This window comes from Notamacropus eugenii, chromosome 1 (assembly GCF_028372415.1).
Source record: "Notamacropus eugenii isolate mMacEug1 chromosome 1, mMacEug1.pri_v2, whole genome shotgun sequence".
In the NCBI taxonomy this organism is placed as follows: Eukaryota; Metazoa; Chordata; class Mammalia; order Diprotodontia; family Macropodidae; genus Notamacropus; species Notamacropus eugenii.
Window position 1 is genome coordinate 340,989,329 of NC_092872.1, and position 288,358 is coordinate 341,277,686.

At 40.2% G+C, this 288,358-nt stretch overlaps 3 protein-coding genes and 2 long non-coding RNA genes across 18 annotated transcripts; 3 read left to right on the forward strand and 2 right to left on the reverse strand.

Annotated features, from left to right (window-relative positions):
• Nucleotides 1-14,977: 14,977 nt before the first annotated feature.
• PPP2CA (protein phosphatase 2 catalytic subunit alpha) lies at nt 14,978-43,635 on the forward strand. Its single transcript, XM_072629955.1, has 7 exons — nt 14,978-15,443; nt 35,114-35,323; nt 37,861-38,034; nt 38,570-38,659; nt 39,167-39,328; nt 41,706-41,824; nt 42,880-43,635. The coding sequence occupies exons 1-7, from the start codon at nt 15,342-15,344 to the stop codon at nt 42,950-42,952; spliced, it is 930 nt and encodes a 309-aa protein (XP_072486056.1). The 5' UTR covers nt 14,978-15,341; the 3' UTR covers nt 42,953-43,635.
• A 543-nt stretch (nt 43,636-44,178) lies between these two features.
• Nucleotides 44,179-47,949, reverse strand: LOC140518119 (uncharacterized). Its single transcript, XR_011971832.1, has 2 exons — nt 46,640-47,949; nt 44,179-44,935 (listed from the first exon to the last, which is right to left on the reverse strand). It is a non-coding gene; the product is annotated as an uncharacterized lncRNA (long non-coding RNA).
• Nucleotides 47,950-67,039: 19,090 nt separating this feature from the next.
• On the forward strand, nt 67,040-79,881 carry SKP1 (S-phase kinase associated protein 1). Its single transcript, XM_072629956.1, has 6 exons — nt 67,040-67,410; nt 70,999-71,095; nt 73,586-73,659; nt 76,668-76,811; nt 77,161-77,301; nt 79,111-79,881. The coding sequence occupies exons 2-6, from the start codon at nt 70,999-71,001 to the stop codon at nt 79,144-79,146; spliced, it is 492 nt and encodes a 163-aa protein (XP_072486057.1). The 5' UTR covers nt 67,040-67,410; the 3' UTR covers nt 79,147-79,881.
• Nucleotides 79,882-85,610: 5,729 nt separating this feature from the next.
• TCF7 (transcription factor 7) lies at nt 85,611-211,754 on the reverse strand. 14 transcript variants are annotated; one of them, XM_072629954.1, is made up of 13 exons: nt 210,000-211,749; nt 209,608-209,674; nt 208,799-208,989; nt 123,928-124,036; nt 120,328-120,418; nt 110,690-110,779; nt 109,326-109,439; nt 107,890-108,052; nt 107,220-107,327; nt 105,650-105,698; nt 103,339-103,434; nt 98,317-98,389; nt 85,611-91,909 (listed from the first exon to the last, which is right to left on the reverse strand). In XM_072629954.1, the coding sequence occupies exons 1-13, from the start codon at nt 210,210-210,212 to the stop codon at nt 91,657-91,659; spliced, it is 1,617 nt and encodes a 538-aa protein (XP_072486055.1). In that variant the 5' UTR covers nt 210,213-211,749; the 3' UTR covers nt 85,611-91,656. The 14 variants fall into 14 exon arrangements, with proteins under 14 accessions (XP_072486055.1, XP_072486046.1, XP_072486048.1 ...); XM_072629945.1 differs by lacking the exon at nt 98,317-98,389 and having other exon boundaries at nt 85,611-85,906; nt 210,000-211,750; XM_072629947.1 differs by lacking the exon at nt 103,339-103,434 and having other exon boundaries at nt 85,611-85,906.
• Nucleotides 211,755-212,703: 949 nt separating this feature from the next.
• LOC140518120 (uncharacterized) lies at nt 212,704-214,740 on the forward strand. Its single transcript, XR_011971833.1, has 2 exons — nt 212,704-213,788; nt 214,046-214,740. It is a non-coding gene; the product is annotated as an uncharacterized lncRNA (long non-coding RNA).
• The last annotated feature ends 73,618 nt before the right edge of the window (nt 214,741-288,358 follow it).

Genomic DNA, 288,358 nt, shown 5'->3' on the forward strand with positions numbered 1-288,358 from the left:
CAAAATGCAGAATGAGACAAATATTTTCACATGGCCAATGTGAGAATTCATTTGCATATTTATCCAAATATTTGTATTTCATATTTGTAACAAGGGTTTTCTTTTTTCTTTTTTTATTTAGTATTTTATTTTTCCCAAACACGTGTAAAAACAATTTCTAACATTTGTTTTAAAAATTGAGTTCCAAATTCTCTCCCTCCCTCCCCATGCACTTCATTAAGAAGGCAAGCAATTTGATATAGGTTATATATGTGTAAACATGAAAACATATTTTTATATCAGTCATGTTATAAAATAAAATGTAAATCAAAATAAAAACCTGAGAAAAATAAAGTAAAAAAAGTATGCTTTGATCTGTATTCAGACTCCATCAGTTCTTTCTCTGGAGACAGATAGCATTTTTCATCATAAGTCCTTTAGAGTTGTCTTGGATCATTGTATTGCTGAGAATAGCTAAGTCATCCACAGTTGATCATCTTACAATATTGCTGCTACTGTGTACAATATTCTTGTGTTTCTACTCTTTTCACTTTGCATCAGTTCATGTAAGTCTTTTCAGGTTTTTCTGATAGCATCTAGCTCATTATTTCTTATATCATAACAGTATTCCATCACAATCATATACCACAAATTGTTCAGCTATTCTCCAATTGATGTGCATCAAATTCCAGTTCTTTACCACCAGAAAGGAGATGCTATAAATATTTGGGCATAGTTCCAAATTGTTCTATGTAATGGTTGAATCAATTCACAACTCCACTAATTGTGCATTAGGGTCTCAGTTTTTCCACATTCCCTCCAACATTTGTCATTCATTCTCCTCTTCTGTCCTATTAACCAATCTAATAAGTATGAGGTAGTACCTCAGAATCGTTTTAATTTGCAGTTCTCCAATCATTAGTGATTTAGAACAATTTTTCTTTTGGCTATACATAGTTTTGATTACTTCATCTGAAAATTGTTCATTTTTTTTATCATTTGTCAACTGGGGAATGACTCTTATTTTTATAAATTTGACTCACTTCTCCATATATTTGGAAGATGAGAGAAACCTGCTTCAAATTTTTTCACAGTTAATTGCTAACTGTATTTCCCTCCATTGTATTTCTTCCCTATTTATTCTATCCTCTCTCTCCTTTTACCCTGTCCCTCCTCAAAAGTGTTTTGCTTCTGGTTGCTTCCTCCCCCAAACCACCCTCTCTTCTATGAGCACCCTCCCTTCTCTTATCTCTTTCTCCTCCCTACTACTTTACTAAGGGGTAAAATAGATTTCTATACCCAATTGAGTATGTATATTTTTCCCTCTTTGAGCTAATTCTGATGAGAGTAATGTTCAAGCATTCCCTGCCACCTCCCCCATCTTCCCCTCCACTGTAAGATAATTATGTAAGATAATTTACCCCATTCTACTTCTCCCTTTGTCTTTCCCCCAGTGCATTCCTCTTTCTCACATCTTCATTTTGTTTTTGTAGATACCATCCCGTCATATTCAACTTACACTTGTGCCCTGTGTCTATAAGTATTCCTTCTAACTGCCCTAATAATGAGAAAGGTCTTATGAGTTACAAGTTCATATTCCCCATGTAGGAATGCAAACAGTTTAACCTTATTAAATCCCTTATGATTTCCCTTCTCTGGTCACCTTTTTATGCTTCTCTTTAGTTTTGTATTTGGGAAGTAAAATTTTCTATTCAGCTCTGGTCTTCTCATAAGTCCTTGAAAGTTCTCTATTTCAGTGAATTTCCATCTTTCCCCCTGAGGGATTATACTTAGTTTTGCTGGGTGGGTGCTTCTTCGTTGTAATCCTAGTTTCTTTGCTTTCTGGAATATGCTATTCCAAGCTCCCTGGTTTTTTACTGTAAAAGGTGCTAAATCTTGTGTTACGCTGACAGTGGCTCCATAATACTTGAATTGTTTTTTTCTGGTTGCTTGCAATATTTCCTCTTTCATTTGGGAGCTTTGGAATTTGTCCATAATGTTCTTGGGAGTTTTCATTTTGGGACCTTTCAGGAAGTATTTGGTGGATTTTTTCAATTTCTATTTATCCTCTGGTTTTTGAAGATCAGGGCAGTTTTCCTTGACAATTTCTTGAAAGATGATGTCTAGGCTGTTTTTTTAAAATCATGGCTTTTGGGAAGTCCAATAATTTTTAAATTATCTGTCCTGGATCTATTTTTCAGGTCAGGTGTTTTTCTAATGAGATATTTCTCATTGTTTTCTATTTTTTTCATTTTTAATTGTTTCTTGATGTCTCATAGAGTCACTAGCTTCTACTTGCTCAATTATAATTTATAGGGAATAATTTTCTTCAATAAGGTTTTGTATCTCCTTTTTCATTTGTCCAGTTCTATTTTTTAATGAGTTCTTTTCTTCAGTGAATTTTTGTGCCTCTTTTTCCATTTGGCCAATTTTGCTTTTTAAGGAGATCTTCCCTTCAGTGATTCCCTGACCTGGCATCTTGAGTCATGGAGACATTGGAACCCAAAATTCCAGGCTGAATGTTGCCAGCCAGAGAAGTCAAGATCCTGGGGCTCAAGCCTGGGGTTATGGGGATAGTGTGGAGAGAGGTGGAGGGGATACTTTGGACTTGTAACTTGGTTAGACTAATTCTATACAGAACTGAGATAAGCTATGAGCCTAATCCCCTTCCAAAGACTGAGGGGGAAGAGAGAGAATTATGACCCTGATATATTGAAGGTTTGTATGTTTTTTTCTTGCTATGACTTTGAAGTAAATGTTCCTTTGTAAAAACAAATCCAAATTAGCTCCTCCCCTCTCTCCTCTCCTCCCCTCCCCTCCACATCCTTGCCTGAGGTACTCTACCCAGGGGAAGGTACACTTTCATGGCCAAAAGCTGCCTCCTTGCTTTTGGGTTTACTGGCTAGATTTCCTGCTCAAGGACCAAGCCTTAAATCTAATTTACTCTGGAGCTCAGAGATTGGACAACAGATCCTCACCCCACCCCCAGCACAGAGTGAATGTAAATACTAAATGATAACTGTTTCTCTTTTATCCAGGAGCCCTGAGGGTCTTCCCCTCCTAGTTTTATTTTATTTTATTTTATTTTTTATTAAAAGGGGCCATCCTTTGAGTAACTCTTAAAGAGGCCTATTCCTTGAATGGGTATATCTCACTCAAAGTGAGAATCTGATAACACCTTAGCCTAAAATGGACAGGGTCTCCCCCTGCATCCTGGGCCATCTCCAATCATCCTGGTGAATATCTGGCCACTGGACCCAGATGGCTCTGGAAGAGAAAGTGAGGCTGATGACCTTGCACAACTCTCCTTCACTCAACTCAAAGTCAACTGCAAGTCATGTTGTCATCTCCCTGATGTCATGGTCCTCTTCTAGAGCAAAGGACAAACAAAACCTGTGAGTGAATAGCAGCTTTCTCCTCTCCTCTCCCCTCTCCTCCCCTCACTCCTCTCCTCCCCTTTCCTTCCTTCTCTTCTCCCTTGCTCTCCTCTCCCTTCCTTCTCCTCTCCTCTCTTCCCCTCCATTCTTCTGTCTCCTCTCCCCTCCCCTCCCCTCCCCTCCCCCTTCTCCTCCCCTCACCTCTCCTCTCTTCTCCCCTCCTCCCCTCTCTTCTCCCCTCCTCTCTCCTCTCCTCCTCTCCCCTCCTCTCTCTCCTCCCTTCCCCTTTCCTCCCCTCCCTTTTCCTCTCTTCTCCTCTCCTCTCCCCTCAACACAACAATAACAACAACAGTCATTGTTGCACTATTTAACTTGAGAATTAAAATCTGGCTAGGTTTCAAATGAGCAGAGGAGTTGTGCATGTATTTAATCTGAACACTTTGTATGTATCTTAAAGCACCTGCATGTAAAAGGTATATTTTCTCCTAAAAATGTTTTAAATACCTAAAACTATAGTTAAAACTTTTTTTAGGAAAGTTGCTTAAAACTTCTTTCCAATTAAATTCGTCTATCAGATCCCATTGCTAACTTTATTAGTGTTCTGGGTGCTAAAGAGGCAAAGTAAAAATCAGAAACAAAAATATGAATAAAAGGAATATAGATATATTCATAACATATTGATTGTATTAGAACAAAGATGTCCATCTTTGCAGCATGTAGGAAATTTCACATCTATGGCAAGATCTGACCAAAGTACAGATATAGGGGGTAGGGAGGAATAGAAGCACTTCCACCTCTCAACAGTAATCCATCCTTGCTATCCTTGGACTTTTTGGCCCTCTGCAGGCTCATAATTCATGGCACAACCCCTTAACCCCTCTCCCAACTCCCCTTCTGCTTTTGCTCAGCTACCATACCCTTGGTTCTATTAATCACCTCTCTCCCAGGGACTTGCCTTTTCCTGATACTTTTGTCTCTACTATGTTTCCTTCTAGGAACTTTGGGGTTGGGAACTATCAGTTGTTTTATGCAAGGATGAGGGAGACTCTTTAGAGGACAGATAACTCCCTTTCTGTTATGACTACCCTCAGGATAGACTATCCTCTGCAACTGTGCCCCTCCCAATTGAATATGCCTTAGACATAAGAATTTCTAGATATGCCTCTATTTTAAGAAAAGTACAACTTTATACAACATGAACATGCCACTCCAAAGTGGGTTTAGGTTAGACTTACAAATAGGTTTAAAAATAGTTTAGATAAATTACTAATGGGGAACAGACTGATTTTAAGGAAAGCTGGAATGTTTATAATATGTCCTAACTTCTCTCCCTCTAAGCCCTCTCTCAGTAATTTTTATTACCTCCTATGGGTTTAACTAACATCTTTATGCAGATGACTCAGATTTATATATCTAGTTCCATTCCCTCCTCTGAGTTTGACTATCAAACTTTTCAAACTAGATGTCATGGAGACAAACTCTAGGACGTCTCAAACTCACCATGTTCAAAATTGAACCATTATCTTTCCCTTCAAACCCTGCTGTCTTCCAAAGTTTCCTATTTTTCCCAAAGGCATCTTCCCAGTTTCCAAGGTTTGTAACCTTGGTATTATCCTCAACTCCCAAACTCCTTTATTCCACATATCTAATCAGTTGCTAAATCTGGTCATTTCTACCTTCATATTTCTCATTTCAGATCCCTTCTCTCCATGAACATAACTTATACCTTAGTACAGGTGCTCTTCACCTTGCACCTGGATTATTATAACAGCTTCCAACTGACTTCCCTACCTCAAGTTTCTTACCACTCAAATGCATCCTACACACTATTACCAAAGTAATTTTTCTTAAGTACACATCTGACCATGTGATTCCAATATTCATGCAATTCCAATAGTTTCCTGGAACCTCAAGAATAAAATATAGAATATCCTTGTTTGTGTTTTGATGTTCCCTGTCACCACAGTAACTTTCTATGATCAGGTTCTTCTCTTTTTTTTTTTTTTGCTCATTTTTTTTTTCCAGTCTATTTAATGACTTTCACAGTTGGGTTCTGCTTCTGGGTTGGAGGGGTCATGGTCCCAAGCTTCTTGCAAGGCTGGGGCCTGGTGGCTTCCTTGCTGTTCCAGGGCTGTGGGGACTTGCCACTGACCTGTGTCCAGAGTCAGGGCCTCCTGTTGGCTTACCTGCACTTGACCATGTTTCCCTTTTACCTGAATGAAACAGATCTTTACTGTCAATTTCCTAGATTTTCTTGGCTTGGAAAATTGTTTTACCACATGTTTTTTGTTGGCTGTGCTGCTCCAGAATTCATTTTGAGGCATTATTTTACAGTTGTTTGGAGGTGAATTTGGGAGAGTTCAGGCAAGTTCCTGCCTTATTCCATCATCTTGGCTCGATCCTTCACAAAAAGTGCTTTTATATAAATATATATGTATATTCATACATATATGAATATGGTGTATGTATAGATATATTCATATATATATATATATATATATATATATACACATTTATATATACATATATATATTTGTGTATGTAGATGAGGTACACAAGACACAGAAGTAAATGACCGTAGTAATCTAGTGTTTGATAAACCCAAAGACCCAAGCTTTGAGGACAAGAAGTCACTCTTTGAAAAAAACTGCTGGGAAAACTAGAAAGCAGTATGGCAGAAACTAGGTATAGACTTGCACCTTGCACTCTTTACCAAGATAAGGTCAGAATGGGTATGATTGATACCATACCATACCATAAAGGTTGATACCATAAACAAATTAGGAGAGCAAGGAATAGTTTATTTGTCAAATCTCTGGAGAAGGGAAGACATTATGACCAAAAAAGAGATAGTGAGCATTATGAAATGTAAAATGGATAATTTTGATTATATGAAATTAAAACGATTTTGCACAAACAAAACTAATGCAGTCAAGATTAGAAGTAGAAAGCTGGGAAACAATTTTTTATATCAAGACTCTCAGTTAAAGACCTCATTTCTCAAATATATAGACAACTGACTCAAATACATAAGAACACAAGCCATTCCCAGTTGATAAATGGTCAAAGGATATGAATAGGCAATTTTCAGAAGAAGAAGTCAAAGTTATCAATAGACATATGAAAAAAATCTCTAAATCAGTATTGATTCTGGAAATACAAATGAAAACAACTCTGAGGTATCACCTTATACCTATCAGATTGACTAACATGACAGAAAAGGAAAATGACAAATGTTAGAGGGAATGTGGAAAAATTGGGCCACTAATGCACTGTTGGTGGAGTTGTGAACTGATCCAACTATTCTGGAAAGCAAGACATACAAAGAAAGGGAAAAGGGCCTATTTGTAAAAAAAAAAAAAAAAATTATAGCAGCTCTTTTTGTGGTGACTAAGAATTGGAAATCCAAAGGGATGCCCATCGATTGGGGAGTAGCTAAACAAGCTGTGGTATATGATTGTTATGGTGTTATATTGTGTTATAAGAAATGGTAAGCAGGTTGATTGCATAAAATTCTGGAAAGACTTACATGAACGTATACAAAATGAAGTGAGCAGAACCAGGAGAACATTGTAGACAGCAACAGCAACACCGTACGATGATCAACTGTGAATGACACAGCTATTCTCAACAATACAGTGATCCAAGACAATTCCAAGGGACTCATGATGAAAAATGCTATCTACATCCAGAGAAAGAACGGATGGAGTCTGACTGAGGCACACAACTTTTCGGTTTTTAGTGTGGTTTGTTTGAGTATTTTTGGTTTCTATCTTCTTTCACAACTTGACTCATATGGAAATATGTGTTGCATGATTGCACAGGAATACTATATCAAATTGCTTACCATCTCGGGCAGGTGGGGGAAGAGGAGAAATGAAGGAAAGAATTTTGATCTCAAAATTGTAAAAGATAAGTGTTAAAAATTGTCTTCATGTGTAATTTGGAAAAATTAAAATATTATGTAAAAAAGAAGCACTTTTTGTTGTAGCAAAGAACTGGAAAGGAGGTGGGTACCTATCAACTGGGGAATGATTGAACAAATTATGATTTGTGAATGTAATTAAATATTATTGTGCCATAAGAAATGATGAAAGGGATGGATTCAGAGAAACTTGGTAAAACTTGTATGAGCTTATTCATAGCAAAGTTAGCAGAATCAGGAGGACAATTTAGAAAATGACTACAATAGTGTAAAAGAAAGCAACTTCAATGGTCTTAAGAATTCTGATCAAACCATGACTCCACGACATTATAAGTATAGGTATAGAATGAAACACATATCTTTAGGCATGACCAGTATATGAATTTCTGGAGAGTGGGGAGTGAGTAGAATGGAATGATAGAGATTAAAAAAGAAAATAAAGAAAACCATATCAATGAAAGATTTAAAAATATGCAGTAAAGGACTGAGGAAAGTTCAGAAAATGACAAAGAAGAACAGGGCAGCATTTGTACCACTGTGCTGAATTTAATAAATATATATATTTAAATTCCAAGTTATATGTAACAAGGATTCATGGTTTCATATATAATACTTTTTTCTGTTCTTTGCATAATAATAATAGCTAGTATTTGTATGGTACTTTAAGGTTTCCAAAACATTTTACAAATATTAGTTCATTTTATCAATAATTTGATCATTATTTCAACAAACTTGAGAGGTAGTTGCTATTATTATCTCCATTTTACTGATGAAGAAATTCCAGCAGACAGAGGCTAAGTAACTTGTCCAGGGTCACAAAGCTAGTAATTGTCTGGGGCCTGATTTGAACTCTTGTCTTCCTAACCTCTCCTCTATCCACTATACCATCTAGCTATATGTGGAAATATTCACATTTGTTGATGTTTTCCAAGTTAATAATAATCATAAAATTTTGAAAAAGCAACAAAAATAACAAACCAATCAACCAATCACATAGAATGGAATTCCTCTAAGTTACAGAAATGTTTCTTTCTCAGACATGGGTTGAACTAATTGGTCTCTGACATCACCTTCCAAATCTGAGATTGTCTTACTTTGTTATTCTTTTTCAAATGCCCATTTCAATATTAGGAAGTTATATGACTTAGAGAATTCAGTTAACTTCTCAGAGTCTATTTTATCCTTTGTAGAATGTGGAGCTTAATATTTTACTACCTCTCTCACAAAGTCATTGTGAAAAAGCACTTTATAAATGTAAGTTAATTTTATTAGACCTAATCATGGAGGTTGACATTAAGATAACCTAGTCTTTACCCAATCATTCCTTAGGTTCTCCATCATTAATGGAATCCTGAACTGGAGGAATAATAGGGTAGATCCCTGGTGGGAATTTTTAGATTATATCCTTAGTTCTGAGAGACTTTACCTCTCAATTACATGTTTCCTGGGTGTTTGCTTTCTGATAACTAAAAAATGAGGACAAATTTTCATGCTCCATCTTTTTCTATTTTAAAGCCAATGACCCTTTATCTTTTAATTTTTTATTTTGCTTTTTTCAATTACGTGTAAAACAATTTTTAACATTCATTTTTAAAAATTTTGAGTTCCAAATTCTTCCCCTCCCTTCCACCCTTCTCCCCTTCTTGAGAAGGCAAACAATTTGACATAGATTCTACAGGTGCAGTCATGCCAAATGTATTTCCATATTAGCCATTTTTCGAAAGAAAAGAGATTATAAAACCAAAGAAAAATAAAGATCATACAAAAAGTATGCTTCAATCTGCTTTCATATTCCATCAGTTCTTTGTCTGGAGGTGGATAGCATTTTTCATCACAAGTCCTTCAGAATTGTCTCATTATATGCTGTTGTTATGTACAATATTTTCCTTGTTCTGTTCATTTCACTTTGTGTCAGTTCATATAAGTGTTCCTAGATTTTCTGAAAATATCCTGCCTGTCATTTCTTATAACAAAATGAGAGACACTGGCACAGGACCACTCAGCATGGCATGCCCACATCGGAAAGGGTGCTGTGCTCTATGAGAAAAGCATAATTGAGACAGCACAAAGCAAACGCAGGATGTGCAAATTTGGAGTAACCACCCCAAATGTTCACACAGACTATCTGTGCCCAATCTGTGGTAGAGTGTCCCGAGCTCATATTGATCTGATCAGCCACAGTTGAACACACTGAAACTTGTTTATCATGGTGATGTCATTTTGATCCTCTTTGAGAACGAAGGACAACAACTAACCAGTAACAAAATAACACTCCATCACAATAAAATACCATAACTTGTTTAGCCATCTCCCAATAGATGGATATCCCCTCAATTCCAATTCTTTCCCACCACAGAAAGAGTTGCTATATATACTTTTGTACATATTTTTCCCTTTCCTTTGATCTCTCTGGGATACAGATCTAGTCCAGATATTTCTGGGTCAAAGGGTTTTACAGTTTTACAGCCCTTTGGACATAGTTCCAAATCACTCTCCAGAATGTTTGGATCAGTTCACAATTCCACCAACAGTGCATTAGTGTCCCATATATTGTATATTTTTAAACCACTGACCTTTTCTCTGGATAGTATTTTAGAAAACCACATGATCTACCCTAAAGTCTACAATAGTACATAAAAAGTCTGTTTTAATCAGCTCCAGATAGTTTAATGGGCACTTAGCAGTCACCAGGGACCTCTTTAGTCAGCATATGGAGGAGGCCATTTAGAAGTCAGGAAGTAAACTAACATGAGCCCAAGAAGATTGTTGGAAAGCTCAGCCAGCTTTGAGCTTTAATGCCAGCTATAACAATTTTTCTAAGAATGTTTGGTAGGCTATAAGCTCAAGGTTATTTGCTCCTGTTAAGATGAGTTTTAATTATAACTAAACATATATCACAAATAACACACATGGTTTACTGAATTTGTCATCTGGGTAAAGATTCTTTCCTGGAGTCCATTTGCTTCATTCACTCACTTTCTGGCTTTTGCCAAGAAATTGGGGGAAAAAAGAAGATCATTCTTTTTGGTTTGACTTTTAATTGTTATTCTAAGTGTTTGCAGCTCTATAACTTAGTCAGTCATTTCAGATTAGTGCAGAGTAAGTGGAATATGTCTGTTATTCACTCTCCATAGAGTAAGAAAGCACTCTGAATTTCTTTTCATGGAAGAGAAATCCCAACATAATTTAGATCTATATTATTTGTTCCTTTTTACATTTACGGTTTTTCCTTACTGCCCAATAAGAACTTCCTAGAATTCATTTCTTATGCAGTTAATCACATGTAATTTCATTAATAGGGTGTTTTAAGCAGGTATAATTAAATTTCTTGCCTCCATTTGTCAGGGGAGTGGCACAGAAATGAAGTAATTTGCTCAGAATAAAAGTAGGTAACACCTTCATTTGTATTATTAGAAAGGAGCATAAAGTATTTTAGGAAAAAATTCCTTTATTTCTGTGGTAAGCACATAGTAGGTATTTACTTCTTGTTGGATTGAACTAGCTTTATTTATGCAGAGTCACAGAAGCACCTGAGTTAAGGAGGTCACACTGGCTGGGGCTACAGTAACTGCCCTCACTGTCCCATTCCTCTATCTAGTCATTTGGTCCTCTCGTGAGTTCCATGCTAAAATAGGCCTGACCCCTTATTACAAGTAAGCTCCCCATTCTTACATTCACTGACTCATCAAACTACAATTTCCCCTTTGCTATTCCAGGGATAATTCTATTTTTGTCTCTAGCCTAGGGTTTCCCCAAAAAGGGGAAAATGAAAGAGGAATCCAATGTATAATATGAATCTGGCATAAAACAGTTCATTTACTCCCACATAAGAAACAATGTAAGCATATGAGAAGTGCAGCTCATAAACAGAATTTAAACAGCACTCATCAGCTTAACTTACTTTAACTAGTCTAGTCAGCTGACAGGCTAATATTCAACCCTAATTTAGGACATAAATAGTTTTTGCAAGACTGATAATTAACCATATTACATTTCACCTCTGTTAACATTGTCAGACCTAGCTTGATTTTTCTGGTGGTTTCTCTCTGAATCTAGCTAGCCCACTTTTGCTTAGGAGCTCTCTCTAGGTGGCTGCTTAGGTGTCAGGAAAGGAGAAGATGCCACTTTTGCTCTAGACTTCTCAACGCTCACAAGACTAATAGGAAAGGCTAGAAGGAAAGACATGAGAAACAAAGGCAATCAGGGGCCTCAGTACAAGTTGAGGTAGTTGGGTATGTGCTCTATTTGGTAGAGAAAGGCTTTCCTCTGATTTCTGTCCCTTGCTGATATCACTTCATGTCACCTGCAGGGTTGCATCTAAGCGGACCACCAGATGGAGGCCACTACTTTCTCAAGTGAGTAGGACACCCTGTGTCATCAGCTCTTCTGCTTTAGCATCCACTTAAGCGTTTTTCAATGCTGGCTCAAAGCCAGAACTGAACTCTAAATAGACCCACCAGAAACAAGGAGAGAATATCTGCATATGCTTTTCAGGGTGAGGAATGGGAAGGGCCCCAATATACTCACATTCTATATCAGGAAATATCATTTAGTAGTGCTAGACTAGTAGTGCTGGGTTCAAATCCAATTTCAGATACTTCCTCACTGTAAGACCTTGGGCAAGACACTTGAAGCCTCAATTCCCCTTGTAAAATGGGGATACTAATACCTGAAGTATAACTTCACTTACTGCTTTATCATCTCACAGAAATGAGTCTCAACTGTGAAAATGAATATTTAAAAAAAGGCACTTTGTCAGTCTTAATGCCTATATAAATGCCAGGTGTCATCATCATTGTTATTAATATCACAGAGTAAGACGTGAATTCCCTTTATTGTTTATATTTAGAAACTGGGTTCCCCCAAACCTGGCTGATATTTTTCCCATGATCCTTCTGACTCTTTATGTTGCCACCTTCTTCTCTATAATAATCCTCAGTACTTCAATTAACCCCTAAACTCATTGGTGTGGTCACTCTTCTGCCAGGATAAATCACAATACCTCTATGCCTTCTGATCCACAGGCATTTCTTGTTCATGTATACTATGTGAACCACAGCAATATTAACAGCAAAACTGAAGGATGATGCATTACAATTTGCAAGGAATTTCCACTTAGACTCATAAAATTGTCAGACTGGAAGGGACCTTGGTGATTATTTACTCCAATTCTCTCATTTTCCAGATGACTAAATTAAGGACACCTCAGAGAGGTGAAGTGAATTATTTGAGGTCTGGCAGCAAATTAATGACATGACCAGGACTATAATATGCATCTCTTGACTCTCTTTCATTCTAGAACTTTCTACCTTTAAATGGAATTAGAATTGGTGGTGCAAAATAGGCCATTTCTGTGGTTGGCAAATAGATTGTTGGCCTTTTGGGATAGGTGAGGGAAATCTTGTTTAAGGTATAAGCATACCACAACACAGAATTAAGTGTTTAGGGGAAGCCACAGCTCTCGTTTCAGACCTAGGGAGCCTGAGCTGGTTAGCCTTGTTAGGCAAGTTGTGAAAGACAATAATCCATTTAGACCAGGGTGGAACAAGGCCTGCTGGGCAGACAGCCAACAGGTGAAGAAAGCCTCTGTCAGAGCAAATGAGTCCCTGTTGATTTTGTGGGTTCCAGTCTCCTAGCAGAGACTATTTTTCCTCTAACCTGGTCTAGGCTCTTGGTGCTCCTGTTAATCTAATTTATGCAGTGAGACCCCATCATAATGCTGATTTTCTACCTAGATCTGACCCTCCCCTGTAAGAGAAGGGGTACTACAGTTTATACAAAGAGCCCAGATTTTTAATCTTAGTCACTTCACTAGCTTTGTGCAAGCCCTGAAGCCCCTGTTTGGGACTCGTCTCTTCATCTGTAAAATGGGGATAATAAACATTGTCTTACTTCCTTTACAGGATTATTAGGAAAATTAAATAATGAGGTTTCTGAAAGTCCTTTGTAAACTGCAGACTCTATAAATACAGGGATTAAAGCAAACCAGTGTCAAAAAAGTACAGTGCAGTGAATTGTGAATCAGGAGACTAGGTTTAAATCTGGACTCTGGCACTCATCACCTCTGTGGTCTTGGGAGAACTGCCTAACCTCTTTGTCTCATAAAGCCTCTGTAGACCAATAATTCATTAATAAACCTGTTATGTACAGACATCGTACACAGGCACAGAACACAGGGTACACAAGGAAAAAAAGCAAAATGGTCCTTCCCTTCGAGGAGCTCGCATCACAGCGGTGAGTATCAGTATACGCACATAAAGCAGAGGCACAGCGGGTACAGGGCAGCCTTGGAGAGGCAGGCGGCCAGCAGCAGCTTGGCGGGGGAAAGCCTTCTGCAGAAGGTGGTACTGGAGCTATTCTGAAGGAAGGAAGAAGTCCAAGAACGAGAGGTGAGGAAAGAGGGAACAAGGCGCGCACAGGCTCTAAGATGGGGGAGGTTGGGGAAGAGCTGGCACTGAACAACCTGGTGACCGTGGGAGGGCCTCTTAGCTGGGTGTCAGTGAAATGGGCTCGGAAAGTCCTTCCTGCTCCAAATCCACCACCAGCGCTGGCTTTCCTTCTTTAAAACGCGTCCCCAGCACCTAAGACGTCGGCTCGGCCACAGCAGACGCCTAATACGTGTTTGCTGCGTTAAGGGGGCCCATGCCCACAGCCTCCTTTTGTAAAGGAGGAGCCCGCGGGCCAGGCCTTCTGACTCCCCTCTGGAGTGACTGTCGGGCTCAGTTCTATGTCCAGGAACCGTGTGGTTCTAGGCTGGTCCTGATTCTCCCACTCGCGGCCACAGCGCGAGTCTAGGTTTATTCCCGTGCACCAGGGCCAGGACGCGGCCTAGGCAGGCACAGGCGCCCACGCCCAGGTGACCGTCAATGCTCCTGAAGGTACCTGGGCCACAGGCTGGGGGGCGTGCCTCAAGCCAGTTACTCAGAGCACCTGAGTCAGGAGGCTTGGGTTCCTGAGCGGCTCCGTCACTCTTCCCGGCGGCCGGGGCTATTTCCTGCTCGGTAAAACAAGGAAGTTGGGACTGAACTGTGCCTTCCAACTGGGTCAGGTTAATGCTCTCTAAGCACCAGGCACCTGGCGGGCCAGCCCCGGGAACAGAGCTCGGACCGGCCCCAGGCCCCTAGGGAAGACACACCTCGCCAAAGAAAGCCCCTTCCCTTCCGGCTCGGGGGAGGCCACGGTGAGATCACCTTCAGCACAGCCCGAGCGAGGCCAGGGCAGCGTTCCTGGGGATGCGGGCCCCGCATTCCCTAGAGGTGCGACCGGTCTTTCCCGCCCACGAGTGACCTAATTACAGGTTTCCTCTTCTCTGTGGGAAGGCTCCCTCCCCCTCCCCCAGGGCCCCGGAATGTGCCAAGGGGAAGGCTATTGTAGCCTAGGGCCTGAGGGGGATGGGGTCGAATCCATTCATACAACATGCCTTTCCCGCACCAAATCTAAGCCCCGCAGTTACAAAACGGGCAGCCACGGCCCGAGCGAGCAAGGGCACCGCGGCGACCCTCAGCGGCCAGGTCCCTCCAGGGAGGGCACCCCTGGCGGCGCCGGCGCCCTCGCCCCACCTAGTTTTATAGATATACCTTACTTCGGGCCTCCGGGACTACGGCGCCTGCGCAGTCCCGGGCCTCCCTCCCTCCCGAGACCCCGCCCTGAAGCTAAGGTGCCTCTTCCTCCTCGTTCGGCCTCCGCGCGCCCACACCCTACAGCCCTCTCCCTACGCCACACTCCGCACCGAAACTGCGGCTGCGCCACCCCTCTTCAAATTCCTGCCAGCTTCTCCGTCCTCCGCCTCCCCACGTCGGGGAGTTGACGTCAGGACGCCGGGCAGCCGCCATTACAGAGAAGCTGAGCTCCGGAGCTAGAGGGAAAGGAGGAGCCGCTGCCGCCGGCGCCGAGGCATCGGGGAGAGTCAGCGCAAAGAGCCGGTCCCGAGGAGCAAGCCCGGCCGCCACCCGCAGGCCCCGCGAGAGGCGGCGGCCGTTGTGTGAGTGCGTGCTCGCGGCCGGAGCGGCAGGAGCGGCAGGGAGCGGGCGCCGGCGGGGCCCAGAGGCGGCGGCGGCATCATGGACGAGAAGGTCTTCACCAAGGAGCTGGACCAGTGGATCGAGCAGCTCAACGAGTGCAAGCAGCTCTCGGAGTCCCAGGTCAAGAGTCTCTGTGAGAAGGTGAGGCCGCTCGGCGGGCCGGGGCCTCGGGCCCAGGGCCTGAGTCAGCGGTGCCCGCCCCCTCTCCCGGGAGGATGAGTCGGGGGCCCCCCCGGGTTCTGCGCGGGGATCGGAGGCTGGGGGAGGGTCCGCCGTCTCTTCCTCCTCCGCCTGGGGAGGCATCCCCCGGGTGGGGTGCTCTGATGGCGGGGGTGGGGGGTGTGGAACGAGGGAAGGTAGGGAGGCTCCCCCGAGGACCCCATCGCGCCTTCTCCTGTTCGGGTGGAGAGAGGGGGGCACGGGCAGCCTGCGGCGGAGGCCGCGGCTGGCAACATGGCGGATCCCGAAGGATCGACCGGACGCCTCGTTCTCCGTCCCTCGAGAAGGGGGGCCCGGCCTGAGAGAAGCCCTTCATTTGAGCCGAGCCTTGGTCCCCGCTTCCCGGGGCGGCTCGGCTTCCCCTGACTCCGGTGCTGGGATTGGCCGCCGCCGCCGCCTCGGCCTAAAATGGCGCCGCTCGGCTGGGTCTCGGGAAGCTGAGAGTGGCCGGGTCCCGGCCCGCGGGAGGGGCGGGGAGGGGTCGGGGAGCCTCGAGCTGCGGCCGGGGTGGGTGGGCCCGGCCTGGGGAGCCGGGGAAGCCCGGCGGGGCCGGGCGGGGGCCGGGGGAGGCGCTGGGGGGGTTTGTGTGGGCGGAAGGATGATCTAAGGGGGACTATCTTGTTGCGTGAGGGGGAAGGGTTCAAAGACAGGCCGGGGTTAACTATCTAAAGGTGAAATGAAATTCTAGAGTTAGGGTCCTCCTGGACTGTATGAAACAAGGGTCATTGGGCTTTTAAAAATTGGATAGAAAATTCAGCCCTTGTTACAATGTATAACTTGCTCAAATGGAATTAAAGTGTTTTCTGTGGACAACTTTTAACCACCAGTTTTTCTGGGCTTTTAAGAAATGTTAGTCTTGAATTTCAGATTTCAACGTAATTAAATTGATCTTTGTTATAGTTACAAGAAGGATCGCGGTAAAATAGCGTAAAATAAAATTACGGTGATAATTCCTTGCTATTGAAACAAATAGAAAATTGGCAAACGATGTTAAATGTTTTTAAAGTGAATGGTAACAATAAAATTCTGCAGTCTGTAACTACTCTCATCTTATTTTGTTGATATTCTTGCCCTTTATTTTTAAAAGAGCACCGTAATTTGGAGAAGTACTGGTTGTTTTGAAAAGGTTGTTGAATTTATTTCTTTGACATCTTACTTAAGATGTAATACATTGAGCTGTTGTGAGTCAGAATCGTTCAATTAATTTTTTTCATCAGTCCCCCCACTTGTGCACTGACTGACAATATTTTTGACTAGTTGGCTGAGAAAAATAAACTGAATGATTTGTAATTCTTATTGAAATTATGTTGGTAATTGGGCTTAATATATTTAAGATGACTCTACAACTTGTACTTTTTACAGTATTGTTGAATGGTAAAGCTTACGTTGAACATTTTTTTTGTACATATAGTCTGAGGTTTAGTTAGATTCTTTTTTCACACTTAGTGAGCAAATAAAATCCTCTTTGCAGGGAATGAAAGATACATTCTGAAGTTCAATAGAGAGGAAAATAAAGGATTACTTGTCAGTGGACTAAATGGAAAGCTTTGGATTAATGTCGAATATGAAATTTACATTTAAACAAAAACTAGTTGAAAATCTGTTGCACAATTCTCCGTTTTCTTAAAGATGTGGAAAGGTTCTTTGTGTTCCTGAGATTGGCAGCTTAAGAGACCGTGCTGGGAGCTGTCACCTAAGGTGACAGTTTTGAAAGTTTTCCATGCAACCTGAGTTAGTCCCCTTCAATAGATGTGCTAGCAAACTGCTAATTTAGGGAATTGAATTTGAATTTGTATTGGAATTCCAACTTGGCTTGGAATTATATACTGGTTCTTGACCTCCTAACTCAATAGCATTAGGATAACTTCTAATTGAAAATAGACTTTACAATATAGATTCTGTACTTGCTGAGGTGGTCTGTCCATTCACCTTAGTGCACTACAAAAACCCCAGAATAATCTTTTGATTTAAAAAGAAGTTGTTAGAAATACGCTTGTTACAGTTCCAACTCTTTAAACTTAGGAGCTGTAAATTTGTAGGTTCCTTTTAATGCTTTGACTGGTACATAAAAAGTGATTTAAATGTCAGAATAGAAGTTATTCTGATCTCTATCCCCATATTTATTCTCCAAGTTTTCTTCCTTGTGCCTGGAATGCATGCCCTCTTCCCCCCAGTCTACTTCAAATGTAAGTAATATCTCTTACCTCCTTTTCTCATAGTGCTGTGACTTGGATCTCTCTTTTTGTAGTTGTTAAATTCTTTCGGTGTTTGTGTGTGAATGCGGAACTATATACACGAGTGTGTATACATATAAATATGTCAGTTTTGATGTATAGTATATTCCTGTATTTGCTGCTTCCCCCTACATTTTAAATTACAAGTTTTTTGAGAGCATAGGTTGTTTTATTACTGTATTCCCCAAACCTAGTACATTGCCTTGTACTGTGTATAGTACTTCCTGCTAAATTCTCATTTGCTTTTTATAAGAATATTTTATATGGGCCTATAGTCCTTTCCAAAAACAAAGGATTTATTTTTAAAATAATAATAACTTTGTATTTAAGTCATGTGAACAGATGCTTAGTACCTGTTGGCTTCTGTTAAAAACTTAAGTGTTCCACAGAACTGTGCTAAGAGCTGGGGAAGGAGTTGAATAAATTTTCTTGGCCATCAAGAAAATTCCCATTTAATTGTGAAGTTGTTGAATTAAATATTTTTCCTGGATTGGATCTCTTTCTGTTGTGGAAGAACTAATGATCACTTGATGACTAACTGGAAAGCTTTGGGTTAATGAATATTATAATCCCTTTTAAACAGCTTTTTTTGCAGGCAGGTCATAAAAAGTTATTATTCCAGGTAAGGTGAAAAATCTTTTGTCATTTTGCTGGCCACTTTACCAGTCTTTCTATGATGTTCTTATTTTGTGTTTTTCCTAAAATCTCGGTAAACTTCCACAAATTGATTTTTAAATTCACATTTGAATCATTTTGAACATAGAAGTTTTGACAGATAGAAGAGACAGGTTTCTTAATATAAAACTATACTCCCCCTGAGCACTTGTATCTGGTGAAAAAGGTTTTCCTAAATCTCTCTCTTAAGCTCCAATCTTGTATCTCCAAATGTCTACTAGAATCTTCTTTGAATCATCCTTGACTCCTCATTTCCTATATCCAGTCAGTTACCAAATCATGTTGATTTTGCTTCCATATATATCATCTATCCCTTCCTTTGCCCTAGTTGAGGCCATCATCATCTCACCTGAATTAGTGCCTCCAGTCTTTCTCCTTTCCTATCCATCCTTTGCATAGCTGCTGAAATGATATTCCTGAAGCACAGATCTGACCATATCACTTATACTTGAAAAGTTCTGGTGGCTACCATTTACTTCCAGAATAAAATTAAATTTTTTGTTTGGCATTTAAAATTCTTTATAATCCAACTCCAGCCTGCCTTTACAGACTTAATACACATAAGTCTTCACACTCTGTAGTCAAGCCGAGCCAAACTGTCCTAGTCATTCCATCTCTGGTCTCATAGGCTTAGTGCAGGCTATTCCACCATTCCTGCAGTGCTACCCCCATCTCATCTCTGATTTTTAATCACTGCTTTCTTTACTTTAAGCTTTTTCTTAACATCCCTTCCTCATTTTGTTGTATTTAGTGTGTATATATTTGTAAACTGAGAAGGGACTGTTTCTGATGTTTTATGTTAGTATCCTCTGTGCCTATCACCGTACTCAGAAAGTAGATGATTAATAAATGGTGTGTCTTATTATTAGTTTTAATATTGTTAGGTACCTTTTGCAAAAATCTTTCTGGATGTTTTTGTTTAAAAAATTTATTTACACTTTTAGAAGGAAAAACATACTGTGAAAATTTGAATTGTCACCATATACTATGTTGCATTAAAGAGAACCTTATGCAAAATTTAGTTTCAAAATGCTTATTGTATATTAAAATGTTTAATAGTCAAATGACAGTAATCTGTAATAAGTTCCTGGTACAAAATACTGAGACTATAAAAGTAGCATGCTATGAATGGTCATTAAAAATAGTTAATTGTGCAGCATGAAAAGAATAAATCCCCTAATAGTTATAACATTGGATTTTATCTCTTCAAAGATAATCTGACTAGTGTACCTTTCTGAGGTTTAATAGCATAGTACTTTTCTCAATTCCATGAGGTAGTTAATTCTAATATTATTAACAGTTGAGGAAACAGACTTGCTTGGTTCAAAAACACAAAGGTATTCATTGCCTGTGCTATAATTGTGGGTGGGCTGGGCTGCAGTTTATTTAATAATATTTTGTTTTTCCCCAATAACATGTAAAAACAATTTTAAGTGTTCATTTTAAAATATTTTGAGCTCCAAATTCTCTTCCTCCCCCCTTCTTGAAACAGTAACCATTTTGATATAGATTATACCTGTGCAATCATACAAAACACAATTCCATTAGTCATGTTGTGAAAGGAAACAGACCAAAAAAACCCCACCACACATGAAAAAAATGAAGTGAAAAATAGCGTACTTGATCTACATTCAGACTGCATCTTTGAAGGTGAATAGTATTTTTCATCATAAGTCTTTCAGAATTGTCTTGAATCATTGTATTGTTGAGATAACCTAAGAGAATAGATGTCATTCACAATTGATCATTGTATATTATTGCTGTTACTATATACAGTGTTCTCCTGGTTCTGTTCACTTCGCATCAGTTCATGTAAGCCATATCAAGTTTTTCTGAAATTGTCCTGCTCATCATTTCTTATAGCACAATAGTATTCCATTACTATCATGCCACAATTTATTCAGCCATTCCTCAATTGATGGGCATCCCATCAATTTCCAATTCTTTGCCACCAGAGAAAGAGTTACTATATACATGTTTGTACATATGGCTCCTTTTCCTTTTTTTTTTTTAAATCTCTTTGGCATACAGAGCTAGCAGTTACATTGATGGATGAAAGGATATGCACAATTTGATAGCTCTTTGGGCATAGTTCCAAATTGCTCTGTAGAATGGTTGGACCAGTTTACAACTTTACCAACAGTGCATCCAGTGTCCCTAATTTCCCACATCCTCACCAAGATTTGTCACTTCCCTTTTCTGTCATGTTAGCTTATCTGATAGCCAATCTGGTACTTCAGAGTTGTTTTAATGTACATTTTTGTAATCAATAATGACTTAGAACATTTTTCATATGACTTTAGATAGGTTTGATTTCTTCTTCTGAAAACTACCTGTTCATATCCTTTGACCATTTATCAGTTAGGAAGTGACTTGTGTTCTTATAAATTTATCTCCGTTTTCTATATATTTGAGAAATGAGGCCCTTTTTCAGAGACACTTGGCTGTAAAAAAAAAAAAAAAAAGTTTCCCACCTGTGCCAGAATTTCAACTCAGACCTCTCCCAATTCCAAGTTAAGTGCCCTTTGCCACATAGCTTCTAACTTCTCACTGACATGGTTTTATATTTTTAGCCTATCAACTATTCTTATACCTGTTGTAGATAATGTAGTGATTGTTAGAGTGTTCTTGTATCCATGTATTCTTCGGACAGCTAGGTGGCATGGTGGCTAAACCACTGACCCTGTAGTCAAGAGAACCTGGGTTTTAATCCGACCCCAGACACTAGCTGTGTGATCCCTGGGCAAGTCACTTAACCCCAGTGCCTCTGAAAGCAAAAAATTAAAAAAAAAAAAATCCTTCTGCAGATATACTGTTTAAAAAAAATTTTTTTTAAGGCATGTGCATCATATGTAGAATGTTTGGTTATTACAAATGGTTCATTTTTAACCTTTATCCAGATCCAAAATAAGCATATTGCCTCCTATTATTTATGAAAAAGCTCTTTTTCTGTCTTGTTACTTCATTCTTGTATGAAGTACATGAAAATTCCAAAGATCATTGAGATGTTACATTTTTATACCAATTCATTTGGATGTCATATTTCCTAACATTTTCAGTCTTTAGAAAGAATGATCAGGAACACATGTACATACTAGGTTCTTAGAACTGAGTTCTAGTAATTAATAGATCTGTTCTAATTATTACGTTTTTTGTTCTTTGAATTTTTGAAATAGGCATTTGGAAGTACATTGTCAGTTCTGAAAATTTTTGTAAAGTCTAGATATTTAGGGAATTAGTACTTTGCTTCCTTTACTCTGAGTTTGTGTGTGTACTTTATTTAACTTTTTGAACATTTTACATTAAAAGTTTATTTTAGGTGCCACGCAAAATAATGAATGCCTGGACCTATAGTCTTTTTTTGGCATAAAAATTGCATGTATTAAGTGTATATATTAATTTAAAATCTCTTCATGTAGAACTTGATGACATATGTGTTAAATTCGTGTCCTTCTGTTCTAAGAATGGAAATGGCAATATTCTCCGTAAGGTTACATTCAGAGACATGGGTATGATCATAAAAGTATCAAACTCTTTTTTATCTTATCAAACTCTATTTTTTCTGCATATTCTGTCCTCTGCCCACAAATTCCCATTCCTTGTGTAATAAAACCACAGCAGGATTTTGTCTTGATGACAGTGGTAGAAAAATGAAATTTAGGAGATTAAGTGTGTTGAATATAGGAAATATGCATACCTCATTATGATACAAAGGAATTGGACAATCAACCACACAGTCACCAAACATTATCAGTGACCCACTACGCGCCAGGTATTGGGAAAGCAAAGATAAAAATAAATGAGTCCCTGCTATGGTAGAGTGGGTGGGTGGGAACTTACATTCTCTTAGGGAACATGATACATAAACATGTAAGAAACCAAATATATACAAGGTAAAGGTAAATATTTTTGTGGAAGAGGTTTCTTAGAGTAGGTGGCACTTGAGCTGAGATTTAAATGGGCTAGGACATCTTAAAATTCAAGCCATTAAAATCTGTGGGTAAGTAGGATGCAGTCAGCACTTGGTCCTTATTTTTAGAGAACTTAAGACTATCTCACTAGTAGAAGAAATAAGACAGAACTAGTAGTAGATAAAATATCAGTGTTTAAGGGAGATAGGAATAAATTGCAATGAAACCGCCAAGGTGGGAGACCAAAGACTTGTTTGAGGAAAAGCTTTTGAACTGTTCTTTGATGGAAGATTCAGATTTAAAGGACAGATAGAAATATCAACTGATGGGTAGGATTTTTTTCCACTTACGGAGAGAATACTATGAAGGTGGGAAAGTGTAAAACTTTATTAATTTCTTTGAGAAAGGATGCCGTTTTTAGGTCAGATGGTTTATATATTATTATCACCAAATACAGACCTAAATTGAGGTATTTAATGAACAGCCCTATAAAATGAAGGTTCCACTTTATTTTGATATGAGTTAATGAGGAATCCCTCTGAGAAAGTACTAAGGAATTTGCTTGTCATTCAGTTTATTTAAATAACTTCTCAGATTTATTCTGTGTGAAGTTGCCTGATGGCTATTGAATGGTATGGTAACAGCCTGCTTATATTTGAACCAAATAAGTATCTACAGGTGGTACTGTGTTCTCAATATGACCTGGAGCTCAAAATATTGTAATATAATAAGTTTGTAGTTAACCTTTTTTCAAATGAAGTTACTGTCACTACTGATTTTAATATCTGGAACGTTTGCAAATATTGCACCACCCGTCAGAATATTTCTACAGGTTCCACCTGTTTGTACTATGAATCAAATGTCCCTTGACATAGGCATAGAACAGTATATAGCTGGTTTAGATTGTTTTTGCCCTTGAAAGAGAGGAGAAAAGAACGTTTGAGATTTTTGCTGTTCAGTTGTTTTTAGTCGTGTCTGACTCTTTGTGACTCCATTTGGGGTTTTGGCAAAGATACTGGAATGGTTTGCCGTTTTGTGTTACAGATCAGGAACTGAGGCAAATAGGGTTAAGTGACTTGCTCAGAGTCAAACAACTACTAAGTATCTGAGGCCAAATTTGAATTCAGGAAGATGAATCTTCCTAACTTCAGGCCAGGGTCTCCATCTACTGCTCCACTTGGGCTGAGATTAGTGAGATGAAAAGGGAAATAGTTTTGTAATTCAGGTATAGGCGTTGCTTTCCCTTCAGTTCTAGTCTTGTGGATCCAGACCTTTACATCATGTTAATAATTAACATTCTCTCCATTTTCATTCGTGGGAGGATCTTGATATTTCAGATACGCAGGTTGAAAGATGAAAAACCTGATGTCAAAATCCTGTTCTCTCCCCTCCTCCCCAGTCCCCTAGAGAAGTATGTTGGACAAAGGGAGTTTTCTTCTTTAGCAGAGATTGGAGGATTACTGATAGTGGTCTTTGTATGGTTTTGAGGCAGTCAAACTGGAAGGACTAGAAGAATGGGGGATGCTGGAGAGGAGAGTGGTATATCTATGGTACATTGTAGGGCAATTAGGATATATGTCAAGGAGAACTTTTTACCAGTATTCTTCTGCTTTTTTATTCCCTTCAATACTGTTTTTTTCCTCTATTTCTTATTTTCCATTGAGCATCTAACATTTTGAAAACCGTTGTTAGTCTGATCTTATGACTATGTTGGACCAAAATCATGATGGAGTGACCATATTTAAATGTAATTGGTTTCCTTTGTGATCTCGTATGTCTTATTTTATGAATTTAAAACATTCAGAGAAAACTGCAACAGAGATCCTTGCCACAGAAATGATGTTAAGAACCCTTTAAGAGAGATGTGTCCATGGTGGTGCTGAAAGTGACTTCATGATGATGTCATTTAACCTAATTTCTGTTGCCTTACTCTGCCCACCAGTAAACTCTTGGTAATATTTGCATCTCCCTGTGAAAGTTAATGAAGTGCTTAAGATAGCACAGAATTTCAGGAATAGAAGAGATGTTAGAAATCACCTAGTTCAACCTCTTATTTTATAGATGAGGAAACAGGCCTAGAGAGAAAAGTGACTTTCATCTACTTATGGGGAAAGAGGCTTAAAGCTTAGTTCTCCTGAATCTCATTCTAGTGCTATTACATCAAGTACTACTGTCAGATGCTCTATGCAAGTATAAGCCATTAGAATCTGTGTCTTTTTAAAAAGCCCTTTGGGTTTTGTAGTAATTTAACAATTTTAAAGAACACGTTTAAAACTCAGAGGAAATCACTTGTGGTAGGAATATTGCTTAAAAATTGTTTGTACTTTATTCACATGTACATCAAAGTGGATTATTTATGGTTTAATTATAAAATATTTGTATCTTCATCTCCTATTAATTTTTTTTGTTTTAATTTTGTGTTATCAAAATTGTTCCAAATTAGCTATATTGTAGGATTTCTCAATCTTTTGTGCCATGTGAAGCCTATGGACCTCTTCTCAGAATAATATTTTTAATGCATAAAATAAATATATAGGATTACAAAGGAAGTCAAAAGTCATTTTAAAATGAAATAAAGATGTAATTGGTTTACCATCCAAATTTTCCTGAAATAGTCTGTGGACTCCAGGTTTTAAGAACTCTCCTCTGTAGTAGAACTAAATAGAAGGTAAGAAAGAAGGTTTGTAATTTGTCCTTAATATTCCTTTTATCATTTGGTTAAAAATGACATTTGATTAACTGTTGAAATACTACCTTATTAGTAATTATTAAAAAGTTAGATGAGACTTTTACTCCAGTTTTTTTTAAAGGGTAATATGAATTTAAAGATTTTTGATATGATCAGAGAAAATACGAAGAAATCTATACTTCCAATTGAAATGAGAGTTATAATTAAGAAAAAGGCACAGTTGTAATAACAGCCACTTGAATTCTGGTTCTTAAGTTACTTTCTCCTATGTATCTTATTCTGTATATTCATAGAAATTTTAGAATAGACCTCAGAGGACATCTGGCCCAACCTATACCTGAAGAAGGAATTAATTCCTCTATAACATTTCATTGGAAGAAATGACCTTCTCTTCCTGAGTTTAAATCTGGCCTCAGACACTTACTACCTATGTGACTTTGGGTAAATCACTTAACTCTGTTTGCCTCAGTTCCTTATCTGTAAAATGAGCTGAAGAAGGAAATGGCAAACCAACCACTCCAGTATCTTTGCCAAGAAAACCCCAAATGGGGTCATGAAGAATCAGACGTGACTGAAATGACAGAACAAATTGCTTTTGTTCTTGCTTCAGCGTGAAGCTGAAGTTAATATTTGCTTCCTTACAGTTTCCACTCTTTACTCCTGGTTCTGTGGCAGAATCACTGTAATCTTTTTTTTCCCCCTGAAGACAGTCTTTCGAAAGACAACTGTTTTAACCTCCCCATTCCCCCTTTCCTTTTCTCCAATCTCAGGATCCCTAATTCTTCTTACTCTTTTAAGACTTGGTCTTCATTATTCTGATAATATCTTCTCTTATCAATAGCTTTTCTCTTAAATATGCTCAGAGATGACAGTACTGCAGGTATGGTTTGACTGGAGTACATTGAAGACTGTTACCCTCATGTTTTGGATGCTATGCTACCTTTTTAATGCAGCCCACACTCAACGGTAGTTTTTTTATATTCATTGTATTGTAATTATTGTATTGTAATTATATTGTAATGTTTATACATTTAGCTTTTTAGTCTACCCAAGTCTTCAGACCTGTTTAACTGTGTGACTCTTCTGTTTGTACTTAGAAAGGGTTTAACATGCAGTTATAGAATTCTGTGTATTTTTTTGCTATTTAGTGTCACTGTTTTAGCTTTGACCCATATTTCTGATGTTGACTAGCCTGTTGATCCTGTCAATCCAATGTATCCTCTCCCAGTTTTGTATCACCTGCAAATTTGACAAGCATACAATCTATATACACTTCCTCTAAGTTAGGGATAAATATGCCAAACTGACCCTGAATATTCCTCCAAGTTGACTTCAGAGCCAGTAATGATTGATTTTCTTTGGGTCCTGTCATTTAACCAATTCTAAAGATTAAGATGTGTATAATAATTTTGCAATGGGAAGTGAAGTGTTGAATCAGTAGAACCATCCATTTCTCATAGGGTTCTATCCCAGGCCTTTTTTCCTTGTCTATAGTACTTAGTGATCTTATTAGTTCCCATAGATTTCATCATTTTATCTATGCTGATGATTCTTAAATATACCTATCCTTCCTTAAACTCTCTACTGACCTCTCATCTTGCATCTGCCAACTGCATTTCAGACATTTTGAACTAGATGCCCAGTAACTATCTTAAACTCAAACCTAGGAGTCATCCTCAGCTCATCACTATTACTCATCCCCTTATAGGCAATGTCAATTCCTGTCAATTTCATTTTTGCAACATCTCTCAAATCTGCCCTCTTCTCTACTCTCACACTGCCACTACCCTGCTGCAGGCCCTCATCACTTCATGCCTGGATATCACAGTTAACCGGTTGGTCTGCCTCAAGTCTCTCCTCACTACAATCTACATTCAGTCAATAAAGTGCAGATTCTGCTGTGTTACCACCCTTCTCAGTAAACTCCAGTTACTTCTCATCATTTCCAGGATCAAATACAAAATCCTGTTTTACATTCAGAATTCTTCATAACTTAGCCCTCTCGCCCATGACCTTGAAATTCTTGTTATTCTACAAACAAATAATCATTTCTCCATCTCTGGGCTCCAGGCATTTTCTCTGGTTATCCCCCAGGACTGGAAGGCTCTCACTCATCTCTACCTACTGATTTCCCTGGTTTACTTTTAATACAAACTAAAATCCCATCTCCTATAGGAAGCTTTTCTTAATTCGAATCCCTTTCTTCCTTTAATTATTTCCTCTTTATCCTACATGTAAGTTGTGTCTACCTATTTGTTTGCTTGTTATCTTTATTAGGTAGTGAGCTCCTTGAAGGCAGGGATTGTCTTTTGCCTCTTTTTGTGCCTGTCACTTAGCACACTGGCACAGCTGGCACATAGTAGAAGCTTAATAAATGTTTATTGACTATTATTGAAAAAGAATGAACACAGTTATAAAAATTAGGTCTTAAAATATATGGAGAAAAAAATGGAAGAGTATGTAAATGTTAAGTGATTTATTAATGTGATTGTTACTGTTAATGTGTTGTAGGGAAGGAGCACACGAAGTTTTTTTCAGTCTGATATACGCAGAGGATTTGGCTACCCTTTCCTTACTTGAAAGCATACCAGACTTATTACTTTATACCTACAATGATTTTGAAGAGTAGTAAATTTCATGTTAGTGTTGTGGTATAAAAATAGTTTGGTTATGTCTCTGTAGTTAAGCACAGATTAACTCATGAACTTTAACACATTTTCCTCAGCATAGTCACCTCTAGTGCTGTCTTCAATGGTTGACTCACCATGTATAGGCCTTTATGGAAAGGCTGCAGTATTTTCTCTTCTGGAAAAAAGTACTTTTAAACTCTTCTGAATAGGTGGTAGTTGGTTGCTGGTTTCAGTCTTAGTTCCTTAAAGTGTTTACTTAAAAGTTCCAAAGTGATTGACATTAGCATAGCAAATTATTCAAGAGTTCTGTTTCTGTTTTGCTTTTTTAATTCCTGGCAGCTATCATCCATTTAAAGTTTAAAGCTTCCCCTCCCCCCCATTGTGACCTATTTTGGCACTAAGATTAGCATTTAAAAACTTTTGACTGCATATATACTTAAAATATTTAAAATAACCCAGTTTATATGAACTGGTTCACAAGTGAAGGCAGTCTGGGTAGGTTAAAAATCTCATGTTTTCCTTTCCCTTAAGCCTCCCCCCCACACATTTAAAATAGCAAATCCTCAAATGATAATTTAGATAATTCCTTGGTAGATATCTTTTTTTTTTTAAATTGGTGGCACATATCTTCAAGGAAAGCTTAATTTTAAAATGGGAAATTGCCTGAAACAAGTGTTAGTTTTGTAATACCTCTATGCTGAAGGATATAGCCTTGTGCTAAAATATTGAGACTGAAAAAATCCTTCATGGATATTCTGCACAGTTTGCAGGAACAGTTTTCACAATGTGTGCTAGTAAAATAAGTGTGTATCCTGTGGAATCAATTTAATTGACTGAGTGTTTTTTTGCCTTGTTACAGAAATGATTGATTGATTGATTTTGTGTGTGATGCTAATTCTTACCAAAAAAAAAAAAGTAGCCTTTATTTGATCCATTCAGAGAAAAACTGTTTTTTAAATTAAATTACATAGGGGAGCTAGATGGTTCAGTGGATAGAGTACTGAACCTGGAGTCAGGAAGACTCATCTTCCTGAATTCAAATCAAGCATCAGATGCTCTCACTAGCTGTGTGACCCTGGGTAATTCACTTAACCCTGTTTGCCTCAGTTTCCTCATGTGTAAAATGAGTTGGAGAAGGAAATGGCGCAAACCACATTGGAATCTCTGCCAAGAAAACTCCAAATGGGATCATGAAGGGTTGGACATGACTGAACAGCAACAAATTAAGTTACATAATGTCAGAATTAAAAGTAACTTCAAACATCACCAAGTTGGATCCATGACTGACCTTTATGTACAGCATCCCTAAAAATTGTCATACACCAGTCACTTCCATCTCTATTGAGGGGAAATCACTGCTTCCTAAGGCATTTCATTTCCCTTTTGGACAGCTCTAATTGTTATGAAGTAAGTTTTTTCCTACATCAACCTCAAACCTACCTGTCTTCAAATTGTACTAAGTTCTCCTACTCTTGCCCTCTATGGCCAAGTAGATCAAATCTCCTTTATCTGTGTGGCCCTGGGCAAACTTTTACCTTTCTGGACCTCCGTTTCTTCTTCAGTAAGATAAGGGAGTTAAACCAGATGATTTCTGACATTTACTTTCAGTTCTAAATCTTAGGACCCTATAAACATGATAGCCCTTACAATACTTATTAGGTATAATGCCCCTGCTGACCCCAAGTTTTCTCTTTTCTGATCTAAACATCTCTAGTTCCTTCGAAAAGAAACTAGATTTTCATTTGCTATGGTCATGAGGCACCCTTATGTCTCCAGCTTGTTTCTTCCTAAACTGTGTCCAAAACAAAATACAGTATTCCAAATGTGTTCTGACCAGGGCCAGGTGACATTGATTAATGGTGAGCTTGCAATCCGCTAACCTTTCCTCCTCCCCTCATTGGACTTGTAGGATACTAACTCTTTCATCTACAGTATTTGCTGTTTATCCCTGCTTTGTAATTTGGAAATTTGATAAATGTGCCATCTGTCCCCTTCATCCAAGCTCCTGATGAAAAAATATTGAACAAGGCCAAGGAATATGCCTGGGACATTACCAAAGAGGTTCCTCTAAATTGACAATGATCCATTAATACTTATTCTTTTGGTCCAATCATTCAACTAGTTCTTAATAAATCTAACAGTGCTGTCTCCCCATCTTATCCACAAAATTATCATGAGAGAGCTTGTCAAAATGCTGAAATTTAAATAAACTTTATATATAGCATTTTTCTGACCTTCTTAGTGACCCTTTAGAAAAAGGAAATTAAAGCTGCAATCATTTTTTAAGGAAACTTTGTTAGTTTTTTGTGATCACTGCTTTTTTAAAATGTTTGCATGATAATCCTTTTAATGGCAATTTTTTTCGAGAATTTGGAAGTTCAGATTGAAGTTACTATTACTGCTTTAGTTTGAAAATCCTTTCCTCTCTTTTTAAAAATTTATGTGTTCTCTAGCCCTATGCCATGTCTCCCATTTTTTAAAACCTTTTAAAAACTGCTTCTGCTTAGCAGTTATATACATCAGGTTTTTCACTGTCCTGAGATACAGTTCTTCTGAGCCTACTGTAAACAGTACCTTACTTATCTTGGGTATCAGTTCTGTGTTAACTTATTTTGTTCTGTCTTTTCCATGGTAAAGATCCTCCTCACAGGTAGAGGAAAACAGAAGCAAAATTAAAGTTAAATAATTCTTCCTTCTCTTTAGTATTCTCCTCAGCTCCTTCTGAACTTTAGCACTGAAGATATTCTTATAGGATTGATCTTTATTTTGTAGCTAGCTGTTCCTGACCTATTTTTGTATCTATGGCCCCTTTTTGGCAGTCTGGCAAAACCTTTTCTCAGAATGATGTTTTTAAATAATTGAAGAGAATCCAAATTTTAGTTAAAGATTAGTGAAAATAAAGATGAGATTTTTTTCCCCCTACTCAGGTTCTCACAGAGCCCCTAAGTCTGTCCATGGAACCCAGGTTAAGAATCCCTTCACTACATGATTACCCTTTTCTTCTTCTTTGAAATTGTCTTGAGAATCTTTTTTTGAGAGGTGCCCCATTGGGCTGACTTCCATGGAATTTTAGATCATGGGATCCTTCCTATTGTTTCCCTGTACTCTCTGAAATCTGTTCTCCCCAAATCTAGAGTGTATGTCAAATTATGTGTAGCTCTATTACATGTTATAAGAAGGCATCTCTTTCTTTTAGGGTTCCCATGGCAAACATTTGTCCATTCTCACAACTTACAGTGAAGTAGTAAATAGCTCTTTAAAGGTAAAGCCCTATATTTAATCTATCAATATAACAAAGGCTGAGGTCAGTTCCTGCTCTTCAGCTAAGCCAGTCAGAATGACATTTTGTTATCTTTTTAAAAGAATTAAATTATCTTTAAGAAGCCAAAGTGGTACCTGATCTTCTTTTTATTTGTTGAGAGCTCCCACAAATTTCCAGATAACTGAATTCCACCATCAGTATAATATCATATCTTCATGATATTATGTTTCCCAAACCCATGGTCAGTTTCTTCCTTTTGTCTACATAAGTCTGATGGTTCCACAACCATCTCTTATTCCCACTGTCAATTTCCTTATTTGGTTCTCTAGTTATAAAGCATACTGTACACATCTTGACAAACTTCAATGATACATGGTTAGGACCAGTTTGGCTCCTTGCTGTTGGATCTCTTGCTTCATTCGTTTACTACTCCTAAATTTTGTATTTAATGTATAGACAGAGACTGAGCCAAATCATTTGCACTACTTTCAGCTCGTACATTTTTACTAAACCTGGTTAAGTTCCATCATTACTATATTTTAATCCAAAATTTAAAAATCCAAATCATATTCTTAGAGAATATCTTAACTACTCATTTCCCAAATGTGCCTCCCTCTCCTGAAGCCCCTGCTGCCTTTAATTTAATAGCAATAAAGAAGACACCACCTGTGTGTTCCTAAAGCAGGGTTGGAGAACCTTCAGCCCCCTTTGACTGGATCCAAACTTCACAGAACAAATCCCTTTAATAAAAGGATTTGTTCTATGAAATTTGAATTCAGTAATCTTGAGGACCTAAAGGGTTGGTCCATGTGGCCTCAAGGCCCCAGATTCCTCACCCCTGCCCCTAAGGTCTTTGAGGACCTGTCTAGGACTTTTAAACTGTAACACTCCTTCTTAAGTTCTTTGTAATGGTATAACATAAAAATAGATAATACTACTAGATGTGGCTAAAATCCTGGGAAACTTTCAGTCCTGTACAAGTTATATTCTCTAGGAAAAACATCAGACCTCTCATTAAAGTCTGATGAATAGCTGCTTCAGTAGCCCCACATCAGGAGTCATCAACCACCACCACCATTTGACTCCTTTTCTTTTTCCCCAGTTTGCCTCCTCATGCCACCTGTGAATTCACATCATTTCTTGAAATGAATCCTTCTCTGAAGACTCTCAGAACATTATTTAGCTTCAAGTGTTGAGCATTTTTTTCCTTCCCTTAATCTTTTACTATGTCACATTGTTTTACTTTCCACTCTTCTGATATGTTACCTACTGCCTCATCACATCTTTATTTTTAGCCTAAAGCCCATCCATACTTAAGCAGCCTTACATTTCCTCTAATAACTAGCCTTTTTACCCTCTTTGCTAAGGAGATATCCCCTCCCCTCCATGTGACCATAGCCAAAACACAAATATTACATGCACTATTCAGACCACTGCAGAATTCCCCTATATCTGCATATTTGCTGTTGAAGTCTGACTCCCTTGTAATTCTGTTAGGTAGCAGTTTTAAACTTGGATTAAATAATAATTATAGTATGCATCATGTAGTGCTTTACAAATATTTCATTTTATCTTCAACTGTAGGATGTAGATGCGATTATTATCCCACTTTACATATATGGAAACTGAGGGGGAAGGTGAAGTTACTTAACCAGGGTCACACAGCTAGTAAGTCTTTAAGGCTTAGTTTTGACCTCCTCACTTCTGACTTCCAAGTCCAAAGCTACAGCCCCTGAATCACCTAGCTGCCTGATTTATCCCAATTTGGTAGTACTTAAGGCTTCTGCTTTATTAAAAATAATTAGTTTCTTCTGATTGTTAAGCATAATTCAGTTCTTGGGAAAGGAGTAATTGTCAGTATTAACCAGAATACTGTAATCTTAGACAATGACCTTTTAAAAGACTTTAATACAAACACTTTCAAGGAAGTGAGAAGTGGCTCCTAATTGGATTTAGCTAGAAGCCTCACTTTTTACCAGCTATATTCAGTGTTAGTTTGCATTGACCCTTTGGGCAGGAAGCTGTTAATTACCAATCTATGGCCGTGAAGCAAGAAAGCCTCTTCTAAGGAAAAGGCAGAAAGATTGCTATAAATAAAGAGCTTCCCCCAGCTGAAGAACAAGTGTGGCGATCAGAGTCTGAGTTTCCAGAAAGAACTCCAAGAAGAGCATCAAGGCAAGATTAAAAGTTGATAATCATCCCTTAATTTGTTTTATAAGTTACATAGGTACTTGAATATAAAGCTATTATAACAGTTCTAAATCTAAACTTATCCTAGATAATAATGACATCAAGCATATAAACGTCTTGGGACTCCCTCATTGGTCTTATAGGGTAACTAGTTGGCCCAGTGGATAGAGCCTGGAGTCAGGAAGATTCTTCCTGAGTTGAAATGTGACCTAGTTGTGACCTTGGGCAGTTTACTCAACCCTGTTTACCTCAGTTTTTTCATCTTTAAAATGAGCTGGAAATTGCCAAGAAAACCACAGAGGGTGTCACAAAGAGGGGACAATACTGAAAATGACAAAACAACAACATTGGTCTTATTGGTCTAGAAGTTTTTCAAGTTTCCTTTCTGTGTTTTCATGACTTTTTCCTTACCTTCTTCCTATTCCTCATATATAATACTTCATCTTTTTTGTACCAGTTTCTGTCCATACCTAGTATAAAGTGCTTCCACCTTTAAAACTACTCAGAGTAAAGTCTTTCCTTATCTTTCCCACCCATTCTCCACTTTACTATTGTCTTTTTACGTAATCATTTTGGTACATATTTTCAAGGACTATTAAATTTTTTTCAGTGTTTGTATCCCTAGCATAGTGCCTGGCACATAGTAGGTGACGAATAAATACTTGTTGATAGATTTAGTTCCATTTTAGTTTGAGGAAATAAAACTTTTAAAGCATAGTCTTTCAGATCTGGATATTAGAAATCAATAATTTAGTCAAAATTCATTTGTTTTAGGGATAAAGAAATAGATCAGTAGAACTAAAGTGACTTGCTGTAGTCACAAGGCAAAGATAGAATTTGAACCCAAAGCTTCTGGCTCCAAAAGCAGTTCTCTTTCCTCTACCTGTGTATGTTGGACTTAATCAGCTGTTTTGGTTCATTTGGAACTTAAGTTTGTAGCTAAGATTGTGTAGCTTTTATTTCAAGTAATAGCTTTCATTTCATGTATGTAATTCTATTTGAAAGAGAAAATTACTTGAGTTCAGAGATGTATGTTGAAGTTTAGTTTTGTCTCAATTGTGAAAATAAGCAGCGGTATATACACAGCAAGATTTCTGTGGTCTAAGTTCATTTTTCTTTTCCTGAATCATTGTCCTTTTAAAAGCCCTGTCAGCTCAGTTCTTACTAAAGCTCATAGGGATGGATGGAGCCTGTGATTTATTGCTGCTATTCTTGTTAACATAGATGGGTACTGAGAATTCACTAGGTGAATATCCATGCCAAACAAACTTAGTCATAGTGATTGCCCACTGACCTTCATCTCGGACCCTGACACAAGGGGATGAAAAGAAATGTATTTCAAGAAGAGTGCTCAAGAATACAGGAGGCACTTAGAACATTTGAGTATGCTCATTGTGTTTTTGTTTACAATCTTCAGCTGAAAGTTTAAACTGCAGGTTTCTTCTTTTGAGAGAAATAAGAAGTATTATTATAACTAAAGGTTACAATAAGTGGGAAAGAGTGGGCAGTACCTGTTTATATTTCTAAGAGGTTCCACTCTTAACCCCAGCTACTTAACTAAATGAGTCAAATGCCATTTGCTTCATCAAGGAAAAAAATTACCTAATTCTCTTTTGTAAAAAACAAAATTTAAACAACCAAACTTAAATTCACAACTTAATCTTTTTAAAATGACCTTCAGCATGGAATCCTAATTTTTAAAAAATAAGTGCTTAATTCAGTGTCATTGAGAAGTCCAAGCATGTGGTAGGGATATATACCCTGACATTTCTGACAATCATTTGAGTAGTAGGCAAAGAGAATCCATCTGTTTTCCCTTTTTTTCCCTATAGCATCAACATTTGGAGAAATTTGTGACTTAATTGGCCATTTTAATTTGAGAATATTAGTTGACATAATCTGTCATCTAGTCTAAGAGATATTGCAAGTAGCAAGTAAAATTGGTTATTACTATCTTCTGTTGCTAAACATACTAATATACTTAATTTTCTTTATTCGTAGGCTAAAGAAATCCTTACAAAGGAGTCCAATGTACAAGAGGTGCGATGTCCAGTCACTGTCTGTGGAGATGTTCATGGGCAATTTCATGATCTCATGGAACTTTTTAGAATTGGTGGCAAATCACCGGACACAAATTACTTGTTTATGGGCGATTATGTTGACAGAGGATATTATTCGGTTGAAACAGTAACACTGCTTGTAGCTCTTAAGGTAACTTTTGCAATTTTTCTTTGACTATATGGACTTATATGAATGCTTTTTAATATCCTAGTGTGTTGTTTGTTTTGTTAAAAATAGACATTGAAATTTCTTAATTTTTAAAATGCCGTGAAAATGAATGAAGAGATGATAGAAGAAAGAATAAAAGCTATTTCCCAAAGAGAGCTCTGTCTTGGAATTGGTGTTGTAAAGCTGTGCTAGCTAACCCATAATTAGTACAAGTATCCCAGGATTTTGTGTGTTGGTAACTGGGAATGTCTGTAAAAATTAAAAAAAAAAAATCTCTAGCTCCCTTTCCAGGAAAACTCTAATTGCAGAGCATTATTAGAACTTATTGACCAAATTCAAATAGAGAACCTGTAGGCCACACTCAATTTTGTGAAAGAATATACAGCAACCATGAGCTGCTTTTCCTCAATGTTTGAAAAGGAGTGAATTTCTGTGCCAAGAGGTGGGTTTTTAGAGGGGATTATCATGGTAGTTCGTTTTTTCTTTGAGATTTTGAAGCTAGTTCCCCAGTTAAAAATGAAATTCTGTGTAATTTAAGGAGAAATATGCTGTATGACTTCTAAAGACATTTTCCTGGGGTCTTCTTTTATAAAAAAAATTAATTTATTTTTTGTTTTCAGCATTCATTTCCACAAGATTTTGAATTCCAAATTTTCTCCCCGTCTCTCTCTCCCTGCCCCCACCTCAGATGGCATGTATTTTGATTGCCCCTTCCCCCCAGTGTGCCCTCCCTTCTATTATACTTCTCCCCTCCCCCCTCACTTTCTGGTAGGGCAGGATAGATTTTTGTATCCCACTGTCTGAATGTCATATTTACCAGTTGCATGTAAAAACAATTTTTAACGTTTGTTTTTAAAACCGAGTTCCAAATTCTCTCCTTCCCTCCCCACCCACCCTCATTGAGAAGGCCAGCAAGTCAATATAGGTTATACATGTGTAGTTATGCAAAACACTTCCGTAATAGTCACATTTTGAAAGACTTAAAATATGTGTCCCCCCATCCTGTCCCGCTCCCACTTATTCTGGTTTCTCCTTTGACCCTGTCCCTTTTCAGCAGTGTTTGCTTCTGACTATCCCCTACCCCAGTCTGCCCTCCCTTCTGTCATCTTCTCCCCCTCCCCCATCTGCTTTCCCCTTACTTTACTGTTGAGTAAGATACCTGATTGAGTAGTGTGTATGTTATTCCCTCCTTAAGTCAAATTTGATGAGTGAAGTTCACTCTTTCCCTCTTACTTTCCACCTCTTCTCCTCCATTGAAAAAGCTTTTTCTTGCCTCTTTTATGTGAGATAATTTACCCCATTCTATCTTCCCTTTCTTCTTTTCCCAGTACATTCCTCTCTCACCCCTTTTATTTTCTAGATATTATCCCGTCATATTCAACTCACCCTGTGCCCTCTATCTGTCTGTCTGTTTATCTGTCTATCTTTTTATCCATCCTCCAGTTACCCTAATACAAAGAAAGGTCTCATGAGTTGCAAATATTTTCTTTCCATGTATGAATGTAAACAGTTCAACTTTAATAAGTCCCTTAAGATTTCTCTTTCTTGTTTACCTTTTCATCCTTCTCTTGATTCTTGTGTTTGAAAGTCAGATTTTTCTATTCAGCTTTGGTCTTTTCATCAAGAATGCTTGAAAGTCCTTTATTTCACTGAATGTCCATTTTCCCCCTTGAAGTATTATACTTAGTTTTGCTGGATTGGGATCTTCTTTTAAGTTTCCTTTCTGCATCACTTCTTTAAAAATTTAAATGAATTTTTATTTTCTTTTTTCTCAATGACAGGTAAACAAAAATTTGACATTTTTTTTTTAAGTTTTGAATTCCAAATTATCTCCCTCTTCCCTCCTTTCCCTTCCTTGAGAAGGCAAGCAATTTGATATAGATTATACATGTGCAGTCATGCAAAACATATTATCCATGCTGGAAAAGAAAATGTAGACAAAAAAAAACCAACCCCAACAATAACAAAAAAGGTTTTTAAAAGGATGTTTCAATCTGTATTCAGACTCCATTAATTCTTTCTATGGAAGTGGATAGCTTTTTTCACAAATCCTTCAGTACTGTATTGATCAGAATAGCTAAGTCTTTCATATCTGTATCGCTCTTGAGTGACATTTTGCTGTTCTAAAATGCTTTGACACTGACTAACCAAATTGAGAGGATGAAGGAAAGCATATAAATCAGCCTATACCTAGGACCCAGAATTACTTATATGATGAACAGAAATTTAGTATACTGTTATTTCATTTCCCTAAGGATTTGTATGACTTTAGAGTTGAAGGATGTGCTTTTGGTGTTTGCTTAGCAATAGAAGTGTAAATTGTTGAATAGAATATTGAGGCTGCTAGAAAGCTTTCAGGAATATTTTAAACCTTGTAAGCTTGGCTATTTGGAAGGAAAGTGGTAGTAGTTGAATATTTTCCCAAATACACTTCAGTAGCTTCTTTGAGGATCCTTATATGTTGTATGTGGCTTCCTTCTAAGAAATTAATTAATACCCCTTTCTCTCTTGATGTTCAGGTTCGTTACCGCGAACGTATCACTATTCTTCGAGGGAATCATGAGAGTAGACAAATCACACAAGTATATGGTTTCTATGATGAGTGTTTAAGGAAATATGGAAATGCAAATGTTTGGAAATATTTTACAGACCTTTTTGATTATCTTCCTCTAACTGCCTTGGTGGATGGCCAGGTATGTTACGATGTCATTCTTTGTGCATTAGCACAGTGTCAATACTTAGCACTTGCTAAATGAGTAGCAGGCATAGTGGGACAGAGGATGATAGAGCTTTGATTCCTCCCCTCATGGAGTTCAGTCATTTAAGTTTATGTAGAACAAACTCCATGAAAATACTGAGGGAATGAAAAGCTACGGATATGATTGGTGTGGGATGGAGTTAATCAAAGAAGGCTTCCTTGATGCCTTGGAGAAGCTGAACTGAATTGCATCTGAAAAAAAGTAGTAAACATGGATTGTGGGGGAGGAGAGTTTTCAAGTTTTAGGAAATAACATGCACAAAGGCACAGAGAGAGAGAGAGAATAAAGGATAATGGATACTGGCTACTGTGTGAAGACCAGCCTACCCATATGACATGATGGGTAGTAAAGATACTTGAGGTTAAATAGGCTTAGGGTTGGCCATTTGTGGAATGCTCTGGTAGCAAAGGTAATACAAAATACCTAAAGCTTCTGTTGAGTAATCTTAATATGCAAATAATTCTTTCAGATTTTCTGTCTACATGGTGGTCTCTCACCATCCATAGATACACTGGATCATATCAGAGCACTTGACCGCCTACAAGAAGTTCCCCATGAGGTATTTGCTTTTATTTACTATTTATAAACTATTCTATCATTTCTCCTCTTTTTGGGAGGTTAATATCTGAAACCTAATGGCATTTTTTTAAAATATTTAAACTGTATTGTTTTCTTTTCCTAAAATAGCTCACTAGTTAAAATGTGTTATTTAGGTTTGAATAAGTCAGTTACATTTATTTAACACTGTTCTCTGGCCATTGACTGTGGTTCATCACCTTGAAATATACTGATCATTAAAGGGTTTGGGTAGAAAAATGGAGTTGATGTACCAGTGCAAGTCCATCCATCTCTGTTTCTGGAAAAATAAGTTAAAGTAGTATATCATCTTTTTAGAATTGTCTCCATGAGGGAGGGAGTGAATTTGAAACTCAGAATCTTAAAAAATAAATGTTAAAAACAAATTGTGTTTGTATACAAACTTGCTATTTCTGATTTGTAGAAATTGAAATGACTCATACTATGTTACTTTTATGAAGACTGGTTTTAATTTTAACATGTGTTGTAGGGTCCAATGTGTGACTTGCTGTGGTCAGATCCAGATGATCGTGGTGGTTGGGGTATTTCTCCTCGAGGTGCTGGATATACATTTGGGCAAGATATTTCAGAGACATTTAATCATGCCAATGGCCTTACATTGGTGTCCAGAGCTCATCAGCTGGTGATGGAAGTAAGTCATGAGCATAAGATTTTGAGCTGTAAAAACTGTAAAATGAACTCCCCTCATTTAGATGTGTAGGAACTAAGGTTCAAAGGTGAAGTCATTTGTTTATTTTATTGCTCTCTTTTATAATATTCCTGAGGAGTGATCATCCAGCCTTTCCTTGAAGACTTCCAGTGAGAAGAGGGCTTTACATCTTGATACAGAAAGTCAGAATTGAAAAAGGGAGGCTGGTGGTCACTGCTCCCTTTGTAAAGAAGTTGAGCCTGGTACTCCCCATTTTTATGTTTTGGAGCATCTGTAAGGAAGCTCCTTTGGAGCAAGCTATAGGAAAAGAGCATAATTGGAATGATGCCCAGAGACTATACCATACTTCCCATTATGCCATGTAGTGCCATTTTGGAGTAGAGTGAATTTTTTTTTTTTATATAAACAGCATATTAAATGTTTTTATGTTTGTTAGTTATTTAATTAGTTTATTAGCCCTATTCTGTGTGTATCTTTTGACAAGTTTTTTTCATTGGTTTCATACTAAAATACTTTATACAACATACTAAAATATATGTTCTGCAGTAGAGCTACCATTTATTTATGTTTCCCTAAGGTTTGTGCGGTTTTTGGAATTTCCTATTTATGTCTCTTGTGACATAGTGCTCTGTCCTGGTCAGCCTTCTCTCTCCCTCCCTTTCAATTATTTTTGCTGTTCAGGCCACAAATTCTACTTTTCACAATTCCCTTTTCTTTTAAAAACCATTCAGGAATGTCTTGCTGTATTTTTTTTTTTTTGTTTGTTTGTTTTTACTCTCTTGGGAATCTACAGGGTCTTTTGCCTCATCAAATGTTGATTAACTTTTCTTTTGTTTTATAGTTCATAGATGTCTGGACTCATTTAGCTAATTTGGAGGCTATATTGTTTCTGTTGTTAATTTCTTACCTGTTAGTTTATCTGCTATGCTCAAGGTCTTTAATTGAATTTTGTTCTTCTTTACAGCTTTGATTATTTCAGATTTTTTTCCTTTATATTCTTCTGTGACTCACTTTCAGACTCCTTCCCTTTTTATTATGGTTTCCCTGGGAGCTGGATTTCAAAGCTATCTCAGACTTCCCCCATCCTTTTGTAGCCTCAGTCTCTGCCACAAATGACTTTGCTTCAGGCAGGTCTGATGGATACATTACATACACAAAGGCCTTCTACCTCAGTTCCCTCTGTTTCTCAATTTTCTCAGTAATGTTTTAGTAGAGAATACTGCTGTCCTAGCAAGAACAAACTTCTCTGCTTTTTGATTTTCTTTGACATTGGATGGAAAGTGTAGAATTGAGTTCAGTTGCAAGCTTGTGCAACCTGCCAGAACGTAGGGAAGAGGGGATGATGAGTGAGTGAATTAGGGGTGAGGAATTACCCTTCTTTTATGTTAGTTCATTGGATTTTTACCTAATTAGGCTTTTTGATGTTCTAGTTTGATGGTAGTGACAGCTAAAATGGCTTTATCTCTTGGGCAAAATTACTGTTTTGGAATGGTTTTTGAGATCTCGAAAGTTTAGAAAAAATGTGTAGCCCTGTTATCTTTTTGGTCATGTGATCCCAGGCACTGCTAATCTTAACAGTTTTTTCAGGGTCACATTATAGAAGTCATTCTTGACTGTTCTCCACCTTCCATATATAGCTTTTTGTCAATTCTGCCTTCATTATATCTCTTTTGTTTGTCCCCTGCTCTCCACTCACACCACATCCACTCTAATTCAAACTGTCTTGAACCTCTTGAACTCTGTCTTTAACCATTGCAGTAGCCTTATTGCTTTTCATTTAGAGTTTGTTGCCACTCCATTTAGCTGTCAAAATTTTTCTCACAGTACAGACCTGACCATGTCACTTAATTTGGTTAGCAGTTCCCTTTTGCCTCTAGAATAAAATAAAAGCCTCTGTGTTTGGCATTTAAAGTCCTTCATAGTCCTGTTCCCACCTATCTTTCCACTCCTTTTAGACAATATTTTTCCTTCATAAACTCCATAGTCCTGTTCTGCTGACCTGCTTGCTATTCCCCATGTGTGACATTCTGTGTCTCACTTCCATGCCTTTTTATCAGCTACTTTGTTCTTTATTATCTTCCTCTTTCTGCCTGCTTTATGTAACTCCTTGGTCTTTTGGGAGGATCTATTCAAGTGCTACCTCCTATAGAAGACTTTCCCTGATTTCTCCTGATAGTGTTCTCTCCCCTTGAAATCACTCTGTCTTTTGTATTTATTTCTCTGTGTACATGTTGTATTCCCATGATGAGATGTGACCCTGAAAAGACTAGAATTTTTTTTATTGTTCTTTTACTTAGTAGCATAAGTAAGATAGTAATAAAATTATTTTTAACTTGATATTTCTTTTTACTTCACTAAGGGATATAACTGGTGCCATGATAGGAATGTAGTAACAATATTCAGTGCTCCCAACTATTGTTACCGTTGTGGTAACCAAGCTGCGATCATGGAACTTGATGATACTCTAAAGTACTCCTTGTAAGTATCTGCATGATCTATTATCTGTTCAGTGACAACACCAGATTTTTAAAGTGTGATTGGGTTTGGGAGCAGTTAGAACCTAGCTGCTAAAGGTGAATGCAATTTTAAAGGTTTAGAAATGAACCAGTATGCTATACCTCTTGCAGTTATTTGAACTCCTCATATTCATATAATATTCTAGAGTTTATAATGTGCTTTCCTCTTGTGAAATAGGCAGTATAAGAATTATCCTCATTTTCCAGATGAGATAACTGAAGCTGAGAGTGATTAAGTAATTTCCCTGTGGCCACACTTTAGCAAGTATCTGAGCTAGGAATCAAAACTAAGACCTCTGAAGCTAAGTCCAGTGTGCAATCTGTTCTACTATATTACTTTTTAAAATCTATCTGTATTGAATAGGTGTGGGTTTTGAGTTACCATTAAAGAAAATTACAGTTCTTTTTTTAAAGCTATATATGAAATATGAATCCTGTGATCACATAGGGACGCTTTAGACCCTAATAACAGCAACAACAACATGTGCAGTTCAAAGAGCCATTATTTACAAAGACACAGAATATCCATGAAATGTAATTAGCGCACTAAATAAACTGAGCAAATGTCACTGAAGTGTATGATTGATACCAAACTTCTTTCTGCATCCATATTTTCTTGGTTGAATTACTAGGAAGTTACATTCTTCAGTTAGCTCACAAGAGATTATAGGTTCATGGCAGAGTGTTGAGGTGCAGTGGGGAGTAGATGGGTGGGTTGAGGGGGAGTGAAATTGATTGGGCAGTAGTACACAAACTATAGCTCAGGCTAAGAATAAGTTTTACATTTTAGTGAACTCATTTTCCCCTCAGGTCATAGTAGACCTCTGCTTTAGGACTTTAAGCCTTATTTTAACATCATAGTGAATAATTATGCCAGACAAGGCTGAAATTAGTAAAGTGAATGAGGATGAGAGTAGAAAAAGATAATTTGTTTCTACCACCATTATTTTGACCTTTTAAGATAATTTGTTTCTACCACCATTATTTTGACCTTTTAAAAAACAATTTGTTTTTCAGCTTGCAGTTTGACCCAGCACCACGTAGAGGTGAACCACATGTTACTCGTCGTACCCCAGACTACTTCCTGTAATGAGATTTTAAACTTGTACAGTATTGCCATGAACCATACGTTGACCTAAAGGAAATGGGAAGAGCAACAGTAACTCCAAAGTGTCAGAAAATAGTTAACATTCAAAAAACTTGTTTTCATACGGACCAAAAGATGTGCCATATAAAAATACAAAGCCTCTTGTCATCAACAGCCGTGACCACTTTAGAATGAACCAGTTCATTGCATGCTGAAGCAACATTGTTGGTCAAGAAACCAGTTTCTGGCATAGGCTATTTGTAGTTACTTTTGCTTTCTCTGAGAGACTGCAAATATTAAGATGTAAACATTAACACCTCGTGAATACAATTTAACTTTCCATTTAGCTATAGCTTTACTCAGCATGACTGTAGATAAGGATAGCAGCAAACAATCATTGGAGCTTAATGAACGTTTTGAAAAATAAGTACCAAGGCCTCCCCTCTATTTGTGAGTTTTGAAATTGTTTTGTTTATTTTCAGGGAATACTGTTTAATTTAATTGTATGATTTGTCTGCACTCAGTTTATTTCCCTTCCTAGCCTCAGCCCTACATTGTTCTTTGTTATTGTCAGATACTGGTGAGTTGTTTTGAACAGAACTGTTTTTTTTTTTCTGTAAGATGTTACTGCACAAGAGCGTTGCAGTGTTTTTCATAATAAACTTGTGAACTAAGTACTGAAAAAATGTCAAAATTTGATTGTAGCAAAGGGCAGACTGGTGCTGTTTTATTCAAACAAAGAATCAATTTATAAATTGTTGAATTACAGGTAAAGAAAAATAAAAATCAAGGCCACTACAGAATCTCTGTGGAAACTTATTGCTAGTTCTTGACTTTTGCTTCAGGACTACTTCCAGCAGAGAGAATAGAATCTTGTAGGTACCACTTCATCTTTTTCACCACATTTACATGTCTGTAACAATAGGCCTTTTATTTACCTTATTAGGGGGAGGGGGTTCATGATAGTACATAAAAATCAAATCCTGATACTTCAAAATATTTTTCTTCTAAGAAATACCATGTTTTCAAATACTATTACTTTAAAGTGAAAATACTGTATCCATATGAGACCTTTCTTAAAAGCCACATTGTCAATTACTTTCTAGTAGCAAAAAATTAAGACTTTGCTATCTACTGTTTAACATAGTTCCAGATAAGAGCAATTTATAGTTTTAGATTTTGGTCTTTGGATTTGGCCTGGAACAGATTTTGGCTGTTATACCTAAATAAGGTTACAACAAAAATAAAGTCTTTGGACTGTGGCTTTTATGTGTATCTTTTATTCCCCTCTCCTCAGTCAGATTAAATTTAAATGAAGTGACATTAATGTTATGGCTTGATTAAAAGTCATTTCTTTTCTAATCTTTATAGTAGTAAGATTAGGAGGTTAATACAATACCTCTGGAATCTTAATTTAACTTATTTACGAGCACAGAACCACTATATGACTTCTAAAACTTGCAGATCAATTCCTTGTTATGTATAAAAATAATTATTTAATTAAAGTTTTCCTGTTTTTGTTTGCATGAGTTGAATATCTTCTACTTTTCCCTTTTCTGTCATCTGTGAATAATGTCTCAGCTGAGTAAATGTGTCTTGATAACACTTGGCAAAGGATTCAAGAATTGCCAGGGATCCCATTTTCCTCAGTTCTTTAGCTCTACAAACATTGGAACGTTTTTTTCTTCTTAATGAGGTGAAAGTGTTTTGCAGCAACCCATTGCTTCTCCACACTCTCAGATTTATTTCCTTAGTTACCTTCTGGCTTTTACTTTTTTTTTGCATCATCTCTGTGCTCTTCCCATAAAGAGTTTATGTGCACCCGTTTCATTCCGTTGCCCAACTAAGTCAGGTGCCTCAAGTGCTTGTAGACTTACTCATTCAGCTTCCCTGTAGGTCCCATGATGTCACAATCATCTCTTAAGGCATGTATTCTTCTGGTGATTGACAGGAAGTGCTGTTAATTTAGGTAGGTACTTGTCCTTCCTGAGATAAATGGCACAGGGCATTTGGTGTTTGGTAAGTACATAGGTCTGCCTGGATTTTGATTGTTTTTTTTTTTTTTTTTTAAACAAAGTATGTATCATCTGAAATAGATCTTCCTAATAATGTTAGGGTTAAGTGTAGGGATTATTGGTGATTGCAGTAACTTCCTTTAAAATATAACCAGAGATGCTGAAAAATAGCCCCCCTTTTAATATTTTGATTTGCCTATATAGTACTTGGAAGCATTTATTTTTGAAAGCTATTACAAATCTACCTTTCCCCTCTGCCCTTGCAAAGTAAGAAGAGATGTTCATTTTTTTAAGACAATCAACCTAAACTTAGCTGTTGTGTCGATTCTTGGCACAGTCTGTGTGCCAAACATTTGGTCCTCTGAAGTTTGTATTTATTTTTAAACTGATGTTACAACATTAGTGTTTTAATTTCTTAAATATTTTCCCCATGGGATAACTTCAGTGCAGAAATCTTTTAACCAGCTCATAAGGATGAAGGGGATGCTTTCCTCATTCTGTATTTAACTAATACTTTCCTTATATAAGAAGAAGAATGTGCCCTGATTTGGTTGTTGCAGTATTGTTTAGGGATATTAACCTATTTGAGAGTTCTTTGAGCTGAGCCTGTGGTAACATGATTTCCCATATAAGACATTAAAATAAAGAATAAATGAATATATAATTTTTAAAGGAAATGGATTTTATAAAAAGGCTTACTGATTTTTAACCTATTCCAGTACAACTTTACTACATAACTTGATGTGTTCTAACTTGATAGCTTCACCCGCCCCCCCCTTTTAAAGCAGGCTTTTAATTCATTTGAGAAAGCACATCTCCTTTTGGACTTTGTCCCAGACTAATATAAGTGCCTTTGCTTGTGTTCAAGAGTTTTTGGATTTATAATTGTTTGCATGTAGCACATGTGCCTAAAAATAAAGCACTCCCCATTGCCCCCCCAAAGTTTTCTGTGGTTTAGGCTGTATGCTAATGAATGCTCTCTGAATAAATATTAGTTCTTAAGTTGACCTTATTTAAAATTCTGTGAAGTCTACAAGTTAGCTTGTTTCTTCCATAAAATCTGAAATGTGACCAGTATCTATTCACAGTCTGAGAGGAAAGGTCATAATGCTTTGAATTTTCAAAAATTATTGATATGTCATTCTTACACTTGAATTCACTTTCCAATAATCTCCCCAGTCTATATAACAAAGATCTTCGAAGTCCCGTTTTCTCACCTTCTTTCCTTGAACATGTGATCAGTTTTTGTGCTTGCACACAAGTCTTCCCTAAAATGAATTATGGCTAATAAAGCATTTATGAATCTAGCAGTTAAATAGGATAGGTTAAATAGGTTGTACAAAGGCTGTTTTTGAGATTTTGTTAATTAACTTCAAAGAATTTTAAATAGTTAAATCTGTTTGGCCAGTGACTTCTTAGATCTGTGTTAGAGATAGAGTAAGGAGACTGCTGGTTGTGTGTTTGAGCCAGGCTTGGTTGGAATGGACAGTGAAGGTTTGAAAATAGCTATAGAAAGTTTTTCCAGCTACTACAAACCTGAATTATTAGTACTGAAGTAGCCAGTGTGGAAGCAGGGATGAGGGGCACTGCTCTTCCTAGGAGTCTTGGACTTACCTTCTCCCCACCCTCCCCCTGTGGCAACAGCTTCTTATGGATAGAAAGAGCAGGTCCTCACCAAAGGGATCTCCAGCCTCTCAATGAATTACCATAGAATTGGGCAGTCCAGGGACATTATAGTTGTTCCAGGAGCTCTGAGTCCTGGCCATTCTCCAACTGGAGTTCTCCGTGCTGCAACAAGGATAGCAAAAACAGCTTCATTCAATACATTCTGTCTCTGATTTCTCCTTTCTCCAACCTCTAACTTAGAAGACCAATGAGAGCTCAAAACCCTGGTGGTCAGGTTATAGGCATATTGTCAACATATGAAGGTGTTGCCTCAGGGGCTGGCCCTAGGTAAATCGACAATTTTGCTGGGAAATTATAGTTCAGGGCCCCACCCTGTCTGCTTTGGAAGTGCCATTGTCTGGAATTCAATCATTAGAGATTCTTTGCTTGGGTGTTAAAAAAATAAAATGAATACTAATTTAACATACATTTTCTACAAGGCTTTGGGGATTTATAGATGAAATAAGACAATCTTTGTCTTCAAGAAACTTTCTGGGGATTGGAATCTTGTAATGCAAGTACTACATTCAATAAGCTCAAAATGAATGCATGATCTCTAGATATAAAATGTCATAAATATACTTGAGAAAAGGAGGGAGAACCTTTAGTAACTGGTAGATCAAAAATTCTTGATCAAACAATCACAAATGATAAAAATGAACAATTTTGATTACATAAATTACCATAATTTTTTGCAAAACAAATTAGATAAAATAGAAAGGAAACTAAAGCTTTAATCGAATAGTGTCTGAATATTATTCTGCCATAAGAAACAAGAGATTTAGAGAAATCTGAAAAGGCGAGGGTTGAGTTTGGTCAGCAGAACCAGAAAAAGTTATTAACACCATAATGACATGAAGAGAAACAATCTGAAAGACTTAAGAATGCTAATCAATGCAATGACCAGTTATTATTCCAGGAGACAGATGAAGCATGCAACCCACCTGCTGACAGGTGACGAGATAAGAGGTGAAGAATGACACGTTTCTAGGCATGGCCAGTGTGTGGATTTGTTTTGCCTTGACGATGTTAACTTGTTATAAGGGAGAATTTTTGGGGTGGAGTATGAGGGGGAAGAGTGTTAATGGTGTTATAGTGATTACTATCAGAGAAATGCCAGAAAAAAATTAGCATCGTTGAAGCATTTTAAAAATACACCTAAAAGAACAAGAAGTTGAGAGGAAGATGGACAAGGAGGACGCCTTTAAAACTGTCAAATTTGCTATAAAACAGATTTGAAGTTTTGTGTTCTTTGTGTATCAAAATGTTCATGTTTCTTAGTTTGTCAAATTCAGATAACAAAAAATAAAAATTTGTAAAACAAAAGGGACGTGTTCCTGTGAGGCCTCAGATTTAAGTACAGAGATTACAGTCATTCTCAATTTAATGTGAGTTGATTTTTTTTTTTTTTAGGTTACTTTATAGCATGAACCATAGGTATAGAACTGGGTCATCTAATCCAGTCCTTTCATGCTAAAAGGAGGAAACAGAATTTGTCACAGTTGTAAATAGACTTAAAACTCAGATTTCTGACTGCTTAACCTGTTTTTTCGATTGACCCCATCCTACTTCCTTTGGGTGAGGTACCAGGTCAACAAAATAAAGTGCTCACTGTGTGCTAGGCATTGTACTTGTGCTAAGCACTGAGAATACAAATAAAAGGAGAAAGATGGTCAGTCCCTATTCTTGAAGCACTTAGATTCCAATGGGAGAAGATGTAAAAAATGAAGCTGAAAGGGGATAGGGTCAAGGAGAAGGTAGAGAAAGTCTCAAGTTCAAAATGGTGCTTGGAGAAGAATGAAAACATGACTAGCCTGATAACTCTTCATAAAATGGAGGCTCTTTATAAAGTTTAAGAATTCCTCATTTAGTTGGCTATTTCTGTCTAGATGTCTAGGCTAAATTTATTGAATGTTGAATGTCTCTGAAACGTTACCTGATTAAATCTCATCCACAAAATGCACCTGGAGTACTCACAATGTAAGTACACTCTGCCCTCTGTGGTCCCTTCTTCTGATTGACTGGTTCTAAAATTCTCATTTTAGGGAAGTCACTCAAACCAGTTGTGACTTCATTCCTCTCTACTCCTGACTTCAGACTTTATCATGCCACAAAAGCCTCCTCAGCGTAGAAAGTTAATTCCATTCTTGTGGCCCTTCTGATTCTCTGACTCTTACCAGAGCCTGAATTATATCCTATCACAGTGAAATACTAGTTTTAGAAAATGTTGCTCTCCCTTGGTGAGAGGAACCAGTAACACTATTCACACTGAGGATTTAGGAAAGGAAGCTTTCTGATAAATTTGGAAGGAGGAAAAGGAAGGACTTGGGGTACTGGTGACAAATTTGAACTTAAAGATTATGCCTAGGAATAAAAATATTCTATGATGCACACCTGTGTAGAACCCACTTTTGTTCTTTTGAGAACCCACTTCTTGAAAGGAGTGGGGAAGTGGTCTTCTTGTATCTCTTATTTGGGACCAAGTTCTTTATAATCATTTTTATTATTTTGTGGTTTTGTTAATAGTCCTGTATATTGTTTTCTTGGCTTGGTTCACTTCATTTTGCATCTATTCATGTAGGTCTTTCTATGATTCTATATCATGTTGTTTCATATGGCATGGTTATATTACATTATATTTGTGTTAAGAAAAAAATAAGCCTCAGATCTGACTTTTAAACTCTGCTCTGAAGATCTTAGATCTGTGGTAGGAAAGAGGTAAGTTATATTTTTTTCTTTTTTAACTAATAAAGATTGAGTCTCAGCATGAGTACGCTAGGACATGTTTAAGCTGAAACATTTAACAGTTCTTCCTTGAACTACACCCTTGGAGAAATTTCAGTGATGGTAGAAGTAGGTTTTGGGAATTTAGTCCATGAATTCACCCAATTCAGTGTCCTATATTAGAGGTAGTCAGAGACAAAGCTTTACTTTTCCTATCTGAGCATCTGAGCTGCTACCCCATAGTTCCTTCCCTAGAGATAGGAGCAACAGCAGGAGACTTTATAGCCAGTGATCTTGAGCAAATCACTTCTCCCAGTCTCTCAGCTTTCTCATCCTTTTAGTAAAGGTGACAAATAACACTGGCTGTACCTATTGTCAGATCATTATGAAAATGAGATGAAAGTTTATATAAAATAATATATAGGACTTCGTTTTGGTCTGTATGTGTTGCTGGTATAGGGAATTCCTAATGAAAGTTCTACCAATGTAGATAGCTAACCACTTTGCAACTTGAGTCTTAGAGGCTTGTTTGGGTCACTGAGAAGTGACAAAGTCCAAGCTAATTCAACAGCTAGGATTTCTGCTATACATTTGGCTTCCTCTTAGAGCTGGTTCAGAGAGGACTTCTTGGTTCTTTACCCATAGTTACCTAAGAACCCTGTCCACAGTTACTTAATAACCATCCTGGTAATTACAGCATTTAGTACAACTTCATTTTATAGATGGTAACTGAAGCCCAGAGGGCTGCAGCATTTGTAGTTGTGATTCAGATGCATTTCTTGTCTAAGTCTGGTCCCTTTTCTGTTACAACATAACCTTTCCTCAAGTTTAATCCCGAACTGGATTTCCAACCTGACCTCTCTTCAGACCAGTATTTCTGAGCCCAGGGCCTTGGAATAGCATTTCACCACGACATTCCCCCATTGAATGATCCCATGTAATGGGACAAAAAGAAACTAGTAAGTGACACCAAGAAGCACAGTGACTGTCTTGAGTCATGTATTATATTTCATATTCCTAAGCCCCCACCTTTAAACTGAGAGGGAGGGAAGTCATCATTAATTTTCTAATTAGCATATGTAAACTATCCTTTTCCCCTATCCACAGGTTGCTTGAGAGATGTAGGGAAGGGAACACAGACCTGCTCATCAATCATTTTACCCAATATATTCTCTGTCCCCATCTCTGTAGACATAGATACATGCTAATTTCCTGTATATCCCTAGTACCTGATAATGTAAGCACTTAAATGCTTGTTCAATGAATATATTGGAGGTAAATTATTACAATTTGTCAATCTTACAGCATTTTGATGCTTTTATTTACATTATTGTGGTCATGTATTCTAGCTGAGTTTGCTTCACTCTGCTTTAGTTTATTTTAATGTTATATTGATGCTTTCCCCTGTTACCATTTTCCAGGAAATACCTTTCCCTCATTTAACCCTCATGATAAAAAGTATAGTGAAGCAAGTCAATACATTGATCATTTTTGAAAGCATGTGCATTTATGTTTTTCCCTCTTTCAGTTTTTTCTTTTTCATTATTGTAGTCATTGTGTGAATTACTCTCTGTTCTGCTTACTTTTCTCTGCATCATTATATACAGGTCTTTTCAAATTTCTTTGAATTATTTATATTCTTCTTTATAGACCAGTAATATTCTGTTACATTCATATATGACAGTTTTTCTACTCACCAGTCAGTGGCTACATGCCTTTTCTAGTTTCTTGGTACCATAAAAAGTGCATCAGGTTATGCCCATGTACATTTGATCTTCCAAACCAGTCTGAAAAAAGAAACAAATAACAAACTTGCAAATATAGTTTTATAGTTGGGGATAGGACTGGCCAAAATTCCCTGTAGCGAGGAAGTTTGGAAGATGTCACTTCTCCCTCACACCCTCATCTGGCATGCATTTAAACTTCAGCTAATGAAAATAGCCGAAATGGGTGAGTAGTTCCCGTAAGTGCAACACATGGCAGGCCAAAAAAAATTTGTTCATGTCAATAATAAATGTAAGGCTGTGTTTGCTTTTTCTGCAGAATGTTAACCAATTGTTATGTCTTGCTGTAGCATATGTACATGTATGCACACATAATCATACTATTAATAAGACCATGTTAGGATCTTGGTGTATTTTAAGATGCCTCTCCCTCCCCAATAGAATCTGAACTACCATTTGCATTTAGAATTCCAAAGGATTAAAAAGAATGGAAAAAAATGGAAATATATTTATTAAATACTTAATATGTGAAGCATTTTGCTAAACTGCAAGGATAAACTCTAGGAAAATGAGACAGTACTTGCTCTCAAGGAGCTCACATTCTAATTAAAGGAGAGAGAACATGAAGAGTTTTATTCAAGGCAGATGAAAAAGTGGTATTTAGTGACCTGGCAGGCAAAAAGCATTGGAGAGCAATAGCAAGGCAGATGATGCTTAATGACTTCAAAGGGGTTAGTAGGCCTAAGGTCAGAGTTGCATAGGGCTATGCATTCCTTCAGGCAGAGGTGAGAGTGGGAGAGGCAGCATTTGGTGGGTATTAATAATGGGGGTTGGGTTAGGGGGTAAGTGTTCCCAGAGACCTGTTCCGCCTACTCCCACACTGATCAGTAGGCTGGGATAGAAGGGATGGTAGGGGCTCTTATTGGTTCATCTTGCTATCTGTTGGTTATGTTCCAGATTCATCCTTACCTCCCTCAGATAATTATTTCAACTAAATTTCTCCAGGTGCAGATAATGGAAACAGAGGTAGCAGATAAAACCCTGCTCTCCAAAAAGGAGGTAGTTTCTCTATCACATATGAGAGATGAAACTTCCTATACGAAAGGGGAAAGTTGGGTTGCTACATCACTATCTTAATCTGAGGAATGACCATACCGTCTCACTAAATTTGGATGAAACGTCACATATCAAAAGCATCCCATTCCCCATCTCCAGCTGACTGAACACCCTTTAAGAAATCACTTGGATATCAAAGCCATATGCATGGACTTCCTTTATCCCCCCTGGTATAAACGCTGTTACCACAGCTACTCATTTGGAAACATATTTGCTGCCAAATGAAAGCTTTTCAATGAGTGGGAGAAACTGGTTTAATTTCATTTTTAAACTAACTCAGGGAGTCCTCATTCCAACTACTGCAGTGAGGGGCCCTGGATAACAGTAGCCAACCTCTTCCTGTATCTGTGGGGGCCAAGCATTTTATGTCTCATCTGTATCCACTATCTCCATTGCAGAATCCAGCAAGAGGCCAGACAATCAAGGGATCTCAGTAGTGACTTTAAAATCTTGCATGGGAGAATGAGAGAGTCGGAAAGGACCATCGAGTCCAACCTCATTTTACAGGTAAAGCAAGTGCTTCCCACAAATATAAAGTGATCTGCTCAAAGTCTTAGAGAATAGCAATTAATTGATAGGACTTGAGCCCAAGCCTACAAACAACATACAGTTTCCTTTCCACTGCCTCCTACTGCCTGTTGGGTTGAATTTTTGTACATTTTCTGAGATTATAAATAAGCACTGTATACTCAATAAACATTAAATTGCTACTCTGTGCCAGGCGCTGTGCTAAGCTCTGGGGATATAACAAAAGGCAAAAGACAGTCCAGTCCCTGCCCTTGGAATTTTGCAATTTAATGGAGACTACACAAAAACATATACTGCATACACAGCAAAGCTACAGATAGGATGAAGGAGAATGACTGAGGGATGGCACTGGAATTCAGAGGAGTTGAGGGAGGCTTACTGTAGATTTTAGTTGTGACTTAAAGAAAGCCAGGGAGGTCAGTAGAGGTCAGACTGAGTGTGTTCCAGAAATTTGGGGACAGTCAGTGAAGATGCCTGGAGCAGAGAGGTAAGGGTGCCTTGTTAGTGGAACACCCAGGAGGCCAGTGTCATTGGATGGGAGAGTAAGAAAGGTGTAATTAGACCAGAAACGCAGGAGAGGATGGGGTTTGGAATGCCAAACAATATTTTGTATTTGGTCCTGGAGGTCATAGGAAGCCATTGGAATTGATTGAGTAGAGGGTGTGACATGATCAGATTAGCATTCTAGGAAGGTTGCTTTAGTGGCTGAGTGGAAAGAGACTAGAAGCAAGCAGACCCACCATTAAACTTGGGCAATATTTCAGGCATGAAGTGATGAGCAGTAGAGTAGTGGCAGCATCCCAGGATACAAGGGAGAATATTTAAGAGATGTTGCAAAGGTGAAATTGATAGGCCTTGGCAACAGCTTGGATATGGGGGATGAGAGATAGTGAGAAATACAAGGTGAATCCTAGGTTGAGGGACTGGGAGGATAGTGTTGCCCTCTACAGTAATAAGGAAGATTATGGGAGAGGGGTTTGGGGAAAAGATAGTAAATTCTGTTTTGCCCATATTGAATTTAGGACGTCTACTGGAGATCCATTTTGAGATGTCTGAAAGAAAATTGGAGATTCTAGACTAGAGGTAAGCAGAGAGACTGGGGCAAAAAAGGCAGATTTGAGCATCATCATCACAGCGATGGATAAATCCAGGGGAGCTGGTGCAGTCGCCAAGTGAAGTAATGTAAAGAAAGGAGAAAATGCCCAGAACAGAATTCTGAGGGACTCTTCCAGTTAGAGGATGTGATCTAGAGGAGGATATCCAGCAAAGGAGACAGAGGAGTGTTCCAACAAGTAGGAAAACCAGAAGAGAGTGGTGTCCTAAAAACCTAGAAAGAAGAAAGTATCGAGAAGAAGGAAATCAATAAGTAGTGTCAAAGACTGCAAGAATGATAAAGAATAAGGAATGAAAATAGACCATTGGATTGGCAACTGAGATCATTAATAACTTTGCAGTAAGCAGTTTTGGTGGAATGATATGGTTGGAAGCCAGATTGTAAGAGGTTAAGAGAATGAGAAGAAAGGAAGTGGAGGCTAATGTTACAGATTGCCTTCTCAAGGAGTTTAGCTACAAAGAGAAGAGAGATAGATAGAGGAGACATAGGGGCATGTTTGTAGGCAGTAGGGAATGAGCTATTAGAGGTAAAGTAGGACTGCCTAGCAGCAGTGACGGCCCAGTTGAAATTACGTAACATAAATTTGTAGGGATCCAGTTAGAACAATTGTGTGATTTTTCTCTACCTTTGTTCAGCAGCAAAGGCAGTGAATGATGGGAGTGATCCAAGGTTAAGATTTGGCTGGAAGCAATCAGTGATATTATAGGGGGGGTATGGATTTTTTTGTTTTGGAGGGGAACAGCAATTATTTACTACCCTTAAATGTTAAGTACAAAAGACTCTCAAGTGTGTATTGACAGTGAGACATAAACTAAATAAACCACAGTGCTAACTACTGTTATACCAGTCTAGAAGGTGTATACTTCAAATCATCTAAACATGAAGCAGTTTGCAGTACTGCAAATTAGGCATTTTACATTTCATCTTTGCTTTGCACTGTTTTCCTCAACGTTCATGTCTTCCAGCAAGCCAGGCCAGGGTTCCTCCTTTTTTTAGTGGCTGTTGTCACTGATACAGCAGCTGTCCTTACTTGTCAGTTCTCCTTATTGGACCCAGGACCTTGAAACCTCTCACACTCACAAGGTTAGTTCTAAGCCTGAACATATCCACCTAGGGCAGCTAAGTGCTGTAGTGGGTAGAACACTGGGTCTGGAGTCAGAAGACTCATTTTCTTGAGTTCAAATCCAGTTTCACGTACTTACTAGCTGTGTGACTCTGGGTAAGTCACTTAACCCAGTTTGCCTCAGTTTTCTCATTTGTAAAATGAGCTAAAGAAGAAAATGTCAAACTATTCCAGTACCTTTGCCAAGAAAACCCCAAATGGGGTTCACAAAGGTTTTAACACTACTGAAAAACTACTCAGCAACAACAAAGGGATTCAAGAAAGGAGGGCAGTGTAGAGTTGATGAGGAGGAGAAAGAGTGTGGCTAGTTTGGGGTCAGAGCCTAGAAGAGGATTGAGGAGTCAAGGGATAGTACAAAAGAAGAGCAGGATGATAGAAAGAAAGGCTGAGAGGTGAGAGCCAATGTGTAGATTATGGTTGGATAAGGTGGTCTCAGAATTCTTTTTTTTTTTTTTAATTTATTTATTTAACTTTTAACATTCATTTTCACAAAATTTTGGGTTCCAAATTTTCTCCCCATTTGTCCCCTCCCCCCACCCCAAAACACCAAGCATTCTAATTGCCCCTATCACCGATCTGTCCTCTCTTCTATCATCCCTCCCTTCTCTTGTCCCCATCTTCTCTTTTCTCCTGTAGGGCCAGATAACTTTCTATACCCCTTTACCTGTCTTTCTTATTTCCCAGTAGCAAGAACAGTACTCCACAGTTGTTCCTAAAACTTTGAGTTCCAACTTCTCTTCATCCTTCCCTCCCCACCCCTTCCCTTTGGAAGGCAAGCAATTCAATATAGGCCATATCTGTGTAGTTTTGCAAATGACTTCCATAATAGTCGTGTTGTGTAAGACTAACTATATTTCCCTCCATCCTATCCTGCCCCCCATTGCTTCTATTCTCTCTTTTGATCCTGTCTCTCCCCAAGTGTTGACTTCAAATTGCTCCCTCCTCCCATTGCCCTCCCTTCCATCATCCCCCCGACCCTGCTTATCATCCCCTTCTCCCCCACTTTCCTGTATTGTAAGATAGGTTTTCATACCAAAAATGAGTGTGCATTTTATTCCTTCTTTAGTCAAATGTGATGAGAGTAAACTTCATGTTTTTCTCTCACTTCCCCTCTTTTTCCCTCCACTAAAAAGTCTTTTGCTTGCCTCTTTTATGAGAGATAATTTGCCCCATTCCATTTCTCCCTTTCTCCTCCCAATATATTTCTCTCTCACCAGTTAATTTCATTTTTTTAAGATATGATCCCATCCTACTCAATTCACTCTGTGCTCTGTGTGTGTGTGTGTGTGTGTAATCCCACCAACTACCCAGATACTGAAAAAAGTTTCAAGAGTTACAAATATTGTCTTTCCATGTAGGAATGTAAACAGTTCAGCTTTAGTAAGTCCCTTATGACTTCTCTTTGCTGTTCACCTTTTCATGCTTCTCTTCATTCTTGTATTTGAAAATCAAATTTTCTTTTCAGCTCTGGTCTTTTCATCAAGAATGCTTGAAAGTCCCCAATTTCATTGAAAGACCATTTTTTCCCCTGAAGTATTATATTCAGTTCTGCTGGGTAGGTGATTCTTGGTTTCAGTCCTAGTTCCTTTGACTTCTGGAATATCATATTCCATGCCCTTTGATCCCTTAATGTAGAAGCTGCTAGATCTTGTGTTATCCTGATTGTATTTCCACAATACTTGAATTGTTTCTTTCTAGCTTCTTGTAATATTTTCTCCTTGACCAGGGAACTCTGGAATTTTGCCACAGTGTTCCTAGGAGTTTCTCTTTTTGAATCTCTTTCAGTTGGTGATAGGTGGATTCCTTGAATGCTTATTTTGCCCTCTGGTTCTAGAATCTCAGGGCAGTTTTCCTTGATAATTTCATGAAAGATGATGTCTAGGCTCTTTTTTTGATCATGGCTTTCAGGCAGTCCCATAATTTTTAAATTGTCTCTCCTGGATCCATTTTCCAGGTCATTTGTTTTTCCAATGAGATATTTCACATTATCTTCCATTTTTTCATTCTTTTGGTTTTGTTTTGTGATATCTTGGTTTATCATAAAGTCACTAGCCTCCATCTGTTCCATTCTAATTTTGAAAGAACTATTTTCTTCAGTGAGCTTTTGAACCTCCTTTTCCATTTGGCTAATTCTGCTTTTGAAAGCATTCTTCTCCTCATTGGCTTTTTGAACCTCTTTTGCCAATTGAGTTAGCCTATTTTTCAAGGTGTTATTTTCTTCAGCATTTTTTTGGGTCTCCTTTAGCAAGGTGTTGACCTGATTTTCATGCTTTTCTTGCATCTCTCTCATTTCTCTTCCCAGTTTTTCCTCCACCTCTCTAACTTGATTTTCAAAATCCTTTTTGAGCTCTTCCATGGCCTGAGCCCATTGGATGGGCTGGGATACATAAGCCTTGATTTCTATGTCTTTCCCTTATGGTAAGCATTGTTCTTCCTCATCTGAAAGGAAGGGAGGAAATATCTGTTCACCAAGAAAGTAACCTTCTGTAGTCTTATTTTTTTTCCCTTTTCTGGGCATTTTCTTAGCCAGTTACTTGACTTCTGAGTTTCCTTTCCACACCCACCTGTCCTCCAGATCCTCCCAGCCAGTGCTTGGGGTCTGAGATTCAAATGCTGCTTCCCAGCCTCATGGCTTTGGGCGAGGGTGGGGCTGCTATTCAGTGTGAGATTAAGTTCAGGTGCTCGGGTGGGGGCTCAGTTCCCTCAGGGGGTTTAATGAAGAGACCTTCAGCAATGGATCCAAACTTCTGCCTGCTTAGGGAGCCCTTGTCCTCTGCTGCCTTCGCTGCTGCCTCCTGAGGGGGCCTGGGTTATGGGGACACCCCGCTCCGCTCTCGTCGAGCCAAAAAGACTCTCTCACTGACCTTTGGTGCCTGTGGGTGGAGGGACCTGTGGGGCCTCTGGAGATCCCGTCCCTGCTTGGATCTGCTCCTCTCAGTTCTGCACGGCCAAGGCAGGGCTGGGCTCCGCTCTGGGTCTGGTGCATGAGGGACCTTTCGTGTCAGTTTTTCAGGTCTCTCTGGAACAGAAATCTCGTCCGCTCGGTTGTTCTGTGGCTTCTGCTGCTCCAGAATTTGTTGGGAATTCTTCTTTATAGATATTTTATGGGCTGTGGGTTTGGAGCTAGCATATATGTATCTTTCTACTCCGCCATCTTGGCTCCTTCCGTCTCAGAATTCTTGAACACAGAAGTGGTATATTTATGAGTGATGGCAAGTTCAAGGGTATGACCATTTTTGTGTATGGCTGAGATGTACTGGAGGTGCTCAGGGGAGGCGAGCAGATTGAGGAACTGAATGGTTAGGATATTTGAGGGAGAATTAATATGGATGTTCAAGTTCCCTAGTATGAGGGCAGGAGTTAGGGAGGAGAGGAAAAATGTAAGTCAGGTATCAAACTTTTTGAGGAAGGAAGGGAAAAAACCTGTGGGTCTATAGACAGCAGCTACCAGGATTTTGATTGGATGGTACACATAAATATAAGTAGGATAGACCTCAAAAGTTAGAGAAGTTACTGAGTGATGGAAGAAGTAGGGAGAACCTGAAAGTTGCAGTGGGTAGCAAGGAGTGTTCCAACTCTACCTTGACCAGTGAGCAGAGGAGAAAGTGGAAAGGGTGGCTGTGTTGTTAGTGGGGAGCCAGATTTCAGTAAGAGCTATTAGAAAGAAAGAATGGGAGAGAAATAAGATTTAAGATAAAGGGAAGTTCATTGCCCATGGAACAGGCATTCCAGAAGACACAGTGAAAGGTCTGGGTGGATTGGGAATGAAACTTTGGGGTAGAAGGAGTGAGGGGGAGGGAAATGAGGAATCCAGTCATCAAGGGTGAGGAATGGGGTTTGGATAATGATTTGTGGGAGTCCAGTCATTTAGAAGTGAAAGGTATGACCAGGTATGAGAATGGTCATTGTTGAATGGAGTGCATCACTTGTGTACATTCAAAGGAGAAGGGCAGTAGGAGATGGGAGGCCTGAAGTTGTAGGAGGGTTGTTCTTTGCACATAAGGTTCTCCACACTCCAGTTGAGAGGCTGTGCTGTCAGTAGGAGGTGACAAATGCCTTGTGCTGCTACAGATGGAAGTGGTTGCTTTGGGACATGTGGAAGACACCCAGCCTGACCCCTGGCAGCCTTTCCTCAGGAGATACACTATACCTAGCAAAAGATGGAAGGCTGAGAGTACTGGGATACTCAGGATTTGAGGTCTTTTCACCTGAGGAGGCTGAGCTACCGTTCGTGTTCTGCTGAACATCAAAGAAGGATTAAACTTGTTCTGTCTGGCCATAGTGGGAAGAACTAGGAGTGTAGTCTGATGTTGCAGAAGTCAATTTGGTCTTTGTAAGGAAACAATTAGAGCCACCCCAAAGTGAAATGAGCCGTTTTGGGAGGTAGCAGATTCCTCTTTGAAGGTCTTCTAGGAGAGACTGAGTGATCACTTTGTGGGGGATGTTGTGGAAGGACCTCTTGTTCAGGTAGGAGGTGAAATAGATGACCTCTGAACCCCCTTCCAGCTCTGACATTATGTGAATAGCAGTGAACATGTTAGTTTCTTGGTGTTAGGATCCCTGACAACAATGAGGACAAACCTTGATGGGGGTGCTTTTGGGGTTGAGGGGTACTTCTGGTGGTGAATTTCCTGAGCCAGGAAGAGGATGGAAGTAGGGGAACTGAGAGTCCAGAGTAGATCAGGAAAGGGAAGGGGATTTCATTTCCCTTCCACTCTGGGAATTCCAGCAGACCATGGGAAAGAGGATGAGAGCAGTAAAAATATATATAGTGTACCTTGGAGGGCTACAGGGAGCATTCATTAAGGAACATGTGCTGGTAAAATGCAGTTTCCCCACACCAGAGACATTTAATCTCACCGAAGAGGTGGAAGGCTAGTGTTCTTGAGGTCTTTTCCTTTCAGGTGAGTCTGAGAACTAAGTACGGGACCTTGCCAGATCATCCTGAGTTCTCATGAGTTTCCCCCTCTTATAGTAGAGGCTACATAAAGGTAGGAGAATATCCTGGACAGTTTCTCACAGTGGAAAGAGTGTTGAAATTGGAATTAGGAGAGACCTAGGTTAGAACCTCACTTCTAACACTTATTGGTTGTGTGACTCTGGACTAATAACTTCACCTCCCTGAGCCTCAGTTTCCTCCTCTGTACATTGAGCATAATAAACTAGGCATGGTGGCACATGTCTTAAGAGACATGTCCTTGCTGCTGGGGAAGCCAAGGCTGGCGGATTGCTTGAGTTCAGGTATTCTGAATTGCAAGAAAGTTGAAGTGTTAGCCCTGAGTCTTACCCTAATATGATGAGCCCTGTGAGCATCAGGCTGCCTAAAGAGGGGGTGGGGAGAGAACCAGCCCAGATTGGAGAAGTGGAGTTTTTGTGCCAGTCAGCAGTAGGATGGTACCTGTGAGTGGCCACTGTACTTTTTTAGCACATTACCTGTGCTTACCAATAGGAAGAGCCAGTCTCCAATAAAAAAAAAAATAAAAGGAATAATGATAACCTGCATTATCTATAGGGTTGTTTGAAGCTGAAGTGAGATAATGTATGAAAATCACTTTGTAGGCTTTAAAGTGCGATATAAACATTGGTTATTCTGGTGGGAGAGAAATATTCTTTGAAAGGTGCCAACTTTGCTCAAGCCTTAGTCCTCTAAGGAGGATGCAAAGGTGACCAAGCTAACACAACCACTTAATTGTCCTTCTTGCAACCAGTCTGGGTATACTGAGGAGGTCCATGGAAGATACATGAATGAAATGAATGAACAAAGTATTTATGAAATGCTTCCTATGTGCCAGTGCTGGGGATACAGATACAAAATGCCAGTCTGCTCTCAAGAAACTTACATGTCTAATGGAGAAGAAGACAACACATACAGAAGGCTTCAGCTGCAAATAAGATGGGAAAGTCCTCTGGTCCTTAGAGAGTACACAGTAGCAAAACAGAATTGTCTCTTCTTTATGGCCATTTCCACTGATAAAGATTGTATCATTTTCTTATGTTGAACCATTTCACACCAGATGCCACAAGAAGTAAGATTATCCTCATCACCCCCAGCACTGGGTTATGTCCATAGTTGAAAAGCAGTCTGAAGGTCCTCCAAGAGAGATTGAACCTACTCTGTTCTGTCCTCTTCTTTGCGGTACAGTTTCTGAGTCAGTTCTCTGTATGAGCAAGTTCCTTGTACTGTCTGAAAGGAATAGAGGGTGGGGAACAGGAATGACCAGAAATGGATGGCCCCAGTGTGATTTCATGATGTTTAAGAGGTTGATTGTTTTTAAAAGCTTTACCCAAAGCAACAGAAATAAAAGTTTTAAAATACTGAGTGCCTGTGGAACACACTTTGGAAGTAGGATAATTTTATATATTTTATATACGTGTGTGTTTGTGTGTGTGCACAGTAGAACCTTAGTTTACAAATTTAATTCATTCTGAGATTCTATTCATGCAATTTGCATTGCAAAGTGAATTTTCCCATAGAAAATAATGTAAAGTCAGATGATCAGTACCACTTCCCCAAAAATATTCATATAAAAATAATTATTTATAATTTTAAGTAAGTTTTTTGTCCCTAATATGCCTGAAATACAAAAGCAATGATTAGTACACAGTATAAACCAAAAACAAAATAAATTAACCTGCACTTTACCTTTGAGAAGAGTCATGGCTGGCATGAGAGAGACAAGAAGGAGGAAGAGGAGGAAGAGGAAGGGTTATTGCTTGGAAGGAGAATCTTCTTCTATGAGAACACTGGAGATTTCAAGGAAGGCAGTGTTCTCTCTTATGCTACTCTCACTAAAAGTAAGACTAACACCACTACCTTCACTTATTTTTCGTTTTTTAGAATCATTTTCATGTTTTGACTCACTGATTTTTTTTCTTTACGTTCGCTTCTGACTAGGGATCTAACAACACTTGTTTTTGATGTTTTTTTAATTAATTTGTTTTCAGTTTTCAACAATCACTTCCATAAGTTTTAAATTTTCTCCCCTTCCCTCCCCTTTCCTTCCCTAAGATGGCACCTTATATGGGTTCAAAAAAAAAAAAACAACACAAATCACTGCCCTAGTTGAGCTCCATCCCTTCATGAGCCGTTCAAGTCCAAACATGATGTTTGTACTGCAAGATGTTTGTTTGTTGTGCAAGACAAATTTTGTGAAAAATTTTTCCTCATGCAGTGAAGCATAAGTAAACCAGGTTACTCGTAAACGGAAGTTCTATTGTATTTTACATATCATTTCCATCTAAGTCTTCCATTTTACATCATGGCTATGCATATGAAACTTTTCCTAACTACAGAATCAAAGAAGCTCAGTTAGAAGGGAAGGGATCTCAGACCATCTAAGAAGTCTCTCCACAACATTCTTAAAAGTGGTATTCCAGCCTTTGCTTGGAGACCTCAAGGTCTAGGGAAATCTCTACCTTACAGGTTAGCTCATTCTACTTTTTGGACACCTTTTTTAGGAAGCTTTTTCTTACATCAAACCTAAATCTGCCTCTACAAATTTTACCTACTGTTTTCAGTGTGCCTTGTGGGCTCAAACAAAACAAGACATCCCTTTTCTACTAGACAGCCTTTCAAATACTTGATAAACATGATAACTGTCAGTATTATCTTTTCCAGGCTAGCATTTCCATTTCCTTTAACCCATCCTCATAAGGCCCAACAACTCTCCTTGTTGTCTGCCTGGATGTTCTCCAGTTCATCAGTGTCCTTTCTAAATATATATAAACATAATTCCAGCTGTGCTCTGAACAGGGTATGTTGGGACTATCACCTCCCTTGTTCTGGATGCTCAATGCAGCCTAAGAGCAAATGAGTTTGGTTTTTTTGCTGTCTTGTCACACTTGATCCATATTGAGTTTGTAAACCACCCAAAGCTCCCAGATTTTCTTTTCAGATGAACTGCTATCCAGCCATACCTCCCTAATATTGCATTAGTGATGATTTTTTTAACAGCCAAGTGTAATACATCAGTAAGCATTTATTAAACACCTACTATGTACTAGACCCTGTGCATTGGGGTCAAAAGTGAAACAGTTCTTACTCCTGAATTTACATTCTAATGGGATGAGACAAAGCACATATGTAAGTATATACAAAATTAGTATAAGAATATAATAGTTTAAACTTCATCTCATTAGATTTGGCCCAACATATATAGATCATGTGTCCATATTTGTCCTTATTGTCTCCCCTGTTGGATTTTGAGCTCCTTGAAGGCAGGGACTGTCTTTTGCCTCTTTTTGTCTCCCCCAGGCTTAGCATGGTGGCAGAGCTAGCACACAGTAGATGCTTAATAAGTTTATCGACTATTCTTGCAGATTTGTTTGACCTACAAGTTTGATAAGCATACCAATTGTTGAAGTCATTGATGAAAATGTGATGGTAGCTTCATTGATTAATCAAGCTCTTTCTGTTGAGAAATAGGCATGTGTAGGATGATATCCCTACACATGTTGATAAATGGTTCTTTGGGGTCCTCCAGAAAAGAAATGCAAAGGCTTCCCTCAAACTTTATTTCCTATTCAATTGAAGGTGAATTGAATCTGGCACCATCTGGTGGCTGAAATTGGGAACAGCAGAAGGGGAGAGAGTGAGCCTCCATGGCCCTACCAGGCCAAGGCCTGCAAATGGAGCCCCTGGATGTGGCTAAAAAAAAAAAAACAAACCAAAACCAAAAAACCCCACCAAATCTTTCCAGTTCCTCACTAAAAACAATCCTTACCTGCACCTCAAGGGCAGAAAGGCCAAGATATATTCAGAAGCTAAAATAGAAGTAATTATAGATTTTCAATTTGAGTTGGACTAGGTCTAAGGGACCCTTCCATACCTGAACAATCAGGTAATATTATAGTTGGGGCAAGATGATGCAGTGGATGGACTGCTGGCCCAGGAGTCAGGAAGACTCATCTCTCTGGCCTCAGACACTCACTAGCTGTGTGACCTTGGGTAAGTCACCTAATCCTGTTTGTCTCAGTTTCTTCATCTGTGAAATGAGCTGGAGAAGGAAATGGCATGCCACTCCAGTATCTTTGCCAAGAAAACCCCAAATGGGGTCATGAAGAGTCACACATGACTGAACAACAACAAAAAAAATATGAGAGCCTATGAGATAATGAGATATATGTATGGATGTAGATGTATCTAGCCATCTCTATAGATAGACTTATCTGTAGAGATGGCTAGATACATCTAAGTCTATAAGATACATTCTAGCCTGTAAGATATATATGCTATAACCTGTAATATATATAAGTACATATCTATATATCTTATAGGATATATATCTGTATAAAATTTATAGCATATATATCTCTCATAGGCTAGAATGTCATGTTATTTATGTGATATGTTATACAGGCTATAATGTTACTATTATTGTGTATGTGTGTGTATATATACATATACATACATACATAAGCACAGAGCTGAAGTGAGGAGTGTTGCAGGCTCTGACGCTGGAAGAAGTGCAGTGCTTTGACATCCCACATGTTCCCACAAAACCTGCTAGGGCAGTTATGAGTGATGAAGCTATGAAAAAGAGCTGGGCCAGTATGAATTGCACTGCCCCACTTCTCTACCTCCCCTCCCCCCACTGATCTGGGACCCAGCTGGGGGATCTTTGGGCAGGGAGAATATAAAGTTCAAGCTACCACTCTGGCCCGAGTTTTTAGACTTCAGGGAACTTCTTTGCTTATTACTTTTTGTCTCCTTGCCTGGAACTTTTTGCCTTCCTGTGAGCAGAGTTTTAATGGTCTTGGAGACTGGGGCGGGGGGGAGGGCGCGTAATGTGTTTTTTATTAGTGAGATAGTTTATTTTGAACCTCTAGCTTTAAGTGATCCATTTTATCAGTTGTGGAACCATGGACTAAGACTAACCAGGAGAAAGGAAATTTTATAGAGGCTTCCCATTTTACTTTTATTTTGAACCTAAACAGAAACAGAGGCAGGGAGGGGGAAAGAGAGAGTGAGAGAACATTTCCATATACACAGAAGAACACAAAAGAGGATTCTACTTGCAACCATCAATCTCTATTTCATACTGCTTGCTTATCAAATATATATATGTATACATACATATATTGTGTGTATGTATGTGTGTGCATACACACACATACACACACACACATATGTTCTACCCAAACTATCCACCTTCTTTGTCCTTCTAAACTTCTAGATGGTGTAGTGGTTAGAATGCTGGTCCTGGAGTTAGGAAAAGAGTTCAAATCTAGCCTTAGACACTCACTGTTTTACTCTGGGCAAGTAATTTAATCTCTGCCTCAGTTTTCTCAATTGTAAAAGGAGGATAATAACGTAAAGGTAACCTACCTCAAAAGATTGTTGTGAGGATCAAATGAAGTAATATGTTTGTAAAAGTACTTAGCATAGTGCCTGGCACACAGTAGGTGCTTATAAATGACCTCTCCTTCCCTTCTAACTCACCCTCCTCAATTAAAAAGCAACAGGAAAAAAGATACTTATAACAAGTAAGCATAGTCAAACAAAATTAATCTGCACAGCAGTCATCCAAAAATATGTCTCTGTACCTTTTGTCTATCGCTTCTATATCAGGTGGTGGGTAGCATGCTTCTTCATACGTCTTTTAGAGACATGACCAGTCATTGCACTGATCAAAGTTCTTAAGACTCAACGTTCTCAAAGACCTGAGTTTCTCATGTGAAAAAATGACACCTACTGTGGACAACTTTTCCAAGGAGTTTGCTACTACAGTGGGCAGAAGAGATATAGCAGTAGCATAGATGGAAGATCAATTGAGGATTTTTTTCAGGATAGAAGAGACATGAGCAGTAGGAAATGAACCACTAGAGAGGGAGAGACTGAAGACTAGATTCAGTTTTAAGAGTAAGTAAAGGTTCTAAATGGCTTTGTATTTTTGGTTTAGGAAGCCTATGCAAAGCCACAGAGATGGGAGACACAAGAGTCAATGGTAAGGCAAATTTGGTTAAAGTTGGGTACATATATATACATATATATGTATACATATATATATAAATAATAGCTGTTGCGGTTTTACTAAAAAGGGGGGAGGGACATGGTTATCTGTGCTTTAAGAAAATCACTTTGACAACTATGTGGAAAGTAGATGGATTTGAGGCATGACTGTTTACTGGACAGTCCAGGCAAGATGTGAAGGACCTGAACTAAAGAGGACAGGTGAATAGAGCAAAGGAGGGGCAGAATAGGAGAGATATTATGGAAATAGAATCGACAAGACTTGACAACTGATTGGATATATGTGATAAGGGGGAGTGAGAAGTTGATAAATAAGTTGTTGCAAACTTGAATGAATAAAGGATGGTGGCACCCCAGGCCTGGCTGACTGGAAAGGCAGTGATGTGATGCCCTCCAAAGAAAAAAGTGTAGCCCAGAAGAATTTTGGGGGGGAAAGAGAGAAATCGTTGGAAGTTATGAGTTCAAACCTCATTTTACAGAACAGGAAACTGAGGCCCAGGAAGTGACCTGTTCAGCTTTGCATAGGGTGGTGCAAAAATCTGAACTCCAGCACTAAAATGACAACTCTACCGCCCCACAGCTTCCTTCCTCTAACCATGTCCAGTTTGAGGCCCTTGGGGGGGCGCTCAGTTGGGGGTGTCTAATAGGTAACTTAAGTATATGGAAAGGGCATCAGCACAGAAATGATCATTAGATTTCAAGGCAGCTGATGAGGTCACCGAGTAAGAAAATAGAAAAGGGCAGGAACAGTTTGGCTTTCCTTAGCTGTCAAATGAGGATAATGTTTTCTGAATTATCAGGATTATTTTGAGGAAAGCACGTTGTAAAATAAAGGTTTTCTGTCCAAAAATGTAAACTATCAGAGAAATCGGGGGTTCTTTAATTTTCCTGTTTCTCCACCCATCTCCCAAGAAGTTAAATTCCTTAAAATGACCTGCAGCTGTCCTTCACTGGGTCCCTCACTGGCTCTCTGGCTATTCAGAGATAAGCAGGAGCTGCTCGTCCCCCACAAAGACCCACGGTGTAGACTCCATGAACTTCCCCAGCTCCAGAGCATTCTGCTGAAGACAGCCTCTGCCTGAAGGACCCCGCCCCCAGGCTGCAGGAGCTTCAACGAGCCAGCCTGCCTGTGCCTCCAGGCCTGCCCCTCTCAGGACGGGTGGAAATGACAAAAGCTCCTCCGAGAGTGCCAGAAGAGAGGAGGCTAGAGAAGGCCCCTTTCGGTGGGTGTGTGCTCGTTCCCCTGTCAGGCAATGTCCTCGGACATCCCAGCGTGCTCTGTGACGTCACCAGGCCTGGGGTCCTTGGCTCCACTCTGTCCGCCCTTATAAAGGCCGCCACCACTGGCGCTGCTTCTGTAGTGGTCTTGGTGCTCCGCGCTGCTTCGGGGCCTTCCCTCCCCTCATCGCCTGTCCCTTAGCCCACCGGGTCTTCTCGGCTCCGCCAGCTTGCCCGCCGGGGTCCCCGGGCATCCGGAACCGTAAGTGGTCTCGGCACTGGGGAAGGCAGGGTGGAGGAGGAGCCGCGGGGCGCGGCCCCGTTGTTGCTGTGTGGCGGCGGCCTAGGCCTCGCCCGCTCCCTTCGGAGCTCGCCAGCCCCCCATCCCCTGCCCGTTCTCTCGGCGTTTCCGGCCGCCAGAGCAGGCGGGAGCCCTGACCCTGTTCCCCTCCCTTGTTCCAGGCCGCTCGAGCTCCGACGTTAGCTTCACACGCCACAGGCCGTCCCGCTTCTAGGCGCCTTGACTCGGTCAGCCTGTATACCTGCCGCCGGGGTCCCCCGAGGCCCGCGCCCCGTTCACGGCCCCTCTCCGGCCCCCCGTAGTCTGCCTGCCTCCCTGCCCGCTCCCACGGGGAGCCTGAACTACTTTTCAGCTTCGCCCAGCGTGCGACCCTCGGCCCTCCCCCCTTCCCCAGGGTCGTCTGCACCTCCCTCGCCGGCTCCTTCCGAGCCCGAGCTAGTTCTCCTCAATGATGGGGCACCTCCTGTGCTCCCCTTGCCATAAGGGTCTACCTTTATACCCCTCTCGCGGGGGTCTTCAGCAGATTTGTTGTGGGTAGTCGGAGCTGGGTAATCCGGCCCAGTCCTTAGAAGGGGGGGGGCCCTTATTCCCGTTCTGTTGAAGCCCCAGACTTCCTTATTCACCTGCTGTGCAGGGGGAGGGTCTCGGTTTTTCCTCTTGTAAAATTGGTCCGGTCGGTAGGAGCGCCCTGGATTGTAAAGGCATTTGTGCGTTTTGTTTGTTCGCTCTGCTGCGAACGCTGGGTAAACAACATGACTGCGCTATCTCGGGAGCCACCTGCCAGCCGCCCCGGCCTGCCCGCGACGGGAGAGTGGTCGTTGTCCTAGGCGGAGTGTGGCTTCGGAGGGCCGGGAGGCCGCGGCTGCAGGAGAGCCCGGGCCGGGGCCGGGGCCGGGGCCGGGGGGCGGGCGGCGTGGATTGTTGGCGAGGCGCGTTCAAGCCCCGGAGCTGCTGGACCCTAGAGCTCCCTCCGAGGACAGTGGGGTAGGAGCCAGCTCTGCAGTGCATTAAAAATACGGCCTTCCTGATCTGTGGCAAAAGAAGCAAGTGGAAAGGATCCCTTCTGCATGGCAAGACTTGAGGGGAAAAAAGACACTTTCCGTGTTCCTGGAGGCAAAATGTTTCTGCTTTTTTCATGAACGTTTTCAGTAAGCCTCATGGACAGGATTTGTCGTAAATCATTTTGCAGTTTAAGTTGGAAGCGTTAGAAATATTAAGACCTCAGACATTTATAAATGTACTTCATCTTAGTAATAGAAATGCATACCCATTTAATCAGGAAGGGAATAAATATAACCAATAGTATTCATAGATTTTAGGAACTCAGATTTGTAGTCGTTAACGTTTAGGTGGCTACTTTTCAGAAGATTCACTTCTCTGGAAATAGGGCTTTTGGGGGGAGGGGAGTGCAGCGTTGTGTGGAGCTGTTTCCAGGGCTGATGACTAAATTTCTTTGAATTCTGGATTAACATCCCTTCAGTGCTATTTAAGATCTTAAAGATTCCAGAGTAACCAGATAGGTCTGAAGTTTGTGACCAAGCAAATTTGTTAATGACTTTTTTGATCTTGGATGAATGAGGGAACTTAACATTCTAATAAAATGTCAGGCTTATTGTAGTCCATGACATCTTAGCCAAAAAACTCTTAATGTCACTTGTGTGTATGCATTATGCAAGCTAATATTTTAAAGCCTCTAGATTTATCTGCCTTTTGGGCAGGCAGCTTATTCTAAAATAGCCTTATTTAACCAATGGAGTCTCTGTAATTTTGAAGTTGTTGGTATTTGTAAATCTGCTGCAGTGGAACTGGCCTCAGTTCCATGGGCAGGGCTGGTTTCAAGTTAGTTTGGTGGTATGGTATGATAAGAGGATAAGCTTTGGTACGTTGAATTCAAACTTCTGCTTTTATGTCCAGGAATGAAATCTTTTCAAAATTTGCATTTTTTTCTACACAAATATTTTGATATATTGCTGTTTTCCTGCTACTTAAAAAAAAATTTTCACTGCAATAACATTTGATGTAGAGGAACTGTGGGTCATCAATTCCCATCTTTCATTTTCAGCTCCCAACATTCAATTTTAAGGCTTACTTTCACCATATTTGAATCAGCTGTAACATTTTTTCCAGCTGTAAAACGTGCAGTACATTTAATAAAGTCTATAGCATACATTTTAAATTTTACAGATCATTTTCATTTAATGTAAAACTTCATAGATGCTTTAAAATATTTTTTTCTAATCTTAAAGCTAGAATCTTTTTCAGAGAATGAATCCCAGAGTAATTCTTGGATAAATAAACCTTGTGTAAAAGTAGGCAGAACCAACACGTACACACAGTAATGTAAAAGGTAATACTGAAGTGCATTTAACTGATATTAACTTAGTGAACATCTTGTGTGCAAGGCATTTGCAACGAGTAAACCAGTGTAACTGGATTGTACTGGAGTGAGGAAAATAACTCAGGAAGTAGGAAAGGGTCAAGTTATGAAGAACTTTTAAGATGTCAAACTGAGGATTTAATTTGTTCATGGGAGTTAATAGGGAGCTACTGAATTTAATTGGGGATTGGTTTGGGAAGGAGGTAGTTGATATGTTCAGACCTAAAATTAGCTATTTCCCTTTGCAGTTGGGGAGGTGAAAGTATTTTGGGGAAATAAAAACAAAAAATAAGAGTCCCAGTAACGCTTATACATTCATTCATCAGGTATGCACAAACATTTTAAAGTATGTTTGAAGAACATGTTGTGTGTGTGTGTGTATCTGCCTGTCTGTCTGTCTCAAAATATCTAGCCTTCTCGATCCTAATTCAGAGTAAAATTTTATTTAAAAGATAATTTTGCCTAAGGACCATGTCTTCCAGGAAGTAATAATGATGTAAGCATAAATTCTTTATGTTTACATATACCAACACCTAACTACCGTTTTCCTTTTGGGCCTTTGATAACAAACTTGTTTTGTGGAGCTAACTCAGAGTTTTAAAATTCCTTAGAAATAAGGTTGTTTTAAAATTCTCAGTGTTGTCAAATACCTGAGTGTCTCGTGTGAAAAAATGGCACCTGCTTGCTAAAATTGCTGTATTGTTAAGGCAAGTCTTGAGTGAAATTTAAGCTCTTAAAAGTTATCAGTCTCATTTTATCTTTGGCTTCATTCAGGTGTGTGGTACTGCATTGGGACATATGTTAAATGAATAAACATATGTGACTCTTATCTGTCTGGAAATCTGTTGTCACTTGGCAGGTCATGGGAAAGCTACACGTTTGTTTGGAAGTTTTTTCAGCAGATGTGCTTAGGTAGCGTTGATATCTGGCAGTAGTAGAGAGTCCTTTATCTGTTGGACTCTCTATAAGTTTCTATAAGAGCACTTCCACATATGTCTAGTTGTTCACTAGGCAGAGTGATCTTCAGATTGTTTTGCAACCTATTTAGAAATGGTTTCTATATGTGTTTTTTGTTTGGCTAGCTTGGGACCCTCACAGTTGTCTTAAAATGGAGTATTTTTAAATCATGCTCTGTAACGTCTCACCGTGATGAATAATTTATGTGTTTTTAGATGCCTTCAATAAAGTTGCAGAGTTCTGATGGAGAGATATTTGAAGTTGATGTTGAAATTGCAAAGCAGTCTGTAACTATCAAGACCATGTTGGAAGGTAAGATGCATATTTTTATTTTTCCTTTCAGAAGTTGTATGGAGAAGTCTTTCTTGTTAGCATAATGGAAAGTGGTCATCAGAATATTGAACTGTCAGTGGTCTGTGTTCAGATCCTTCCTTTGACACTAGCTTTGTTACTACTTCTCACTGAGTCTGTTTCCTTGTTTATGAAATGGAAATCTTTTAATCACATCATAATTTTCATCTATAAAAGGAAATCAGACAAACCTTGTACCATGGAATGTCAGCTTAGAGAGGATTCTATGAAATATCAGAGACATGGGTGTTTTAAAGAAAGTTTGATAAAACAATGATTTAGAAACACCATTTATAATTACAAAGCACTTTAAAGTTAAAGCACCTGCTAGGTACTAGAGTAAGCAGGGAATAAAAAGACAAGAGTGAAACCTGTCCCTACCTTTTAGGAGTTTACAATCTATGATACAGAAATCATATACATTTATATTCCGAATATCATTTACAGGGTTAGGGGAAGGAGAAGCGGGGAGGGGCCAGGAGCTCCTGGGCTGGCAAGTCAGGACCTGCTGCTTTGAACTTTAAAGGAAAGTTGCGGATATTGAGTCAGAATTGAGCAGTGGGGCAGTATAGGTTTGATGTTTGCCTTTCAGTATATAATATATAAAAATTATGTATTAAAATACAAAAAATACATAATTACAAGTATATAAAAATTAAAAGTAATGCTAATTCCCAGTTTTTTAGAAGTATGTTTTTTGTGTTAAACTTAATTAAATTCTGAATTCTTGGAAGGACTGATCTAAAAATAGCCAATACAAATTAAAATCTCCTGTATTACAGTCACTATCATTATTATACTTTAAATTGATTAACTGTTTGGGAAAAAAATATCTTAAAGCTTCAAGAAAAAGGTACTAACTGATTCTCTGGTGGGGAACGAGCTCGTTTTTTTTTTGTTTTTGTTTTTAATTAGTCCCATAACATTCTCTCTCTCCCCTTTTGGCTCCAGACCCCTTCCCCACAGTTATATCTGGCAAACTCCATATGGCTTTACCTTGTTGTAGTAGTAATTTGATACTTTTAAAATTTTTTCCTTAGTAAGCTCTCGTGAAATCTTGTCTTCCCTATCATATCTTTGTTCTACTGTGCCTTGGATGCTTCTTAACATATGCAAAAATAATAAATTATTAAGCCAAATGTTAAAGTATTGTAATTAATGAAGAGTTTAATTTTTTGCCCTAGTGTGAAAGTCACCAAATGGGTAATTAAGAAAGGTGAGCATGGTTGGGCTTTAGGAGATACAAATAAAATAACTTTAAAACTTGTTTGTTGCCTAAATGATTGCTTTGGTAGAGAATGAAGCATGCTTGATTTCATCTTAGTCTGGAACACTTTTAATGAAGTCTGTTGTATGCTATTCTGCAGTAGCTTTTGCCAATGTAAAAGGATACATCTTTTTAAAACTTGTTTTTCCTTGGCATCCTGTTACTGAAGTGAATGAACCAATTTAGTTAGGACTTAGCAACAATCAGCCTGTTCTGTGCTCTCTTAACGACAGCATTCTTCAAGGATTAGAGATGACTTGTTTTATCTTAGTTTTATATTAATGAATTAGATGGAATTCAAATGTTTGAGGATTGCCATTCTGTGAAACTAAAGATTTATTATTTCTTTCCTTGCTCAAATTTTTACACTTATCACACTGATTATGGGTTTTATGTAACTTAGAAAATGGAATCTCTTAAAACAATGGGAGAGAATCTTGGCATGTGTGTTTGGAGTGATCAGGTTCATCTCTAGGGTGTGATAAGTGAGAGTATTCAGGTGATTTAAAAAGTTCTTGAAATTAAATAGCTTAAAAGAACTATTTTGTCTCACTTGATTACATTCTGATTTAGAAGTACTATTTTGGATAATGCAAATCCTTGAATTTCAACACTAGAACAATTAATTCTGGACAGCGTGAGCCCTTGAGTTTATAAATGCTAGGGAAATGGTGTCTTTCATAATCAAAAAAGTGGTTTCGTAACTTTAGAAACAAAAAAATCCAAACATTTATTTTAAAACAAGTGGCTCTTTCTTTGATCACCATGTGTTCTGTATATTTTCCTAATCTAATTAAAGAAAAAAGTTTAAGGTTCCTGTTCACTTCATACTTCATTTCATCTCTTTTGCTCTGGTAGCATAAAATTCAGACTTTTTTGAAAATTCTGTCATAAAATTTTATTTGCTTCTAATTTTAGTACCATGGCTTCTGGAAATTGGGAGTATATGGTACTAGAGAGTTTTTGTGGTCACATGAGAAGGAACTTGTTGGCTTACCATAAGAATTTGTTGTAGACCATGTTATGAGAATTGTCCTTAAGACTTGATTGGATGGGCTTTTGGAAAAATACTCCTGCATCAGAAACTTTTAATTTCTACTTTCTCAAATTAAAAAGACCATATTTTAATCATCTCAAAGGAAGAGCTTAAGTTTTGAAAATATTGTGAATTTTTATTTTTTTAGACCTGGGAATGGATGATGAAGGGGATGATGATCCAGTTCCTCTACCAAATGTTAATGCAGCAATATTAAAAAAGGTAAGGCCTATTAATTATTCCACTAGTGCAGTGGTTTTTCATTTACAAAGGTGGGGCTTGACTAGAGTTAGGTTTCTTGGTCTAATTACTTTTCTGGTGTCTTTAAGCAAGATAGGGATTTAAGCAAGACAGCAAGATAGGGATTTGGAGCCAGAGAGAGATTTATTCAAATCCCAACTCTGTCACCTAATATTTGTATAACTTTGGGCACATTATTTTATCTCTTGACTACTTTTTTCATTTGATAAAAAGAAGTTTGGATTAATATATTCTGAGCCTCTGAAGTCTTTTACCTTCTTGAAATTATTTTCTATTGTGTTGCATTTTCTTTCTAAGTTTATCTGTTCCCTACCCACAAAGTATACTATTTACCTTGACACAGGGCAGTGTGTGTATATTTTTATATGTGTGTGTGCATGTGATATATATATAAAATCTCAGACTAGCTAGATTCTTGATTGAGGGTAAAATTTTATTTTAAAAGGATGATTTTGCAAGGATAAAGTCTTTTTGCAAACCCTTTTGGGAAAGTAATGATTTACCTTGGATATATATGCTTAAGTGCTGACATCCAATGACTGACTTTGGGTCTTTGATAACAGATTTGTGAAATTGCATAAACATCTTAAATTGAGAGTATAATAGTTAAACTCAGAGATTTTTTTAGCATCCTCTGGGTGCTAGCTTACCCCCACAATTAATAATAAAGCATGATATTTAATACTTACTATGTGTTAGCACTGTGGGTAGGTACTGAAAACAACGAATAAAACAATCCCTAACAAGGACCTTTCACTTTTTCTAATGAAAGTGGTGTATGTGTTTATACACAAAATAAATATAAAGATAGTTTGGGATGGAGTTAAGTTTTTTTGGCTGTGGTATGAGTAGATCAACTACAGTGAGCAATTGAGATCAGCAAAGATTTTATGTAGATGATGATGCTTGAGCTATGTCTTAAAGATACCAATTTTCTGACATAGAGATGAGGGGAGGAGGGAAAGTGGAGAGTACATTATAAGTAAGGAGGGATGGTCAGTGCAAAGGTATAGAATGGGGGATGGAATAATGTGTGAGGAACAGAAAAGGTCAGTTTGGCTGGATCACAGTAAAGAAAGGGAAGTGGTAGGCACTGTACTAAGTGCTTTACAGATATTTTCTTTGATCCTTACAACCATTGTGAATATTTCCATTTTATAGCTGAGAAAACTTGAGGGAAGACCTAAAGGTTAAATTACTTGCCTCAGGGCCACACAGTCAAAAGAACCTGAGTTCAGTTTGAACTTTGGTCATTTCTGACTCCAGGTACAGTCCTCTGTATCCACTGTGCTTCCTAGGAGAATAATATGTATGTTCAGTGAGGAAATATGACTGGGGCCAGGTTGTGAAGGATTTTTAAAAGCAAAACTGAGTTTTATATTTGCTCTAGAGGCTGTCAGAAGCCTTTGTGCAGGGAATTTACACGATCAGATTTATTAGGAAAATCTCTGGCAGCACTAGTATGGAGGGATAGATTGGAGTGGGAAGGATGCGATCTTAGGAGATCAAGTAAAAGGCTGTTATAATCTAGGGAAGAAGTGATAAGAACCTGAGCTAAAGTGATAAGGCTTTGGAGGTCTTTTCTCTAAGGAGTTGGATGTGATGAAAGGTAATAATGTAGTGGTAGTAGAAATGGCAGGCAAGATTTGATTTGAATATATGGGGTAAAGGGAGAGTGAGGTGTTGAGAATAATGCTGAGCAAAAAACAAATCTTGGGAGACTGAAGATGTGATGTTTTCAAGTAAAATAGGGAGGGGAGTATGTTTTAGGGGTGAGGGAAGAAGATGAATTGTTTTAGACATGTTGACTTTGAAATGTCTCCTGAAACATTCATACATACTGAAAATATCTCTTAGCCAATTAGTGATGTAGAACTAAAGTTCAGTCAATAGTTTGAGTTCTGTGGGTCTAACTAACTGTGATGAAGTCATGGAGAAGACAGAAGGGGCCAGGATGGAATCTTGGGAAACACTCAGAGTGAGGGTTTTGGGATATAAATTCCTCATTAGGAGAACTAAGAGAGAGCAATGGTGTCATGAAAACTCTGGGAGAAAAAGGTGATCCAGGGTCAAATACAGCAGATGGATTGAAAAGGATGGAGACTGAGAAAAGATTATCAAAGACACATCAATTACAAAATCATTGTTTTCAGTTGAGTGGTGGAAGTTGGAAGTCATATTGGAAAGGGTTGAAAAGTGAGAGGAAAGAAGGCATAGACAGCTTTTCCTAGGAATTTGGCTGAGGAAAGGGAGGAAAAGTTTTCATAGCTTGATGGATTTAGGGGGAGGAAGTATAGTTTTGATGTGGAAGCAAAAGGAGCTGAACAGTGTCAAGGGTTCATATTCATTAACTGTGGCCAAAAAACTTGGACAGAGCTGTTAACTTCAAATATATCAATACTTGGACAGCCAGCACACTGTTCTGTCAGACCAATGTTTTTCTACCTTTCCAGTTTGTAGAACATCTGGCAGACTGCTAATAAGTAGCCTTATTGAGCTCCATATCGCACTGAAGCATTGGAGAATGGGGCCTTTGGGGGAGGGGTTTTCCCTCAAATTTTTAAAACAAAAAACTTTCACACTTAAGTTTGCATCAACAAATGCCATTTTTCAAGTTCTTAAATATTGCGGCAATTATACTTTGTAGGATTTTGGAGTTTTATTAAATGAATTGTAGAAATTTTTATTGAACTGGTGTTTAGATTATAGGACACATTTTGTTAGGCGGCTTGGGCTTTAGTTTATAGATGGAAAGTAGTAATGTCAGTGATCTGGAAGTGTTGCAGCTTATTCCATTTTCATTGCTATCATTGCTGTTTTAATTCTTTAATTAAGCCAAGTTTGGTTTCATTTCTGATTTGGAAAAATCATCTTTTTAGTTATTACTATTAAAAGGAATTCTAAATTTGATAATTGTCAGATATTTAAGTCCCTTGGAGTTGCTTCAGACTTTTGTTTTTTGTATTTAGGTAATTCAGTGGTGCACCCACCACAAGGATGATCCTCCTCCTCCTGAGGATGATGAGAACAAAGAAAAGCGAACAGATGATATTCCTGTTTGGGACCAAGAATTCCTGAAAGTTGACCAAGGAACCCTTTTTGAACTTATTCTGGTATGTGAGTATGCGGAGGGGTTTGTATTACAGAAAATCATCATGAGTCAGGAATTTGTTTAAATATACTCATGTATTGAACTTTTTTAGTTTGAGTTTCTAGTTCAGCCCAGTAACACTAGATCTTATTTTAATTTCAAAATAAGTGTAGTTTAAAACTTAAATGAATTAAAAATTTTTTTTTGAAATCTTAATATAGCTCTGTAGTAAAATGTTTATTTTACAATGTCTGAAGTTAACCCTTAGTGGCTATTGACATTTCATCAAATCCTTAAATTCCAGAAGACAATGTTTAAAATGGTTTTTTAGTTTATGAGGATTTTATTTAAGAAAAAAATCTCATTTACAGGCTGCAAACTACTTAGACATTAAAGGTTTGCTTGATGTCACATGCAAGACTGTTGCAAATATGATCAAGGGAAAAACTCCAGAAGAGATTCGCAAAACATTCAATATCAAGAATGACTTTACTGAAGAGGAAGAAGCCCAGGTATTTTAAAATAAAATAATTTGGTATTTTTGAAGTAGTCTTAAGATACACATTATGTATAACTATCTCACCTTATATGTGTGTGTGTGACATGTTACACATCTTACTTTATGAAAGATTTTTCTGGAAAGTTATAAATTTGTGTATATTAGTATATCAAATTGTCATTTATTATAAGGCACTTAATGTTAGCTTTGTAGACTTAGAGCTGGAAGGAAGAGAGAGTCATGAGTGCAGCCTCCATCATACCCTTAGAGAAAACTGAGGTACAGAGAGACTTGTTCTCCAGATCATACTTATAGTAAATGGAAGAGAGAGGTAGGGTTTGAACCTGGGTCATTGAATTCCCCTTTTTTATTGTATCGCATTTTACGTGGTTCAGTTTAGTAATTTATTAAGTACCTATTTTAAAGTGCTATTGTGAATATAGGAGAAATAGAAAGCCCTTTGTAAGCCTTGAAGCAATACAATATAAAAAATTCCTACTGTCTGAACAGCTTGAGGTTCTTAAACTTTTTATGTCATGGATTCCCTTTGATAGCCTAAAGCCTATAGAACCCTTCTCAGAAGAATTATTTTAAAATGCATATGTAGGATTGTAAAGGAAGCCAATTATATTGTCATATGTTTATCAAAATATTATTAAAAAAAGTTCATGTGACAAAGAGTGAAACAATTTATATCAACAACATTTTAACTGAACAATTTTGAAAGACCTAGTGAACTTTGATCAACATGGTGAAAACAACCATAATTCCAGAGGACCAATGATGATGGATGTTAATCTACCTCATGACTTGAGGTATGATGGACTAAATACGCCAAATTGAAAACAGGCATCTTTAGATATATCCACTATGAAAATTTGTTATGCTTGAGTATGCATAGTTGTTACACAGGGTTTTTGTTTTTCTTTTTCAGTGGTGGTAGAGAGGGAGAGAGAAGAAATACTTAATTGAAAAAATAGTTTAAAAAAATAAAGGAAGCAAAAAAAAATTTACAGACTCTAAATTAAAAACTTCTAATCTAGGTGATAAGTTAATCTTAAATACAATTTATGTAGTAATTTCTCTTGGAAAAAAATAGACTCACCATTCTAGATTGGGTTAATATGACATGATGTTTGCTTGTCAGGATTTGTAAACTTGTCAGGATTTTATGAATAGAATTTTTCCTGGCTGTATTTAGTATATATGCATTGGGCTTTACAGACAGGATTTAACAGCTGTTTAGTACTTCACGATTGCTAGCTTACTTTGTTTATGTAATGTATATACGGAAGATTGTATTTATTTGCAGATTTTATTGATATTGTTGCTGATTAATGGCATGTGACAAAAGGTGGAAACAATGAGTATTCCATCTATTCCAAGTTAATTGAAAAGGTATTTCAAATGGAAAAAAATTAAGTAGCAAAACTTCTCCAAGTGTCATCTCTTAAATGGTATCTATTGCTTTTTAGATAAACTATATCTTCAGGCTTAGCATCTGTCACCACTTGACACTTAGCTTTCCAGTTTTATTTTCTTTTTACCCTCCTGCAGCAGGAGAGAAAAGACTCTTGAACCAGAAACCAAAGTTTAAAATCCTGATGCTGTCATCCTCTAAAACCCTCACTGCCATCCCCCAGTTTTCCACTCTGTAAAGTATTTCTTTTCTTTCATGTTTCATTTTAAAGTAAATAAAAAAGAATCGTTTCAAGCTTCTAAGAAAAGTTTCTGATAAACTCAGGTTACTTGTGTGGTGGTTATATAACTAATAGTACTCTTAATCTCTTGTTTTTATAAATGAAAATACTTTTTATTTTAGGTACGCAAAGAGAACCAGTGGTGTGAAGAAAAGTGAAGTCTTGTGCCTGTTGACACTGTAACACTGTAAGGATCGTTCCAAATAACTAGTTGCACTGCTCTGTTTATAATTGTTAATATTAGACAAATGCAGCAGCAAATCCGTTGTATTAGCAGGATATCGATCGTTCCCATTGCATGTGTAGTGTTTTTTGAGTCCAGAGTCTAATCCTATGGCTGTTTTAACCAGTATAATCAAAAGTCTTTTTACTTTGGTCTGAATAAACTGAAGCTGTGTGGGTTCTGTATGGAAAGTGGCACTTTTGGCTTTCCTTTTCTTATTTTGTAAAGCAGTTTGTCCAGCTTTAAACTTTAGTTTTCTTGCTATCTGACTTGCCCTTTAAGGAATGTTGGCATTGTAAATAAAACCACTTGCAAAAGTTTTCCACAATAGAATTAACAAAGTGTTATCTTTATTCATGAGCTTGAAACAGGCAAAAGGCTAATTGAGGTAAATGTTTTGAGTGGTTTTTCTTCACAGATTTTTTTTTTTCCAGTTTCTCAGAGTGAAAAAGTAGAGAACTACTGGTGTAGATTAAGACTTAGCTCTGCAATATATAGCAAACAGGCCTCCTTAAATTGGATGTGTCTTTTTGAATGCTGTCAAACTTGAGTGTTTTTGCTCACTGGAGACCCAGTTACTAACCAGCAAGCAGCTTGTGGTTATTTGGCAGAAATGTGAACTAGATAAAAGTTGTTAAGCTTTTCATAATTAAACGAGACACTTAATCCAGATGGTGTGGTCATCCTTTTATAATCAGTATTCCCATTTGGGGGGGAAATTCATCTCACTATTTATTTGTGAAATGAGTACTTTCAACTCAGTGTTTAAAAAAAACCAGTTACCCATTGCAAATATTTTTTAAAAAGCTAAATAAAATTTGATTTCAATTATTAAGTACCCTACTGATGGGGAATTTTAAAGTGGTAGTTCTCTAATCCTCTCATATGTTAAAGGTTGTGGGCTAATAGGTTCTGTAATAAATATACCTTATCTGGGAGATGAGAGCTACAGAAGGCTGCCACCACCTTTATGACTTTCCTAGTTGTAAGCCTATATATATATTTTTTTACCCTTCTCACATTTTAATGGGTAAGTACCTAGAGGTCTTTTTCATATCAACTTTAATGCTGACTGCCAAAATAGGGGGCACTACTTTCACCCCCTGCCTAATAGTTAACAAATTGCAACCTCTTTTTTCAGTATCTAAAATCTTCCTCCTCAAAGGTCATTTTCCTTTATCTCCTCACATTTATTTCAGCTTCTCCCTTCCCTGGTATTCTTTGGAATCCTCTCTTTGCCCCTGTGTTGTTAACAGTTTCTCCATCTTTGTTCTTTTCTCATGTTTCTCTCATTTCCATGTTAATTGATACCAGGCTTTTTCTCAAAGAACACATACCTTGCCTCCTTTTCCCCAGGCTTTAGATGTACATCTCAAGCGACACACTATGCCAAGAAGAAGCAACATATGTTTCCATCCTCTCCTTGCTATAGTCAGTCACTCAACAGCCTCTCTCCTCCTTTGATAACTATAATGAAATTATATCAACTCATTGAGATTTTTGTTGCTCACGGTTTAGTCGTATGATAAGTCATTTTTCTTCACTTTTTGATGATGGATTCAGCCACTGGTGGCTTAGTTCTTCATCCCAACCCTTGTACTTTTCCTTGGTGACATCAATATTTGTATTGACTTCTGTTGGAAAGAATTTTAGTAAGCAGTTTTGACCAATCTCTACTTAACCCTACGATGCATAGTCTTAATTTAAAATTAAAATGCCTAGGTCTTTTTCATATGTACTCTTATCAACCCCATGACTCCTTTGAAAAAAAAAACTTCACAACTGTAGGACTTTATATTTATCATTACTAGATTTTGATTCATCTTTCAATCCTATATGGACTTTTTTTTATCCTGGGTTGGTTGTTCATAGTTTTAGTCATTTTTCCCCAGTTTTTTGTCATTTCCAGGTTTCATGAGCATGCCATCTATACTTTTATCCAAGTTATTGATAAGAATGTTAGGACCAAGCATAAACAGATCCTTGAGCCATTCTACCAGAGAACTCCTCCGAATTTAACATTGACCCTTAATGTTATTAATGACTCTTTGGGTTGAATGTTCAGCCATTTCTAATAACTGTTATTTGGCTCAGATCTCCATCTTGTTTCTCAAAATTATCAGGAGACATTTCAGATACACTGTTGTAATTCAGATTTCTATGTCTAATAAGTAAGACATAACCTTTCCAGTCTCCTTAACCATATTATAGCCACATTCTCTGTAAGTTCATTCATAGTGGCTTAGTTGCTATTTCTTGAACTTGACACTGCTGTCCATCCCCCAGCTTTTGCACTGACCTGCTAAACACTCCTTCTTCACCTCTACTTGGTTTCCTTCAAAACTTAACTGTCAGCTCATATAATGAAATTTTAGCAGTTATGGGATCTGTTTGAAGTATATCTGTTCCTTATCTGGGAGAAAGGCCACCATCATCTTTCTTAGCTTACTACAAGCCTCTGTTTTTACCTTTTCTTCAGACTTTTAATAGAGAAGTGGGAGAGTGAGCATATAGAGGTCATTGCTGTTGTCTTTCCTTACAAAACTTCTTTGAGTTATTTTGTATATATCCTGTATATATTTAAATGTATGTTTTATCTCTCCTGTTAGAATGTGAGCTCTTTGGTGGGGATTGTTTATAATACAGCCCTCAGCATTTAACATAGTACCTGCTGTATATGGGAGCTTAATTGATGGAATTTGGAAAAAAGAAAATATCTCAGTTTTCATGATTTTTTTTTTTTGATGCAGCTGTGCCAGCAGTGTGTAATCATTGCTTCCTTTTCTGTATGTTCACTAATAATCCCTTTAATGTGTTTTAGAATTTTTCCAGGAATTGGAGTCAGTGAACTTTTTTAACATAGTTTGTGAACTGGGAGATTTGCTCATCTCCAGTCCTGTGGACATGTACTTTCTAGCGTAGAACATTACTGAATGGTTTAATAATATTTTCTTCTGGGCCAGGTGTGCTTTATCTCTCACATTGCCATACTGTCAGCTCTCTACTAATTGTTTTTCCTACTACAAATATCATTTTTGCCAAAGAAAATAAAAGCAAAATCAGTTTCATTCTGACTTTGGATTAGTATCATATCATCTTCCCTGAGTTAGTGGTTGTTTTCTATGTGCTTGATTTTTCTTCAGTGTAACTAAAATTGCTGATCATCATTCTTGTACCAAAAACTCTGAGTATGTTCACTTTTCTTTCCCTCTATGCATTACTCAAAAGTTTTGTCTTTGACTTTCTCTTCTTTATAATCTGATCCATTCTAACCCCTGCCTTTATGCAGAGAATTCAGATCTGAAACTCTGTTTGTGATCCCTTGTGCTCCAAAAACATTTCCATGACTGCTGACCACTTGTACCTTGTTGGTTTTGAAGCCTGATAACCCAAAACAGCATATTCAAAATTCATGGATTCCTTCTTTTCCTTTTTATTCCCATCCTTCTTGAAGATTAGTTTTTCTGTTGACTTCCCTTCTGTGTTAACTAAACTGAAAATCTCAGAATTTGTCTAATTCTCTCATCCCTATTTTACTACTAACTCTAGCTTAGCATTTAAAATTCCTGCCTATATTATCACAATTTCATTCTGCTTCTCCAGGTGGAAATTAAGGAAAGTCCTTTGGCCCTTGTTGAAAGTAATAACTTATCAGACAGGAGGCTGATTAGTCCCACTGAAAGGTGAGCATGGTGGCTGAGTATAGTTGTTATGGAAATGTTTGCCTGCCTAAAGTAATGGAAGGGGAGATGTTAGCGGTATCAGCTCTGATAAAAAGTCTGGATGGGAAGACTAGATTAAATAGGGCAGTTACTATGGGAAACCAGGGAAAGAAGATTATTTTGGATCAGCTGGAGGGCAAGTGAGGATGGTAGGTGAAAGGAAGGGGCCCGGATAACTATTGTTCTGGTCTAGGTTATATAGACAAGAGAAGTATATATGAGAACTCAGAGAGTACAGTGGAAAAAGAGTCAAAGATTACTAAGATTTTCAAGTTAGTGTGATTAAGTTAATATTGAGGTTAGTGAGAAAGAGAGGGAAGAGATAGAAAGCTAAGGAGAGGTTTCCTTTACACCTACCCTACATAGATACCACTTAAAACAGTTAAAGACTAGTCAGTTTTACATAGTTTATACTAGTATAAGCAATTGCTTTCAAACAACTTTTGAAGCTGTTATTAGCACCACTGTGTTATCAACTTCCATCTTACATCTACCCTCCTTTTCATTAGTTTTTCATACCTGTGTTTATTTTAATGGTATTAAAATTCAACAACTTTTTGAGCATCATCTGTTTGTAGGCAGGCCACTGAGAAAACAAAAATGAAACAGTTGACATTTAATTTTAAATTACTTCCCTTTATGCAATCTACATTTCAGTCAAGCTGAACTACTCGCTATTTCCCATATTGACCTTCCATCTCCCACCTCTGTACGTGAGAATTCTGTGCCTAGAATGCTCATTTATGCCTTTCATAATACCTTTATCTTTCTTCAAGCATTAACTTGGGTGTCATTTTGTCTCATTCCTGTGGTTAGTGTTGTCTCCCTCCTCAAATTATCTTATATTCAATTTGTTGCATGAAGTAAGTACTTAATAAATACCTTTTGACTCCTGGAGGGCAGATTTTTAAAAAAATTTGTCTTTTAATCCTCACAGCTTGATAACAGTGCCTTTGGACATCATAGTACTTTAATGATGTCTTTTGAGCTGAATTGTTCAGTACAGGGCCAGGTGTGGTAAATCACAAGATAGGTACAAAGAAAAGTAAGTATGATTGGGTCTTATAAGGTGTCCTTGTAGGGCTTTAAAAAGCTACTTGGATTTTGTGTAGCAGAAATAAGATCAGAGCAAAGGCACAAAAGTGGGAAATAAAACCTGGGGACGTTCTACATGGCATTGTATGGGAGAGAGGTGATGTCATTGTCTATCATGATTCTTCCAAATTGAAGTTTCCCTTAAATGTCATCTGTGGATTTATAGATATATTGTTTGAAACCATAAGTGTTTTCAGTATGTTCTCATTTTTTTAAGGGTCGTGGATTCCATAGATTACTCTGCCTACTACGTATTTTTCAAGCTTTGGGCACCTCTTCCCTTTTCTAGTGCCTAAAATTTGTTGAGGAGATGTGTTCCCAATTCTTTTTCTTTTCTGATTTTGTAGACTTCTATGAACAGTATCTGGAAAGGCCAAAAATCAGTGCATTTTTGTAGTCTGTCTTCATAGGGATTGTTCCTCTGTCTTGCATTATTTTAACTTCCCTGCTTTGGACTTTTACTACTTATTTTTCATTTTTTTCTAGAGGTATCAGATTAGATTATCTGACTATTAGACTGTCTTGAGCACAGATAGCCCCACCCCAGGTTTTTACAATGGTAGTATAATGATGTCTGTTTTGTTTTCCTTTCCTGCAGGTTTCTGTTGATTTTTTTCTGGCTGGCCACAGCTTATTGGGAAGTGATTTATAATCACATGACCTTCCTTGAACTAAGAAGTTGGGGTCCTTATTGTAATTTTGAATCCTGGGACTTTGCTTCTACCAGTGCTGAGACCATGCCTTAAATGTATAGCTATATAGATAGAATTTAGAGGTAGAAGGTATTTTACATATTGTTTAGTCTAGTTTCCATCATTTTACAAAGCAGAAAACTGAGGCGAAGGGGAAGGTAATGTTGCTCAATTTGGTCACAAAGGTAACTAATTAGTAAGCTGGGTTTCAAACTCATTTCTTCTGGCTCCATGTTTAGTGATTATACTACACTGCCTCCATTGGTAACACAAAAATAATTTTAATTTTGGGTTGAATTAAAGTTTTAGTGTTTTGCAGTTTTATAATGCCACAAAAGGAGCCACAAATTATATTTTCTAGAAAGTTCACATTTCTTGGGAAAATACCTGTAGTTCTTTTTGTTGGTTTACATGAGATGTCTAGTATTTTTTTTTTACACTATATACTAACTGATGGAACTGGGATAAGAACTCGGGTATCCTGACTCTTTAATTCATGGTGCTACATACCCTTTTATTATATAGGGTTAGATGGGGGGGCGTGCATGATGTTAGATTATTGGGTCCATGAAATATGCCTAAGATGCTATCTGCTATATCTTTAAACTGGCTGCCTGATTTGTGTCCAGAAGATTGAAGTTCTAGACCCAGTCTCATTACTATTAGTATGAGTGGACTGGACTTTGATGTGTCTGATTAGCTCCTGCCCTCATCCCAAAAGATTTCAGTTAGCTGAGAAGCACTGTTGGTCCTCAGGGAAGAAAAGTCTTGGGCAGGTGAGAAGTGTGGTGATTTCATAGGAAGATCTGCTTGTGAAGTTTCCAGTTCCAGTCTTTGGGTAAGTTGATAGCTGTCACCTGTTAAACAAAAGGAATTGAATTTTCTGAAACCTAAGCACACAAAGCTTTCCTTTATTCAGATGCAAACAAGGTAAAGTTACATTTTAGCCTTTTGCTGTGCAGTGCATATTAAATCCCCTTGCTGTGACACACTTTCTTTTCAGATGTGCATTAGAAATAATGCTGTTACTTTTACCCTCTTGTTTTAGAATTTGCTTCTTTCATTCTTGTCTTCACGAGGGCCTTGTAAGGTCATTTTCCCAACTAGATCCCCTCAACTTCTTTTTAGTCCTGTCAATCCTGAAGAGCCTCTCCAGGGGACCTATATCCAATTCTGGGCTCCAATGCTAAAAATAAAAGAAGGTAAAGGTTTAGGAGAGCCACAATAATTGGCAGAGGGTTACAATCTGGGGCTTTTATTGTCACAAGATGAAACAGGGATTCTATGAGACTCAAGGGGTGATTCAGTAATTTGGCTTTTAGGTAGAGATCCATCTTCTCTTTAGGAGAGAAATAAGTAGACTGTGCAAGTGTCACAAGAGCAGCTGAGTTGGAATTAATTTGAATACCTCAAACCCCCAATTTCTCTCCAGATGAGTGCTTCCAACCTAATGTCCATCATTTATGAACCCTCAGCTTCCTTATTATTGCTATCCATATCTCTCAGTCATTACTTCTTTGTAATGCACCTACCTCTCCCCAGTTCAGTCGAGAAGCATTTATTAAGTGTTTATACTATATGCCTAGGCACTGTGCTGCTAAGCACTGGAGATACAAAAAATATGGTTAAAAACATCATTCCTGCCCTCGAAGAGGAGACAGCATATAAAATATTTGCAGTCTGAATAGAAAGTAATCTCAGACGGAAAGTGCTGGAGGGGAGAGAGAAGAAGGAAGATGGCAAAGGCCGCCTGCAGAATGTGTGGTTTGAGTTTGAGTCTTGAAGGAAGCCAGAAGTCAGAGGTGAGGAGCACAAGAGCTTTGCAGGCATTGGGACAACCACTGAAAATTGACTTGGGAGGTGGAGTGTTGTGTATGAGAAACAACTTGACAGTGTTGCTAAATCATGGAGTAAGTGAAAGTTGGTAAAGGCTTTTAAAATTAAACAGATTTAATATTTTATCCTGGGAGGGGTAATATGGAACCACTGAAAGTTTAAGAGAGTAGACTTGAGGGCAAAAGAAAGAATGTTGGCTGTTGTCTCTGCGTGAGATGATGAGGGCCTGGATTGAGTGGGGGTGTGAGTGGAGAGAGGAGGATGTGAGAAACATAATGGCAGGGGCAAGACCTGGCAGTAGGCTGGATGTATGGGATGTGTGTGAGAGGAGATGAGGAAATGGGAGGTTGTGAGTCTTAAGTGATTGGGAAGATTATGGTGCCCTCAACAATAATAGGGAAGCTTGGAAGAGGGGGAGGTTTGGACAAAAAGAATTCTGATGTGTTGAATTTGAGATGCCTATTTGACATCCATTTGGAGATATTTAAGAGGCAGTTTAGTGATGTAAAACTGCCACTTAGGAGAGAGAGTTTAGAACTGGATAAATAGGAGAATCGCATCCATAGCGATGATAACTGGAGGAGGAAGTAAGTCCTTCCAAGAAGTAGGTTCTAATCTGAAACCTGCATTATGAACTATCACGTCGGGCAATTAAATTGAGATCAGTCAAGACGCTTCTAGAAAGGGACATCAGTGATTATTTAGTCCAGCTTCTCTCATTTTACTGAGCAGTAAAGTGAGGCCCAAAGAAAGAAAGTGACTTGCCTAAGGTTGTAAAGGAGCAGCTAGATTGGTGCAGTGGATAGAGAGCTCTGGGCTTGGAATCAGGAAGATGCATTTCTCTAAGTTCAAATTCATATTTAGACACCTACGAGCTGTGTAACCCTGGGCAAATCACTTTTAACTCTGTTTGCCTCAGTTTGCCCTCTGTAAAGTGAGCTGGAAAAGGAAATGGCAAAACCATTCCAGTATCTGTTCCAAGAAAACCCCAAATTGGGGTCACAGAGAACTGAACACTACTCAAACAACTAAATAACAAAAACAAGCTGTAAAGCTGGTTAATGACACAGCTAGGACTAGAACCCAGGGTTCCTGATTACTAATAAGTGTGCTTTGCACTGTACCATTATACTTTGTAGCTAAGAGTGGAGGTGATGTGTGACCTATCATCTCTTCTAAGCCACGTGAGCCTTTGCTTTTATCTTGTCTCTTTTTACCACCTTCCAAACCCACCCTCCATTGATCATCCCCCTCTTGTATCTTCAAGTCTCTTCTCTTACTGTTGATTCCTTCCTCTTTATCTGTAGATAATGCTTAGGTATCTTAGTCCTCAAATCTTTGCTTGACCTTACTTCAACCCCTCAAACAGCCATAAAATTGTTCTTCTACCAATCACGACTAAGCTAAGTTGCCTCTGTGTACAATTGATCCCTTCGCAATCTGGCTTTTCCTCCCCTCACTCCTCTGAAACTGCTTTAAGGTTATTGTCACTTAATCATCAGATCCATGGTATTTTTCTTAGATCTCTGTCCCTTTCAAATTATATTAGCATTGTCACCATTTTACCTTCATTTCCGTGGCATATTTGCCCTTGGGCTTCTATGACAGTAATCTCACTAGCTTATTCCTTCTTTCTCTTTTGCTAGTTTCTCTTCCATTCTCTTATCTGTTTATGTTTCCCAAGTACCTGTCCTCAACTTTTCTTTCCCCAGCACTCCTTTCCTTTGGTGATCTCATCAATTACTATGGCCTTAACATTACCTTTCTGTAGCTTAGATAGATTAGCTTAGATTCAAGACTTAGATAGTCTTGAATATATTTCATTTTTAAAGTTCTGATTTTGACTGCCAAATTCTCAGCCTCTACTTACTGGATATCTGTGGATGGCCATACTTGCCAGCATTTCCTGTTGTGCAGTCCAGAAGTCATTGCCTTTACCATCTCCCAATGGCCCTGCCTTCCTCCCCCCCACCCTAATGGTCCATTCCCAATGGACAGCTTTCTTATAGATTGCTTTATTTATAAAGCTAAACATAAAAGCAAAAAAAGTTACAAAGCCAATGAAGTTTTTAAAAAATTACAATAAGTGACTGATAACTGTTGGACCAATTGCTCCAAATGCTAAATATTTATCCCTGCTACATACAGTGATTTTTATTTGGTATAATGATATGGTTTTGCAGTGACTTCTACTTTTATCATGTTTTTGGAAGTAAAATTTCTATATTACAATAATTGAAACAGAATTAAATTTCGGCTACTAATTGAACATGAAATACGAAAGTAATTTGTAATAAAATAACACTTTGAGTAGCTTCTGAAAAAAGGATCTGGGGAAACTAATAAACAGGGTTTAGATTTTTTTGTTTTGGATATTATTGTACTATGTTATAAATGATTTTATCTCATTTTCCATCAAATGATTTTCCCCAAAGGAAAAAAAAAATACTGTCTACATTAACACCAAGCACATGTATTATTAGTTCACATAAAGCCTAGGGGGTTTGTATCAAAATAGAGTGGAAATTATTCTCTACTGCCTGTTGAGTCCCAAAATGCAGCCACTGTCTCCAAGGCATCCTGACTGGTCTTGCTTAATTCCCTTTGCAAAAAATCCACTGTGTGGACCTTTGTTTTCCCTGCTTTGCTCGTTGTATGTGACCTGGGGAATGGTGTCTGCTTATGGTGTCTTTTTCCAGTGCTTTAGAATCAATCAGTAGGTTTGGTTTGAAAAGTCATTTGTCAGTTGGAGGGAGGAATTAACAGATTGAAGGGAGAGAAATTGAGGGCCTTTGGATGAGAATCCAAGCCAGCATAGTAGGTAAGTCTCTCCCAGGAGAGAGAAAAACATTGAAATGATCTGTAAAACTTGACCCCCATGGGGGGTAGGAAACCCTCTTTGTCAATATGGCCTTGACTCCAACAAGAGAGCAGTTCCTGGCAGGGGAAGAGGGGTTAGAAAAGTTGGTGTTCTGACTTATAAAAAGGCTTACGTCCTTGGACCGATTTTTCTGTGCAAAGCCCCAGGAACTTTTATATGTATACCCTTACAGAAAATAAAAACTAGCGGAGGCCCCAAGTATCAAGGTTTAGCTGTGTAGTAGCTGCACAAAGGGAAATAAGCAAACTATGAGTGTAGTGCTCGCAGTGTAAACAGCTTCCTAAGGTTCAAACTTTTATATAGAAACCTAGTAAAAAGTATTTTTATTCTTACATAAAAAAGTTGTATTCTTTGTTGATGCCTTAAGAAAATACAAAAATATTTTGTACACTATAAAGATAATTTTTTTCTTAATTTCTTGCAATGCTATAGCAAAAATAATACATTGTTTTCAGTATATAAGAAATTGGGTAGAGATGGAAAAAAATAGACTACCCTTAGGAATTGTTCCTTCTGAAACCAGGTTATGTATACTCTGGAAAGGAAGCAAAAAAAATGTTAAAATTTCAAGGCTCAGGGTTAAACAGGCTCAGAAATTGATTATAATAACTACTGTAGTAAGCCTGTTGCATAGGGGCGTGGATTATCTTAGTATTTTTTCGACTTTTAGTGGATTTATTAGCACTCCAAACCAATACATCTGAAAAGATCACACCAAACGGGGAATTTTTGATTTGGGTGTCATCCTTCTTAGAGCTACAGTAGACCCTTACCTCCCAGGAGACACCCAGGAAGCACTGAAGGAGGAAAGCCTTAAGATGTCTTTGTTAGCTGAGAGGATATTAGTACAAGTTTGAATCAGAATTGGAAGTTGAAACTAAAGGTTTAAGTGAGGTTTGAGGTTTATCTATGGGTCTTAAATACCATATCTAAACTCCTCCTTAATTAAGACTTAACTGTAATGGCCAAGCCTCTAACAAGTGGTCTTAAACAGCTAGACCTGGGAATGTATAGAAATTTTTTTAAAAAGTGATTTGATCAAGAATTGCTGCTGATAACCCCCAGACTGGCTTTCTGCATCTTAGCTGTCAGTTGGCACTGGGAGCACTGCGTTGTTCTTCATTGTCATTAGGACATGTTTCTGAGGAAACTCAGGTTTCTATTAAATGTTTTTGAGCAGTTAAGGCAAACTCTGTCCTTGAATGAAGTGGCCAGACTTCCCTACCCTCCTGCAGAACCACTTGGTGGCTTCCCTCTGTATGGAATTTATTGCAACCCCAGCAATAAATGTTTCCTCTTGAGTTTACACAGGGCTGTTGGCCAAGCTAAAACAGTTGGTTATCTGTAAACAGTGTTTTCCTGTCCTTTGAATAAGAAGTTTTTCTTCATCATTTCTGTGAAGAAGAGTCTGTCTTCCATAGCTAGTCACTGGGCAGAGTTAGCACGTAGCTCTTGGATATGCAACTTTGAGGTCCCTGATTGGTCTTTTCCTCTTTCCAGGTGTTATACATAGGAGGGAGAGGCATGGCTGGTGGGGCAGGCTCAGCAGTGGCTTAAAGCAAAAGAATCAGAAGCAGGCATGTAACCTCCTAATACTTAACAGTGAGAAATCAAGAAGTTGTGGGCATTTGGCTAATTAGTACTGCTTTATATTTTATAGCACTTTTATAGTACTTTTTTGTCTCTATTATATTTATAGAACAGGTGTTATTCCCATTTTATATAAAAACGAGGCAACTTGAGATTCAGACAGTAGTTTGCCTGAGCCTGCTATAAGTAGCTCATTAGGTAGTAGTAGGAGCTGGGACTAGAGCTTAAGTGTTCTGAATCCAAGTCCGGTGTGTGACTTCTACTACTCTTTGTTGAAATCCACTCTGGACATAAAGGGTTGGCATATGAGATGACATTTTGAAATTAGTCTGACCACTCTCTTGAACAGCTTGACTGCAAGGGCTCCACAGCTTAGGCAGTTTGTGTGTCACTTTGTTGTATAAGGGATGGGCCACTGTGGGAAAATTGAATGAGGCCCCAGGCCAGTTTTGTTTGATTGTCTGACTGGTTCTTGACCACCTGTGGAGAAAGCAAAGTGTCCTTATGCCTTTGACATATGCCTAATGGAAGAGGGTGGACCTTTATGTTCCTGTTGCCATGATGCTCGTATGCTGCTGACTGTTCAGACTGTTCATTGAAAAGGCTGCTGGGGAGCCGAGGGCTGAGGATCACCTTGCTGGGAGTCCAGCCCCGTGAGGAGTAGGCTTGAGATGGAGAGAGAGGGAGAAGGGGCAGCTTGGTGGCCTTTGGGTGAAATCAGTGGGACTGGTGAGCTGGTCTGGGGTAAAAGCAGGGCGAATGTATTGGAGGGAATCCAGAGGGGACGGAGGGGAGTCTATAGCACTGCCATCTGAAGAAACTGGGCTGGTGCAGCGTCCTTCTCCTTCTCCTTGTAAGTACCGAATGCATTTCTTTTTCCTCCTAAGAATAGTGAAGAGAGTTATCTGTAAGCAGAGGGTTGAATTGACAGTCAAATACCTCGAACAGGTGTGTTGTCACTGCAGCAGGGCAAAACCCTGCAGGAACTAGATCCCTGGTCCCTTTCTTCTCTCCTGCTGAGAAGCTATTGAGGAAAGCGAAAGCTTGTAATTCTTTATTAGCAAGTTAATGTGCTGCCCTTCCCATTAAATGGCAGCCTGACTGGGCTACAAACTCCATAATCTTCCCCTTCCCAACTCAGTTTTTATGCATCTCATTAAGAAAATAGATTCAAGGGTATGCTCTTCTTTAGGAGGCCATAACTCTAAAAGTTGGACTTTGCCTGTCTCACTCAGGTTATTGGGGAAAGAGTGACTTTAAGAGTGGTTTTAAGGAGAGTGTTTATAACAGGGACATACTCAAATCTTAACTACGAATGTGCTAATATTGCAGCAGTGGTAAAGGATTTGATTTTTCTTTTTCTCTCAATATCCCAAAGCCAACTTGTTTTCTTTACCCCATCCTTCCTCCTAACTTTTTGTTCCTTTCAGTAACCCCAATATTTTCCCACTTACTCTGCTACAAAGTGTTAGGAATTTCTATGACTTCTTGGTAGTCACCGAAGCTTGATTTTTTCCCTCTGGCATCTGTATCTAGCCCTTCCCACTTAAGCTGCTGTTACCACTGTCATTCAGACTCTTACCTGATTTCACTGAGAGAGTTATAATATCTCCTAACCATTTCCCTAGGTTTTTCCAACCAGTTTCCTCCACATCATTGTTAAAGTACTTTTCTAAAATGCTCAAGTCTGACCATATTATTCTTAAAACTATTCAGTGGCTCCAAACTGTCCGTATCTTCATAAGTCTACTATTCAGGGCCCTACAGTTTGGCACTGTTCTAGTTTATCAGTCTAAGCCTCCAACACACTCTTTCCTATACTCCTGTTTCAACCGGTTCAAACTGTTTGCGGTTCCCTTCCCCCCCCCATACATGTTTGGTGCTATCACTTTTCTTTGCCTTTTTGTTCATGTTGCTCTTTTTACCTTAAATATCCTTCCTATCTCTGTCATTTGAAATCCTACCCATCCTTCAAAGCTCAGGGAAAATGCTACCTGTTCTATGAAGCATTTCTTTTGAAGAACTCCTCTATCGCTTTATGCCTCTAATATAACTTGTAATTATTTGTATGCTATTAGTTGTGCTTCTGTCGCATCTTCAGTATTTGTTCCTTGCTCTTCAGTTATATAGTAATTGGGGCCATCATCTCCTCTTGCCTGGCCTGTTGTGATATTCCTGCTCTATAGTCTTTTCCCTTTTATCCATCCTTCACCATAGTTGTCATCTTCCTAATACAAAACATCTGAGCCAGTCCTTTTTCTTGCTCAGGAATCCTCATTGCTTTTTATTGCATCATGTATGAAATAAAGTCTAGACTTGTGGTTTCACTGGTATAGGAAAGTCCTAAGAGAAACAACTCCCCCTGTAATCAACTTACAGCCTTAAAGTGCTGCCTAGAGCACTGAGAAGTTAAACAACTTGCTTAGAGCCACAGAGCCAGCCAGCTTTCTGTCTCCTACACTACAATTCCCTTGATCCTTATAATTTATATACACACCTGTATATATACAGCCCAGCATTTAAAACACTTCATAATCCTACCACCTGTCTTACCTCATTCATTTCACTCTGCTCCTCTTCACAGGCTATTCTAGCTAAAGTGGACTACTGTGACTGATCCCCAAACTCAATCTTCTGCCTCCATGAATTTTTTTTTTCAAGCTATTCTTCTTGGAATGTATTTTTTTTCTTATTTTTGCCTTTCAGATTCCCATGTAGCCTTCCATGATCTTCCTCCTCTCCCCACCATTTCCCCTTTTCAGAGATATCCCTGGAGTAGAGAGTTCTACTTTGCCCTCATTTCACCCTACCACCTTAAGTTAGGTTTATTTATTTATTTTTTGATGGGTGAGTTGAAATACCCCAGTAGAATATTAAATCTCCTTAAGATCAAAGACTAATCCATTTATCTTTGTATAGCAGCTCCTAGCACAGTTCCCTGCATGTAGTAAGTGTTTAGTAAACTTTTGTTGATTTGAATTATTGCACTTCACTCAATGGTAAGTTCCACTGAGGGCAAGGTCTGTGTCTTTATTTTTTCTTGTCTCCTCCACAGTGCCCAGTTCAGGATTCCCATCAGTCTTAGTAAAAACTCAATAAATTATTTGAACTTTCTTCCCTTCTTGGTTTAGCTAGAGTTCTGGTCAAAGATTATCTTCGTGACTTAGTGCATAACTCAGTTCCATGAACCTACATTGTAAAACCTTATCTTATATGAGGATGACGTAAGTCCTAGCACAGCCACAAGGCAGCAAAATAACAGTAAGCCTTATTAGGAAAACAGTAGATCAGCCTGAAACCCATAGGAATTCTGGGAAAGTCACAGGGAATCTGAGAGGTGGTAAACTTGGACTATATAAATTTGGACGGGAGGATGTGGTAATACAGGAAAGGTATTTCGATGATGTACAAATGTGCTTGGTAACCTGTGGGTGATAAATGAGCCCTTTGTACCAGGCCCTAAAGGATGTGAGCTCTGTACCCTGATAGAGAAGGAGTAGAGCTGAAGAGTAAAAAGGAAACTCCAAAGAAAACTTATTTTCTTTGATCAAAGGCAATTCCTCTTGAGGAAATAACTCCCCCTGGTTCTTCTCCTCATTTACCCTTCCACTATACTGTAGCTTGAATTTGATGCATTCCAAATAATGCTTAAAAAACAAGAACAAAAATATCTGAAAGGCTTTGGGAGTCCCTAGCTGGACAGAAACCTCTCCCCTTGGCTGCAGAATTTCAGCCTTGGGTGGGTAGGTGGGGGAAGAGATATGGAGGTAGATGAGAGACAAGGAGGAGAGGGACATGGTGAGAAAAGAGAAGAGTACGTTTGCTCTTTATTATCATACTGCCCTTATTTACCAGGCACCCTTTCAGGTTTTTTGTTGTTGGGACAGGAATGTTCTATTAGAAGTAACTTGTTTGACCTGGTGATATCTTTGTTCAAGGGAGTTTAGCACTACAAATAGCGGGAATAAATGCTAGTGTCTGCTTTGGAAAGTTTGTCTTGAATAGTTCATCCCACAGTGGTTTCTCTTCCTCTGAATTTCTCTCGTACCAAAGGTCAAAGTCAAAGCAAATGTTTAACAAATAACTCTCCATATATAGGACAAACTTTTGAGTTTAAGCTCTATTATTAACATTTTTCTCTTTGCTCATGTTTTGAGGTATAAATGTTTACACTGATAATTTTGAGTTCCAGGACAACCCTCATCTAGCACTTGAAGTCTATGCCAATACATCTTAACAGTTTATTTTCTTATATTCAATAATTTTTTTATAGATGTGAGTCTTGTCTTTACACCTAGACTGTCAGTATCTTAATGGTCACGAGGTTTCTCCCACAGCTTAGTTCAGGGCTAGCAAGGCACATAAGGAATTCATTAAAAGCTTGTTGGATTAACCACTGGGATCAAGGATCCTAAGAATCTACCTTCCTGTTGATCCCATACTCGGGACAGTTAATTCATTTATAAACCAGGTAGAACAGGAATACCTAGCATTCTTTCTCTTCATTTATGGAAATATTCATGGAGTTGAATTGAAGCTGGAGTCCTAGCTCTGTCAGTGACTCATTTTTGACATGTTGTAATTCATTTCCTTTTCCTAGGCTATACTTTTTCCTTCTCTGTGATGTGAAGGGGGCGTTAAATTGGATGACTTGCATGTATGGGTTGGGCACAATAAAAACTGAATTGAATTTCTAGGGCTTTGCTCATAGGATTTTATAGCTAGAGCGTGACCCCAGAAGTCAAATTAGTCTAACCCTCTCATTTTGCAGAAGAAGAAACTAAATACCAGACAGGGTATAATAATTTGCCCCAAATCATATAGGTATTAAATAATGGAGTTAAGATTTGAATGCAGGTCCTCTGTCTACAAATCTTAGTAATCTTTCCACCGAATCCATTTCACAAACTCATACACACTGTCTTTGGTGGTAGTCTTCTCCTCTAAACCTGAACTAGGCATGAGGTTATCCACCCATGGGCCAGAGATTGACTCTTTGCATTAAGAAGTCAAGAGATTTGGGGCTGCTGTCCTTCTATCTAGTACCTAATCTGTAGCTTCAAGGAAGAGAGCCTGCTATGAGTGATTATCTCTATGACCGCTTGTTCTAATCTTGCTGAGGTCCTGGGTTTTTTTGTTGTTCTATCCTAGGTCCTAAAGGGTCTTACCATTCCCACCTGAGTTGGTGGTTGCATTTTCCTGATCTCCCATTTTATAAGCAGTTATCAGGAAGGACTCAGAGAATGTGACTAACCAACCAGATTTTGGCTCAGTCAGTGTGGTACAGTGGAAAGAGGGCTGCAGAAGCTCAGATAACCTGTATTTGAATTTCAGCTTTTCTACTTACTACCCAAATGACTGTAGAAACAAGTCACTTGGTGTCTCTGGACCTCACTTCTTTAATTGTAAAACTTAGGGAGTTAGATTAGATTAGTCTCCAAAGTTCATTCCAGCTCTATATTTATGATTTTATCATCAATCATTGAGTCTGCTCAGCAGCTGTTTCAAGGCTAAAAGATCCCATTTCTAAGGAGGGGGGCATTAAAGCATCTGTGCAGTGTGACTTATGATCCTCTTCTTGGATAGCCTAGCCCTGACCTTCTTGATTTTTTCCTCCTCTGCCTTCTACTTGTAATGTTCCACCTACTTATTGTCAGTTTTTTCATCTGTATTTCTTGATCATTTTCCATTCTTGACTACCCTGGTCAGTATGTATCTTAGATTCTTAGGCCCATGGGGGGAGGGAGGGATATTTTTTGATCTAGCTCTCTGGTTAGCTTAGAAAAGGAGCTTCAGCTTGGGGGCTAAGGTGAATGAATCCCTGCAGAGCAGGACTGGCTTGGAGATAACTTGTATATGAGCTCATCTGTTAGTGGTGCCATTTTCTTTTTTGCCTGAGCTGAGAAGGTTATTAGTTAGGAGAAAAAGACTAGAAAAGCAAGTTTGCAGGCAGAAAGGAAAAACCTTGGCAGAGGTTAGGGCTCAAGCTGATGTGAACAGATGAGAGTGAAGGAGTTAGTGTTTGGGGTCAGTGAACCAACACTATGAGCCAGTCAAAGGACTGTATTCTCTCCCCATCATCCAGGTACCCCCACCAAATTTATAATTCTTGGGGATGCCCTGGATTTCTCTGACAGGTGAGAGCCTTAGTGAGGAACCTCTAAATGGCTGCTCTGGAATAGAGAGTGGGCATCCTAGGGAAAATGGTTTATGACTCAACCCAAGAGATGCTAGTATAACCTCCAGTCTTGAATTGGAGTCTGCGCATCTTTCTAAAAGTATAACTTGTAAGTTACACATTATATCTCTGTTATTGGCACCATCCTCCCAACCATCCAAGCTTTCTTACCTTCATCTCTACCCCTACCCTCAATCAGCCATTTGTCTAGTTCTGTGCATATGAAAGCTCCTCAATCTTTCTCACCCAAGGCCATCATCACCTACCTCTCACCTGGACTATGTATTGATTCATGACTTCTTGTCTTGATTCTTAACTCTTTTCCAATTCATTTTTTACCCATCTAGGTGCAGTAAAATTAATTTTTATAACATACCACCGTCTCATAATGTCTGTTTATTGTTCTTATAATTATGAATTCCTCTGATGCATCCTCCATGATCTGACTCAACACTGCTTCTCATACCTTACCTCATGCATTCTTTGTATCAGTCTGACCAGTCTCCTCCCTGGCCAGGATGCAATTTACCTTCATCCATGTTTCTGTCTGTGTTTCCACCCACTTAATATTCTGTCCACTTTTCAAGGCTCAGCTCAAACCCCATCTCTTCCATAAAGCCTTCTCTAGCTACTCCTGCCCACAGTGATCTTATCCCTGAACCAAACCTACTTAATATTTGTTTGTTTCCTACACATTAGTAAAGAATATTCCAAAAGTCTCAGTGCAGTTTTAATCTAACAAAAATTAAAACTGCATTAGAACTTTTTATGGTCTTTATTGTTTAATAAATGCTTAATGGATACTTGAAGACTTGATTCTCTTCATTAGAGATTCCGTTTTGGAAAATGAGGATGCCTGTGACTTTCCTTAAATTTGGGTAGCCATTGGTGGGTAGTACAGGTGGTGGAGCATGGGTCAGGAGGAGGAGAGGAAGAAGAAATCTTAAACAGGAGGGGATAAGATGGGTGTATTACCAACTTCTAGGGATGCCCGGGGGTTGGGGATGGGGAAGGGCTCATGCAGTGTAGCCCTCTGGTATCATGCATCCCCCAACCCCTTCCTGGAAAGCAGCTTCAGGGGATACAGATGGGGAGGGGAGGAGATACCCACCTGCACGGACCGCACCAGTCCGTCTGCTGGTTGAGGCCAAAGCGAGCTCGACATTTCTTAGGAGAGCCAGGGTCTGCCCACACAAGCATGCGAGGTGAGGCAAGTTGGAGAGCGGGCAGAGAGGCATGGGGATGGGGCAGGAGGAGAAAGATGGGAAGGAGTAGGAGAGAAGAGGCAAACATCCATTTTAGCCACTCATCAAAATGTAAAAACCTAGACCACACATCCATTTTGCAAAAGCAGTATCATTCCAGCAGGAAACCTGAGTTGAAAAAATTGAGATTAGTCTGCAGGCAAAGCAGAGTCTCAAGCAGGACAGCAGAGAAAAAAGGAGGTAAGAATGTCTTAACCTGGAGTCTAATTTTTAGGCCTTTCTCTCCTCTCTGGGCATAACTTCTGAGCCCATGTCTCTGGTGCCAAGAAGAGAATAAAAGGTCAGTGGTTCCCTTGTCTGGGTAGGGGTCATATAGTCTTGCTTTCACTTGGACCAAGAAGAGCAGGTTCCTTTCACTCCTGCTCCTTTTAATATAGCATGATGTGCTAAGAGCATTCATTGTACTTGGAGTCGTCACCCTATGTTTGAATCTTGACTCTGCTACTTACTAGAAGTAACTGAGAAAATCTCTTTCCTTCTCTCTCCTTTTCTCCTTTCTAAAATAAGAGATTTGGAGAGAATCACAGTCTCTGAATGGACCTCAGTGGTTATCTAGGTGAACAACAATCCCTTCTACAACATTCCTAACAAATGACCATTCAGCTTTTATTTGAAGCCCTCCCATGGTGGGGGACAGGGTAGGGGCCCAAGGCTTGGATGTGAAATGGGTGACTTTGAGACAGTGGCCCTTTCCACTTCGGGACATATCTTATTACGAAGCTGAAATTTCTTTCTGAGCAACTTCCCTTTTCCCTTCTCTCTCCTCCCTGCCTCCCATTTGTTTCTAATTCTGCACCCTAGGCCCAAGAGAAAAATTAGTTCTTGTTCCACAGGGATAGCCTTTCAGACATTTAAAGACTGCTATCATGACACCCTTAATTTTTCTCTTCTCCAGACTGGATAATTCCCAGTTCTACATAGAAAAAATTGATCTTGGGAGTGACATCAATTTCCATTCTTTCATCATACTTTTCTGAACATGTCCCAGGTTATCCAGGCCCTTTCTAAAATTGGATGCCTAGAACTGAACTCAGTACTGCAGAAGTGGTATGACCAGGGAAGAGGGCATAGGAAAATCATCATCTTTCTTCATCTTTAATTAAGCCTAAATTAGAATTACTAGATTTAGCTTTTAAGTTGCACTATTGTTTCATGTTGAACCTGCAGTCACCAAACTACAAGACCTTTCCCAAGGAAACTTCTGTCTAGCCATGTCTCCTCTCGGCTCTTTTATGAAGTGGATTTTTAAAAAGTCATATGTAGGATTTTAAAGACTCGTAATTTGTTCTATTAAATTTTATCTTGTTAAATTCAGTCCACTATTTTAGTCTATTAAGATGTACATTTGGGAAGTTAACTTTCCCACTTTTGTGTCATCTGTAGATCTCATAAACATTCCATCTACATATTTGTTCAAATTCTTAATAATAATTTCTTGGGGTCAGGGTCAAATTGCTGATGTTTTCCATTTGACATCTCTTTTCAAGCTAACAATGACTTGTCAGAAATTCTTTGGGGGTGTGGCCATTAAACAGTTTTGAATCTACCTAACTGGTTTATTATATCCATCTTATTCTCAAGGATGGCACATGAGAGACTTTGTCACATGCTTTGCATTTTCCAGATCTACTAACGTCAAACAAAGAAATAGGTTGTCTGGATTGAACACATTCTTAATGAAGCTAAGCTGGTTTCTAATGATTACCACTTTTTTTCCTAGATATTCACAAACTACTGACTAAGGCTTGTAATATTTTGAAGCATCTGTGATCTTGTCCATGTGAGTAATCCTTTCAGTGGGTCAGATTAAAACTGACCTTCTATATGACTCTTGTCCATAATGTCCCATAAAATCTTCACAGGAGGTCTCACTCAACACACTATGGGCCTCCCTCTAACTCCCTTGACATGGTGTAGAAAGACAGCATGGCTTAGTGGATAGCTGGACTTAAAGGTAGGAATATATGGTTTCAAATCCTACCTTGACACTCACTAGCCATAGTTAACCACTTAGCTGTGTGATTGTGGCACTCACCTCTCTGAGCCTGTTTCACTATATGTATCATGGGATTATGTTGTAATGCCTAAAATAAACTAATGTTTGTAAAGCACTTAGTAAACTTTAAGGTAGCTTGCTATATGTGTTGCTATTATTTTGTGGTTACTGGTTACCAGTGGATCATGTGGGTTCTTCATCTGTTATTCTTTGATCTTGCTAAGTAACTGTCTCATCTTTTTGCATCAGACATGCATGATGACATCCCTTTGTGTTTCTTTTAAACAATTCTTCATTGGTGATATGTTGCGGCTAACTCATGCTGCAACTTAGAAACCGTGATTCCATTTCTTATAAACACAAAGTATATCCAAAAGAATATTTATGCCAAAAAGATGAGCCTCTGTTTTAGGGAGAAGATTGGGGGCATTAAAAGCGCTGTGAAATTTCTCCAAAGCACTTCAGCCTGCTTTCCTTTTACTTATTTATTTTTATATTTTAGGCCCAGTTCATCTGCAATATCTGTTGGAAGACAGACATAGTAACTGACTGTCCAAATGGGTATCGTAGTTCAGATGATAGACATTCTTCATCCTTTTGGTTTTTTTTGGGTGAATACTTACACTGGATTCTTCTGAGTGATTATTGATCTCAGGAAATTCTACAGTGTTCCAGGACTTGATACAATCAGAATAACATCATATGCAAATGAGAGAATCCAGAGAACCGTGACATATCTAGGGAAATCCCTCTTTGATCTGGACCTTGCACTAGTTGTGTCTTCCATAACAATGGCAAACATATCTGTTTTATGCCTCCCTTCATATTAAAAAGCAGAAGGCCATCAAACAAAGTTACTTTTTGTTGTTCATCTTTCAAGAAATTTTGTATGATTTTAACATATACAAGGGACACCTTGTTAGACAGGAGCCTTTAATAGGCATTCTGCTGTTCTAAAAAATGGTATTTTATAGTTAACAGACAAAAGGAATAGGGATTTTGTTATCATTTAACTTTGAGCCAGCTGTGTGACTATAAAGATATGTAATCTGATGAAGGAGTATCATCTGTGAAAGCCTGCCTGCTCCCTTTTCATACCTTCACCAGAATGCCTTGATAAGTGTATCAGTAATTTTTATGAAGATTTCATAGGGACAGGAAAGCAGGCTTTGATATTTTCTTGATAGTCCCTCTGAAATGGTATTTCTAGAATGTAGCCTAAAACTGAGGGTGTTGAGCTCTTTGGACTGTACTTGGTAGACTGCACTCTCTTCCCTTTTGGAAAATCAGGACATTAGTCCTTCTCCAGTTCTGTGACTCATAGACTCAGAGATCACACCTGCCAGCTCTTTCTGTAACCTGGGATCTGATTTTCCTGAGTCTTGTGATGTGAATTCATTGCAAGTAGCTGAGTGCTCTCTTACCATCTCCTCCCTTCTCTTGGGTTTCAGTCTTTGTTAACCATTTTTGTTTTCTCTCTCCCGGTCTGAAGATGATTCTTCTTGGCAGAAATACCAGAAACTAAATAAGAGGTGAATAGTTTTGCCTCCTCTTAGTCATCTCTTATCATTATCCTTTCTATTCACAACAAGTATTATTATTCCTTCTTTGATCTTCCTCTTGCTCTCCATATTTTTAAAAATTCTTTTTTGTCCTCTTTCATATTCATCACCAGTTTTACATTGAGCCTTGACATTTAGCACCCAGTTGTTGTTCCTCATTGGTGAAAAATTAGGTCTAAAATAGAAGATTCCCCTTTTCATTTCTTCCTTTTGATGAAGTTTATCATTGAAGCAAATCATAAATTTATATCTGCTCTGCCCTTGGCAGAGAGAACTTCAATAAAAATCCAGATACTTTTAACTCCTCCATTGCTGTTACTACATTTTGCCACTTGGCAAGGTTTGTGATCTGTTTTTATCTATTCTGTAACTACTTATTCTTTCTAGAACTATCCCTTCAAATCTTAGTGTTTCCAGTGAAGCCAGATTTGTCTCCTTCGATCAGGATCTCTAGTTCAATGTCTGTTTATCCATATTTTGTATGTCTGAGTATAGATATCTAAGGTGATGAATTTTATAGCTGGTGACTTCTTGGATATATTATCTTCCTGTGTTACACCTGCAACTCTTTGAAAAAAAGGCTTGGTAGATATTTAAATAGATTTCCCCTTCCCACTCCATTTTTAGCTTAAATTCCTCTTGATTAGATTTGCAAGATTCCAGGCAAATATAATTTTACCAGCCCTTTTTAGACCAAGAGCCATAATACCTCTGTTGTTAGCTATGGTCCTGAAATCCAAACCCTGTTCTCAGGCATAATCTCCACAAGCTATTCATGTCCTAAATCAGCCTTTCCCTTTAGAAGCCTCTACCTTCCTCTAAACATGTGATGATCAAAATACTACATTTAGCTCTAATCTCTTTCAGTTTCTTACTCAGGATTTCCTCATCTCTAGCAAGCTTTCTAAATTTCTTTGATGGTATCATTGGTTCCTGCATTGATTCACTACAGGTTAGTGATGGTTCTTAAGTCTGACAAATATTGGAAAGCACCCTGGGTCATGTGCCTGTCTACATATAGCTGCCTCTTTATTCCTTAGCAAGGAGCCACCACTCACTTTTTGCTTCTTGCTCTAATGATGACTGGGTGAAGTTCTCTTTCCTAGTGCCATATCACTTTTCATTGGAGAGCAAGAAGCTATTTCTTCCTCTCCAACTCCCCCCTCTTTGGGAAAAACCACATGCCTATTAATTAGACTCAAAATATACCTTCTTCCCTTCCTTTTCTGTATTGTATTATACTTTCCAGCCTCCTGATGAATCAATATACCCCTCTGCCTCTTTGCATCATTTTTCTTCTTTGTTTTTACCTTGTAGCCCTTCTTCTAGGCTTTCAAGGAACACTTCATTCTCCCTGGTAACCTGGAGTGTAGAGAGGCATTCCTCCAGCCCTTTCACCTTCTCCCCTAGGAGGAAGACCGACCTGAACTTAGTGTATTTTTAGCTGTTACTCTTCACCAGAAGAAATAATACAAACGTGATACATGCCTGAAGGTCCTATAGAATTCCCCTTGCCTCCCATATTTTTTGTTTGTCATGTTTGTTTTCTTTATTGTTGGTATCTCTTATAGCTAATTCACGTGGCAAACTGCTTCTCTGCCTTACCTCTCCCTTTCTTTGGCTCCTGAGTAAGGCAGCTGCCTTTGGCAATTAACATATTTTTGCTTATTCCATAGTGCATATTCCAACAGGAGTTGCCATCATCTCAAGCAGAGAAAGAATTTTCAGCAAGGTTTTGCCTTGCTTTAGATGCTACCTTTAGAGTCTACCTTGCATCCTTTATAATACTATACTCAGTTATTTTTATATACATATATTTGTATGTATTATATACATATATACATTTATATTTTATACATATATTTTAATCCATTAGAATGTAAGCTCCATGAGGGTATAGTTTCCTTTTTTGTCTTTATATTCTTAGTATTTATTGCTTAGTAGGTGATTAATAAATGCTTATTGAATTGTTGAATTCCTTGGCAGCAGTTTCTAGGGCAGGAGTTCCTTAACCTGGGTGTGTGAACTTAGAATATATTTTAATTATTAACATTAATGATCCCTATTAAATTTTAACTAAAATAACATTGAATATGTAAATTGTTAAAATAACTATTTTAATATGATTTGTTTACTTGCTGATCCTGTGTATTTAAACACATTATCTTGAGAGTGGGGTCTGTTGACTTCACCAGAGGGCCAAAGGAGTTCAATGAGAACAAAAAAAAGGTTAATAGCACCTGCTGTAGAGGATCTCTAATGTCCCTTCCAGTTTTGGAATCGTCTGGTACTCATTCCAGTCTATGACAACCCTAAGTTCCCCATGTTGTAGGGGAAGCCCTCCTTATCCCAGTTTTGCTGTGTTGTAGATAGAGGATTGAGCGGGAAGTCCTTACTTACTATGATAGTTAATAACCCTTTGTAGACCTGAAGGTTCTCATTAACTTGCCCCAATAATCAAACTCTTTGGGTCTAGTAGAATAGCACTGTCAAGCTAGAGAAGATCAACATGAGAAAAATAAGTCATCCTTATGATTGTGTCCCTTCTTTTGTCTATGTTGGCCAAGAGACAGCCATTGCAGGGGGAAGGATGAGCTTTTTTTCCTACAAAAAGAAGAACTGGCTTTTTTGAATGGTGTCACTCACATGACCAATTCCAGCTATTATGAAAATCTGTAAGGGATTTATGGGGTACTACTTGCTTAGTCAGAATCAACATAACTATCTCATACAACCATTTTATGAAGGGGATAGAGTCCACATTCAGCTGTTCTACTAACTCAGTATGACAATTTGGGCAGGTTCTTTTCCCTCTATCAAGGCCTTCATTTTTCTTACCTGTGAAATGAAAGCTTTGGACTTGATGGTGTCTAAACTAAGGTCCCTTTTAGCTCTAGCATTCTAGAACTCTGACATTGGAATTAGTCAGTTGGATAAATGGGTAGCTGGCCTACATGGTATGATATGAGGCATGTCAGGAAGGACCTCCACTGCCCCTACGTTTCTCTCTACTCTGAAATTCTGTCTATCCCTTTCTTGAAGGAAATTCTCCATCCTTTAATGGAGATGGCATTCTAAGAACCTTAGTTATTAAGTGATTTAGCTCATTTCTTTGAATAAGTTGATTAGAGACTTCCCAATTAGATACCTCCCAAAAAATAGGGTTTGGATAGGGGTTTTTTTTGGGGGGGGGTGAGATGAGGGAGGACAGGGAGGGATGTTACGTAAGCTGGAAGTGGATGATGGCCACCTCATTTTGTCTGTGGAGAATCAAAATGGTAGGAAGGGTAGAAGATACAGTTCAACTACTTCACAATTTGATGTAAGGCCAGTCATTCCTGATATAATCCTATGGGGGAAATCAGCAGCAATGGATCCACAAAACTTTTCTTTTTTTAAGCTGGTAAATTGTCTCCAGGCTGCCTACCCATGGAATGATCCCCAGGAAATAAAATAGATAAACAAATTGTTACTTATTCTGAGACTAGGAACTAACTGCAATCTACCTTCCACAGCACTCTGGGAATCTAAGCTCTGTTCCTCTCCTGGGATGCTTTCCTCCCTTCTCTCTTCCCCACTACTCACCCCAGTCATGTTGGCTACCTGAGTGTGCATGCTCACCTGTGTTTGATTCTTGGTGCTTTTCTCGTGACCTCCTCTTCTTCTTCCCCTATGAGGGAGAGAGGACAGATTCTTCAAACTTGGATGTTAAGGATTATGGGATTGCAATGTTACCCATCAGCCACATCTCCTCACTAAGTCCTTCCCAGGTCTAGCTACCATAGCACTAATGATCTAGGGAAAGATAACAGTGGCTAATGCTTTTTCCTCTCACTAAACCTTAGTAAAGTTCCTTGATTCAGTGGAGTATCTTAGGATAGGATATGCAGCAAGTACCAATAGTTCAAAAGACTTTGTCTTTCCCTTCTTGGCCATATTTACTTTTTTTCTATCTTGTTCTCTCTCTTTTTCCACGAGTTAGACTGTTTTCCAAGGGAAAAGACCTCATTTTGTTTAAAAAAACAAAACCAACTAGAAATTTTTTTAATGTACTAAAGAAGTCGGAGGATGATAGGATCTTTTAATTTAGAGCTAGAAGAAACCTTTAAGATTATCCTAACCTCTTCATTTTACAGATGAGGAAATCAGTTGAGAACTGGGATTTAAACCTGGGTCTTCTGTTACAGACCAGTGTTCGTTCTTTCTTTAGCACACTAAATCTCATGTCCACAATGTAAAATGTCAGGCAAGATAGCTCATGTGAATCTTAGTCTGAAGGCATGTGATAATCTCACTGTCTGGACTAGATATGGAAAATGATAGCTACTTCTGGGTGCCATATTTTAAGGAAGTGAAACTAGAATGGCAGGAGACCAGAAAGCAAACGGGGAAGATGGTTTAACCTGGACAAGAGAAGAAGACCTTGGGGGTGAGGGGTAGGATTTGAAAAGCTGTGATATGAAAGAGGGATTAAATTTGTTCAGGTTGTCTCCATAAGGCAGAATTATTACCAATGGATAGAAGTTGCAGAGAGTTCAACATTAGAACTGATAGTGGAATGGACTGCCTTGGGAGGTGTGAGTTCTCTATTTCTGGAGGTCATGTGGACAGGATTCTTGTTTGAGTATGGATTAGATTAGATGACCTCTAAATTCTTCACTTGTGTCTCTTGAGATTCTAACATTTCTATGCTGTATTCTCAGGCTTCATGTTAAAATTATGTTATTGTGCTGTACTTACGGTGGATACTTCTATTTTTCCTCTTTATTCCATGTTACTCATCTATGCCTCCTAAAGAAGGCTACAGGGGCAGGGCTTTGTCTACCTATCCTTTTCTAAACAGCTTTCCCAGATTAACCTGGTATTATACACTTTCACCTCCCTTCTGACGATCACATCTCCTCCTGCCCTTCCAATTACAAGCACCTATATTACATATGCTATAAATGTCTCTGGGCTAACCTGCATTTCTTTTCTGTGTGTTTCAGACTGTTGTTTTTCTGCTATCCCTGTTGTCTCCCTCTTTTCCTCCCTCCCTTATCTACTATTGAATATTGGGTGAGTCCTTCATTGAAGGAGAAGGCATGGGAAAAGATGGGATGAGACCAATTACACCTTGTTCAAATAGGAAGGACTTGAGCGTACTCTACATAGACATCTACCCCAAGGTCTCCTGCAATCCAACACTCACATAATTGTCTCGGGCTGACCAGCCAGGATAGAGCTGCATGTGGAGCTGCCGTTCCTTTCGGGCCAGTTCGTAGTACTTGGCCTGCTCCTCTCGAGATAGCGCATGCCACTGAAAGGGAACATGGGTGCTGCACAGTGATTATGGGGCCCAGCCAACCTTCCCCTGAAGGACTGACCCTCCTCCCATTAGGAGGGCTCACTCCTTTTCTATTTTCCTGCTCTCCACAGTCTCCCCATCACCTCGTACTTGTGGTCATCACCTCATCTGTCCTTATAGTAGATGGGAGAGAAGAAGAGGTCTACCACTTGTCAACCTCTGCATGGGGGAGATCATCTCTGTCCCCGGGGCTCATGCCCACTGTTTGCTTAGCCAGTGAGACACCAGTGAGTGACAAAGAGGGATGGAGACAGATGATGGAGTAAGAGGAAAGGGGAATGAAGACAGGCACAGATATAGAATTAAGACAGACTACAACAGATGCAGAATTTTAAAAAACAGATGGAGAGGGACAGTAAGAGGAAGATGAAACAAGTCCGGGGGTGGGGTGGCTAGAAATAGAGTGCACATTGCAAAGGATCCTTCCCCCCTCCCCCACTTTTTACATCTTACATCTTTTTTCCCCGTTAGGTTCTCACAGCCTCCTGCTCTCAGGGGCTGACCCGGCTCTTACCCTCCTCCCTAGGATCTGATTAATGGCCGCGCTCTCTTTGAGTGTGCATTCTGCGATGACCTTGGCCCGCATCTCCTTCATGTAAAGCATGAATGCGTTCAAGGGCTTTTTAATGGTGGGCTTCTTAGCTTCTTTCTCCTGCTTAGCTTCTGATGGAGGTTTCCTGGCAGAGGCCATGGTGGGGGTGGGATAGAAAGAATTGAATAAAGACAGCATGAAGGGGGATAAACAGCATCACCACATTTAAACTATCCCCCTACCATACACACTCACTTGGCCAAACTGCTGTAAATAATTAGCCCCTTAGGAGCTGAAAGACCTGGCTTCCAGGCCTAGTTCTGGGTTCTAGTTTCTTCACTATGAAATGAGAATTATTATTCCTACTCCTTTCAGGGAATATTACAAGGATAAATAGAAAAATAACCACGAAGGGCTCTAAATCTAATGTAAATTGCTGCTATACCTCATGCTGTGTGTATGGTTGATGCTGAAAATTTGCAATGCAGTAGGATTTTTATAAATTGGATCCAGCTGAAAACTCATCAAGAAGACAGCGGCTATTATTTATAGGACTACTTTTTGGGAAGTGAAGAGTTCTTTTGTAAGGTGAATCATCCTCCCCAAATTTATTGTTTGCATAAAATTTTCTGGATTAGTTTTGTATAAATTAAGAAGTGATATGCATGTAGTAATAAAGAGGTGAATGTGCTGCTCTAGCCCAGAAAGGGGCAGCATCTGTCCTGAAATCACAAAGCAAGTCAAGGCTATGGCTCATGCTTAGAGCTGAATGAAGTCACTAGGCCAAACTGAAGATTCAGCTGGAGGTGAAGTGGGGTATGACAGCTACCATGCCATATTCCTGATCTCCTTTCTTTCTGGGCACAAATTTTGACTTGAGGACTCGCCTGGCTCTCATTTTCCTCCCTTAGATCTGGTTACATACCCATGAAACCCCGAGATATGATAGGCCACACATATTAACTAGATTCCAGGCAGGTTTACATAGATCCCTGGATAGGAGATCCCTAAAGGAAACTGAGGTTCTTTAAAGTCAGGGAGTGCTCCTAAGAACATCATTTAAGGACTCATGCTTGCACCTATATTTCAGTCACAGCATGGTCCTAGCCATCCTCATTGTAAAAGGAGAAAGGAACAAGAGATACAACTATTGACAAAGCCAGAGCTAATTATGACATATTTCTGTAGGGCCTATAAGGTTTACAGTGTGCTTTCTTCAAAATCACTTTCTTTGGGGTAAATAGTAATATTCCGGTTTATGGATGAGAAAATGGATTCAGAGAAACAAAGAATTTGCCAAGTTACATAGTAAGGAAATGGCAAGAGCTGGGATTTGAACCCAGGTCTTTCAGTTCTGAGTTGAGGATAACATCACTCTCTCCCCTGCTCCCCCAAATCTCTGCTCCCAGCTCACTTACAGGCCCCGGTCGTAGTGCTGTAGCTCCTGCTTTCCTGAGTGGGGCACAATGGCTGGGTGAGGGATGCCAGTGGTGTGCATACCTGAGCCCAGCATCAAAGACGGATGGGTGAACCTGGGGAAGGAGCAGAGAGAGAGAAAGATATCACTGACTGTGCTGGGACTGCCAGCCCAGGGCACTCACTGGGTTTATTGAATCAGGAGGCACAAGGAAGGAATGCCAGAGAGAAGAGGCTCTGAGTGAGACATACGCATATTCCCAAACAACACTGAGCATAGACTCGTCACTCTCCCTACTGCCCCCTGCAAAAACCCCCACACATATGCACAAATGAGGAAACTAATGCTCATCAAGTTGAATTACTTGCTTAAATTCAGTACGGATGGTAATTGGCAATGCTGGCATTTGAACCCGTTTTTGCAGCTTACAGATCCAGCAACCCACTACTGGAGTACTCTGCCTCTCGTACAGCTCTTATTTATGTGGTGCTTTAAGGTAAACAAAATACCTTCCTCACCACTGACCCTGGGAGGTAGAATAGTGCAGGTGTTATTTTTTTCCATTTTACAGACTCAGGTTAAGTGACTTGGTTGCTGTTACACAGCATTTTTGGTGATTAAAGCTTAAATTCCACTTCCTCCCCCAAAGTTACACTGCACATGGTGTTTGGGGGCTGTGGGGATCACTATTGGGATGCTTGGAGCCTTGGTGGCAGAGAAGGCTTGATTCCTGCTGAACTGGGTCCGGAAGACAAGAATGTTGAGGCAGGAAGCCTGGGAAGGAAGCCAGCAATTTTCCTGCCACTGCTAAAGGTAACTGCCAGACTTTCCCCACAAGCCTTGGGTTCTGTCTTCTATCTAAAGCAAAAATGGAGCAGAAGCAAGAGCTAAGCAAGTATACATAAGAGCTGACATGGCGCACACAGGTGAGTTTGGACCTTTTCCAGGCCCCTTCACAGTAGAATGGAGTAGAGATAGTCTAACCGTTTAAACACTGTAAGATGGCAGTAAAGCCCATGGTAGATGGGGCCTAATTCTCCCCGGGGTCCATTCCTTTCTCTTTGTGTCTACTCTGAGATAGGCACAATGCCTCCTAGACATGTCCACATCCAGTAGATGACCTTGAAAGAGGCTGGGCTCTGTGGCCATGTTAAACTAGTTTCCCCTGGGAGTGGTGTGGAGGGGAAGGATAATATTCCTTGGTTGGGTAGATGGATGGAAAGGCTAGACAGACATAACACTGCAAGCTAAAGTCTGCTTCTGAGGCAGGTAGACAAATGGACAGACAGGGCAAGGCCCATGGAGAAAGCTGAAGGTGCCTGGCTGAGCCACCCTGAACACATGGAACCAATGGCCCATACTCACCTAGGGTAAGGTGCCCCCGGGGAGACTGCAGTCGAAAAGTGCTGTCTATATCCACAGGAAGGGGGGAGGGGATAGAGAGGTGGGCTCGCCCTGTGGTCAGGGAAGAGAGAGAGTTCAGCAGCTGCTCTGGCTCTGCTGAGGGTGGGCAGAATGGGCAAGAGAAGCTGGCTTAAAATGTGGCAAGGACAATGGAGAGCTAGATATTTGGGAAGGGCTTCCAGGGAATTCTGGGAAAACATACTGCATCATAGAGTATCAGAGCTAGATGGAAAGTCAGAAGTTATCTAGCACAACTTCTCTAACACAGGAATTCCCTCCTTCAGAATCTCTTAGGAAAATGGAATAGGAGCAGACATTGGCCCTTCTTTCACAGTGTTTATAGTCTGGGGTTAAAGAGGAGATAGAGGGTCTTTCAGCTTCTGTATTCATTCAGGTGCTTCCTCTGTGCTCACCACTTTGGTAGTTGTTGGGGGAGATAATGACTTCAGACAAGACAGTCCCTTCCTACTGCAGTGTAGGAGGGGCTAAGACTTACGTGGATAATTGAGAGTATATTGTAATGTGCAAAAAAGTATGTGAGATTACGGGATTTAGAACTGGAAAGTGGGACATCAAGGAAAGCTTTTGACATCTGATTTAAAGGATTCAACAAAGGGGAAGGGAAGAAAAGGTAAGTATAAGGAAATAATATGAGTAAAGACATAGAAGTGGGAGAGCATAAGGTATCCTTAGGGACAGAGAATATATATAGCAGGATTTGGAGCATAAAGTTGGGTGGATGGGAGTTACAAGATAGCTTAAGAAAGTAAGATGGCACTAGACTATAAATGATCTTGAATGCCAGGCAAAATTTGGATGATATTTGATAGTCAATATTTTTTCATCTGACGAGTAACATAACCAGATGTTTGCAAATGGATGATTAGCCTAGCAGTGATGAGAAACATGGGAGTGTGAGGGGGAGGGGAGAAAGGATGGAGAGGAGAGGAGGAAGCAAGAGAACCTAGACAACTGGGAAAATACACACACACGTGGAAAGAGAGAAGAGGACAGAAAAGATGATGGCTGAGGTGGAATTGACAGGATGGGCAACCAAATAATACATGAGAGCTGAGAGGGAAAGAAATAGAAATACACACACACACACACACACACACACACACTCACTCTCAACCCCCCCCTCCCCCCACCATGGCAGTGGGAAGAGAGAGGACATACAAAAGATATGAGAGGGAAAGAAATCCTCAAGGCTTTGAATACAATATAAGTGGTGGCAGTGCCACTGATGAACATATACTTGACAACTAATAATGGAGAACTCCACTTCAAAAGGCACACCTCCCCCACCATAATCCCATTGCTCCACTGTTAGACAGCATGATGGTTCTGACCTGCCAAGGTTGGGCAGAGGATTGTGGGACAATGCCAATTTTTTTTTTTTTTGCTATGTTTTGCTGCAGTTTGTTTTTTTTTTTTAAACTTTTGTATTCTTAAAAGGGATAGCTCTCTAGGAGGGGGAAAAGGAAAGGATACATTTGGAAATGTGGTTATATTAAAACAACAACATTTAAAAGAAAATTTTTTAAAATGTTAAAGACTTCCTTGTAGATTGGGAGAGGGGCTAGTATATTATTAAGCACCTACTATGGGTCAGACACTGCTAAGCAATGGGGATACAAAGAAAAGCAAAAATAACCAGTCACTTTTCTCAAGGAGCTGACAATCTAAATGGGGAGATGATGCAAAAAAAATGTACAAACAATATATACAGGATAAACTGGGGGGTGAGGGAAAGCACTAAGATTAAGGAGGATTGTAGACTCAAACATACGATCCTATAAGATAAGGTATTTTCCTTGCTTCTCTTCACCACAAGGGGACAGCAAAGGCCAAAACTGACAGTTGAAAACTCATTCTCTACTAATTGGAGACTTCCCTTTGTGTTCCCTGAGTGGCAAATGCTGTTAGAGAAAAGGGATCCCCAGGCTGCTCTGTTCAGACATGCATCTCCAGTACCCCCAATTAGCCTTCATCTCTATCTACTTTGTCCAGGAAAGATTTTTACTTCCTGACAGAAGCAGTTGTTAATGGAATTGGGGCATAAAACCATGGGATTTTAAAATCTGTTAGGGATTTTATAGAATAGATCATTTAATCCACCTGCTTTCTTTTACAGAAGGTGAATTTATACCTTGAGAGAAGTGACTTTCTCAAGGTCACACATGCTAAAGTTGTATCAGTCCCCTGACTTCAAATCCAGTGCTCTTTTAACTTATACTTGGAGGCAGAGTAAAGGAGGGTAAAAGGAAAGAGGAGAGTTGGGTCATGCAGGAGCTTACCTTCCTAGACTAATACCAGTACTGGATCGCAAAGAGAGTAAGACCTTTGTAAAAAACTCTTGTGCCTACAGACATTTTACAATGGACACAGAACACAACTTTGGGACCATGGGCTAATCTCTCCTTAACCTCTTTGGGCCTCAGTTTCCTCATTTGTAAAATGAAAATTTGCAAAAAAAAAAAAATTTGTTTAAAAAAAAAAAAAAGACTAGATGTCTTTGATGTCTCTTCCAGCCCTAGACTTTGTAAGTATTCGGGATGGGATTCTTTTATGCCTATGTGGGATGGGAGGCAGCACTCACAAAGGTTCTCAAGTATTCGATTTTTCTTCATACACTGCTCCAGATCCAGCTTCCCCTGGACACACTGCTTTCACTCTTCCTCCCTCTCCTCACTTCTTCCAGCTGGCCCTTTCTCAGCCCCACTTAATGAAGCATCTACCTCTCCCCTGGAAGAGCATCCTAGGAGATAGTAACAGACTGAATTCTGCAGCCTAGATGGTTCTTAACCTCTGCAGACAGCCCTGGACTCAGCTCTGCTATGTGATTTCAGGGTGGGGCTCTGGAGAAGCTGCCCATCGTTATGAGTAGTCCAGAGTTTGGGGGTGGTGGTAAATAAGCCACATCCTGTGTATTTCAGAATGGGACCAAATGAACTTGCTCCTGTGACCCAGATTTGAATGTGTATTATAATAGCAAGTTCCTCTACGGAGTGAAGGGCTGGGGCCTGAAATCAAGGGGACCTGGGAAGTTTGGAAAAGGCATGCTTCCAACTATGGGAGGAAAAAGGGAAAGAAATAAAATCCTACAAGAGTACCTCCCCAGGACTTTCTTAGCTCAGTTGACTCTGAGAACCCTTGGATTCAGAGGATCACATATTTAGAGAGGACATCTAATCTAATCCCCACATTTGACAGACAGATAAAGAAACCAAAGGCCAGAGGAAGCCTGGAACTCAAGCAAAGGGATTTGCCTAAGGTCACATAGGCAAAGTATCAGAGCAGAGATCCAAATCCAGGCTCCCCAATTCTAAGTGCTTTACACCACAGATTTCTGTCTTGCCTCTTCCTCAGCGGTGCCAGATCCAGGAAATGGATTTATGGATTTCAGACCTCAAGTGTGCCAACCCACTCACCCTCAATTGGAAACCTCCAAGAAGTCTGGAGTGAGGGGACAGTTCTACCTCCCATCCTTATCTTGGAATGGGACCTAGTCCAATCTGAGAGAACTAGGAAGTACTAGAGCTGAGCTGGGAAGGGCAGTGCTCATTGACTCAGGCAGTGGAAGCCCTCTCTTTGGGAGTTCTACTGAATGTTCCTGGGGCATTGCTCTAAGGACACTCCCCCTGAAGCCCTCAGAGTTCTGGACCCATCTTTTCACCTCAATAGAGCAATCACCACCAATTCCCAGAAAAGTGAAGGGACTTGGCTGAGATCACCAGGCACGGGGAAAGAAGTAGAGTCTGATCCAAACCAAACTTGACCAAGTGCCTGCCCACCAAACCAAGGTAATTCTTAGTAAGGCAGGAATCTGAGATATAGGAACAGGTAACACTATCTTAAGGAGACAAAGCAGCATTCTCCATCCTGAAGGCCGTTCTCCAGGCACAAGGAAACAGCACAGAATGATTTCCCCCAAAACTGGAGGCAGACTTGACAGGCTCTTGTGCAGGAAGGCAACTCAGATAAACCCTGTTCCTTTTGGATCTTGGATCTCTAGATTCCCATTCTGGGAGGCAGTGAGAGGCCAAACCTGCTCCTGAGTACATCTACACTAGCGGAAGGTTGGACTAGACCCCAAACCCTGCCCTCTGGGAGCTCAACCTGAGTGAGGCATATGAAACAGAAGCAAGTCCTATCCTTTGGGAATTTGTGTAGTCGGTGGAGGGGAGAGACCTAGGCTTACAGGTTCACACTTGTAAAGTGTGAGATTAGATTAGAAGGGTCTAAGGGTCTTCCCAGCTCTGAGATTCTGATTGTCACTGTCTGACTCTGTCTTAAACATAGTAACAGCTGCTAGGTGGAGTGAATGAATGAATGAATGAACACACCAGTTCACTGAGGCCAAGATCTCTTGAGACTAGAGTTTACTCTGTAGGACTCAAGGGGACACTGGGGAGCAGAAGAAAAAAAACAAAGGTCAGTCCCCCTCTTCTCTATCCATAATCCCTAAAGAGTAAGAGTGTGCGGGAACAATTAGGGGCTTCTGCAGAGATTTAGTCTCCTGGCTCGGACCCAGGTGAGGAGTTAAAAAGGCTTTACTTCCATTAGATCATTTGAAGGGAGAAGGAAAGGGTTGTATGGGACTAGCATTCACTAGCTCTAGGATCCCAATACAAGCTGAGAGATAACTTTAAGAACCAGGCCAGGCTGAGGGGATCACCCCTGCATATTCTTTGGGAGGAAAGAAGCATTTTTCTCTAAGTGACCAAGACACTTTTTTCTCCCTATTCATTCTGAAGATGAAGAGTTGTGAGAGAATCAGCAAATGGGACCCTAGTTATTCAAAGCATTAGTGAAATGCGAATGATTCTGAAAAATTACAGAACCTTAGAAAGTGATCCCAGGGTGTCTAGGTTAATCCAATAGGCCAATATACCCCTTCCTGGGCCAATAGCCCATCCTTCACTAATCCTTTTCTTGGCCACTTACTTGGTGTGAGCTTAGGCAAGTTTCTTTGTATCCTAGGCTAGCAAGTTGGACCAGAACATAGAAATTCCCTTCAGACTCTAAATTGATGGTACCTACACTTCCATTTATGTTGATACCACTCCCATTTTAGAGATTCAGATATTGAGTTAGAGGAAGTTAGACTTAACTAAGATCCTGTAAATTCTGGTCTTTTGACCAGCACCATTTTTAGCCTACCACAAGGCTCTCCACAGTAATATTAGAAGGCCACAGAAGCCTAGGAGCCAGCAGCAGGGCTTGCTTCTTTTCTACCATCTATTTTGTCCCCTTCTCTGGACATATGCACTTCTATCCCCTTAGAAATTCCCACTGTGACCCTCTGGAGAATTGGATTTGTGATTTCCAGTATGCCTAAGGAACTTGCATACAGAGTGAAGCTTTTTAAATGGTCATAGAAAATACATTTTTGGACATGGCCAATGAGGTGATTTGCTTTGCAGTGTTCTGAATGTTTTCTTCCTTCCTTCCTTCAGTTCTTCCTTTCTTTTTTTTTTTTGGTTTGGATTGAGATGGGTGTGGAGAAACAAGAGGGAGATAAAATAAATGCTTGTTAATTGAAAATAATAATAAATTTTTAACAGGAATATGAGCTCCTAGCAAGAAGGGATTATTTCATTCTTTGTATTTGTTATCTCCAGAGCTTAATAAATGTTTATTGATTGGAAAAAAAAATCATAGAAGAATTCACAGTCACTCTCCAGCCAGGGAACTCCCAGATTCAGGGGAAAATTCTTGGCCTGACCAAGTTGGGTTCTAGTGGAAGAGGAAGGTGAGCTGGAGCAGAGGCAGTTGTGGTTTCCTAGGAAACATATGGCTATGGCCTGCCCTTCCCCCTTCTCACCCTAGCTCCAAATCTTTTTATGCACATTGAGAACTGCTCAATACTGATAGAATAAAGCCAGATTCAATTCCCACAAGGAGTTATTTTCAGAAGTGGCTGAGATGTAAAACAAAATACATTAATAAAACAAAATTTTCAAAGAATTTCTGCAGAGTCCCCATAGGGGAAAGTCTCCTAAGAGAGTAAAAGCCATTTTCCTCCCCCAGAAACTTAGCAATGCCAAAAAGCTTCCTTTTCAAGGCTAAGTTAGGATGCACTGGGCAGGGAGGAGAGGGAGCCATAGGGTCACCATGTGTGGTGGTAATAGGCATTTAAGGAAGTATCCAAAGTTCCCTATTGGGTATATGGAGAGGTCAAGGATCCTTGGATATTAGTACTTAGCCTTCCTGCAGGTTAGGACAAAGATGTATTTACAACCTGTCAGAACAATCTGGCCATCACAGTACTTAAGACAGTGGCTACATCCCATCCCCTACCCCCACCTCAAACCATCAATCTTTTGAAGCTCTACATTGCTGTTCACATTGCATGAGAAAGTCCTTGGCTGGAGTTAATCTCACAGTGACATTCCTCACTCCTGAGGCCCTGGGCCTGGCTCTCAGATGCATTCTCAGCCTTCCCAGACCAGAAGGTTTTCTCACCCTCACAGGATCAAAGGACTAGGAAAGGGGAAATCTAATAAGGCTCCTCCTTGATCTATCTCTTCCAGGGCTGGTAGGCTGGAGGAGGAGGGAGTAGAAGCCTGGACCTTGAAGCTCTGAGCCTCCTCCACTGTCACACTCCACAGATCACAGCTCCAAGCTCTGTCCATCCCTCCCCATCCCTCAGGAACAAAGGGATCCTGGAGTCAGCTGCCTCTCCTGCTCTGTAGCTCGAATGCTAGTTGAGCTGGGGCTGACCAGGGTGTGGTAATGGTGACCCTGCCCAGCACAGCAGCCTGTCTGGGTCAGGACCATAAGGCAGTAACACTTCTGAAGGGGTAGCTGTGCCAGCTGAGCTGTGGGAGGGCTTGGCTATGGGCCACACTGGAAGCAGAGCTTCTAGGAAGGCCTAAGGCCTGGAAATGGGGGGATGTGCTTTAGACTCTGGATATATCTGCCATGCCAGACCTATCAGTAAGAGGAAGCCTGGGTGGGGGGAGCTTTGGAGAAATAAGGACAGGGGTTTGGAGTGCTTTGACAAGAGGTGGGCATTCTACAGGAATGTGGACTGGGAGGAGACCAGGCTCTGACAAAAGTTGCAGGACTGAGCTTGCTGAAAGACGCTGGTCTGAGCACCAGACTTAGGTGAACGGATGCATAGGTGCTGTGGATTTAGAAATGGAAGGGGATTTCTAGTTTTAGTTCAACTTGCTCATCTAAGGGTCAGAGAGTCAAAGGAACTTGCCCAAGATAACACAGCCAAGAAGAGGGTTAGTGGAAAATGGCTAGGGCAGATCCAGAAGGGTTGTGTTAGTCTCTGGTTGGCTTAGTGACCATGGGCTCCCATTCCAAGGATCTAGAATTCCTCAGACCAAGAAAACCAGAGGGGCTCAAAGACTGGTGATAGTGAAGACACTATCCACTGTCTTGCCAGCCTCTTGGCCTCCTCTCTAACTCTAGACTCAGGCTAATTATGTAATTAGGGATCCATACAGTGTCCACAGGGTTAAGGGCAGGGTTCTACATGGGCCTATTCTTTCCTTTGTCCTCTGGCTGCAGGTTCTGGCTCCCTTTGTCCCCTTGCTATTTATTTCCTAGGGGAGAGCTCCAGCATGACCTCCTCCAGAAGTCTTGATCACTACTAAATCAAGTTAACTTCTCACGTATGAGTCTTTTATGGCCCAGAAAAATGTGATCAGAGGGCAAGGAACAGGGAGTAATTAGCATCAAGATTCCTTTCATATAGTAAGTCCTTACTCAGAAAATGTTTGATTGATTAACATTAGTCACCATCAGTTAGGATGTTTTTCCTTTTTTCTGACCAGAATCTTCTGCTTTAGGATACATTATAGGATCATAGATTAGGAGTTAGGGATCTTGAGTTCATTGGTCCAAGGCCCTTCATTTTACAGATGAAAAAACAGGCCCAGAGAGGCTAAGTGAGTTTCAAGGTCATACAGCCCAAATAAGTGTCTAATGTGGGACTTGAACCCAGGCCTTCTTGACTCTAAGTCTGACACCCAATCCATTACACTATGCTGCCTCTTTCCTTTCAGGTCATTTCCCCCAATCTCCTTGTAAAGGAAGGATGAATGAATAGAAATAAGCATTTATTAAAGACCTGCTATGTGCCAGCCCTACTAAGCATTTTGCAAATATCTCAATTTGAAGTGCTATTATGATGCCCATTTTACAGCTGAGGAAACTGAGGCAAATAGTGGTCAGGTGATTTGTCAAGCTAGCAAGTATCTGAGGCCACATTTGAACTCAGGTCTTCCTGACTTCAGGCCTACCCCTCTATCCAGTGGGCCATCTACCTGCCTCAGGGTTCTGATTTCTGTAGCCAATCTCTTATGCTAGCATAGGGAGCCTCCTGAAATACTCCCATTTTCCTCCACCTCCATGGTTCTTTTCTGTACATCCCCCACATTCCTGCTTCCTTCACCCTGAGAGGAATCTGAACCAATTGCCATCCTCTCAAAAGACTGGACAGGTCAGAGGAACTCAGAGTTCTCCCACCTTCCAGGTTCACTCTAACAGACAAGGTCTTCTCTTCTAGCTTCTATACCCCCTTCAGCTTCTCCCTTTTCCCCAAGATACTAGAGCTTCCCAGGAACAAAGAAATAGGAAAGTAAATCCGCTCCAAGTCCACCTGCCTTGGACGCCCCCATCCCAGTAACCCCATAGTACGCACAGTTCATACTTCCTTATTTATTTCTTTTTTCACATATTTATGTTCTGTCTCCCACATTAAACTGTCAGCTACCCTGACCACCAAAATCTGAGACTGTTTCCTAATTTCTATAATTTTTTTTCTTCCTCCATAGGGTCAAGGATAAGCTTTTCTCCATGCACAAAGAGTGTGGTATTCTGTTTCTGAGGGGCTGGCCATCCTGAAGCCAATTATTCCATCCCTGGGCATTGGCTATGGTAACCCAAAGCTCACTTTCTGATAAACACAGGAACTCTTGCCTTCCCCAGAGTAAACCAATCTTTTCTCCCTTGCAGTAGGATATTGGAATTAGCCCACCTTGCCTTGATTTCCCAAAGGCTCTGGGTTCACCACAGCTAGGCAGTGGTGATTTAATGGAAAGGGGAAAAGACATTTTTCTAGAGACTGAGAGAACAGGACTGGCCAGCCCCACCTACTTCATGGGTTAAACAAAATTCTCAGCTATACCAAATGAAACAAGCACAGGGATGGGAAAAGAGCTAATAGGGTCGGCACCTTTCATTTTTCATCAGCACCATAGGGAGAACTAGATGCTTTGTAAGTCCCATGAGTAACATGTGACTCTTCTGGAGTTCCTTTACAGAGATGAAGATACCTGTATAATTTTAAACACCATTTCCCCTAAAACTGGTGCTGGGCAATTTTCTGCACTGGATTTTGGGACTGAGTGAAACAAAATGTTACTTTTATTGATAAAAGGAGAAAACTAAGGGACCCTTGGGGAAACTGAGGTTCTCCTGGAGCAGAAGCAGCTTGGTAGCTCCTGGCTGTACTATGGTGCTGTTGATTGAGCCAGGATCTTGGCTCTTTGACCCAATCCTCAGCTGGTGGGTGTTAGGTCAGAGAAGGCATATGCCCCAATTGTTTAGAAACAGTAACACTCCTTAACACTCACCAGCCCATGGTGTGGGAGATCTGTCCAACACCACCTGGAGATAAAGAGTAGAAACTGGAGATGTCGGTGGTCTGTAGTGGGCGGTGGACACCTGGATGGAGAAGCAAGATGGTTTAGAGAAAAAGGCAAGGCAGGGGCCCAGGAGACTATCTGAATGGAGAATTCTCATACACACCAGATCTATGTGGTCTAGATGGAAGTACTGTGCCATAGGGAAGAAGACCTAGACTAGAAGTCAGAACTGTGTTCTCATCCTAGACTTCCCTTGAGAAAGTCCCTTTGGCCCTCAGGTCTCAGGGTCGTGTGTAAGATGGGGATAACAATTCCTGTTCTCTCTCCCTTCAAGGGCTGGTACAGTTTCAAATGAGATAGGGGATGCTGAAACACTTCTGAGCCCAGTATGCACCCCCGGTGAAGGCTGGTTAATTAGGTATGCACTTGCTGTTTTTGGCAGAACCTTGGCCAAGTCCTTTCCCTTCTCTGCACCCCAGTTTCCTTATCTGTACAATGAGAGGGTTGTACTAGATGATCTCTGAGATCTTTTCCAGCTCTGACATTCTATGATTCTAAAGCATTAAAAAAAAAAATGGGGCAATTAGGTGGTGAATAGAGCACCAGTCCTGAAGTCAGGAGGACCTGAGTTCAAATCCAGCCTTAGATACCTGACACTTACTAGCTGTGACCTTGGGCAGGTCACTTAACTCCAATTGCCTTGCCTCCCCCCCTCCAAAAAAAATATCTTTAAAGGGTTGTACATGTTATCTACATGATCTGGAATCTACATGATCACAGTTTATAGGAAACAGAACATAATCAGAACTGGAGCTCTCCCATCCCACAAAATGCATCATTTTGTCAACTTAATCCCAAGTTAGATGTGAGGATGACTGGGACTGTGTGTAATATTAGCCACAGAGGGTGATCACTATTGGCACTGCCCCTGAAGAAGTAGCCATTTGGTACCTAGATCCTAATGCTTTGTGTGGAAATGGGGATGGCTTGGGAAGGAGAGGATCCAGTTCATTCTCAGAGGAAAGCAGTAGTTGTAGAGGTGTGGGTGAATTTTTGACACCAGACACTTTGTAAGAGGTCCTAGAAGTGAGGGGATTCAGCCCCCCAAATCTCACCACAGACAAAATTAGGATAGGAAAGACCAAAACTGAGGAATTTAGAATCCTCTCCAGTCTGTCCCTGAGCTTCCTTCACCTCCCTCATCTTCAATAAACCCCAACAGTGAGGCCTATGACTTTCTCAAACTTCGTCTCTGGAGGCACATGGAATCCTCCCTCTCCTGCCACCCCACAATACTGACTACTCTGAACACACAAACATCCTGAAAACAGATAAATCAGAAATAGCTGCCATATCAACCATCATGGCCAGGGACCAGAAGCCTTAAAAGGATGACCAAATGCAAAGAAAACAAGAGTAGCCCTGACAGGGAATTATGTGGGAAGGTGTCAGAGACATGAGAGGCACCTGGTTTGGACCTACCTGGAGAGGAACCAGAACTCCCTAAAATTGAAAGTTAGTGGGATTTGGGGGCTACCCAAGGCTAAATCTGCCTGAGTCAGGGCATTTCTGTCTGGAGACAATACTTTTTCTAGGAATGACTCCTTTGCTCCGGTATGTCTGGGGATGACTCAGAGGGTGTATCACTTTCGATTTACTTCCTGGCCCTTTTTGTGTTAGGGTAGGGTGAGGGTGTGTGTTGAGGGTAGTGATGGGGTATAGGACAAGCAGTCCTGAATTCCTAGAGATCTGAGCTCTGGGCCAGGAATCTTGAGGGGCACAAAAGTCTAAGGGGACCTGAGTTTAGGCCTGCCTCAGAAAAATGTCAATTCCACTAAGAAGAACTTGGTCATTCTCACTCTCGGGGAACAATCCCTGCACATCCTGGGGAGGTAACCATGGACAAAGCAACAGAAAACCGACAGTGGTTTTTACGGTTTGACTTAAAATTGGGGCAAAGTTGGGTTTGCCCTCCAGGGGAAAAGTTCCTGTTGAGGTATTAAAAAAAAAAAAAAAAAGCTCATTTGTTCTTTAAGCCATAAACCAAATGTGAGAAGCAGAGTCCTATGACTTGGGGGCAGCAAGGACTTTTACATCCATTTTACAATGATAGGAACAGAAGCGTGGAAAGCTGAAAAGATTAAGTGCCTCTAAAGGAGCTTTCCACAGGGAAGCAGGGGAGGGGAACCTGTAGTCCCCAAGTGTAGCCCTTTGACTGAATCCAAAGTTTTGGATGAGGCCGCAGGTTCCCCACACTTTCGTTAGAGGCTGAGCCTGTTACCATGGAGAGAGTCCATACACTTAGTCAGGAAACTTCCTAGCTGTGGGGCTTAGGAGACAGGTCACTTTACCTCTTTCTTAACCACAGTTTCTCCTTCCTCTGATACCTTATCATGATGTGGAGGTGACCTTTTGGACTCTTGAAGTCTGTCTCCCTGGACACAGGTCCTACAAAGCTTTGGATGAAGGCCAGGTGAAAGATTGTATGCCTGTCATCTGAAACTCAAACTAGCTAAGTTAGAAGACACCTGTTACTGGAAGGGTGGCCACTGAGTAATCTCCTGACCACTGCAAAGGGGATGGAGGGCGGGGTTCCATCTGAATCAGTGGAAGGATAACACATATATTAATCAGCTCAATGGTACAGAGATAGACTGCTGGGCCTGGAGTCAGGAAGATCTGCGTTCAGATGTGGCCTCAGACACTTCACTAGCTGTGTGACCCTGGGTAAGTCATTTAATCTCTCCCCCAGTTTCCTCAACTGTAAAATGGGGATGAGGACAGCACCTACCTTCCAAGGTACCCACCTTTACCCCAAAAGGATCAAATGAGGTCATTGGAAAGTGATTAGCATGGTGCTTGGCACGTAGTAAGTGCTATATAAACATTAGCTATTATTATCTGGTGTTGTTATTATTAAATAGTGAAACTATATCCCTGCTTTTTCCACAGGGGTAAGGATTTAATGAGAGAATGTCCGTGAAGGCACCTTGAAAAGTACTATGGGCACACTGTGCCCACAGAAAAGGGTATTCATCATTATGTTGCTTATTACTGTTGTTATAAACTTCTGTCCCAGCTCCCTCAGCTTGAATCTCTCTCATCTCTCCTCAACAGTGCCTTCCAAACCCTAGTCCCGCTCATTATTCTCCTCAGAGTACACAATTAGGGCATGCAGACCATATCTGGCCTCAGTTCACCTTTTGCCCAGTGCCTGGCCACTGCCAATCAGACCTGAACCCTGACTGTTCCCTGGCTTTCAGTTCCTGTCAGAGTGTGTGCTGATTCTCAATGCTGACAGAAACCTTGCTTGCCTTAGTTTCTTTAGATGTAAAATGGATATAGCCCTCTTGCTTTCTCTCTTAACTGGGAACACCTAAATAAAGTTAAATGTCCTGAGGGAAGGGGGAAGAGGGATGCCAAATACTTCTTAGTCTTTTTCTAGGAAAGCAACCCTATCATTCTGTGCTTATCCCCACATCCCCAGTTTATTTGTCTTTTTGTTGTTTAATGAGGGAAGGGCAGGAAGGAGAAAAAAGAAATGCATGTTAATTGAAAAAAATTAATGGAAAAAACACATGATCCTACCTTGCTTCTGGTTGATGTCAGCAGAGACATGTGTCTGGTGGGAGCTGAAATGTTCATAGAGGGGTGTGAGCTGGGGAACTCCATGCGAGGGCTGGCCAGGCTTGGTGTGCTGAAAGACATGAGAGAGACAGCCCCCAGCCACCCACCTGTAAATATGACAATAATCCAAGCCACTTGCAGCAGCCCAGAATTTCTGGGGCTTGACAAGGAATTTCGTGGTCTCAAAGGAGTCTCATCACAGTCTGGGAAGCAAGGTGGTGGAGCAGGAATTTTTAGTCCCTTTTTAAAACACAGAGGAAAACTGAAGCCAAGAGACAGAAAAGGAATGATGTCAATTTTCCTAGCTAGCTAGCAGGACTGGGATCCTGGCAGGGCTGTGCTGCAGCCAGCTCCAACTCTTCAGGAGAGTCCACAGTTCAAATACTCCATGTGAGCCTTCAAATCTCAGAAATAGGCAATCACTGCCTCAACCTTGATAGAATGTTTTGTTGATGGCCTTGGCTTTGGAAAGTGCCCATAATGCAGACTAGACTTTTAAAGTATGTGCCTGCGGTTCTGTACTGTTCTATAAACATGGTTTGAGTTCAGCAGGTGTGTGTGTGTGTGTGTGTTCGTCCTTCATTGCTGAGAAGACCATACCATCAGAGAAATGATGACAAGACTTGCACTTGACTTTGTTTTGAGTGAGGGAGGGCTGTGCAAGGTCACCAGCCTCACTTCTGCTCCAGAGCCATCTGAATCCAGTGACCTGATAGTCATCAAGGTGACTGGAGATGACCCAGGATGAGGCAATTGGAGTTAAGTGACTTGCCCAAGGTCACCCAGCTAGTGAGTGTCAAGTGTCTGAGGTGAGATTTGAGCTCAGATCCTCCCGACTCCTGCACTGGTGCTCTATCCACTGCACCACCTAGCTGCCCCCAGCAGGTCTACAAGAGAAGGGCTCAAGGAATGAATGATTACCAAACTGGAGGCCTAGCAACTACAGAATAGCAGTGATGATGATGATGGCAGCTGGTATTTATGTAGTGCTTTCTTACATCCATTATCTCATTTGAACCTCACCACCCACTTGGGTCCAGGTCTCCTGACCTATGATCCATACCATCCTGCCTCCTGCTTCCCTTTACAGCTATCCCTTGGCTCACTTCTTAAACTGCCCTAGTCACTGAATGGGAAGTGAGTACTTGCAAAGGCAAGGACAAACCATACACACACACACACACACACACACACACAGAGGAGATGGTATTCAGAATTAATCCTATTCTATGAGAGTTACTGCGGTCCCCCCCTCTGACACAAACTGTCCATATCAACCTGCATGAATTTTAATTTAGTCTTTCAGTGTTCTATGCTAGCAGCTTCAGATTCAAATAAAAAGAAGGTAAGCTGCATGTTTGACCTCTCTGCTCTAGGCCACTACAGACATGGTGCCAACTTGTATTGGTAGAGTTTTGAATTCTGAGTTCCAAGGCTGACTCATAGTGCTTTTGGAAAAAGCTTGGGGAGCTGACCCTAATTCCTTCCCTGCTAAAGAAGAGGAGTTACTATTTCTGGAAGGCTTCCAACTGTCCTCTTCTCTTGGCCATAGTCTTGTTGACTAACAAGGTGAGGATGAGAGAATGGGATGGGGGGGGGGGGGTGGAGCTTAAAAGAGTCATGTAATCTCTATTGCTTCCCCCCTCTGCCTCGGACTGGGCTGGGCATAAATCTACCCCAAGCCTGGAATGGATTCTTTCCCCATATCTGGCTTCTGAAGTTCTTCCTTTCTATTAAGACCCAACTAAGATGCCACCTCTCCAGTGAAAGTGGCTTCTACCTCAGATTTTCCCTAGCACTCTGCCTGGGCCTCTCCTTCATGCTTCTCTTACTTTCCCCTTGTAATATACTCTACCTCTCAGAGCATTGTTTCTTCATCTGTAAAATATGACTATAATACTAGTTATATTTACTTTTAAGTGTCATGGAAATGAGTTATTAATTCATATATGATTATTGTTATGTGATCGGCAATTTCCTTTGTAAAGGGAAATTGTCAGTATTGAAATTCCCTCTACTGAAGAAGCTCAGAAACTCATATCTAACACAAGACATTAGAGTTGTCTGGAACACTTAGAGGTTAAATAACTTACCCACAATCACAGCTGGTATATAAGGGAGGGAAGACTTGAAATTGGCTCTTCCTGAAGCCAAGGCTAACTCTAGATCCACGGTCATGATGACAATCATTGGGGTACCTGTTCTCCTCAAGCCCCTTCCCATGAATGGTAAACTGCTGGAGGGTAGGGATTGTGTCATATCACATAAAGATTCTTGTATCCTCAGAGCCCCATATAAGGGCCCTGCCTTTAGGAGGTGAGTAAGAAATGTTTGCTGAATTGAAAATTGAATTGGATAGAACTGAACATCATCAAAACACTCAAAAGAACTATGTGACTGGCCCCTACTCCCCCGCTTAGGGAAGGGGGAAGGGAGAAAGAGGAAGGATGTAGAATGGGGGGGGGGTGTGTGTGATAGAGTAGTTGGAGCCCTGAGGGGCTCCTCTGGGAGGGTTTCCTAGATGAGGTTAGTTTTGGAAGCAGAGGAAGGAGGAAGGGAAAGGGGCAGGGTTTGGCAGAGAACCGGACTGTTGGGTTTGTTTTGGACTGAAACTAGGGCCACAACCAATGAGCCCTTTGGAAAATGGACTAAAGGGGCCCAGCATGGATGAGAAGCCACAAATAAAAGGGTATGGAGAGGGTAGAGGGGATGCTTGAGACCCATAAATAGCCTGGCAATTAGAAGTGGGTGGGGCAGCTGTGCCTTAAAGGGAAAGCAGTTGTTAGTTAGCAAAGCCACAGGCTTGCCCCAAGCTCTCCAGGGAGGAGCTAGCCCAGCCAGAATCTCCAGAAGTGGGGAGGGGGGTCTGAGGACAGCCCAGTCTGCAGCAAAAGAGGACAGAGCCCCTGAGTCATCCTGAATTCAAATCAAAATGGCACCTTTGGGCATTCAAGGCCCCTGCATCATCTGGTTCAACTCTATCTCACCAGCCTTTACTACCACAGCTCCGCCAACATGCTGAACCCAGATCACTTCATTCTGATGTGTCTCTGCTTACACTGTTTTCCCTTCTCCATATATCCAAAGCCTACCCATCATCCTTCAACACCTGCCTCCAGGCCCACCACCTCAAGGAAGACTTCACAGGCTGCCCCAGTCTTCACCAATCTCTCCTTCTTGACACTTATTGTCCACACTCCTTGGCTGGTGTTTAGCATAAACATTTCTCGCAAAATTTGGACTCCTGTGCCTGGCATTCAAGGTCCTCTATAATATGGTCACAGCTTACCTGTCTAGACAGATCTTGTGCATTCCCCCTCAACACAGGGCAACCAAGTTGGGACAACTCTTTGTCCCCTGAACATATACAGTGTAGTACAGTGGAGTCACAGGACCTGAATACAACTCAAGTTCTGCTAATTACTAGTGACCTTGGGCAAATCACTTCTCCTTGGGCCCCAAATGAGAGGGTTGGGTTTGATGGCTTCAAAGGTCCCTCCCAGCTCTAGAGGATCCTGTTCTCTTTAATCAGACTGTTCCCTATGCTTGGAATCCCCTCTGGCCTCCCACTTCACACATACTTTTCTATTTTGAATTCTTGCTCATCCTTTAAGAGGCAGCTAGATGGCTTGGAGGATACAGAACTGCACCTGGAGTCAGAAAGCTATTGTTGTCCAGTCATGTCCAACTCTTTGTAACCTCATTTGGAGTTTTCTTGGCAAAGATACTGGAGAAGTTTGCCATTTCCTTCTCCAGTTCATTTTACAGATGACGAAACGGAGGCAAACAAGATTAAGTGACTTGTCCAGGATCACACAGCTAGTGAGTATCTGAACTCAGGAAGATGAGTCTTTCTGACTCTAGGCCCAGTGCTCTATCCAATGCACCACCTAGCTGCCCAGAGTCAGGAAGACCCGAGTTCAAATCCACCCTCTGACACTTACCAGCTGCATGACCCTGGGAAAGTCACTTAAGCTTGGCTCACCTTAATCCACTGGAGAAGGAAATGGCAAACCACTCCAGATTCTTTGCCAAGAAAACCCCAAGGACTGTGTGTGTGGTCCACTGTGCTGTGGTCCACATGGTCACAAAGGGTTGGACATGACTGAACAACTCAACAACAACCATCCTTTAAAGCCCAACTGATACACTACATTCTCCAAGGGAACCTTCCCTGATTTGTTTCCTTCCCTTTTCCTTAATTTAATAAATGACTTTCCTTCTCAGACAGCACATATCACTTGATTCCATCCATCTCTAATGCACTTAGCATGTATTACGGTCCCATTCCCATACAGCTAGATGGTAAGCTCTGTGGGGGTGGAAACTGTATCTTAGGGAAACACTGTATGGCACCCAGCAGAGTTCTCTACAAGTGGGAGTCCTATAAAGTTGGTGGTGATTTTATTATTGTCTATATTGTCATGAAGGAGTTCTGGTGTAGTGGAGAGACGACCAGCTTTGAAGTTGTAATCCCAGCTATGTGACTTTGGGCAGGTCATGGAAGGAGCCTTCTCTCATCAGTGAAGAGGGAATTGGACCAGGTGACCTATAAGCTTTACCACTTGTGTGACCTTAGGCAGGTCTAAATTCTCTGAACCTTAGGATAAGATGGCCTCAAAGATATTTTCCAGCTACAAAAACCATGATCCTATGAGCCTGACCCTGGCTCCCCAACTGGACTATAAGCTTCCTGTGTCATATCCACACAGGACAAAGCACAGAGCTAGGCACATGATTCGGGGAGGAGAGGGAAGGGGTGATCAATAAAAACTTACTGATTGTATAGAGACTGGACTCCCTTGTAGTGCTGGGTGCCACAGGCAGGCGGGGAGATAACTTCCCCCAAAGCCCCTCTGGTTCTGAGACTCTTCTGAGTGGAGCTTTTGAATGTTTGCTGGGTCCTTACCCCTGCTTTCCAAACTACCCGAGCTTCCTGTCTCACTCATGTAGGAGGCCACAGCACTCTTACTTTTCGTAGAAATGGCCTATGGTGGCATTCAGAGATGACTCATGCCTCACTGAGATATGAAGATGAGGAGAGGCAGAAAAGTGGGGGCTGTTCTTTCAGGCCCCAGGGCCAAGGTGGTGGTTTTCCTGTAGGAGGGCTCGCTAGGGAGAGAGTTCACTTCTCTTCCTATCAGCTCCCTTCCAAGGCGCTTTGCCGTAACCCTAAGTTGGCCTGCCCCAAACCACTGAATAGTTGACTTGGCTCTGCCACTGACTGGCTTTGTGACCTAAGAAAGTCAAAGGATTACAGATGTAAAGCTGAGAAAGATCTTAAAGGTAATCTGGCCCAACCACTCCATTTACAGACAAGGAAACTAAGGTGTGAACAAGTTAAATGACTTGCTTAGGGCATCATAGATTCTAAGAGATAAAGCCAAACTTTGAACCCAGGTCACATGCATCTAAACTTAGCACTCTTTCCATATTACCATACCATCATAATATTTGTGAGCCTAATTTGCTACATTTGCAAAATGAGGCTATTTAACAAGTAACCCCAGAATGCTGTCCAGGGCAACAAACAGAGGAACCACTAGGCTCTGGTTCCTACCTTTTGTCTCCCCACTTACTACCTCTGTTACCTTAGATCAAGGTTAACTTTTCATGGTTTCACTTCTTCATATATAAAATGGTCTTGGACCAGATCCTATGATTTCCTCCTTGCTTCCCAAGTTTAGCTGGAAAAAGTTCAAAGGGACCAGCCCTGTAAACCCTGGAGAGATTCCTGAGTGATCAACTTGGTTGAAACTTCATACCCAAGAGTAACACTTGCTAACTTTAGACCATGGTGAGGGGTGGATGAGGAAGAAGGGCCTAGCTCAGCTAACACAACTTTTATTGTTGTTGAGTTGTTTCAGTTGTGTCCAACCCTCCATAACCCCATTCAGATTTTCTTGCCAAAGATACTGGAATGGTTTTCCATTTCCTTCTCCTGCTCATCCTAAATATATGGAAATGGAGGCAAGGAGGGTTAAGTGACTTGCCCAGGTTCACACAGACAATATTGCCTGAGGCTGGATTTGAACTCAGGTCCTTCTGATTCCGTGGCCAAGACTCTATCCACTGTGCTGCCTAGCTGCTCTTAGGGGAAGGGGTCTCATTATAGACACATTTGCCTCTATAGTTGGAGGTTTAATGTTCAAGCCTCAGTGACCTACTTGTTCAGGAGATTGGGGTGTGGTCAGGAAGGTAGCCCTCCATTATATAGTATTTCCAAAGTGCTCTACTTTCACTCATTTATTTCATAACCACATCAGCCTTGAGAGGTTGGAAGAACAAAGATTATTATCCCCATCTCAGGGAAAACTGAGGCATAGCGAGAGTTTGACTGAGGTTGAATAGCTTGTCGATGGTGGAGTCAAGGTTGGAACCTGGATCTCCCAATAGAGATATGAATAGAGAGCTTTTTCTTCCTCTCCCTCGACTTACTGTCCTCCCCCTACCCCAAATCTCATCATTCAATCAGAAACAGGTATAGGAGTGACAGCTCTTTCCTAGAGAGAGGTAGCAACTGACAGACAACCTGGAGCCTCAGGGCTAGGTCTAATGAGGGTGAGTCTAGTATTCAAGACCTTTGAGAAAGATCTTTCTAGAAGTCATCATGCCTAGTCAGGGCCTTTAGAATAGCAGGTTTGGCGGTAGCCTTAGTGGTCATCTCATTCAATTCTTAGAGAGGCAGCTTATGGTCTCACAGAAAAGAACTGGGTTTAAATCTGAGGGTGCCACAAGGTAGCTTCAGTTTCCTCATCTGCAAAGGCAGGGGGGTGATAATTACACTCTCTAGCTCGCAGTGGAAACTTCAACAAAAATGAGGACTGGTTGTTTTCATTTTACCAGAAGAGAGACTGAGAACCAGAGAGAAGGTTACAAAAGAAGTTAATGGTAGAAGTAAGATTCAGATCCTGGGTTTCCTGACTCCTAGCCAGAGGCTTTTCCCATGAAGCCTTGGTTAACCATGGCTTCTCAGCTTGGGCTGTAGGGTAGGGCTCCTGTATGGGGGAAGGTGCTAAATACCCATAGCTCTCTGTGGATTACATAATCCTAGGTAGAGAGGACTGGAAGATAGATAATGAAGCCTCAAAGGACTTCTAGAGACACTGGTAAGACCCTGGGTGGATGAAGTCCTTGATAGGAAACTGGGCTTGTTGATTTGATGGGTTTGCTAAAGCTTCTTCCAATGGAAAAGCTGCAAACAGACACTTAGCTCAGGTGGACCTTAGGTCCTGTGCCTCCATGCTGGACCTTTGGATAGTCCATAAAAGAAACAAGCATTTATCAAACGCTACTCTGTGCCAGGCACTGTACTGAATGCTTTACAAATATTCTTATTTGATTTTCACAATAACCCTTGGGCAACTCGGGGAGGTAGGTGCTATTATTATCCCTATTTTACAGTTGAGGACACTGAGTCAAAGAGAGGTTAAGTGATTTGCCCAGGGTTACAGGTAAGTGTCTGAGGCTTTATTTGAGCTCCAGTCTTCCTGATTCCAGGCCCAGCACTCTATTCCACTGAGTCACCTAGCTACCCCTGAGAGAAGTTAGGGAAACCACCACCAAGAGATGCTAAAATAATAGTTCCTTTCTTTTTGTCTTTGCATCCCTAGTGCTTGTTGTAATGCCTTACCCCATAGAAGATGCATACTTAATAAATGCTCATTGAATCAAATTGACTTTCAGGCTATATGAAAGCAGTTCTGTGCACACAGTAGGCACTTAATAGATGTTTGATTAATTAAATGAAATTGCCTCCCTCTGGAAAGAAAGAGAACTATTTGGCTGTGAATGATATATGGACAAATCAGCCAACCCTGAGGTTCGTCATCCAAAAAGAATTCTTTCATTGGGACATTGGCAAGGATACATGCTCTGTGACATTGGCAAACACTGAGGTAAATAAATGCATCTCTCTCTTTAAGGTCCCTTAATGACCCCTCATCAGATCACTGAACAAAGCTCTGTAAGGGTATCTGCCATTGTGTCATACGTGATTTTAACATATATGAGATACCTTCTTGAGCACAGCCTTTAAAACTCCAATTTTCAAAGCCTTTTTTGGAAATAATTTGTATTCCTACCTTACCTTTAAATTTCAAGTCAAAGGCCACCTCTCTCATGAAAACTTCTCTGGTTCTTTTATCCCTCCGTTAGTTATGGCCTTTCTTCTCTTGGACACTGAATAGCACGTGGTTTTATATGCCTCTAACGTATCCTGCTTGGATAGACCTGTGATTCCTTCCCCCAGTATAGATCATGACTCATCCACACTTCTGCAACCTGTGATTCTTGTCCACATTCTCCTATGAATCAGTCAATTTCCCAAAGAACTCAGCATCTTTCCCTAGAACTCTTGACGTTGCATGGACACCAGTGGAGGCCATAGGCCTCTTGGTGGTTATACCTCTAATAAACTTATTATGTATTATTTTGTATTATAATCACTTGCAAATTTATCACATACTTTATATCACATGCTAGTTAGCGTTTATAGAGCACTTTAAGATTTGTGAAGCACTTTACAAATAGTATCTCCTTTGATACAACAATCCTAGTGTTATCACCGTCCTTATTTTATGGCTGAGGAAACGGACGGAGAAGACAACTAAGTGATTTGCCCAGGGTCACATAACTAGTAAGTGTCTGAGGCCAGATCTGAACTCAAGTCTTTGTGACTCCAGGCCTAGCGCTTTATCCACTGCACCATCTGGCACTTACTAGACTAAAAGATTCATGAGGGCAAGAGCCATATCTTATTTAAACTTTGTATATTCCTCAGTACAGAGCATAATGTTGTTCATAGTTCACAGCAGGAACGTGATAAATGTTTATAATAAATTATGGTTGAATAGAATTGAACTGATTCAGTACAGTAACAACTGGTATATAATAGCTGAAGGTTTACCATGGGTTTTTCCATAATTATTTTGTGTGAGTTTCACAACAGCCCTGTGAGGCAGGTACAGTGAGCATCATTATCTCCATTTTAAAGATGAATCAACTAATCAACAAGCAATTATTAGATGTGGAGAAACTTGTGTGTTTGGTCCTGAATGGGCAGAGGCCCCTATCAGGGAGGAGCATAGAATCCTAGATTTAAAGCCAGATGGGACCTTAGGAGTCATCTAGTCCAACTCCTCTACAAATGAAGAAACTGAGGACAGAGACTTGGCTAAGATTACAGTTCAGTCCTAGGTTCTCTGATTCTAAATGCAATATTCTTTTCATGGTATCATAATGCCATCCTGTCTCAGGAATGATCAGATTAAGCCAGCTGGGAAATAAGATTTAGAGGAAAAAAAACCCACTTCTATTTAGGGGTAACCTCAGGAACTGAAGTGGAAAGAACATGGGACCTAGAGTCAAAAGCGCAGTCACTGACTCCTGACACTACCTTTGTGATCTTGGGTAAGTCTCTTCCACTCTCTAGGCCCAAGTATCTTCATTCTTCAAAGTGAGGGGTGTGAATTAAATGGTCTCAAGCTCTAAATCTGTTTTACTGTGAACTTAGTTCCCTGGGGACAGACAAACAGATGTGCTTTCAGACTCTCAGCTCAGGTTCGTCTATAGCCAGCTCTGACTCCAGGGAGAAACCAAACAAATCAAACTTCCTCCATTTATTCCAAGAAAAGAAATGAATAAGGATAGTTCCCATTTCTATAGCACTTTAAGGTTTACAAAACATTTCTTTTCTACAAATGTTTTACCAAGCATTTTTTTATTTGATCCCCACAACCTTTTGAGTTAGATGCTATTATGATTCCCATTTTACAAATGAAGAAACTGAAGTTAAATGATACACAGGTCACACACTGGTCAGTATTTGAGATGGCCATAAAGCTCAGGCCTTCTTGACTTTGTACTAGAAATGGACTTCTTGGAGAATAGAAGAGCTCCAATATCTCCCACAGACCTTGTGGTCACTAAAGATGGGCCATCTGGACCCATGTTACCTATATGGTCTGTTAAATTGATACTTGGGTCAAAGTTTTTCCCTGGGATGAGCCACACTGATTGCATCTGGAAGCCCAAGAGCATCAATGATTGAGCATCCACAGAGTTTTAAGAGGTCCCTGAGTAAGTGATGCTGCTCCAGATCAATAACTCATACCACTTTTAAACTTTTAAAAAAATCATTGTTATCCCATAGGTGTATGTATAGGAGTTTATAGGGTTTTATCAAGTAACAGTTTGCAAAGTTTCTTTTCCTATTCCTTCTCTCATTTGATTATTATAGCCCAGTGAAGGAATCAGGATAAGGATTATTATTATTTCCATTTCACTGAAAAGGGAAAGTGAGGCTCAGACAGAAGAAGGGGCTTGGCCAAAGTCACACAGAGATAGTTGCAGAAGGAAGATTAAAACAACAGTGTGCTAGTAAATATTTAACAGCTAGACTTGGGAGGGGGGTGGGGAGTGGGGGAGGACAGGGAGGAATGTCTGTGCACACTTTAAAATATAATCTGCATGAACATTTTTTTTTTACATCTAGACAATAAACAAAACAATAGATCAAGCCCAGATTTAGGCATATGTCTGAAGTATATATGCTCACACTGAAAATTAAATAATCAGCTCTCCAAAGCAGAGCTGTCTCCGCGCACAACCCTGATTAGAACCTCAATGCCTAACTCTCAGCTCAGGGATATTTGTATTACAAATCAGAGATATCATCTCTTTCCCTTTCCCAGGTTCTCTTGGGACCCCAAAGAGCCCATCTCCCTTTGCCTGTGCTCTGGTTGCTCAGATGGGAGCTACTGCCCCAGGGAGTTCTCAGCTGTCTGCAGTTACCCTGTGGAGCCAAATCTGGAACCATACATCTCTTCCCCTCCCCCCGCTCCCAAGTCCTGTTATGACTGACCTGACACGGTCACCGACCAGATACTGTACAAAGTGACTGAGCTCTCAAGCCTGCCTGACTGCCTGTGGTTTGCACATCTCACTTGTTGGGGTAACGTATGTACGGGGGAAAGTGTATTAGTCACGTCACTTTCAAACTTTCCCTCATCGCTAGCCCCGAATCCCCAAATGAGAAAGTGGGTGGGTGGGGAAGGGTGTCTGAGAGCCACTCTGTGTTTGTATGTAGAGAGAGGGAGGGGGTATGTATCCAGAGGTGGTGTGTGTGTGTATGTGTGTGTGTGTGTGTGTGTGTGTGTCTGTGTGTGTGTGTGTCTGTGTGTGTGTAGACACTAAGTTATCTCCTTAGATTTAGGTAGCTACACCTCCTTAGAAATAATTTGGCCAGTAACAATAGCTTCCTTGGGCCCCTCCCAGCTTGAAAATCCTGTGATTCACATTCCCATATGCACTGAAAGAATGAAATGGACACGAATATGCCTTTGTGAATATATTCTGTGGTAACAATATAAAAGGTTAATTGACATGTAAACAATGCTTTTAAGGTGTGCAGTCCATACAAGATGATTTAATCTGAAGCTCACAGAAACCACTGGGACTTTGATGTTTTATCCCCATTTTACAAATAAATAAACTCAGACTCAGACAAGTTAAATGATGACATCCCTAGTGCTGGAAGTGTCCACTATACCCTACTGCACAATATAGGAACACAGGAAAAAAAAAACTCAGGGAAATATTTGGCTTAAATACTCCCTCTGGCACATAAGAAGTGCTCAATAAATGCTTTTTTCCTTCCCCTTCCCAGATGCAGTCATCGTTTGTCTAATTTGCCAGTCAGTCAACTGGCATTTCTTAAGATCTTGTTCTATGCCAGCTATGGTTCTAAGCACTGGGGGTACAGAGAAAAACAGAAACCAAAAACAGTCACCTCCCCTCAAGGAGCTCACAGTCTAATGGGTGAGACAACCTGCAAACAGCCACGTACAAACAAGGTGATAGACAGGATAAACTGGGGATTTTCTCAGAGATAAGGCATTGATATTAAGGGGGATTGGGCAAGTTTTCTGGCAGAAGATGGAGACCAGCTAAGACTTGAAAGAATCTGACTAGGGAAGCTGGGAGGCAGAGAGGACAGAAGAGAGTATTCTAGATTAAGGGGACAATGAGTAAAAATTCTCAGAAATGGGAAATGGTGGTGTCATGTCCAAGAAATAGCAAAGAGGCCAGTGTCACTGAATCACAGAATATGTGGAGAGGAGCAAGGCACAAGAAAGACTGGAAAGGCAGGAAGGGTTATGGTCTTTAAAAAGCATAAAAATTTTAAATTTGAACTGGAGGCAATAGGGAGTAACTGGAGTTTACTGAAATGGGGGGAGGGTGTGAGAATGACATTTTCAGACATCCTTTAGGGAGATCAATTTGGACTAGATAGATGAACTAGAGTGGGGAAGAGACTTGAGGCCGGGAAATAATCAATAGTCCAGGCATGAGGTGATGACAGCCTTCAACAGGATGATCACAATGTCAAAGGAGATAAGAGTTGGTAAGAAGGTAGAAATAATAGGAACTAACAACTGACTGGATATGGAAGGCGGCGGGGGAGTGAGAATGAGTGAGGAATTGAGGATGATGCCTAGGCTGTGAACCTGGGTAATGAGAGAATGGTGGTGTCCTTCACAGTAATTTAGAGAAGTTAAGAAGAGAGGAATGGGTGGGGAAGAAAGATGATGTTCAGTTTTGCACAAACTGAGTTTAAGATATCTAGGGGATATCTGGTATAATTTGCTTAACAGACAGTTGGAAATGTGAGACTGTGAGGTCAGGACAAAGCCAGATGAGTAAGTCTGGGAATCATCTTTGGAGAAATGACAATTGAAACCATAGGAGCTGATGATACCATCTAGTGGAATAGTGTACAATGAGAAGAAGGCCCAGGACAGAGTCCTGAGGAGTCTCCTGTCGTTAAGTGGTCATGATATGGATAAAGGTTCTGCAAAGGGACCAGCAAAGTCAGAGGAAAGAGAGGAGGAAACCTCGGAGAAAGCAGAATCATAAAAACCTAGAGAGATCATCAAGGAGAAGAATGTGATCAACGTTGTCAAAGGCTGCAGAGAGGTCAAGAAGGATGAGGATAGAGAAAAAAAGGGTCATTAGATCTGGCAAGATTGTTAGTAACTTTAGAGAGAAAAATCTCTGTTGAAAGATGAGGTCAAAAGCCAGACTGCAAGAGCTAAGAGGTGTGAGAGGAAAGGAAGAGGAGGCAGCTGGCCATTGCAGATGGCCTTCTCAAGAAGTTTAGCTCTAAAGGGGACGAGAGGTTTTTTGAGAATGGAAAGAGATCACTTGTGCATGTAGAGAGGGTTGCCTTGGCAGGGAGAAGGGTCACCACTTCATAGGAGGTGGGTCAAGGAAAAGGTAAAGACAGAAGGAAGTGAGGAATATAAAATAAGAAAGAGGGGGCTCTCAGTGAATGGTCTCAGCTGTGGTCATTATGGGGCACACATCTTCTTGATGGGCCATGTGAGGGGGTGAGTGGGGGTGCCATCCTTAGTGCTTCTTGTGGTTTACCTATCATGAGAAGAGAAGAGAGTCTTAGATTGGGAGTTAAGAGACTCCCAGATTAGTTTTGCCAACAATTGTGCTCCAGGATCTTGGGAAAACCAAGCCCCTTTCTCAACTTTGGGTTGCTATTTTCTTGTTTGTTAAACAAGGAACTTGGAATAGCAGATGTTTCAGGTCCCTTTTAACCCTGACACACTGTGAATCTGAAATCAAACATCTGAGGCTGTTCTTAGCATATGACTTTTGGTGAGAAAATTTCTGGTGTCATGGAAGAGTGGGAGAACAATTTATCTAGAGTTCCTGTTTCTACTACCCATTTTGGACTTCACGTGTACTATCTGGCATTTTAAGTGGCAAAACGTTTTCATGTGTGTCTTCCTTGTCCATATACGCTGTAAACTCCTAAGGAGGCAGACACTAAAAGATATATTGAAGCTTCTTTGGTGTTTCCCCTACAGGGTCCAGCATAACTCGAGTTTGATAAGGACTTGACCAGTACCCATTCAAAAATATTACAGCATATGGGCCCAAGTCAGGAAAAGGGAAACAGAGAATTTTATAATAGCACTTACCCTTCTAGGATAAAGTGAGATAATATTTGTGAATGCTTTGTAATATTTAAATTCTATTATTATTATAATCTCTGTGAGAGGAAATGTTCCTTTACTGGGCAATCCTCACGGGCCTGTGCTCCTCTTCATGGTCATGCACTAGCGGAATGACCACTGGCAAGTTTTTGACATCCTTTCATTTTTAGTTTCTTCATTTTAACATCTCTAGCTTTCTCTAAGGTTCAGCTCAAGCACCATGTCAATCAACCAATTAGTATTTACGAAGTGCCTATTATATACCAAGGCAGCTAGATGGTGCAGTGGGTAGAGCCACTAGCAATGGAGTCAGGAAAACTCATCTTGAGTTCAAATGTTGCCTAAGATACTAAGGGTGTGATCTTGGGCAAATCACTTAGCCCTATTTGCCTCAGTTTCTTCATCTGTAAAAAATTAGCTGGAAAAGGAAATGGCAAACCATTCCAGTATCTTTGCCAAATGAGGTCATGAAGAGTTGAAGGTCAGACATGACTGAAACAACTGAACAAGAACTACAAATGTGTCAGGCATTATGCCATGTGCTGGGGATACATGAGACCTTTTCTAATACCTATGGCTAGCTGGAGTCTCTCTGACAAAAACTACCTTCTCTTTGTATATATTTTGTATTTACATTTTATGAGCACATATGTTCTTCTCAGTGGGCTTCTGCAAAACTTTTCCCAACAGAATTCAAGCTCTGTGCAAGCAGAGAATGTTTTAATTTTGTCTTTGTATGAAAGATATCTAGCATAGTGACCGGCACATAGTAGGTGCTTAATAAATGGTGTTTGATTGTTCTTTAAAGTGGATGTAATAATACTCGAGTACCTGTATTATGGGGTTGTTGCAAATTCTAATGTATGTAAAAGCCCTCTGCAAACCTTAAGGCACCAGAGCAATGTGAATTTGATATAACAGTTTATATTGTATCCTCTTCTGAGGAACCTCTGCAGAATTGATGAGGACCAATTAATGAACGGGCCAGCCAAGAATAACCACTTGTGCCAGCTCAGTAACTGGATCAATGGCAAGGCTAGAAGGCTAGAAGCAGAAAGGGGACCTGAAGTTCTACGAGCCTAAGTAACATATTTGGCAGCAGGCTGATCTATGAAATGCTACTGCTCAGGCTTGATCCCTCACTGTACTTGCCTGGCTGAGAAGGCAAGGTATATCCAAACCCAGGACACCCAGGCATTTCTGAAAATAGAGACAAAGACAGGTGGCTGCCACTCAAGAAGAAAGACATAAAAGAATTAGAGTTAGGCTGGACTGTCTACCCTGGCCTGCAGAGGACAGATCCCATTTGGATAACCCAGACCATTGTGGCATAATAGGAAGGCAACTTATTAATACCACTTATTAAACTGACCACACAAAAGAAACAACTACCCACCGTCCTGCCCTCAAATCATACTCCGTACATGTGAGGCTGAGTGTGCTGTGTGGCAGCTGAACAGAGGACAGAAAGGAAGAGCCTTTTGGATTACCCTTGCCCTGTCTACTGTATTCTGTCTTTTAGAGCTTAACCTCTGCTCCTTGCTCCTAGGTCAACTTCAGAATGAAGCGCCACCCTTTTTTTTTGCCACCACTAGCTCTGAACTCCTGCAGCATTTCCTGTCTATGCTGCTCACCTGATACAACCTTATACTGTTTTGTGATTTAATCATTTCATGAGTTGTCTTATCTTTTCCCCAGTCTGTGAATTCCCCAGGCAGAGGGCCCATTTATTTCTGGTCTCTCCTAGACTCTGAGCTCCTAAGGGTACCCCCCACCGCATCTCCTCTGTGTCCTTTAAACTGAGCTCCCTAAAGTCAGTATTTTTTTCTGTCTCCTCTACATCGTGACATCCTTTAGGGCAGGCCTATGGGCCCTTTCTTCTCTCTCTCTACTCAGACTATGAATTCCTTAAGACCGGAGCCTAAATTTGTTCCTTCTCTGTTTCCTCCACAATATAGCCAAGTGCAGGGCCAAGAACACCAGCTTCATAGTATCTCAAGGGAAGTAAATCAAATTGAGTGGAAGACTTCCTTGTGGTAAGGAGGACCCTGACCAGCTCTCTCTAGTGGATCCCATGCCAGCAACCACAAAGATAGATGCAGTTGGCTGAGCTTGGCTCTGGCCAGCGGATGGAAATGATGCAAATGTCTGCGAACATTTCTCAGTACAATGATTGGCACAGCAACAGAAAACAGGAAGTCGTGGGGTAGCCATTAAATTTCTTTGTGTTTGTTTTTTTTTTTCACCAGGCAGTTTCCATTGTTTGTTGAAATGATCTTTGTTCTCTGAGGATGGAGCTTCTATTGGGTCAATATTTCATGTGCCTTTTTAGGGGAAAAACAAAAAAGAGAAAGAAAAGCATAAAAGTGTCACTACTTAAAAGAATTAAAGAAATTTGTTCAGGCTGATCTGGAACTCATAGTGTCTCAATTGTCCCAATAAAAGACAGTTGGAAGTTTTTGACTCTGAATCAGGCAAACAAATAATTTATCTACCATGAGCACAAGCTCAGGGGTCACTGACCAATAGAGATACACCACATCCTTTTCCACTATACAGTGGCCTCGAGCAGGAATAGCAGTAAAGCACCAGGGCTATCCCTTCACCTGACTGAGAAGGTGCTAAAAAGTTCATCTTTCCTATAGAATTCTAACAGAATTTAAATTTCTTGAGGGTAGAGACTTTCATATCTATCTTTGAATTCTCAGTCCCTTCACACACTAGGTGCTTTAAAAATCCCTGTTGCCTGATTGATTAGTTTGGTGAGGATCCATTCTTTCCTGAGTCCGTTCTCCCTCCTATCCCTCTCTTTCCTCTGATTCATTCCTGCTTTCCACTGACTACCAGCTAAATAGTTGGGTGTCTGCTTGAATATGCTCGCTGTGGATGATACTGAGCTATGTAAGTGCTCAAAGAGAAAGATTATTTGTATTGTACAAAGAATTAACTATTTGTTTAAAAATCTTTGAAAGGATATTTTTGAAAAGCTATCACTCCCAGAAGTTCACCAAGTTTTTTTAAGCATATGAGGCAGTATGGTGTAGCAGACCTTGAAGTCAGAAGTTACAGCCCTAACATTAGCTTCGTGACCCACATGACACAACTCCTCCAAGCCTTAGTTTCCTATTCTGTAGAATGATGATCTTTCTGTAAGGTCCTTTCTAAATCTTTATCTTCAATAATGACTGGAGAGCTGAACTTTGCATGAATGAACATAATGAAGACTGTTGTTGGTGAATCAAATGGGAACATGGCCATGGCTTTCAGGATAGGCAAATAGTTCCACTTAGCATTGATTATTGGGAGTGTTATCTTTGATAAGATTCACCTGACTCCTCTAAAGTCTAAAAATATTTATTTGATGCTTAATGTAAATTAGGAACATAAATACGGACTTTCAAAAAGCCCTATCTCCTAAACCTAATGTAGTCAAGATATTCAAATGGCAAAATCAGTTAAGAGTCAGAGGACCAGGATTTGAATTCTGGCTCTACTATTTACAAAATTCCTATGTACTTTAAGCAAATCCTATTCTCTGGGCCTCCATTTCCTCATCTGGAAAATGAAGTTTGGACTAGATAATTTCTAAGGTCCCTTTCAGATTTAAGCCCTGCGCTGGGAAGAATTGATGTAAGACAATCACTTACCAAATGCCAGGATTAGCTTATTACATTCTAAAACTTTGACTTGTGTTTCAGGAATAAATCAGTCCTTCAATAGATATTATGAGTTCTCTACTATGGTAGAGAAAAGACTCATCCATCTTGAATAGGTTGTGGCCACTACAGGGTTCAAGTTAGGCAGCTCTGACAGAAAAGTCAGAGAAAGCAGAGATAAAGTCCAGGGCCTTGTCTGAAATGAATGCTTCTCGGAGTTCCCAAAAGCTCCATCTTTGGGGTATGCAAGCCTGACAATACAACACTTTAGATGAGAGACTCATCTTGCTTCCTCATTCTAGTGGAGCAGGAGCCTAAGGGATTAGGACTAGGCCACAGCTACGACCTGCCTGGGAGAAATCCTCAGAGAGAACCAAATCCTCTGGGAAAACAAAATCAATACTTTAATTAACAAGTAAAAATAGCTTGTCAGTCTCACTCTCCTGGTGCATCAAATCCCATGGCTCCAATGGAACTCCATTCTGATCTCCTGCAGAAAGCTGGTACAGAAGTAGGAAGATATCCAACACCAACTGCCAAAGCTATTATTGTGAACAGTTTACAGACTGAAGGCTTCCATTTTTCTCCCTTTTCCAAGCACTTGAAAGAAAGATGTAAAAACTGTATGGTTCCCATTGCCTGACCTATCACTTACCGTTTTGACTTTGGAAACACCAGAGACTGAAGCTAATGTTGAGAAAGATAGGAGAGGATCAACAGCAAAATTTTAGTCAATAAATTCTCTGCCAAAAGTTCTTGTTTTCTTTAGTCTGTTATAGGACTAGTAAGTAGAAGCTTCAGAGAGACATCTTATGGTGAACTGGAATTAAACAGACCTAGCCAAAAATGGAATGATTTGCTTTAAGAGTTAATAAATTCCCTGCCTCTGGAGGCATCCAAGCAGAAGATAAAGGGCCAGTTTTCAGGAATGTTGTAGACAGGATTCCTACTCAGATATGGATTAACCCACATCTCCCCACATGCCTTCTCACACCGAGGTGCTAGGATTCGATGATCTTCCTTAAAGAAAGAATCCATTTAGTCCACCCTCTGGGAAGCTTTAGATTAGTCCTAAAGGTAGGACTCACCACTGTTCTCACTGACCTTCCAACATTTTTAGGAAACCTAGTGGAAAGTTCTCTCCAAATAGGTAGATAGTCTGAGGGAAACTGATTATACCTTTTCCAACGAATTAGCTGCTCTAACTTTCTGAAGGCAATTGATCAGACTTGGGTCCTTTACCAAAAGGACCTTATTCCTTATGTGACCTTGGGCAAGTCATTGAACCTTGGAGTCCTCGTATGTAAAAAGAAGGGGCTGGATTAGTTGGCCTCTGAAGCTTCTTTTAACTCTAGATCTATGATCCTTGTCATGGGGATTCTCCTTCCCACAAAGCTGTAGTAACCCATGGATCAGAGATCCAAAGCTAGTACTAAGCTGTTCTAAGGGACTACCAGTCACAGTCACTGAGATAGGACAGTGCTACATCAGTGATCAGTGTTCCCTGCGTTATCTGCTGTGGGCACAGATCTCAGGATGGTGTCAGGGCATCAGCAATGCCCTCTTGTCATCATGTCCATTTTTCCACACTGTTCTTTGCCTTCTTCTCTCAGGCCCCTTAACAGGGTGCCTGGTACTTGAGCAAGAGGTCAGCCCAATCAGCTCAAATACATAAGAACATACAGATAACAGAGGTGGGTAGGCTTCTTTGATTCAGATGTAATTTCAGGAGTAGAAGTGCAGGCATGTAGAGAGGAAAGGAGTCTCAGGGACTGTTCCTGATATGAGCTAATCAGTTAAAGCCTAAGGGGTAATGCAAAACTTCCAGTCTCAGCAAAACTGTACTAGTGGGGGACCTCAACTCCAGCCCCTCAGAACTATAAATCTAAGCACAAAATAAACAAGAAAGAAGTTAAGCAGGTAAATAGAATTTTAGAAAAGTTAGATATGGTCAACCTCTGGAGAAAACTGAATAGGAGTAGAAAAGAATAAATACTTTTCTCCACAGTACACGGCAGCTACACACAAAACGACCATGTACTAGGGCATAAAAACCTCACAATCCAATGCAGAAAGGCAGAAATGTTAAATGTATCCTTTTCAGATCATGATGCAATGAAAATTACATGTAATAAAACACCATAGAAAGACAGACTAAAAATTAATTGGAAACTAAATAATGTAATCCTAAAGAATGAGTGAGTCAAACAACAAATCATAGAAATAATCAATAACTTCACCAAAGAGAGTAACAATAATGAAACAACATACTAAAACTCATGGTATGCAGCCAAAGTGCTTACATGAATAAAAGAGAGAAAGAAGAGATCAATGAATTAGGCATGCAACTAAAAAAGCTAGAAAAAGAACAAATTAAAAATCACCGATTAAAGACCAAATTTGAAATTCTGAAAATCAAAGGAAAGATTAATAAAATTGAAATTAAGAAAACTATTAAACTAATAAATAAAACTAAGAGCTGATTTTATGGAAAAAACTGCAATAAAATAGATAAACTTTTGGTTAATTTGATTTTAAAAAGCAAAGAAAACCAAATTACTAGTATCAAAAATGAAAAGGATGAATTCACCACCAATGAAGAGGAAATTAAAAAAATAATTAAGAGCTATTTTGCCCAACTGCATGCCAATAAATCTGACAATCTAAATGAAGTAAGCGAATATATATAAAAATATAAATTGTCCAGAATTTTCCAGAAGAGGAAATAAAATACTAAAATAGGTCCATTTTAGAAAAAGAAATTGAACAGGCCATCAATGAATTCCCTAAGAAAAAAATCTTCAGGGCCAGGTGGATTTACAAGTGAATTCTATCAAACATTTAAAGAATAATGAATTCTAATACTATATAAACTATTTGAACAAATAGGCAAAGAAGGAGGCCTACCAAATTCTTTTTATAAAACAAAGATGGTGCTGATACCTAAACTGGGAAGAGACAAAACAGGAAAAGAAAATTATAGACAAATTTCCCTAATGAGTATAGATGCAAAAGTTTTAAATAAAACATTAACAAAGAGATTGTGGCAACTTATTATGAGGATAATACACTATGACCAGGTAGAATTTATATCAGGCATTCAAGGCTGGTTCAATATTAGGAAAACTATCAGAATAATTGACCACATCAATAACAAAAATCATATGATTATTTCAATAGATGCAGAAAAAGCTTTTAACCAAATACAATACCCATTCCTATTAAAAACACTAGAGAGCATAGAAATAAATGGAGTTTTCATAAAAATGATAAGTAGTATCTATTCAAAACCATCAACAAGCATTATATTAATGGGGATAAGCTAGAAACATTTCCAGTAAGATCAGGGGTGAACCAGAGATGTCCATTATCACCACTATTATTCAGTATTGCACTAGAAATGCTAGCTTTGGCAAGAAAAGAAAAAGAAATTTAATGAATTAGAAAGGCAATGAAGAAACTAAGCTATCACTCTTTGAAGATGATATAATGGTATACTCAGAGAATCCTAAAGAATCAACTAAAAACTACTTGAAATAATTAACAACTTTAGCAAAGTTGCAGGATATAAAATAAATTCACAGAAATCATTGACATATATTACTAATGAAGCCCAGCAGCAAGAGATAGAAAAAGAAAAATCCATTTAAAGTGACTGTAGACAACACAAAATATTTGGGAGTCTGCCTGCCAAGACAAACACAAAACACTTTTCACACAAATAAAGTCAGATCTAAATAACTGGAAAAGTATCAGTTGTTCATGGGTAGACCAAGCTAATATAATAAAAATGACAATTCTACCTAAATTAATTTACTTATTCAGTGCCATACCAATCAAACTACCAAAAATTATTTTATAGAGCTGGAAAAATAAAAACAAAATTCATCTGGAAAAATAAAAGTTCCAGAATATGAAGGGAATTAATGAAAACAAATGCAAGGGAAGGTGGCCTAGCCATAGCAGACCTAAAACTGTATTATAAAGCAGCAATCATCAAAACTACTTGGTAATGGCTAAGAAATAGAGGGGTGGGATCAGTGGAATAGGTTAGGTACACAAGACACGGTAGTTAATGACTATAGTAATCTATGATTTGATAAATCCAAAGACTCCAGCTTCTGGGATAAGAACTCACTATTAGACAAAAACTGCTGGGAAAACTGGAAAATAGTATGGCAGAAAGTAGGCATAGACCAACAAATTACACCATATACCAAGATAAGAATTTAATTCCAAACAAGAGATAGAGAACATTATGAAATACAAAATAAATAATTCTGATTACATTAAATTAAAAAGGTTTTGCATAAGTAAAGTCAATGCAACCAAGATGAGAAGGAAAACCGGAAGCTGGGAAACAATTTTTACAGTTAATATCACTGATAAAGGCCTCATTTCTAAATAGATAGAGAACTGAATAAAATTTATAAGAACACAAGTCATTACCCAATTGATAAATGGTCAAAGGATATGAAGAGGCAGTTTTCAGATGAAGAAATTAAAACTATCCATAATCATATGAAAAAATGCTCTAAATCACTATTGATTAGAGAAATGCAAATTTAAACAACTCTGAGGTGTCACATCACACCTATTAGACTGGCTAACATGACAAAACAGGAAAATGATTAAATATTAGAGAAGATGTGGGAAAATTGGGACACAAATCCATTGTTGGAGGAGCTGTGAACTGATCCAACCATTCTGCAGAACAATTTAGAACTATGCCCAAAGGGCTATAAAACTGTGCATACCCTTTGATCCAGCAATACCACTACTAGATCTATATCCCAAAGAGATCATAAAAAAGGAAAAAGGATCCACATGTACAAAGATATTTATAGCAGCTCTTTTTTGTGATAGCAAAGAATTAGAAATTGAGGGGATGCCCATCAGTTGGGGAATGGCTGAACTAGTTTATGACATATGAATGCAACAGAATACTACTGTTCCATAAGAAATGATGAGCAGGCAAATTTCCAAAAAAACTAGAAAGACTTATATGAACTGATGCTGAGTGAAGTGAGCAGAACCAGGAGAACATTGTACACAATTACAACAACACTGTATAATGACCAACTTTGATAGCCTTAGCTCTTCTCAGCATTGCCATGGTCTAAGACCCAAAAGACTCATGATGGAAAACGCTATCCACATCCAGAGAAAGAACTATGAATTCTGAATGTAGATTGAAGCATACTATTTTCTCTCTTTTCTTTCTCGTGATTTTTCCCTTTTATTCTGACTCTTCTTTCACAACATGAATAATGTGGAAATATGTTTAATATGACTACATATGTATAGCCTATATCAGATTGCACACTGTTTTGGGGAGGAGAAGAGGAGGAAGGAGGGAAATTTAGAATTCAAAATCTTATAAAAGTGAATGCTGAAAATGAAAAATAAATTAATTAATGAAAAAACCCCTAAATCTTCCAAATTTAGCCAGTCTACTAATCTTTTTAATAGTACTTTACTGAGAGACCTAGGAATATATGTTTAGAAACTCTCTGATTTCTAGCAATTACCTATTATGGTATGACCCAGCCATGACTTAGGGTCCACCCCCTTACACACACACCTTGGGCTCCAGGATATCACATCAGGAAATAGTTTGGGATGAGGTCAAAGCTCTCCCTCAGAGCTCCCTGCTTTGGTGTCTGGTATTTTCATAACCCTGGAATGATGTCCTAATGGCCAGATTCAGACCAGAGCCAGGGAGATACTGAACCTTCTAGCTAATCAAGAGGTGATCTTGCTGTTCTGTCTTTTGGGAATGACAACAGAAGGAGTCGGGAATCAGAGATTGGGTAGTTTCTAATAAAGTGAGGGGAAAACCTTTCCCTTTTCATATGGGACTTCTTCTACTCTCTGGCCTTCCTAAGTTATGGGAAAGAAATATAGAGAGTGAAGGATGATCCTGACCCTTTAGGAGTACATAATCTGGTCAAGGATACAAAACACACACAGGAAGTCATCAGAATAAGACAAGACATCCTTTATTAAACTGCCCTCCCTCACTCAAAACAAAGTCAAGTGCAAGTCATGTCATTATTTCTCTGATGGCATGATCTTCTTCAAACACACCTAAAAGAGGTAGCAATGGCAGTACATTCTGTGGGAAATCAGAGGAGAGATCCTTATGGGATGTTGTTGGCAGGGAAGACTTCTTGGAAGAAGAAATGGCAATTGACTTGGGTCCTATAGGATGAATAGGATATCAATACGTGGAGAAAGAGTTGGGGAGGCGGGGAATAGGAATGGAGTAGAGGGAGTAATGATAAATGTAAAAACACAGAACTGAGCATGATTGGGGAGAAGAACAAGTCTAGGTGGAACATGAGGTCTGGAAATGAGATAAAACTGCAGAAGTAGGTTGTGGTCATATTGCAGAAAACTGGAAATGTCAGGATCAAAAACTGGTATTTGGCAGGCAATGGTGAACTAACAAAGTGGCTTGACATGATCCTTGACTCTAGAGCTGGATAAGATTTTTAAGGAAACTGAGGACCAACAGAGGGTGAGTGACTTGTCCTAAATCCTACCATCACTTGTATTTCTCTTTCCTCCCATCTCCCTGTGACTCTCACTATTTCCGATCCTCCCACCATTTTATGCCAATTTCCCAGAAGTATTTGAGCATCTTCTTAAGAAGAATCAAATAAAATTTTTTTTGTAAACTTTAAATATACCAGAGGAAGTTTCTATTTAATGGACCCCTTGGGGTCAATCCTTTTCATGAAGTGAATAATCACTATCTGAAAATCCAGACTTAAACACGCTGAGTTGGCCCAGCTGTGCTACAAAGCACAGCACATAGTAGACACACATCCCATATCTTTTCCTATGTGGGAGAATCACTTCTTGGAAGTGAATGTGCCTGGGGCAATGCATATGTGTATATGTATGTGTGTGTGTGGTCAGTCAAGGACCCTGCAAATTGTGTTACATTAAAAAAGAAAAAGAAAACATTGGCCCAGGGTGCTGAGATACAGATGGTATCCTGGTTCTATCCCCTAGGCTTACTCGTGACATCTGCTCAACATGTTGCTTTTCTTCTTTTGGATATATGACTTTACTATGTGGAGGAGTCACTAATCTTCTTTCAAAAAAATATGCAGGGGACTGGATGGGGAGAGAAGGATGTTTGTGGGAGGCAGCCTTGGGAATTAAGCTGAGCAGAAAATACTACTGTCCCTGTCCTTCCTCTGCTCCAGAATTTACAGTGGCTCCCTATTACTGAGCACTTGAAGTCAAAGAGTTATGTGACAGTCAAAAAAACCCTCAAATTCAGTCTCTAGTTGCATTAATTGAGTCAGAAAACGTTAAGAGGTGATGGTCTTTTAATTGTTGCCTTTAAGTAGTTGAAGGACTATTAAGTGAAAAAGGAATTAGATGTAGTCTGTTTGCCCCAGATGACAAAACTAGGAGAAAGGAAAGAAGTTGCAAAGATGTTGATTTAAACTTGAGATAAGGATAAGCTTCTTAATGATGAATGCTATCCAAGAATAGAATGGGCAGCCTCAACAAGGAGTGAGTTTCCCACTGCTGGAGGTGTTGTTGGGGATGTGGTTGAGAGGATTCTTGGTCAGATATGAGTTAGGCTAGATGGCCTTTGACATCTCTCTCTCTCAACATTGAGATTCTGTCATTCCCGATGTATGTGCTCTGTCCTAATCAGACCACATCTGCACTGTTTTCTTTGACTCTGGGTGCCCCATGAAGGGTTTCCAGAGGAAGGCAACTAAGAGAGTGAGGGGACTGGAGAGAGCAGACTTGAGGGGGGCCTTTTTCTTATACTGAAGTATAAAAGGATGTCATAGAGAAAGATTATAGAGTTCTTCCAGTCTTCAGACGGTAGAATCATGAACAATGGATTTGAGGCGCTGAGAGGAAGATTTCAGACTGATGACCCTTCTCACAACTCTAGAGCTCTCAGACAATGGAATGAGCTCCCTTGGGAGGTGATCTCATTACCCGAGATCTCTAAGTAAAGTCTGACAACTTGTCAAAGAGGATGACTTGTCAGTATAATAGTAGATAACTATGACATATAGTATATGTTGTAAGTATATATATGTGTATATGTATATATATGTATAATAGTAAACTATAATACTTATAATAGCTAATTATGATATATTATATGTAATAAGTATAATATAGCACTTTTTAGCTTTGCAAAATGATACTATTATTCCCATTTTACAGATGAGGAAACTGAGACTGAGAGAAGTTTAATTACTTGCCCAGACAGTTAGTATATATCTGAAGTAGGATTTGGGCCTGTCTTTCTGACTTTGAGTCCAGTATTATTTTCACTCTTTCACAGAGTGGGTTCCTACTCAGGAATAGGTCAAACTACATGTCTTCTGAGGTCCTCTCCATGGGCCCTTCTTTTTCAGTCCCAGTACTGCATTCTGGAGCCCAAGTCCTCTATGGGAGAAAAGGAAAATGGGCAGGAAATGGGGACAGGTGAATGATCTGGGTCAGAAACTGCCCATCACTGGGGACTGGATTTGGCAGGAGGTGAGTTGGGCTAGGTGAGTTTTAGGGTAATGGGAATGGAATTCCATGAGATGTGTTTGACACTGGGGAAATGGAGGGGAGTGGACTGAAGGGAAAGAGAAGCAGTGAAGGGCTTCCACCATGGGCAAATAGTCAACAGCAGATTTTGGAGGAAATAGGGCAAGAAGCAGTGTAGTGTAATAGAAAAGAGCCCTGGTCTGGGAGTCAAGAGTCTTCGCTCTGCTGTATGACCTTGGGAAAGTTGGTTCCTTCCATTTGTATGACGTCTTCTTCTATAAAAGGATTGGATTAGATGAGAATTGAATAAATGGCCTCTAAGGTCCCTTCTCTTTCTGAAAGTTGATGGTTCTCCAGTGGGCTGGGCCCCACAGTGTGCAAAAGTAAGTGAGAACTGGACGTTGCTCTTACAGGATTTATGTTTCCATACAGGGATAACAACACTAAGATAATTGTAATGGATATGATGGAGGCACATGGATGCCAAGGTTCGGAAGACTGGTGTAAGTTGAATGTGGGAGTTTGTAGTTGTATCTAAGCTTCATTTTCCCCTCTTACTCTCAGCTCTCTTGGTACCCTGCAGCCTGGTGCTCCCAGGTTTTTGCAGTGAGGCCACAACTCCAGCAGGTACCCAGTCTCCTCATCTGCCCAGCAAAAGGCCCCAGGCCTGCTCGTGTATATGATGGTGGAGAGGAAGAGATTGTCTCAAGATGCTGTAGAGGGAGGCACCCGGCCTTCCTCTAGCCACTCTCTCCCACCATGTAAGCTTGGCTCAGGAGCCATGGCTTCCCTGGGAATCTAGACCAAGCCTCATAAAGAGGGAGGCTCTAATTCCAGCCAAACCACATAAAAGGCCATGGGGAAGGCTCTCTTGGTCTACACAGAGGGACTAGGGCAACTTTTAGTTCTGAGGGAAAAAGAAGGGGATAATGGAGGAGGCTTTCAGCCTTCAATGGGGACTTTTGGGGGATTTCTTAGAGCAACTTCTTTCTCATTTTCTACATCACCCCTGGCCCCAGGTATCATTCTTCTGCCACACAGTCCTCTGTACCAGAAAGGGCACAAGAGAATTAAGGCTCTATTGTCTCCTCTTCTTTTGTTTTTACCTACAAGGCCCCACTGTGCCCCTAGTCTAGGTCCTGGCTCTAATAGGGGAATTTAACTAAATCTGATTTGGAACCTATTTGTGATTTTTGCTGGTTTAAGGTAATAAGGTCCATAAGTTTCCTCCCTATTTTGAGAATTACAATTTAGCTTACATCACTATCTCCTTCTAAGTTCAAGGGAGGCCTCCTCAGTTTAGGATCCTGGTATAGAAGCAAAGGACATAGAGACCATCTAGCCTATCCCTTCAATTTAAAGGTAGGGAAACTGAGGCCCTAAGAAGAGAAGTAGTTTGTTCAAGATCTTACCACCAATTAGTGACAGAGCCAGCATGAGAACCCAGATCTCCTGCCTTCTAGTTAAGGGCTCCTACCATTTATAACTACAGAAAGTACAGTTTGGCATAGTGTTTTATCATTTTTTTAAGTTAATTTATTTAATTTTAGTTTTCAACATTCACTTCCATAACTTTTAAATTTTTGCCCACTCCCTCCTCTCCCCGCTCCCCAGGAGGGCATGTAATCTGATATAGGCTATATACATTTCTATTAAATATATTTTTTTTGTAGTGGGGAGGCAAGGCACTTGCCCACGGTCATACAGCTAGTGAGTGTGTCCAATGTCTGAGGCTGTATTTGAACTCAGGTTCTCCTGGTTCTAGAGCCGGTGGTCTACTCACTGTGCCACTTAGCTGCCCTATTAAACATATTTTCACATTAGTCATGTTGTATAGAAGAATTAGAATGAATGGAAGAAACCCCAAGAAATTAAAAAAAGGGAGAGAAAATAGTATTCTTCGATCTGCATTCAGTCTCCACAGTTCTTATTCTGGATGTGGATATAGAGCTTTATCATTAAAGTACTCCATACGCGTCATTTCATGTGATTCTTATGACAACTTTGTAAGTTGAATAGTATTGCCCTTATTTTACAGATGAATAAACTGAAGCTTCAAGCTGGATGCCCATGCTATCATGGCTGTTAATTATCGATACAGTCAAGAGTCAAACCCAGGTCTTCTGGTTACAAGTCCATTTCTTTCTGCCCCTGTGCCACAATCCCTATATATTCTGATTTAAAGTTTGTTGGGCAGGTCCCTAGTTCAAAAAATTACCCTCCCCTTCTACTTCCTTTTCATACACATCCAAAAGTCCACTATTAGAGATGTACCACAACACTGTATTGCAAAAGCTTTTTCATCGGCCAAAGTCCTCTTAACCTCTGAGAGGACACCAACAAATACTTTATCTTAACAGTTCACACATTCAGTCAGGATGAATTTTTCAGACATTTGAAAATGGATTCAGGAGCAATCATCATCTCAGACAAAGCCAGAGCAATAATAGACCTAATTAAAAGAGATAAACATGGAAATTACATTATGGCAAAAAGTACCATAGACAAGGAAGTAATATCAAAAAATATTACAGGAAGTTTCTCTGATAAAGGTCTCATTTTTCAAATGAACTGAGTCAAATTTATAAAAATAAGAGTCATTTCCCAGTTGATAAATGGTCAAAGGATATAAACAGGCAGTTTTAAGAAGAAGAAACAGAAGCTATCTACAGTCATATAAAAATGCTGTAAGTCACTATTGATTAGAGAAATGCAAATTAAAACAATTTGAAGGTATCACCTCATAGCTATCAGAAATGTCAACTCCTAGAGAGGATGAGGGAAAAACAGGTACACTAATGAACTGCTGGTGGAGTAGTGAACTGGGCCAACCATTCTGAACAATTTGGAACTATGCCCAAAGTGCTATAAAACTGTGCATTCCCTTTGATCTAGCAATACCACTACAAGGTTTGCACCAAAGAGATCAAAGAAAAAGAAAAAGGACCTATATGTACAAAAATATTTACAGTCACTTTTCTTGTGGTGGTAAAGAATTAAACATCAAGTGGATGCTTATCGATCGAGGAATGGCTGAACAAGTTGTAGCATATGATTGTGATATGAAATGACAAGGGGGAAGGTTTCAGAAATATGAACTGATGCAAAGTGAAGTGAGTAGAATTGGGAGATCCTTGTGCACAGTACTGGCAATGTTGAAATGATGATCAACTGTGAAAGACTTTGCTACTCTCATCAAAATGATGATCCAAGACAATTCCAAAGGACTAATGATGAAAAAAATGCTATCTACCTCCAGAGAGAGGGAGAACTGATGAACTCTGATTGCAAGTTGAAAGATAATTTTCTCACTTCATTTTTCTTGTTTTTTTTAAAATATGGCTAATATAGAAATGTTTTGCATGATTTCACATGTGTAATTGATTGCTTGCCTTCTCGGTTGGTGTGGGAGTGGGGTAAGAGGGACACAGAGAATTTGGAACTAAAAATTTACAAAGAAAAGACTGTTAAAAATAAGTAATAAATTTAAAAAAATTTTTAATTGGACACAGGACTGGAGGCAGATGCTGAGCCTGGTACACAGAAGGCCCAGTGTTCTGGCCGTGAAGATGTAAGTAATATTTGCTGCCTCTGTCCCCTACAAATCCTTTCATCTGCCTGATGATGAAACCCCATGAGCTGAAGAGGGTCAGGGGAAGGAGGGTGGCAGAGAATGGACAATTTTTATAATGGCAGTTGACAATCATTCATTTATTCATTCATCAAACATTTATTGAATGCCTGCTAAGTTCAGGGTCTTGTGCTGGGTGCTGAGAGATAAATACATAAAACCTCTCCTCTGCTTCCATTAGACTCTGTTTTATATTACAATGTTATTTGTGCATATCCCCTATCACTTCTACTACCCTGGGAACCCCCTGAGTGGAGTGCTATAGAGGTTCAGAAGTAAGTGGTCACTTCTGGCTGGACAGAAGGAATCAGTGGGAGTTTCCCAAGGAGGGGTCATTTGAGCTAGACTGGGAAGGATGGGAAGGTATTGTTCAGTGTGACCGTATCCTGACCACTTCTCATTTGCAGCCATCAGAACCCTAAGGCAGGCATTGGACCTTCACATTTTGGATTCTCCTATCTGGTGGGGAGCTATCCCAGTGTCACAAGGAAGACTATCCTCCACCTCCACACACACAATTCTCGCCACATATCCTGTATGAAGGAGATGACACGCCCAGTAAGTCCCCCTCAGTGAGATTGCTAGGGCTACAGCAAGGATCATAGGTCCCAACTCCCTGGGCTGTGGGGGCCACAGTCAGAGGCCAACAATCTTGTTTATGTTTTCCCTTATCTGTAATGTAAACTTGTGGTTACCCAGACAAACAAAAACCAGAAGTAACCATGTTTTCCGCTTGAGTGGCTAAACAGGAAACAACCACCTTTGCCTATACTGGATAGGACAAGGGAAGGAAGCAGGAGGAGAAAAGAGAGGGGTGCCTGTGCCATTTATTTCAGAAACTCAAACATCTCCCTTTCCTTGAGATACACCTCCATCACTGTGCCCCCTGGAAACACTTGTAAGCTACTGGATTCAAAAGAATGAGCACTGGGAGCTGGCTCTCTGCAAACAGGTCTGGGAAAAGGCATTTCTCTGTTCTGTGTCTGCAGCTTGCTTCCAAAGAGTTCCCTCCCTGAAACGTTCCCTTGGGTGTGGGAGGGAGGAGAAGAAAGCAAGAGCTACAGGGAGAGATGAGCTTTGTTCCCTTGGAAGCCTGTTGAGGATGAGCGCACAGGGCACAGAGAGGTCTCACCCACACAACCTGTAGCCCAAATAATTAATAATTACAGGTCTTTCATGGAACTAATATCACCACAATAATGGTGCATATTTGTTTGTTCTTCTAAGACTCAGCACTCACCTGAGTCTGAACATTCCCTGAGCCTAGTCGTATTCATTTCTCCAATCTCCCTCCCTTTCCAGGTGTCTCATCCTTATCACAGCCTTGTGGCCAGATTAGCCTGTAAACCCTCCTCATCTTCTGTCATCATTTCCCTAAGTGGAATGCTTCTAGCTGAGGAGATGGAGGGGAAGTCATTAAATCACAAGATTCATTCCAGAACCCTAAGGGCTCTTGACAATAATTCAGTACAGACTCCTGAATTGACGAGATTGGCCCAATAAATGGCAGAAGTTGAACTGAATCTAGATCCTACAACTCCAAAGCCAATACCTTCAGCTACCTTGAATTTATAAGATCTTGGGATCAAAAATAAAGGACTGCAAGGGAGCTTAGAGACCATCTAGTTCAGTCTAGTACACTCCCATCATGTTACAGATGATGAATTTGAGAGCCAGAGAAGGTAAATGACTTGCCCAAGACTCCATAGGCAGCTAGCTCAGGTCTCCTGATGCTCTCTCCTCTATACCACACTGTCCTGATGAGGGAAATCAAAGTAGCGACTGGTGCCCTAGCATGGGTTTGGTAACCCCAGAATCTCTCTCCTCCTTCTCAGGGACAGTAGGATAAGGACATAGCCTGTTCCCCCCAACCCCACCCCACCCCCAAGCAGAATTATCTTCTGCCCTAATACAAACAGAAGAATTTTACCATTGTTACAGTGGAGAATGGCAAGGGTCAGGTAGCACTTCCCAGTTCCTAGAAATGCCCTGGGATTGACTGACATACCAATTTCTGAGCTCACTGGGCAAAGGGGTTTTTTTTGGACAGTGGCAACTTTTAGAACACCAGAATGGCATATTTTATAATAGGGAGCAGGGGCTTGGTGGGCAGAAATGGAATTGGCACAGCTTTTTTAATGAAGCTATTAAAAGCAGATACATTTGCTTTTATTGAGAACCTTGTGGAAATAATCCTACAAATACATCTTCCTAATTCTCCCATCATGTACACATGTAGACTCCCACCATCCTTGAACTGCTGCCTCCTCTATTATCCCTGCCAATGCCAGACAGCAGAGCTCCAAAGTCAAACAGGCCATTGATGGGAAGGGTACTTTCTGTGTCCAGATACAAAGGGACTATCCCAATATCCAATCTAAGGGTTCCAGCACTGTCATTACCCTAGGGAAACAAGAGGGAACTTCTGAACTTGACTGGGCTAAGATCTGGTGGCTTCCCTTCCCTTCCTTTCCTCTCTTTCAGCTGACAATGTGAGCTGACAATTTTCTTCTTAGAGACTGGCAAGGGGGTTAGGCTTCTAGACTTTCCTGTCATGGTTAAGACTGGCACCAAACTCAGGGTCTGACATCTAAGGATTGTGGTCAGCCAGCAGAAGCAGCAATCTTGTCTACTGCTGTAGGACATACTCAAGAGCATACGTGCGTATATGGAGGGGAACATGGAAGTCTAGACATGTATCCGTTTTCCAGAAGAATCCCTTGTAATAGGGTCTGAAACAGGATACAATCCCAACAGGGCTGATTAGCCCTAAGGAATGATACTTCTACCTTCCAATGACCTGCTCATTCTTCAAGGTTCAGATTAGATCCTACCTGCCCAGGACAGTCTTCCTTGCCCAGTGTATTTCTGTTCACAAGACTTCTCCCCTTCTTACCCGCCCTGAATACCTTTTGGCTATAGCTTATATCTCGTCATTTGCTTATAAGCTATCTTGTCTTTGTCTCTTATGTGAATTCTTCAAGGGCAGGGTCCTCAACTTCTCTTTATTTTTTTTCCCCAGGGCTCAGTCCTAGCCAAGTGGATGGTTTTATACTCAGCAAAGATTTATGGTATTAAACTGAATCATGGACTCATAGGCTGTCACAACTGCAAGGCAGGTACCTTAGAGTCTATCTGGTCCAGATGGGGAAATTCAGAGGCCCAGAGAGCAAAGTGACATGGCCATGGTTACCCAGCTAGCAAATGGCAGGACAGATTACTCCTTGTGCTTGATAGAACTTTGAACTTTTCTGCCTATAGGAGACTGGTGGCAGCTGAAGGCAAGATGAGGAGCAAGGCTTGTTTATGCTAAAATCCTTCCTTTCTTTTCAGAAGGTTCTCTCCCTGACAGCTCTGTTCTTGCCTCCTTCCTTCACCTCCACCAGTGGGACAGGCACCGGACATCCCAAACCAAAGTTTCCTGGAGAGGAGAAGAGACTTTCACCTTTGATCTTTCACCAAAGCTAAGCTAAGACTGTGAAGGAAGATCAGGTTCAAATCTAATCAGACCAAGAGAATGAGAAGCTAAGCCCACAATCTTTCTGTGAGTAGAAAGATGCTTTTCACAGGAGAAACATGAAGCACTGATGGAAAGAGTGGTCAAAGTGAAATGAAGACAGACAAACTGTCCTAGAACTCACATGCTGGGGTTGTATCACAGTCAAAGTTAGGTGGGAGGATTAGCTGTGTGACTTTGAACGGGTCTCCTCCTCTTTCTGGGCCTCAGTTTTCTTTCCTGTAAAACTGAGAGTGTTAGAGTAACTGGATTCTAAGGTCTTCTCTGGCTCTAAGGTTTTGTGACTCGGGGACAATCTTTTGTTCAATCTCCAGCCTCTGGATGTTTGCTTCTGCCTGTGTCTACTCCTCTTGGACTTGTCCAGCATGCCAATGTCATTTGGCCTTTCTGTCCTGGCTTGTTACTTTGGAGGAGAATGGGTCAAGGTTACAAGCAGCCATTGCAAGAACTGGGTTTGACTGGACCTGAATGCCCCCACTTAACAATCCTTTTTCCTGAAAGCAATGAAAGAGGCTGTAGAATGAACTGAGCGACAACAAGATGAGTGGAGGAAACCTCAGTGGATTTCCTCTTGTTTTGGTGTCACACATTGTTCGTTCTGGGTGATACTTGGTCTTCAGAGCCCCTCCCTTCAGTGTATATGTGGCCCAGGTGAAAAATAAACATAGCCTGCATTTTCCCCAGCAAACCACAGCGGGCCAGTCTGCATCACTGCATCTTCCACCTACAGCCCTCGGAAACACCCCCTTGACTCCACTCTGCTTGGCTTTTACCGTTAAAACCTTAACACTCCCAAACTGCTTGGCGGGGGAGGCAACAGCAACAATTAAAAACACACACACACCTCGAACACTTTCAGAGAAGAAAGTTCAAGTTTCTCACCACAGCCCAAGGGCCAGAGAGAGCCCCACAAACAGCAGAATTATCAACAGTTTCCAAGGACATTCAGTCCAACCTATACCTCGATAAGAATCCTTTCTACAGTATCCTTGACAAGGGATTATTCAGCTTCTGCCTGGATACCTCCACTGATGGGGAACTCATTACAAGGCAGCACGCTGGAATAGGCTCTAATTTTAGGAAGTCTTTGTCTTAAGCTGAAATCTGCCTCTCCACAGCTTGTACCCACTGCTCCAAGTTCTATCCCCTGGGTCCAAGCAAAACAAAGTCTAATCCATTTCTCATATGACAGCTTCATACGTCAGAAAGCTGCCATCCCCAGTTTCGTCAGCTGACCCTTGCATGTCACTGTTTTGAGATGTTAACAGGGTGATGCATGATTAGTTGCTAAAAAGTAATAAGCCACAGAAAAGGGCTGGGAGTTGGGGGCAAGATAAAGATCTCTTGTCAGGCTCCAAGTCAGTGATAAAGAAGACGGTGGCAGGGTTTCTGTTTTCAAGTCCATGTCCTGTTCCCAGCATACCATCCGCTTAACCAACAAGAAATCATCTTTCTCATCTGGGCCTTTCACCAGGAAGATGGGTCAAGTTGCAGAGCGCTCAGGGACTGAATGAAGACCGTGCTGCTTTTTCTCCCTCAGAAAAGGTCAAGCCTCCCGTGGAGACAGACAATCACAGAATCATGGAATACAGAATGAAAAAGTGTCTGCTATATGACAAGAGGTCTCTCTACTTCATACCTAGGGAGTACAGGAATGTCCTCTGACAGTATCCCTGACGTGGTCATCCAACGGCTGCTTAGACATTTACATTAATGGGGGACTCCCTACCACACAAGAAAGTTCATTCTACTTGTTAGAGAGCCACAAGTGTTAGAAATTCTTTCTTCTAGCAATCTCAGATATGCTCTCCTATAACTCTCATTGCTGTCTGGGGAGTTTCTCTTCCCCTTTCTCATCCTTGCCAGGGTCACTGTAGGATTCTTTTAGGAGAGTCTGCTACAACGTATAGAAAGTGTGCTCCCATTCTAGCACTTGCAGTTGTCAGCATAAGAAGCTTCTAATGCCGCCACTACCCCATGGACTAGGCTGTGGCTGGGATGTCTTCCAAATTCTCCACCCCCACCTTCCCATTGTTCCTAAGTCAATTTTTCCCAAGCAGCTATAATACTCCGCTCCCTACCCCCCAGCAGGAACTGTGAGTAACATAGAAGGAGGGAAGAAAAGTCAGGCCCTTCTATCCAGCCCTCCTACATTCCAGGCTGACCTGGTAACCACCATTTATGGGGCTTGCCTGCCTGCCACCACCACACCAAGTTATCATTACCTCCCCATCACCAGGGGCTGAGATGCCAGACAGCCTTCGAGACTAAGTGCTAATGAGTATTGGAACAGCCCATGTTGGGAAGGGCTGATGGGGGAGACGGTTAAAGAGAGGCTACTCTCAACCTCCGGCAAAGTTCAAACTTTGCGACCTCTCAACTTGGAGCACCAACCTGGTTCCCAGTTTCCAGGAGAGAGAAATAAGTAGAGGTTCCATGATTATTATTAAACAGTGAGAGTTATTCATATTTCCAAAGCACTTCAAAGTTATTCCAAAAGCACTTTCCTAAGAACAACCCTGTGAAGCAGGTGGTATAAGTATTATTTTCCCATTTTTCAGACAGAGAAAACGAAGCTCAGAGAAGTCAAGTGTCACCTAGGTATTAAGTAAAAGTCAGAGACAGAACTAGAACCCAAGTCTTTTAGTGCAAAGCTCTTTCTACTATAGTAAACCTTGCTTCTCTTCTAGTACCAACCACTCCTCGCCTTATCTTAGAGCCTCCTAGATAAGATGGGGTGTACCCCAGGAGTTAAGATCTAGGGCCTAGATTTCCCTTTTTACCCCTAACATGTAGCCCTCCCCAATTTTCCACACTGCTCCCTCAACTGAGTGTCTAAGACTCAAGATTCTTCCCCAAAAGTGACTTTTCCAGATAGGCTCAAAGAGAGATAATCAATTCTTTACTTCCCAATGAGAGTCCTAGTTAGTTGTTTGGTTTATCTCTCTGTTCTCTTCCCCATTACCCACCCTCCCCTGACCAAGACCCCTAATCAACTACAAACTTTGAGTTCTAGTCAAATACTAATAAATTCTGAAGGGAGATCCCAAGTGCTAGGAGATTTTCTCGCCTGCCCATCCTTCACTGTTTTATAAGCAGTAATTAACAGAGTCCAAGGAGAGGCCTGCTTCCCATTTTACAGCTGGGAACATCAGCAGAAAAGCAAGTCCCAGTAGCCACTTGGAGTCAAATGAGATTAGCTCAGAAAACCCCTCAGTCCAAACTCTGGCATTTCCTCTAGATCAGAGGTTCTTAACCTGAAGTCTATGGATAGATTTCAGAGAATCCATGAACTTGGAAGGGAAAAAATGCATCTTTATTTTCACAAACTTTTTGGTTTTTTTAAAATGATCTATTTTATTACTGTAAGAACATTCTTATGAGAAGGACTCCACAGGCTTTCACCAGGCTGCCAGAAAAGAACCCTTGTGCTAGATCCATTTGGGTGTATGAAGGGAGGAGGTGGTTTTAGGATGTTGGTTTCTAAGTAGATTCAGTCCAGTCATGACAATGTCTGACTCTTCATGATCCCATTTAGGGTTTTCTTTCTTTGGAATAGTTTGCCATTTCTTTCTCCAGCTCATTTTATAGATGAGAAAACTGAGGCAAACAGGATTAAGTTACTTGTCCAGGGTCACAGAGCTAGTAAGTATCTGTAGCCAGATTGGAACTCAGGAAGATGAATCTTTGTGACTCTAGGCCCATATCCACTATGCCATCTAATTGCTCCTTCTAAGTAAATGGTCCCTGCTTTTAAAAGGAGGTTCCAGCCAGTCTATGTATTTTCATTTTTCCACACTTGCCTGCACTGTCCAGTCTTTTAGCCAGTGTGAGGTTTGAGACACTCCAGTCACTAGGTGAGGCTTATCCTCTCCACTCGCACCTGCGTGTGAAAGCCACTGGGAATGCAGAATTCAGTGCTAGGGGAAGGGTTAGTAAGAAGGCATGGCCCGCTTGAGAGAGGTCAAGAAAAAAATGGTATTTATAGAGAACTTGAAGGTTTTCAAAGGGCTTTACATACATTATCTCTTTTAATCATAACTCTGTGGGGCGGGTGGCGCTATTATTCTCATTTTATAGACAAGGACACCGGGCTTGGAAAGGCTAAGTGTCTTGCCCCGACTCACATAGCTAGTGTCATAGGTGAAATTTGAACCTAGGCCTTCCTCGATCTAAGTTCAACACTATGTACTGGCATCTGAAGAAGTTTTGAATGAGTTAGCTAGAGGTCATTCAGCCTACCCCCTGCCTCTGAAGTGTTTTTCTCTGCAGTCTTTTCAGATAGTGATGAGTAGTCCAAGTCATCTTGAAATCTATCAACTTTCCTTATGCCCCAAGTTATTCAAGAATAGCCCTCAACAGTGCTCAAATGATGGAGTATTTGTGGGAAAGGGAGGACAGGGAGATTGTTCTCACTCTAGTCTACAATTTAAATAGTCCCTGCCTTTAAGAAGTTCGTAGGATAGCTAGGGAAGACAACATGTACATATATAGATGGGTATAAAATAGATATGAAGTCATTGGAGGGGGGTACTAGCATCTGGTGACAGTGAGAGGGAAGGCAGGGTGGGAGTCAGAAAAGGCCTCATGTAGACAAAGATTGAGCTGAGCTTTGAAGGAAACCAGGAGTCTGAGAGATGGAGGTAAGGAAGGATTGTATATCAGGCATGGAGGGTTGCTGATGCAAAGACACATGGGGATAGGGGGAGAGTGCTATTGAGTGCCATGTATGAAGAACAGGAAGAAGGCCAGTTTTGCTGGACTGACGTCTGGAAAGGTAGATTAGGGCCAGACTACGAAGGGCTTGAAATGGAAAACAGGAAGTTATATTTAATCCTGGAGGTAATAGGGAGCCACTGGACTTTATAGATTAGGGGAGATGGCAAGATTTGTGCTTTAGGAAAATCAGTTGGGCTGCATGAAGTATACATTGGGCTTGAAGAGAGTTGAGGCAGGGTGAACAAATGGGAGGCTATGGCAATAGTCTAGCTGAATACACACACACACAATGTGTGTGTGCATATATATGCACACATATACACATGTCATATGTATATATACACATATATGTATGTATATGTATGCATATATGTATGTGTGTGTATAGATAGATAGCCTCACTACCTCCTTATACCTCACTACCTCCACTACCTTCTTATATTTTCATATATTGTTAGTACCAGCCAAACTATATGTATAACAAAGAATTCTGCACCCCCTACCCCTTCTCATTATTCTTTACAGTCCCCCTAGAAGTCAGGGAGGAGCAAGATTTGTTATTCCCATGTCATAATGGGGAAATTGAAGGATCAGATAGAGCAATGAACACTTGCCTAAAACAACTCAGGCAATCTGAACTGGGACAAAATTCCAACTCCTTGGATCTCAGGCTTGTGCTAGAGAGACCTCTTTTCTCCCTCCTTTCCTTCACTGTCTCCCCCCACTCATATATCTGGGCCTGACCCAATTTCAAAATCCACCTATGGAGGAAAAGAGGCTGAGCACATGCCATCCCTGAGTACAGAACCATCATTCAGTTTCCAAATAAGCTTGGAACAAAGTCAGAACCAGAGCTAATAGGTACTATCGCCACCAAAGTCTGGTTTTTGGGTCTTGTCCCATGGCTGGGCCCAGTCTGAATGTCCAGTTCCACTTGGGTATGGTATGACTCACCTTCTGCACCAGCTGTGTGGCTACCTATGCAGGGTAGTGTGGGGGGGAGAGGGGGGCCCTTAAGAGGCCCAACCAATCCAAATATATCTTCATTCAGGTGCTACAGCACCTAGTATTTTACTATTAGAGCTCTGCTGCTTTGTGCACAAGCAATAAGGTACTGTGGGGAGAAAGCTAGGCTTGGGAAGCAGGAGAGGGCTGGGTCTGAATCACACTTAATAGCTATGACCATGAAAAAGGAGAATAATACCCTTCTCTTTAGTGCTTACTTCTAAGAGTAGTTGTGAAGATTTAAGTATGCCTAGTACCTTGCAAACCTTAAGGTGGCATATCAGGGATGTATCTCTCAGCCTCTAAGAGCTACTATTAATTGTCTTTTCTTGGCTCCTCTTTTTCAAATGCACATACTATGTGCTCTATTCCAGGGCTTTGTCCCAGGGCTTGGTACCTGTAAGTCTCAGGGAGCTGTGGAGCAGGTAGACCTCATTTTAAGCAAGTTCATTACACAGAAATCTAGATTCATTCATTCATTCATTCAAAAAGTATTTGGTTGTTTTTTTTAGGGGGGGGGAAGTCCTTCTAAGTGCTCAGGCTGGGAACTGCTAATTCATGCACTGGAAGAGTCAGATTATGACTCAGTGTATGGGAAAAAAATTCTTTAATAATTCTTGCTGTCCCAGAGTGGAATGAGCTCTTTCAGGTAACAGAAGTTCCTTTTCATTAGGGTTTGTTTTCTAGGGAAGGCAGGATGAGCACTGGTTGTGAGGGAATTCTTGTTCTGGTTGGATCAGACAGATGATGGCCTCTGAAATTTCTTCTAACTCAGAGATTCTGTAATTATTCACTTTAGATTCTTCCAGCTAACGAGAGGAAGGGGAAAGAGAAAGAAATCAGCAATTTATATACATACACATATATATGTACATATATGTATATATAAATGTGTGTGTGTGTGTGTGTGTGTGTGTGTATCCTACTAAATGCCAGGAACTAATGGCTTTTTTTTTCAAATTATCTTTTTCAAATTACTATCTCATTTGTTCCTCACAAGGACCCTGTGAAGTAGGAGCTATTAATAACCGTTGTTGTTGATTTTATAATGAGCTCCTAGAGCAATTAAAATAGAATTTTCAAATTTTTTATTAATTCCCAATGTTTCCCAAAAAACCCACTTGACTGCATAAAGGAGAAGAAATACACATTGGGTGTTCTTATTGAAGTGAGAAGTGGGCTGCACCACCATTTGATGGTTCCAAAAAGGAAAAGGGGAGGCTCTCCCTGGAGTTGTTTTCCTCCATAGGGTCTCTAGCTTTGACTTTCCCACTGCCCACTGCCTTTGCCTTCTTTATCCTTAGAGAACACAGTGCCCAGCTGGCTGAACAAACATGTGGGAGCCCTGTTAAAACGTTTGCTGGCACACAGCCCCCAGGGCTGCTCAAATTGTCTGGAGGAAATGGTCATCAAGCTCCATGGAGCTTCATAAGCTGACCACGCTGATCCCTCCCCACCAGTCACATGGAGACCTCTTGCTAATTCACCGTGACTCAGAGAATGCCTTGTGCCTAGACACCACCTAGTACAGGACTGTCCTGACCTTACAGAACCACAGAACCATAGAATTTCAGAGCTGAAAAAGATCAGTTGGTTCATGCATTTTATTTCTCAGAGAAGGAAATTGAGGCACAGAGGTGAAACGGCTTGTTCAAAGTCTCACACGTGCTCCCTCTCTCTGTCTCTCCCTCTGTCTCTCAAACATATGCACACACTGCCCCCAAACCAATGGCAGAACTAGCACCAGAATCCTAGTATGATGCTCCCCAGCTGATTTTTGGATCTTCCACCTGCAATTTCATCTCCCATCTGTGCATAGGCAGGCTACTCCCTACTCCTACCCCCTGCCCCAATTCCTGAAATGCACTCCCATCTAGCTGCCTCTTACGATTCCCAGCTTCCTCAGCTCAACTTCTACTTCCTATGAGGCCTGATCTGCTCCTTCCTCCCAGCTGCTTATCTTGTATTTAATTTGTATATATATATATATATATATATATATACACACACACACATATATATTATATATATATACACACACATATATATTATATATATATCATTACATGCATATGTAATTTCTTTCAAAAGAGTATAGCCTCCTTGAGGGCAGATGACATTACATCTCCAGACTCAGCACAGGGTCCAGCTCATGGTGGATCGTTAACAATAATAGCTGTGGATTCATTGTTTCCTCACTGCCTCCCTTCTCCATCCAACTTTTAGATAATTCTAAGTCCCCACCAAATTTGCCATTGCCAGTTCTTATCCTGTTCTCCCTCTCTGAGCCTTTGTTCACACCATTCCCCACACTTAGAAGAATATCCCTCTATACCCCTTCTTCAAGCCTTTCTCTTCCTTCAAAGCCCAGCTTAAATGTCTCCCTTTGCGTACAGCCTCTCTTTATCCAAGTAAATGAGTTCTTTCCCTTCTTAAATCTCTCATAGTACTTTGCCTGGCTATCTTTTTCATTCTACCTTTTACCATATTTGTTCGTGTATATATTGGATCATTTACCCTCTATCTCTTTGAGCTGCAAATTTCTTGAGGTTGAGAACTGAGTCTTAAATCACCTTACACATTTGAGGCACTCGACAGGACCATAGATTTAGAGCACAAAGGGGTCTCAGCAAAAATCTGGCACAATTCTTTCATTTTATGGATGAGGAAACTGAGATTCAAAATGACTTGTTCCCACAGGGAGTGAGTGACAGAGCTGGGATTAGAACTGAGGACCATATCTCTTGATCTAGCATTCCTTCTTCTATATCATTCTACCTCTTTATTGGCAAGTCCCAATAATCACAGATTGTTCCCCTTGCTCAGACTCCATTATATCCTGACACTGTGCTTACTCCTCCTAGCCTCAGTCTCTCCCCCCTGAATATTCCCTTCTGCCTCAGTGGGGCAAGGAGTCATTGCTGGCCCCATCCCACAGAGTCCCTGTCTTCTCTTTGGCCCTATTTCTACCTCCCCGCCTCCTCCCAAGCCCCTGGGAGGGACTGTTTGCCCACGTTGTTGTGAGATGTGCCAGGTGTGCATGTGGTTACAAACCCTTTGACTGTTCCCCGTCCACATCGCGTTGTCACCAACTGTATATGAGATCAGATAAGAGGGGTACCTCACCCACAGCCCACCAGCCTCAGGCTCGTCCTCTCTTTCACACGCCTGTTGAGGGATGATGAGGTTCCTGTATGAGGAGTTTGGCAAACCACATGCTCTGGTGGGCGAAGTCACAATATCTGTCCTGGGTTGATGACGGAATCGTCCTCTCTGGTGGTAGTAGGGAGGCGGGGGTGGGGATGTGTTTTGGTTTTTTTCTTTTCTCATTTGTTTGCCTGCTTTTTCCTTCCTTCTTTCTATAGCAAATGATCCTCAGGACAGGATGTTTTCAGAGGAAAATATGAGCTTCTGTGTGGTGGGGGCTGTATCATTGTTACAGGTTGGGGACCAGCATGGACCTTGAACTGGCAGAGTCTAGGGTAGGCAGAACATTTTATTTCTCCTGACAACTAAGATCAAGGTCTTATTTAGGGGATGGGAATCATCCCCAGAACAGCCCATCTCTGAGGAACTAGACTTGGGGCAAATTGGTGAAGTTGAAGTTCCTTTGTCTTCTAGAACCTTTCTTTTCTGTTCCCTTGTCCACTCATTCACTCTTTATTTGATAAACACTTGCTGGGGCATGGCAGAAATAAAGATGAGTAGAATTGGACTCTGGTCTCAAGGAGTTCACAGTCTTAGAGGGGAAGTAAGACATGGACATACACTATCCATGAGACAGTTGATCAAGACCACTTACAGGTATGAAAAGATCACTGGCTGGGAACCAAGACAATAGAATAATCCAGCCTTCTCTTTGATATTCATGTACAGTGTGACTTTGGGGAAATCTCTTCCCCTTTCTGGTCCTCAGTCAAATGAAGGAATTGACTGGAAGGGGTAACAAAACACCTCCCTGAACAGCAGAGAAGTTGTGAGACATTAGGATTAACATTTTCTACATTGCCAAAGACACCCAGCCCATCAGATATTTTGACTTAGTTGTTTTTCTTTGTCACAAAGGAGGATTCAATCTGAGAGTAGGGGTGGAAAATGATTGTGAGATGAAGGCAAAAAGCATCAAGAAAACGTTTAAATATAAATAAAACAAGAGGGTTGAACTCCTGGTTCACAGCCTTTCTGGCTCATAGTATAGTATTCTCCTTCCTCCCCCGCTCTGGGGTTTTTTCGACTGTCGCTGCCCTTTCACACCTCCCCTTCTTCTGTCTTTATTTCCCCAGCACAGTGCCTGGCACACAGTAGGTGCTTAAGAAATGTTCTTGATTGACTGACTGACTCATAGTAGAGGCTGGATAAACAGGTAGCAAATTACATCTGGGGAATGAATATGTTTGGGTACAGAACCCTGAGCTTGATGGGGACCTAAGCTTCCTTGCAGCTGGGATGTTTTATTCATCTAACCCTTTACTGTTCTCCTGAATCCTTGTTCTGTCCTGCCCCAGAATGGGCATTTGCCTCTCTCAGACATCCCACGACATCTCACCAAGGACATAAAGAAGACAAAAGAAAGGCATTAACTCAAATTGTTCCCTTTCCTTCACGCCCAACATTGAACTGGGTAGGATTAACTTCATAATAAAAACACAAACTGCCCAAATACTTGACTGTGGCTACCCTCTATTTGAAAAAGGTGGGTGGGGGCTCTGTGGGTGGCCACTCTCCTGGGTAAGGCAATCTTTTTCCAGTAGCACAGGAGTGTGTGCCTTGTTTTCTTGTGCTAGAGGCACTGTGTCTCTAAGTTTACTGAAAGACTTTAAAGCTCTGAGATTTCATCAGTGTGGGTGCAGCCTCCATCGACACAGATGACAGCCTTTCCACAGCATGGGCAGCATGCATGAGTGGTTATGGCCCAAAGATCTTATCATCTGGTGGCCAACCTGATAGTGACAAGTCTTTCCAAACTCAGGCAGGTCCTCTGTCATGGTAGACTCAGAGTAAATAACTGAGTCATTTAGACAGGATTTATTAAGGGCCTCCTGTGCTTGGGCACTGTGATTAGTGCTGGAAATGCAAAGACAAAGATAAAACAATCCATCTCGGCCCATTCAGTTTTGTAGACTTTCAAGACTTCCTATGGCTGAGCCTTGGAGAACTCAAGGTCACTTTTATACGCATGATGAGGACAGATCAGAGGAGACCAAAAGGAAATGCAGCTATGGCTAGGTCCTGATTAGGGGGAATAATGAATCTCATGAAATGTCCCGTGTATTCAAACTATTAGATATTATAATTGTGTAAAATATGGATTAGTTCCAGCCCAATGGAATAACACAATGTGAATTAAGTAGCACAACTTCAAGGGGGTTAATTACTCACATTATTACCTAGTTGCTAAAATAATTTGAAAGTTGTTATCAGATAAGAGTTTATCAATCATGCAGTTGACAATCATTTATTAAGTATGAAATATCAAGCATCTACTACTATATGCCAGGTTCTGGGCTAGGCATCTGGAGTTTAAAAAAAGTATTTGAAAAGTCTCTGCCTTCAATCAGGGGAGATATTTACATATAAATATATACAAAATATGTGTTTGTTTGGTTTTTTTTGAGGAGGGAAAGTATTTTACCAGCTGGGGGGTGGAGATGAAAACTGTCTTTGATTTTTATTGCTTTAAGGTCATCTTTAATTAATATGTCAAATCAAAGCTCATTAATTCCCTAAGGTCCTTTCCAAACCTAAGAAAATCATTCTAAATATCTCTGAAGTCTTCAAATAGGTTTAACTCTTTCTTCTGATGCTTATTTTCAGTGTGACCTTCAGCAGATCACAACCTCTGTGGGCCTTAATTTTCTTATCTAGAAAATAATGGGGTTAGACTACGTGGTACCTAAGGACCCTTCCAGCTTTATACCTATGCTATCTTACATTCTTCCTGGAGAAGTTTCTGACAGTTTTGTTTACTCTGAGGTGGGAAGATGTTTGGAGGGTAGAGAAACTGCATTTTAACAGAAGAGGGAGGCTATAATGCTGAGACCAAATGCTGAGGGTTTATTGGTAGAATTTCCAGCATTGGGAGAGAGCTGGGGGCTAAGAGGCCTTCTCATGCCTGCTACACCCCAGGAGTTTGTAGCCTGGGGTGCCCTAAACATCAAGCAGTGTTTGCCCAAGAGATAGCCCTCTCCTTCAGAAGTTTCTTGCTCTGGAGAGAAATCTTTAGGGAAAATGGGAGAGAAATCTTCCACTGTGGAGAGTAGAGGCCTTGAATGGTTCCTGACATGAGTGCCCTGGGAGTTTCTGGCTTGTTTATCTCCCTTCATTGTCAGAGGGAGATTCTACACATCCTCTCCCCTTGGACGCTGGAGAAAGGTTTTCCTGCTTTAGCAATCCATTGTATGAAAAGCTAAGGTTTCCAACTCAGGAGCATGGGAAGCCCTTTCTGTGCTACTGTTTTCTACTCCCTTTGCTTCCTGCAAGATTGCCCTAAGGGCCTCCTTCTCCACTCCCCTTCCTTCTGCCCCACTACCTGCATCATCAGTTCAAACCTAGCCTGTACCCTCATGCTACAGGCTCTTTCCTGCCTTTGTGTTTCTGCTTAAATTTCCCTCCCACCTGAACCCTTCCTCTCCCCTAACAGTCAAAATTCTACCTGTCCTTTAAGACCTATCTCAAATGCCAATGTCTTCAAAGAAGCCTTCCCTAACTCAACTGTCCACCAGGATTTCTCCTTCCGCTGAGGGTCAGTGAGACTTACTATCTTCACCCCACAAAGTAAGCCCTTATGTCTTGTGTCTTTCTCTGAATGTTTCACTTGTCATCTCTCCAACTAGACTGTTTTCTCCCTCCGGGCAGGTACCCATCTCATACTTCTTTGTCTTTTCTTCATCCTCAAGATGCACAGAGGAACTGGTGAATAAATACTAAACAACCTCTAAGTTCCCATATGGATTAGGCCCTTAAAAATATTTGTTGAATTGAACTGAATTGAAACAGCTGAAGAAAAAGAAACACTGGGGAGAATGTTCTTGGAAATTAGAATAATTATAAAGCACTTTAAAATCTGCAAAGTACTTTACATACATCATCTCATTTGAGTCTTGCCACAACCTTTGGAGTTAGAGAATATAATTATTACCACCCTCATTTAGATAAGGAAACTGAGGCTCTGAGGGGTTAAGGATCCAAAACCAGCTCCTGACTCCAAGTCCAGCACTCTATCCACCACACCAAGCTGGCAATTTCTACCTAGGGAAGTCACCCAGAGCATCTGGGAACCCAATAGACACTGCTTCTGAAAGAGAATATAATGATGACAATTTCCCCCTTAGATGTATGATTTCACTAGTATTAGGAGTTCCCAGTGAGGAAACTTCCCTCCACCAGTACAGTGTGGAACCGGCACTTTCTGTACGTGCCATATGCCTCACCAATGTTGATTGATTGATTGATCCAATGCTTGCCCAGGGTTACACAAGCAGGGCTTGAACAGGTCATTATAGACTCTCTACTATCCCACACTACCTCAGGGCAACTGTTTTTATCCCCCATATTGCAAAAGAAAAAACTAAAGCTCCAAGTATGGAACAGAACACCCCCCAAATATATCATAGACAATATTTGAAAGTTGATTCCAAGTCTAGGGCTCTTTCCACTACGTTACACAAATTCAGGAAGATAGAGGGTAACCGGAAGAGCAGAGGAAGCAGGTGGTTGTTGGCCTTGATACAGAACCTCAGGCCAAGACAATAGGGCACTGAACAAAAGATCACCCCTTCTGACCCAGAGGATCCCCTAACGTAGGCCCTTGCACCTCCTGAGAGTTGGGCAGGGAAGACTGTCTAAAGCCAATATTCTAGGCTATTTCAGAGACAGTTACTTGTAACTTCTATTGTTTGAGGCAGAAAAGCTGAATTTCTTAAAGCTAGCCAGGAACAAAAAACAAGTTCATAATGAAGACTTCTATCTGGTCCTTAGCTCTGCAGCCTGTTCAAGGGTAACATGGTATCTGGTCTCTGGTTTTGTTTTTTGGTTTGTTTGCTCTCCTATGAAAATCAATTGCAATGAACAATTTTCCTAACACCAAGAACTCAGGTGTGAAATCTGGTGGTTGCTAGCTTTGACCAGGGCTCTTCTCTTGCCTGCCCTAAAATAAAAGAGCTCAGAGAAAACAAAATCATTGACTAGCACTAGAGTTTTAACTGCTCCCCAGCCCAAACCTACCCCTAAAGAGGACCCCTTAAGACAAGCAAGTTTTGTCATCATTGTTAAATTATCAACATTAAAACCAGAAGATATTCTGAGCTACCACTTCAATGCATGTTTTAGTTTTTCTTTACTCTGGTGTGGGGTAAAGGTGCGAGGAGTTGTTTTAGTTTACCCTGATTACAAAGTTGTTAAAAGCTGCTATAATCAATGAGCACCCTTTCATGTTGACCAGTTTAGAAGGGAAAATGATCCTGTTGGTTCTAAAGCTGTGTTTGTTGTGTGGAGCTGAGCAAACCCAAATCAAAGCCTGGGGTCAGATTCTGAGTTATCATCTTTATCAGTTAACCACTACCATCCGGTCCTGTCTCTACATTCCCATTATTTAGCAAGTCCCTTTCCCCACTCTGGGGTGGCTAGGTGGCGCACTGAGTAGAGCGCCGGATCTGGAGTCAGGGAGACTCATGTTCCTGAGTTTAAATCTGACCTTCAGACACTTACTAGCTGTGTGACCCTGGGCAAGTCACTCAACCCTGTTTGCCTGTAAAATGAGCGGGAGAAGGAAATGGCAAACCACTCTATTATCTTTGCCAAGAAAACCCCAAATGGGGTCACAAAGTGTCAGACATGACTGAAAAACAACTAAACAACAAAACAACTTTCCCCACTCTGAGCCTTAGGTTCCTCGTTTGTAAAATGAGACAGTTTAGAAACTTAAGGCTGGAAGGGCCCTTGGTGGTCACCAAAGTCACCCCATCCCCATTTTACAGATCAGGAAACTGAAGAGGCAAAGTGATCTGGCCAAGGTTTCATGAAGATGAGATGTGAACCTAAGGATTAGTGCTTGGCACAGAGTAGACACTCACTCAATGATTACTGACTGACTGACTCCAGACATGGCACTCTCTGCCTGAAGCCACAGTTGCAAAAGATATCTCCTGAGGTCTAGGCTGCACTTTTAAGATGCAAACCTCTTGAGTAAATGGGGTCATCTATTCAGTTCCCACCCCATGAGGGTCCATCAGACACTACTGTTCCCACCCCAAGAGTTCTGGGCCTTTGGGATTGGATAGTAGGTGTACAAACAGCTAAGAAAAGAAGATAATTTACTTCCGATTTGGGTCCGGAAGAATGTTTAGAAGTAATAATGACTGACCTACTTATGGCTTTAAAGCTTACAAAGCACTTTGCACATATGATCTTATTTGAGCCTTCAGGGTAGCTACTTGCCAGGTTCATTATCCCCATTTTACAGGTGAAGAAAATGAAATGTTCTGAGAAAAGCAGCTTACCCAGATCTTTCACTCTAACCAATATGATGGAGAAATCTATGAAGCGGGAGATTGGAGAGGCTGATGGGGCCTCTTCTTATCCTGCAGAATGGTCTGAGAGAGAAAGGGAGGGAGAACTAACTTTTGGGAGCATGAAGGGAGAAAGAGAAGAGATCACTAACTCCCGATTGAAGAAGAGAAAATTTTCATTACTCATCAAGAATAGGCAAATGGTCAAGGAGCCAGGATCTTGGTGAAGCTGGATACAGGCAGTGATTTAAAACCAAGATCCTACCATTTATTGGATGGAGTCACGTCCCCTTGGAATCGGTGGTCCCCTCCTTGTTCCCTTTCTCTCAGAAGGTATGGACAACTAGTTGGAGTCAAGACTCCCACCACACACAGAATTTCGGAAGAAATTATCCATCAAGAACATTATGATCTCTCTCTTCTCAGAATCCCCAAAGGGCTCGATTTGTATGTCATGTCATTTTACTACAATCTGTATTACATACAGCTTCTATGCTTATGATGTCTTATCCTGAGATAGAAGTGAACTTTCTGAAGGGAAGGACTTTGCCTCAGTCATCTCCATCACCCCTGCAGGCTCCTGCAGTTGCTCATTAAGTTTTGAATCAACGTATGAACAAATGCACAAAATGCAAGTTATTCAGATGGGTTTTCCCATTGGGATAGTTTCATATACAAGACTTCAGTTTTATAACTTAAGAAACCTCATGAATAAAATTAGTTACTCCTCAACTTTTCAATAACAATTCCTAGAATATGGAGATCCCTTTGTACATCCACAATAGAATTTAATTTATAAAAATTTGTTTCTCCTGCAACTATTCAGGCTTACACATCTGTCAGGCACAGAGAGTTAGAAAGTGCATAGGTAAAGTTTTTCTTAGAACAAGTGCCTGATTTTCTTTCTTTTTTTTTTGGAAGCTAATTGACTTGCCCAGGGTCACACAGCTAGTATATGCCTGAGGTGGGATTTGACTTCAAGCCCTTCTGGCTCTAGGGCCAGTTCTCTATCCACTGCACCACCTAGCAGCCCAAAGTGCCTGATTTTCAACAGACTATGGACACCTGGGCCAATGTTGGTCTGTGTGGGCTGATGGTACATGAGGATCCTGATGGGCCAGTTGTGTATTGACCCATCTTCTTTCCAAAGCCTCAGCAGCTATTTGGAGTGGTAAATAGCCTGAACTCCAGACACAAGGGAAGGGAGGGGAGTGGGTAGGAAACTAAGAATGGGGATCAGGGAACAGGGAGCCAAGTTTAAGCTGGGGAGGCTGAAGGTGCCAATAATCCTTCCAGCTGAACAAAATGTAACAAAATGTAATTGAAACGCCTCAGTGAAGCAAAACATGAGAACTGGACTCTGAAGTCCTCAAGTTTCCAAAAAGGCTCATAGGGTGAGGGGGAGTCTTGGCTATGGCTGATTCCATAATTCTTCCTCCATATTACCCCTTGAACTAGAGGCTTCGCAAGTTCTGGAAGCAGGAACCCCAAAAATCAAGGGCCTGAATGTTTCCTCTGGGACAGCCATTTCCATGAACCCAAAGCAACTTCTAAGTCAGAGAACCAAAAGCCTCCTACTAATTTCTTTGGAAGAATCATAGATCATTAGAGCAGTAAGGGACTTGAGAAGTTGTCTAGTCTCACCCTCTCATTTGACAGAGATTAAAACTGAGTCTCAGAGGAAAGGGCTTGCCCAAGTTACCCGACCAGTGAGTGGCAGAACCAAACCTAGAACGCCTGAGTTCTGACTCCCATGTCTCCATGACTTTCTATACAATCTCACTGTTCCCCCTGAAAGCTACTCTCTTCCCCACCCTAAGAGGGGCCTAGCCATAGAAGACATGTAAGTTTTTTGAGTATTCACACCCTTCTTTTCAATATTCCACAGACCTCACAGACAATACAATTACATAGATTATCTCAGTTGTCTGACGCTTCTGACGTTGATTTTACCTTCTTCTGTTCAATTCTATTCAACATATAATTACTAAGTACCTACAATGTTTGAGGAAGACTCTGTGCTAGGTAATAGCAATCTAGAGTAGGATGAGGAGGGGGACATCATTGGTGTAGGAAGCTCCCAGGGGTGAGGGTTGAGGTGAGGAGGGATAAAATAAGCAGAGAATGAAGTAAATACAGGATAACTTGAAGGAGAGAATGCTGAGGGGAGGGGAGTTTGCTGATCAGAAATAGCTTCCCATAGGAGATCACATTTGAACTGAACCTTGAATCTCAGAAATAAGACAGTAGAGGTTAGCAGGAAGTGCATTTCAAGATGGTGAAAGCCTGTGCCAAGTGTAGGGATGGGAGGTAGAGTAGCTAGTCTGAATGGACTGTGGAATGCCTGATGGGGACGAATATGGAGCAGTCACTGGATAGGCTGGAGTCAGTCTGTGAAAAACTTGAAATATCAGGTGAAGGCACTTCTGTTTTATCCTAGGAACTGAAGATGAATAGGGAAGGGACTGGTGTCACTGGAATGTGGCAGGTGTGAGGAGGATAAATTGGAGAGGGGAGTGGCCAGAAGCTAAAGGACCAATAGGGAGACTTTGGCAATAGTCCAGCCACAAGGTGATGAGGTCCTTGGCTAGGGTGGGCAGTGTAGACAATATGCTTAAGAACCTTAAGGACAAGGTATAAATCTAGTTCTCTTTCACTGTCAGACTGTGATGTAAGAGCACGGTCCATGTCTAACTGGGGAAGTCAACATTCACTGATGAATTGTTGTTGGCTAGTTAAAGTTGGGAGGAAAAACCGAGGTAGACAATGGGGCCAGTGGTGAGAAAGTTTAATGGTTAATATTCCAGAACAGTGTGGTGGGAAGAATGTTGTACTTGGAATCAGGAAACCTAGTACTGAGGTACTGAGGCTCAGAGAGGAGAAAAGCAATTTATTTAAGTAGCTCTGCCATTTTCTAGCTAGGTTGCCCTGGGCAAGTCCCTTAAATATCTGTGAGGTTCAGTTTTCTCCTTTGGAAAATGGGGATAATATATTCACGCTACCTAGTTCATGGATTGTTTAAAGAAAGTGCTTTGTAAATCTAAAACCATTATTTAAAATGTGAGTCCACTGCTCAAAAAAGATCTGTTGGGGTATCAGGAGATCACTGAGGAGAGGAAATAAGTCCTGACCCATCCCAGTCTTATCAGACTTTCCTCTTGGGCCCTTTTTCTGGATCTGGGGAAAAGACGTTGAGCCACAAGCCATCAATGAGCAACAGCTTACGAGCCAGAAAGCTTGGTTTTGGGTTCTGGTTCTGCCACTGACTTACCATACAAACTTTGGGCAAATTTCTTACCTTCTCTGAGACTCAAATTCCCCATCTGTAAAATAAAGGAGCTGAATTCAGAGATCCCCAAGGATCCTTCTGACTCTGACATCCTAAGTGTTTATGATCTTGCCTGGACAGAGAGCAAAGCACTTTGGGATTACATTTGCTGAGTTTGTCCAACTCTTCATTAACATAGGAAAAATTCTAATTAACACAAAACATAAGTTAAGGGTAATCATTCACAGAATCTAAGAACTGGAAAGGACCCCAGAGGTCCTTTCAGTTAGATCTCAGAGTCCATCCACGTCATTTTACAGATGGAGAAACTGAGGCCTAGGGATGTTAAGTGACTTGACCAAGGTCACACAGGTAGTAAGCCTTTGAAGTCTCTCCCAGCTCTAGCTCTCTGATCCTCAAACAGCTTTACTCTAGTCATCTGCTTGTCCTCTAGATGTGTTTCAGCTTGCCTGGGATTTCTAAAAGGTGGCGCCCAGAAGAGAACACAGTATTCCAGATGTGGTCTCTTCAGGCAGGGCATAGAAGAACTATCATATAATCATTTCACAAAAGGATTCCCCATATGGCTCTTTAGAGAGAAGCTTCCCTTCCACATTTTAAATGATTCAGTCTAAAATAATTTGAATTGCAAAACTTTTTTTCTGGTTCACATGTATGACACATATAGTTTTCCCAGAAATCCTGTGCCACCCATTCAAGGCACTCCCTGGTCCTACAGAGGACTCCCGATCTAGCCTCTTATCCCACTACTTGCCTTGTTCCCAACCCCTATTCTCCTACCTTTTGCCCTACTCTAGCCAGGCCAATCATTCCATCAACCCTGACATTCTATTCATGGAATAGAAGAGAAATTCATAGAAATGATGTCAGGCTCATTCCTTCCTCTTTTTCTAGGCAGTTCCCTCACTTGTAATGGCTGCCTACCACTACTATACCCCAATTACCCTCATTCAGGCAACTTCATAGAGCTGGAGTCAGGAAGACTTGAATTCAAATGTGGCCTCAGATGCTCATTAGCAATGTGACCCTGGGCAAGTCACTTTATTGCTGTCTGCCTCAGTTTCCTCATCTGTAAAATGGACATAATAATAACACCTACCTCTTAGGGCTGTTGTAAGGATCATGTGAGATAATGTTTGTAAAGCCCTTTACAAACACTAAAGCACTATTTGAATGCTAGCTAGAATCACAACGATTATTTATCAAAACCCTATGCTAATTTTACTTCATTCAGGAAGTTTTGTTTGATCACAGGGAATTTATCTTCTCTGAAATCATACCAATCTTGTTATCTGCACTGTTCCCTTGCCACCTGTCCAATATTACCTGGTAACATGAAGCTCTTCTGTTGGTTTCCTCCTTTGTGTAAGTCTCATTTCCCATATAGATTGTAAACTCCCAAACAGGTTATAGTTTTTACATGTATAATGTCATTTCCACTCAAAACCATTTATTGAATACCTACTATAAGCAGAATCCTGTAGTTGGGAGACATACTATGTGGGACAAAGGTAGAAGTAATGTGCAAAAGTGGAATAGTTTTCTTCAGAAAGCAGTGAGTTTCCCATCACTGGAGGTCTTCAAGCTAATGACTACTTGTAGAGAATTATTGTAGAAAGGATTCCTGCTCAGATTGAACTAGATGCCTCCAAGGTCCATTCCAACTTTGAGAGTCTCATTCTATTTATAAAATCCTATCCTTGTCCCCAGGAAGCTCCACAGTCTAGTATGAAGCACTTCAAAGCAGAGGAATGGGCACATAGTAGGCACCTGGTAACTTGAATCATATATTGATGGAATTGAAAAGGAATTTAGAGATCTTCTAGTCCAACTCCACATTTCACAGACCAGGTCAATGATACCCAGAGAGTTCATGGTGAGTCAGACCTAGGACACAAATGTTTGGGCTCCCAAGTCCCAAAGGACTCTTTCTCTTCCATTCCATGAAAGCTGCCTCCTCACTATGTATGGAATGAATAAATGAATTAGCTAATTAATACGTTTTCTACCCAGAAAGAATTTTTACTGCCCCTTGTAAGATATGGCCTAATGTTTTACATAAAATTCCCTTGGAAGTGATTTTGGATGCAAGAAAAGTGACTCTAAACTATTCCTACTCTTTGGTCCAGTGATCTTAGCACTTTGTACCTACATAAAGAGGTTCAAGATAGAAACTCAGGTCCATTATATAGCAAATATTCACAGCAACACTTTTCATTACAGTAAAGAACTAGAAACAAAATAGGTACACAGACTACAGAATGGGTATGTTCATGGAATGGAACTACTATTCAGTAAGAAATGATGTATTCAGTATTATTCAGTAAGAAATATGAGGAATTCAAAGAAAGTTGGTATGGTTTGTGTGTATCAATGCAGAGTAAAATAATTAGAACCAGAATAATATACACAACGACTTCAACTGCAGTATGACTGAAAACTAAAAAAAAATGAAATGGAACTGAGTAACTTAAAGAACCAATAATGCCTTGGGGAGTAGGTAAGGAAACATACCTTCCTAGTCTTGGGAAGAGGCAGGGAACTACATTTCAGACTTGGTTCATTGTTTTTGCTTGTTTTTTTTTTTTTTGTTGTTGTTGTTATAAGAAGAAAAGGGGTATTGGGGGGTGAGTGGCATATGTGGAAGTGACTGTGAAATAAAAATAAAAGGCACCAATAAAACAAATTTCAAAAAGCCATCTGGAGAACTCTCCAATCCCTTTCCTAAGAGCTTGAATGAAGGTTTAGGCATATTCACCCAGCATCAGCACTTCCTACCAATGTGCAGATCCTTGCTCCTGGCACTGTGCCCTTCCCTGCTGCAAACCTAAGCTGGTGTGAGTAAAAGACTAGGTTTTCACAGCCTTTGAGGAGAGCTTTCCAAGATCAACAAGGCTCCCCTGGGTAGCAGGGAATTTAAGTGACATGTCCAGAGGTTTGAGATGGGTGCCCACAGTGCTGAGTACCCCCTTGCCACTCTCCCTGGGGGAAGGACCTAGCCAGTGACTCATGGGCACATGGTAAGCATGTGTGTCCCATAAAACTGACTCCTAGCTATTGTGTTGGGATGCTTGAATGAAAAATGAATGAGTGAGCGAAAAAGCATTTATCAAGCATCTACTATGTGCAAAGTACACTGTGTTAAGTGCCAGGGTTACAAATAGAAAAGCAAGACAAACCCTGTTCTTCAGGAGGAGAGCAAACAAACTGAGCCCTTCTAATCTTTTCATTCATTTTACACATTACTTTCCCTCCATGCACTCTCTTTCTTGGTCTCTATACTGGCTCAATAGTTGATTTCTCACAAGGTTCAACTCACATGTCTGTACTTTTGTACTGGCTGTCTTCAATGCCTGGAATGTCCTCCCTCTTTACCTCCAATTCTTGGAATTCATGGCTTCCTTCAAAGCTCAATTCATGCCGCACCTTACCATGAGTCTTGATCCCCACCCCCCAGCAGGTAGTACTTCCTCCTCCCAATGAGCCTGCAGTCATTTTGACTATATTCTGTATATACTTCTACCTGCATGTCCAGTCTCCCTAGTAAGCTCCTTGTGGGTAGAGACTGTTTCACTTTTTTATTCTTCCTGATGCTTAAAAGTGCTTGGTGACTGATTGGAAAGCACTTAACATATCCCCTACCTCTGAGGGTGAGATACACTCATAGATTTGGAGAATGCCACCTCAGACACACACCTAATACCCTCACCTTACACAGGAGGGAACAAATTCAGAGAATGATTTGACCCTGGTCACATGACAAGTTAGCTGCAGAGATGAGACGAGAACATGAGTTTCCTACCTCCCAGGTCAATATTCTCTTTACTGAACCACACTGTGTCTCCAGAATGTCCCCCTCTCCTGTCACCAGAGGAGTATTTACTTACACCTATATGGAGAAGAGAAAGTTTCCTAAATGCAGGCCTAACACTGAATTAGATCAACAAGTTTTTACTGAGTCTGGTATGGTCCTGAGCTTTGGGGAAGAAATGAGAAGACTCCCACAGCTGAACTTTGGGGGAGACAGAAGAGGAGGAGGAAATTTGTTTCCTGCCCTCTGAGAGCTCTCAGACCCATGGAAGAAGGTGGGATTCTCAAATATTACAAAAACAAACAAAAACTACAAACACCACAATATTTAAAGTTACAAGCTAAAGTTACTAGACCCTGGGCATCTCTGAGTCTCAGTTTCTCCATCTGTAAAATTAAGGAACTTTAGATGGTGAAATGGGGAACCAAATTGTGGTACAAGAATGTAATGAATATGTGCTTTAAGAAACCATGAATCATATGAGTAAAGAAGGGCATAGAAAGACTTATATGAACTAATACAAAGTAAATAAGAACCAGGAAAACAATATGCAAAATGACTATTAAAATGTTAATGGAAAGAACTACGAAAAAATGAATGCTGCAAAAGCATAAATACAAAGTTTGGTTCCAAAGAAGAGATAGGAGAGGACACTCCTCTCTCTTTCTTCCTACCTCCACCACTTTGCACAGGTATAAACCTTTGCATATGTCAATTGCTTTGGCTGAATTTTTTTGCCTTCCTCTTTTCATTTTCCTTTAAAAAAAATTTGTTACTCTTTCTGATGGTATGCAGGGAATAAAGGTCTTGTTTACTCATAGATAGGCACTATGCAATAAGCTGGGCCAGAGAAGTAAGATAATAATAGCTAGCTTTTATATGGTGCTTTAAATTTTGCAATGCACTTTACCTACATTCTCTCATTTGATTTTCACAGTAACTCTGGAAGATAGGTGCATTATTATTCCAATTTTATAGATGAGCTGAGACAAGAGTGGTTAAGGGACTTGCCCAGAGTCATACACCTAGTAAGCGTCTGAGTCAGGATTCAAACTCAGGATTCCTCACTCAAAGCTCAGCATTGTACCACTTAGCTACCTGAAAATACTGCTCAGTATTATCCTCCAATAAGTTCCCATTCTGCCACATATAAACCAGCTCTCTAACAGATATACATAATAATCTGAGATTTTATTTAGAAGGACTTGTTTTAAACTGCAAGTTTTTTCACTAGCATCTTTTATCTAATTGTTGTTCTTGTCCAGGTGTATCTGACTCTTTGTGACCCCATGGACCATAATAACACACCAGTACTTGCCCATGGGGCTCTCTTGGCAAAGATACTGAAGTGGTTTGTCATTTCCTTCTCTAGTGGATTTAGGTAAACAGGGTTATGTGACTTGCCCAGAGTCACACTGCTAGTAAGTATCTGAGGCTGGATTTGAACTTAGGTCTTCCTGACTCCAGGCCCAGCACTATCCAAAGAGTCATCTGTCTATCTCCTTCATATTTATAGTTAAAGAAACTGAAGCAGACAAAGGTCAAGTGAATTGCCTAGGGTCACACAACTAATAAAGTATGTGAGGCAAAATTTGAACTCAGGCCTTCTGGACTCTAAGCCCAACATTCTATCCACTGCACCACCTAGCAGCCTATTTTATACCCTCAAATTATTTATGCAGTTCTTAATAGGGATATATGATTGGTTTTAATAGGTTTGGTTTTCTCCCTTTAACCAAAGGAAAACAGAATCAGTTAAGTTACTAGATTGAAGGCAAGTGATAAGAGATAAATTCTCTTGTGGGTAAAGTATGTATTGTAGCCTGAGAGTAGGGGAAGCAGTACATTTTAAAACCTTCATGGAAATATCACCATGGGTGTAGTAATTTGGTGTAATTATCTCCAAAATAATTGCTTAAAGGAAAGTGGTTTAAAATTTTATGCTATCTATCTTGACAAATAATTTACAAATAAATTTATCACTACTACTTAAAAAGAAGCCATCAGAGGTAAGACTTGAACTCAGTTCTTCCTGATTCTAAGGCTGCTTTATATCCACTATGCCAGTTAACAAGATTAAGCATAATGGAAAGGTTACTCAAAGGCATTTCCTCCCCTCTCATTGGAAAAATCTCGTAGTCCTTGGATCTGTCTATTTCTGTCTCCATCTCTGTCTCTCTTTCTTTCTCTTCCAACCCCTTTTCCCCAAATTAATTTTGTCTTTAAAAAGTTGATTTGAGGGTACTTTTCATGCTACTTGCCTGCTAGGAGTACAGAAACTGATAGTTACAACTTTGCCAGGGACACACACACTGAAAACTCCCTGCTTCTTCATCCCCTACTCCAAGATGCTCCAGGCCTGGGAGACTTCATGCCCTTGACCAGGAGCAATGGGTCATTGTTCACAACCTCACTCCAGACTTCAAAGTCTCTGAAAGCTCATCCTGAAATTTACTCAATGACCTGATTAAAAGGCTGGAATGCTGCAGCTGTCTATGTAGCAAGATTCTCCCCAAACCTTCAAACTCCATCTGAAAAGAATAAAAGTCATTCAGCTAAGCCCTCAACATGCTGCTTCCCCAAGATGGGGTGTTTGTGCCGTGGAAACCACAGTCCCATCTGATTCGAATGAAACTTCAAACTTAATGACCTTCATGCCAGTTATTTAAAATGAAATGTAATTTTCTTAAACACCCTGTTATTTTCTTTGATAGCTACAAAGCTTCCCTCAATCCCATAAGCAAACTTATTTTTAGGGAAAAGAGTGGTTTCCTGTTGGCTTGAGAAACTGTGAAGGGACATAAGACATGATGGTTAGGAGGCTATCCTGGAAACTGAGGCCAGGTCATCTTAGGTGCCCTGGACTCTGGCAGCAGAGGTGCTAGAGGATTCCTCTGGGCTACCTACTCTAAATCGTTTTTGTTTGTTTACAAGCATCTCTACGTTATATATCTGTCTGTCTTCCTCTTTTGCATTTGAAGTCCAAATCATGCATCCAACCTAAAACATACTCCAGCTGTACTCACATAAAACTCATTAGATCTTCCTCCCCTGAAATTTCCACAGAACTTAAAGACAGTCTGTCAGCATAAACTTAGACAAGCCAATATGATACCTTTGAATCATTCTACTTCTGTGTGAACTTTATATTTTCGACTACACATCAGACTTCTCAAAGACAGGGACTCTTCTATCTTCCTTCTCAGAAGTTTGGTGCCTGCTCTCTGTGAACTTGACAAAGATTTTCTGAATGAATAAAATGAAGTAAAACCAGTCAATAAGAGAATACTGTAAGTGTGGGAGGAAAATGAACATAAGGTGTTCAGACCCTATGAAAAATGGTTGACACAAAGATGATGCCATTTCGTTTGCAAGGTATGGGTAACAGCTTCATAAAGCATGTCCTAGAAAAGATCAAGGTAACAAAAGATGGCAACCAACTAATCCATTACTCATTAGCCAAGAGATTGGTTTAAACTCTTAACTGGAAGAATTTACCCTTAAAGATGAATTGGCTACAAATCTTGGCTTAGTGAATATGTGGTTTGTACCTTCACAGCACTACCCTCTCACATGCCTTTTCTTTCCGTTCAAACATCTGCTGCTCTGCTACACGTCCTCACCACCTCTTGCCTGATTATTGCAATAACCTTCTGGTCTCACTCTAATTCATCCTCCAATTCACCCATTCAGTTGCCAAAATGATCTTCCTAAAGCATAGCTCTGAATATGTCACCTGCTCCTGTCTCCCACCCACTCCCAGGGCCAGTGACTCCCTGTTACTTTTAGAATCAGATATAAAACTCTGTTTAAGGCCTGTCACAACCTGGTCCCTTCCTATCATTTCCAGTCTTCTTATAGTTGATTCCGCTCCACAATCCAATGAAATCAGCCTTCCTGTTGTTTCTAGCATACAAGAATCCACCTGGCAACTCAATGCCCTTTTATTAGCTGCCCTGTAGGCTTAGAATGCTCACCTCCTCATCTCTTGGCTTCTTTTCCTGGCTTCCTTCAAGACTCATCTCAAATCCCACCTTCTGCAGGAAGCCTTCCCCAGTCCTCCCAATAGCTACTACCTTCCCATTTATACTGTATGTATCTTACATGTACATCTTTTTGCATGTTGTATCCCAAGGGCTTAGTACAGTGCCAGGAACATAGTAAGCACTTAATAAATACTTGTTGATTGTCTGAGTGCTGAATGGATTTGGAATTGGGAAAACATAGACTCAAATCTAACTTCAGATCTTTACTAGCTGAGTGGCCCTAGGCAAGTCATTTAACCTCTCTAAATTTCAGTTTTTCCATTTGTTAAATGGGGATAATAATAGCACTTATTATTCAGGTTTTGAAAAATCAAAAGCACCATATCCATGTCAGGCATTAGTAAGAGTAAAGGCTGCCACTGTAGAAGTAGACAGAGAGCTGTCCTCAGAGTCAGAAAGATCCAGGTTCAAGACCTGATTCTGACATATACTGCCAGTGCAACTGAGGGTAAGTCACTCACTTCGAGGGCTATAGGCAACTTGAGTTGTAGAGTAGGTGCTGATCTATGTTAGCAGAGGATATTTCCTCAATGGGAGTTCCCTATATAGATGGAGTCAGAGGTCTCATCAAAAATGACTATTATCGTAAAGCATGGAAAGAAGAGGAAATGAAAGGGTGGACTCTTATTTCTTAGGGAGGTATCAATCTGCAGAACAGAGTATTAGTCTCAGTTGATTCACGGTATGACCTCAGGCAAGCCCCTTCTCCCTGAGCCCTAGTTTCCTCCTCTGTAAAGGGAAGGTGTTAGATCTCCAAGGCTTCTTCTAGCTCTAGGAACTTCTTGCTTTATATATAGAGGGTAGAGGCCAAAGGCAGAGGGATGGATGAGGTGGCCTCAAATTCTATCCTTTTGAATGCTGGGAGATAGAGGCCAGTTGGGCTGGGAGAGGGATAGCCAAAGGGAGCCTCTCTGAAAGAAAGAAAAAGAGGAGCCCTCCATTCTTTAGATTTCCTGGCTAGGATGAAAGGAGGGAGTAGGGGGGGAAGGAGAGAGGGACAGAGGGAGAAGGAAGCAAAGAGGGGAGGGAAGGGAGGAGGAGGAAAGAAGAGAGGCAGGGGGGAGAGAAGGAGGCTGAAGAGAGAAGGAGGAAGGAAGAGGGAGAAAGCGAAAGGGAGAGGGAGGGAGGGAGGGAGAGAGACAGAGAACACAGTCTAGATAAGACTAGGACTGTGCAAACTGCCGCTGGGAAACTATTTCTGGGAAAACTTTTATGGAAATGTCTCCCAGTCTGAAGAATCATTGAGGTCTTTGTTGGGAAATCTACAGTTAGAGAGAGAGAGTGCGTAGGGGGAGGGTGCATGTGTCTCAACAGAATCATTTCATGGCCAGCAAAATTACCCCTGCCCTGTGTCCTCTGTGAACAACTATTTTTAGGCTACAACCTTTCATGTGGTTGCATGATGTGGATTTTATAAAGGCATTTATAATGTGTTTCATATGGTGTGTGGAGTCCTGGTGAAATGACTTTGGGGCTAACGCTAAGGCGGGGCAGTGACAGGAAAGAAGAAATTTTGGAGGAAGCGCCATGAAGGAGCAATAGCCCTGAAATGGGAGGAGGGAGCCTGGATTCAAGCTGTTAGCCTGCTGCTTGCTGTCTGTGATTTTGGGCAAATCATTCTGGGCCTCAGTTTCTTTCGCTATAAAGGGAAAGCTTTGGGTTCCACAGTCTGACACAACAGCCAAAAAAACTAATGTGATCTTCCAGAATGAAGGAGGTGAAAGGCCTTCTATTTTTTCCCCTGGTCAGACCATATCTTAGAGGAGGGGGAAGGCAAAGCAATTGGGGTTAAATGACTTGTCCAGGGTCACACAGCTAGTAAGTGTATCAAGTGTCTGAGGCTGGATTTGAACTCAGGTCCTCCTGACTCCAGAGCTGGTGGCTCTACTAACTCTCCCACCTAGCTTGCCTCAATATCTGGAATTTTTTTATCTAGTTCACACTGATAAGCTGGCATGTGTGCAGAGGAGGCGACCAGGATGCATACCATTCAAGGATCAGGTGAAGAAACCCAGGGTAGTGGGGTTGGGGAAAGTGATTGACAACAGAGCTTCCTTCAAGTATCCGAAGGGATATCAGCGCAAAGAGGGACTAGATTTGCTCTACTTGTGCCCACATCGTAGAACTAGGAACTAAAAATTGCAGAGACAGATTTAGGGTCAACATAAGGAAAAACCTCCTAACCACTGGAGCTGTCCAAAAGTAGAACAGGTCGTCTTGAGAGATAGTGAGTGACCAATCACTAGACATCTTCAGTGAATAGCCACTTAGGGATTGCTGTCTCAATAAGTATTGGATTAAATTAAAAAAATAGTAGCTGACATTTATATAGTGTTCTAAAGTTTTGCAAAATGCAAATCATGACATCATTTTGGTCCTTTCTGAATACAAAGTACAAATAACAACAACAGCTGATATCTCATTTGTTCATTGCAACAAATCTGTGGTCAATACTCTAAGGGATTATGATCCCCATTTTACAGAAGGCAAGGCTCAGAGAGGTTAGATCACAGAGGTATTAAATATAAAAGTTGGGATACATGCCCAGGCCCCTCCTGATTCTAAGTACAACCCTCTTACCCATACCCCACCCTGCCTTTGCGGGCAGCCTCCCCACTGCTCCCTACTGATGTCTCAGGTGCCTTCCAAACTGAGAGTCCATTATTCTGTGACTAAAAGGCCTCCTAAGATCCCTTCTGGCTTGACATGCCTATGGCTCTATGGCTTATTATTATGATATTTTTATTTTGCTACCTTTATTATCATACCTTTGATTCTTCGCATTACCAAGTTCCTTCTCACCTTTCTTCCATTCCCAACAACCCTAGGGGATAATTCCGAACAACAGTCAAATCACACCCATGAGAGAATAATCATAATTCCTGATATTTTCACACTGATTTATATTTGCCAACACACTTTTCACATCCAGACCACGCGAGGCTCATAACAACTAAAGTTTTGGGAACTAATATAATTATGACCATTTGACAGATGAGGAAACTGAGACCCAAAGAGGCTAAGCTCTTTGTCTAAAGCCACACAGAGAACTGGTAGCCAAGCTGAGGTATTCAGACCCTTGGCCCCACTACAGCATATTGGACTTCATCCCCTTGGCTGGGGATGGCTCCTGATACACTGGAGGTGCCGGGGGGAGCGGGATGTGAAATATATTAAAATACAGTTCTCAGTAGGAAACAGGAGTTTTCTGGGAAGCAATGTTTTATTACCTTCAAAATATAATCAGTATTTGCCAAGTAAACAAAGCTATTGCTGTGAACGGAGAGTGGAGGCCACCAGCCTTGGACCATGTTCCTCCGTTTTCTCCCATACCATGAAGATCCTCATAAATAAGGCCCTTCTGTGGAGTGGTTGTGTTATGTCAATCAACCCTTCCCCTGGTTCTCCTCCATACAAGGCCCGAACAAGTTCTATTCACTGATGCCTTTTCCACAGAGGATCTCACTGGATAGAAGCATGTGCTAAAGACAACAGAGAACATGCTAAGCAGAGAGCTTCAACTGCTCTGCGAGGTGGTTAAAGGACTTATTTGGAAATGCAACTGTCTCTCTCCTCCAATTCCCAGGGAGTTCTCTTTGAAAAGGCAGGGGCCCATGCTCAGGATGAGAGAGGACTGGGCTCACAGACTCAGCTGGGATCACTCAGACCAGAAGGAAGTAGAGCACTGTTCTGGATGTTGTCAGTTCACTTCATGTCAGTAGGCAGTCCCCCAGAACCCGAGCCCAAATGATTCTGTTTAGTGGTTTGTTGTTGTTCAGTCATTTCACAGTTCTCTGTGACCCCATTTGGGGTTTTCTTGGCAAAGACACTGGAGTGGTTTGCTATTTCCTTCTCCAGCTCATTTTATAGATGAGGAACTGAGGCAAATAGGGTCAAGTGACTTGCCTGGGGTCATATAGCTAAGAAGTGTTTGAGGTTGGATTTGAATTGCAAAGATGAGTATTCCTGACTCCAGGCCGGGCATTCTGTCTACTAAACCACCATAGTGGTCTACATGGATGAAGTTAACTGGATGCTGATCATGTCAATAGCCTTGATATTGTGACCGTGCTGGAGATATTTTCAGAAATGTGAGCTTGCTAATATAATAGCCCCTCACCCAGAGCTAGTAAGGGTTTCACAGAATCACAGAATGTCAAAACTGGAATGAACCTTAGAGACCATTTAATCCAACTTCCCCATTGTAGAGATGGGGAAACTGATTTACCCAAGGTTATGTAGTTAATTAGCTTAATTAATATTGATCTCATATAACTGCCTCTTGGACTTCTTTTTAAGGGTTAGCCATCTGGCTGGCTAAGTATAAACACCTATCCTTTGTGGCAGAGAGGTCAGTCTCTCAGGGAGAACTTTCTATGTGAAATCTATGGGACAACACATTGGCCTTTAAGGTTCTGTCCATAACAGCGATCAAATGAAGACATACTATTTTAGGCTGCGTTGGTACCGATGACTCCAGAAACAGAGAGAAACTTTCCCAATTAAATATATGACAAGAAATGACAGTGAAATACAGTGAGAAGAGAAATAAAGACCTGAGTTTGAATCTTGACTCTTCCAGCTATGTAACCTTGGAGAAGTTTCCTCTCTGGATCTCTATTTCTTCATTTATAAAATGAGAAACTTGGACAAAATAATCTGCAACATCCTTTCTATTCCAAATCTATGACCCAAAATCTTGGGGGTGGGGGGTGGTGTGTGTGTGTGTGTGTGTGTGTGTGTGTGTGTGTGTGTGTGTGTGTGTGGTGGGGGGAGGGGTTGGTGTCATAAATCTCTCCCTGCCTCAATTGCCAACTTCTGGATTAGACCTTATAACAAAACGAGATTATACACTGAACTCTTGTTTTAGAGAAAAAAACTAATCAGATATCCTTTAATGGGACTATCAAAAACCCTCCATTTTTCAGGACAAAAGAAAGCCACAGTTACAATTAGACTCAGAGCACTGCCACTGTAGGACAGCAAATGCTTACAAAAATTTGCTCTGGGATGACTGCTTCCTGCAAAGGAAATATTCATAGACTTTGTACCAGCTCAAGAACTCATAAGGATTTTTCTGTCATGTTACCATTAACTGAGTGTGTGACCCTGAGCAGGTCAGGGCTCCAAGCAGCTAGCTAAGACTGTATGTTGCAGAGAAGGTGCTGACCAGCACTGGTAGAAGTTCCTTATCCCAAGGAAATCCCAAGTCTGTTCTGTATTCCTATCCTCATCATCATAAAAACTGCTACCCTCATTTTACAGAAGAGGAAACTAAGCTTCAGAAAGGGGAAAAGGCTTGCTTCAGGTTACATAGGTACGCAATAGTAGAGTCATTTCTACTTAACCATAACACAGTTGTTTGGTATTAAGGGGTGAAAATATTTGCAAACAGGCTCAGGGCCTTAATAGCACTAAAGCTATTTGAGGTGGGCACCATTCTATGTAGTAGAAGTGTTTCTGAAAACACATGTGTATAAATGGTACATATACCCTTTGACACCACTACCCCAAGGAGATCAAACAGTAGAAAAGTCTCATATGTACAAACCATTTATAGCAGCACTCAGTAAAGAACTGGAAGCAAAGTACATGCTCATTAACTGGAGAATGACTGAACAAAGTGGTATATAAAGGTAATGGAATGTTATTGCACTGTAAAAATGGATGAATGTGAAGAATTCAAAAAGAGTTGAAAAAACTTGTACGAGCAGAATAAAATATTTAGAACCAAGAGAAAAACTGGGAAGAGTTATATGAGCAGAGTAAGATACTCAGAATCCAAAGAAAAACAATAATAAAAAAAAACAAAATTGAAAGACTAGAAGTCTAATCTATGCAGTGGTAACCAATCATGACTTTGGAAGACTTGATGGAGCACACCTTGCAAATCTTGGCAAATACCTGGTGGGCTCCGGGTATAGAATGAGGCAGACCTTGTCAGATGGGGCTAATATGTTGATCTGCTTTCCTTGACTGCATTTATTTATTACAAGGGAGGGCTTTATGGATTTGGAGGAGGAGGAGGCAGAAAGTCAGTGGGATGTAAAAAAAAGAGTAATAAAACATTTAAAAAGTTATGTGTAAGTTAATAAACTCTAACAATATAAAGGGCATAGTGTTAGTTCAGACTGCTCTGTTGGCCATGTTTGCTTAACTGTTTTTTCTAGGAAAGAACAATGGTGTGGGGTGGTTTTGTTGTTAGAAAGTGAGTGATATTTCAAAACAAAATGTACCAAAAAAATTTTGTATGTAAATAAATTTTTTGTAAATTGATCTGTGGTAATAGATCTTAAACTTTTCCAGTCTCTAGGCCATTTAGAAAACTATAGAGGCCCAGGACACACACATACATCTACTCTGCTGGCCGCCAGGAGAGACCAAGTTTAGATAAGACATGACCCCTGCCCATGAGGAGAGCAAACAGTCTAGCAGAGGAATGAGACACACAGACAGCTAACTACAATACATAATAATATGATAAATACATTAGTGATATGAAACATTGGTGTGGAAGGGGTCTGCAGGGGGCACACAACCCCCTTAACCCCAACACACACAAAAAAGAATGCAAAACAATAGGATTATCCTCCCAAAATGAATGAGGAAAATCAACCTAACTTTTTCTTTCCTTTCCTCTTTCTTTCCTTTTCTCTTTCTTTCTTTATCCCTTCCTTTCTTTGTTCCTTCCTTCCTTCCTTTTTTTGAGGTAATTGGGGATAAATGACTTACCCAGAGTCACACAGCTAGTAAGCGTCAGAGGCCAGATTTGAACTCAGAGTCCTTCTGACTCCAGGGTCAGTGTTCTATCCACTGTGGCACTTAGCTGCCTCAGAAGTGACTTTTTCAGCACCCACTGAGGTTAGTCCTCTCAGCCTGATGTGATATCTTGACTCCTATTCACATCTGTTCTCATACCCTTATCCACCCACATCAATCCCTGTAGTTTCTTGGAATGGTCTCACTTGGACTGCTAAGCTTGCCTAGTCTAATTTCATATTATTCTCATCCAGGAAACTTGGAATGCTGATTTCACTGAAATGCTCTGTAATCTCCTGCCTCCAGGCCTTTGCTTATATCATTTTCTTTGCTTAGAATGGCCTCTCCCTCCCTCTTCCTGTTGGATTCCTACCTTTAAAGTCTAACCCAAATATCACCTTTCCCTTTGGAGTCATACCCAATTTCTAGTTGGTAACAACAGCTCCCTCAGACCTCAAATATAACTGCTCTGTATTACTAATGCTCTGAACATGTATTACAACTGTATTACAGTTCTATCTTGTGTGTATCCTAACCCTTTACTAGACTGTATGCTCTACAAGGATAGATGCTTTATCTTATCCAAACCTGAGGACTCTCCTGGCACCTAGCATTGCGTACCAAACATAGGAGGTGTTCATTAAATATTGGTTGAATTTTAATTGAGTTCCAATTGGTAAACCAGCTTTGTATTCTGACTCAAGCTAATGGCTCACATGTCCCTAACCCTTGTTTCTGTTTTGGACTCTGATACTAACTCCCAGGTTGGGCTCCCCAAGTCTTAGTAGAAGGTTTCAATTGCTACTTGGGTCTAAGATCCTTACAGAACATAAGTAACTAACAGCAGAAAGAAAAGTGTGAATACTGTTCCTCAATTAGTATTTATTAGTGATCAACTGTTCCAGAGTTCTGGATTTTAAACATGGTGCTGTCCCCAACTTACTGCATGATCTTTGGCAAATAACTGTCTTTGTGGGTCTCAGTTCTTTCACCTGTAAAATGGGAATAATGGTGTGTAACTTATAAGATAATGTCTACGAAAACTCTTTGAAAAGGACCGAATACTCTGCTACACCAGATCCTTCTCTTTATCTGCAAATAATCTATCTTAAGAAATTTCACTTGACCTTGTTAGCTCCTCTAGCTACTATCCCATTCCTCTCCTTTCTTCTTGACCATCTAGTCTGAATCTATTGCTTCTTCTCCCTGGCCACTACTTCCTCTTTCATTCCCTTGAAATCTGGCCTCTATTTTTTTTTTAACTTAACCAAGGCCAATCTCTCAAAGGGCACCTATGGCCTTTGCTCAGAATACATCATTCTTGTTCTTTCCGTGACACTAGAAACTATTAGCCACTTCCTGCTTTTCCATATTTTTTGCTCCCTTGCATCTTTAAAACTGTAGTGTTTGATCAGCTTCTTTGTGATTCAAGAACCAACTGATATAATCACATCCATTTGATAGAAGAGGAAAGTGGGACCCAAAGAGGCTAACTGACTTGTCCAAAGTCACACAGACAACTGGCAGCCAAGCTGAGGCATTCAGACCCCTCGTCTGCTACATCATATTGAATCTCATCTCTGACTGGGCATGACTCCAGTTAGGGGGGTTGAGGGATGGGGTAGAGGTTGGGGTCATGGGGTGAAGAGTAGGGGAGAAAGGGATAGGAAGGACATTAAAAGTTATTTCCTCAGTAGGAAATGTGACTTTTCTGGGAAGCAATGTTTTCCGATTGCGTAACGGCCGGGCTACATAGCACAACATTCAAGGCCCTTCACAATCTGGTCCCATTCTGGTCTAACCATTGGCCTTTCTGCTTCCCCAAGTATCCACCTACCTCAGAGGGTTGTTGTGAAGAAAATGCCCAACAGACTTTAAAGAGTCATACAAATGTGCATTCAAATTGTTATTTTAAAATATGCACTCCCTGGCACTTCAAAGCTCATTCCCGTCTCTGCTTGTATAGTTTTACTGATAGAGTATTCCCTAATTGAAAAGCCCTCTTACCTTTCACTTTACAAAATCCTACTCTTCCTACTCACAGCTCCAGTCTCATCTCTTGACTATCCTGGATCCTTGTTGAGTCTCCCCTTCTCTCAGTTCCCAATGCAACCAAAGGCACTGCCCCAGTAGTGAGCCTCTAGCATTTTTTTGAATTCAGTTTCCCCAACCAGACCCTATCTGTTAATCAGCATGCATTGACTAAGCACTGTTACATTTTCAGCCCTATACATGTCTACAGTGGAGAGTGAAGGGGAGATGGGCAATGCACACACATACGCAGACAAGAGAAGATCCAGAACCTGCCAGCTCAAGAAGAGTTCCACAGATGAGAGGCATGATGATTGTAACTGTTCTTGCTGCTAAAAAGATGACCCTATAGGTGACTTCGAGGCCCTTGTAGCCTCTGCTCTAAGGAAAGAAGGGTTGTTTCAAGGAACTCAGGGTCCCCATACTTTTGTAATATCCCCTAATGTTGCTATTTGGATTTTAGTATATTGAATTTGTTTAAAAGGGTGCCCACCTCAATTTATTTCTGGCTTCAGGGGTTTTGATATGTACTCTTTCTTGTTTTTAGAAAATGTGACAACCAAGCAATATCGGAAAGAATACTGGGTCGAGACTTAGGAGACATGGATGGCTTCCATTCCTGGCTTGGTCACTTACCAGTCATGTGACCAGAAGTAAATATTTCCCCGTCCCTGAAACTCAGTTTTCTAAGCTGTAAAATGGAGATAACCTATCTCTCAAAGCTCTTGGGAGGAAATACCAATTTGCTCTACCAGTGGGGGTTGTTCTAGCCCTGCCACTGATTCCCTGTGTAACTCTGGGCAACTCTCATCCCCTCTTGGTTTTCCTCTCTGTAAAATGAGAGCACTGAGAGGCAGTGTAGCCAGAGTACAGAGTTTAGAGTGCTGGTAGTTTGGAGGCCTGATTTCAAGACCTAGCCTTCTCAGTTACTTTGTAACTTCAGGCAAGTCTTTTAATCTCTGACTTTCCAGTTCCTCATCTGTAATAGGAGGGATGTTGGATTAAATGACCTCTAAGGCCCCTTTTAGCTCCAAAACTCTGTGGATCTGTGGGACTGAGAAGCAAATGTTTGCAGTGATTATAATGTAACTAGATAAAACATCTGCTTCCTAAAACAAATGTCTTAATTGGAAACTCTTCCCAGGACACCCATAATCACAAAGGTACTTTAGGAGCAAAAGGAAACTTCTGGACAATTACAGGGACCTGTATCATCTCATGATACTGAAGGAGAACTGCCAGTCCAGCCTGTTGAGGCTGCCCCATGAGGCTACTCTGATCCAGCCAATCAGTTACATCTTTTATCCAATAATTACTTTGACATCAGAACCTCTGGAGACATGTTTAACCCTTTACCTAAACCTCCTCTTTGGAATAATGTCATTAGCTCTTTAATTATGATTGGGGAAAGACCAGAATGTCAGTTTCTGCAGCTGGATGTCTTGAAGTAATGGGACTTTCTCTTATCTGGGATTCTCTCTAGAAGTGAGCTAAAGGTCCTCATGTGTCAGGACTATTTTCTACCCACCTACCTGACACCCTCCTGGAGCTGAAGTCAAAGAAGCAAAACAACCACGAATGGCATTCCCAAGGCAGAATTAGGCCAAGGAAAAGGCAGGCCGGCCAACTCTAATTTTGTGAGTGGGCCCAGCGCACGGAATAAATAATAACGTCACCCATCACATCTGCAGACTTTCACATCCATTATTTTATCTGAACCTTCTAGTGAGGTAGGCAGGGCAGGGATTATTCTCTCCATTTGACAGATGAGGAAACTGAGGCTCAGAAAAGATTGGTAGTTCCTCTACTACTTTAAACCTCACAGTGTCCACCTATTTTTTTCTGAAGGAAATGACCCTCTTTCCTTAGCAAGGTTAATACTTTCACTTGTGTTCCTGATCCCATCTCCTTTCTCTTCTGGAAAGTCACTCTAGCATGGATCCTCTATGTCCTATATATTGTCAGTCTCTCCTTTGTGATTAGCTATTTTCCCTCTATCTATAAACATGAAAGTTCTCTCCACTCCTAGAACAAAATGCCCCCTCCCCTTGACCTTACATGCCCTTCAATATACCATCATTTTACTGTCTTCCTTTTCCATAATGAATCTCCACAAAGTGAAATTCCTGTCTCTTCCCTCACCATCCATTCATTCCTCCACTCCTAGCAATCTGACTTCCAACCCCGCCACTCTATAGAAACGGAGATTTCTGAAGTCACTAATGGCTAAATCCGATGGCTTTTTATGTCCTCATTCTCCATGACCTTTCGACAACATTTGACATTTCTGACTCCCTTCTCAATATCCTCATTACTTCTATTTTCTGAACTCTAATGGCTCTCCAGTTATCCCCTTCCTTCTGCTTTTCCCAGAGGTCTGTCTTTGACCCTCTTTTTTACTTCTCCCCCTTGGCAATTTCATCCACCTTTCTGACGTCAATAATCGTCTCTATGTAAATAACTCCCAAATCAACATCACAGATGATATATTTAGAACTTGAAGAGATCTTAAAGGTCTTTTAGTCCTATTCCCTTCATTTTCCAGATGAGGACACTGAAGACAAGAGATGACAGTGCTAAGACTTACAAGTACTTGAAGGTTTGAAAAATAACTTTTTTTTCATACTTTGTGGCATTTAGTCTTCAACAACAACCCTATGAGAGAGATGGGATTATTATCACATCATTTTACAGATGAGGAAACTGAGCCTCAGAAGTTAAGTGATTTACCCAAGCGTTCACATAGTCTTGTTTTCATTGCTATCCATGGGATATTCCCAGCTGCCTGCTAGAAATATCCTACCATTCCCACCTGTAATTCAGTGTATCCAAAATGGAATTCAACTTTTCTTTTAAACTTGCTCCATATTCCCCCAACTTTTAGGCACCACTATCCTCCCAAAGAGCCAGGTTCAAAAATTTCATTATCATCTAAGACTCTTCCTATGTCAAGTCCTATTAAACATACCTCTGCAGCATCTCGTGTCCATCTCTTCCTTTGCCTTCACGTTGCCACAATACTAATTCAGGACCTTAAGATTTCACCCTGTACTTTACACTAAATTTCTGGTTGGTCACCCTGCCTTCAATTTTGCTTCTGTTTCATTCCATCTACCATAAAGCTACCTGAATAATCTTTCTAATACGCTGCTCAAAACATATTGCCTCTTTATTCAAAATCATTCAGTAGTTCCTCAATATCTCAATTACCAAGCAAAACTGAGCATAATCTTTCAGGTAAGGAGATAGACATTCAATGAAATAAGGGATTTCCAGATCTTCCTTATGAAAAAGCTAGAGCTTGTTAGAAAATTTCATTTTCAAATACAAGACTCAAGAGAGCTATAAAAAAGATAAACAGGAAGAGAAAAGAAAAAGAAAACTTTGTTATTTAATATGGGAAAACTATTTACATCCCTATATGGGTGTTATCTCCCTCTAAATGAGTACCTGAAAAGGCCAGCCTAAAAAGGCCAACGTCTCCCATTGCATCCTGGGCCATCTCCAGTCATCCTGATGTATTGATGAATATCTGGTCACTGGACCCAGATGGCTCAGGAGAAGAAAGTGAGGTTGGTGACCTTGCACAGCCCTCCCTCCCTCAAAACAAAGTCAAGAACAAATCATGTCATCATTTCTCTAATATCATGGTCTTCTTCGAAAATGAAGGATGAACACAGACAGAGTAAATGTAGCATAAACCCCAGATCCTGACATTCAAGACTTTCTATAACCTGAGCCTCTTTGGGATACTCGGGTAAACGTCTCCCCTTCCATCTCCCCAGTGTCTCTGGTGAGCTGCCTGAGGATGAGTAGGAAACCTTGGGGACAGGATAGGATCTTCGTGTTAGAATAGTCTCAGTGTGGAAGCCCTCCTAGAGGGTGAGAAGGCTATTCACTATATTTTAATCCCAGTTTCCATCACAAGATTGGCAACTGCACAGGACCCCTTCCATCTGCTGCAGGCCATACAGAGATAGCAAACCTTTCCCTATGATGAAATGTTTCTGAATGCCTCAGATTCTACAGAGCAGCCATACATTCCCTCATCCCTTAGGGACTGGGGTCTCAGAAGCTTTTGCTCTTTAGCTTTCCTAGGCATAAGTGGCTGACTACAGTTGAACAGGCAGATAGTTCCATCTGGAGACAGACAGGTATAATGGCACTGGGATCAGGGAGCTCTCGAGTATTTATGTCATATAGGTGGTATACTGGATAGAATGCTGGGTCTGGAGTCAGGAAGACTGGAGTTCAAATCTGGCTTCAGATACTTACTAGCTAGGTGACCCTGGACAAGTCACTTAACTGATGTTTACCTCAGTTTCCTCAACTATAAAGTGGGGATAATTAACAACCTCCCTTGCAAGGTTATTGTAAGGATCAAAGGAAATAATATTTATAAAGCACTTAGAATAGTACCTGGCACGCAGGGCAATCTTGGTAGGACAAAGGTGATGATGAGACAGAAAGGCAAGCAGACACAGCTGCTACCTCCTGTATCAGACAAGAGTGGGCTACACATATCTAGGCCTTATTCACTAAGTCCTTCTCTCCTGCTCCTGGCATCTCCTTGTACTTCAATTTGCACATATGTAAAATGAGAGGGTTGGACACGGCAATGAATTAGAAAGGTCTAAATAGTTTCAATAGTTTCTTGGGACAAGGTGCAAGATATCTCTGCAGAAAGACTAGCTAGAAAGGAAGTGTCACCAGCAGCGTCATAGTGTGCCTATTTCCCTATAGCTCCATCAAAAAAAAAAGCAAAATAAAAATGATCAATACTTATGTCAAAAGAATTATAGGGAGAGAGACACTAACAACTGCAGAATTCTTCAGAATCCTTGTCACGGTTTTTTGGGTTTTTTTTTTTGCCATGGTAATTTCCTTTGAGAGAGAGGAATAATAATAAATAATAATAACAATGTAATAATTCACCTTTACATAGCATGCTAAGGTCATTACAAAGTGCTTTCAACATAGATTGAATATTATTATCTCTAAATCTCAGAGAATTGAAGTGACTTTTGCACTGTCACACAACAGTAAGCATCAGAATGAGGACTGGAACTTGGGTTTCTCTCCTGACCTCAAGTTCAGTTTTCAGCCATTTAAGATGGGAAGCAGGCTTGAGTCTGAAGATTTGGAACAAGATAAAAGTATACCCTGGAATGCCAGAGACTTTTTCCTTCACCCTGGAAAAATCTGATAAATACCTATTGGTTATATCCCGGTTATTTTGGTTATTGACATCCTGTTGAATATACTTTGTTTTGCATTTCAATTTTTCTAATGTTAAAAAGTTGCCCAGCCTACTCATTCAAGGAAAGAAGCAGTTGTGCTGAATGGAAAAGAAAATATTCCTGTCTCTTGTCCATAAGCACTAGATGAAGATGGGTGATTTAGGTATTGCCGAATAAATCCTAATTAACCAGGCTTGTTCCATGGAGGAGTTTCCTAGAGTTTTCATTGGAAATGTCCATTTCCAAGATCCAGGTAGTCTGGTGCAGAGACTTGTCGGAGCTTGCAATGACATCTATAAAAGATCTTGTCCTTACTCTTTTAGTTCTCCTTCCCAACTCCACCTCCCAAAAGTTGCCAGTGCCAGATGGGGAAATTGTTTGACTTTCCATACTATGAAAGTAGATTAATTGCTCTGCTGGACGTGACACTCCATCGTCCTTCTCCTTTGCCTTTGCATTGGCTATCCCCATGCCTAGAATGTTCTCTTTCCTCGTCTCTTAATTCTCCCTTGTCTTCCTTCAAGTATCATCTCAAACTCCACCTTCTGTGGAAGGCTTTTTCTGTCTCCTTGACACTGTTAGTGCTTTCTCCTCTCATGTTTCCTTCCAGCCACTATGAATATAACCGGTATGTATCTAGTTATTTGCATGTAGTCTCCTCCATAAGAATGAGCTCCTTTAAGGCAAGGATTACTCCCTTCCCCTTCCTTTGTAATTCTAGAGCTCAGCATAGTTTCTGGAACTTAGAGCTTAATAAATGCTTGCTGACTTGACTAGCTGGGAGTTTGTAGGAAACAAGCTTCAATGCTCCTTCTTAGACCATAGAGTAACATCCAACTGAGCATGAAGCTAGATTCTTCAAAGCTCTTTCTAGCCAAGGAAATGAAGACATTCTTGAAATATGTTATAGATTATATAAATCACATTTTTTTTAACTGTGGGAATATGATGAAGTAAAGCTACATTTAACTAACAACCTCCTCTGTTTTCTTTCTCTCATTTCTGTCTAAACCTACCCACCCTTGAAGACCCCTTCCCAGCATAAGCCCTGCCTTTTCCATGAAGCTGCCTCTTTCTGAGACGATCCTGTGAGCTCTTATAACACTGTATTTGTAAACACTACAGATGACCCTGTGTGGATATATCTTATTCATTATGACCAAGACTAGTCGTTCAGATCAAATGATTGAGACTGGATCTCAATCTCTCCCAAGTACAATCAGTTCAACCTCCTACGGCGGTCTTGTGGCTCCCCACTTCAAAGGGGCTCATTATATTGGTTGTTGGAGTTAGTGTGGACACCCAAGCAGCTTTAGTCCTATTACTTGAAATCAAACAATTCACCAGACTTAACTTCCTCAGTAGTAGGAATTATAAGCATGTACCACCATGCCCAGTTGGACATGACTGAAATATCTGAATGACAACAAAAACAACTTGAACCATGCCCAGCTCAAGTTGAATTTATATGAAAGATGCAAGGCTGGTTCAACATTAGGGAAACAATCAACATTATTGATTATTTGTGTGAGAAAACAAAAGCATAGAAAACCACAGAGTTACCTCAATAAATGTAGAAAAAAAGCCTTTGACAAAGTACGACACTCATTTGTTAAAAACCCTACTAAGTACAGACATAGTGGGACTTTTTTATATCATAAATAGTATCAGTCTAAAACCAAAAAGCAAGCACCATATGCAATGGGGATAACCTCAGTAAATATATGGGAGCACAGCAAGGAGGCTCACTTTTCCCACTCTTCTTTGGTATGGTTCTAGAAATGATGACAAGAGAATAAGACAAGAGAAAGACCTGAAACATGTAAAGAAAGGCAAAGAGGAGATGAAACTATCCCTATTTTTGATAACAGGATGGTTTAGTCAGAAAATCTTCATGAATCTGAAAGATACTGAAACAATAACTGCAGTAAAGTTGCAGGCTACAAAATAAAGCCTCAAAAATGGACAGACATTATATAATAACAATAAAATTCAAGAGGCAATAATAGAAAGGGAAATCCCATTTAAAATAATTACAAAATGCATAAAATACTTGAGGATCAATCTACAAAGGGACACAAAATACTTGTACAGATTAAATTACTAAGTGTTCCTTAAAGAAAGAACAACTTACATAGTTCCAATAATATTCGGTGCTTATAGCTGGGCTATACCAATATAATAATATCAAAACTATCAAAGTTAATATGCAGTCTTAATGCTATATTAATCAAACTATTAAAGGGTTATTTTGCAAAGTTTACTAAAAATAGTAGTAAGATTCTTTTGGAGAAACAAAATATTTTGAATATCAAGGGAAATAATAAAAAGAGGTAGGAATGAAGGGGAATAGGACTTCCAGACTTCATATTACAAAACAGCGGGCGTCAAAACCATCTGATATTGGTTGGAGAACAGAGAAATAATAGCTCAACAGGACAAACTAGAGAAGGGAGGATCAGAAAAAATGAACCTCAATAACTCAGTGTTCAATAAACCAGGAAACATAAATTACTTAAGAAAGAACTCTCTGTTTGATAAAAACTGATAGGAAAACTAGAATATAGTGTGGCAAAATTAGGCTTTAGACCAATATTTAATGCAACATTTTACACTAAAGCCTAAATGGATACATAGCCTTAATATTAAAATCAAACCATAAAAAAAATTGGGAAAGAAGCAGATCACATATCTTTTACAGCTATGGGTAAGAGATATATTTTTAACCAAACAAGGGATAAAGCCAATCATAAAAGATAAAACAAGTAATTTTGATTATATGAGATCTAAAAGCTTCTGAGCAAACAAAAGGAAAGTGGCTGAATGGAAAAAAAAAACTTTCAAATTTTTTAGTTCAAATTTTAGTATCAAAGATATATAGACAACTAACAAATATATTTAATACTAAAAGTCATTCCCCAGTAGATAAGGGGTCAAAGGATGATGAATAAACATTTTCCAAAGAATTTTAAACTATTAACAACTATATGAAAAAAGGTTCCAATTCACTAAGAGTGAGAGAAATGTAGATCAAAACAACTCTGAGGTTGGAAGGAAAACAATTCAGTACAACAATTTTGGAAAAGCAAATTAGAATTATATAAATAAAACGACTAAAATGCCAATATCCTTTGACACAGAGACTGCGCTACTATTAGGCTCATCCTTAAAGGTTAACGATAATAAGAAAGTCTCCTTGCACATACAAATATTTATAGTAACACTTTTTGTGGTAGCTAACAATTAGAAACAAAAACAAAATTATAGTACATGAATGTGATGGAATATTATTGTGGTATAAGACATGAAAAAATCATGAATATCAAGAAGCTTAGAAAGACCTACATGAACTGATGCAAACTGAAATAAACAGAGCCAAGAAAACAGCATACATAATGACTAGAACAATGTAAATGGAAAAAAATACAATCAACATAAGCAGAAGGGAATGCAGAAAGATAATAAAGAAGGAACATGGTACCTAAGAAGTGAAGTAAGAAGACACCACTAACTCAACCCTCTGCTGAAGTGGGAGCCCAGATATGGTACACTATATATATTTTCAGACTTTTCTGATTTAGTGTTAGATTTTGCTGATTTTTTTTCTAATTTGCATTTTGAGATAATATCTATTATATGGTATGTTCATCTGGAAGGGGGAAAGGTAGGATACTGGGAGAAATTCTGGTGCTATCAAAAAACAAAATATAACAATAAAAGTTTATTTTAAAAAAGATTTTGGCAATCCTGAAGTGAACAGTTTCAGTAAGTAGCAAGCAGATTACAAGTGTGTGAGAATTGAGCAGGGGAGGAGGAAGTGAAGGATGAATACAGAGGATTCTTTCCATAAGTCTGGCATGAAAAGGGAAAAGAGATATAGAATGTTAGTATGAGGGTACTGCAAAGTTGAATGAAAGTTTTTTTCTTTTTTTAATGAATGGGATAGACTTGAGTATGTTTCAGGCAATCAGGAAAGAGTTGGTAGATAGAGACTGAAATTGAGTTGGAGAAAATCTAATAGACAGATATGTGGTATTCCCTGAAATCAGATAATTTGAGTATCTTCCCTTTTTAGCAGATCACAGACACCCAGAATATTGTGTGAACTTGAGGCCTCTATCAGCTGTGCTCACCCTCCAAACATCAAGAAATGTACTTTTAGTATAAAGTGCTAAGTTCCCCTATAGCAAATAAGGTATGTGGAGAGCTCACCTCCTCAAGATCAATCTCCATCTATTGTCTCCAGATGCCTTGATTAGAAGGAGGAACTTTGAGAATTCCCTGCTGATAAATGGAAGGTTTTCCTTTATACCAGATCAACATGCCATATTGACCAAGATGCCAATGATCTTTGCCAGTCCTAGTTCCCTTCCCAAGCCACAACCAGGGAGAAAAAAGTCAAGAGATGTTCACTTGTCTGGGCTAGTGATTCTCTGCAAGCCTACTTCACTACACCTGATGAAGCCCAAATGGCATGAAAAAAACCCAACTTGATCCTGAATTCCCTTTCTTATTGGAAGGGAAAGGGGAGGGAATAAACATTTATATAATGACTGTTATGTGCCAGGTGATGTGCTAAGCATTTTACAAATATTAACTTGTTTGATCCTCAAAACCGTTATTTATTATCTCCATTTTACAGCTGAGGAAACTGAGGCAAACAGCAGTTAAAATTTTACCCAGGACCACACAGCTGGTAAGTATCTGAAGCTGGATTTGAATGCAAGTCTTCCTGACTCCAGGCACAGCGTTCTATACACTGAGCTACTTTGTTGCCTCTCAAGACTGACAGATTAGTGAGAAGTTGGCGCTTTCAGAAAATCTCCATTCCATTTAAATAACACTTGAGATGGTCAGCCAGCCACTCATCCCCCTGTTTGTGTACCAACTTGCTTTTCAACAGTATACAGATTTTAATGCATTATGGTTTGTTTAATAAACTAAGCATTACTATATTAAGGCTTGCTCACCCTCTATTCCTCCCCACCCCTGCTTCGCACATTATTTCTTTCTCACTTCTTGCCCAGATTTTCTTAATGGTGACCTCCTTTAGTTCTTAATTCAGTGTCTCCCTTAGCCAGATGCCTGCCCACTTCTAGGATCTCAGACAAGAAGTCCCTACTTTCTCTTCCTTTCTCTACTGATTTTAATGAGCAGGTAGGGCAGAGAGAGACCTATAGAAAGTTTGTAGTGAAACGGTCCTCACCTGTTTACCTCTGCAAGAAGATAAAGGGAAGGGTTAGGGTTGGGGGAAGGCATCTGCTGATGGATACTGACAAAATGTCTTATTTAAAAGACAAACGAGAAGAGTGGGGGGACGGATGGAGAGACCTGACAGAAGGCTCTTGCTGCAGGAACTCAGAGGATCTTCTCAGAATCTTTCTAGGCCTCTCCTTTCCATTGTCCCCCTTCACTGAGGTCACAAGGACCCAATTTCACTCTAAGGAACTATAATTATAGGGACAAGAAACAAAGGAACATATCATTCAGGCCATCAAAGATAGAGCATACCCCTGGACACTGTCACTAGTGACAGACCAACCAACCTATCCATCAATTCTAGTGTATTTCAGGCTTGGTCTTTTAATAATGATGACCACCATGATGATGACAGATAACATATATATTGTGCCTATCACTGCCAGGCATTGTACTAAGCACTTAATAAATATTATCTCATTTGATCCTCAAAACCCTGGAAGGTAGGTGCTATTATTCTTCCCAGTTACGGTTGAGGAAACTGAGGCAAACAGAAGTTACATGACTTGCCCAGGGTCATACAGCTAGTAAGTGTCTGAGGCTGGATTTGAACTCAAGGGCTTCCTGACTCTATGTCCAGTGCTACTTTACCTTTTCTCATTTGTTCATAGTCAGACACAAGAGAGGCCGCAGGTTCATAGGATCATGAATTTAGAGATGGAAAGGATCTTAGAAGCCATTTGTATAACTTTCTCATGTTGAAGATGAGAGAAGTGATACCCAGAAAGGTTAGATCCAAGGTTACACAGTCAATAAATGAGTCCAAATCCAGGATGCTGTGGGCTAAACTATTTTCAGAACAAGCCTGTTAAACTCATCCGGTTGCCTAGATTAGACTGAGCTACTGATGAGATAAATCAATAAGACAAATTGTCTGTGTCTATGTGTGTATATCCATATTAGGGGCTCTTTCCAAGGAAGCACTTTCATTAAAGGCAATATTCTAAACCTGAACTCCACTGGAAATGTGTACTTTTTCAGGCAGCGTTCCCAGGATATCAGGTATGGGAGAAGAGGCAACTTCTATTTCCTAAGCACAGCAAGAGACAAGTTTGCTGAAGTTTAGCCGTGGTGTCATCTTAGGTAATGGGCAACCGGGTGGCACAGTAGATAGAGTGTCAGGTCTAGAGTCTGGAAGACTCTTCTTCCAAATCTAGCCTAAGATACTTAGTAGCTGGGTAACACGGGGCAAGTCACTTAACCCTGTTTGCCTTAGTTTCCTCACCTGTAAAATGAGCTGGAAGAGGCCAAGAAAATCCCAAATAGGGTCATGGCAGAACAACAAGAAATGTTGGGTAAATTCCTTAACTTTTCTAAATCTCAATTTTGTCACCTGTTAAATTAAGAGATTAAACTAGATGATCTCTGAGGGCAATTTCGACTAAATCTAAGATCCTCTGACTGAACTCTGACTGCAGAGCCAAGAATGACATTTCTTCCTCAAGGCTGGTAGAAAGCTTGGCTTTCCATCCTCATCGATGGGCAGGAGATAGAAGCATGGTTGCTACTCAGTGTTCTAATGTAATCTTTGCAGGGGTTTTGACTTCGGGACTTAGGTAGACCTCCATCTCATCGATTTTGGCAGTCCTTCCAGTGTCACAACCCTTCTCATTCTTTGATTCTTACAATGATTGTGAGCGTTTATGTAGCTCTTTAATGTTTATAAAGCATTTCCCATGTATTTTATTTGTCTCTGCATAGTTTTGTCCATTATTGATTCCCCATTTTACAGGTTATGAAACAGACTCAGAGAGATCAAGTGATTTGTCCGTGATCTCACCTGATTAGAGACAGGATCTGAAGCAAGGTCTCACCTGACTGTAGGTTCCGAGCTCTTTCAAGTATACAACACTACCTTCTTTTCATGTTCTTCCATAAGTCCTCTTTTAATGACCTCTCTAATGCACTAGAGGTTTTCAACAGCTTTTCTAAATCATAGCTTTAATTTGTAGCTACTCATGGCTAGGTCTCATATAAAGTCATTCACCTTTCATAGAATCCCAGAATATATAATGTTTAATATATAATGAGTAGCGACCAAAAGAGCCTCTTTCTTGTTGTTCAGTTATGTCTGACTCTTTATGATTTCCTGGACCATACTGTCCATGTGGTTTTCTTGGCAAAGATACTAGAGAAGTTTGTCATTTCTTTCTCCAGTTTTATGCAGGCAGGGGTTAAATGACTTGCCTGGGGTCACACAAATGGTACACGTCTGGTCAGATTTGAACTTTGGTATTTCTGACTCCAGGGCTAGTACTCTATCCACTACGCCACCTAGCTGCTCCAAAAGAGGCTCCAGTCAACTATATTTTTACAAGTGGGGAAATAAAGGCCCAGAGCAAGATCTACCCAAGGTTATACAATGAACTGATGGATCAAGGATGAGAAACTCAGACTCCTGACTTCCAATAGGAAATCAGAAATTATTCTGATTTAGGTATTCTTTTTAAGAAAAATTAATCAACATTTAAGTCATCATTGTGATAATGATGTTTTCTTGAAATTCTATGGTACACATGACTTTCATATACCTTCCCTCATTCTATGTCTATATTTACACAAATATTTTACATATGGGGATGGTGTGGAGGCAGTGGGGAAACGAGGGAACAGTCGGTTGTTCATTTGTGTCTGATCCTTCATAACCCTGTTTGGGGTTTTCTTGGCAAAGGTACTGGAGAGGTTTGCTATTTCTTTCTCCAATTTATTTTACAGATCAAGAAACTGAAGGAAACAGGACTAAGTGACTTGCCCAGGGTCACACATCTTGAGTGTCTGAGGCCACATTTGAACTCAGGTCTTCCTGATTCCAGGCTCAGTGCTCTATCCACTGCGCCGCCTAGCTGCCTAAACGGGCTATAGTGCATACGTATGTATAAATATATAGATGAAGTCTGTAGTATATACATACACATACAACTATATATACAAACATAGGATTCTCTCAGTTATATTTAGCTCAGACTAGGCTACTGCTGGGTATCGCTGACTGCTTAAGGACTAGAAAATAATAATCTGTAATTTATAAACAAATAGTGTTTGTAAAATTGTTCCTGGTGGTCAGATATACGGAGTCTACTTGCCATCCCTCTCTCCTTTTTCAGATTACTTTGAATGGGAGGGTGGGGGCCTGTGGTTTTGTTGGCATAAGGAACTCCCAGTGAGGAAATTCTACTGACCAGTGTTCACCAAACACCTGCTTTGCACCTCGAGGTTTTTTAAGAATTGCCCTGAGCACTGAAAGGTTAAAATGACTGCCAGTTTGGGGTCAAAGGTAGGCTGATTCCAGGGCTAACTTGAGGCTGTTTCTATTACACATACTATCTCTTTGTAAATACTTTCTATTATCTTGTGTTTCTATCTATTACACATATTGTCTTCCTACATATACTTTCCATTAACTCTTATATTTTTTTGCATTTACCTAGAAGAAAGCAGCTCTTTCAGGGCTTTGACTTTGACTGTTCAGTTTTTGTCCTTGTATCAGCTAGCAGAGCCCTGGCTTTATGCATAATCACTATTTGGATTCCTTGGTTTGAGATGGTTCCCTGGATTGAGATGATAACAGTTTGAACACTCTTCCCCATAACTTTAGTTAAACTATCAATTCCTTCAAGATCACATATAAAATCCTCTGGTTTTTGAAGCCTTCATTTCTTCCCTATCTTCTTATAAAGTACACCCTCCTCCCTCCACCCCATACTCTGTGATCTGGTAACATTAGCTTCCTTGCTGCCTCTCACACAAGATACTCCATTTCCCAGCTCTAGGCATTTTCACTGGCTGTCCCCCATGCCTGGAATTCTCTCCCTCTTCATCTCTATCTCCCAGCCTCTGTGGCTTCCTTCAAGTCCCAACTAAGATTTCACCTTTTACAAAAAGCCTTTTCCCATCCCTCCTAATGCTAGAGTCCTCTTCTCTGCTGACGATCTTTAGTATATCTTGCATTATAAATGTTTCATTTGTACACAGTTGTTTGCATATCTTTCCTCCATCAGACTGAGATCCTTGAGAGCAAAGATAATTTTTTGCCTATTTAAAAATAAATGCTTGTTGACTGACATTTCCTTCTGAAGATAGTGCACTATCTAGGGTAAAGAAGGGTGAAAGTCACACCAAGCTCTTCTGAATGATGACTAATTCCAAATTAGTGGAGTCTAAATTAATGAGATTTTATTGTACTATGAGACAATTAGGCATACACCCACTTGAAGAAAACAACGTCTATAGTGATCTAAATGTCCAAAAATTAGGAGATGATCTAAGAATCTTTCTGAAGATTCTTAGTTATTAAAGGATCTGCTGCCAAATTCCTTTAAGTAATAAGCTTCCTTTGTGCATTATAAACAGGAATCATTTCATGAATATTCAATTTATATACAATTTGCAGGAATACATACGTTATGCCAAGATGAACTCATGCATACATGTTCACAAGGTAAAGAGCTGGAAGACACTTTAGAGATAATCTTCCAGTCTAACCCCCTCCTTTAGCAGATGAAAAAACTGAGATCCAAGTGACTTGTCCCAGGTCAAAAGAGTAGTAAGTATCAGAGTCCAGTTTTACAGAGGAAGCATTCCACTTTTGTGCACAACAAAGACCTTAAAAGTTTCAAACAGATTTGCCCAATCCATCTGAGCACAGGAGACCCACATATACAGATTCCAATTCCTAGATACTTCACAGGGATTAGAGAATGGGAATGGTGTGTGTGTGTGTGTGTGTGTGTGTGTGTGTGTGTGTGGCTTTTTTACAAATTAACTGTCCTAAAAAAAGTCCAGGTACCAATTAATGAACAGCAATGGAAGACAGGGAGAATGAAACTTCTCTCAGAAGGATCTCTCTTACACACACACAGATCCAGAAATAAAAACAAACACACGTATACATCTTACTGGCTGAGTATATACGGTCTATTTCCCAGGTATCCCCAAACAGAGTAGCCAGCTGGCCTAGCCTGGGTGCCCTAACGCTGAGGGAAAAGGGTGTGTTCTTGGCAGAGACCTTCTGCCATAATAGCTGGGCTCCTAGCAGACTCTGGCTCTTACAGTGCTGTTTTGCACATCTCTGAAGCTCTACTCAAATCAAAGATTCCACTGTAAGTACTAATGCCTGCACAGACATAGCAGGAACTGCTCCCATCCTCCTCCATCCCCCACTCTCCAAATCTATCAAAAGCAACCCCATTGGAAAGCCAAGTTTCCCAGAATGCAAAATTCCTCAAAGACTATAAATTGTAATTTATAAAGCCTTTTTAGTTTCAGAAATGACAGAAGTAACTCCCAGTTTTAATTCTGGTCCTTCTGAGCCGAGCTAGGAAAGAATTCTTTAATTGGAATTTTTAATCACCTTTGCTTGGCACAACCCATCAGCCCCGCTCCAACCTTCAAAGGGTTAGATAGATCCTGACTTTGGAACCGAAGTAAAGTTCTCTAACTTGTTTAACCCCAGTGGTCTCACTAGAAATAGGGCCTGTGTGTAGATCAGAGATGGCTCCTAAAATAAGAAGGCACTGCACACACCTAGAAGTTTGCACTGAATAGTTGTATGGTTGGGTGGGGAGGAAGAGTTGGTTGGGGGTCCAATTTTCCCAGCTCTCCCTTGCCTCCATGAGTCCCCTGGGGAAAACAGGGTTGAGGAGGCCCACAGGAAGTTGGGACTCCTGGAAGTGCATCATGCTCCTAGCCAGGTTTGGGCCCGGAACTCTTCTTTCCTAGAAGCTTTTTTTTTCCCCTTCAGTGAGCAAGTGTTCTCCACCTGTCAGGATACAGTTAGAGCCAAAGAGCCCCAAAGCTCTAGGCAGTGAGGAGACAAGACTTACCAGCGGCTGCCCAGCTCCAGAGACCGCTCCAGCTCCATTCCCGGCTCCGGTTCCTGTCCCGGCTCCAGCTCCAGCTCCGGCTCCAGCTCCTGCACTTACTCCGTTGGCCGGGTAGTGCACCAGCAGATTGTAGCCCGAATACACAGACTCTTTGTACATCCCGACGCTGCTGCCCTCCTGGGCCTTGAGGCCTGAGAAACCAGAGGCTGTAAGACACACTGCCCCTCTGGAAGTGTTCAGGGGCAGGGGGAGAAGAAGGGGATCTTTCTGCCTTTTCTTAAGATAAATTTTCTTTAAAAGAAGCGGCCATGCGGGGTTCCTGGGATGAGTAGAGTCAGTGGAAACAGAGGCATGGGAAGGGGGCTCCGGTAGGGATAAGGTGTCTGTCTTGGGGACCCTGCAAAATCACGCAACTCCGCCGCCTTGAATCCCCAAGTGATCACTCATCCCCAGTCACCTCTCTGTTTAGCTATGTATCCCCAACTTTTTCCCCCTGAAGCACCGCAGCGTTTCAGTCACCTGGGGTGGAGGTTGGGGGGAGTGGGTCTGTTTATTCTTAAGAAAGATCAGTGGACAGGAAATGACTCGATGGAGGGGGGGGTGCCCCGAGGCTTGAAAGCCCGCCCCCAACAGTCCCCCATCTAATCCTCTCTGACAACTCTCCACTTTGATTTGGGGGGGAAGAAGGCACTGCTGTCCTACCTCCCTCCGGCAGTCCCCGCCCCCTCCCAGGGGCCCCGAAGGGCTGCTGCTGATGGTGGCAGAAAGTTGAAAGTCAGTGGGTGGGCCTGAACGGTCCCCATACTCACCTTCTTCCAAGGCATCTGGGAGTTTGTCCTGGTACAGCCTTTGGGAATTCTGAGCTCTCCGGAGCGCCTGGGAGAGAGGAGGGGGCAGACAGAGAGGGACAGTCACCGAGAGAAAGAGATCCAGAAAAAAGGAGACAGAGGAAGAGAGAGGGAAACAGCAGGAAAGAGAAACTGATACATACATGTGAGACAGAAAGACAGAGACCGCCACCAGGATCGGGGAGACAAGGGGAAGGGGAGAGCGCGGGGGAGGGAGAGATAGAGAAGCCGGGCAGGGCAGAGACACAGGCGAGGGGCACAAAAAGACTCCCGAGGAAGACTGCTCGGGGGGCGCGGGAGGCACTCCCTGCAGCCCCCAGCCCCCGCAGCCCCCGCCTCGGCTTCCCCCTCACCTCGCTCTGGCCCGGGCTGCTCCCGGCTGGGCCGCCGCCGCCGGCGCCTTCGGACTCGTTGACCAGCGAGGACTTGAGGTCAGCCAGATCTCGCTCGGGGAAGCCGCCCTGGGGCATCTTCTCCTCCTGCTCGCCCTCATCCTTGAAGGCGAGCATCTCGTCCGTGGCGCCCAGGTCGTCCCCGCTGCCACCACCTCCGCCCAGCTGGGGCATGGTCCGGCTGGGGCCGCGGGGCTCCCGCTCCCGCTCTCTCTCCGCCCGCGTTCACTTTTCCACTCCGGACTGCCCGAGGATAACTTCTGGGGCACCCTCGGGGCCTGCGGGGGAGGCAGCGGGGAGGGTCCTTTCTGCGCGCCTCTGCCCGGGAGGGCTGAGGTGGACCCGCGTCCAGCCCGCGCCGGCGCCCGGCTGCCCGGGGGCTGGGGGAGGGCAAAGGCTAGAAGTGGGGTCTCGGGGAGCAAGCTAGCGGGAGGGTGGGACAGACTAGAAGCCGGAGGTGCGGCAGCAGCTGGAGGCGCGGGAGGCTCGGAGTGCTGCCGGAGCTCCCGGGGAGCTCAGGGCTCCAGACATCAAAGGCGCCGCCGGTGATTGACAGAGGCGGGGCGGGGCGCGAGGGGAGGGGCGGGGCCAGAGGCCCGGACACTGGCTCCCAGAAGGTGGAAGGGAGGAGCAGCCTTAAAGGGCCAAAGCTCCCAGAGCGTCTGCTTGGGAAGGTGGCGGAGAGACGGGGAGGGGGTATCTGTGGGGAGGTGTGCTGAGGAGGGAAGGGGCACAGTCGTTGGAGGCCAGCTGAGTACCCCCTGCTCCTCCTACAGATTCTGGGAGAATTTTCCCCACTCCTAGGGTCACCAGGTCGGGAGGATGGAAGGGGGTGGGGAAGACTGTGCCTTGATAAGGGACTGAAAGGAAGGTGGGTGGGGGAGGCAGTGACTTCCAGAGCCTGGGAATCTCGTTTGTGAAAGGCTGCCCGAAGGCTTCTCAGCGTGTATGAATGTCTGCGTGTGAGATAGACACTTTCACGCAGCTTCTGTGCGTGGGGGTCATGCTCACGGTGTGTGTGCGTGTGTGTGTGGGTGCGTGTAAGAGGCACTTTCACGCAGCCTCTGTGCGTGGGGGTCATGCACACGAAGTGTGTATGTGTGTGTGTGTGTGTGTGTGTGTGTGTGTGTGTGTGTGTGTGTGTGTAAGATAGACACTTTCACGCAGTCTCTGTGCGTGGGGGTCATGCACACGGAGTGTGTGTTTGTGTGGTGTGTGTGTGTGTGTGTGTGTGTGTAAGATAGACACTTTCACGCAGTCTCTGTGCGTGGGGGTCATGCACACGGAGTGTGTGTGTGTGTGTGTGTGTGTGCAGAGCCTAGAGGCTGTGGAAAAGGTCTTCAGTTTCCGAAGGATCCGGTGGGGACCAGCTTCCCCCAGCCCCAGTCACAGCTCGGGGCGGGGGCGAGGGCAGGGACAGCGCCAGCTTGTAACGGTTTAAGACTCAGGTTCCCCAAATCGCTGGCCTTCTCTAGAAATCTGTTGCGGACTTGGGTCCAGTTGTCCGCTCCGGGCTCAGCCCCGCCCAAGCCTCCGCCCATTCTCCCCCGCTGCGCTCCATCCCTCAGGCGCAGAAAGTGCTCGGGGCTCCTGGCTGCTCCCCGTCCCCGGAACGTGGGAATAATCACCTCCGCGGCACCTTTTTATCCCCTGTTCCCCTAGCACCGCCTGTGACCGCCAGGATACGTACCAAGGCTCGCATACCCGGGTTCTCCAGGCGCTGGCGGGGGCGAGAGGGTTCATAGACCGCTAGGCAGTACTCGCCTGTGGCCCCAGTACTGCTGGAGGCGGTAGCCCCAAGGCCACCCAACTCTAGCTCTCTGGGACTGTATCCGTGTGTGTGTGTGTGTGTGTGTGTGTGTGTGTGTGTGTGTGTGTGTGTGAGACCTTGCGTGGGTGCCTAGGGCCTGGGCTCGTGGGAGCTGCTACACAAGAGTTTGCTGGTGAAAAGCTGGGCCAGAGATTTAGCGCCCGCCAGAACAGAGATAAAACCCTGGCTGAGAGAGGGAAACCTGTTGTAATCTCGCCGGGGGAAACAAAGAGGCTCATTAATGCGGAGACTCTGGGGAGCCTTTGATGTTGGCTGCCTTGCCGTCACTCATCCGTCCATTCGCATTTAAACCTTCATAAAAGCTTAGTCCCGGCTTCCTTCGCCCTGGGCGAGTGAGGAGCAAAGTATAGGTTTCTATTTAAAGAAACCCGCCAACGCCGGGGCGTGGGTATAGGGGCTGGGCTTGCTCCCCTTAGCCTTCCCCAAGCTCTGGGTGATCCACGCCTGGGCAGTGACCCTGGACCTCCCCCAGCCTAGGACCGAGCACAGACCGGCGACGGGGACCCCAGAGTTTGAAAGGAAAGCTTGCCAAACGGGAGCATCTTTTCCCTGCCCCGTGCTGCTGCTTGGCAGCTTGGGCTCAAACCAAGCTAAAGAGTACGAGGGAGAAAAGGGGATTTAGAAAGATTCTTCTTCCTCCGCTTACATATCATCAAACATAAAAATAAACATCAGAATCCCGGGGAAAGTATCCCTAGAGGCGACTTCCTGCAGCTCTGGTACCCATTTGTTGTTCCCAGATAGGGAACCGAGGGAGGATGCATGGGTGTGTAAGGGGCCTGAGAGAGGGGGAATGTAGAGGTGGGACTTGTGGGAGGATTAGTGGTGTGCAGAATGCTAATGTCTCAGGTCTGGTTCTCTCTGAGCTCCAGTCACTTCTTTAAAATGGGGACTATACTTGAGGTACATATTACTCTGTGATATTGTGGGTGCAGTCTGTAAACTGTGGTGTGTGGAATAATCGCCACATGTGGTGACAATCTCTTCCCTTTACTGGACCTCAGTTTCCAAAGACCTTTTCTAATGACTTCTGGTATGGAAGTGGGTTCTACAAAGGCTTCGACTGTGATTCCAGTGACCGACTAGTGCTCGGAAAGAAGTTGTTCTGAATGCCAACCTAGAAAAGTATGGGGAGTAAAATGACCATTAGGTGACAAATTCTTTAGTCTTGGGAACCTGTGAAAAAATAACCACTAAAAAAAGAGGGAGTTCAGCTGGATGATCTCTAAAGTACCCTCCAGCTCTTCAGACTCATACTTCTATTATTATTTTTACGTATTGTTAATTCTTTGAAATAGAGGGCGAAAACTTCAGTTGGGTGGAGCGCCTATACTTTGTACCTTTTGTGTCTATTACTATGTACATTTCCATCTTCTATGCTCCTGTTAGAAAAGCTCCTTCAGTCTGCCTCCATAAAAGCTCAATATTTTTATTTTAAATGCACGTTTTGTCTCCAATGTAGACAGATCCCTGCATAAATTTGGCACGGGAGAGGGAGTATCCAGCCTCGGAATCAAATCAAGTCGCTTGACTCTGTTTCGCAGTTAAAAACACTAGTCAAAACCGGAAAGGGCCAACGCCTCCCTCCCCCAGCCCCAGGGCACCCCTCTCCTTTTGTTCTGGCCTCAGATCAAAGAGGACTGAGAAAGGTTTGGTCCCTAGGCACTAACCCAGAACCACTCCCTTTCAGGTTCAGTTCCCTGGAGCCAGAGGTGCTGACCAGATGTGCTAAGGGAAAATGGGGTATTAGGGAGGAAAGGACTGTGCATCCAGATATTACCCCAAGGTCTGAGGTTTGGAAGGTGGCAGGGTGGGCTTGGAGTCTAGAGAAGAGGTGATGCTGGAAGGTTCTGCTCCATTCACCAGCCCCAGAAAGCCAGAAGAAACTGTGTGAAGCTGGGTGGGGAAGGACTCCAGAGGTAAGGGCTGGAGTCTGTCCTTTCTTGTCCCTACAGTCCCCAAACTAGTGCCCCCAAGCAGTAGGAAACTTGTGCTGAGCTGTTTTGCTAGTTTAGGATTACCCTTTCTTTCCCCTGACCTGCCCAGGGCAGAGAGACTGCTTGCTTATGGCACAGAGTTGCAAGGAGCTCCCATGATCCTTCTAGATGCAGTTGGATTGGAGTGAAGTGGGAGTGGGAGACATGTCCTGTCTCACTTCACCTCTCCCTCTTTCCAGGATCCCAGAACCTTGGAGTCCAGATATTGCATGCATCTCTTCCACAGATGTTCATGGAAACAGCTGCATTGGTGGGCGTTCTACTGAAGCTAACAGCTCAGCTTGGGAGGGCAGGGGAGGTGTTTGGGCTTTCAGGGTAGGGTCTCAAAGGCTAAGCTGTATGAACTTTTCCTGGGTCAACTGAAAGGGTTTCCTGAACTTCTGGAGAGACCCCAACATGGACAAGTCACATGCCTTTAACATCTTTCACCAGGCATCTCCCTTTCTCTCCCAGTCTCAGTCTTCATCATTTACTGAGGAGACTAGGGGACATTTGAAAGAATGGAGATGATGGAGTCAAACATTTTCTTGTAAGACCAAGGTCTAGCATGAAGGGACCTCACTTTCAAGAGAGTCCTCTAAACTTCCCTCGGACAACTGCTGCCAAATAAGTCCCACAGGAGAAGAAGACAAGTATCTGTGGCAAACAGATTACTTTGTATCTGGTAACCTAAGGAAGAACCTAGAACCGGCTGGAATTTTGCCCTTATTTCTTTTCTGTATATTGTCTATGCTTACTTACATGTGTCCATGTTGTCTCCCCCATACAATGTAAGCACCTTGAGGTCAGAGACTTTCATTTGTCTCTTTATCACCAGCACCAGGAGTGATGCTGGGCACATAGTAGACACAATAAATGCTTATTGATTTATTTATTCATGAAGCTGAATTTTAAAATCCCACATTGCCACAGAGCTAAAAATACTCTTTCCTATGTAAGGAGGCAGAATTTGGGAAGGCTCTACCCTTCCTTTCTTCAAGGTCTCCAAAGAGGCTCAGTAAAAGCCCAATAGGACTTTAGAGAAGGTGGAAAGGCCAACTGGGAATGTTGTTTGGGGATTTTATATACAGAGAGAACCTTTTAGTTAAACTAGAGATGTGGAGGAGCACATATTTGCTGTTGGCAGGCTTGTTGGAGGTGACTAGTGGGAAAGGAAGAGAAGGAAAACTCTGTGTGTCTTCAACCATGTGGAAAGGCCTGGCAGCAATGAATTCCCAAGTCATCACCACTAATCCTAGGGAAAGGCCATAATAAGTTTATTTCACCCTTTTATGGTGTGCATAATAAATTTATTTTAGAGAATAATTAACTATCTTTACTGTTTGGAGGACCTGTATTCAAATCCTACCTCAGATACTTGGTTGTGTGACCATAGACTAGACACAAACCATTCTGAGCATCTGGTTCATCTGCAAAATGGGGTGGAGGCGGCTTAATATTCCATGGCTCCTAAGACTTTTCCAGCTCTAAATTTATGATCTTACGAATTCAGCCCCTTGTTCTTCATAATTTTTCAATGCTCACTTTTGATTTGTGCGTATGTGTATGCGTGTAGTTGTTCACAATGTGGTACTTATTGTATATACTGTTTTCCTGGCTCTTCTTATTTCACTCTGTATCAGTTCAGGTGGTTCTTTCCATGCTTCTCTCTCTATACAGCAAGTCAATTGATCTCCTATCTGCTTGTTAGTCAAGTCCAGGATCTACCCACTGCCATTCCAACCCTCAGCAATGCCAAGAAACTAGTGCCAAAGTTGCTTAGAGATATTCTTTTAGTGTGAAATCTACAAACAAGAGGATGGGAGCAGGGACTGAGTTGATAAGAGTTCAAATGGGAAACTATGGGGCCACACTCTCTTGGGTGTTCAACCTGGCAAAGTACTCTGCCCACAGCAAGGTGTTAATAAATGTTTGCTGAGTTAATGAATGTTTTTTAATGTGTAATTCCAGTTTACTTCAACAACATTCAATTCAGTAACAATTAACATCCAATAATCTTCTGCTCAAATCCCTTTCCTATTATAGTCATAGGCTGTTTGAACTGGTCCAAACTTCTTATCTTAGGAGAAGGGAAAATGGATTCAGTGCGCAGTTTTGATCTGTCCAGGGTCTCATGGCAAATAACTCTTGATTCTCAGTTCAGCCTTCTTGCTTTTCTACTGCTTTATCTGTCCTGATCTGAGAAAGCTATTTCAGCTGGGAATCCCTGCTCTGGTCTCCAAAATGTTTGAGGGCTCTCCAGTAGGTGTGGCTTAAGATTGTAGATAAGCAACACAAAGTTCTGAATTTCAGGAAAGAGGGTTAGTTGCTTATTAGTTACCAAATTGGCCAGAAAAAAAAAAAAACAAAAAACTTTAAAGGATCTCAATTGAGCTGGAGAGAATACAGTTTTCACTGGGTTCCCTAGGTTCCTAAAGGGACTCATCTTTGAGGAGAAAGGGACCACCAGCTTACTCTCCATATCTCTTCCGAGCCTCTTAGTGAAGGAATTCTTCTGTGACCACTGAGTCATGTCACTCCTCTGTTTCCATGCCTCAAGGGCAACCAGCCTAAGATCATTGATCCAGATTGGATTTGAACCTCTGACCTCACAGAGGTGAAAGTTTCTGTGGCTTCCGACTACTTCTCTGGTGTTCCTCCTCTATCTGTGGCTTCCCCACTTCGCAAATGTACCAAAGGAGTCAGAATAATAAAAGCGATGATTCTATGGTACCTTATAGTTCTAAAAAGTCCACAGAGGGGATTTGATTTTTATGAGTATTGTACACGACACAAGGATATCAAGGTTCAAATTCTAGCTTCTAGCACTTATAAGATGTGTGGCTGTAGGCAAGGTATCTTATTTGAAAACGGGGATAATGATGCTACCAAGTGACATCATGTATGTAAAGCATTTTGCCAGCCTCCAATCACCATATAAATCTGAATTATTCTTATAGCTTACATTTATCTAGACTTTAAGGTTTGCAAAGCATGTTACATAAATTATTTAATCTGATCCTCACTGCAACCCTGGTAGATAGATCATAAGATGGAGATAATAATACACTGGCTAGCTTATAGGTTTTTAAAAAGAAACAATTTGTATTTATTCCTCTTAGAATCTTTCTAAGGTTTACCTCTTACAGGAAGCGTTTCCGTATTCATTACTGCAATTTCCCTTCTTGTCAAATTATCCTGTATATGCCCATTAATGTTTATGTTGTCTTATCTCCAACTCCCCCTCTCCCAAATAATGTTTTTCATTTCATCATTGTATCCACAGGATTTAGAACAACACCTTGATCCTAGTAGATGCTTAAGATTGCTTGTTGATTCAAATTGGTTTGTAAACCTTGAAGTGACTATCCAATTCTTTTAAACAGAGCTAGTGGTGTTAGTGTGGTATAATGGAAAGACTGATGGATTTTGGGTCAGAGGTTCTGAGTTTGACTCTCAGACCAGTTACCTGTGTGTGACTTTGGACTAGTCATATCACCCCTCTTGGCCTCAGTTACCTCATCTGTAAAATAAAGGGATTATACTAGATCAGGGTTTGTTTTTCTTTTAATCTGGGGTTCACCAAACCCTTTGTCTTAAAGAAGTCAGAGAGGTGTGAATTCTTTAAAAAATATTTGGACAACTATATTTCAATATAATTGGTTTCCTTTGTAATCTTGTGCATTTTATTTTATCCATTTAAAAAGTAGTGTTCTGAGAAGGGGTCCATAGGACACACCGGGCTGATAACAGGGTGATGGTGCAAAAAAGGTTAAGAAGCCCAGAACTATACACTCTCTAAGATATTTTCCAGATCATGCATTATGATTCTGTGAGACTAAAGTCCACCTCCCCTAATTTCTCCTCCTATGCTCTTTCCTTGCGTCACACCGATTCAAAATTAAAGCACCTTTTAAAGATACGTGCGTAGCACAAATCCCTGCATCCTACTTAACAAGATAGGGGGACAATAGAACTTCCCCAGGAGGCACAGGGCCTTGTTCTTCTATTGAGAAACTTTTATCTTTACGAAAATTACTGGAACCTGTCCTCTCTCCCCATGAGTTGGGTGCAGCATAGTGAGTGAGGGCAGGGAATTAGGAGCTCCATCTCCTCATATCTCTCCCAAGATGTATCTTCTCCTAAAGTTCTCATAACTGTTAGAGCTGGAAGAGTCCAGCATAGATTGATTGTGGATAAAAGTTACTTCATGGGACTTCCTTAACATTTTCACTTAATCATGGCTAGAGCTGAAAATATAAACTTCCTTTCCTTTTCTTTCAAGTTCTTTTCAAATGAAAGGACCAAGCTAACTCTTTGACCTTTTCTAACAAGAGGACCCTTGAAATGCATGGAGTCCAAATAGTTTCTGGGAGGCCCACCAGATGGAGTTGGTAAATTATAGTTTGCAGAAGAAGGATCCCGGAGTTGTCTCCTGCCCCTCCCCCCACTCTGGTGTTTTTGTCTGCAGTCCACTTTGCTCTTCGGACTTCCAGGTTGTCGGGATGTGATCTGTGCCTTTTGGGGCTGATGAATGTAGGACTTGAGAATCAAAATTTTCATTTCCAGGTCAAATGTATAGGAAAAAATGAGAAGAAAAACATCCTTACATAAAGGTTAAGCTCACTAGTTTGGGACAAGAAATTTAGGTTCACACAGTGTGCAAGAGTTTTTTCTGGTAGACTTGGAACTTCGTTGCAATGCAAGGACTTAAAAAAATTCCCAATGGCATTTTAAGGCAAAATGCCTTCCACATCCAGACAAAGAACTATGGAATTCAATCGCAGAATGTAGCAGATCATTTTCTTTTGTGTTACGTTTTGGTTTGTTATATGATTTCTCCCATTCATTTTAATTCTTATACACAACATGACTATGGTGAAAATGTATTTAATACTAATGTCTGTGTAGAACCTACATAAAATTGTATGCTGTCTCGGGAGGGAGGGGAGACATAGGAGGGAGGGAGGAGAAAAAAATCTAAGTTATATGGTAGTGATTGTAAAACACTGAAAATAAATTTAAAAAAAAGAAATTTAAGTTCATTTTTTAAAATTGCTGTAGGTTTTATTGGAGGAACTTTTTTCTTTTGAATAGTTGTATTGACTTCACCAATAGAATGTAAGCTCCTTGAGGCCAGGAAATGTTTCATTTCTGCTTCTGTATCCCCTTGGACTCTCTCTCTGTTTCTCTCTGTCTTTGTCTCTCTCTTAAAAACTCAAAATTTCTTTTTAATCACCCCTCCCTCAATTTGTCCTCCTTTGTCTCTGATGAAGACATGGCACTTTTTTTTGATGAGGAAAACCCCTTCATTTGTTCTGTTGAGAGCTACTCTGAAACTTGCTTCAATATTTTCTTATCTACTGACTCTTTGTCTACCATGGGCAACCATGGATAAATCATCCTCTCCCTCTCCCATTAAAACAAAAAACCCTTCACTTGACCTTGTCATTTCCTCAACTTATCATGCCCATCATCCTATATATCTCTTTTTTCTTTTGCAATAAAACTCTTAGAAAAAGTTGTCTATATTTTTTCCCTTAATTTCATCACCTATTATTAAATTCCCAGTTTGTGGCAATCTGGCTTCCCACTCACTGTTGACTAAAACTGCTCCTTTCAAGGTTATCAGTGATCCAGCTACCAAATTCAATGACCGTCACTTAGTTCCTCATCCTCTTGGAAATCTCTTGAGCTGTGGACACTTTTGACCACTGTCTTCTCCAGGACACTCCCTTCCCTTGGCCTTTTTGACTTGGCTTTCTCTTTTTCTCCATCCACTTATCTGACTACTTCTACATTTTCTTCCTTGAACCTCCCTCCTCTTCCTTCCTATTCTGTGTGTGTGTGTGTGTGTGTGTGTGTGTGTGTGTGTGTGTGTGTATAAATATCACCTAAGGCTCTGTCATGAGTCCTCTTCTCATCTTTCTACTATCTCTCTTGGTACTCCTCAGTTCCTGAGGACTCAATTATTATCTCTATATGGATGACTTCCATATCTATATCTATAGTCCTATTCTGTCTTCAGAATTCTACTCCCATATTACCAATTGCTTGCTGGACATTTCTATTGTCTGAAGTAAAAGTCATCTCAGATATAACATCTACAAATGGAACCCACATTTTTACCCAAACCCATCTTACTTCAAAACTTTCCCATTTCTGTTGATGCAACTACCATCCCTTCAGTCATCTTGATTAGAAACATTGGCTCTTACCTCTCCCTTAACCATATCCAATCAGTTAACCACATTTTCTCAACCCTATCTCCATAGTGTTTATCTGTTCCTTTATTTTTTGTTCACATAGCCTCTACCCTAATTCAGGTCTTCATTACTTCTTATCTGGACTATTAGTGTAGTTTCTAAATTAGTCTCCCTACCTCTGGGCTCTGCCCTTTCAAATCTGTCTTCCACACAACTATCAAAATGATGTTCCTAATTCTTTGTTATATGACATGACTACCTGGGAGCGGGAGGGATACAGGGAAATGTAAGTGACATGAAAACAAAATATATCAATGTAATTTTTTTTAAAATTTATGTTTCTGAAACAAAGAATTGGTCATATCACATTCCTTCAATGATTTCCCATTTCTTCTAGTGTAAAATACAAAACCCCTGACCTTTAACTTAAAATCATCTTCAGTCCTTTCTTATCTTTCCAGTCATGCTACTTCCCTATTTTAAAATATAAATGAAAAAAAAGAAACCAAAATGCCAAAAAAGTCATGCAGACCATAAATGTTATAGGAGCTCAAAGGAAGGAGAGATCAATGTGGTATTGTTGTTCATTTGCTTCATTTGTGCCCACCTGTTCTTGACCCCATTTGGGGTTTTCTTGGCAAAGATACTGGAATAGCTTACCATCTCCTTCTCTAGTTTATTTTACAGATGAGGAAATTGAGGCAAACAGGGTTAAATGACTTGCCCAGTGTCACATGGCTAGTAAGTGTCTGAGGCTGGATTTGATCTCAGGAAGTGAGCCTTCCTGACTTCAGGCCTGATATTCTATCTACTTCACCACAGAGATCAGTGTAGGCTGGGGTAACCGGAAAGAGTTCCTGAGGGAGAAGGTACTTGAGATGGGTCCTGAAGGACAGGATAAGGTAAGAATACCAGCTCAGGGTCAAAGAAGCTCTGCTTCTTACTCTCCAGGTGATCTGGGGTAAAATTCTTAACCTCTCTGGAATTCAATTTCTCAATTGTAAAATGACAGGGGTGTTCTAAATCTTCCTTTAGGATCTTTCCTGCTTTACATATGATGCTTCCAGGAGGCCATTGCAGGTGTAGGACTTGTAGATAAAGTTCTGGACTATACTTTCATTATCACAGACTTTAATTAGGAAGAGAAAGAAGATTATGATACCCACTGGCCCCATAGCTCTTATAAGAAGAAGGGCTGGGGGGGCAGAGCCAAGATGGCAGAGTAGAAAGACGCACATACACATAGCTCTGAACCCACAACCCATAGAATATCTGTAAGAAGGAACTCACGGCGAATTCTGGAGCAGTAGAGGCCACAGAACAGTGGAGCAAAGGAGATTTCTGTTCCAGAGGGACCTGCAAACCTCTCGCAAAAGGTCCGTTGCACTGCGGACACGGAGCCCAGCCCAGCCCTGCCACAGCTACGGCATGGAGAGGTGCAGATCTGAGCGGGCTTTAGGGATGGGATCTCCAGCAGCCGCGCGGGTCCCTCCACCCACAGGTGACAGGGGTCGGTGAGAGGGTCTTTTTGCCGGGTCGAGAGGGGAGTGGGGTGTCCCCATAACTCAGGCCCCCTCGGGAGGCAGCAGCTGAGGCAGCAGCAGACCAGGGTTCCCCAAGCAGGCAGGAGCCTGGATCCATTGTTGAAGGTCTCTGCATAAACCCCCTGAGGGAACTGAGCCCTATGTGGCGGCCCTGCCCTGACCTGAGCACCTGAACTTAATCTCACACTGAATAGCAGCCCCACCCCCGCAGAAACCCTGAGGCTGGGAAGGAGCATTTGAATCTCAGACCCCAAGCGCTGGCTGGGAGGATCAGGAGGCGAGGTGGGTGTGAGGAGAATATTCAGAGGTCAATTCACTGGCCGGGAAAATGCCCAGAAAAGGGAAAAGAAATAAGACTATAGAAGGTTACTTTCTTGGTGAACAGGCATTTCCTCCCTTCCTTTCTGATGAGGAAGAACAATGCTTACCATCAGGGAAAGACACAGAAGTCAAGGTGTCTGTATCCCAGCCCACTCAATGGGCTCAGGCCATGGAAGAGCTCAAAAAGAATTTTGAAAATCAAGTTAGAGAGGTGGAGGAAAAGCTGGGAAGAGAAATGAGAGACAAGCAGCCAAAGCATGAACAGCAGGTCAGCACCCTGCTAAAGGAGACCCAAAAAAATGCTGAAGAAAATAACACCTTGAAAAATAGGCTAACTCAATTGGCAAAAGAGGTTCAAAAAGCCAATGAGGAGAAGAATGCTTTCAAAAGCAGAATTAGCCAAATGGAAAAGGAAGTTCAAAAGCTCACTGAAGAAAATAGTTCTTTCAAAATTAGAATGGAACAGATGGAGGCTAATGACTTTATGAGAAACCAAGAAATCACAAAACAAAACCAAAAGAATGAAAAAATGGAAGATAATGTGAAATATCTCACTGGAAAAACAACTGACGTGGAAAATAGATCCAGGAGAGACAATTTAAAAATTATGGGACTACCTGAAAGCCATGATCAAAAAAAGAGCCTAGACATCATCTTTCATGAAATTATCAAGGAAAACTGCCCTGAGATTCTAGAACCAGAGGGCAAAATAAGTATTCAAGGAATCCACAGATCACCGCCTGAAAGAGATCCAAAAAGAGAAACTCCTAGGAACATTGTGGCCAAATCCCAGAGTTCCCAGGTCAAGGAGAAAATATTGCAAGCAGCTAGAAAGAAACAATTCAAGTATTGTGGAAATGCAATCAGGATAACACAAGATCTAGCAGCTTCTACATTAAGGGATCACAGGGCATGGAATAGGATATTCCAGAAGTCAAAGGAACTAGGACTAAAGCCAAGAATCACCTACTCAGCAAAACTGAGTATAGTACTTCAGGGGAAAAATTGGTCTTTCAATGAAATCAAGGACTTTCAAGCATTCTTGATGAAAAGAAAATTTGACTTTCAAACACAAGAATGAAGAGAAGCATGAAAAGGTGAACAGCAAAGAGAAGTCATAAGGGACTTACTAAAGTTGAACTGTTCACATTCCTACATGGAAAGACAATATTTGTAACTCTTGAAACTTTTCAGTATCTGGGTACTGGGTGGGATTACACACACACACACATGCACACATGCACACACACATAGAGACAGAGTGCACAGAGTGAATTGAAGAGGATGGGATCATATCTTAAAAAAATGAAATCAAGCAGTGAGAGAGAAATATATTGGGAGGAGAAAGGGAGAAATGGAATGGGGCAAATTATCTCTCATAAAAGAGGCAAGCAAAAGACTTATTAGTGGAGGGATAAAGAGGGGAGGTGAGAGAAAAACATGAAGTTTACTCTCATCACATTCCACTAAAGGAAGGAATAAAATGCACACTCATTTTGGTATGAAAACCTATCTTACAATACAGGAAAGTGGGGGATAAGGGGATAAGCAGGGTGGGGAGGATGATGGAAGGGAGGGCATGGGGAGAAGGGAGCAATTTGAGGTCAACACTCATGGGGAGGGACAGGATCAAAAGAGAATAGAAGTAATGGGGGACAGGATAGGATGGAGGGAAATATAGTTAGTCTTATACAACACAACTATTATGGAAGTCATTTGCAAAACTGCACAGATTTGGCCTATATTGAATTGCTTGCCCTCCAAAGGGAAGGGGTGGGGAGGGAGGGAGGTAAAGAAGTTGGAACTCAAAGTGTTAGGAACAACTGTCGAGTACTGTTCTTGCCACTAGGAAATAAGAAATACAGGTAAAGGGGTATAGAAAGTTATCTGGCCCTACAGGACAAAAGAGAAGATGGAGACAAGGGCAGAGAGGGATGATAGAAGAGAGAGCAGATTGGTGATAGGGGCAATTAGAATGCTTGGTGTTTGGGGGGGAGGGGATAAAAGGGGAGAAAATTTGGAACCCAAAATTTTGTTAAAATGAATGTCAAATAAATAAATAAAATTTAAAAAAAAAAAGAAGGGCTAGGAAAGTTATATATTTCTCTGCAATTGTGGACAGCTAGACTGAAAGATTTGCTCGAAAAGATTCTTGCTCAAAGCATGTGAAAAATCAAGCTCTCCTTGTACTGTCCCTGCTTGGTTTGAAACTTTGCCATATTCTATTTAGTGCAGCAGTTCTCTATGTGCCTGAGCTCAGAGCTCTCATCTTATTCCTTTCTTTTCCCTTCTTCTCTGTTCATTTCCTGTGTCCATTTATTCAAGCATCTTTCAAGTACCTCTTGCATGCCCCTGAAGGTCACACAGTTTAGTTGAGGAGAAAATATGATACACTGGAAATCATGTTGGAGTTGGAGTCAGAGAACCTGGTTTCCAATTTTGCCTTTTACTATTTGTGTTATCCTGGGAAAGTCACTTTACTTATCAGTCACTCAGTTTCCTCATCTATAAAAGAGGGGATTAGACTAGATGTCCTCTAATTTCCCTTCCAGTTCTAAATCTATGATGCTGTGAAACTAGGTTAATAGAAGATAAGTACCTGATTATGTGAAAGTGAGTGAGTAGCAAGGTGAAATGAGCAGAACCAGGAGAACACTGTATACAGTAATATTGTATCAGGATGGGACACAATCCCATTATAACCATTCATCAGCAGCAGTTCACATTCAGTTGCTGAATGATCAACTGTGAATAACTTGACTGTTCTCAGCAATAAAATGATCCAAAACAATTCCAAATGACTTATGATGAAAAATTCTACCCACCTTCAGAGAAGTAACTGATGGCATTCAAATACAGATCAAAACATACTTTTAACAACCTTTTTGTTCTTACTTTTTTTTGGTTTGTGCTTTCTTTTGTAACATGCCTGATAAGGAAATGTTTTGCATGACAGCGAATGTATAATCTATATCAAATTGCTTGTCTGCTCAAGGAGGGGAGAGCAGAGGGAGAAAGAGAATTTGGAACTCAAAATTTAAAAAAAAAGTTAAAAATTTTACATTTAATTTTTACTTTATTTTTTTCTCAGTTACATTTGGTTTACATATAACTAAAAAATAAAAACAAAATGTTTTTTAAAAAGTGAGTGGGTAACAGGTGGTGCTAGAGAAGCTCAGAGAAGGGAGAAATCACTGTAGGCTATAGTAATCTGGGAAGGCTCCTTGGACAAGGCAGCACTTGAATTAGACCTTGAAAAATAGGAAGATGGTGGGAGAAGGGGTGCAGACTATTATTGGCTATTATAGGGAACAGTGAGTAGAACAAGCTATCTGAAAAATTTTGTCTAGAAGAGGTATAGGAGATGAGAATGGAAATATAAATGGAACTTAAATTGAGGAGAACTTGCCATCAATCTAGTTCCTAAATCTCTTCCAAAAGGTGCCTATACTGTTGTGGTTGGTGGTGCTGGGGTTTTCTGAGCTAGAGTATGTGGTGAATCCCTATGATATGTCTGCCTCCAGAGTCAGCCAAGGAACTTCAATGGCCCAAGCAAGACAATTTGTTTTCCCTGAGTCAACCAGCTGAAGGGGTTAAGGTTGACTGTAGTGTTCTTTCCAGAGACTCTCACTGCTCCTATCAGTACTAGGGATCTCTCTTCTGAAATTAGAATTACTTCGTAGAAGGATGGAATCATTTTCCTTGTTTTACTTGGAAGAAATGATACAACCTAAGTATTAGTCTTCTTCCTGGTCCTTACCCCTGGTGAGGGTCATTAGAGGAACTGTCCAAGAAATGAGACAATAGGGACAAGAATGGAACAGTGAAAAGGACACTGGATTTGCAGCCAAAGGTTCTGGGTCACTTAACCTCTCTGGGCCTCAGTTTTCTTATCTATAAACTTGGGGCATTGTCCTCTGAAGTCCTGTTCAGCTCTGAAACTCTGTTCTTTGGATGCCTGATGAATGGTTATAATGGGCTTGTGTCCCATCCTGAGGCACCAATCTTCCTTGACTTTCTGGGCCCCTGAGTTTGGTTGACTCTGGGTTAATCAATCACATTCAATCCTTAGTTATACTCTCCCTTTAGCTATTTCCACCATCATTATCAAATACTTATTTCTGATGTCCCTGCCTGTCACATACTGTAGAGCCTGAGAGGGAGTTTGACAGGTTTAATTTATAAGGAAACTAAGAATCTGTTAATTCAGAAATAGTACAGTAGGGGAAAGTGATTACCAGAGTGTTAAAAGAAAATTCAGTCCCAAAGTAAATGTACTTAAGCTTTCTAAACTATTCTAACCATGATTCTCCAGGTCTTTCCTGTCCTATGATCTTTTAGGCTTAGAGTTTATAGATTAGTGTCAGAAACAATACTGGATTTGGAGATAAAAGACCTGGACTTGAATCCTAGCTCCATTTGTTACTACCTGTGTGACTTTGGGAAAATCTTATCCCTAAAATGAGGACACTAGCCTGGATGTTCTCAAATGTACCTTTCAGCTCTAAATACGATGACCTGTCTTCCTACCAAAATGGTACATTCTACAATTCTAGGCTTGCTCTCACAGCCAATAAGGCAGTCCCTGATTGGTAAAATCATTTGATGCTTCACTTGTATTCCTACCTAATCACTCAGCTAAGTAGATCTCTTGTCTCTCCCTCCTCAGCCCTAAGGAAAAAGAACCATAACACAGAAGGGAAATTTTGCTCCAGCCTTTCAAATAGAAGTCCTCTAAGAACACATTAAGATGTCACAGGATTCTTAGACTTCTAGAGTGAGAAGGGATCTTAGAGGTCATTTTATCTAATGTTTTCCTCCTATTTTCTGCTTTGTCTTGGGACAGACGTGGACTTTTACCTTTCCCTGACAGTGGGGTGTAGTGGAAAGAATTCATAAACTCAAAGAATTGGAAATTGAGGGGATACCCATCAATTGGGGAATGGCAGAACAAGTTGTGGTATATGAATATAATGGAATACTATTGTTCCATGAGAAATGATGAGTAGGTGGACTTCAGAAAAACCCAGAAAGATTTACATGAATTGATGCTGAGTGAAGTGAGCAGAACCAGGAGAGCATTATACACAGTAACAGAAACATGGTGTGATGACAGACTTTGTTAGACTTAGCTCTTCTGAGCAATGCAATGATCTAAGACAGTTCCAAAAGACTCATGATGGAAAATGCTATCTATATCCAGAGAAAGAACTATGGTGTCAGAATGCAGATAGAAATACAATATTTTCTATTTTTTTGGTTGTTCTTTGTTTTTCCTTTCTCATAGTTTTCCCCTTTCATTCTGATTCTTCTTTCACAATATGACTAATGTGGAAATATGTTTAACATGATCATACATGTATACCCTTTGTTAGATTGCATGCCATCTTGGGGAGAGGGGAGTATAGGTGGAGGAAAATTTAGAACTCAAAATCTTTTTTTCTCTCTTTTGTAAAATTTTATTTTATTTATTTATTCATTTCCACGAAATTTTGAGTTCCAAATTTTCTCCCCATATCTCCTCTCCCCTCACCCCAAAACTCCTTGCATTCTGATTGCCCCTTCCACCAATGTGCCCTCTCTTCTAACACCCCTCCCTTCTCTTATCCTCATCTTCTCTCTTGTCCTGTACGGCAAGATAAATTTCTATACCCCATTACCTGTACTTCTTATTTCTCAGTTGTACGCAAAAACAATTCTCAACATTTGTTCCTAAAACTTTGAGTTCCAACTTCTCTTCCTTCCTTCCTCTCCACCCTTCTCTACTGAGAAGGCAAGCAATTCAATATAGGCTGTATATGTGTAGTTTTGCAAAAGACTTCCATAATAGTCATGTTGTATAAACTAACTATATTTCCCTCCATCCTATCCTGTCCCCCATTTCTTCTGTTCTCTCTTTTGACCTTGTCCCTTCCCAAGAGTGTTTACTTCTAATTGCTCCCTCCTCCCATTTGCCCTCCCTTCCATCATTCTTCCCATCCTACTTAACCCCTTCTCCCCTACTTTTCTGTAGTATGAGACAGGTTTTCATACCAAATTGAGTGTGTATGTTATTCCTTCTTTGAGCCAAATGTGATGAGAGTAAGCTTCACTTTTTCCCTCTCATCTCCCCCCTTTTCCTCTCCATTGGAAAATCTTTTTCTTGACTTTTCTATGAGAGGTAATTTGCCCCATTCCATTTCTCCCTTTCTCCTCCCAATATATTCCTCTCTCAGCCCTTAATTTTATATTTTTTAGGTATGATCCCTTCCTATTCACTTTACCCTGTGCTCTCTGTCTCTCTGTCTCCATATGTGTGTGTGAATGTGTGTGTGTGTGTGTGTGTGTGTGTGTGTGTGTAATCCCTCCACCTACCCAGATACTGAGAAAAGTTTCAAGAGTTACAAGTACTATCTTTCCATGTAGGAATGTAAATAGTTCAACTTTAGTAAGTTCTTTGTGATTTCTATTTCCTGTTGACCTTTTCTTGCTTCTCTTGATTCTTGTGTTTGAAAGTCAAATTTTCTTTTCAGCTCTGGTCTTATCATCAAGAATGCTTGAAAGTCCTCAATTTCATTGAATGCCCATTTTTTCCCCTGAGGTATTTTACTCAGTTTTTGTTGGGTAGGTGAGTCTTGGTTTTAATCCTAGTTCCTTTGAGTTCTGGAATATCATATTCCACACCCTTCAATCCCTTAATGTAGAAGCTGCTAGATCTTGTGTTATCCTGGTTGTATTTCCACAGTACTCAAATTGTTTCTTTCTAGTTGCTTGCAATATTTTCTCCTTGGCCTGGGAACTCTGGAATTTGGCTATAATATTCCTAGGAGTTTCTCTTTTTGGATCTCTTTCATGAGGTGATCAGTGGATTCTTTTGATATTTATTTTACCCTCTGGTTCTAGAATCTCAGGGCAGTTTTCCTTGATAATTTCATGAAAGATGATGTCTAGGCTCTTTTTTTCATCATGGCTTTCAGGTAGTCCCATAATTTTTAAATTGTCTCTCTTGGATCTATTTTCCAGGTCAGTTGTTTTTCCAATGAGATATTTCACATTATCTTCCATTTTTTCATTCTTTTGGTTTTGTTTTGTAATTTCTTGGTTTCTCATGAAGTCATTAGCCTCCATCTATTCCATTCTAATTTTTTTTTTATTTTGTAATGTTTAACAATCACTGCCATACAATTGTGATTTTATCCCCCCCACCTACCCCCCACTCCCCCCCTCCCTCCCCATGACTGCATACAATTCTGTATAGATTCTACATATACTTTCCTATTGAGTATATTTTCACTATAGTCATGCTATGTAGTCAGACTAAGATAAATGAAAGAAATCGTATAACAAATCAGAACATGATACACAAACACATACCCATACACAAACATGATCTGCTACAATATGTGAGTGACTTCCATATTTCTCTCTCTGAGTGTGGCAGGCATTTTGCCTTGAGATCCTCCATTGGGATTTTTTTTTTTTTTGGTAAGAAGTTCTTGTGTTATTACAAAAATCTAAGTCTACCAGAAAAAACTCTCACACACTGTGGTTGTTGCTGTGCATAAAGTTCTCCTGGTTCTGCTCCTTTCACTCAGCATCAGGTCATATAAGTCCTTCCAGGCCTCTCTGAAGTCTTCTTGTTCATCATTTCTTATGGCACAATAGTACTCCATTACATTCATATACCATAATTTATTCAGCCATTCCCCAATTGATGGACATCCCCTTGACTTCCAGTTTTTGGCAACTACATAGAGTGCTGCTATAAATATTTTTGTACATGTGGGACCCTTTCCCATTTTTATGATCTCTTGGGGATATAGTCCTAGTAGCGATATTGCTGGGTCAAAGGGTATGCACATTTTTGTAGCCCTTTGGGCATAGTTCCAAATTGCTCTCCAGAATGGTTGGATGCGCTCGCAGCTCCACCAACAATGAATTAGTGTTCCAACTTTCCCACATCCTCTCCAGCATTTATCATTTTCTTGTTCTGTCATGTTTGCCAATCTTATAGGTGTTCCATTCTAATTTTGAAAGAACTATTTTCTTCAGTGAGCTTTTGAACCTCCTTTTCCATTTGACTAGTTCTACTTTTTAAAGCATTCTTCTCCTCATTGGCTTTTTGGACCTCTTTTGCCAATTGGTTTAGCCTATTTTTAAAGGTGTTATTTTCTTCAGCATTTTTTTGGGTCTCCTTTAGCAAGCTGTTGACTCGCTTTTCATGATTTTCTTGCATTGCTCTCATTTCTCTTCCCAATTTTTCCTCCACCTCTCTTACTTGATTTTCAAAATCGTTTTTGAGCTCTTCCATGGCCTGGGACCATTGCATATTTATTTTGGAGGTTTTGGATGCAGAAGCCTTGACTTTTATGTCTTCTCCTGATGGTAAACATTATTCTTCCTCATCTGAAAGGATGGGAGAGAATACCTGTTCACCAAGAAAGTAACCTTCTATTGTCTTATTTATTTTCCCTTTTTGGGGCATTTTCTCAACCAGTTACTTGATTTTTGGGTCCTTTGTCAAGAGTAGACTATACTCTGGGGACCTGTAAGTTCTCAGTTCCTCCAAGGTGGCACAATCAAGGGAGAGGAATTTACTCCCTGTCCTGGCTTAGGTCTGAGATTCAGATCAGCTTCTCAATTCCTCCAGGAGCTTTAAGTGAGTGCTCCAACAAGGGACCCTGGCTGCTGCTGCAGCCACCACAGCTGCCTGGGGCCAGGGCTAGGGGAGAACCCTGCTCCCTTCTAGCTCTGATTGAAAAAGCCTTCTCATTGACCTTTGATGCCTGTGGGTTAAGGGATATGTGAACCACTGTTGCTGCCAATGATTCTGTCCCCGACACCTGCTCAGGTTCTGTTCCTCCCAGTGCCTCCTGGTCAAGGCTGGGCTGGGCTCTGATTCATGTCCTGTACTACAGACCTTTCTTGTTGGCCTTCCAGGTCACCCTGGACTGGAAATCTCGTCCACTCCATTGTTCTGTGACTTCTGCTGCTCTAGAATTTGTTGGGAGTCTTTCTTTACAGATATATTATGGGCTGTGGGTGAAGAGCTAGAGTATGTGCATCTTTCTACTCTGCCATCTTGGCTCTGCCACCTCAAATGTTGAAAACTAAAAATAAATAAAATTTTAAAAAAGAGTCATAGACTGCAAGATACTACATCTCTCCTCCATCTCCTCTATCTTCTCCACTTTCTTCTTATCTTCCTCTTCCACTCTCTTCATTTCCTCCTCCTTCTACTCCATCTCCTTCTCTTTTTCCTCTATCTTCTCTTCTATTTCTTCCTCTTCTTCTTCCTTCTTTCTCATATCTTTTTTATCTTCTTTCTCCTCCTCTTTCTCTGTCTTCTTCTTCTTCTTTCTCTACCTTCTTGTTCTTTTCTTCCTCCTCCATGTCCTTCATCTCCTCTTCCTCCTCCATCCTCTGCTTCTCCTTCATTTCTTATCTTCTTCCTCTTCTTTCTCCTCCTCCATTTTTCTTCCTCTTCCATTTCCTTCTCTAATTCCTCCTTTCCCCTTCTCCTTATCCATCTCTTCCTCCACTTCCCCTCCATCTCCTTCTACATTTCCAGCTCCTCCTTTTTTCCTCCTCTACTTTCTCCTTCACCTCTTCCTTTTCCTTCTTTTCTTTTTCCTTCTCTTCCTCCTCTTCCCTCCTTCCCTCCCCATTTCCAGCTCGCTTCTGACATCAGATCATAGAGCTAGGCTCTGAAGGGAAATGTTCCCCTCTCAAATCAGAACTTATTCCTGCTCCCCGCTTCCCCTGGGTGAGGATGATGTTTTTGATGACTAATTCTTGGAACATTTTTATATGTTTCTTAGGTTACAAATTGCAGCCTTGTTACCTCATTGAGTAATACTGACTGTGGGGTCTCCTGAGCTGGAGGAATATTGGTCTAGGCCCTGCCTCATGATGAAGTGGTGACGTGTTTTATATGGCTGACTCTACTTTTATTGTTCACATGTACTGATAGCAGTTCCTTTGCTGATTTTCCTTCCCCTGCTCCCTCTACCCCAGTCAATAGCTCACTTCTTAGCTAAAAGAGAAGCAGTATATGACTGTGAGAAGAATCCTGTATTGGCAGCCAAGAGATCTAGACCTTGAGCCCCATCCAGTATCATGCAACCCTAGGAGTATATTTTCATTTCTCTGGGACTCATTTTCCCAATTCTATAAGAATCTGGGTTAGTCCAGATAATGTCTAAAGTCTTCCAGCTCTAACATTCTATTTTTCCATGGTTCTTTTTAAACAGTGGCCCTCAAAATAACTTTCAGAAGAAGGTTCTTTTTTAAAAGTATCACCCTGAGGGAAGAAAGTGGGACTGAGAGCCTAGAAACCTGGTTTCAGAACAAAGAGTTAGGAATGAAATTTAACTTAAAATAGTAAGAAAAACCCTGGATTATGAGTCAAAAGAGCTGAGTTCAAATCCTGTATCAACCACTTATTGCTTTTGTGGTCATGAATAAATCTGGAGACCTCAATTTCCTCATTTGTAAAATGAGGAGTTAGGCTAAGGTCCCTCCCTAGTTCTAAATTTTATGAAGTTGCTGAGTCTGTTGGCTGGGGTGTTGGTAGGGTCATAGAGTCAGAAATGAGGAAGTTGTGGTGGTGGGAGCTTCTGTTCCCTGAACAGCTGTTTAGTGATGACAGTAATACTGGGAGTTTCTATGACTGAAGGATTCCAGTCTTCCATGCTTGGAACATCTTCCAATCCTTTCTTACTCCCTCATAGAATCTCAAAGTTGGAAGAAACCTAAGAGGTCATTTAGCCCAATACCTGAATAGGAATCTCTTCTACAATAGGATTGTTGAGTGGTCAACCCTTCAGCCTTAAAGATTTGTGTGATGTCTAGGAGAGAAAGACCTTTGAATGAGCTCAGGCTGTGAAGAGCAAGGAATTTGGAGGCAGATGAGGGGAGAGAGAGAGGGTTTCAGAGATTCCTCAGGATGTAAGGATTTATAGGAACATAGATTTAGAGTTAGAAGGGACCTGAGAGATCACACTACTCCAACTCCTTTTTTTCACATTTATTTATTTTTTATAATTAATCAATTCCATTTAAAATAACTCTAGACAGTATAAAATACCTGGGGAGTATACCTGCTGAAATAAATCCAGGAACTATATGAGCAAAATTATAAAAAAAAATTTTATAAAAATAAAATCAGATTTAAATATTTGGAGAAATATTAGTTATTCATGGGCAGAAAGGACCAATATAATAAAAATGAATGACAATTTTACCTAAGCTATTTTATATATTAATCTCATCACAATCAAATTACCCTTCTTTTTTCAAATGAGAAAATCCAGGTTCCTAGAGGTTAAGTGTTTGGCCCAGGGTCACATAGTAAGTATCAGAGATGGAATCTAAACCCAGAACTTGCTTACTTCTAGTCTAGCATGCTATCGAAGGCTCTTGGGCTAACCATTGGAGCTCACTACCACTCTGGAAATTTTGCTCTGAGGTGAGCTCTGGGCTCAGTTCCTAATCTCACCTGAAATGACCTCCTATGCACCATTGTGTCTTTATTTCTTCTTCCCTCTGTATTTATGTCCTTATCTTTACAATCATCTTGGAGAATCTTTTCTCCTCTAGGTCACACTTTTTCCTTTATTTCTGTAACTGCAGAAGTCCATGGCCCTGTCTTTCATCTCCAAGCCCTTCTTCTCAAAAGGAGATGAAAATCTTTGTGGACAAGAAGGGGGCTTATTAGCAAGAAGAAAAATCAAAGGATGCCCCAAGTCTTTGAAACAGGCAGGTCAAAATGGGAATTAAAGGAAGAATTCTCCCTTTTCCCCTTTTCCCCTCAATTTATGGGTTATCTCCATTTTGCATAATCATCTCATCAGAGGATTAGAGCATTTAGACCTGTAAGAGAATTTAGATATCATCTGTCAAAGAATCATAGATTTAGAGTTGGAAGGAGTTTTAAAAGTCATCTAGACCAAGCCCCTAATTTTATAGATGAGGAAACTGATGTGAAGTAACTTGTTGGAGTTCATAAAGGTGATGAGTGGTGGGAATGGGCTAACACAGGTAGCTGAACCAAGGTCCTTGGATTCCCAATTAGCATCCTTTTCATGGCACCACTGTGCTTTCTTGACCTCGTAGTTCAGCACCTTCATCTTACAGATGAGAACTAAGTCATTTAAACAACTTGCCCAAGGTCACATAGGTAGTAAGCAGCAGGATCTAGACCTCCAACTAAGTCCTTTGCTTCAAAATCTTGTGTTTTGCTTGTATAATGCTGCCTTCTCTCCAAGCTTTCGCCCATAGGGGAAAACTAAGAGAGCATGCTTAGACAACAGTCTTGTTCTCCTTCAGGGGAAATAACGAAGTGGAAGACCTCTTCAGCTTGCAGACTGATTCATGGTTCATTCTATCCTCTGCTTATAAATAATAATAATAATAATAGCTACAATTTGCCACGCACATAATTTCATTTGATCCTCATAACAATCCTGTGAGGCAGGTGTTATTATTATCCTCCTTTTACAGATGAAAAAACTGGGACTGAGGGAAGTTGAATGGCTTGCTCAGGGCTACACAGTCAGTGAGTGTCAGGATTTGAACCCAGCACTTCCTAATTCCAAGTTCAGAATGCTTATTAACTGTGCCACCTAGCTTCCTCATGGTGCTCTTAGCAAAAATATCAATAATCGTTATGGTAGAGAAAAAGAAGTTTTATCCTAAACCTGTCTGCCTCTAAAGTTTTCATTCTGGTCTTTACAAGTCATAGGGAATGTGGGATGAAGGGACCCTAAAGGTATGTGAAGTCCCCTGACTTAGACTCATAAATCCATAGATCTAAAGACAGAAGGACTCAGAGGCCATCTGATTCAACCCCTTCATTTTACAGAGAAGAAAACTGAGGTCTAGGAAGGTTAAATGATGTGCTCAAGGTCACATAAGTAACAGGAGTCAATCAGAGATAGGATCTGAACCCAGGTCCTCTGACTCCAGCACTAGTGTTTTTTTTTAAGCCACTTGTTTATTCCATAACTCAGCCCCTTGGAATTATTGGGGCAAGAGCAGTCAGCAAGTATTTATTGAGCATTTACTATGTTCCAGGCATTGTACTAACCACTAGAGATACAGAGAAAGGTAAAAACATGACTCCTGACTCAAAGAGCTCATTTTCTAATACAAAAACTATGGGTACAAAGTATATGGATTGTACATGTAAGGTCATTTCAGAGGGAAGGTGGGTGAGTGAACGGGTTAGGGAGGAGGGTGGGAAAGCGTCAAGTAGCAGAGGAAGCAATGGATAGCATTTCAGTCATGGAGGACAGCCTAGAGTTGGAAGATGGAATGTCCTATTCAAGGAACAGCAAGGAAGCCAGTGACACTGGGTTGTACTGTACTGTACTTGAAAAGGAATCAGATATAGGAAGACTGGAAAGGTAGGAAGAAGTCAGGCTATAAAGGGTTTTAAAAGCCAGACAGCATGTTTTATATTTGACTCTGGAGGTAATTGGGAACCAATGCCACCATGCCTTAGCTGCCTTCTCCCTCTACCCCTGTGGCTCCCTTCTTCCATTGGTGAGTTAGTAGTCCAATTATGAAGCAATAAAAGTTTGCACTAGGGCAGAACTTGTGTGAATGGGAAGGAGACATATATGAGACATATTATGAAAGTGTGTTTGTCCTTCGTTGCCAAAGAAGACCATGCCATCAGAGAAATGATGACATGATTTGCACTTGACTTTGTTTTGAGTGAGTGAGGGCTATGCAGATCACCAGCCTCACTTCTCCTCCAGAGCCATCTGAATCCAAGTGACCAGATATTCATCAGGATGACTGGAGATGACCCAGGATGAGGCAATTGGGGTTAAGTGACTTGCCCAAGGTCACCCAGCTAGTGAGTGTCAAGTGTCTGAGGTGAGATTTGAACTCACGTCCTCCTGACTCCTGCACTGATGCTGTATCCACTGCACCATCTAGCTGCCCCTATTATTTTTATTATGAAAGTAGAAATTACGAGAATGGACAATAGATTAGATATCTGAATTAGAGTGATTAGTTGAGAATGACATCTAGATTGTGGGCCTAAGTCACTGAGAGAATGGGGGGTGCCTTCAATAATAATAGGAGGAATGATAATAAGCTCTATTTTGGGTATGTTGAATTTGAGGTGTCTTCAGGAATGCAGTTCAAGTCTGGAGAGAAGTTGGAACTACAGAAATAGATCTATATCACCTGCATAGAGATAGTAGTTGAATCTATGGTTGCTGATCAGATTACCAATAGAGCTAATATGGCAGAAAAGATGATAACCCAGGACAGATCCTTTGGAGACACTTATGGTTAGTGGGTAAGATCCAACAAAGAGGACTGACCATCACTGTGTGTGGCTGAGGTACAGGTAGATCACTGGAACTGAATAGATTGCAGTCTGAGAAATTAAGATATTTGAGGGAGCATTAACATTTTTGTTGAAATTTCTTAATATGAAAGCAGAAGTTGGGGCAGAGAGAAAGACTATGAGCCAGAATGAAGATGGAAGGAAAATAGGCTGATGATGGGCAGATAATAGGTGCTGGAATCTTGATTGGGTGATCAATTTGGATTGAATGAACTTCAAACAAGAAGAGGTTGCCGAGTGATGGTGGTAAAGGGAGAGTTTGGAAATAGCAATGGGGAGCAAGGAGTATTTCAATTTCCTGACCTCAACTAGTGAGTTGAAGTTATGAATGACAAGACAAGGAATACTGAGGTGGGTGACCAGGGACAGAGCATATTTGGAAGAAATATAAGTATCAATGGCAGATGGAGGGAATGAAAAGGAAAAGGTTTAAAATGAAAACGAGTTTGTTAATCATAGAGCTTGTATTCCAGAGAGCACAGTGGAAAGAGCATATAGATCTGGAGTTGCACATTGTGGGAATTGTCCCCCCAAGTTGAGGAGAATGAAAGTAAGGTATTGGGCAGTTGCGATGAGGAATGAGGTTTGTACAACATCCTGGGGCTCAGAATCTCTGAGGTGAGGAGCTTGCTCTTCTGCAAATTCTTTCATAATTCAGTGTGTCTTACTGGTGATCTTATAAATTGGGCTGTTTTCACAACCCATCAATGTCTTCTCATTCTGAATGATGTTTTTCTATGTTCTTTCTTGTGTCTTCCACATAGGGTCTATCCAATGTATTAGAGATCTTTCAGAAGTCTGAAATTCTTCCGCAAAATAAGTATAATCCATATTCTGCCTCCCTCATGGAGTTATTGTTATGAAAACAAATGAGATAATGGATGTAGAAAAATAAATGGATACATATAATGGAATGTTGTTTCATAAGAAATTGCAAACATGAAAAATTCTGATTGCATCTGAAAATTGCATCTGAACTGATGCAAAGTAAAGTAAACAGAATAAGGAAAACAATTTTCATGATATGCACAGAAATGTGAAGGAAAATAACTTTGGAAGACATCAGAACTCTGATCAACTCAGCACTCAGTTGTCATCTCATATGACTAATGGTGAAACATGCCTCATTGCCTCAAAGCAGAGAAGTGGTAAAGAATGAGTCATACGTTGTCAGACACAGGCAACATAGTGATTTATTTTGCTTCACTAAACTTCTTTGTTATAAAGAAGGGGAAGGACAATGGAAAGTGACAATAAAATAATTAAACAGCTTAAAGGGAAAAAAATATATAGCCTTGCATATATAATGTATAGGGAAAAAGAGGTGATTTCCCCCTGTATTCTTTTTTCCTCCCTTCCATTTTAAGAGAGAGGGAACTTACATAGCCAGGTCCTGCTTCTCTCTTTCCCACTTCTCAGTATTCTTCTTCCTTCTAAGAGATCTGGGTCACACAGTTCCTGACAACCCTGTCCCTGACCTGTAGGTCAAAGTGACCTCTATGAGGAACCAGCTCCATCCAGTTTTCATCTATCAGTAACTTCTTCCCCACTCCAATATACTCTTTATATTGTTGCTAGCCTAATCATTCTCATATATCTATCTAGTCACAATACTCTTCTGTTTAAAAAGTCTTCAGCAGCTCCCTAGTGTCTCCTGAGTAAAGTTCAAAGTCCCTTTTGGCACTTGCATCAAATTCAGTTGAGTGGAAATGGAGAGTTAGGCAGAGGTAGGCCTATGACATGACTATTAGAGTTCATGTTTGAAGTAGATTAGAAATGGAGGTAATCAGAACTGAAGAAGTTGAGGAACGAGCAGGCCATAGTGTGTGTTCATCCTTCATTACCAAAGAAGACCATGCTATCAGAGAAATAATGACATGACTTGCACTTGACTTTGTTTTGAGTGAGGGAGGGCTGTGCAGGTCACCAGCCTCACTTCTCCTCCAGAGCCATCTGAATCCAGTGACCAGATATTCATCAGGATGACTGGATATGACCCAGGATGAGGCAATTGGGGTTAAGTGACTTGCCCAAGGTCACACAGCGAGTGAGTGTCAAGTGTCTGAAGTGAGATTTGAACTCAGGTCCTCCTGACTCCTGCACTGGTGCTCTATCCATTGCACCACCTAGTAATGTCAAGAGGAAAGAGCTTAGGATGGATAATAAGATTATAGACCAAGTCCTGAACAAACTGGTGGGGAGGGATTTGGAGCTTCATAGATAGAAGCACCAAGGATGTAGACCGGATGGAATAAACTTTTAAGGAATAAAAGTAATAGTAGTTGAAAGATCCAGAAATGGAAGTAGGGAGCAAAGGAATAGATTTTCCAAGTTTTTTTGTCCTGGTGTGTCACAAAGTGTGGGACAAGAGGCAGCCAGCTTTAGATGAGGTGCCAAGAGATATGATGTTTTTAGGAGAAAACTAGGTTTCAGTTAGCATCAGATGATGGAAGGAATGTGAGAGGAAGAGAGACGTGAGAGATCTTGAATTATTCTGGTTCAGACCTTAATCAGACAAGTCTGGTGGTTCAGGTTCAAGATACCACTTACATGGTCTTAGATCCTTTACTGGAAAACCTTGACCTCAGGTATGTGAGAAAACTTGTGTAGGCAGAACTCAAGAAAAAAGTGTAGTACAGGTAAAAGAAAAACAAAACAAAAAACAAAGAAGGAAAAACAGACAAATAGCTTAATGGCCTCTTGAAAGAGTATAGACCAGAGTGACTGAATATGATGGAAAATAAAGACCAGAAATCTCGGGTTTTGCCCGCCCTTTTGAAAAGCATCATCTTGGATCTTAATGATTTTGTCCATATAGTAGGTGATGCCAAACTTTTGTATTTTACTGATGAAAAGTAGTGATGTAAAGTAAAGAAGCATCATTAGGTGCATCAGGACTACAGTGAAAATGATTATGCAGTCAACGATTCTCATTATGGAACGGGGTTATCTGTGGTAAAGTAGCTAAGAGGTCATTACCCTCAGCTTTTCCTGGTACTAGGGTTGATAACAAGACTCACTTTGTACCAACAATGAGTCAGTGTTTCCCATATCACTAGCCAGGATTTCCTTCTCTTTGGGAACCCCAGTGAGGTGGGTTTTTTGGCAGGTGGGTTGTGCTAAATCTTTTTCTCTTTAGAAATCTCTGTTGAGGGATTGTCCTGTTCTTTTGAGGAAGTCAGGTGACAATTCTCCCTCACCTTTGTCCAAAGACTCAAGGTGCCCACCAAATTATCTAAGGAATCTTTTCAGGTAAATTCATTTTCACCATAGTTAGAGACAGTTTCATTTGTCCTGTGCTGTTGAAAAACAAGACATCTCCCCAAAATTCCACCTCTTGGTCCCCTAAGCTGTTTTTGGAAAGGACTTGTCCAAACCATTATGGGGAAAAATGAAACCTGTCCACTGAAAGGAAACTAAACCATTTCCCCTGGCTATGTGGAGCATTCTGAAGGGCCAAGGAACTAAAGGTCAGGCAACTGAGATAGAATAAGGAAGAACTGAAGAAAGTCAACTGTAATTATGTACAAAAGTAGTACAAGTTATTAGTTAACTCTTCTTGGAAGCCATATTAAAAAAAAAACAACTAATGGATTCTAGAGAGCCTTTCCTTTTCCTAGAGTACAAATGATTCATCTTAGATTCTGAGAGGTGGGACACTCAAACCTTGATGAAGCTATTTAAGATCATGCCATAATAGTTTTCCATGTATTATTTCTTGAATTATGTTATTTAGATTTTTTACTTGTGTACTTCTGAGAGACCTATGTAATCCTTAAATTGTCATTATATATCCTATTTTCAAGATTAATATGTTTTGCTTTTTGTTTCTCTTCTAGATTGCCCTTCACTTCTACATATTTGCATTGCCATTCAAATATTCTCTCTTTTGTTTCTTTTGATGGTCTTGCCACCATAGAATCAAGTTTTTCTATTCTGCCAGTTATTTCTGCTATGCAGGTTATAATAAATTCTGCTTTCACAATTCCTATTTCTCTTTTAAACCATTCAGGGACATCCTGTTGTGATTGCATGCTTTCTTTGGGATTTGTTTCATCAGACATAAATTTTCCTTTGTTTTATAATATTAATTCATAGATTTCTGGACTCTTTTTCCTGATCTGGATGCCATAGTCCCTTCTGTCATTGGTCTTTTACTTGTAGATTTATCTACTTGTTCTCAATATCTTTAATAGAGTTTTCTTCATTCTGACATCTCTGGTAATTCCAGTCTCAACCCCCCCCCCCCAATTTACAATCCCTTATTGCTCATTTTTTGACTCCTTCCTCTTTAAAAGGGTGGGAGTCTTCTCAGCCTTTTCTCAGCCTGTACACAGCTCACTAGCCTCAGTCTCTTGTCCAAATGGTATCTGGGGGGCAGAGCTGGCTTAAGTTGAGTGCTGGCATCTTTCCCTCAGGTTTAGTGGAGTGCCACACAGTCATGCACCTGTCCCACCTCAGTTTTCTCTCTTCCTCAGTTTTCAGGCTGTGCTTTGTTGTGTTATAGAACACTGCTATGCTGTTGTCTCAGCCTGATCAAGTTTCTGATTTTCTGTGGCCCTGGGACTGAGGATCAGGTTGGATGACAAGTTGAATTCTCTTGCACGTCTATGGGTTGGCTTTTGAAGCCCTGATGCCCAAACATGGTAGTGAAGGGGTTGCTGAGTATGTTGGAAGCTAGCAATTAGCATTCCCTTCTGTTAATTCATTAAATTGTTGTCTCATTTCGGTCTTGGTATCCTAGACAGTGAACATAGCTGAAATTGCTTTATCTCTTGTAAAAAATTCCTAATTTGGAAAGGTTTGAGAGGTCACAAGGATTAGAAAAAATGTCTGTTCTACTATTTTGTTAATCATGTAACCTAGAAGTCCATAATTGGTGACATAGTAGATAGAGCACTGGGCCTGGAGGCACAAAGACCTGAGTTCAAATCCAGTCTCAGTCTCACTTACTAGCTGTATGGCCCTGGACAAGTCACTTGACCTCTGTTTGCCTCAGTTTCCTCATCTGTAAAATGAGGGTAATTGTAGCATGTACCTCCCAGGGTTGTTGTGAGGATGAAATGAAGTAATCATTGTAAAGCATTCAACATAATGCCTAGTACATAGTAAGCACTATATGAATGTTATCTATAATTATTTGTACTATTATTATTAATAGTATTTCAGATGTATGTACTCTAATTATCATGAGAAGTACTGTGGGGCAGAAGTGACTGCCTCTTTAGTTAAGGGGGATCACACTAGATGGACTTGCCAGAACTTCCAGCTTTCATGGTATCTATTTTATTACTAGACTGATGGACTCCCAGGTGAATTTTGGCATGACACTATCACCATGGCATTATTTGATATGATCAACATTACGTCACTGATGTAATGGTGAACATCAATGGCCTCAGAAAGAGGGACCTCTTTCAGGTCTCTGTATACCAGACTGTAGCTTATATACCTCTGGGTCAGGATAATGAAGACCTGCTGGACTCCTTCCCACGTGAAAGTGAATGACTCCTGACTAGTCTCAATCACAAAAATAGGTCAAAAGTCATTAGTGATATCAACAACCCTATATAACTCATCAGGTGCCTAGGCTACATGGTTCACTTGGTTGATGAGGCTAGGAATGGAAGCACTAATTGATGTCCAGCTCACTGATATTCACTATAAACCTCAGGTACCACCTGCCTTAATCATAGGTCACACAAGGTTATTGTAAGGAAATTTGGTGTGGCAGACTCTGACCTTCTTCTTTTCCATCACCACAGAGGAGATATCTCTTTCATCTTGTGGACACCTGGTATAATTTGGCATTACCTATTCAAGATGGTTTAGGCAACTCCAAGGATTTCCATTTGACCCTACCTATAATTGTCCTAGAAGTTGCTCTAAGTACCATCTTGTGATGACTCACAAGAGGTCATGCTGCCCTTTTATTCAGTGCTGTAGTTCCCCAAAACTCTCCATGAAAACTGCCCTTGATGGACCTGTTGTGGGTCTTATGGTATATGATAGTTACATGGCTCAGACTGTCCGTTATATCCAAATGGGCTAAGGGCTTTCAGGGATATATTAGTTTTAAGTGGTCAGAAAGAACCCTTCCTTCTTGAGTTCTGAATGCTATGGTACAGTTTTATTAGTAATTCCATAGGCTGGCCTCAATATTTTCCTTATCAAGTCACTGGTCTTCATTCATCTCCAGGCTGCACTTACAACTTATCTGCATGGGACTTCCTCTGCAAACCTCTGCAGTCTGAAAGTTCATTCCACTCTTGCACTACTTCTCATACTGGAAGTATTCTCTGCCTCTGAGGCTTCTCATTCTGATTGGCTAGTTCCTTCAAGACCTCCATTTTAAGGAGGAGACTCAGGCTAACTATGACTTCATTCTTTTCCTAGTTGTACTTTTCTGGACTCTCTGGACTTTCTCATACCATGATCCCACCAGGGACCTTCATTTGGGCACACCCTCTCCACCACTTTTTTGCTCCCTTTTATGTGTTATCTTTGCCCAATAGAATATAAGCTCCTTGGAGGCAAACACTGTCTTTCTGCTTGTATTTGCATTCCTAGTGCTTAGCAGAGTGCCTGGCACCTATCTCTTTTAGAAATTTCACCCCCTCCCTTGCTGACACCTATTAGAGAAATTGCTGAAGGGTAAACTCATATTTTTGGGGGTCAGGTGTGCACAATTACAATGTTAGCAGCCTAAAAAGTGACATAGAATGGTCCCCATCTTTGACCTCCAATTGGTTTACTTTGCTTTGCAAAAGTAAATCTTCTGCAAGATCCCAAAGTTCATAAAATTCCATTGCTGAGAAGAGGTGTCTTCTACACACATAACTCCCAGCATGACCTCAAACCAGATTAAAATATAATTAAGATATGTTTAACAAAGTAAATAAAAATACAATACAACACTGGTAATATTAACCTGTGTTTTTCCAAATTGACATACAGCTATAAGGATACCTCTCTATTTGAATTTGACATTATTGCCTCTGTTAATAATTCCTGACCTTTTTGAGATGAAAGCCTTTTTTAATGTCAAAAATTTTGAGGATCCTTACATAATAGTAGTTGCACTGTCATGCCTTGATTGCAAAAATACATAATGATAAGAACTTCTATGAATTAAGTAAGGCTTTTAAATGAACTCGTACTGAGGGTAGCTAAGTGGCACATCACAGGTTGGACTTGGAGTCAGGATGATCTGAATGTGAATCCTGGCTCAGGCACTTACTACCTACATGACCCTGGGCAAATCACTTAAACTTTCTCAGTCTTACTTCCCTAGTCTGTAAAATGCAGAAAGTAACGACACCTACCTTACAGAGAGGTTATGGGGATAAATACTTATAAAGTGTTCTGCAAACTTTAAAGTACTGTATAAATGCTAGTAATTATTATTAATCACAGCAGTATCTACATATATGCGAACAATAATAACATGTAGGAGACACCCAGTATGCCAAAGGTGTATTTTCTTATAATAATTCACACCGAAATAATTTTTTATTCATAATAATCCTTTTAGGTCAGTGCTGTTAATACCCCCGTTTTACAAATGAGGAAACACATTCAGAGAGGTTAAATGAATTGCCCAAGATCACAAACCTGGTCAGTGTTTGAAGTAGAATTCGAACTGCATTCTTCCTGATGTCAAATCCAGTACTCTATGTATTTGTTGTTCTACTGCATCTCAAAGATTTCTTACAATAATGCCACTGCCTCTTTCCTAAGGGTCCATAGTGCAGTGGTTCAATTGCCTTCTTTTACAAATGTGGCAACTGGAGCCCAGAGAGGGGAAGAAATGTTCTCAAGGTCACATAGGAAGTCAGTGGCAGAAACTGGAATCAAATCCTCTGATTGTTAGACAGTGCTCTATGCACTAGATCATACTTTGGGTTTGGTTTGAAGGGGCTTAATTTTCCCTTGGTGGTCAGGGGAGCAAATGCTGGGGAGGGGGAACATGGGAGATTGTATTTTCATATGGCCTGTCACTGGGGAAGGAGAATATAAGAATTTCCATCGAGAGTTAATCCCTGAGTTTCTCCATCCTAAGCCATCAACAAATCTGAAAGACCATTTTCTCAAGGGCCATGCTGAGAAAAGACTTCCAGCTTTCTGGGTAGGGCTTTATTATTGGTGTCCCAAAAGGTGTCTGGGGTCCTGCAGCAGTGGAAGGCTCCTGTGCTTTGGTCAGTTCAGAGGTTTTGGGCCAGATACTTCTTGGGGAAGTGTTCTGGACCATCCCAGGGTGCAGAACGATATTGTTAAGCTCCTCTTTCCCTGCCCCCAACCCTGGCCAGCCTGCAAGACAGATCCATATCTCCCTAGCAGCCAGACATGCAAAACATTAAAGGAAGAAAGATGTTTTCTCCAAAATCCTTTCTTGTAACTGGTCTCTTCCTTCAGGCCTTTCCTGCTGTCATCCCAAATTCCTTCTCACACAGCAAATGTAGAAGTGGAAGACAGGGGAGATAATGAGGAGCCTAAATAGTCCCATGTGTTTTGCTTGGCAGGGCTCAAGGATGAGCGGAGATGTTTCCCAGACCATTTTGTGAATCACCCAAAGTCTCCAAAAATAATACTAGGTAGCAGAGCCTTATGGGAGCTGAGATATGTTTCAACGTTTAGGGACATCCTTAACACCTGTCCCTGGCAGACACAGACTACTGAACTACTCTCCTTCCGTCATTTCAAAAATTACCCATCCTTCAAGGTCTCATTCCTGTCATTGATTTCTCCCCCTTTCTCTCCCCAGAGGAGACCTCTGAATTCTTATATTGCTTATAGTCTAAAACGTTTAATAATCCAGTCCTTCAACCACACAGTGATCTTTCTGAGAATAGTGTCTATGTTCAGCATGGTATATTTGGAAAGATACATGGTCAGACAGTCTGAATTGGGATCCTAGCTTTGCTTCCTACGCATGGGTAAATCACTTCACCTCTTTAAGTCCTCAATTTATCCATCTGTTAAATGAGGGTTAGACTTCGTTGAGCATATGACTTGAAATTTAAAGCAAGAAAGGGTCTTAAAGATCTCTAAGGTCTCTTTTAGCTCTGATTCTCTATGATTCTGTTTCTACAATCAATTCTATTATTTCTTTCTTTTCTAATAAAATGTTATTTTTTCTGATCAGCAAAAATTTTCCTGTTCTCCCTCTCATTCCTCACGTTGAAGTAGAAAGAACAACAAAACCTCTTTTATAAGCGTGTATAGTCAAACAAAACACATTTGAGTTTGCTGTAAAAAAAGTTGCACTTTCTTTTTTAAATAAATTTGTTTTCAACACTTAACTTCCATAAGTTTTAAATTTTATTTACCTCCTTTCTCTCCCCCCTCCCCAAGAGAGTGTGCAATCTGATATAAGCTCTACATACTCATTCTTATTAAACATATTTTCACATTAGTCATGTTGTATAGAAGAATTAGAACCAATGGGAGGAACCATGAGAAAGAAAAAACAAAACAAAAAAGAGAGCAAATAGTATGCTTTGATCTGCATTCAGGCTCCATATTTCTTTCTTTGCATGTGGATGGCATTTTCCATCATGAGTCTTTTGGAATTGTTGCATCCTTGAATCCTTGCATTGATAAGAGAAGCTAAGTCTATCAAAGTCAGTCATCACACAATGTGCCTGTTACTGTGTACAATGTTCTCCTGGTTCTGTTCACTTCACTCAGCTTCAGTTCATATAAGTCTTTTCAAGATTTTCTGAAACCTGCCTGCTCATCATTTCTTATAGTACAGTATTCCATTACATTCATATACCACAACTTGATCAGTCATTCCGTAATTGATGGGCATCCCCTCAATTCCCAGTTATTGGTCACCACAAAAAGAGCTGCTATAAATACTTTTGTACATCTAATTTTGCATTCTGAGCCCATTACCTATCAGGTGGGAGGTAGCATGTTTCATCATGAGTCCTCTGGAATTATCATTAGTCATTACGCTATCACAGTTCCTAAATCTTTCAAAGTTGTTTGTCTTTATAATTTTGTCATTGTGTAAAGTGTTTTCCTGGTTGTGCTCACTTCATTTTGTATCAGTGCACATAAATCTTTCAAGGTTTTCTGAAACCATTTCCTCCACCATTTCTTGCAGCTAAATAGTATTCAATCACATTTTCTTTTTTGTTGTTGTTCAGTCATTTCAGTCATATATGAATTTGTTGTTGGGATTTTTTTTTTTTGGCAAAGATACTGGAGTGGTTTGTCTTTTCCTTCTCCAGCTCATTTCACAGATGGTGAAACTGGGGCAAATATGGTCAAGTGACTTGACCAGGGCCACACAGCCAGTAAGTGTCTGAGGTCAAATTTGAAATCAGAAAGATGATTCTTCCTGACTCCAGATCTAGCACTCTATCTACTGTACCATCTGGTTATCCTTCACATTTATATACCATAACCACTGATTCATCAACTGATAGGCATGACTATGTTTCAAATTCTTTGCTAATGCACAAAAGAATTACTATAGATATTTTGTACATCCTTAGAGTCTGTTTTGCATAACACCAGTCCTTCCCTTAATTGATCTTTTTATTTTCCTTTCTCCCTTCTTCCCCTTCCCCTACTGCTTCTCTATTTAATGAAATTTATTTCTTTATCCAACTCTGTGTATGTGTGTATGTATTCTCTTCTTTAACCAATTCAGATAAGAGTGAGGTTCAAGTATCACATTCTCTCTCCTCCCCTTCCTTCTTATTTGGATAGACTTCTACTTGTACACCTTGATTACGTGAGATAATTTTCTACATCCTTGAATTTGCTGTAAAAGGAGAGCCCTTTCCCTCTCTCTTGGTATGTTCCTCCTTCCTTTCTTATTTTAAGATCATCAAGACATAATAGAACTACTTCTAGGCTTTTTGTCTAATTAGGCTCCCCCTATGACTGCTGATGATAATAGAGTTCTGAAGGGGCACATGTATCATCTCCCTGTGTTAGAATGTAAACAGTTTCTCCTCTGTAGTCCCTTCCAACTGGTCACTCATGTTTACATTTTTGTGTTTCTTTTGGGTCTTGTGTCATCAGGAATGTCTTCTATTTCATTAAAGGTTCATTTTTCTCCAGGTAGGATTGTGATTGCTAAGTAAGTTATTCTTGGTTGTAAGCCTACATACCTTTCCTTCTGGAATATCACATTTCAAGCTTTCTATTTCTTTATATTGGTGGTTGCTCAGTTGTGTGTGATTCTGACCATGGTTCCATGGTACTCAATACCTTTCTTTCTGTTTGATCACAAATTTTGTTTCTTTGACCTGGAAACTCTGAATTTTGGCCATGGTGTTTCTGGGAGTTTTTATTTAGGTTTTTCTTCCATTAGGTGATTAGTGGAGTCTTTGTATTTCCTGTTTGTTGTCTGGTCCTAAGAGATCTGAGCAACTTTCTTTTGTGATTTCTCGAAATATGATGTCTACGTTCTTTTTTGGTCAGATTTTTCAGGTGGTCCAATATATCTTAAATTATCTCTCCTTGATTTATTTTCCAGGTAATTTATTTTTGTTATGGGATTTTATTTCCTTTTTTTCTACATTTTCTTCTATATTTAAAGTCTTTTAACATTCTCATCTCATGACGTTACTGGTTACTATTTTGTCCATTCTGATTTTCAAGGATTATGTTGATTGGGTAAAGTTTTGTTCTTCTTGTGCCAAACTGTTAATTCCCTTTCCAGTTCTTTCTTCCATAGTTTTCATCTTTCCCATTTCCCCCTCCAGTACTATAATTTCATTTACAAAGACATTTGAAACTCTTAAAAAAAAAAGCTCTTGCCTTGTAACTTCCAGAAATTCTCATTGAACTTGTGCTGAGTCTATGTTTTTCTTTGAGACTTTGCTTACAGATATTTTGGAATTGTTCTCTTTTTCTGCATTTATGCCTTAAGCATCCTTGTCACTGTAACAGCTTTTTATGGTAGAATTTTTTTTTGTTTGCTAATTCTTCTAGCCCACTTCCTGACTCTGAACTTGGTGTTAAGGTCTGTGCACTTCTGTGAGGAATGCCTGGGCTGGTTCTGTTGCTGCTTTCTTGAGAGTATTGCTATGTTATTCCAGAATGTCAGGAAAACTCGGGCTGGGGACGTGCAAGTTTTCAGTGCTCCCAAAGTGGTCTTATGCAGGGCAAAGTCTTATTTTTGTCCCCTGTTCTGAGCTGCATAAGTTCCTGATATGAGTTTGGGTCTGAGCCACACAACTGTGGACTTGCCATGATTGAAATTCTAGTAGATTGTTGCTGGACTCAGCCACTATCAGTTGGTTGGAAAGCTCTGTTGGTTCAGTGAGAGAACTGTAGGCTTCCTTTTGGTCTGAGATTCCTGCCCTATTTATTCCTCTGCAGGCTTCAGATTAGTCTGGAAATAAAGTGAGACCCCACTCTGCTACTGGGATCTGAGCTTGCTTTTTAATTTGATCCTTGATTAGCACATAGTCTAGGACCTGTAACTACTCCTTACCCTGGAATGCCAGCCTTATAGAGGTCAAGGTCCCCTCTTAGTCCACCATGGATCTGTGTTCTGAAACAGGGTAGTGATTAATAGAGTTGTCAGTTTGCACCTATTCCTATAACCCTTGTACAGGTTTAGCCTTCTTTTGCTAGATCTAGGACCTCCTCTTGTCATAGTACACAACTTTTCCCTGTACTGGAATACTCCCCACGGGACACTCCTGGACAGACCCTGTCCTTAGAATCCATATGCCTCTCTGTTAGTTTCCTTATGCCTACTAGGGCTGGGAAAATGACTCACTTCGATTTTTTTGCCTTAGATCTTCTGATCAGAATTCAGTCTGGTGAGTTTTCTAAATATGATTGAAGAAATTGTCTATTTCTATAACTTCTTTAGACAGATAAAACACTTATTAAGTGCTTAGTATTTACCAGGTTCTGTGCTAAGCACAAGGTATGCAAATATAAGAAAATTAGACTCTTCCCTAACTTGAAGGAGTTTATTGTTTCTAATGGGAGAAGAAAGCACTTAAATAGAAGATGGAAAGTGGGGGAGAAATCCAGAGAGTGAGTCAAGCTGAGAATGAGGGGGGCATAGCTAGAAACCCTTAAGAAATGGTGGTCTGCACAGTGTGCAAGAGTTTTTTCTGGTAGACTTGGATCTTCAAAGCAATGCAAGAACATTAAAAAAAAAATTTCCAATGGTCTTCTAAGGCAAAATGCCTTCCACATTCAGAGAAAGAACTATGGAATTCAATCGTAGAATGTAGCAGATCATTTTGTGTGTGTGTGTGTGTGTGTGTGTGTGTGTGTGTGTGTGTGTATGTGTGTGTGTATTATGTTTTGGTTTGTTATATGATTTCTCCCATTTATTTTAGTTCTTCTACGCAGCATGACTATAATGGAAATGTATCCAATATGATCATATGTGTAGATCCTATATAGAATTGTATGCTGTCTTGGGGAGGGAGGGGGGTGGTGGGGTGTAGGCAGGGGGAAAAATAATCTAAGTTTTATGCTAGAGACTGTACAGAATTAAAAATAAATAAAATGAATTTAAAAAAAAGAAATGGTGGTGTGGGCTAGACAGCCATTGATCAGGAGGGTGGGTCTCAGGGCAGAAGTTTCTCTAGGGAGGAAAGTCATTTGGTGAGAAAGCAGAAAAGTCCTGAGGAGGAGGAGAAGAAGTCTTGCCCAGGGATGAGCCTATAGTAGATGCCCAATAAATACCTTGGGCAAATTATTTCACCTCTTTGGGCCTGAAATTCCTAACGTGTCTTGCTGACCTCACAGGCTCTTGTGAGAATCAGGTGAGATCATAAATGGCAAACTGTTTTGAAAGTACAGCATAAAATTCTATATACATATGAAGAACTATTATTATCTGTCAGGCTGGAGAGCACATTTCATTCCTCTAGGATGTCGACATATCAATAAAATGGTTTTGTACACAGCAGGAAGCTCAGCTTACAAAATCTTTTGTCCAATGTTCCTTGTTTCACCCTTGCTTAGCTCTCACAGCTCTGGTCACCAGTAGTACGTGGACTGGGCTTGTGGTCATAATGTTTACAGCTTGGGATGGAGGTCATTCAACCATTGACATCCATTTTAACTACATGTGTCCAATCTCCCTGATGAGATCATAAATAAGCTGAGGACAATAGCTGGCCCTCCTCCCACTCTCCTTCTCCCCCCCTTCCACACTGATGAGGACAGGCAACTCTGCAGTGCCATCACCTACTACTCCCTAGGGAGCCCCTCTAGTCTTTCTTCAGGCATCCTGGCTATTGCTGAGGAGTCTTGAATAGTCAATTTGCTGATCTTGAACAAAATATGGAATTTGTGTTATGACAAACCTAAGTGATATTTACAGTGTTTTAGAGGTTTTACCTCTCTAGTGTTTTTCTTCCCATTTTATAGTTGAGAAAACTGAGTTAAATTTACTGGTCTCCTGACCTCCTGTCAAATGTATTTTCCATTTTTTTCCTGGATTTTAGAAGCAATGATTTTATTTTTTGGTTGGAAGATAGGGAGAATTGGGTTTGGTTGGAGATGTGTCTATGATTGGACATTTACCAGGATTTGATGTTTCATGGCTCCTTAGCCCCATACTACTCTCTTGGGCTCAATCCCAAAAGCTCCTCAGTTCTAGTTTCAGTACCTTGTCAACTGAGCTCAAAGGTGCAGTACTGAACTGCATGATACTTGATATATAATTGAACTGAAGCCTTTGGCTCCAGGGCTAACTAATGCCTCCTCTTCACTGTCTTAAAACACAGTCTTTCTTTGTAGAAGAAAAAGTAAAATTACTCAAAGAATACTTGACCACTCTTCAGGTTTTCAGGGAGAAGGAAGTGCTCTTTAAGAAACAAAACAAGACAAAAAAAACAACCCTACTACAGAATCAGTCTTCAAGGTAAAAAACAAAAGAAAAGGTAAGCAAGGAAGCAGAGAATCCTGGTATCAAGAGGTTAGATGGAGAACAGGAGAACAATGAAAGGAAGAAAAGAAGGGTCTCTGGATACATTGAACTAGGAATCGGACACTAAATATGTTCTTCTCAGGAGCAAACAACTCTTACTCTCCCAGAAACAATTAAATGGATCCATAGATGCTGTGGATGGGAAATCATATAAGTAGGGTTAGGGGAAGAAGAAACTGGTCATGGTAGCTGATGACTCCTTGCTTTGGAGGCTGTCTCCATGCATCCTGATCTATATCTCACCATTGGACCCAAATGACTCTGGAGAAGAAAGTAAGGCTAGTGACCTTACACAGACCTCCCTCACTTAAATCAGTTCATTACCAAATCAAGGCATCACTTTCCTGATGTCATGGTCCTCTTCAAGAAGGAAGGACAAACAGCAGCTGAGGGATAATGAATGAGGAAGCTATTTGTGGACTAGATGACAATAGAGAAGCATTTTGTCTTCCTGCCTCACTTATTCAAGATGGGATAGAAAATTCCTGGGTTTGGTCAAATCCCATGACTTCTACCCACTTAGATGGTTCATACTAGAGCAAAATGCAAAGAAGTTAATTTTGACGTCATGTCAGCAATCATGTCCCAAGGGTCAGAGCTTGTCCCACAGTATAAAAGACTGGGTGGCAGCTGTCAGGTGTATCATAGAAGGAATTTATATTTGGGTATGGGTTGGGGACTACATTGTTTCCAATGTCTCTTCCACCTGGGAGATTCTGTGTACATGTGAAATGATTCTCCCAGGAGGAATCTGGAAAGCACTGCTAAAAATTCTAAAATCTAAGGCAAGAGGACAGAGACCTTAGGACCACATTTCATGTTTTCATCCTTGTTGCTGCTATGAGGGTTGTGTGAACAGCTGGTTAAGATGGAATCCGATGAGGAATATACATAATGACTAAAACAGTAAGGACAAAAAAACTGAAGCTGAATGCTGTGTAATTATAATGACTAAGCTTGACTCTAAGAGATTAAAAAAAATGTATTTTTCTTCCATCTTTGCAGATGCGGGGGACCATGGATATGGAAATGGAATATTGCAAACGGACTTGGTTGATGTATTAGTTAATTTTGCTGAAGTGCTCCCCCAAACCTCTTTTTCTTTTATTCCTTTTTATAAGAGATGACTTTCTGAGCTGGGATGGAGAGTTTATTTGGAAATTAAGGTGACATAAAACAAAAGATATTAATTGATTGTTTTTTAATTTTAAAAAGAAGATGGTGACCAAGATTTGGGTTTCTGGACCATAGCCTAGAATATAGAAATGAGAGCCTGACTAGGGTTTGGGTTTATCCAACAAGGGCTAGTTTTGTAAATCTAAGTATAAGGGCTTTGAGCTGCCAAGAAATGGGGAGGGGGAAATTGCCTGTGCATGTCTACCAGTTAAATATCACAGAGATTAGCTTCAATGTAGGGAGAACCATAGCATGGGAGACATCTAAAAGTTTCCAAACTACAAATTGTAAACTGTCACAAAATTTGGATAACAAGCAGGATTAATCCAAGGAGGCAAAATGGACCTTGTAATATCACTGAGATTTGGTAGGATGAAGTTCATGACTAGAATATGGTTCTATAAGGTTGTATAAGACCTGCTTTTCCTTAGGCTTTTAGTCTTTTTTAGACTTTTTCCTCTGGTGCTTCAAGTTCAAGATTTGAATGAAATAATACACTCACAGACTAACAACAAAAAGAAGTTTATTTAGCCATATCATGGAAAGCATTCTCATCAGGGATACAGCATTGGTTCAGGTAGCCATAGAAATGTATCTGGTCAGTAAGGGGTGATGACTCAGGAATATCCTATGAGTCTGAGAGACCCTGACTCCTCAGTGAGTAGTTTCTTTTAAGACCACAGGAGCCTGGGAAACTGCATTATCAAGTGGATCATTAGCCCTTTGGATAAACCAAGTCTTGGGGATAGCTTCCTTTAGAAAAATACATAAATTTACATTTATTATCAGAGAAAGCAAGACAGTGTCAATTGTGTAAAAATCTGGTTCAAGACCAGTTTGATTTTTTTCGGTTATAATATATAAATTATATAGCACAATATATTATAATAGCATATTACATATACTGTGTATAGTATATATAATATATAATTATCATTTATTTTTAAATTTAATTAACAAACATCTGTTTTCTCTTCCTTTCACATTCCCTACTCCTTTGGAAAAAGAAAAGAAAAATTAACCCTTTCTAACAAATATATACAGTCAAGTAAAACAATTTGCACTGGCCATGTCCAAAAATATATTTCAATCTACATTCTGAGTCAATCACTTTTCTTTTAGGAGATGGGCAACATATTTCATAGTGGGTCTTTTGAAATCCTAGTTGGTTACTGCATTTATTTCTAAGTTGTCTTCATAATATTGTTGTTATTACACAAAATGTTCTCCTGGTTCTGCTCATCTCATTCTATATTATTAGTTCATCAAAGTCTTTCCAGGCTTCTCTGCACCCCAACCCTATGCAATTTCCTATAGCACAATAGTATTCTACTATATTCACAAGCCACAATTTGTTTAGCTGTTGTTGGTGACCATCCCTTCAATTTCCAGTTCTTTTTCATCATAAAAATAGTAACTCTACACATTTTTGTACATATAGATTCTTTTCTTATTCCTTTGGTCTCTGCAGGGTACCGACCTGGTAGTTTTCATTGCTAGGTCAAGGGGTATGCACAGTTTAGCAGCTTTGAGGAGCATAGTTCCAATTGTTCTCCAGAATAGGACCAAATCATATCTCCATAATAGTACACTAATATGACTATTTTTTTCACAGCTCTTCTTGCATATCATTTTTCTTTCTTTCTTTGGTCAGCTTTGCAATCTGATAGGTATAAGAGAACTTCAAGGGTTTTCTTAATTTTCCTTTCTCTAATTATTAATCATTTGGAGAATTTTTTTAATATGGCTATTGATAGAGTGGATTTCTTCATCTGAAAAAGTTATGTTCTTATTTTTTGATCATTTTAAAATTGGGGAATGGCTTATTATTGTAAATTTGAATCAATTTTTTAATATGTTTTTAAATGAAACTCATGAGATAAACTTACTGCAGATAATCCTCCCCCCCAGTAATCTTTTTTATTCTAATTTTAGCTGGTTTTATTTGTGAAAAATATTGCTTGAAATTTTATGTAATTGAAGTTATCTGTTTTACCTTCTGTGATCTCTATCCTTTTATCCTAAACTCTTGCCTAATTTATAGATCTGAAAGGTAATTTCTTCTTTTATCTTCTAACTTGTTTTTGATGTTTTCTTTGTATTTAAATCATGTATCCATTTGGAGCTTATCTTGGTATAATGTGTGAAATGTTCATCTCTCTAGTCTCTGCTGGACTACTTTCAGATTTTTCCAGCAGTTTTTTTTTCTCCAAATAGTGAGTTTTTACCTGCAGTCTCAGAGTTTGTCAAACATGAGGTTACTGTATTCATCTACTTCTGTGTTTTATATACCCAATTCTTCTCCATTGATTGACCTCTCTATTTCTTAACCAGCACCAAATAATTTTAATAATTACTGTTTTGTAGTACAGCTTGAGATCTGATACTCCTAGACCTCCTTCCTTTGCATTCTTCTCACATTATTTCCCCTGAGATTCTTGACCTTTTGTTCCTACAAATGAACTTTGTTTTTTGTTTTTTACCTAATTATACCTTTATATTTTATTCTACCTTTAGTAATTTGATTGGTATGGCGCTGAATAAGTGTATTAATTTAGTATTATCATTTTTATTATATTGGCTCAATTATCCATGAGTAACTCAAGAGTGTTTTGCAGTTGAATTCACATAATTTCTGTGTGTATCTTGACAGGTAGCCTCCCAAGGCTTTTATACATTTTGTGCTTATTTTAAATGGAGTTTCTTTTTCTATGCCTTCTTCCTGGGTTTTGTTGCTAATAAACAAAAATGTTGACAGTTTATCTGGATTTATTTTACATATTGCAATTTTGTTGAAGTTATCATTTCAACTAAATTTTTAATTGGCTCTCTAGGGTTCTCTAAGTAAACCAGCAAATAATCTATAAAGCCTATAGTAATAATTTATAAAAAATAATTTTCTTCTCTGTCTATGCTTATTCCCTCAATTTTTTTCTAATTGTTATAGCTAACATTTTGAATACTACATTAAAAAAAAAAAGCAATAATGATAATGATCATCCTTGGTTTACTCTTTACCTTATTGGAAAATCCTCTAGTTTATCCAGTTTATGCTGGCTCTTGGCTTTGGATATATGTTACTTATCTAAGGAAAAGTATATTTTAAACTATGTTTTCTATCATTTAAGAAAGGAATGGGTGTTGTATCTTGTCAGACTTCTTCCCTATCTATTAATATAATCACTTTATTTTTGTTATATCTGTTATTAAGTATTATGTTGATAATTTCCCTAATTCCAACACCAAGCATTCATGGTATAAATTCAATCTGATCATAGTGGATAAATTTTGTGATATTTTGGGATAGTCTCTTTGCTAATTTTATTTTATTCCTTTGTATCCATATTCATTAGGTATATTACTCTATACTTTTACTATTTTGATCCTCCTTGGTTTAGATATCAAGACCATGTTTGAATAATAGAAAGAATTTGGTGGGACACCTTTTCCTATTTTTCAAATAACTTCATGTAATATTGAAATTATATAATACTGAAATGAGATTTTCTTTGAATTTTTGATAGAATTTTATTGTAAATCCATCTGGTATTTGGTTTTATTTTTTTGGAGAGAACTCACTTATGATTTCTTCAATTTCTTTTTTTAGATCATATTTTTAAGCTCTCTATTTCTTTTTCAGTTAAGCTAGGCATTTTATGTTTTTATAAATATTCATCCACTACTTTGGGGTTGTCAGCTATTGGCATGTAATTGGGCAAAATGCTATCTAATAATTTTCTTTATTTCTTCATTTGTTGTGAATTTTCCTTTTGCATTTTTGATACTAGCATTTCTTTTAAAAAAAATCAAATTAGCTAGTGTTTTACCCATTTGGTTTTTTAAATAGCTCCTAAGTTTTATTTGTTAATTCAATTATACTTTTTTCTTTCAATTTTTGTCAGTCTTTTCTCTGGTTTTTCAGAATTTCCATTTTAACATTTAATTGTGTTTAAAATTTTGCTGATTTTTCTAATTTTGTTAGTTGCATGCTCAATTTATTTATCTGCTGTTTCTCTCTTTTTTTGATTAAAATGTTTAGAGATAGAAACTTCTCCCAAGTACTGCTTTAGATATATCCCCGAAATTTTGATATGTTGTCTAATTGTTGCCACTAACTTTGATGAAATTATACATGGTTCCATTATTTGTTCTTTGATTTATGCATTCTTTAGAATTGTTATTTAGTTTCCAATTAATAATTAATCTTTTCTTCAACAGTCCTTTACTGAATGCAGGTTTTTATTACATTTGGTTTAAAATTTCTGCTTTTCTTAATTTGTTTGTGACATTTTAATTTTTAACAAGTTTTTTAAGGTGTTATTTTCTTCAGTATTTTTTGTGCCTCTTTTACCAAGCTGTTGACTCTTTTTTCATTATTTTCTTGTATCACTCTCATTTCTCTTCCCATTTTTTCCTTTACCTCTCTTACTTGATTTTCAAAATCCTTTTTGAGCTCTTCCATGGCCTGAGACCAATTCATATTTTTCTTGGAGGCTTCGGATGTAGGAGCTTTGACTTTGTTATATTTTTTTGAGTGTGTGTTTTGATCTTCCTTGTCACCATAGTAACTTTCTATGGTCAAATATTTTTTTCTGCTATTTGCTCATTTTCCCAGTCTATTACTTGACTTTTAAGTCTTTGTCAAAGTAGGACTGTGTTTCCAGGGTGGATGGCACATTGTCCCAAGCTTCAGGTGTTTTGTGCAACTGTTTTTCAGAGATACTTCTAGGGACCTGTACGTTTTCAGTTTTTCCAAGGTGATATGGTCTAAGGAGAAGTGTTTACTGCTCTCCTGGTGAGTGCTCTCGTCTGTGAGTGACCACAAGCATTCTTTTCTGCCCTGGAACCATGATGAAGATCCCTGCTCTACTGTGGTTGCAAGCTCTGGTGTTCTAGTGCTCTTCCTTGCTCTGGGACTGCCATCCAGGACTGTGACCCAGATCTATATATCCATATCTATCTATATGTCAACACTATCTCAATGTTGACAAAAAGACCTCTGTAATCTCCTTTTGACCAGTAGTTCAACCCCCTAATCATCTGTGGACTGAGACTTCCAGAAGCAACCACTGACACTGTCTCTGAGGCTTCTGATTCAGCCACTCCCACAGCCTGCTCCAGGTTTGCTGGGGCCAGGGCTGTGGGGCACAGCCTGTGCGGGACTACGGTCCTCTCACCCTAGTGCAACAGACCTTTCCTGACAACCTTCCAAGTTATCTTGGGCTGGAAATTTGTTTCACTCTGTCTTTTTGTGGGTTCTGCACTCTAGAATTTCTTTGGAGTCATTTTTAAAAAAGATATTTGGAAGTATTTGGGGGAGAGCTCAGGTGAGTGCCTATCATTACTCTGCCATCGTGGCTCCACCTCCAATAAGTTTTTTTTAATAGATATTTTCTGAATAGCCTTGGGAAGCCCTTTCCCCACTTTCACCCCAATCCCGATTGTTCAGTGTCTAACAGATTCTGCATGGTACCACCTGAATGAACATTGTCTCCAAGTCCCAATCCCTACGCTTACCAGAGATAACCCAGAGTCCAGCTCTACTCCAACCTTTGAGACCGCTAACTCCTTTTCCCCACAGTCGTTGCTGTTTGAATGAACAAAGATTCACCAACTACAATTGTTCTGGTAAGACAGTGGACCACAAAGCCTTACCAGCAGCCCTGGCATTGTACCCTAAGAACTTCTGGATTTTGTTGTCCACTCTGCTGTTATATTCTAATGACCAATAGGCCTTTCTCTCTGTTCAACAGCTAAACCCTCCTACATATGATGTCTCCCCTAATTAGAGCTCCTTGAGAGCAGATGTGTGTTGCTTTTCTATTTGTATCTCCAGTACTTAGCATAGTGCTTGGCATATAAGAAGTGATCACATCATTCAGTTCTTTCATTTCCCTCAGGATAGAGTTCATCTGGGCCCAGTGACTTGAATTAACCAAGCACAACTTAATGCTCTCTTATGATTTCTTTACTCATCTTGATATCAACTCTCTGCCAACCATTGTTGTGTTATTATTTCTAGTGCAAAGGTAATTCTCCTTTGCAGAGAAAACAGAAGCCAGATAAACTGAACAGTCCCACTTTTTCTTTCTGTTGTCAGTTATGATCATTTTCTCTTCTCCAAGCAGTGGTTCTTTCTTTGTTTTGATTCTCTCTTTTTCTTCAATATAACCACCAAGTCAAATATACGTTTGTTTCTTTTAGCTTTGTTTGTCAGGCTCAGCTCATCCTTAGTTATTTTTACAGGATGATGTCATATTCTTATTTTTATTGTCTGTTAATAACTTCCATTGTTCTATCTTCTGTATTAATCTTTTAAATAATCATTTGGTTGGTGAGTTCCTTGTGTGTCTACATCAGTCTCTTCAAACAGCTTATATTTTTTCTCCTTATCAGTTGTTTCCCTTTGTGTTTTCAAAATTTTATGCTTGAAAGATTCCCAACCATCTCTCCTGGGCTGACTTTATCTGCAGAATTTTGGATGATGGAATCCATCTTATCTTCCCTCTATGAGATCTGCTTTCCCAAAATCAAGGTTCATGTCATATTATGCTCAGTTTTCTTCTCTTCGATAATAAACTTTATAAGGAAGTGATTACAGCTAATTTTCCTATCATTCCAAAGGGCAGCATTTTCCCCTGTTAGTCCAAATGAGATCTGCAATTCAGTTTCCCCTTGTTTCCTCCCAAATTTTGAAAGATGAATGTGTCACCAAGTCAAATAAAACAATTATTAGCTGTTTTGTTTTTTTTTTTTTGCAGGGGAGGGGGAAGAGGTAGACAGATAAATAGAAACAGACACAAACATAGAGACAGAAACAGACACAGACAAGAAGGAGGGAGGAAATGAGGGAGGGAAAAGGAGGAGAAGGAGGAGTAGGAGGAGGGAGAGAGAGAGAGAGAGAGAGAGAGAGAGAGAGAGAGAGAGAGAGAGAGAGAGAGAGAGAGAGATCCAAGTAGATGATGTTTGGATAATTGAAGTTTATCACTCATGTAACATGCCTTTGGGACAAACTTGTGATCTGTTACCTCAGCCCATTTATTTCCTCTCTCTGTCTAGCTGGTCTGTAGTATATTTTGATGACAAAATTTCTAGTTTCTTCTTTCATTGATCTTAACCTCAATATTTTCTACCATTCTCTGGTTTCTGGATTTCCTCATAAGGGCATATTGTGATTGTTGTCCATCTTCTGTTTTCAAACTTGCCCCTGAACTGGATTTAAGGGAAACAGAGTTGCACAAAGTCATCAGAGTTGTCAGCCTCACTCTCTCTTCCAGCGTCATTGAAATCCAGTGGCCAGACAAAACGTCATCTGGTGATGACCTGGGGTGCAGTGGATGACCTTGGTGTCTTTGATGTATGACCAAGTTTTAAACTCTCCATGGTGCCTGCTTCAGTTGCCTTCATGGTTGTTGGTTGCTCTTATCCACCCATTCCATCAGGTCAAGTCTTCACGTGCTTGGGGTAGACATTTCCGCTAACTCAGCAATGGGTTTGAGGTGGGTCAGTTACTCTTAATTGGTTTATTTAACCTGTTTGCTGAGACTTGAGCATATCTTCTTAATATATAATGCTATTCTCGCTCTCTCTACTTTCATATACAAAATTCTGATTGATTCATCAACTTGCCCCATTCTCTATTCCATCATACAAATTTCCATTGCCTACCAATTCATTTCCCTTATCCTTTCTTTCTTGCCTTGCCAACTACATTTTCTTTTTCCTTCTCCTTGAATCCTTCTTTTTGAGTCCTAACTAAATCTTTAGTCCTCTTTAATCTTTCTTAATTCTCCTTAATTTTACTCCTTCTCCAAGTTTTTCTTGAAGAAGCCAGAAATGCAATCTGGACCTGGAAATTGCACTTCAGTTTAAAAAAAAATCAATTTCCCCCCAAATATCTCCTCAAATTTAATCCTTGGCTTTCTTCACAAGTCCAAATCATCTACATAATTCCTTTTGCTTCTTGTTCAGCCCACATTCTTCTTTCTTCTCCTACTCCTTCCTCTACAGCATTCTTCCTCAGAAGTTAGAAGTTTTTTTTTTAAAAAAAAAAAGACTAAAATCCAGATCTCCAGATGACAAATTCATTTAAATTGTCATTGAATGGTTATGAGTGAGTGTAGATGGGAAGTTTGGTCAGCTCCTGAGCCATTTCAGTTTCCTCTATGGCAGGCACTGGTCTCTTCTTCTCTTCCTCATTCCCAGGGACAGAGGTCAGCATCCATAAATTTTGATTGATTCAGATACCAGAATGTGGATTCCCCATCTTTCTCTTCTAAGAATTTCTTGATCCCCATTCTGTGAGTAGAGACCTTTGGGTGCTGCATATGGGCACCCCCTGGTGGTTGTTCCCAGAACAGACAGGATCTCCTTATCCAGCTGGAGAGGACCTTGAGAGGGAAAGGTGTGAAGCAGGTAGAAAGGAATGTAGGGCGTAATGGTGAGGTTGGGATAGATGAGAGGAAAGGGACATTTAAAGGTGTTTGGAAGCTGAAGCTGTTCAGAATGCCTGGGCTGTTCAAAATGAATAAATTCTCTGTCTTCCTCCTTCAGTTCTCCAAGTCTATCCACATCCTTTCCCCACCTCCCCCTACCCCAACCTACCTGATAGGGAGACTCATTGTTCATGGCCTTCTAGTGCCTGCAACTTTTTAGACTAGAGGGGACAACACTGAAGTCTGCCCAGTAAAAGCTGCTCCAAACCTCCAGTTCAGCTGTTTTCTAGCCTTTGTTTCACAAATTCATTGCAATCCATGCTCATATATGTTTGCGTCTGTCTGAAATTCAGGGCCCCTCTGGCACTTGGGGCCATTGGAATTTTTGTTGTTGTTTAGTCATTTTTGTCCAACTCTTCATGACCCCTTTCAGGGTTTTCTTGGCAAAGATACTAGCAGGCTTTGCCGTTTCCTTCTCTAGCTCATTTTATAGGTGAGGAAACTGAGGCAAACGGGTAAGTGACTTGCACAGGGTCACAAAGCTAGTAAGTGAGGCTAGATTTGAACACAGGAAAAGGAATTTTTCTGACTCCAGGTCTGATGTTCCATCCACTGCACCATCCATCTATCTCCTCCATTTTCTCCATCTATCTCCTCCATTTTCTCCATCTATCTCCTCCATTTTCTCCATCTGTCTCCTCCATTTTCTCCACCTGTCTCCTCCATTTTCTCCCCCTCCACCCTCCATATTTGCTTGAGTGAAATATTTACATTCCTTCATGAAAACAGATCTTTTCCAGAGTCTGGAAATTCCTACTTGCAGATACTTGAAAGAACAATGAGCATGACAGGCAGAGGTGTATTCAAAAGAGCCCTAGACCTGGAGAGTCAGGAGACTGGGTTCCAATTTTGCTTAAGTCTCAAAGAACAGAACTAGAAATGGTGTATTGGAATACAGGGAAGGAAAGGCCTAACAAGTGTGGCAATCAATTCATCAGTCAGTCCACAAGCATTTATTAAGCATTTACTGCATATCCAAGGCACTGCATCAGGTGCTTGAGATACAAAGACAAAAAAAATGACAGTCCTTGCCTTTAAGGAGTGTGTGTGTGTGTGACACACGTACACACACACACACACATATATGCTATCTATTTTATATATATATATCTTTTTTTGTTGGAGGAAGATAGTGGTAATTGGGGAGAAATTTTGATAGGCAGTAAGGAAAATTTGACTGGTGCCAGCTTGCCTTTCTCTTTGGGGCTGGGTTTTTGTGGGCCAATTTGGAGAGACAAATCAAGGACACACGTAGAAAAGAGAAGGCTCTGAATGGGAGTGGAGGGTGGGGACCATGGGCTGAGCAGGCAGCTGGTGACAGTATGGAGGTAGGCAATATGGGAGTGGGGTGATCATACGATCTGGGTTGACTTGACAGATTCCCAGTAATTCTGATGTGTAGCATAAAGGGGGTCTGGACAAGTTAAACTTCCCTGTTCTGCTATTGATAAGGATCTGTAGTGACTCTAACAAGATACTCCAAAAGCATTCCTCTCACCTGGTAGAGACTGCTCTGATGAAACTGACCCAAGGGAACCCTGTGTCAGGAGGGAAGCATTTCTTTATCTTTTACGTTATAATTTTGGTTGTGATCATAAACTTAAGAAGGCCATGTGAAAGTCTCTTCTTGTGCCTTTTGTTAGTATGGAACAGGGAACCCTGCTGGAGGGGAGGGAAGGACTTGAGTTGCTGATACCTCAGAAGGGTTCTCAAGCTCTGGCTGCTTGCTTCAGGGAGAAACTAAAGGTCATCTCCTGGCCTGGGAACCACATACATTCCTGAGGCTGGGAGAAAATCTCAGTTGAGGCAGCAGTAATAATAGGCAGCTGGAGACCAATTAACTGTTTTCTCCGTTGTGCCCAAAGAACTGTAGGAATTTCCACCCTGGTCATCAAATTCAAAGCTAGGGAAATGATATGCAAATGATCAGGTTCTTTTTGAGTCAAGAGAATGAATGTATTTAGAAATAAAATTAATTCCCCACTCCCCCTAATAACTAAGTCTACATTATAGGAGGAGAAAACTGTTTCTCTTCACTTCAACATCAAGACAGGAGAGGGTGAATGGAAATGGCCATAGGAAATATTTATTGGGTATCTATGAAGCATGATACTGGGCTTGGGGGCTATGTGTGTCATTTTCCCAAATGGATGTGATTCCTGTCTCCTAAATCTCATCTTCTTCATGGATTTTATACCACCTTCCTTTTTTCCTCATTCCATGGGAACTTGTAATGGGTACTACATAATACATGCTTGGGTTACATGTAATAAGTAGCTTAGCTTCTCTTTCTTGTGATTCTAGATACAGTCTTATCTCTGTGGACAGAGGGAGAATTCCCTGAGGGTTGCCTTTTTCCTTCTGTCTTATTTCTCTTACATAATACAAGGCACGGTGAAGATAAAATAGGATTATAGATATGAAAATGCTTTGAGAAGTTGAAGTACTAACCCAGGTGTGACAAATGCCTCCTCTCTACAATTTATCTTCATATAAGCTTTATTGTCTTCTAATCATTTCAGTGGGTAAACTGTGTCCCCACTAGACTAGGAGCTCTCTGAGAGCAGGATTCAATTCTGATCCTCTTCTGGTCTCCTTTCCCTTCCACAAACTATTAAGTATTTGAGGGCAGGACTTCAGTATATTCTTTCTTAACCTGCTCCTTGATGGAACTAGGAATAGACAGCAAAGATCTTTACCAGCAGTGTAGCTCTAGGCAAGTCATTTCATCTAATAGAAATTCTGTTTTTCACTCATTCGTTCATTTGTACAATGACAATAATACTTGTTCTGCTTACCTCACAAGGTGGTTGTGAGGCTAACACTGTGTAAACATGAAAGTCAAGTTCTATAGAAATGTGGATTATTGGCAGTTCATTAGTGAATGCTTAACTTGCTTCAGACATCAGCAAGATGATGGTGTTTCCTATCAGCCTGACTTCTAAGTGCTAGGAAGTTAGTAGACACGCAGCCTTTCATTCTCCTTCCTTAACTTGCCGTTGGATGGAAAGCCAGCTCATTAATCAACCAATAGGTATTTATTAGTGCATGCTAAGTGCTGGGCACTGTGACAGATGCTAGGGTTCCAAAGATAAATATGACCATCCTTCTCTGATCTTTACCTATTTCTGGGGCAGAGGGACCGTAAGTATATGGGTGATTTTAAAAAATAGTTAAGGAATTTTGTTTCCCCCTAAAGGGGAAAGCTAGGAGAGGTTTTTTACTGAGCAATGTTAATTTTGTGTCTGACATGACTGTTGACTGTTGATGTGAGGATTGGTTCCTGACTATCTACAGTGATATAGGGAGACTAAAGAAATGAGACTACGTAAAAGAAATATAAGATTTAAGACTTTTAACAAAAACCTAGCTCCATTCAATCCATAGCTTCTTCCTCATCTGTTTTTTTCATCTTTCTCTGTAATTGATTCCAGTCCAGCCAATATTTATTAAGCCCCTATTGTATCGGGAGCATTGCCCTTCTCTCTGCTTTTTTCTTTCTTCATAGTTCCTTTCTATTGGTTTCTTCTTTGATTCTCATAAGAATTTGTGTTTAGCTGCAGGTGTCAGTATCTGTGGCCTATAGCTCTGAGTGGTGGTGGCTGAGGAGGAGGGAGGGGGACATATACTGCCTGGGACTGTGGGAGGCATTGTGGTCCCAGATATATATCTGCAGAGCAGATTCCCACGCCCAGGTCACCAAACATTGGGTACAAGGTACCAACTAGACAGGTTTGAGCTCAACTTTCTGAGATTCTCACATTCCTGTTTGGAATAGGGAACAGAAAATGGGGTCTCAATTCATGTGGATATTTTGGGGGCTCAGTTCTGCGTCATTCTCTGGGAGATGCCAAGACTCTGTGGAGAGAGGTAGAATTCTCCCTTTTGGTGAGAAAATCCCTTTTTCATCAAAGCCTCTCTAAGGGTAAACTGATTCCTTCTGTCAAAAGGTTACAGTATAACAAAGTAGACACATAGGGTATCAATTGAGACATTGCATAGAATCAGAAGAAAAATTTGAATACAGATATAATAGCTCCTACCAACGGATTGACTGGTCACAAAACCCCTTGGAATTTTTAGTTTTTCCTGGTATGGGAAGAGAGGAAATTAATTTGAAACTAGCCATTGGCCAGGGTGGGAAAATAATGAGAGGGGAGAAATTTTCATTTGTGTTTTCTTAAATTTACTCCATTAAAGAATGCATGTACTATATTTAATCATTTTTCTGAGAAACACCTGTGGTCAACCCTGTCCTTATGGTGCTAGGTCTTCCTTTGTTTGTGGTGTGAGGGAGCAATGGTAGCTACAAAGGAGAGAGGAAGCTTCCCTAGGACAAGATTGAGAACTCAACCCCATCTGTTGTTGGAGAGTTCTATTCTCTTACTTGGGGGGATAAGCACAAGACATTTCATAACTACCCATCAATGTGTAGAATCACCATGAATTCAGGGCCTATTTTCTAAATTTATTTCATCAATGAAAGCCAATGTTATGTAGGAAAAGGCAGATCTCTGTAGTTAAGAAAGGGATGATTGGATGGGTGGTAAGAGTCAGTAAATATGGTGTGTCCAATAAGAGCTTCATAGATAGGTAGATGTAGACCAGGAGGGTGAAAAAGAGTTCTGTTTTATGTGCTGTTTTCCTCATTAGAATGTGAGTTCTTTGAAGGTAGAGCATATCTTATTTTTCGTTTGTGTTTATATTTCTATAACTTAATACTGTGACTGACCAGTCAATGTCTTCTCTGTGTGTCTGGCTCAGGTAGTGAACACTTGAAGTGTTAACAGGGTGATGGAAAACCTTTATGAATCATGTCATGTACTCCTGTTCTTCCCTCGGAGACTCAGATATCCTTTCTCAGATGGAAATGCATGTTTTATTTTGTGTCATTATGTTGTAACAGAAAGACACTAGACCTGGATTTCAGTCCTAACCCTGCTTCTATCTCACTGGGGTTCCAAACTGTGGAATATTAGTTGTGGTGGGTTTAAGAAAGGAAGACTGGTTCATACATCTTTGTAATAAAAATATGTCTCTTGTCTCTCTAGAGACTTGCTTCTTTTTTATCTTCTTTCCCACTAGAAAAAAACATAGGGAGGACAAGTACATGGCCCCCAGATTCAAACCTGTGATCATTTGTCTTTCTGAGCTCAGCACACCAAATATACATACCAGTGGCATGCAGGAGCAAAAGCTGTCTGCCTATTATTACCTCCCCCCCTTTTATAAATGAGGAAATAGACTGAAAAAGTCTAAGTATCTTAACTATACACTTAAGTGAGAGGAAAGATTTGAACTTAGGTCTTCTGAATCTAAATTCAGCACTCTATATACTACACACAAAGTGGATCCAGTCTTCTAGAAGGGAGTGCTGGGAATACTTCAATCCTCATATTCTTTGAGGAACTTTGGGGAAGACTTGTGTGTGAGGCCAAATTACTCTTAAGTTCTGAAAAAATATCTGTGTCAAATAATTTCATTTCAATGTAACTGAATTTAACAAACACTTTTAAAGAATCAACTAAGAATCAGGGCTGGACTTTGGGGATAAACAGACAAAAACAAAATTCCTCAAGCAGTTTACATTCTATAGAAAGGATAAAACAGGTACCTGATAAGTGAATACAGAGTATTCACAAATATTCACAAAGTATTCATTAATGAATAAAACACAAATTCATTTAAAATTGTTATTTAATTCAAAACTGTTTTTCCTCATCATGTAATTTCTCAATCAAATACTACTAATAGAAATACTATCATCATATGAGGGATACATGAAATTTTTTATATTGTTAGTCATTGGAGTCTTGATATCTTATTTGATTGGATGTCTAAATTCCTAAGATTTCATCCTGGGGCTTTGCCAAAAATTTCCTTTATTACATTGGATGCTTACACTTTTCTTATTTTTCTCCTCTGGGGAATGGAGGGTTGGACTAGATAATTTTTAAAGATCCCTGACAATCTTAAAAGGGACAGCTAGATGGCTCAGTGGGTAAAGCACTGGACCTAGAGTCAGAAAGATCTGAGTAAAAATTCTACCTCAGACACTTAGCTGTATCGGTGACCCTGGGTAAGTCATTTAGCCTCTGTTAGCCTTAATCCACTGGAGAAGGTAATGGCAAACAATTCCAGTATTTTTGCTAAGAAAATCCCATGGACTTGTCCACTGGGTCACAAAGAGTTGGATACAACTGAACAACATGATTCTATGATACATATTAACTACAGTTAACTATATTAACACATATTAACTATAGTGATTATGTAATCTACATGTAGGGATTAGAGCACCAAAAATTATGTAGGGGTTGAAGCACCAAAAATTGACTCTTCAATCAGAAAGTTACTTAATTGGCAGAAAGGAAGCCAGGGATTATAGATTCAATGGTTGATCCAATCATTCTGGAAAGTAATTTGAAATTAAGGGGGAAAAATACTAAAACTTCCATCCCTTTGACTTGTTTTTAAAATGTTTCTGCATGTTGACATAGAGAGCCCCCTGCTCTTAAGGATGTGAAAGATAGAAATGTCCTATATATACCACAATATTGATAGCAGCCCTTTTTTGATAATAAATAACTGGAAACAAAGTAGATACCTATATATTAGGGAGTGAATAAATAAAGTCTGATATGAATATAATGGAAATATTGCTTTACTCAATAAAAATAAAAATTTGAAGAAGCATGGGAAGACGTGTGAATGGATGGAGAGTAAAGCAAGCAGAACTAGAAAATCAGTATAGGAAATAATGGAAATGGAAAGAACAATAAATGAGCTGAATATTATGCAATTATAAGAACTGTTTGGTTCTGGAGAGGAGGGAGGAAAATACCCTACCTTCATTGCAGAAGTAGTGCGCTACAGACCTGGAAGATTGCATTTATTGTCAGACACAGTTGTTATGTGGGTTGGTTTTGCTGAAAAGTTTTTTTCTTTTTTGGATCTTTTTTTTTTTTTAGAGAAGGAAAAGCTCATTGGGCAGGAAAGGGGGAAAGATATATTTGGAATGTGATGATGTAACAAGAGGCATCAATTAAAGTAAAAAGTAGCAGACAAATGAGTTTGATCCAAAGGGGAGCTGGCAAGTCTGCAGATCTACCCGAAGTGTTCAGGCGCAGGAGCTGCCATCCTTGCCTGGGGTTCATGACCAAGCCTTTCAGCCTCAGGTAACTAAGGGTCTGAACCCATGGAGCCAAGTAGGCTCAGGGCCCAGGAAGATTGGGAGCTCAGTGCCTCTGGTTGGAGATCAGAAATGACAAAAGACTTAAAAATAGGGGAACCATGAGGGAAGGAAATGCCCACAAAAGGTATTGGGCATGAGAGAGACCTAAGGTCCAAGGTTGTATCCATTACTTGGTTGTTTAGTCATTTTGGTTGTGTCCAACTCTTTGTGGCCCCATTTGGGATGTTCCTGGCAAAGATACTGAAGGGGGTTGCCATTTCCCTCTCCAGCTCATTTTACAGATAAGGCAACTGAAACAGAATTAAGTGACTTGCTCAGGGTCACATAGTAAGTATCCGAGCTGTATTTGAACTCAGGAAGATGAGTCTTCCTGGCTCTAGGCCTAGTGATCTATCTACTGCACCACCTAGCTGCCCTTGTATCTATTAAAAAGGCTAATAAAATCATTCTCCCCTGCTTGAAACCTGACTAAAACCTAAACATGATGTGACAGAAGACTAGAAAAAGGCTAAAGGTGGATAGGTGGAAGTAGAAAGAGAATACAGAAACCTGGCAAATTTTTCATCTTTCTACTATCCCACAAATTCCCCTCAATTCCTAGGGGGCTTATCTACTTTAGGCATTTGCCCATAAATGGAGAATCCAATTTTTGCTTTCAAGGCATTTGCTAATAACCAAGATGGCAGCTGCTTGGCCTGGTTTGGCATGGGTACAGGGGTATAACCACCATCTAAATTGTCTTTACAAGAAAAACAACTACAAAAGGACTGAACTTATGTACCCATGGCTTCTGTGACATCCTTCTCTTTAGTACTCCAAAACTTATCTTCCCCAGACCCATTCATCTTTCCCAAGCCCAGAAGAGCTGAGGCAAGATACATGCAGCCAACAAAGTCCGTACATCTGTTCTGCCTCAAATATGGAGTTAAGAATGGTTTGAGTCTGGTTGTTTATAATGAACTGGCTATTTTGATATGCTTGTGCACAACCAGTGGGGAAAAAAAAACATCTTTCTTCCCTTCATCATCTGAAGATTTATTTGAAAGACTTGTTTTGTGGCTATTCTGGGTAAAACTCCTGATGATCTGACTTAAAAAGTAATTTATTTCTCTTTGCTAGAGTTCAGCTGGTTGCCATAGGAATATATTAGCTGCAGAGCAAGGAATAATTAGCTTGATTGGTTCTTTTGTGTTCCTTAATTTTTTCCATTCTGGGAATTTAACATATAATTATGGGGATTATTTCCCTTTGAATTTTTTTTGTAAATTAATTTCAAAACCAAATTCTGATGGCAAATAATGATTATATTTGTTAATCAATACAACCTGGTTTCCCTTTAAAATGAAACCAGAAGATTGTTGTCTGCATGTTGGAAACAGGATGATTGAGCTCTTGGCGATTCTTGTTGATCACAACAGTATTAATGGTTTCTTTCAATCAGCATTAATGACAGTTCTTTATTTATTAGGGCTGAAATATGCTAGGATAACAAATGAGATAAAGCTGTCTGTTGATGGTGGATTGGATCTATTTCACATTTTGGAATGGGGAACACTGTTGGTTGTTTGTCCAGACCAATGGGGTTACCTTAGAGAAGATTTCACTAATCCTTGCTCAAAATGGCATCCAAGCACTTCACAAAATATTTAAAAGTTCCATCCTTTTTGTTGTCTTTAAGTTGTTTCAGTTGTGTTTGACTCTTCATGACCCCTTTTGGGGTTTTCTTGGCAAAGATACTGGAGTGGTTTACCATTTTCTTCTCCAGCTCATTTTATAGATGAGGAAACTGAGGCAAAAAGAATGAAGTGACTTGCTCAGGATTACCCAGCTACTAAGTGTCTGAGACCAGATCTGAACCCAAGTCCTCCTGACTCCAGGCCAGGTATTCTATCTACTGTGCCACCTAAAGCACCCTCAAAATGCCATCTATGTGCATTTTGTGCATTTACATAGATAGCATTTTAAAGTTCGTAAAGTACTTAATATGTATATTATATGATCTGAAACAATACAGAGGAAGAAGTTCTGGATTTGAAGTTAGAGAATCTGGATTTGAATCTTGGCTCTGCCTGTGTTACAATGGATAAGTCATTTTACTCTTTGAGACTCAAGGAACTCTTCTAAAAAATGAATTTACACTAGATAACCTCCTTAGTCTTTTCCAGCTCCAACTCTGTGATTCTCATTTGAAGAATTTAAAGCTGAAGTGTTGTCAATATTGTTAGTAGAGACAAGTATGACTGAAAAAAGATAATGTGTAATGACAGGGAGGGAAATAAGAGTAAATAGCTCTATTCACATCTACTCAACCTCAAGAGAATGAGGGTTTTGGTGGCAAAGAATTGGAAATTGAGGAGCAGCCCATCACTTGGGGAATGGTTGAAAAAATTGTGTTTAGAATGAGATACTATTATGCTATGAGAAATGATGAGCAGGATGCTCTCAGAAAAACTGGAAAGACTTACATGAACTGATGCAAAGTGAAATGTACTGTATACAAAGTAACAGCAATATTGTAAGATGATCAGCTGTGAATGACTTAGCTATTCTCAACAATACAGTGATCTAAGAGACAACTCTGAACGACCTACAATACAAAATGCTATCCATCCCCAGAGAAAGAACTGATGGCATCTGAATACAGATTGAAGAATACCTTTTTTACTTTCTTTATTTTCCTTGAGGTTTTTTTAATCTTCATTTTCTTTTACAATATGACTATTATGAAAATGTTTTGCATGACTACACCTGTGTAACCTATATCAAATGGCTTGCTTTCTCAGTGAGGGGTGAGGGTGGATGGGAAGGGAGGAAGGAAGAGAATTTGGAATTCAAAATTTTAAAAGCGAATGTTAAAATTTGTTTTTACATATAACTGGGGAAAAATAAAATAAAATACTAAAGATAATGAGAGGAAGGGTCTCAGTACACTACTTGTATCCTTGTGGCAAATTTATGGAAACACATGAACAAAAGTTGGATGGATAGAGAGGTGGCAATCTGCATCATTAGAGGGAGTTTCTATATTAATAAGATCATAGGTCCACTGGAGAACTGAAGTATAATCTCTGTGCAAAGTATCATACTCCAGATGAAGCACTAGGTTTATGGACCAGTGGATAGCAACATTTTCTCCAGCTGCATGAATGGGAGGAATGCTGAATAGTGTGTCAGAAGACTTGAGTTTTAAGCCTTGTTCTCATCCATGACTTGTGCGACACTGAATGAGTCAATTTCTCTGAGCCCCATAATCTTCTAATGAAAGTGGATGGGTTGTACCATATAGGCTACACACTTTGGACAAACCCCACTGAAGATTATGTTCAATTCTCCCCAGCTTTGTAGATAAATAACAATATGTCTTTATTTGGTGTTTTGTGGCTACAAAATCCTTTACATGTACTTGCTCATTTAATCTTCACTACAGCACTTTTGTTTAAATACTTAAATTTTTTAAATATTTAAAAATTTACAGGGTACTTTCCTAATAGCAACTTTCATTTACATTTTACAGGTCAGAAACCTAAGTCACATAGTTACTGTGGAGCTAGACAAAGGTGTGCTGGTAAATGTTTAAAAACCAGCTCTCCAAAAACAAAGTATGCAGAACAAATTTTAAATTTAATCTAGATTCTTGACGTTTTCTCCATGACTTTCTTAAGTCTAGAAATCAACAAAGCAGTATATAAAATCGTGATTTGTAATGTTTGCTGATTTTCAATACATAAATATTCACACTGAAAATTTAACAACCAGCTCTGGGCAGCTCTTGGAAGACAGTATAAGCTGGTTCTAGCACACCACTGGAGGTAGGGTTTCTGACTGTAAGTTTCATACTCTTTGTATTGTATCCTGTTTCTATTAATAAAGGTCTTTGCCTTTAGAACCAATCACACTTCCAGAGGACTGCATGATGGAGAACATTCCACCTCCCAACAGAGAAGTGATGGGCTCAAGACACAGAATGAGACATACATTTTTGTGCATGGGCAACATGGGAATTTATTTTGCTTAACTATGTTATGTTATAAAGGTTTTTGTTTTCTTTTTCATTCTCAATAGGAAGAGGCAAAGTGGGAGAGAGAAAATAAATGCTTGTTGATTAAAAATATTTCATCAAAAATAAATTGTTAAAAATACTACTTTAAAAAATAAGGGTCTTTGAGTTAGGTGGAAACAAAGGAGCCAAGATTTGCACATGTTTATAGCTCCTTTGACTCTTGAAATCCATGCAAGCAGATCTTAGAGCTCTGAACCCCCTTGGAGTCATAGAGTATTGGAGAATGGATTCTGTTGAACCCGTTTGTTCAGTGGTTCTGTTGAAATCCTTGCCATCCTTCAACGCCAATGTCAAGTATTACATTCTCTTTTCTGACTACCCCAGGAAGCTCTCCCTTCTTTGAATTCCTTGAGCAGAGAGTCATTCATGTTATCTGATTATTCATCTTATCATCTTCAAAGTGATGTTAAAAGCTCCTTAGGGCAAAGTAATGCATGGCATAGTAGATGGAATACTGAACTGGGAGTCAAGAGGACCTGAGTTCGGAGCCCACTTGAAATGCTGCGTGACCCGGGACAAATCACTTATTTCTCTGAACCTGTCTTCTCGTCTGTAAAACAGAGGTAATAGAGCATTCACTTCACAGGGTTGATCAAATAATATGATTCATGCAGGATTGTACTGTAGCCAATTCCTACAGGCTCAGGACAGCAGATTGTTAAATTTTCAGTGTATTTATTTCTGTTCAGTCATTTTAGTCATGTCTGACCTTTCATGACCCCATTTAGGATTTTCTTGGCAAAGATATTGGAAGGGGTTACCATCTCCTTCTCCAGCTCATTTTACAGATGAGGAAACTGAAACAAACAGAATTAGGTGACTTGCCCGTGGTCACACAGTTAGTGTCTCTGACCAGATTTGAACTCATGAAGATGAGTTTTCCTGACTCTAGGCCTAGCACTCTCCTTACTGTGCCACACTTCTTAAATATGTTACAAATGAGATTTGATTTATTGTTTTGTTGGTTGTTTAGACTGAAGAGAGTGATAGAGAAAGTGTTGATAATGCAGATTAAATTCAAAATTTTGTGCATAATGCATTTCCCCCCCACCCCCCAGAACCAGATGTGAGCATTTACCAGTGTACCCTTGGATGTGGATCAAGCACTTTTAAAACCCTTCAAGCAAATCTATATAAATATATGTTATTGTTATTATTATTATATTATATTATCATTTTTGTATCTCTCCATGGCACGTAGTACATGAGATGTATTTGATCATCACAAATTCAACAACCGTTTATTCATTATTCAGGACTGATTCATATACTCATAAATTATTAGAGTTGCAAGGAATATTAGACATCAGCTAACCTGGTCCTTTCATTTTGCAAATTAAGAAACTGAATTCTAAAGAATATGACTTGTCCAAGGTTATATGGGAATTAGAACCGAAGTATACTGAGTTCCAGCCTATACTTTTCATATACCACGTATGAAGCCCTGTGTTTCTATATGAATGCCTCTCTAGAGCGTGGAAGGATCTTGAGATACCTAGGGAAAAGGGCTGGAAGAGTTAGTGGGGTGATGTCTTACCTGCTTGCTTAGAAGCCAGAAGATCACACAGAAGAAGAATCCATCTACCTTAATGGACTTAGAGAAGCCGCGTTACTTTAAAGGTTGATGGGGGCTATTCTTTTTCCTTCCTTAAACATCTTCCTCCCCTTACAGCTTGCGATTGACATGAAGCCAATGCCCTATGATTTTCTTGGGGTTTTTTATGCTGTGGCATTTGAGGTTGGGTAGAAAAAGGAAAACTTATCAAGATGACAGGTACCCTGAGGGAAAAGTCTGAGACCTTTTACAATATATATATATAGCCTTTTTAAAAAAAAATTAATTTTAAATTTTATTTTTCTCAATTACATGTAAGCAAAAAATTTTTAACATTTGGTTTTTTTAAGTTTTAAATTCCAAATTCTTTCCCTTCCTCTTTCCCCTCTCCCCTTATTGAGGCAAGCAATTTGATATAATTATACATGTGTAGTCACGCAAAACATTTCCATATTAGCCATGTTGTGAAAGAAAATACAGACAAAAAAACCCCTAAGAATAATATAGAAAGTCAAAAAAAGTATGCTGCAGTCTGAATTCATATTCCGTGAGTTCTTTTTCTTGAAGTGAATAGCATTTTTCATCATAAGTCCTTTACTTTGGATCTTTGTATTGCTGAGAATAACTGAATTATTCACAGTTAATCATTGTACAATATTACTGTTACTGTGTGCAATGTTCTCCTGGCTTTGCTCATTTCACTTTGTATCAGTTCATGTAAGTATTCCCAGGTTTTTCTGAGAGCATTCTGTTCATTTCTTATAGCACAATAGTATTCCAGCACAATCATATACCACAACTTGTTCAACCGTTCCCAGTTGATGGACATCCCCTCAATTTGCAGTTCTTTGCCAGCACAAAAAGAGCTGCTATAAATATTTTTGTATCTATAAGTCCTTTCCTTTTTTGTTTTTTATCTCTGTGGGATACAGAATTAGCAATGGTGTTGCTGGGTCAAAGGGTATGCACAGTTTGTTATCCTTCTGGGCATAGTTACAAATTATTGTCCAGAATGGTAGGATCAGTTCACAGCTCCACGTGTATTAACATCCTTATTTTTTCCTATCCACTCCAATATTTTTCATTTTCCTTTTCTGTCACATTAGCCAATTTGATAGATATGAGGTGGGACCTCAGAGTGACATAGCCTTTTAATGTGCATCTGGAGTCCCATCCTGAACTAAGCCAGGAAGAATGAAGGAATGTATATTCAAAACTAAAAAAAAACCAACAAAACTAAAACAATTAGAGGAGAACTTGTGAAACCCCTTAGTGTCATCTTGAAAGTAGTGGTGGAGAGTGGAACAAGGAGGCAATGATAATATTCCCCGAGTTTTCTGGGCTCTGACTCACCTTTTCCTGTGGCAGTAAATAATCCCCCCAAAAGGCCTAGAGGCAGGAGGATGGTTTAGGAACTCAGAGTACTGGGATCAAGATACTGAAGGAAAGGGTTATAAAGCTTACATTTGTTTTTGAAAAGTTCTTTTCATTATGAAATGGAAAGGGCAGGGCTTTCTAGTCCTGTATCTTGCACATAAATTGAGGAAAGAATAATATGCATTTATTAAGGATAGGATTGATTTTCCATTAGAGGACAATGGTCTCTCTTATTTTATTTTATTTATCCTATCTTATTAAACTCTCTTATTTCTGTGTCTCTGGTCTCAAATGGCATTTTCTTTACTTAGCCCCACTACTGGTGACCTGTATCTTGGATTGAAGAGTTTGTTTCCAGGAGGAGGGCCAGTCTGACTGCCTTGGCCCTGCTGAGTCTCTGGGTAATAGTCTTATGACAGGTCTGAGTATAGAATAGTTGGGACGTAGGATTCGTGAAACCACACCTATAATTTCCTACTTCCAGAATTATAGTCATAGACCCTTGAAACAGGAAAAAACCTCAGAGGGCATCCAATCTAACCCACACCTGAACAAAAATCCCCTCTACAATATAGCCTTATAAAAAAAGTGGAAGTGGTTTTTTTCCCCTTTCTCAAGCCTACTTCTCTCCACAACTGTCACTTACGGATACTAGCTGTGCCCTTGGGGAATAAGCAGATGAAATCTAATCCCTCTTCTATTGGATAATTCTTCTAGTACTTGAATATAGCTAGTACCTCAGCCCCTAAATCTCCCGATAATGAACAGTCAATCCTCATGCAGCATTTCATCATTGTGATAGTTCTCTGATTTATCAGTGTTCTTAAAATGAGGTAACCTGAATACTTCAGATGTGATCATACTAATGCAGAGTACAGTGGGTCTTTCTGCCTTGTCTCTTTCCATTCCAGTCTATCCTTCACTGAGCTATCAGATAGATCTTCCTAACATGTAGGTCTGATTATATCACTCTCCTATTCAGTGAACTCCACTGGCTCCTTTTACCTCTAGGATCAAATTTAAAATTCTGTTCGACTTTGAAAGTCCTTCACAAGCTGACCCCTTCCTACCTTTCCAGTTTTCTTACAACTTACTCCTTGCCATGTACTCTGCAATCCTGTGACACTGGTTTTCTTGCTTTCTTGCATGAAACACTCATCTCCTGATTTCATGCATTTTCATTGGCTGTCCACAATACTTGGAATACTCTCTCTCCTTGTCTCTGCCTCCTGGCTTCCTTCAGATGCCCGATAAAATCGTATCTTCTTCAAGACCTCTTTCCCAATCCACCTTAATGCCAGTACCTACCCCTTGTGATTAAATCTAATTTATCTTGTATATATCTTGTTTGTACATGTTCTGAGCAAGGCTTCTTTGACTTTCAAGTTGTGTACATGTCTTCCCCATTAGTCTGTGAGCTCTTTGAGAATGAGGTTGAGCAGGAAAAGGTTCTTTGCTTTTCTATGAATCCCCAGAGCTTAGCACAGTGCCTTGCACATAGTTGGTGCTTAATAAATGCTTGTTGAGTTAACTTGATTTATTTGAAAATTGGAACACTATTTCCCTTGTCCAGTCTTGGGGCATTTCTCCTGTACTCCAGGCCAAGATAATCAACTGTGGCTCAGCAATCACATCTGCCAGTTCTTTTAGTACCCAGAGTCTGATGTCTTAAAGTCATTAAGATCAGTTAGAAATTAATTTCCTATTGTCCTGTTGATCTTGTTTCGACTCCTTAACAATCATCTATATCTTTTCTGCCCTTTCTAGTACAAAGATTGCTTTCCTTTACTGAGAAAACAGAAGCAAAGTGAGCTGCCTTCTCTCCATTGTCTGTTATCAACTTTCTATCCATTCTAAGCACTCTTCTCCCTGCTTTAAACCTCCTATTTCCCCAATATTGCTATCAAAAAAAAACCAAACCCTCCTTTTTTGGACTATTCTTAACATTTGCATCCAGCTTCAATTCATTGTAAACTTTAACACTCCAGGCTCCTAAAACTGTTCTTCTAGGACCTTTTAACCCTAACCATGACCTCCTTTTCTGTCTATTTTCTGTACATGTCTTTTTGAGGTCAAAATTTGTCATTGAGTTTCCTGTGTAACTACATTGGTCCCTGGAAACAACACCTTTTTCCTCCCCATTAGAATTGTTTCTCTCTGTGGCTCTAGAATTTCATTCCTGACAATTTCTCATCCCCCTTAGACTGATTTTCCTAATAGAATCTTAGTCTGTGTGAGCCTACCTATTCTTTCTCTGACCCCTTTGACATTTGCTTTTTAAAAATCTTGGATGCATGCCAGATCATGTCTGGATTTCCTCTTCCTTATCACACACTCGAAGATGAAGTGGTTACTTTATCCCAAGGTTCTCATCATTTCTACTCAAGCAATCAGTTTCTTCTTGGTGAGAAATGGTTACACTAAATAGTAGTTCCCCTCATTGCATCTCCCACCTTATGAAGGGTAAGATTATTATTAAGATAAGCCAAGAATTCATTATTTGCTCTTCTTTTAGCAGAGAGGGAACTCCAGTGAGGGCTTACTGAAGAGTTTTGCTTGGTGGTTGCATTAGTTCAGACTAGAACAAGGGATACTGGGACTTCATCTCCTAGGGCTCCCCATTTGCTTTGAATCCAGCAGCTCTGACCAAATACTACATTTCTTCTCTAGACCTTGCTTTGCACCTTCTCAGTAAGTGCCCAAACCTGTTTTCCTCTTTCTGAGATTCAGGTACCCCCAGTACAAGCACTAAACCACCATGAGGTGGGCCTGACCCAGCAGTCCCTGCATTTGCTTGGGACTCATTAAATGTTTTGGTGGGGGGAGACCTTTCCGTGAGCTTCAGTCCATAATTCCCAGTTAGAGCGTTGATGAATTAGTGCTTTGCTCAGGAAATGACTGGACTGTATGACTTCAGAGGTTCCCTACAGCTCTAAAAGTCCTTGATTTCATGAAAAATCTTATAAAGAGGTTGTCTGGAGTCATCTAGTGAGTTCAACTACAAAGCCTAGGGTTCTGAACATTATTTCTTCCCACCTCCACCTTATTAAAATGAAACCTGTTCTCTTTCTTCCTTTTTTTTACTCTACCATATACCTTCTTCAGCTCCTGCACATTGATGGAAGGTTTGGGGAGTGATGAGACCAAGTGCTATTGAATGTATTCTTGGGACATGTCATCAGGAAGAGTCTGGGAGGGTTACTCTGTGGTTAGAACTTGGTTCTCATGGCAGTCTGACTAGAACTTGGATGCCCCTTGGAAAATCAATATCTGAGGAAGAAGTAGGTGAATATACACATCTTTGCTTCTCTTCTCCAACCACTCAGATCCTCAGCCAGGCTGAGGCTCCTGACTCCCTGGGAAGTCAACCCTTTATCCCCTTTTTCATACAAGATTCCCTGTGGGAGCTCCGTGCGTTTCTTAGCCTGGACCTTAGAAACTGAGGGACATTCATATGGAATGAGAAACAATCAGCTTTCCTTTGTCCCTTTCGTTTTGATCTCCAAGGATGAGTAGGGAGGTCTTTGTGTAGGCTAAAGGCCCTACCGAGGGCATGTAGCTAACCTGGCAACCTTTAACTGATCTTCACAGTCCCTTGGGGATGGGGTCTCTTAAGGCTGTTACACCTGTTCAAGCAGCTGGAAGTTACTTAAGTCATGTAGTCAATAACCCACCCTACTTTGTCTGGAGAAAATAGATAGACTATAAGAAAGGACAAGGACTCATTATACATTTCTACATATTCCTGGTGTTTTGCACAGTGCCTGGAACATACTAAACACTTAATAAGTGCTCCAACCCACATGGGGATTGAGCAACAGTGATCAGAAAAATAGTATACCTGTGTGGAACTGTGCTCTTTGTATATGTCTGCAGAAAGACTTCAGATGATCCTGCATACCTTTCACCAGCAGGAGACTTTGACACATCTGCATAGCACTGTACTTTCTGGGGAGGAATATTATTTTTTGAGGGGGATGGATTGCTCTGGTATACAAATTTCTGCTGAAAAACAGAATGAACACAACTGGGGTGGAGGTGTGGGGTGGAGAGGGCCCTAGACTCTTCCCTGGGTGTGTGTCTATAGGAATGGAGGGGGCAGCTAGGTGGCTCAGTGGATAGAGCACCAGTGCAGGAGTCAGGAGGACCTGAGTTCAAATTTCACCTCAGACGCTTGACACTCACTAGCTGTGTGACCTTGGCCAAGTCATTTAACCCCAATTGCCTCATCCTGGGTCATCTCCAGTCATCCTGATGAATATCTGGTCACTGGATTCCGATGGCTCTGGAGGAGAAGTAAGGCTGGTGACCTGCACAGCCCTCCCTCACTCAAAACAAAGTCAAGTGCAAGTCAGGTCATTATTTCTCTGATGGCATGGTCTTCTTTGGCAATGAAGAACGAACACACACATAGGAATGGAGATGGAGGGAAGGTTTCAACTGGCTTTATAAGTCAGGGCAAAGAAAGCAGCCAGGGCTTTGTGAGTCTGGTAAAAGTGTACTGAATATGAAGATTCTATTCATATCATGAGATGCTATGTCATAAGAAATTATGAATATGAAGAAAAATGTGTGGGAAGATTTCTATGAACTGAAGCAGAAGGAAGTAAAAAGGAAGAGGACAATCTATCCAAATACCACCAAAAATATAAAATAAAAAAAATTGAAAGACTTCAGAATCCAAAATAGTGTAACGACCAACAATGGCTTCAAAGAATTGTTGGCGAACGTGTGTCTTGCTTCTTGAGAAGTGGTGTACAGTAGGTTTCAGATACAGCCATATATAGTAATTGGTTTGTTTAGCTCTATTTTGTAATAAGGGGGAGTTCTATTGGGATAGGGAGTAGGATGGGAGTCAAGAGTATGAGGCAGCAATATTTTTTAAAAACATCAATAAAATATTTTCAAAGTCATCAATAGAAAGTACTCCCTCTTCAAAAAAAATTTTTCACCCAGAAAATATAGAACTGTGCAGATACATCAAAGTCTCCTGCTGGTGAAAGGCAGGCAGGATCACCTAATGTCTTTTTGCAGAGATACACAAACTTTGCTGGTCGTGTTGACGAATCCCCACTTGAAGCAGTAGGTTCAAATCAAATCAATGGGCATTTACAGGTACTATGAAGAGTGCTGGAGATACAAACAAAGGCAAAAATTAATCCCAGTCTTTTTTTTACAGAATATCTGTCTTCTACACACAACTTAAGGTGAGCGATTGAACTTTATAACCTGAAAGGTCCCTTCCAATTCTGAGATTCTGTGGTTCTGCATAAGAATAAAAGTAGACACATTCTGTCTGTTTCCTTACCACCTGCTGGGGTTTTGCAGACAGTCAGGTGAGTGGATACCTGTACAAAGCCTTGAGAAGTCTTTGAAAGAGAAGAGAATAACGTAAAAAACACCAGAAATTACATGATTATATAAATAGATTTGGAAAAAAACCTTTGACAAAGTATAATGCTAAGTTATGCTAAAAACCTTATGAAACATAGACACACAAGGGGCATTTTAAAAGTTATATACCTAAACCCAAAGGTAGCATTATTTTCAATTGGGAAAAACTAGAAGCATTATCAATATGGCAATAAAACAAGTTCTGCCCTTTTTCTGCTATTACTTAACATTATTCTAGAAAAACAATTAGAAGGGAAAGAATTTAAACACAGAAATATTAACAAAGAGATGACATAATTTTTCCCTTTTGCTAATATGATGGATTATTTAGAAAAGTCCAGAGAATCAGCAAAGAAACTGGTTGAGACAATGAATAATTTCAATAAACTAGTATAATAAAAAAATCCTGAAAAATCAACTGCATAATAACAGTAACAAAATCCAAGAGGCTATAACTTAAATAAGTAACTTAAATACTTTAAAAATAACTACAAGATTCATAAGATATCTGGGAGTTAGTCTACCAAAGCATATTCAAGACATATAAATTCAAATAAAAAACTCTATTTAATGAAATGACACAATTATTTGGCGGGATATTCATTGTGCATATTTGAGCAATGCCAAGAAAATACATATGAAGATATTTCTTAATTTATGGATGTATTGTTATATCAATCAAATTACTAAGGAGACACTGTATAGAAATAAACAAAAATTTTTTTTAATTCACCTGGAGGAACAAAAGGGAGGATATGAAGGGGGAAAAATGAATAAAAAGTAGGACTGAAGGAGAAATAACACATCCACATGTCAAATTATCTTCTAAAGCAGTTGTCATAAAAACTGTTTGGCACTGTGTGAAAAATAGAGGAGTAGATCAGTGGAACATAATGCATAAGGAAGAATTAGAAACAATAATCATAGGGATAAGGCACAGTGCTCAAAATATGGTAGAAAGATGGTACAATGCATAGAATGCTGGTCCTGGTGTCAGGAAGATCTGAGTTAAAATACGATATTAGACACTGACCAGCAGTGTGACCCTGAGCAAATCACTCAACCTCTGTTTGTCTCAACTGTAATGGGAATCACAATAGCATCTATTTAACAAGGTTGTGAGGATCATAGAAAATAATATTTGTAAAGTGCTTAGTAAAGAGCCTGACACATAGTAGGTGCTTAATAAGTCCTTCCTTCCTTCCTTATTTCTTACTTTATAAGAGACAAGAGAATTGGATTCAATATTCACTAACCATGTATAAGTCATTCCACCACTCTGAGTCTCAAGGTCCTTATCTTTATTTAAAAGATTTTTAATTTAAATTTTGGTTTGTATTGTACTTGACAAACATCATCAAATATGAACATTTCAATATGCAAAGAACAGAAGAAGAAGATTGCATATTCATATAATGAATATATTATGGACAGCTTGTAGGAGGATAATGCTTGCATCCCAGAGTGTTGTGGTAAACCAAATGCCTTGCAAACCTTAAAGGTTTATATATAAAATTTTTTTTAAAAAAAATATTATTCCAGTGAGAAATTGTCACTGTGGGGGCAACAGGAAGAATTCATTTTTAAAAATCTCATTTGGAAGGGAGCGTATCAGCCTATTCTTTTATCCCTTCAGGTCTTCGGAACAGGATGTGTTTGTGGAGGTGTATGGGATGCTTCCTGAGACCGTGGATCTGAGCTGACTAGCTGCTGAGGGAGGAAGGGAGCTCAAAAGTCACTGATTCTCTCTGCTCACCTTATCTATTCCAGTCATTCCATAGGATATTCCAAATGTCTCAAATCTCCCACAGTACCGTCTTCCCCAACATTTTGACTTGCCTCATATTTGACTGAGGAAATTCCTCTCTGGACTTCTCTTGCAGATTGCTCTCATTATAATCCCTTCTCCCTTCAATATTTCACTATTTCCTCATTCCTTCCCTACTGCCTACAAACATGCCCTCATTTCTCCCATCCTTAAAAAAAAATCTTCACTAGACCCTGTCATTTCTCTTGGCTATTGTCCTATATCCTCCTACTTTCAGCCAAACACCTTGAAAAAGGTGTTTGTCTTTGGTGCTTCTGCTTTCCCACCTTGGACTCTTCTGAATCATCTGTTGGAAGCAACCTGACTTCTGACCTCCTCACTCAATTGAAACCACTCTCTCCAAGGTCTTTCTTTTTAAAAAAAAGTTTTTATTGATATATTCTGTTTCTTACATTATCACTGTATCCCATATATATCTCTTCCCCTTCCAGAAAGCCATCCCATATGGCAAATAGTATTTTTTAGAGAGAAAAAAAGTCAGCTGAGCTGAGTGATATACTGAAAAAGTCTAAAAACAGGTGTAAAGTGTGGACCTCTCACTCCATGAAGGAGTGGGTTGGGGATATCTTCTCATATCTCTTCATTTTAGTCCCAATTGATCTTTGTAATTTTGTTACATTTACTTTTGATTTTTTTTGGTATGTTACAGTTTTTTCCATTTACTTTGCTGTTACTGTGTATTTTGCTGCCTTGGCTCTGCTTACTTCACTCTGCATCAGTTTACATAGATCTTTTCATACTTCTCTGTATTCATAACACATAATTTCTTACAGCACAGTAATAATCCATTATATTTATTCAGTACCAGAATTTGTTTAGATATTCCCAAACTGATGAGCATCTACTTTGTTTCCAGTTCTTAGCTATAATAAAAAGTGCTGCTATAAATATTTTGGAGTATAAGGGAACTTTCATCTTATCAATGGTTTCCTTGGGGTATAATCTAGTAATGGAATATCTAATTCAAAAGGCATGAATATTTCAGTCACTTTATTCACATAATTCCAAATTACTTTCCAAAATGGTTGTACTGTCTCACAGTTCTGTCTTTCCACAACCCCTTCAGCATTGACTATTGCCATTTTTGCTGATTTGAGGGGTATGAGGTGATATCTTAGGATTGAGTTTTATTTCTCTTATTATTAATGGTTTGGAGCATTTTTCATGTGGTTATGAACAGTTTACAACTCTTTTGAGAACTGTTTGTTCATATCCTTTGACCATTTATCTACTGGAGAATGACTATTGGTCATATATATTTATTAATTAATTATGGATATCTTAGATGTCAAATCCTTATCAGGGAAATTTGATACAATTTTTTTCCATATTCACTTTCCTTCTTATCCTATATGCATTAATGTTGTCTGTGCAGTGGCTCTTCAGTTTTAAGTAATCAAGGTTATCTGTTTTATCTTTTGTAATTACCTCTATCTCTTTGGTTAAGAGTGCACCTCTTACTCATAGCTGTGAGAGGTACCTGATGTGTTTCTCTTCTGATTTTTTTGTAGCATGATCTTTAATGTTAAGGTTACATATCCATTTAGAATGTATTGTGGAATGGGGTGTAAGATGATGATCTGAATCTAATTTTTGCCAGATGGCTTTACAGTTTTCACAGCAGTTTTTTAAAAAATCAAATAGAAAGTTTTCCCTAAGTAATTTATGTTTTCCACTTTATCAAATACTGGGTTGCTGAGTTCCATTGTTTCTGAATTTCCCTTGTCTAGTCTATTCCATTGATCTATTTCTCTCTTCTTTAAACAATACCAGATGGTTTTGATGGTGGCTGCTTTATAATATATTTTGAGGTCTGGAAGTGCTATTCCCCACTTGTCCTAATTTCTTTTCATCATTTCCCTTGATATTTTAGACTTTTGTTTCTTAGTTTTGTTATCATTTGGTCAAATTCTATAAAGTTTTCCTTTGGCAACTTGATTGGTATGCCATTAAACGTGTACATTAATTTTGGTAGTATTGCCATTTTTATTATATTGGCAGAGCCTAGCCATGAACTGATGATATTTTAACTGCCAAATATAATGTGCTTTTCTCAGTCCTCGTACATCTCAACCATTTTGCAATGTGTGGCACTGTTGACTACCCTCTCCTCCTGGATATTTTCTTCTCTCTGTATATTTATGAGAATGCTCACTCTTGGTTTTCCTCTTACCTATCTTAACAACTTCTCAGCCTTCTTTGCTGGATTATCATCCTCATCCTGCCTCCTGGCTAGGGAAGCACTTCAGAGCTCTGATATGGGCTATCTTCTCTTTTCTCTCTGTAGCCTTTCACTTTTTCAAATTCCATGGGTTTAATTATCATTTCCATGTGGATGATACATATAGAACTAGACTTTACTCCTAACATCACCAACTTCCCATTGAACATTTTGAAGTGGACATCTTTTATAAAGTATCTCAAACTTGACATGTCCAAAACAGAGCTCATCATCTTTTACCCAAAACTCATCGCTATTCTGAACTTTCTTATTTCTGTTGAGGGAACTGCTATCCTCTCAGGCATCCAGCCTCACAATCTTGGTTTATTCCTCATTCTCAACTCCTTACTCTTTGGAGTCTGACAACAGATAAAAATCATTTGCTGAATCTTGTCATTTCTACCTTCTCTCATATATTCTCCTTTTTCTACACTCATATAACCTCCACCCTAGTTCAGGTCCTCATAAACTCTGTAGCCTCCTATTTGTTCTTTCTATCTAAATCCTTTCCCAAATCCAATCCAACTTCCACAAAGCCACAAAATGATTTTCTTAAAGTACAGGTCTGATCATGTCATAACCTTACTGTAAACTTCATTGGCTCCTTGTTAGCTCCAGGATCAAACATAAATGCTTCTGCTTGGTATTTAAAATTTTTTACAATATTGAGGATAGGAAGTGCTTTTGTGCTTGTACCCCCAGACCTTAGTACAGTACTTGGTATATGGTAAGCACTTTAAATGCTTTTTATTTATCCATCCATCCATCCATTCATCCATCCATTTTTCCTTCATACATGACACTCCATCTCTGATCTCTGTGCCTTTGTCCTTTATGCTGCTAATGCATCTTCTCTCCTTACCTCTTAGAATCCTTGTTTTTCCTCAAGATTTAATTAAGTCACCTCCTACATGAGGCATTTCCTGATCACCCCCTCTTCCAGCTACTAGTGCTTTCCTTTCCCAAAGTCAGTTTGTCAGTTGCCTTTTAGACTCCTCCCTCTTCATTGCTAGGGCGAGTTTTCTCAGCTGGGAATTCCTGCCTAGACCAATGAAATCACAGGTCACATCTCTGTTCTTAGAGAAATGTAAACAGGATTCCTCTTTATTTTAGGCACTAGCCCATCTTTAGTCATTAGCTGTGAAATAGATACCAATCGATAAGTATTTATTAAGCATCCACTATGTTCCAGGTACTGAGGGTACAATCACAGAGTTAATCCCTATTTGATAAGAGTAGTTAATAGAGCAAGCAGGTACATATAAAAATGTAGATAGCACAGTCATGAATACATACAAAATAGTTGAATCCAAGTTTGTTTGGAAGAGAGAGAAGCACCAGCAAGGCTTCATGCACAAGTTGGTACTTAAACTGCATCTTAAAGGGAAGAGAGGAACTCTCTGAGGCAGAAGGAAGGAAGGAGTACATTCCAAGCGTGGGTATGGCCATTTCCAAGAGTGCTGGAAGATGAAATGTCATGTGTGAGGAATACAGAAGAGGAAAGTGTGTCTGGATTACAGAATGCACAAGACTGGAAAGGTAGGTTGGGGCCAAGTTGTGAAGAGTTTCAGAGGTTAAACAATTCTCCTCCCTTTCTCATCTTCATCCTTTGGTGAGTCAATTCAGCTTTACATTATCTCTTCTCTTTAATTCCTTGCCCTCGTATCCTAAGAGGGCAGCTAAGTGGTGCAATGAATGGAGTGCTGGGTTTGCAGTCAGGAAAATCTGAGTTCAAATCTGACACTTAACAAGCTATATGACCTGGGCAAGTCATTCAACTCCTATTTGTCTCATTTCATATTTGTAAAATGGAGATACAATGGAGAAGGAAATGACAAATCATTCCAGTGTCTTTGCCAGGAAAACTTCATGTACAAAGTCCGTGGGGTTACATAGAGTTGGTTGTGACTGAATGACTCAATAACAGCTCTCATTCTATCACTGTTCATGCTCTGTCAAGCCTCAGTCTTACATTACTACCACTATCCATACATTCCCTTTGCTCCTACTTATTTTTCTGCTGAACAAATTTGGAAAAAAATCACAAAACCATGCTTGGGTCTGCTCCAAATTTACGTTACATGATTTCAACTGTGACCCAATGGTGACAAGGCACTCTTTTTAATATCTCCCTACAGTGACTATTCAAAATCTTTTCATTCCTCCTCCTAAAACTCCTCTCTCTCCACCCTCTCAGATGAAAAACTTGCCTCTTATTTACTGAAAAAATTTGAAGCCATTTACCTAAAGCTCCCTCTTCTCCCTTCCTCCTCATTCCACGTCACCCAGATTTCTTCCATCACTGTCTCGTCTGTCACCTATTTCTTATTAAGAGGTTGCCCTTCTCTTTACTAGCTCTTCTAAATGCATAAGAGATCCCATTCCCTCCTTTCTTTTCCCATAGATTGTGCCCTTGATGCTCCCCACTCTCTCATTTATTTTTAATCTCTCCCTGTCTACTAGCAATTCCCTTTTTGACAGAAGCACATAGCTGAAGAGAGGTTTAGAATCAGTTAACAAGAAATGACTATCTCTCGTGTGCCTAGTTCTGGGCTAGATCTGTGAAGGATATGAAAGAAGAAACTCTCATAGGGGACTCATTATTTTTCATCCTTTGTTCTAGAAGAGGACCAATGGCATCATGAGGGTGATGTCTTGACTTGTGAATGAATTGGATTTAAGTGAGGCAGAGCTGCACAGTCTTCTGCCTCACTCTCCCTTCCAGAGTCATCAGAGTCTAATGGCAGAACATAAGTCAGGACAACTGGCAATGGCTCCATGGGGAACATGTAGGGGAAGACACAAGCCATGCATATACAAGGAGCTAACAGAGTGGGGTGAAAAAAACCACTGGATTTGAGTCAAGAGATCTTGTCTCTGTCACTAGCTAGTTGTATGATGAGCAAATTACTCCATCTTTTTGGGCTTCAGTTTTCTCATCTGTGTAAATTGGGGGAGAGTGATTATATTAGATGATATCTCAGATCTCTTTAGTTCTTGAATTATAGAACTAGGGGATCATAGATTTAGATCTGGAAAGGACCATAGAGGCTATTGAGTCCAGCTCCCTACTCTTACAGATTCCAGGAAACTGAGGCCAAGAGAAGTTAAGTAACTTTGTTTTGATCGAGAAAGACTTCATGGATTAAGTAGAAATTAACTTGAGATCTAAAAAAAAATGAATGCATAAATATATAAATTCACAAATTAACGAAGAAATAGAGAATTAAATAACCCATGGGTTATTGGGTATGAACACCTAGGATGAAAAGAAAGAATGAACAGAGCAAAGGTATACAGGCAGGATCGAATCAGGCTCTGTATAAATGACACATTGGAAGGTAAACCTTCAGTTCCAAACATTTTAGCTCAAGGTATTTAAGAGCATAAGAAAAGAGTGTTCTAATTTCCCTTATGGTTCCCTTTCAAAAAGTGGATATTATGTGAGGTGAGCTGGTTACTAACTGTAAGAAATAACCATCTCTCTCTCTCTCTCTCTCTCTCTCTCTCTCTCTCTCTCTCTCTCTCTCTCTCTCTCTCCACACTCTCTGTATGTCTCCCCCTCTCTCTCCTTTTTTCTCTCTCTCTCTTTCCTTCTTACTCTTCCCCAACCACACACTCTCTCTAACCCCAAAGAACTGCCTTGTTCTTTATAATCACTGCTGCATTCACTTTTTGTTTATGCAACAATACTGAGAAGCAAATTTGGTGTTGAGAACTATAATTTATATAGTTTTTCATATTGGTTGTGTGTTTCACAGGAGCACAGTCTCCAGAAAATCAAAACCATATTGACCCTGGAAAAAAGAGTCCACTGGAAGGATGGGCTTTCAGGAAATTGGCTCCCTTTAAAGCA

Coding starts and splice junctions, on each gene's coding strand:
- PPP2CA (XM_072629955.1), top strand. CDS start 15,342: ATGGACGAGAAGGTCTTCACCAAGGAGCTGGACCAGTGGATCGAGCAG. Junction 15,444..35,113: donor TCAAGAGTCTCTGTGAGAAG/GTGAGGCCGCTC, acceptor CTTTATTCGTAG/GCTAAAGAAATCCTTACAAA. Junction 38,035..38,569: donor CTGCCTTGGTGGATGGCCAG/GTATGTTACGAT, acceptor TAATTCTTTCAG/ATTTTCTGTCTACATGGTGG.
- SKP1 (XM_072629956.1), top strand. CDS start 70,999: ATGCCTTCAATAAAGTTGCAGAGTTCTGATGGAGAGATATTTGAAGTT. Junction 73,660..76,667: donor ATGCAGCAATATTAAAAAAG/GTAAGGCCTATT, acceptor TTTTGTATTTAG/GTAATTCAGTGGTGCACCCA. Junction 76,812..77,160: donor CCCTTTTTGAACTTATTCTG/GTATGTGAGTAT, acceptor TCTCATTTACAG/GCTGCAAACTACTTAGACAT.
- TCF7 (XM_072629954.1), bottom strand. CDS start 210,212: ATGCCCCAGCTGGGCGGAGGTGGTGGCAGCGGGGACGACCTGGGCGCC. Junction 110,780..120,327: donor ATCTCCCACACCATGGGCTG/GTGAGTGTTAAG, acceptor CCCTGACCACAG/GGCGAGCCCACCTCTCTATC. Junction 107,328..107,889: donor ATCAGATCCTAGGGAGGAGG/GTAAGAGCCGGG, acceptor GTTCCCTTTCAG/TGGCATGCGCTATCTCGAGA.